This window comes from Cryptomeria japonica, chromosome 10 (assembly GCF_030272615.1).
Source record: "Cryptomeria japonica chromosome 10, Sugi_1.0, whole genome shotgun sequence".
In the NCBI taxonomy this organism is placed as follows: domain Eukaryota; kingdom Viridiplantae; phylum Streptophyta; class Pinopsida; order Cupressales; family Cupressaceae; genus Cryptomeria; species Cryptomeria japonica.
Window position 1 is genome coordinate 579594534 of NC_081414.1, and position 288358 is coordinate 579882891.

Genomic DNA, 288358 nt, shown 5'->3' on the forward strand with positions numbered 1-288358 from the left:
TCTTCTTGTCCAAATATTTGATCTTCTAAATGATTCATCCTTCCATACCTAGAAATATTATGATTCTTTGTTCCTCTTCCCTAATATTCAGTTACTATTGAATTTTCTGATACTGTTGGATTAACTAGTTCAACATTTTGTTCCAGTAAAGGTGTTACCGGTTCAGTTAACACCATTTCCACTGTCGGTTCTTGCTCATGAATTCTGATTTGACCTCTATTCTGCTCATCCACCTTGACATTAGCACTCTCCACAATTCTCTCAATCTCTTGTTATAACATCTATATGCTTTTATTTCATTAGAATAGCCAAGAAATATTCCTCCATCACATTTAGGATCAAAATTTCCAATGAAATCATCTCTCTTGATATAACAATTACTACCAAAGATTCTGAAATAATTAACTCTATATGGATTGCCAAACCATAATTCATAAAGTGACTTACCCGTAAACCAAACTAGATCCAAGATCAAAGATCCAACAAATCTTTTCCAGTTAACCTCCAAATTGACTTCTGAAGATCTGAAATAGGATTTCAGACCACTACCAAGGGCAATGCAAGATTTGCCATCAATTTGCCTCCTCCTAAGGCAAATGCCTTAGTTGCCGGATGAGTTTCTTATCAGTGCAGGAACAATCTTCTCTACCGGTTGAGTAATTGGGTTATATCCTTTAGCCAAATGAACATATGGGGCAATTGATTTTGTCCGTTGAGCCTTAGACTTCATAACCCACTTCTTCTCATGCTCCTTTCGAGTGTCATCAACCTTTTGCTTTCCCTCCTCATTAGGTTTATCACTTCCTACTGGTGGGTCTTTTCTTCTACAAAATTTAGCAATATGTCCTACTTTGTTGCATGCATAACATGTGACATTGTTCTTCTAAATAGCCTTAGTGTAACCTTGACTATTCCTTGACCTGCATTGATTAGCCATATGTCCAAACTTTCCACATGCATGACATTTTATATTCATTCTGCAATCTTCTATCCTATGACCATACTTCTTACAATTTGAACACTGATCGAGAACTACATTATTATTCTAATTTGCTCTATTTCTACAATGCCTACCCATATGACCAAATTTATTACAAACAAAGCATCTACCATTAAATTTATATGCATTGGGTTGCCTTATCGGCGACCTCTGATTCCGATCGACCTTCTGATCTCCATTTGTAGTACCAAAGCTTTCTCCATACTCAAATCCAATACTTCTAGTGTCTCCAGTGTCCCTCTGATCCTTCAATAATTCATCAAGCTTAGCAGAACTAACCTTGAACTTATCTTTGTATTCATTTGCAATAGTCAGATCATCTCTTAGGATTGTTACCATTCTTTCCAATTCTTTCTCATTGTTATGTGATTGCACCAATTCAGTTCTCAACACATCATTCTCATGAACCAACCAGATGCATTCTGTAGACACCTAAAATTAATTAAATCAATATTTAATTAATTTTAGCATATCAACATAATTAATTGACTTAATTGTGTTATCCTTATTCTTCTTAGTGTTAATTAAATTAAATTTAGATAATCTTATCACTATTGTCCAATAATTAATTTATCAAATAAATTAATTATTCCCCTATTCTTCTAAAGTCCCCTCCAATAATTATTTCCTCTAAACCCACTCAGTTAATTAATTCTAATTAATTAACCTAGTCATGTGATTCCTACAAGTCACTTTTCCTAATCCCACTCAACCTAATTAATCCTTCTAGAATCTCTCAAAATCATGCTTATCATTATCCCTCAATTTTTAATTCCTACTCATTTCACATCAAAATCATGCTTATCATTATCACTCAATTTTTAATTCCCACTCAACACTAAAGATGCTATTCTTATGAGATATCATGAAATAATAGCTAAAGAGGAAATCTACTAGAAACAAAGATCGAGAAATGTCTAGTTAAAGGAGGGGGATAGGAACACTAAATACTTCCATATGTCCACCCTAAGACATAAGGCCATAAATAGAATTGTACAGATTAAAGTGAATGGTAGATGTGTTGAAGATGATGATTCCAAGAGTAAGGCTGCTATGGATTTTTTCTCTAATTTACTTGCTAAGGATCAGAATTTGAATATACAGGCCCAAAGGGAACTTCTGGATAGTATACCTACCATTTTGGGGGATGATCAAAATGATCGTTTAACTGCCATTCCTTCTCATGATGAAATTCTGACAGTTGTTAATTCCTTTAAGGGCAACAAGGCCCCAGGTTTGGACAGCTTTCCCATGTTCTTCTTCCAAATGTACTGGCATATTATTGGAGATGACGTTACCAGAGCTGTGAAAGAGTTTTTTGGTGCTAGAAAACTTTTGAAAGAAGTTAATGGTACTTTTATAGCTCTTATACCCAAAAAGATGGGGGCAGATTCAATGGATCTTTTCAAACCTATAAGCTTATGCAACTCTCTCTATAAGATTATCTCTAAGGTCCTTACCTCTAGAATTCTAAAATTGCTTCCTTCCATTATTTTGCCTTAGCAAAGTGGTTTTGTCTTAGGAAGGCAAATTTTGGACTCTCATCTCTATTCATGAAAATATCCATTCTCTAGACTTTTCTAAAAAAGAAGGTTTTTTTTCTAAAGCTTGACCTCTCTAAAGCCTATGATAGAGTGGATTGGGATTTTATGATGGATGTTCTTTCTGCTTTTGGTTTTAATCCTAGGAGTGTTGGCCTTATCAGGCAACTTGTTTCTTCGGCTACTTTCTCTGTGTTAATGAATGGCTCCCCCTCTCCTTTCTTTAAAGCTTCAAGAGGTCTCAGGCAGGGGGACCCTCTATCTCCAGTGATCTTTATCATCATGGCAGAATGTTTGGGGAGATGTATTGGAAAGTTGGTTGAGAAAAGGGAGTTTTGTGGTTTGAATCCTTCTTCGGCAGATCAAATATGCTCTCATCAGCAGTTTGTTGATGATTCTATAATAATGGGAAAAGCCACTATGAAGGATGCTAGAAGACTAAAAAAGGCTTTGGATAACTATGGAGAGGCTACCGGATAGGAAATATTGCTATAAACTGGTCTAAAAGATTAATTTATTTTATCAATACCCCGAAGAGAAGGAGGATTAAAATTAGTAACATTCTGGGTGGCCAAATTGGTAGCTTGCCTGCTTCCTATTTGGGGCTCCCCTTAGGTCAAGATCCTTCGGATACCTTTTGGGGAGTCGTGGTGGATAAATTCCATAAAAAGTTGTCTGGATGGAAAGGAGATCTACTTAGTCAAGTAGGTAAGGTTCAATTGCTAAAAACCACTCTTCAAAGTATCCCTCTCTATGCCATAAGTTTGTTTAGGATTCCTACTAAGTATGTTGAGGCCATTGAAAAAATTCAGAGATCCTTTTTATGGACAGGGGTTGAGGAGAAGAAGAGAATGAACTTAATAGCTTGGGAGAAGGTCTATAAGCCTATGAATAAAGGTGGTCTAGGCCTTAGAAGAATAACAGACATAAATGAATACCTTATGGCCAAGCAGATTTGGAGAGGATATAGAAATCAAGGAGAGTGGAAAAAAATATGGGATAACAAATATAAAAGTTAATGTCCGAATCTTCAAAGTTTCCTCAAAGCGGAGATTATCCCAATTGGATCCAATATTTGGAAAAATGTCTCTAGGACTAGAGACTTAATTATCAAAGGCATAAAATGGAAGTTGGCGAAAGGGAATCTTATTTAGTTCTAGGAGGACCCTTGGCTTTTGGAACTCCCTTTAAATGAAAACCCTGAGTGGAGCAGATATCAAAACCAATGCAAGGAAAGATTTGGAACCAAGGTGGAGGATTATTGGAAAGATGGATAGTGGAAAGACTTATCTCAAGTGGATCAGTCTTTGGGTAGTTTGAACAAAGTCATGAACTCAATGGTGAGGATTGAAGAAGAAGACCAGTTAATTTGGAAACTCACAGCTAGTGGTACTTTTACTGTGGCATCTCTTTATCATCAACAGTATAATAACATGGAAAGTCCTTGCTGGGCTAAAGCTTGGGTGAAAGGTCTTACCCCCAAGATCAACATTTTCTTTTGGATAGCCCTTCAAGACAAAATTCTTACTACAAAGAATATCAGAAAAAGAGGTATCAGCATGCCAAGTTTCTGTACTCTCTATAAGCAGAATGAGGAGACAATAAATCATATGCTCTTTCATTGCCCCTTCTCAGCTGATGTTTGGGGAAGTTGTCTGGATCAATTCAATATCAGTTGGAGCTTCCCAAACTCGATTCAGGAGATTTTCAAGTCACGGCATCATCCTTCAAAAAACAGAACCACTACCTTATTATGGAGAATTGCTTTACCTCACATGTGCTGGGGTATATGGAAAGAGAGAAATGATAGAATTTTTAGAGAAAACAATACTAAGGCTAACATTGTGTTTGAAAAAATAAGAAGTATAGTGGAAAATATGAATATTATAGGTGGTATTGATAATCCTAACACTAAGGAGGATCAATTTGTCTATAAAAAATGGAGATTAAAAGCTCAAGAGAGCATCCAGAGTAATCCTAGAGAGGGAGTGATATGGATCAGCCTACCTAGGGGATTGATGAAAATCAATTTTGATGGGGCCTCTAAGGGAAACCCAAGGGTTGCAGGATGTGGAGTGGTCCTAAGGGATGAATGGGGAATATGTAAAATCATAAAATGTATTCCTATAGGAAATCAGACCAATCATGTTGCTGAAGCCATGTGGCTTATCATGGGATTATCCTTGCCAAAGAAGCCAATTGCACTAAAGTTTGGTGTGAAGGAGACTCCTTAAACATTATCAATTGTTTAAATATGAAATTCCCGTCATCATGGTCGATTAGTAATGCTATTAAAGCTACTAGGAAATTTAGCGAAGAGTTTGAAATGTGTGTTTTTACACATGTTTACAGGGAGGCCAACTCTTGCGCTGATTGGGTAGCCAACCTGGCTTGCCAATCAGGAGACATCATTACCAGTTATGGTGAAATGGAGATTGCAAGTGAAATGAAATCCTTGCTCAATCAGGACCAAAGCTATACAAGGCAACGTGGTACTTTTAATCATTATTTCTAATGACCTTTCTGCCTTTTTCAATGCAGGGTTTGCTTGAAGATAACGAGCTATTAAATAGGTGTCATATCATTATTATTTGGCATGAATTATGGGCACTCTTTCAAAATAACCACAAAAACTAGAGGAAAAGTTATCAAAATGAGAGAAGGCATTGCAAGGAAGGTGCTGGAAAAATGGGAGGTAACAAGAAAAGATTTGAACCTACTTCCTGCTCTGAATGGAGAAAGAACGAAGAAGTCTGGGGTATCCTTCAGCAGGGGGGTCTCAATGTTTTCATGGAATGACTAAATGGGAAGGACCCCACAATCACCATCTATTTCATGAAGAATTGGAAAAATGGAAAAATTATAATTGGATCACATATGATGAATGTAGACAAAGAGGTTATCGCTGAGGCCATGGGGATGACTACCGAGGGTATGAAATTTTATAGGGAGAGAGAGATATCAGATAAAGCAGCAAACAAGTTTCCTATTACGAATGGTGAGAGAAGAAAGATGATCAAAATTGACAACTCCTACCACTCCCCGAAGAGAATTTGCAGGCCATGGAGGTTTGTCTTATTTGCTTCTATTGAATATATTACCTTAGATGGTAGGTTTACTAGGGCATATGGGCATCACTTCGTCCTTCTCAACTATTTCCGTCATGGAGAAAGGGTTAGCCTTCCCTATTACCTTATATGTTCAATAGATCATATTATAAAGGAGATCCAGAAGGACCCTAAAGGTGATCATGCCCTCCACTAGGGGCTTATGGTCTTAGTTTATAAAATGCTAAAGGGGAAGTGCATTGAAAAACCTATTAAAGGCAAAAATGCCAGAGATGAGACTACAGAAAGTAAGGATAGTGGTTTCAACTTTGATTCAGAGACCGAGGGAGAGTTGAAAGAAACTAGAAAAAAAGGGAGGATTAGGGCCAAGAAGAGGAGGCTTATTGTGGAATCTAAAATGTCGGATTCTGAAACTGAATCCCTTGAGGAAAAACCTGTTAAAAAGAGGAAAGGGAAATCCTCTGGAAAGAAGGCTCAAAAAAAGAACACTAAAAAGGGTAGCAATTCTGATTTCAATTATGTTCTAGTTGAATCTGAGGAGGAGGATGAAGAAAATAAGAGGATCGATAGTAAGGACAAAGAAGGGGAGGGTAACCTGGTTAAGGATAATCTGGAGACCGTGAATACCACTAGTCTGCATAACGAGGAAAAAGGGGGTCAAAGTGATAGTGGTGACAAAAATACTATTAAGGCTTTCTGTGAGACCGTTGCTACTATGGTGAAGGATATTAATAGTTTGAAAATTGATACACAGGCCATGGAAAGAATTATAGCTGGTGGCAAGCCCCTGGCGGAGCATGTTAAAGAGTTAGTGGTCATTCTACATAATGCGGAAGCTATTGAATGTATGGTTGGAAAAATCTTAGCAACAAAAAAAAAGGTCAATGAGATGGGAGATAGAAAGGAAATGGAAAACAAACTGAAAGATTTTGGCAGCAGAATTGATAGGCTGGAGCACAACGTCAAGCAGATTGCTGATCAAAATTTCCAAATCCTCAAATCTTCGATGGACAACATGAACATCTTTATCAACAGGTTCAAGAATAATGCAGAGAAGGATGGTGATAAAGAGTAGGTGAACAAGAAGGGTCATGAAAGGAGGACCAGAGCCAATACAAAGAATAAGGTCGACATCGATGGTCATGAGCTGGAGGATATCAAGACCTCAGCAAACAACATGAAACAAATAGTTGTTCACACTAAGGAAATTCTGAATAGTATTTAGTTCTAGTTGTTGTTCTTGGTTTTGTCTCTTTGTTGTCTTTGTGCTTTCCTTTTGCTATCTGTTCTGAGTTTTTAATGTAATGATGTATTAAGTTGTTCCCTTTCGGTGGGTTCATTTTGTCTTTTTGAAGTGATCAGGCACTTTTTTTAGCATTTCTGTTTTCCTAGCTTGTAAAAGGTTCAGGTACCTTTCAAATACCTACTTTTACTTAATCAAAACATTGAGCCTCTCAAAGAAATTCAAATTTCTTTGAATCCCTCAATGCATCCTTATTTTGGAACTTTTAATTCCTCATATTTGAAATTCAAATTTCTCCCCCCTTTTCCCAAGGAATTTTATATTCCTATTTATTTTCCCAAGGCACCCTTGATCCATGCCTTCTATCTAAAATCAATCTCAACCCTTCATGATCAAATCAATCTTGGCCCTCCATTGGCCTTCTCCAATCTATAAATTGGAGCCTACTATCCTCACAAATCATCCACTTCTCATGCATTGTCATGTTGCTCTTTTCTCCTCTCATCCTCTTCGATTTAAAATCCTCATCTATCTATCACAATCCAATCCAAATATTGATCCAACCTATCTTGTTGAGCACAAGGATAGCAATCCACATTCATTCCATCTCTCTCCAACTCTCCATTAGTCAAATTTTGAAGCTAGCAAAGTTCGTGGAGGCGAGGAGGACAAGGAAGAGTTACTCGCAATGGGAGCTTCATGAGTATATTCCATTTATGTTGTCTTGTTCTCATGATGTTCTTGTTTAATCTTTCTTGATATCTCATTTAAACAGTTTTTGGTTTTATTGAATATTAATCATGCATTAACCATTTTATTGTAAGACATTCTGGCCCCAAATTTAACAAAAAAATTGTTTTTTGTGAAGGTTTCTTGCAGGTTCACGCTTCGGCGTGAGCACACACACATTGGCGTGACTGCTTGCTACATCAGCGTGACTGTCGCGGCTTCGGTGCGACCGCGTCAAATTTGAAATTTTTTCTGGTGCCTCACTATGCTTCAGCGCGACCGCCACGCAAATTCATCTATCTCCTCTCTTTCATTCTTCTCACTTCTATCTCTATTTTGTAAAATCTAATTAAAAAAAGTCAAAAAAAATACACTAGATTAGTTGTGTTTTTGTTTTCAGATGTCTCTTCAGCGCGACCGCTCTGCGATTAGCGCGAGAGTTTTGTTAAAATTATGAATTTGAATTTGTTTGCACTAACTCTAGTTGTTTTGACTATTGCGCGGGCGCCTACTAATCAGCACATTTGCATTTTTTTTGCTATTTGTTTTATACTAATATTCTGTCTGTTAGCGCGACCGCTCACGCATTGGCGTGACTGTCTGCTAATCAACGAAGCTGCAAGAATAATCAAAAAAACAAAAAGAACCAAAAAAAAAACAATTTATCCTATTTTTCGCCATATCTTCTTTATCTTCACTATGTTTTCCTGCAAACTTCACTAGATCCCCCACAATTTCATTTTGTACATTTCCCTCCTTGAGGACCTTATCCCAAATTCCACTTTTTGAAGCCTGAAATCTCACATTTCTCTATTTTTAGGGTTTGCCATAACTTCTTCCAGTTTTATCCAATCACCTCCAAATTTTTCCATAGTGTCTATCTCCAATTTTTTCTCCTTTGTCCCTCTTGGACAATTTTTTCCATTCCTTCACCTCACCTCTAAAATCCCCATTTTATGCTTTCCTATCCCTTAGAAAGTATCAAAAACCTAGTCAAACCCCAATTACCCATCAAAGTTTCCTCCAAATCCACATTTGTCTTTAGTAGAAAAGTTTTTATTCTTGTTTTTCTGCTCATTCCCAAAAAATTAATTTTTTTTTTGTCATTCTTTTGTCTTTTGCAGGACGCTTGTCGAATACTTCATTTTCAAACTACTAATCACGTGGTTTTTCAGGTTGCTAGGAGGTTCAAGCAAATATTGTGTTTCTTTTATTAGGCACCTAGATCTAATTAGGGGGTAGAACAATCTTGTGTTTTCTTTGTCTTGAAGAGTCAAAGGGTAGGAGAGTACGCTCTCGCCTATCTAGGCAATCAGAAATCTAGACCCCTTTGGTCTTTTCTAGGAATATTGCTTGTGTTACCCTTAGTAGGCCTGCCCTCCCGAGTTTCTCTTAGAGCCAGTGAGAGGGGAATGACCCAAGTGAGTACACCTGGACCTGGGGTTCCTAACTCACTATAATAAATAGGCCATTAAGATTGAAAGAATTAATGGTTGGGGCTATTTGAGAGTTCACTCTCACATTGGGTGCTTAGTAGGATCCTAGAGATCTCAATCACGCTTGCGTGACTACTAAGTTCTTGGTGCTTTGTTGGGCTATAGGCCTCAATTTTGCTTGTGCAACTATGAAGGATAGCTCCTAACGGGAAGCCATACTAAACACCTTGTGCATAGTGGCCAAAAACCTTCCAGTCATTGGTGCAGGAGGTCAGATCTCTAAAGCCGCCCATATTTCTATGGCCCTTAGTAGAGACACAAAGTTCGCCATGAGGAGTTTCATGGGAATTGATGCTTGGCTACCTTAGAGAAGTGAGTGTCGTTGAGGGGAACCAGTGGGGTCAAGAATCTAAGTGTCTGCTCTGGGTAAGCGTAGCTAGGAAACCAATTGGGATCTATTGACTATTGTCTTTTCTCGCCATAGGATATGTTGTGAAGGAGCATGAGTGTCTTTTGATTCTAACTTATTTTGACCATTGTGCTCTCTTTACTTGACATCTCTTGCCAAGTCCACTCCCCACAACCGATCAATCGTCCCTCTTTTTAAATTCCATCTTGTCATCATCAAAACTTTAATCCATTTCTATCTATCCAAGAAATTCTCCAATCCACAATCCACTTTCATCCATTCAAACAATCATCCTCCCTCAACCAATATTTTTGTCCAAATCATTCATTCGACTTTGGGTAGCCTCCCCCTTTGTTCCTCCGATTATCTATCCGCTCTTCCATAATCATTCTCCCCCTGATCCAATCAAATCTCTGAAATTCCAATCAATCAAATCCATCCATCTTCCTAATCCAGTTATCCAATCCTCTATCAAGCAATCATCCAATCCAAATCCAATCAAACCAAGTCCTAATCCAAGGACCAATACAATCCATTCCAATCAAATCAAATCAAATCCAATCTAATCCAATTCAATCCAATCAAATCAAGTCCTAATCCAAGGACTAATCCAATCAAATCAAATCCAATCAAATCTAATCCATCATCATTCCAAGCCAAGTCCTAATCCTCATATTCATTTAAAATCATCTTCATAATCTTTCCCCTCCAAAACATATTCATCCAATTCCAATCTAATCCTTCACTCTCAACATGACTACCCAGAATTTCAAAGCTTGGTATGAGAAGATGCTCATGGACATTCATGAACCTGCCTACCAAATTAATCCCATAATCTCCCACTCGCCTATCATACCTTCATCCATCTCACCTCAACACATTGCACCTAATCCCAATCTATCCCATATATCCTATCCTTCCTCTACCTTTGACAAGGCAAATCCATCTTATTCCCCATCCGTATCTCCATATTATCCCTCATCTACATATATACCTTCATCTCTCCCCCCATCCATATCTCAATCCCCATCCTTTCACAACAAATTCATCACCTCTACCCCCCATCCAAATCCTTTACTCCATAGTCCTCCAATCATTAATCCTAATTCCCCAATCCATTATCCTAATCCTCCATCCAATCCCAATCCTCCATCTAATCCCAATTCTCCATCTAATCCTAATCCTCCAAAATCCATATTGTCCACATCCTCCAAATCCATCATCCATAATCTTATCCAAGACATGCTAGCCAAGAAGACAAAATACTCACCTCAAAGAAAAGTGGCCAAGTCTCCTCAAGTCCTCCATCCACCCCAATCACCTCCTCCTCAAAACAAATCCCAATCCTCCGCACTTCATGATACCCCCATTTCCCCATCTACTCACATCAAATCTTCCATCTCTTCCTCCATCACACAATCCCCACAACTCCAAACATGCCAAAAGATTGTTCCAAAGCATGCTAGCATAGAATCCTCTCCATCTCATGATGCATCTCCCTCTACTCCATCTTGATGGCATTCCCTCCACTTCCTCTCATGATCATATGATTCCTCTATCCAACCCTCTCCCTCCATCGCATGATCCTCTTCCATCTCATGATCCAATCACCCCTCCCACTCCATCTCATGATACCCTCCTAGTCAAGGTCAAAGTATCCCTTCATATCCATTTCATGTTCCCAATCCATCTAAGGATCCTAATCTTCCTTCCACATCTCATCCCCCTCAAAATGGACTCGCATCTTGTTTCCGAAATAATAAGGGTCCTCAAGCTAATGCTCAAGATGTTGATACATCCTCTATTCCTCTTAAAACTAAATTTCCTTCTTACAAATCAAAATCCCGTTATCCCCCCTCATCCACATCCATTTTGGGACCCTATATTCCAAAGCTAAATCCTCCATTCCTTCCATCCATTTTGGGTCCTTACATCCCTCCATCCATTATCCCTAAGAAAGATCAACAAAGGCACACATCATTGAATTCCTCCCAACACTCTCCTTCCATCATCCCACCATCCATAAAATCCTTAAGTCATTCATCCTCATGTACCCATCCCATTGCTATTGGAATCAATTTGGATGCCCAATCTAAAAAGCATAAAGCTCAAAATCCACAAAAATCAAAGGATCAACATGTCCCCTCAAAATGACATTCTCAAAAGAAAAATGTGATCCGAAAGAAAGAAAAATAAAAAAGGCCACAAAGGCCCCAAAAGAAAAACTCAAAAACCATGTGGATTCCCAAAGAAGCAATGCATCTCAAAGAAAAATCAAAATTGGCATCCAAACTTGCTAATCCAAAAGCTCCATCCATTCATAAGTCCTCCAATCCTCCATCTAACACTCCTCCATCTTCAAAATTCATTTTAGGTCCTTATGTCCCAAAGTCCACCATCCCAACTCCATCATCCCCTTCTTCTATTTCGGGTCCTCATTTCCCAAAATCCACACTTTATCTTCCATCTAATCCAAAATCATCTCCTCCACTACTCTACCACCCTTCAAGGTATGTGCCAAAGTTGATCTTCCACAAATTATTCAAAACCTCATCCATTATCCATCATCAACTTTTCACAATCCCATTCCATTAGTCCAATCCTTTCCAAATCCTTATCTTCCATCTCCTATCCATTTCATCTCCCCAATTATTGTTACCAACATCTATGAGCATACCTCCACTTCAAAGCAATACTAAGGGATACCATCTATGGAACTAGATGCTTGAGTCCTCCCTTCCTCTTTCATACATCCACTATCTTCCACATCTACTCATCCTCATACTTATCCATCCAAACTATTTCAAAAAACCAAAAAAAAAAAAAAATTCAAAAATCAAGAAAAATACAAAAAAAAAAAATCAAGAAAAATACAAAAAAATCAGAAAAAAGCAAAGAAAAATCATTTCATCCAATAGTGAAAGCCGCTTCTTGTGCCGCCTTGGATAAGTACCATGATGAAAAATTGGCAACTAAGCATCATGTGTAATCCCCTCATCCCCTTGCACTCTACACTTGGGGGCAAGATTCATCCACATAATCCTCCCATCCATCTGCATCTTATCTAAGTTCATTCTCCTTTCCTATCTTTGATCTTGACTATCCTATCCATATCCTTCATCTCATATCCCTCATCCTATCAAAATGAATCCTCCATTCATATCTTTCATCTTGATCAGATAAGAGGCAAAACAATGTATATGCATGCATTCTTTGGATCATTCAAGCCTTAATCCTCTACCATCTATATCCATTACTTGTTATCCTTCCACCTCATACATCTTCATCCACCATACTTGCATCCTTAATTACACTACCTCTAGTATGGGGGATTTCACTCCTTTGCAGCATAGTCATTGGGTCTCCATCACCCTACCCTCCAGTCCTCCATATACTATACATATCCATCCACTCCATCCATCTTTCTCCTATCCAAACAATAACTTCATCCTTCCATTCATCCATCCTCTTACCAACCCATTGGTTCTCCCTTGTCATTGGTTCCAGTCAATCAAATCCTATCCACCAATCCACCCCATCCTATCCAATCCTATCTCATCTAATCATATTCTCCATCTCTTCCAATTCAATCAATAATCCCATCCCCAATCCAATCCTATTCAATCATCCATCCCCATTTTTCACCCTATCTAATCAGTTATCCTTCTTCCAATCCATCAAACTAAGCTCACACTAACTTGTGCCTAATCCAAGCACCCATCCATACTTTGCTAATCAAATCCAAGCAACAATCCTCTCATCTGCAGATCTCGCACATCCATATTGTCTTTTGTCATCCATCAATCCATCACTCTGCCCATTAGGATGAATCCTTCCCATGTTTGATAGTTCATCCAAATCCATCACCTGCCTATTGGGATGTCTCCTTCCCTAGTCTGGTAGTTTATCCAAATCCCTATCCTACTCTTGGCAAGAGATGTAAGTTGGTCATGTGCATGTTGTTTGCATGCTTGAGCTTTTCACTTTGTTTTCATTTTGTGTCCCAGGAATATACTTGTTCAGAACTGCCTTGATCATCCTATATCTTGGTATGTCTTGGCTAGTGTATAATGGGGCATACTTTTCATGGCATGGTGTGTTTGAAGGTCTTCCTTGTATAAACTGGCAATCCTGCATTAGTGTTTATCAACACTTGCATGATTGTGCACAAGGCATTCCTATTTGACTGAGCATCAATCCACGCCTCAAATCTTCATATCATCCTGGTTCTTATAATCAGTGGTGTAAACTATCCATGGCAATATCAAATCTAGGTTTTCTCTCTATACTTGCTCAACAAGAAATCCAATTCATTTATCAATTCTTTGTCTCATTTCATTCACAACACTCCAACCCATCCTAGTTCCCTCTTTCATTATCTTCATCATTTCATCACTTATTCTTCTAATTCCTTTCGAGAGCACACCCGTGTTCTTTGAACCCACATGTCCTCTCGAGGGGGCATACCACTGCTTCCTCGTCATCCTTCCTCCTTATCATTCTTCCTCATCTCATGACTAGGGTATCATTCTACTAATCCTTATCCTTTTCTTCCACTATGTTTTATTTTTCTTTGATATAACATCGTTTAACGACGTTGTATCAAAGAGGGGCAAAATGTAGACACCTAAAATTAATTAAATCAATATTTAATTAATTTAAGCCTGTCAACATAATTAATTGACTTAATTGTGTTATCCTTATTCTTCTTAGTGTTAATTAAATTAAATTTAATTAATCCTATCACTATTGTCCAATAATTAATCTATCAAATAAATTAATTATTCCCCTATTCTTCTAAAGTCCCCTTCAATAATTATTTCCTCTAAACCCACTCAGTTAATTAATTCTAATTAATTAACCTAGTCATGTGATTCCTAAAAATCACTTTTCCTAATCCCACTCAACCTAATTAATCCTTCTAGAATCTCTCATAATCATGCTTATCATTATCCCTCAATTTTTAAATCCCACTCATGTCACATCAACATTGAGCCTCTCAAAGAAATTCAAATTTCTTTGAATTCCTCAATGCATCCTTATTTTGGAATTTTTAATTCCTCATATTTGAAATTCAAATTTCTCCTCCCTTTTCCCAAGGAGTTTTATATTCCTGTTTATTTTCCAAAGTTACCCTTGATCCATGCCTTCTATCTAAAATCAATATCGACCCTTCATGATCAAATCAATCTTGGCCCTCCATTGGCCTTCTCCAATCTATAAATTGGAGCCTATTCTCCTCACAAATCATCCACTTCTCATGCATTATCATGTTTCTCTTTTCTCCTCTCATCCTCTTCTAATTCAAATCCTCATCTATCTATCACAATCAAATCCAAATGTTGATCCAACCTATCTTGTTGAGCACAAGGAGAGTAATCCACATTCATTCCATCTCTCTTCAACTCTCCATTTGTCAAACTTTGGAGCTAGCAAAGTTCATGGAGGCGAGGAGGACAAGGAAGAGTTACATGCAATGGGAGCTTCATGAGTATATTCCATTTATGTTGTCTTGTTCTCATGATGTTCTTGTTTAATCTTTCTTGATATCTCATTTAAACAGTTTTTGGTTTTATTGAATATTAATCATGCATTAACCATTTTATTGTGAGACACATTCCATAGATCTGTCTTTTAGAGATATAGCAAGATTTTCTTTCTTCTTCTTCTGGTCTTCAATCTCCTTTGACATCCTCATAGTTAGGGCTTGCATTTCATTCCTCATGACCATATTCTCCTGACTCATCTTCTGACACTGTTCCTTAAGAGCATCCTTCTCTTCAACATCTTGGTTTTGTAAAAGTTCCTTCCTTTTAGCTTAGGTAGTTGACAACCTCTCCTACAGAGTAAAAATGAATTCCTTCATAGATATCAACTCATCTTGCATATTCATGTTCCTCAATCTTTCAGCATCATAGTCTTCAAGAGCTACTTGAAGTTCCTTCCTTAAACTAATATCCATAGATTCTAGAATCAGGATCTTCCTCAATCTGTTAGACTTCCTCCGAGCCACCAGGCTCTGATACCAATTGTTGGAAACCAAGAACACCGAGAGGGTGGGGGGGGTGAATCAGTGTTCTACTGGAACGAAGAAATTTAACCTTATTAATACAACCACTTAGAAACCAGTAAACATAAAAGCATATAACAATAAGCAACAATGTAATCACAAAGATGAACACCATAACACCATAGATTTAAATGTGGAAAACCTCAAAGAGGAAAAATCATGGTGGGATTGGAGACCCACAATATCTATCCACTGATCAGATGAATACATATTAAAATAAGGGGCCTCCACATGCAGGAAGGCCAATAGCCTAGAGCACACTGCTCATCACAAAATGAGTCTCATTGACTACATATAACATCGGACAACAATCCAGAATGAAGATTGAACTGCAATTGTAGCATCTCCCATGCCTGAGTACAATTCTGGTTAAGCTCAATATCGGAGGACTTAATCCTCTTACATAAACCCAACTTGATCACCAATGATCAACCAAATCCTCTACAACATTATTCGCATAATCCCATACCATACATGATCTCCTATTTTCTACCATGATCTACAAAGAGATCTTACATCATATTTATACCAACCTGAGACCTAAACAATTAGGTCAGCCACCTAAAAGATAACACAATAAATTCATAACTTGAACCCATAATCAAATGATCAACCAAGTATTCTTAGGCTGAAAACAATGTAAACCAATCCTTAAATCCCACTGGTAACGCATCAGGAACATCCTCCAACACATTACAGAAACTAGTCCATAAGCTAAATAGCACATGACCCAATTTAAGTCCACACATGCTAAAGCAATGATCCCAATTAGCCAATTCTCAAACACGGTCACCATCAGCATCCTGAATCTCCACTAGAAGCTACACCAACACCACTTATGCATATCATCAAAGAGCTTCATCAAAGCTCTGTCGGCGAAACCCTCACCAAAACAACAAACCAAGCTTGCCAGCATACAGGATAGCATCTGATCACCAGATCAAAACCAACTAACTGAACATGAATCTGAGTAGCATGAATAAGCCAATTCCTTAAGCCAAGACATAACGGAGCATACCGGATCACCATGATCTAATCCAACCCGAAACCAAACAACCTACTGGGGCCAGAACGATACCGGTAAATAGCCAAAGTAGCTAGTATAGCCGGTGTTGCCATCAATGACAAACATCAATGCAACACATAATCAATTCCTCTAAATGGCCAACACATAGGTCATGTGCATATTCATTGGATATAATATTTTAACAAGTGTTGTGTTTGATTGAATGTACATAAATAGTTTGTAAGTGTTGTTTTAGTATCTTTTCTTGACATATAATCACACACTGAGTACTATAATCCTTATTTATTTTTAATCATATATAATACTATTTGGGATTTTCATTTTCTGAATTTAATATGAGTGTGCTTGCATTAGCATATCAAGAATTAATAGTATGATTGACATAATTATTGGCTATATTTAAAAATATAAATATATTTAGCTTTTGATATTAACTCTATTAATCATGATATCAAAGAATTTTATACCTAAATATTTATAATAATATATAATATTTTTTATTCTATCTAAAATTTTCTCTACAAATGTTATATTCTTTATTTTTTTATGATTAAATCTAAAAATACATAAATATAGCAATCATCAACTAATCTATCATATTTATGCCCAAGAGTGCCTACCTTGTATACCTATGCACATGTTTCTTTAAATTGAATAGAAGGAAATAAATGGAAATTAAATAGAGTGCTATTATGATTATATTTCAAATCCATAACAAATAGGGTGCTGGTAGACATGGAGATTGGCTAGAAGGCATTTTTGCCACTATGTTAATGGTGGGCAATATTATTATTGTAATGTTGGTTTATGGTATAAATGGGTTTGATATCCTTTAAGGTCGTCAATTTGGAAGGTATTATTATTTGGGGGTTGGATTTGGTTTTGGCAAAAGGAGGTTGTGGTGAACTTGGGAAAAAATATTGAGTGAGGCATTGGTTTATGATTATATAGTTTATATTCTAGTATTTACTAAGGTGATCTAATACACTTTGTTGATTTGTTGAAAAAACAATTGTATTGGTAATTGCAACTAGAATCTATATATAAAGATCACTATATTATATTTATATCTCATTCCCTATTTTAACCTTTCTATTAGCTAATAGTTAAATGATGATTTATCATGTTTGTCAGTCTTGATAATTCATTTTATGGCAGTACATGGTTGTATGTTTTTTATAAATATATGTAAAGTTTGACTATAACGGTTAGTTGATAGTTATTGAGAGTATTATTTTTTATTAATTGACTATTTATTCTTAGTATTCATAGTTAACTATTTAAGTTTATAACTATTATAAAACAATCGCAATCTAATAGAAAGGTCATTGCAACTAATCTTAACTTGGATTTCAACTCAACAATAACATAATCCTTTCTTGTATTCTATTGAATAACTAGTCAAGAATGGTATCAATTATTTAAATTTCTTTGATGGCCATTCAACCTACATGAGTTTGGTTTCAATAGTTTTTATATTATTCATTTGTATTGACTACATGTAATAGTTACAAATGAGGAATGGTTGTATGAATTGGTCTAAGGTTACCTTGACCTATTTGAGCATTGTAATCATTATTAATAAGAATGATTTGGTTGCATATAACAACCACACTTAAAATGATTGTTTAAATATTTTAAAAGATCATTCAACCTAGTAGGGTATTATATTATCCTATTGATACTTTTTTAAATAGTCAAAAAGTTATCATTGGTCAGCATATGTAGGGTTGAGTGCCCTACCTATATTTAAAAATACTCTCGACACCATAATAAGGACTAGTAGTACTATTATAGTATATATACAACTACTAAACTACTCATGGTTATTGTTTAATTTGTTTGGAAGCTAATATTATTGTGTAAATGTGTTTGTCTATTATTTTAGATATTTGCCTATAATAATTTATACTATCTTGACATTAATTAAAATATCAATTGTAAAATCTTATATTAATTTTACCCTACCTTAGGAGTCATGAGGGGTTTATTTGTAAACCAGTTTGTATGATGTGTATGTGGTTTAATTTTTCTTAAGGGGTTCATTTGTAAACCAGTTTGTATGATGTGTATGTGGTTTAATGTTTACCACTATAATTAAGCATTTCACCTAATAAGGTGTTGAGAAGATGCATTACATCCTATTATTTTGACTCTAGCATTTTGTGTTAAGTGTGAGCATATCTACATGCGAGCATAAAAGAAGATTCGTATGTAATTATTTCTTGTACATTATATAGTGAAAATAATAACCAATACCATTTACTATGATTGTTATAATTTTGTATTAATATTGGCAATAACAATATTAGTTGTGTATACTTTATTTTGTATGTTGGATGATTTTAAGCTATTAAAAGAAATGAGAAATAAATTAATTAATAGATTATTGATAGTTAATTATTATTTTTATTTGAAATAATGATTATTTGATTATAATATGAATTCAATCAAAGAAAATTAAAGTTATAATCTTTAATATAATTTCTTTCTTTTTATTTCAATTATTTATAACTCGACCAAATGATTTATTTCAAGTGAAGATATCTATATCAATTTATTTGAGTAAACAAGTTGATGTAAAGCTATGAACTTAGAATATATTTTCTTTTATGAAATATGAAAAAATAAATAATAATGAAACTGATATATGTTTAGTTGAAATAAATATCAAGGAAAAATATGTGGAGAAATAAGATATATTGTGGCAAGTTTGAACATATTTTTAGTTACATTGCATTCAATAATATTTAATTATTATCATGTTTTTAGTCCAAAACAAATATATAGTAGTGTGTGAACATATGAAAGGCATATTCATGCTTAGGAATTTGATTATATGAAAAACTACCGAAAATGATTCTTGTTGTATGTATTGTTATTCATGAATATCTAATAGTTTGCATAAACAATTAGATTTTATGTAGCGAGAGGGTATATAGTGGATGCATGGTAGACTATGTGTGATAGTATAGTACTCATACACTTGGTTCTCTTAATATCATGATACTATCTAGCTACTACAAAGAACTACCCTCATTGAGTGGTAGGGCTACTTTTATTTGGAAGGTGTGCAAGGGACTACCGATCTATAGTTAGAGATAAACTACTTGGATTATTCTTTCCCTCCATGTATCTTGATAGAGTCGCATTAGTTGTACTTATCCAAAATATGGATTTTATGATATTTATCAAATGTGAATAATTGATTATGTATTGTGTAATTTATCAAAAAATATTGTATTTATGTATGGAATGAAAAATTGTATATAAAGGAAAAACTAACTCGCGATTTTATTATAAATTTGTAAAATATTAATATGTATAATTTTATTTTAGTTGATATTTAAGTTAGTTACATCTTTTTTATATAGAAAAAAATGACAATTTTGATTATGTAATATCATATTTTTTAATGGATTTTATAGTTATATATGATATCAAGATAAAATAATTGAATAATTTGAAAGAATCTTCAATCAAAAATAGATTTTGCTTTTTATTTTCAATATATATTTCCTAAAAAATTACTTGGGATATCTCCTCATATGGAGTTTGAATATTTTATAAATATCATTACAAGATCATAACCTTGATCCAAAGCACCATATATAACAAAAATAATATATTTGGTTGAATTAAAATCTCAACTATAGGAGTTTGTTTCTAAGTGGTTGATCTACCCAAGTATGTTTTCTTGGAGAGAACATGCCATTTTAGTTAAAAAGTGATGGAATAAATTGAGTTTGTCTATTTATTATTATATACACAATAAAACATAAATAAAGAACAAATATGTTTTGATTTTGCATTGATAATTTGTTTGATCTCAAATATCTGACACATTGGTATTCTCAACGATAGATCTAAGATTAGGCTACCATAGGCTAATATTTAAGGATATTCTTTTAAAAAAACTTCTATAACAGGATGTAAGAAATATGAATTTATAGTGCGACCATTTGGGTTAACAAATTTACTTTCTAATTTTATGAATTTAATCAATAGTGTCTTTAGAGATCTCGTAGATAAATTTGTACGTATTTTTTTATATGATATTTTAATATATTGTAGGAATGAAATAGAGAGCTTGCACCACTTAAGATTAGTTTTGTAGTGTTTAATGGAGCATATCATTATGGAAAGTTGTCAAATTGTGCATTCTTTTAGGAAGAAGTACAATACCTAGGTCATATTATTTTTGTACAAGGGATTTTAGAGGACCCGACAATAATTAAGGCTATGATGGAATGGTCAAAACCTAAATATATTAATGAAGTGTGTAGGATTTTGGGGTTAATATGTTACTATAGAAAAAAATATTTTTTAAAAAATAGTAAACCCTATCACTTCTCCCTAAAGGAAAGGTAAATAATTGAAATGGATAGGAAAATATGAAGAGTAATTTCAAATTTTGAATTTTGAACAATAGGTCAAATTTGAAAACTATTCTTAGGATTTCTAATCCTAGTGATTATAAATTAATTATGAAATGTTTTGACATTTGTGCTATAAGATTTGGCTATGGAGATAGCCACCCAAAACTAGAGGCCTAATGTAAAGCACTAGAATTAGAAGATCAATATGAAAATAATAAATTTCTATTCTAATCAATGAATGCAAATATACTATGAGAATAGATATACAATGAATATGAATGGGATTATAAAGTTGATCCCTTGCTTATATAGCACAAGGAAAGATATAGGATGAGATAAAATTTATAACAAGTGTCTTACTCTTGTGATAAAAGACATAAAGTGATAAGTATTACATGTCTACCCTTAGTAAACTTAAATGATAAGGTAAGAAGAGGACCTAATAGTGGCATAGCTATGTAACACCCCCATTTATACTAACACCCCCTTAAGTTTAACTTAGGGGAAACAAAACATGAAAATATGTAAGGATTCAATGATAGGTATTGAATACTATGGAATAATAGGAATCCATGTACAAATGCAATCTTCCATAGCTAGAGAAAAGGAGAAAAACTAGTGAGACAAAAAATTTCCCCGAAAGAGAGAAAATATAAGAAAAAGGCTTCCTAGAAGAATGAGAAGGAAAATCATCATGTGAGGGAAAAGTACCCCATAAGAGAGAAGAAGAGATATTATGTATCCCACCATTAATTTAGAATATATACCAATGGTAGATGATTGAAACTAAATGTAGAAGATGGTCCATGATTTTCGAACAACGTTCCTCCTCTTACAAAGAAACAAAACCAAAGGTGTATGTATGATGTCTTATCAATCTTGCTAGGAATATTAGGGAATAAATATCATGATGTATTAATTCTCTCAAAATTATCAAATTTCCCCATGTTGGTGCTAAAATTTTCCCCTTCCTAATAAAATATTCTAGTTCACACTACTAAAATTGACAACTAGAATCTAATGGAGATGTATATAGAACACTATTAAAAGACTCAAGTATCTTCTCTAAAGGTATATATGCCTGAAACTATTGTTCAAAAGTATACTCACTCATGTCAATTTTTGAGGAAGGACCATGTAGATATTGAAGAAGAGGTTCAAAGTGTTCCCTCACAAAAAATGGAGAAGAATCATCCCTATCAAAGAGAAGATATATGTAATGAATAGTGTCCTCTAAGTTAAAAAGGTAGGACTCATAAAATAAATGTATAATAAGTATCAAGTAGTCATCCCAAGTCACTGTATTTGAGAGATAATTAATATCTTACTATATTGAATCACAAGTAACCATATTTGTAGAAATACAAGAATTGTTAGAAGAAATAGTAGATGTATGAGATAGAATGTGAGGCTCATGAATTGGATCACATGTGAGAATACCCAAGTTTAAGTAACCAAATTTCTCCTTAGATCCATAGTCCACACTAGAAGTGAGATCATCATCCAAAGAACCAAATCCATCATTAAGAACAAAGTCTAAAAAGGTGTATAAATGATATGTATTCAATCCACCCTCCTAGTAGAAATGAACTCTCTTCTCTCTAAGTATTTGATACAAATTCCATAGTTTTCCCTACTCCATGATTGAGTTGATAAATGGAAATGATATTTTTTTTAAAGTGAGGTAAACACAAGATATCATTGAATCTATCATCCATAATATCAATAGATACCCTCCCAATTACATTTATATGGGTATTATTTTGCATCAAAATAGGTGGCATATTACAAGGCTCAAAAGAAGAGAACATAGAATGTGAAAATTCTTGTAAAGGGGAAAATTAGGTGACTTGGCAATTTGCAACACAGAAGGAGAAATCACCAAATCAACTATTTTTGCTTGGATGGGGAGATGCCTTTACATCCAAAAGAGGGGGGAAATCCACTTGACTGAGTCACTAATCACAATAGGACTAAATACTAAGTACATTAACTAAAATGGAATGTGTTTGACCCTCTTTTGTAAGTTGACTAGTTGAATTAAGACTAAGTACAAGAAATGAAGACAAATATGAGAAAATAGTGAGTTGTAAATGCAGGATTGTGTCATGCACCTGGATCTGAGAAGTATGAGATGATTCAGAGCTACTCTATGAAAATTGCCAAAAATAGTAGGGACCATGTGCAAGGACCAGGATGCCCCCTCTTGGTCCTCTGAGATTTCTGATCGCCGAAAAGGGTTTTTCCATCTTTGTGTCTGAAGCTTATCCCAAGAGTTACAACTGCACAACTATTTTTTTGCACACAAAAGGAAAGATAAATGTGTTGGGGATAGGGGATTGCCTTTAGGTCAAACCCTAGTTTTTGAACTAACCAAGTGGTTGAAATAATGTAATTGAAATGACTGAAAGTAGAAATCCTCCTCTTTGAGGGGATGTTGAATTGACTGAAGATGAAATTATTATACCTCCTTGTGAAGTTTTTATTGCCTCCACATGGAATTAAGACTTCATGAATTAGGATTATGATCTCCTCTTCAATGATTTAAACCTTGACTCTATTGTTTCTCCAAAGCTTGAAGGAAGACTAAAAATGATCAATTTTTCTTGATTGCTTGAATGCTTGGTCTCTTGGATGCTCAATTATTGCTCATGGATGTCATCTAATTGATCAAATGAGAGGGGAAATCCTCTTATATACTTGTCTGAAGGGAAAATGAATTAATTTTCTGACAGGAGCTAACATGGAAGGTTTTTTCCCACTCAAATTTGAGATAGGCCAGGGGGTCCAAAATAGGTCCCCATTAGGGAGGACCAGGGTGCCATGCTCTGGTCCTGTCCTATTTTGGGGAAGGATCAAGGTGGCATGTGAAGTGCACTTTGAGTTGGATGATGTTTATGACTTGTATGAGCATAATCAGGTCTCTGAACAGGCCAAGGGGTGCAAACACCAAGGTGAAGACCCAAATGCGATAAAAAATACAAGGGGTGCAATTTTAGGATGCTACAATTCCATATGATGAGAAGCTCCTCATGCTAGAATCCATCTTCGTCATCCATGACCTATAGAAGCATAACTAGCTTCTCCTTTGTTCTCACTTGTCCCAAGGTGTGACTCTTTCCTTACCATTTTTTTGTTTGGAATAAGAAGTTAAAGAATACAACAATGAAGTTAAATTTATTATTTTCTTCTCAAGAAGTGAAGGGCACACAATATACTAAGAGGGGTTTGTAGCATCCTAAATAGTACTTGCCTATAATTTTGACCTCACTTAGCCCTCACTTTGGCATTTTGTCCTCCAAGGCCTAATTGTAGCACTAATTCATCTCACAAAATCCATTCTCACCACATTTATAGCTTGAACCTCTATTTAGAGTCCTAATTTGTAGGATCGGGGTGTGCCATGCCCTGGTCCCAAATCAGGACCAAGGCACATATGCCCTAGACCTCCTAATTAGGCCCAAAATTGGCCCCTCTTAATGTTCACCTTTGATGGGTGGGAAATTAGATCCCGTGTCAACTTAGGTTGAAAATTTTAATTTAATTTTTGACAAGCAAGTATAAAAGGAGGTCTACCCCTCTCGTTTTAAACCTAATCAATCCTAACCTAGAAAATTCAAGATCTCAATTACACTCTAGCAAATTCAAGTGAGCAAGCAATCAGTCTTCTATCAAGCATTGGGGTAGAAGTGAAGTCAAGATTCAAACATTGGAGATGGCATTCATGTTATATGTTTTATGAAGACAATCTACATGAAACCTTAATTCCTTGGTGGAGATAAACAAAACTTTGTTAAAGGTATATCATTAGTGTTTCATTTATTCTCAACCTTTCCCTCAAAAGGAAAGTATCTTAATATAATCTCATGGTTAATTCTAAAACTAGGGTTTGACCTAAGGAAAACCTCTATTCACAAAATATTTTCCCTTTTCACTATGTGAAAGAGCAGGTACAGAGTTGTGTTTAGGAGGATTGATGGGATTCACAAAGATGAGCAAGTTCAACTTTTGACAACAAGAAATTTGGATGACCATGGCGAATTGGTACTACTTGGTCCCAAAAAATCAAGTCAAACTTCTAGGAATATATATGAATTAACTTCTTCTACTTAGATCCAGGTTGGTGGCTCTGTACAACATCTCTACCTCACTATTTCTTTCAGATTTCTTCAATAGTTTACTATCTTGCCCTGATCTTCAACAATTCAATCCAATTCAATTTAAGAAGGATAGAGCCCTATCAAACATGCCTGGAATCTTGGTCCTTCAAGGCTAGATCTATAATATTTCTCTCCTCCTTAAGATGTTAGTTAATTAGGTCATTTAGTGGTTTTATTATTTTAATTTAACCCTAACCCTAATTTTACACCAATACATTTTGGTGAACTCGACTTCTTGCACCTTAATTTCTAATTTGTGATCTCAAATCTGATTGTTTATGCATTTTTAAATTTGCATTCATAAGTTTAATATTCAATTTAATTACATAAATTTATAGGTTAGTTTCACACATTTACCCTAATTTATGATTCTAAAATTAAATTTGTGGATTGCATAATTTTGATTCATAGTCTCAAATCTGATTTTTTATGCATTTTAAAAGTCAAATTTTCACTTTTAGATCTCATTTTCAATTGAATTACATAAATTAAGAGGTTAATTTCGCACAAACCTTAATTTATGATTATAAAATTCACTTGTGAGTTGCATAATTTTTTAACTCTATTTTCAGATCTGATCTTTATGACATGTTTGTAACATTATAAATTGCACCCCATGCAATTTTATGTCACATAGGTGCTTTCACTTTAAGATGATTAGAGACCTTCTTCATCTCTTTGTCCTTTTGTCTACATGGATTGTCTTGTCAACTCAAGGTTTGGCCTTTTCCCGACCACATTGACTATTTGACTCTCAGACACTAGCACACTGTAGAGGCATCTACATGCAACACTAGCATCCCATGAGTATGTTAGTCTGCAAGTGGTCATTTGAGAATTATTCTTGTGCCTAGAAGAGTTCGTAATGCCTCTATCCATGGCCACTGATGTTAGGACTCCTATTTGGGCTCTATATCTTATCCATGCAAGCTTGTTTTGAGGACTTCTTGATCATTTGATAATTGGGGGAGACTACTACATCTTTTTCATAGGTTTTCTACACCTTCATGTTGGATTTATGGTTTGATTTTCATGCTATTATCATTGTCATAGCTTTCTCATCTTCTCTCCAAAAAACTTACACATTGTTGGTGTTTAAGGGGAGTCTCTTTCCCTTTCACTTGTTGCATTTCTTTTTTATTTATCTTCATTATCATATCATTTTCATTATCTTTATCACCATTTCTTTGTTTATCTTTTGTCCAATCCAATATCTTGGTTGTCCATGGAGGTGGAAACATCAAAATGGGGGTCTGACTATAATAGGCCTCTAAACATAGCCACAACATTTTCTTTTTCTAATTTGTGTGCATGTTTTTCATTGAGCAGGGAGAATTATCTTGTTGGAGGCTTCATAGCTGGATCTTGTGTGAGAATATCCTTCCTTTTGTTTTATTCTTTATTGAAACTATTATTTCCATTATAATTGCATTGTTAAGGATATCATTGAAATATATCAAAAAACTTTTCCTTTGTACTCTATGTACGACCCTCTATACTTTGTCCATACAGAATGCCAGCGCATCACATTGTCGTCCCAGCCATGCACGTCCTTGGACAGAGGCTAAGTAAAGGTCGTTAGGGAGTCTCTGTGGCATGTTCTTTCAGGTTTATAGTTAGATAATCTTATTACATCTTTTATCCAAAAATATCCATTCATAGGTTTGGATAGCTAATTGATATCTTCCTGGCTCACCAAAGCACTAGTTTAGTGAGGTAGAGAATGTTGGTTTTCTCCTTGAGGTCTATCACTTCAAGGGTAGAAAATCCACTCCTCTACATTTTGGTGAACCTTACGTGAACTAGTTGCATTTTTATTTCTCATTGTGTGTTTGTGGTTATAAGTTAATAATGATAATAATAATAATAATAATATATAAAAAAAATTCAATAAAATTTTTTTATCAAATGTTGTAAGACTCTTATGTTACCCTCATAGAGTGGTCGAAGTGTTGTAGATCTTGTCTATGATATTTATGACCCATATTACCATAGGGGTTGTAAGTGTTGGCTCGCAAATCAAAAAAATATAAGACCCTAAGAGTGTGCTAGTCTCTATGATCAGGTTTTATAACTGACTTGGCCAATGAACAAGATTCTCTTATAAGGAGATATCTTCTACTCTTCAAGCTCTACAAGACCTTGGTGGGTGTACCTTGAAATTTAACAAATTTATAAATTCTCTTGATTCTTTATTTTAAATTCACTCAGTACATCACAAATACATGAAGTGAATACTTGATATTCTTCTACTCCTACCTCTATCTTACTTCTCCAAAAATAATAAATGAAAACTAAAACTTCAAATAAATTCTATATGTTAATGATTTGTGCTTCATCCAAGGTTACAGACTTACTTAATCCAATTTCTGACTTCATTCAAGTTATTTGGCATTAATAGTGTTTATATCTTGTATAAACATGCAGGAATGCAATATTGTATGACTCTTCTTGTTAATCTAACTACTTTCTTCAAACTATTGTAGTTTAACCAAATGGATTTTTAATTCTGCCTGACATGACCCAATCAACTAAATCACACAAAACAGTAAGAGTTGCTTTGATAAATCAGAATTATCCTTGATAATTAATTTAAACATGTAAGAAGAAAAAGAAATTGGAGATAGCCATGCAATACTTTTTCTTTTCAATTAACAAACAACTAAGCACAGAAACTTTGGATTTTTGTATTATGTTCTACCATTGTAATGATGTACAAAATTATTATAGTATTCTCCTTTTTTTTTGTGTATCTCTTCTGATTCAACCTTGGTTTCTCCCTTATATACAAAATGGCGAGAAGCAACAAGCTTTAGGCCATTACAATGTGCCTTTTCATAACTAACTTGTATATTAAGAAAAAAAATTAATTAAAACATTCAAAACCTTGCCTAAGCAAGTACAACTGTATGAAAGTAATGAAACATCATGTTAACATAGCCAATGAATATAGTAAACCCATTATATTATCCATGTGAGTAACAACCCATGACCAAGGGGTCTGGCAAGATTTTACTTTTAGTTGGGTATTCTTCATATTCACCAGTTGGCCTCGTATGTCCTTAATTATATGGAACCTTTAGATAGGTAGACTCCCATTGGTACACTTTATAGTTGTTGGGCCACTGATAATTCAAAATGAAGGGCATATTTGTTAAGTGGTCCTTCCATTAATTCTTATTTGTCAAAGTTTACACTTTTGCAACAAACCTGGTATAGTTAATGTCTAGAGTAATAATCCTATCTTGGAACACTTAAAGCACTTAAAACTGGTATCTCTTTCCTCCTTCATATGTGCAATGATCCTCTGCACCATCTATCCAAAGTCACTTTTCCAATCATTGAAATCCCTGAGATGCTTATCTTTATATGTGATAGGAGGGATAGTCCAGTGTTGAAATGTGTGGAAAGAATCAATTTTGGTTTTTACATTGCATTCCTCATTTATGACATTCTTGATCTCCTCGATGATTGTATGCACCATTCACTCGGCTGAGGAGAAAAATCAAGATCTCTTTGAGTTACCCTACATATAGTAACCAAAGTAATGTATATTGGCTGCCATCTTTTTGACAAATTCTCCAAGTTGGGCTTATTTTCAGTGAACATCTCCACCATGTTCAACAGAGTCTCGTAGCCTTTGTACACATCCCCTAGTTTATCAATTACAAGCTTGAGCCTGTGTGATAGAATTTGATCAAAATTATGAATTTGTTGTGGCACACTCCACAAGATTTCTTCATTTGTTGCCCTTATATCCTAAATCTCCTTTTCATATATTTTCTTCTCATCTTCTCAATCTCTACTACCCTAGTATTGTCAACTGGCTTAGGGGGTGCATTCTTATATAAGACAATGGCCTTACTCTATTTATTATCCCATTCTTCTGCCTTCTTCCACATAACCTTTTCAACATACAATTTATTTATTTCATCATTCATCTCTATTTGACCCTGTTCAAGCTGAATCAACCATTTTTGCATATGCTTCACAACATCTCTTGTAAACATGGACGAGTGCATGGTCAAGATGACTTCCTCCAATTGATAGGTATCTTTTATAGTTTTTAAAATGGCTTTTAATTTTGCCTCCTACACCAAATTTACAAGCTTTGGCTTATTGGTTTTCTTGGAACATACGCATGTTGCTAACATCTCAATCTTGGGGTTATAGCTTGTTCTACTTAACCCTTCTTCTGATTCAAACTCTACAACTAGCATTGGGTCTTCCTATTGCCTCACTTGGTCTAGCAAGAACATTTGTTTTACAATTAATCCTAGCACAATTAACATATTCCTTTTTAGTACCATCTCTTTGGCTCCATCAGGAGTAACATGCACCTAATCAAACTTCATTTCCTTAAAAGTTTGGGCTATGATCTCCTCATGTTTGGATTCATCCACACTCATGAGGTTCATTTGCTTCTGCTCCTCAAACTCCTTCATTTTTATTTTTAACAAAAAATCTTTAAATTCTGGAGTATCGATGAATTAATCATCATCCAGGAACCTCATGGACATAGCTGCCCTATCATCAACAATATTCATAGCTTCTTCTATCACCCGAGCCTCATACCCATGTGTTTCCTCCCGATATCTAATAAAATCAACTTGTGATTTCTATGTTTCATCTCCTCTTAAGGCCATTAAAGCACTAGAAACTTCATCTATGTCTCCCTCTCCCTCAGATACATCATAAGGTACTAGGGGGTCTGGATCATTCACCTATTGTTCATTGGTAGGAGGGGGAGGAAGGGAATCTTCCTCCATGGATTCATCATCTGACACTTCATTAATTACAACCCCTTGGGGTTTCTTTGGTGGAATAGTGGCCTTTTTTGGTGGAGATCCACCACCTACTAGCTTGCCATATATCTTTTCAAGGTTATTCAATCATAATTCAATTCTTTTCAACTCATCAATCTCTTCATAGTAGAGTCCAGGAATTGGATGCATGTATATTTGGGATGCATTGGAGAAGAGTATTGGAAGATCACTAAGAATTTCTATAATGTCCCTCAGAATGGTCCTTCTACTCTAGATGATTTGAAGGAAGCAGAATACAATATTAGTGCCAAGGAATCATTTTTGAGTGCCTTGTCATATTCTAAATAATTAATGTAATGGATTTTGAAACCGCTCATGAGATCTGGGTAAAGTTGGAGACCTTGCATGAAGGTGACAGTCATGTGAAAGCCACTAAGTTGTATAGTTTGAAAGGAAAGTATGAGAACCTAAAGATGGGTGAAGATGAGAATATTACCTCTTTTATGCATAAAGTGAATGAGCTTCTTTATGGAATTAGATGTGTCGGTGGAGTCCTTGAAGAGTTTGAGATTGTTGCTAAAGTGTTGAGATCCTTGCCTCCTGCTTACAAGCATAAAGTTGTTGCTATTGATGAGATCCAAACTGTGACAAGAGATATGTTGGTTGGCAAGCTTGCTGCTTTTGAGCTGAGTGAGTTTGGAGAACCTCTTCCTAAGACTAAATTTGCATTCAAAGCTACAGTTTCTAGGAAAAAGAGATGTGATCCAGGAGAAAGTTCTACAGGAGTATCTAGATATGAGAAAGAGATGAAAGAGATGTAAGATGAAGAAAAAGAGCTTGAGGAGTTTGAAGCACTTATTGCTAGAAGATTGCCTAAAGGTGTCGATAAGTATGAAGGGAAGTTACCTCTTAAATGTTTTTCATGTAATTAAATAGGATATTTTGCATCAAGGTGTCCGAAAAGAGATAGAAATCCTAAGAAGCCATTTAAGCCATATAAGCCAAAATATCAGAAGAAGTGTTATTATGTTGTTGATGATAGTGTGGTAGATGATGAGTCAGATAAGGGTAATTTAGGAGATGAATTTGTGTTCATTGCTATCAAGGAAGATGATCCTATAACTACGGATTCTACAAGCTACACTAATGAAGACAAAGCTTTAGCTACTAAATTTGAGGAGAAAGATGAATGGATAATTGACAGTGGTTGCTCTCATCATATGACAGGTGATAAGAGAATTTGTGAACTTGGAAAGGTATGATGGTGGTATATTAAAATTTGGAGATAACAAAGCTTGTGTAATATGTCATAGAGGTTCTATTTCTCTTGATGGTAAGCATAATATTGATGAAGTGTTATATGTTGAAGGTTTAAAGAATAATCTTTTGAGTGTTGGTTAAATGGTTGATAAGGGATATAACTTACAACTCGAGAATGGGAAATATAAGATCTTGAGTAACTCTAGAACTGAGATTGCATCAGGTACAAAGACTAAAGGTAATATCTTTCACTTGAATGTTGGTGGTTAAATTTGTTTGATTTCTAAAATTGATGAAAGTTGGTTATGGTATAAAAGGATGTGTCATGTAAATTTTGATTGCATGGTTAAGATAAGTTCTACTCAAGTAGTTAGAGACCTACCAAAGTTAATAAAGCCTTCTAATCTGGTATGTAAGGAATGTCAATTAAGGAAGCAGATAAGAGTTACTTATAATAGAAAACAATATAATTCTAATTGATTATTGGATCTTGTGCATACTGATCTGTGTGGTCCTTCTGGAGTAAGAAGCTTGCAAGGTGATAGGTATTTCATGTTGTTGATTAATGACTATTCAAGAATGGTGTGGGTTACTTTCTTAAGGGAGAAGTCTGAAGCGTTGGAGAAGTTCAAGATTTTCAAGGCTAGAGTTGAAACTAAAACTAGAATAAAGTTGAAGTGTCTGAGATCTGATAGAGGTGGAGAATTCACTTTTGGTGAGTTTAATGCATATTGTGAAGAGCATGGAGCTAAGAGACAGTTATTTTCTCCTAGGACACCGCAACTAAATGGTGTTGTGAAGAGTAAGAATAGAACAGTTCAAGAAGCTACTAGAACCATGATGATTGAAGGAAATGTTCCACATATAATTTGGAGAGAAGCAGTGAGTACTGTTGTATACACTCTTAACCAGATAAATATCAAAGGTGATACTGGTAAGACTCCTTATGAGTTATAGTTTTGTCATGCTCCTACTGTTAGATATTTCAAAAATTTTGGTAGTAAATGCTATATTAAAAGAGATGAAGATCTTGCAAAGTTTGATGCTAGATGTGATGAAGGAATCTTTCTTGGTTATTCTACTAAAAGTAAGGCCTATCAGTGTTAAAATAAAAGATTGAGAAAGATGGTTGAAAGTGCTAATGTGAAGGTTGATGAAGGTAATATAAGATAGATTAGATCTTGTGAATATGATTAGGATGATTAGGATGCTAGTTCAAATAAAGGGAAGCCAGTGCAGAATCAAGTTCAAGTTGATCCAAAGAAGACAAAGAATCAAGGAGAAATTGCAAATGTTAAAGCAGAAGAAAGAGTTCAAGAACCTGAAATTCAAGAAAATCCTAAAACTCCCAAGTATGTAAGGTTGAATAATTTAGAAAATTAGATTATTGGTGATAAGAATAAAGGTGTGATGACTAGAAGAAGACTTGCTGAAGAAATTTGTTTAATTTCTAAGATTGAGCCTAAGAATGTTGATGAAGCTTGCAAATATGAAAATTGGATTAAAGCTATGGAAGAAGAATTGAATCAAATTGAGAAAAATAATACATGGATTCTTGTTCCTAGACCTAAGAATAAAAATGTAATTGGAACTAAATGGGTATTCCAAAATAAGTTGAATGAACAAGGTGAGGTTGCTAGAAATAAAGATAGACTTGTTTGTAAAGGTTATTCACAGGTGGAAGGAATTGACTATGAAGAGACTTTTTCTCTGGTGGCTAGAATTGAAGTTGTTAGATTATTTCTTGCCTATGTTGCTCACAAAGATTTCAAGGTTTATCAGACGGATGTCAAATCAGCCTTTCTTAATGGAGAATTGGAAGAAGAAGTCTACATTGAGCAACCAGATAGATTTCAACTGATAGATGAAAAAGACATGGTTTGCCAATTGAGAAAAGCATTGCATGGATTGAAGAAAGCCCCTAGAGCCTGGTATGCTAGATTGGATAAGTATTTGATGAAGCTTGGATTCAACAAAGGTACTGGTGATAGTAATCTTTATTTCAAGATTGATCGGAATAATATTTTGATTGTTGAAGTTTTTGTTGATGACATTATCTTTGGAGGAAATGATTGTCTATGTAAGAAATTTCTTGAAGAGATGCAAAATGAATTTGAAATGTATATGATTGGTGAGATGAAATTCTTTCTGGTATTGCAAAGTACTTAGTTGGATAAAGGTATTTTCATAGCTCAATCTAAGTATGTGAAGGAATTGTTCAAGAAATTTGGTTTTCAGGATTCTGTAAGCTAACAAAAGATGGTGACTCTCTGAAAGCTAATCAGACCAGATGTAGATCCATGATTGGTGATTTGTTGTATTTGACTCAGACTAGATCTAATATAATGAATGGTGTATGTCATGTTGCTAGATTTCAAGCCGATCCTAAGGAATCTCATGTTACTGCTATAAAAAAGATATTCAGATATTTGAAAGGAACAATTGAATTTGGTTTATGGTATTCTAAAAATGATGACTTTACTTTGAGTGCTTTTACAAATGTTGATTGGGCAGGTGATGTCAATGAGCGGAAGAGCACTACAGGTGGTGCATTATTTTTGGGAAAGAAGTTGGTTTCTTGGGCAAGTAAGAAGCGGAATGCTATTTCTTTACCTATTGCAAAAGCTGAATACATTGTTGTTGCTAACAATTGTACTCAGATAATTTGGATGAAATAGATGTTGAAGGATATAGGAGTTATTTGTGATGGGCCTATTGCTATATATTATGACAATTCAAGTGCTATCAATATTTCAAAGAATTTGGTGTTGTGTTCCAAGACAAAACATATATCAATCAAGTTTCATTTCTTGAGAGAGAAGGTGAATGAGAAGAAGTCAGATTGGAGTATGTATCTACAAAGGAACAGATTGCAAATGTCTTTACGAAGCCTTTGCCTAAAGATACTTTTGAGTATCTCAAAGAAAAGTTAGGGGTAATTGCCCCTCCTAATGAGAACTAAGGTGCATGGATTTCCATCAGTTCGGTGAACTTCACAGAGATATCATTATGCTCCAGATTGATGAGTGTGGCTGCTACTCGGGAGGAGGAGTCAATGTCAATGTTGGTGGTTCAGATGTTCATATTTTTGGGAAGAGAAGCCTGATTCCTGAGCCTTTGTCATTAATGTCAAAGGGGGAGAGAAGCATGTGAAAAAACCTAAAGCATTTTGAGATTTGAGTTGTTTGTCAAAGGGGGAGCTGATCCTTGTGAATTTGAGGGAAATTGCTATGAGTTGATTTCTTTATTTGCATTGATTATTTTTCACATTCATATGTTGTCATCAATGCCAAAGGGGGATATTATTGGATATTGACTGATATGTTGCCATTGATGTGTTGTCATTGATGTCAACATATGTGACATATGTGGAGATTGTTGATGAGGAAATTGTTGGACAATTTTCTGTGTATTCCAGTGTTGTAGTTTGATTGGATGAGTTGGTTTAGCCTGTGTATTGCAGATGAGCTAATGCGGTTTAAAGTGTTTTTGGTATGTTGTCTTTAGATGGTTAATTCCCATTTGCAGAGGTTTGTATGATGATTTGATTGATTTATTAGATTTGGTATTGTGGATTTTATGCAGTTGTTCGTATTATCTGGTACTCTAGTTTGTGCTTTGTATTGATCTGGAATTGCTATATATTTGGTTGCGGATGTGTGGAATGTGTTATGGACATTGATGTGTGTCCTTAGTTAGCTTGGTTCATGATTTGGATATCCACAAATGAATATTTCAGGTTGACAATCAGTTATGTTGATATTCTTGAGCTCCGATAGAGAGATGATGATGATTCGGATGATCCAAGTTGTTGTGGTTGTTGTGATGCAGTTCACATTGCTTGTGAATGTCTTTTGATCATGTTTTATGTGTATTGGTGGTCCGCATTGATTATTGTGCGTGTTATTGAAGATTTTTCTTGTTCAGTGATTTTCTTTGTGTTATGCGATATTTTTGGTGGTTGTAGCGTGTTGTGGATGATCGAGGCATGATTGTTGGAGGTGTTGCGTGTTTGCGGTATTGATTTGGGTTCAGACTATGTCTTAGTCGACATTGTTTTGGTTCGCATGTATTGTTGTAGCATGTGAGGATATTATTTTGTAATTTGTATTAAGGGTTTAGCAGACCTTGAAATATAGGTTGATGACTCTTATAAATATATGTAATAATCATCTAAGATGTATGTCTGTGAGTGTATGTTTTGTATATGTGAGTAAATGATCAATTTGGATGTGTGAACAAGTGATTTGATCTTTTGGAAGTGTGAACAAAAAGAGAAGTGTTGCAGAGCAGACTGTGTGCTTAACTGAAACTATACTCAAGCATATTGGTTGCTATTTTCATAGTTCATATGATCCGGATTGTAGTCTGAATGTTTTTGTAAGTTAGTGAGACTTCCTGTAAGGCAATGAGCCTTCCCTTAAGTTTGTAGCATTTCTGGGTTTCTTATTTTGAGCAGTGAGCTCTAGGTAGTGTGTCTGAATGCATGTGCATTCCCATTGTAATATTCACATTTACTCCTAACAGGGTATTATCTCATTGTGGGTAGGTTCCCACCATGGTTTTCCCCTTAACCGGGTTTTCCATGTCAAAAATCTTGGTGTTATGTGTGTTATTGATGTGGTGTTGTTTCATGCTTTAATTGTTAATCTTCATATTTATTTTGTAGTTTAAGTTGCTAAAGTTTTGGTGCAAATTGATTCACCGCCCCCCCCCCCCCCCCCTCTCAGTTTGTTGCATTGTTGCCAACATAATGATGGTTTACCATTTAGATGCTTTGATTATCATGAGAAACCTTTTATCATTCAAGAGGTCCATGGAGGCATATGTGGATGTCATGTTAGCACTAAGTCATTGATTCAAAAATTCTTACACATGGGTTATTATTGGAGTAAAATAAAGAAGCATTCATATGATTTTATTCAAAAGTGTGTGGAAAACCAACACATAGTAATCCAGAACATAAACCAACTCATGAGATCCATCCTTTAACCTCTGCTTGGCCATTTTTTACATGGGAGTTGCATTTGTTGGTTAATATTGTTTTTGCATCTTCAAAAGACACTTTTAGTATTTGTTGCTATAGAGTATTTCACTAGGTGGGTTGAGACCATTCCCCTTAGATCCATCATGACATCTAATATTTATGATCTTATCATGAATAATACTTGTTCTAGATTTTTTTGTCATCCACTAATCTTAGTTTTAAATTTACTTTATCATATAGTATTATCATCTACTATTTTTCTACTTTTTACTACCCATGTGACTAGTCAAGTAGAAGCTAGTAATAAGACTATGAAGCAAATTTTGAGAAAAATTATTGATAAGCACGGTACTAATTAGTATACATATCTGGTTCCAATATTATGAGCTTATATAATAGTATTCACACTCTTAGTTGATATGCACCTTATCCATTGGTTTTTAACACAAAAGACATTAATGCCCCCTTCAAGGTGTTATTGATGGTGTTGCATATAAAGAACACAAACTACATGATCTTGAGACACATATTTAAATAAGAGCTGACATAATACATTTAATTGTCAAGAATGTCAAAAAAGAAAAAGAAAATTTATAATATGGGCATTATCCTTAGAGAATCTCAATTTTGTGACTTGGTTCTTCATGTTAATTCTAAGAACCCAAATGATATAAAGGAACTCTAAGGTAAATTTAATTGTAATTGGATGGACCCTTTATTATTACTTTCTAGTTTGACACTTGTGATTATAATTTATTTACTCTCGAGGAAGCTAGTGAAAGATTCAGATAATATTGTTCATTTACACCACTATTGTTGTAGATTATAATCTTAGTGTTCTACAAGGAGAAATTATAAAATTGTGACTCTTTTATCCTATCATTCTTATTCCCTTTTTCTACCAATATTTGTTATGCATTGTTCTATCTTCAACTTGTTTGACTTTACTTGACATATTTTTGGTGAATTCAGTATCATACCTTATACAAATATTTACACATGTTAAATTACCAATATTGATATCTTACGTGACTGATTCTTCTATGTTAACACAAATCACATTTATATATTAATATTGATCATATTGCCATACTACTAGAAAAAACCTTAGGGGCATATCATCCCATTGCATTTATGTGCCTACATTCTTATCTCATTCCTAGTGCTTGAAATATTAGTTGTGTTACATGATATTATCTCTTGATATCTATTACATGCTTTATATTGTGCCTTATATGATATCATCTTTGACAATTATTTACATGCTTATGCCTTGTATATGATATCATTTTTCCTTACTATTAAAGGGGAACTAGTTTATTGTAGTGGCAATTTTTCATTATTATGGTTGTAGTGATACATTTGTGATAGTTATGATCATTTCTAGTAAGTTGGACAAAGCTTCATTATGATATCCAAATAGAGTACACTTATGCTTAAGTGAAGCCATTAATCATGTTATCTACAGAGTTAAATCTTGTCATATATCTAGATGGATTACTTGGCACCATATTTGTTTGGTCAAAGTCCCTTACATTTGGCTACTTGATTAGAATCCTTTCCACTTAGTTGGAGGTTTACTACTATTCATGACAGGAAAAATCTCTAATTCTACTCATTTTAATTTTCTATAGATAGTTTTCATAACTTTTGATTATGCTCATTTCAGATGCTTGCCAAATGTTGTTTATTGTGGTTTTTTCCTTTGTGCTTACAAGTTCTCAAGATGGAGAACTTGTGGGGAAGAAAGTACACATGATTGACATCCATGAATTGATACTTTACACAAATTTGTATCATTGGAGTGTTTGAAGAATATTTACTTTCTATTTCGATTGCTTGATTTCATATTGACATGCATTCTCATAGTAACTTGTATGCAAGTCAAAGTGGAGAGAAAATGTAATGATGAAAATTGTATAAACAGATGTTGTTTTCCCTTGTGTTTTAGGCCTGTGATGACTATGCTGTCTTTTATGCATCAATTAGTGTACATTAGTATTTTTTGTGTGGGGGTTGGCAAATAACTTCATCCAAACATATCATCATCATCGCACATCACCAAGATCTAAATCCGATCTAGTTTGGTTGAATTCATCGCACTAGTTCATATCCACATATGCAAAACTGGTCTAAATCATTTTTATGATCACAAATTTGATTCCTCAATATTCAAAACTGAATTTCTTAATTTGGAGTTCTATGTTTCACTCTCTTATTAACCATTACGAACACAACTTATTTTAAATTACTCACTAAGATGATGTATCAAAAGACTAATTCTAATTCAAAAGAATGTATTTAAAGAATTGACTTGCGAAGAGACAAATATTAGCTATTCTGGTTGTTTATATAACCATGTTGTAAGATTGATATAAATTTTTTCTATTTTTAAAATAATATAAAATGCATTTCCTGTTGAAAAACTCATTAAAATTATCTGAAGCTGCAATGAGCAATGTATAGCATGGGAAACTCATGCCTTCCTTTAGTTCTAATTACATCTAGAACTTAAAGGACAAAGACCCACATTCTGAAAGATGTTTTAACATTTCAATGAAAATAAATTACATAAGAAAAAACTCTACCTGCAATTTTTACAACATATTTACAGTGTGCTGAACTGTCAATGATTTGTTGAACAGGTTTGCTTTCGGACTGTTTTGTTATAGGATCAGAACACTTATTATGTTGCCACAAACATATTTATGATATATTGTAAATGTAGACAAGCAAAATGAAAAAAGAGAGAGAAGATTTTAAGCATGAAACAAGGAGATTTAATATAGACAGATTCTACTCTTCTTTTTCAATCTGGAACAGCATCCATCGATGCCCACAAGTGGTTGATGAGCATCCCCTTCTTGTATTTTCTTCAGAATTAAAGTTTCAGACGATCTGAACAAGTTTGTACAGCCTCTGCAACTGTGAGGAAAATCCATTCCTCCCCTAGTTCATCAATGAATTTGGATGCATGAAGCTTGTCAAGTACAATTTTCACTGGATTTGCAAGTGCTAGCTGTCAATAGAGCATCGAAGAATGAGGAAGAGTATATAGATGGCTTTTAGCATTGAAAGAAACAAGCAAAGGTTACGTTTCACTTCAAGCTCGTAATGTTTAATATGATAATCAAGATTTTGAGTGAAGAGTTAAACCTGTATGTTACGTTTTTTTAGGGTTTTATGGAGTTCCTCCAGGGCATGGATTCCACTAGTATCTATATTAATTATAGCTGCAATAAATACAGCAACTGTAAATAGAGAAGCAAGAAACATTTGGATCTTGTAAAAGAGAAGAATGATGTCAGTATTCTTAGTTTTAGTGTTAAGAAGGTAGTCAAAGTAAAGTAATGAAAGTTTCAAGTTTAGAGCTCTATAATGGAACTTACGAGACATTTCAATGACTAGAGATCGTGGTCTCATTTCACCTTTCTCCTGGAATTTCTCTTCTTCATCATCTACCCATCTTAAAATACTGCAAAAATACAATCCAGACATCACAATCATAAATTTTTTTCCTAGTGTCTTGACTGTTAATCAGTTGCTCCAAGACATTTATATACATTATCAAAGTACTAAAATGTTATTGTTTTAAGACTAGTGGTTAGCAATGAAATACAGTATTTTGAGTTTAATTGTAGCAGTGACATGAATGCGTTTGCAAGTTGGCATGGGAAGTAATTGTGAAAGGACCAATCTTGTCTGACAAAATTCGAATGAGGCGTCTATGCAAGTCATATAAATCGTGAGGAATATAAGAATAAAGTAGCGCATCGAAAAATGTGTCCGTTTGGCAATTTATATGACTGCATGGTGCATAGCCAGTTCCGAATTCGAATATTAATAATTAGTCTCTCTTTTTTTCAGAGAACAATGTGCCAGTATGTAAGCAAATTTTGTACAACAAAGCAATAGGAGCCTACAAAAGATAGTATATTTGTAGAATTGATTTACAGTAAAGACTCAGAATAGGAGATTGCTCTATCTTTAGCAGCACAACCAGATACCCTTATTTTATTAAAATGATACCATATAAAAAGTTGCATACGTGGAGTTATGCAAACAACAAAGAACAACAGAATGTTATCTTGGTGACATGCCAGACAAAGCATGAAGTCAATTCATAACATCTTGCCCTTCTATGATTTTTTCTGGAGGTCCAACTATTCTCTATGATAAACGTTCTCTCTCTTTTAGGCTCTTTATTGATGTTAGCAGACAATTCACCTATTGCTAAATTCTGAACATTTTCTCCTTTCACTCTTCTTCACAAACTGATAGTTTCAAGCCTGTGTGCTTTTAGTGATAGCAGTCTTTATGGAGAGCACAACTACTTTTTTTTTCTTTTAAGTCTGTAAGAATCAAGTCACTAGGTGATTGGTGAGTTGATGCGACATGCCTTCTGGTAACACGTGGATTGGGGAGAGACTGGATCTCATGACTTACAAGAAGCTCTCACTAATCGAACTAGACCCCAGCCCAAAGAGCACAGCTACTTTTGTTATCTTGTAAACCATATAAAATTTCTTGAGGCCAATGAAGAACCATCATGCCTGGTTTGGCCCGGTGACTGCAGGATTGATGTGCCATTAAAATTTTAAATAGCTTAAAACATGCTTACCCATTTTTCAGTGTTGTTGGTTTTGATTGGAATTTAATTGATGTTGTGCAAAACATAGCATGCATGAGGCTTCCAATCAAAATTTGTTATAGTTTCAGATTGACCTGTTATGAACCTCCAACTATGATTTCAATTCTGCATTGGCCTCTGTGAGAGTATGGAAAGGTTTACAATTACTCACATCAAATTTCTCTAGAATTTCCTTGGCTCATGCAAATCAACGATCTCTGATCATTTCCAAACTGTTAATTGAGATCCCCATAATCTACCATCTTAAATTATTCAGTAATCTACATCATATATTGATAGCAGAACATCCTCAACAAACAAGGATGCAAGGATGAAAACTTCATCAGCAGATTTGACATAAAATCTTTCACTAAGAAGAATTTTGAAAGAAAACATTTGCCGAAAATCTTGTGGATAACCTGTTTAGAGATTTTAATCCACCATTTAGAGTAAGCTACCTTGGTCATCATCAGAAAACCATGATCATTAGCTCTGTGCTCACTGATGCAAGTTTTCACAAAGAAAAAGTACCATTTTCAGAAACTATGCCCTAGAGGCCTATTTGAAAATTTTAAGCTTGCAAGCTAAACCTACAGAACCAAGTACCTAAAAGATTCAGGCTGTTACATATAAATCTCCATTAAGAAATGTTATTTTACCATCACTCTAGTAAATCTTGAGATCAAAAAATGCTGCAAAAGCAAGCAAAGTTTTCATACATACTATTTTATGCTTCTACCTATTGGTTTACGTTTTATCATTCATCAAACATTAGAATAAAATGTCAAGGACACTCTACCCTCTCTTGAACAAAATCACTACGTGTGTCAAGATTGCAAAGAAAGACCACATGGCAACTCCAAGGTTTATAGTGCGAACGGGCGACTTTATGTTGGATAGTTTCCTTGGTTATGTATCCTGAAATACAAGGGGGAATTACGTTCAACTAATATCATTCACAAGTTAGGACTTAGATGAATTTAACAATAACTGCTCTCTTTTTTTTTTTTTTGATTTTTGATTTTGGATTTCAAAAAAAAAGGATAAAAGGATAAGGGTTTAGAAGTTTTATGCTACTCCTAAGAACTCAAGAGACGGTAGAGATTATGTGAAACCAATAACAATACTCTACTTCGTCACACTAAGGACAACTAAACAAAGTAGGTGCAATCTTCTAAGGTTGTGCTTGAAATTTTTAGACTACGAATGATACCATTCAACAAACAATATTCATCCATAGTAGAAGTTAAGCATCCACGATATAAGCTCAGGCTAACTTTACACATTGAATAAAAATCATCTATTCAAAGAAAGTATGAGCAATTATTTCACAAACCTATACTATCAAATCCTTCATTCATTTAACAACTTTATAAGCAAATCTATTCTATTGTTGAAGAAAATATGCAACCATGTGATAACAATAAGGCTTCAAAGCATACTACAAATGAACTTATATTATCAAAATAGCTCTAAGCAACAATTTCATAAATCTCTCCACACAAAACAAAATGAGAGAATAAGAGTTTATATAGAGAATCTGAAAACAAATGAAAGGCCGAGATCAATCTAAGATCAAGGGCTAGGATCAAGACACAACAACCCTAATTAGGGTTTCCCAAAATAAAATCAAGAACAAGTGCATGAAGAACAGGTGGTGCAAGGAGTAATCTTCTAGGAAGGTGCATCCTTATCCTCCTGAGTGGCAGCATGTTCAATGAACCTGGACACGATCGGCTGACTTCCTCCATCGTGACATGTGGCAACATATTGACCTTGAATTCCAAACCATCCAAGTCATCTGCACATATGGCAAAAGAAATCTCCCATTCCAACTCCTATCTTTGGAAGGCATCCTGGATGGACAAGAAATGTGATGCCTTAGTCAAATTCTGCTTCACGACTGGTCCATTGATGGCGAAGAAAATCTTCTAAGTTTTGAGCTTTAGATTCTCCAACTGCATATCATTTTCTTAGATGATCTCCTTCTCAAGTAGATCAATAGTTACAAGGAAAATCTTGTTTTGAATCTCTTTAATCTACTCCTCAGCCTAAATACTATCAGCCTTCACTTTTTCTTATAGGACCTCACTTCATGCAACCAATGCCCAGTGTCATGTGTTGAAATCATATGCAGCTCCTACTACGATTGCTTTTCCATCAATCAATTCCTACTTTGGAATTCCTTTCAACACCCTAAGGCATGGGATAATTTTGTTCTGGACATCATGAAGGTCATCCCATGCTTCTTCCATGTTCAAAATTCTGAAAAACAAAAAAGGAAGTCTGCCCATATGCTAACATTATTATTTCTACAAATGTGGTTGCTTCTTCACTTTTGCTCACCATCCACTCCTTGGTCTCTCTGGCTGTTATCTTTTCTTCTTCAAAATCTTTGATTATTTCCTACAAAGAATTCAAAAGTGGAGGAGCAACTGTATCGCCCTGATTAAGAGGCTTGGTCAAGTGTTGAATATATTCTTTTAGATGCTCAATTTCTTTCTTGTATCCTCTTTTCTTTCTTATCTCTTTGTCCAGTCTTGCTTTCATGGAAGCAACTGAATTGTCTAAGTCCTCAACCTCTTGACCCTTTGTAGTTGGTCCTAAGTCGATAGTGGTAATTTCATACTCCTGAGGAGTAATATCTTCATTTGACTTGTCCACTTTTGGTACATCAATCTGAACTGTACGACAGCCTTCTTCATCTCTCTGGATTGTGAAAAACTTTTTGGTTGGCTTCTTTGCAGCAACCTTCCCTAATTTGGCCAAGAAATCGGTTGTGTCATCTTCTTCTTTATCTTTCATTAGTGCTTTCATTTTCAACTAATCAGGAATTGTAGGTTGTCCAATGCCTTCCTCTTCCTGATTACTTTCTTCACATGAAATATCCTGACCTCCTCGAAGAGCGAAAATCATTCCCACTTGAAAATTCCTCACCTAGAATATCCATTTCATTTTTTGATTCAAGTATCTGCGTGCCTGTAGGAGATGGGGGTTCTTCATCTTCTTGTTGAATTGACTTCATATTTCCCTCATGGATTGGAGAAGGAATCTTTATTTTAGCCAATGACTCATCCTCAATACTTAATATCTCATTCACATTCCTGGATGTGGCAGAATGGGATGGCTCTGATCTCTTCTTTTTCTAAGCAGGTTCTTCATTCATAATTTTCTTCCCCTTTGACCTTGTAGAATCATCAACTGCTTCTTTTTCCTAGAATTAGTGCTTTTAATCAGCTCAGCACTTTGGGATACTCCTGCATTTGAATAATATGATTCCATTTCGCCCATCAAGTTATAAGTGAGGGTCAAATTTCTTTGCTTTAGCACTTGGACTCGCTGATCAACCCACCATTGTGAATATTTGACAACTGGACGCATCAAAGTGGTTAGATCTGCGAGCTTTTGACCATTTCACTAGAGGGAGAGGTCAATTCTCATCAAAGTGCAGCTAAGTGTATCCTCCATCATCCTCTAACTGATCATGCACACGAAAAAACTTAGTTGTTCTAATCAATCTTACTGGCAATCTAGACCATAGTCTTCTCCTGATATCAAACTTATCTGCAGCATTTGCCCAAAAATCTTCCAGGTCTATCCTATGTCTGTACCTCTCTCCATTCACCATTCCAATATGGTTGTGAGGATCGAAATCAGCCCTAGATCGATAAAATGTGAATGGATACTACTACAATTCCAACCTAGCACTCTTAGCTGCCTATGTCGTCGGGCAAGACTACAACATGTTTCCGATGAAAAACAAAAGGGAAATGGTCATCTTTTGCTTTGTTCGTTGGAAGCCTTGATATGTTTCCAATTGTCTAAGGACTTCGAGAAAGATCATTTTGTTGGTAGGATAAATCAGAAGTCGATAAGGACATCTAGTAAATCCTTGAATTCTTATATGCGTGAATCTTGGATACTGGATAAACCAGGATCCATACTTGCTTATCAATCTCTTGGCCTCCTGTGAGTGAGCCTTTGATGAGTTTCTCCCTGCAATGTCCTGGTGATGTACATCAAAAAGGCATCATTTACCTGTTTGAAGTGGGCCTTTTCGCTAAGTTGCAGCTGCGGATAATAGTCATAGGACTTAAATTCATTCTCACCATCGCCAACTACGCCCTTGTAAATTAGTCTTGTATATCTATAATTTCTTGCCAGTAGGTAGACAATGTAGGAGCTCATGTAAAAGGACTTCATCCTTTCCAAATTTTTCAGGTGTTCATGTAGGTTGTCATTGATTACCCTAGACCAATTGAACATTTTGACTCTAGAGGTGATCTCGTTGATGAAATAATACATCCATGTTTCAAATGGCAAACCCTGAGGGCTACCCATTACTCTATTCAGTAACAAAATAATGTCACCATATTCCTCCTTGAAGTCAATGTGAAGCAATCTTTTTAGCACTCTCTTGAGGGTGGGCCTTGGCTTCTCCAACCACAACTTGTTGACATTTGTTGTGAAAAGCTCAAGCTAGTCTTCATAAAGTTTTTTAGTTTCTTCCTTAGTTTTATAGGAAGTCCTGTTGTAATTTGGTATTCCAAATGCTTCCTAAATGGCTAACTCTCCAAGATGAGCCAATACTCTCCCATCTAGCGCAATGATTACTCTCCCATCTAGCGCAATGATTAGTCTTTCTTGTGCATTATAATGTATGGCATATTCAATCATAAGCTCAGCGCACTCCATAGCTGGTGGAAATCCAGTTGCTTGGACAATGTCATTTCTCAACATCTAATGAGCAATAGGTGTTGGCAATAGTCCATCTTGCCCATACATTCTTCTTTTGAAATCTTTGAAATCCACGTGCTCGAGGTTGGTGTCTGTGATATTTTTCCACTTGGAATTAATCTTTGACTCTGACTGCAATCCTTTATTGGTGAACTTCATCTGAATTTTTCTTGAAGGTCCTCCTTTGGTGGTCATCAACCTACAATAAGCATAAAAATTTAACATTACTTTTGAGAAAATTGAAGATTCTAACTTTTATTTTTGGACCTTTTGCTCAAAAAATTTACTTTCAGCCTGTCAAAAAGCTAACTTTCTATGAAAAATCAGACTAAAAATGGAAGAATTTGGCCAAGCACTTAGTAAATTTTATGAGAATAAGTGATTAAGATAGAAGAAGGATGAAAGAAGTCGGTCAGATTCAAATTTTGAACCTTCGAAATTGCACTTGTGACTGAATTCTTGACAAAAAATGCGCCTTCAATTCTGAAAATTATGTCTTCAACTCAAAAAAAATCACTTTATCTTCTCAAAATTACATCCTTCAACTCAGAAAAATCACTTTTATCTCTTTCCTCCACTTAGAAAATTTACTTTATCTTCAAAATTTCTCCTTCAAAAATCTATCTTTCATAACCTTGAGAAACAAAACCTTTTCACCATTGAACTTTGGAGAGAATTAATTGAAAATGACAAGTTAATCTTGATATAAAGTTGAAGAGTTCGATGATTGTAGCAACTTCATGTTTTTTTCTTAGATTCATCCAACCTAGACTCTTCCAAAATGGAAAGTTAATTTTATCTTTGAGCGAGTTGGCATGGAATCTTCTAGATTCTTCTTGAGTTTGAAATTTTTCTAAGTGTTGGAAAATTGAGTTTTTTTGAAAAAAATTCTAAGTGTTGAACTTATTTTTGAAAATAATCCTAAGTGTTGGATTGATTTTCTTGACCTCAAACTTGGTCAACTTCATTTTATTCATGGCGAACTTGCTCTTTTTCATGTCATTTCTCTCTCCTTAGTGAACTTTGCAATGACATCTTATCAAACTTACCTTATGCTTTGGTGGATTTGGCCATGTTCTCTTTATCTCCCCTTGCATCTTGACATGGCGAACTTCATGTTTGGTATGTCATTCTAGTCAATGGAAAGGCAGAATTTGCACTTCTTAAGCCATGTTTGGGCGGACTTGACACTTGTCTCGCATATTTTTTTTTTTCTTATCTCCTTGGGTGAACTTCAACATTGTCATGCCATTGTGCAAGGCGGACTTCATGACTTGCATGTCGTTTTGCATATGCTAGGGTGGAATTTGAGGTTGTCTTACCATGTGAATGCCAGACTTGACACTTACATTGCAATGTCCCTTGCATCTTGACATGTTAGACCTTGAGGTTATCTTACCATGTGCAAGGCGAACTTCATGACTTGCATGCCATTGTGCATGGCAGACCTTGAGGTTGTCTTGCCATGTGCATGGCGGACCTTGAGGTTGTCTTGCCATGTGCAAGGCGGACTTGAACTTTTGTATACCACTCCATGGCAAAATTTGCACATGATCTACCATCTTCACCTTTGGCATGGCCAACTTCATGTTTGGCCAAACACTTTGAATTTCTTCCATTGCTATCTCCATTTGAACTTGTCCTTGGCAGACTTCATGGTTTGCTTGTCATTATGCATGTTTATCTAGAACATCTGGATGAACATTTTATCTGGAGATTTTACCCTGCTTTTTACACTTGGAGACATAAAAATTTTATTCTGAAGATAGGAATGTTGCCATGACCTGAGGGACCCAATCCTAGGTCAACTTTCAAAAAAGTTGAAAAAAGAAAAAAGCATGCCAAAAAAAGTTGCTTCCCGAATTGGTCCCAAAATGCCAAAAATCAAAAAAGTGAAAAAGCAAAAAAGCAGAATCCCACAAAAATAGGAAGGTGTCAGAATTGACCCTAAGCAATCACATTTTTCATCCTTCAGGCCTTCTAAGCACTTTGACGATGTCCAAACATTGATTTGAGCATGATTTCTTTTTTGACCTAGATGACTTCTCAAAAACTCAAACTCCAAACTCTCAAAGAAATGGACTTATGAAATTGCAATGCCAAGACAAAACCCTAAAACGCAAACAACTGGGGGTCCCCATTTGCAATGGGGTGATGTGTGAAATAGGTCACAACACTACCCAATCAAAATGGGTTGCATGTTTTGAAGAGGAATTTGAGAAAAACCATATTTTGTTTTTAAATGGCTGAACAAAAGAAAAATTGATTTGGAAGGTGAAAAGTTAGAGTTTAATGGTTGGAATCATTTCTTCAATGCTCCATGTGGCATTTATAATCAAGAGAACAAATCTAAAACATTTTCTTGAGTGTGTGGCATGCACAAAAATGTGGGTATGTCATTTTTAGGTGAAAATCATGCTTAGAAATGTGAAAAATCATAAATAAATAATCAAGAAGGAAGATAGATTGTTGGGGTAGGTGTATAGGCAAATGGTATGTGGTTTGGAACTAAGAAAATGTTGGAAAATCATTAGGAAAGAGGAGAAATCAAGGGGAAAAGGAAAAATAAGTTTTCGAATAATTTTTCACAAAGAGGATGATCCGTGCAGGGAAATCGAGTTAATTAGGAATAGAATGACATGAAGCAATGGTAGGGTTTTTTTAAAAGAAATACAAAATTTGTAGAGGTGAGATTGAGGAGCTTAAATCTATTTTAAGCATAGATCAATCCATTACCAATTTTTGTGTATGTTTATTAATTTAGGCTCATTTTCAACCTATTCTAACTCATTAAGGCAAGGTTTCTTTTAACATAATGAAAATAGCATTATTTTTGGCTTTTGCCTAGTGTGTGATGTTTTTGTGAGTGGATGATAGGTAGGATTGTTGTTCATTGGGCCCCCTTGCTTAGACTAGAATAAATAATATCAAAGTAAGTTTTTTTGTTAGGAGGTGTCTTGCAGGCTCTAGAAATTTGTTTCATACAATATGTGAATAATTGATCTAACTACAAAAAAATATGAGAGGAAGACATTATGCAGTATTAAAGAATATTTTTATTGCTAGTGTGTGTCATGAATCTCTAGTAGATTTGTTATGGTCATAAGAAAGATCTACAATTACATAGAGTAATAAGGATAAATGATGTTGAAGAGGGTTTGTCCTAAAAGAGAGTGTTTGAGTGTCCTCCAACAAAAGAGTGTTGGGTAAAAGATGTAGGAACATCATCCATTAAGTAGAGAGAGGTTAGAGAAGGTTTTGAGATCCTATATCTTCTAGTGCCTTTATTGGGTAGAGAGCATGTGTAGACTATTTGAGACAAAAATCTTGATTATACAAGGAAGTGTGTGATAATTTCATTATGATTCAAGGCATAGGTATTTGTGATTTTGGATGTGTGTGTGAAAATATATATTATAAAAGGTATAGAGTGGCACTGGAAACAATTATGAGATTTATATTAATAGAGAGAAGAGAAAGGGGTTTCGAGGAAATATGTTGGTTTAGAGTCAACAATTTGTGTGTATAAACGCTTGATCGATGTTTGATTCTCTTAAGGAACAAAAATCTTGAGTTAGTTTTATAAGAGAAGAAGAAAATATGGTACTTACATCTCATGTTATTTTATTTACAAGTATGGAAGAAGGTAAAGCAGGAGAAAAGGATGTCCTCGTGCAAGAGGACAATGAAGAACAAAAGAGAAATCATCTAGTAGTAGTAATCAAAGAATTTGAGGATGATAGAATTGTTGATAGTAGCATGACGAGAGGAGATTAAGGTGATGGTGCAAGGTTTGGAGATGTGTACTTTTTATCTAACAAAAGAAAGAAGATGAGGTTGAATATTGCACAAATGGCATGGAGAAGAAAGTTAAGTAGTTAAGTGTACAAGATATTGAGGGAGAATTGAAGAATAAATAATTTTTGCAACAACAATAAAAAAATAATATGTGAATATAATGGTGGAGTTAGTATAGATTGATGTTAGTGAAGAGGTAGAAATAGAGCATATGAATGCACATTATGTGGAGTACATTAATGAGGTACCAAATGAAAAAAGAAAGGATAAGGAGGAACTTATAGAAAAATATTTACATAATATTGATCATTCTAGTGTGTGTATAAGTGTAAGAGAAAAGTGGGAAAAGTGTAGCATCGACTTGTCCTTTGGAAGACATTGAGGTGAATGAGAACAAGTACCCTTGAATGGTATGAAGAGTAGAAGTTATGAATATGGAACATGAGGTGTTTGAAGATGTGTTAAGAATGCAATTTTGTATGCAAAAGAATGTAGATGTGGATTTTATTATATGTGAATATAGTAGAATAATTATACAAAAGAGTGATGTACAATAAATACATCATGATGAAACTATTGCCATGCAAGATGTAGAGGAAGAGTGAAGTGTTGGCATTTTGATCATGTATGTACTTAGTTGAGGTGGTTGTTGGCATGTTTAGTTGTGATTGTCATTGATGGACACACACTTATTTTATGTATGAGTTATTCTCCACCGGTAATATGTATTGTATTGTTCACGTCGGTATTATATGTCATTGTATGTATAGTCTTTGTTTATAGAAGACTATCGGTGTTTTGCAAAAGATGCTTACCGGTCAAAGCATGACTGAAGATCTCAAGCGGTATGAAGACCTCAAGCAATATGAAGACCTCAAGCGGTATGAAGACATCAAGTGGTATGAAGACCTCAAGCGGAATGAGGACCCCTAGCAGCAGTTAATCTTTTTTATCGGAACACTATGTTCCAGTTTACCAGTCTTTGTTTCTTAACCAATAATCGATATATTGTGTTGAACCGGTAAAATTGTAAAGTATGATGAGTTATCATCCACCGACACTGATGCAGTGATTCAACCGGTAAACTTGTATAGTGTGATGAGTTATCATCCACCGACACTTTGGCAATGTTTCTGTGTCATGTTACCAAATGTGTCTAGATGCTTTGAACCTAGGAAATTGTAATACAATCTCATTGGACTGACATGAAATCAGCTTCCTATTTAAGGACATCATGTCTAGGGTTTTAATGTGTGTATGTGTGTTGAAGAGTGAAGTTGTTATAGAAGCATCATGCGATAGAGATTGAACATGCAAAGGATAGAAGAGTGAAGTAATGTTGCAATGCATTAACAAGGAGCAGTCAAGGATCTAATCAAGCATTCTGTGCTACTTTCTAGATCATTCACTTGTTGATTACTGATCTCTTCAACAAGTCTGAAACCCTTAACTGGGTAGGCCCAGTCAAGCCTATTGTAAATCCTCTAACAAGGTGGTTCACAGTTGTGGATCTTAAATCCTTTAACAGGGTAGTCTTTCATAGGACTTATCTCCTAACAGAGATCTGGATTCCTAATAGGATATGTTCTGGTGAAGAACATTGTAAGGCCTTAACCGGTCTGGTTACTATTCTACAAATAGTTGACTTGCGAGTTTTACTCATTGTGGTTTTTCCCATTTGGGTTTCCACTTCAAAATATGTTGTGTTATGGTGATTGTGCTTCTATGGGTGAATGTTTTATTTGCTATTTTTTGTATCTATGTTTTAACTGGTTTGTTGTTTAAACTACTATACCAGTCTGCAGTAAAATTGCTTAAGAGTTTGGTTAAGTTTTTGGGCATACTAATTCAACCCCCCCCCCCCCCTCTTAGTATTCATCAGTGAAGAAGTAGTGAGTATAATGGTGGAGATATTTCAGTTGGAGGTGGATATAATATGGTTTTTCAAGTCCCCAAAGAGAAAAGAGAAAGACAATTTTGGTGGATATGGATGGAGAGTGGTAATTAAAACCCATAAAAGGAGGAAGAGAGAAGGATTTGGAAGTGGGATTTAGATTATAGCATATAAATAACTATAGAAGTGGCAACAACAAAAAACCAAATTTGGTAGAGTATTATGGGATTTGTTCTACCTAAATGTTAAAATAGGAATAGAAAGATTATCATTTCAATGTACATCGTATCAATAATGCAGCAAGAAATAATTTGTCTACATTTTGAAAGGGTACTTCTACCACTTAGCTCTACTTTTTAAGGACCATACTTACAAATTTTCTTACTTGATGTGTATGGTGCAATACCATCAAGATATACAAGAAGTAATTTATCAAAAAAATATAATAAATATGGCTATGAGATTTTATCTTTGTGCATGAGTTTTTTGGTTGTTGGTATTAAGGGACAAGTCAAAAAGGGACCTAAGAAAAATTTCACTTGACATTAGTAAAATAAAGAACACTTTAGAATCTTCAATAATAGCTTATTTCAAATTCAATAACTATAGTATCACTTCAATAAGATATGTCCAAAACCATAACTATCTCATATGGACTTAAAAAATGATGCTATTTTTTGAAATTACATAACTTTTTGAGAGGAACATGAATAAGGTGGTACTTAAAAAAAAAGTTTTCAATTTGGAAGAAATTGTAATATCAAAAGAATGGTGATTTCAAAAACATTGGTCCTCAGTTAAATCGAATAATTTTAGGAACTAATGGTTCATATAAATTTAGGACAACATGAAAAGTGAAGCAGGTTGCAATGCGAATCAATAAAGAAGGTGATCCCTACTAAGAAATCTTTAAAATTAGAAGGCTAGTTCTCTTTCTATTAAATGGATGAGCCTAGAGCTACTAATGATGTGGAAAGGAGATGAAAAGGGTTACATACTGGAGAAACAAAATAAACTAAAGTAAAAGGCTCATGCTAGATAGAAATAATTGTCTTTCTAACCAAAGTAGAGATTATCATATTTCACAACATAACAATTGATAAAAACATGCATATGCAATAACATATAGTAAAAAAATGCAAGACATATATACTAATAAGTTATATTTTATTAAGTTCACTACCCATGGAATTATTATAAGATATTGATTGTTTGAAACATATATAAAAGCTCTCCTATTAGTAGTGAAGAGAGACTAGATCCAACTAACAAATCAAGCTCCTTAGCTTGATTCTAGAAAGTATCCTCCTTGGAGAAATAATCAATGCATCAATATTTTTATCTAAGCTACTCAAAAACCTCTCTTAAAAAGGTATGCAAGGGCCAATATTTATAGAATTTCTTTGGCTATCTCATAATATTTTTCCACCAAATTTTATATTTAAAATTTAAATTCATAGAAGGTAGTAGTGTGTACAACATTGATTCTTATATTATTATTTTCATTGATTGAATATATTTGTGCAACCTTTTATACCTAATCTATTAAGTCCTCATATGCCTCTACACTTACTAAACTTCATGTCTTAGCATTGATTAAGCACTAGTCATGAACATCAAACCTTATTACTTTGGTAAAATTGAAAGATATGTGATGGCACTTCGTTATGATATTATAGTGTTATAAACCCCTTTAGGATTATGCAAGTCACTAACATCAATATTGCATAGCTAGGATATAGAGGGAGGTTGTTTTATGTGGGTCACTAGATGAATTCTTTAGTGCAATACTAGATTATTCATTCTACCTTTAGATGAGTTTTCCATTTTCTTTTCTATAAAACCCTTAGAGCATACCACATGTCCCCAATTAAGTTGTAACTTAAATTAAAGACATAATTTAGGGCTAACAATTTCTTATTTTCTTTTTATTATTTTTTAACCTAACCACATGTCATGATATTGAGGATTTTCCCAAAAACCTTTATTTTATTTTTTCAAAAGTATCATGAATTATTGGATCTAAATTAACTAGCTTCATTAGACTATCCAAGTTTGACAAGACTTAACTTCCTTGAAAAACTACACAAATATTAAAATAAAAAAAATTGATCAATGCAAGAAGGCCCATGAATGCTATAAGGAATTCTTATTCATTAAGAACAGAGGTAGAACTATACCCCCACTTGTGGTGAAGAATTCAATTTGTCTATTATTTTAATTATAGATTAATAGGAACCAAAAAGTGTATCCATTTGATGTAAGTCGCCACTCAAAATTTTAAATTTTCTAAAAAATAAAATTTGTAAAGGAGATACTTGTCCCGAAAATCAACTAAGAAAATCTATGAACCTTTCCAAATAGTTATCTGTGGGAATATTTATCCTTTGTATCAACCTATACTTGCACTCCAACTCCAATGTATGCTCATATAATATTTTTTGTAAACTACAAACTATTGATTTGTACCAAGGTCCCCAAGTCAGCAATTGGCTCAATGGCAACCAACGTTTCCCTCATTTTTTATATATAGGGGATAGAGTGTTGAGTTATAAATCATAAATGCTTTTATTTTTTATCATTTCTTAGAATGTTCCTTAATATATTACCTTAAAATTTGATTAAATGAGAGAGGGGATACCATGCTTTATAAGTATCTTCATATAGGCATGCATTTGATTGGTTGAATGCACCAACCTTGCACTCTTGCAATATCCTATCTTTTTTCAATACATCATTAACCCATTGAGCCATGGTGAATCTTCCTAGGGTCCCTACAATAATTATCTTAAGTAGATCAACATTGTATATTTGTGAGATCACAACATAGGCATCGTTAACATTTGGCAAAAAGGTATGTTCCACAACATCGATTTCTTAATGAACCATTAAGTACAAGGTCTAGACATATCAATATAACTAAATGGAAAGATGAAAGCAATTATAGATTACTAAATTTCCTTCCAATAGGCTATGCATAAGATGCAAATAGGCTTAAGTAAGTATACCAATAGCTTGAATAGCTCAATTTAGGCTTGAATCTAGTGGATCTCTTGATTTGTTACATCAATCTTTTCTCTAAGCCTTTTTCGCTCATTTGTGAGGCCTTAAATTTCCTACATTTGGGTTTCTCTTTAAGTAGTTAACATGGAGAGTTGACTAAATTGATGCTTAGCTTTATTCTTGGTTGATTGGTCAAGTTTATTATTATCTTTTATTCCTTGGAAATTTGTGTCTTGAGGTCTTCGACCTGTTTGCTCTTAAAATTAATGACCATAGCTTGGCCATATTTTATTCCTAGGTTGTTGTGAGATCTATCCTAATTTTTTTTATGTCTATTTGGGATTTCACAATTTTTTTTTGTATGTACTCTACTTATGTGAACTTCTTAGAGATAATAGAGATATGACCCTTTAGTTCCTTTATTGTGGTTTTGTGTGCTTCAATAAAGAGATTTTATTCTCCCTGAATTTTCTCTATAGGATATGAGAGAGGAGTACACAACATTCATGCCTTCTTGTAGGAACTTAGTGTGGTTGTGTTCTCTTGCATCCTTAATGCTCACACTTATCACTCATATCTAATATTTAATCAACAATATTTGGCCTTATTTTTCCTACCAAAGTTATGAAATGAGAAAAATGAAATGAATCCTATGTGGGAACATATATGGTCCTCACTCATGTGGTCATAGAAAGCATCTTTTGGGGATTTTTCTTTTGTTACCCTTATATTAAGCAAGAACCTCAGTTTGCACTATTTGTGATACAAACTAAGATCCCACCTCACTGTGATTGCCTAATCCAATTAGGTAGCCTTGATAGAAAGTGAAAGAAAAAAATGAGCTACTAACAATGTAATTGGGGATGGGTGATTGTTTGAAAAGCAATAATCTACATAATATGGGATGAGGATGAGGGTGGTTTCAACGCATTTGTTGCAACTCAAATGTTCTTTATAATGACATGGCATGTAGTTAAAAATTCCAAAGGTGGTATTTGCTAGCAAGTGGTGGAAATAAACAAGCAAGAGAGGGTAATTATGGATAATAATAATAATATGGAGGATAGGAAAAGTATATTGGAAGTTATGGGTATTAATTTTTCATTTGATAAGAAAATGTAGAAAGGATGTGTAGTGGTAAAATTGGATAAGGTGAAGGAAATTGGTTGTATGGTGATGTTGGTGGAAAGGGGAGGGGAAGTGGGGAAGATAGGGTTGCCTTAAAAAGAATTGTTGAAGGATATTGATAAGGGGTAGCATGGGAATATTTTTTAGGAATAATAGGAGTAATGGAGGAAATGTAAATAAAATTAGAGAGGAGGGGAGGGAGAGGAATAATTTCAATGGGTGCCATAGGATCTTATTCTTGGGCCATGCCAGATGTTGATTATTTTTTGACCTCCTTCTTCCTCTTCTCCATACTCCTTGTAAGTGGATTTTCCTTTTTAAAGTTTATTTTTTTAAACCCCTAGGATACCATTTACTCCATGATCTATCTATAATAAAATTTTCTTATTCGGGATAATTTTTCAGATGTGGGGTCTGTAGAATCAACTTGTCCTTGTGTTTTGGATGATCTTCGTTATGAATGGTTAGCTCTACTTAGAAACTAATTAAGCATCATGTATCCTATCTACTTTTCATTATCCACACCCTACAATACATATCCTTTAACTTGTTCATTCCTTCCTTCCATCATCCATTACCACCTTTGATCTTGCTTATCCTAATCACATCCTATTTCCATCCTAACTAAATCTATCCCTTGATCTTGATTAAAATATATGGTCATATATGGTTGAAACATATTATCTCATTGATAGGTAGCCCTTGAAAATCAAATTAGCTATGATTCCATAATAAACCACCTCCATCTTTCACTTTCCATTCCACCAGTTCCTTCAACCATTCATAATGTTACATGCCTTGCTAGACATAAGGGGCAAATAACTACATCTTTCTTTCAAGAATAGATCTTGATATGTCTTAAAAATCTAGAAAAATTATTATAAAAAAAAAATCAATTTTTTTTTTAAAAATTAAAAATTAAAAAATCCAAAAGAAAATTGAAAAATCCAAAAAAATCAGAAACTTCAAATATCCAAAACAATAAAATATCCAAAAACAACTCTCGATTCATATCATCTCACCATGCAACCAAACGTCATCATAATATCTATTTGTCTACCATAATAAATTTACACTTGCACATTCTCATCATCATCCACAATAAATTGCCTCTTAGCTATGATAGTGACTTTTCAAACTAAAGCAAGCATCGCATTACAACATCTTTATCACAGAAAAACTATCAAATTATCTTATAACCTAAACCTAATTGACTTTATCCCAAACCTTGATCACATTGCCGGCCTTTACAGATGCATCGGTCCTAGAACACGCATCCTATCGATCATCATCCTATAAATCAAACAATCGAAGTCCTATCCAAACATCAACATAGTTAAAGAAAATATCTAAGCAATTATCTTGGGAAAGAAGATCTAAATGGTTGTTGATTCGTTTGGTCGGTGATTCTTTTCTTTGTTTTGCTTGTTCTTTTTCATGTCAATTTCCTATGCCACTCGAGGATATCCTTGTGATTAGAGGAGTGAGGATGGGACTTGGCATAGTTTTCATATGATGTGTTTGTGGGATGTTCTCATGAAGTAGTGGAGCAAGTGTTTTTGGTGTTTGTGTTGGCACGTTCATTCAACATTCTCTTATATCCTATGCAGATTAAAGGTCATCTAATGCTGCTTTTTTTTTTTTTTTTTTGCATATGGATCATCATGATTTGTGACTATCACATAAACCTCGACCATAAATACTCAAGTATTAGGATGGATGAAATCATTCCTTGCATGTAATGTGTTTGACTATGCAAAGTGATATACGATTTCCGAGCTTCCTATAAAATTTCTCATATTATTGGAGTGTCATCTTTGTTTGAACCATCAACAAACTTGTCAATATTTTACTCTATACGATTTCTCTCGGATTTAATTTCTATTTGGGCCTCATTAACAAAAGTATTGGTCCCATTAATTATATTTATTAGTCTTGCAAAGATAGTACCAATCATATCAAAATATTAGTGGATGTGGATTTTGTCTAGTTGCATCTATCTCAATTTGACATCAAGATACCTATAGTCCTTCACTTTATGATTTTGTCTAGTTACATATATCTTGATAAGAGTGTGGTTAAAACTAAAATTCAATCTCCTCTATGTATTCATCATGAGGTAATCATGTAAGACTTAATTAGTTGCAAATTCTCTTTATTTAATAGGAGGGAGAAGGCAAAAATTAGAAACTGTTTCACAAATGTATAATAATTTTTTTGTTATGGAGAATGGGGGGCTTAAATAGTTATTCGTTTGTATCCAAGAGTTATATGGGCTATGTTAAGATTTATATCTAGGTATAGATAGTAATATTGATGGAGGAGTATATGGGTGAGAATGGAGGGATAATTTTTTTTATTTAAACAAGGTGGCAAGCCACATATATATTAATATAATAATAGGATAAAATCCGGTTCGACAAGCATACCGGCAGGAAAGAATCAGAACAAAGAAAACCTCTGGTTATAGCTTCAATTACAAACGAAATCTAAATTAGTGAAATGATAGAAATATCATTTTTACAAGACCAAAAATAACAATTTTTCCAATTGGCTACAGGACAACATAACTGACTCGATCTCGTTACATTCCAAAAATATTAACTTGGGATAGTTAATATTGCACATAGGCTTGTAATTTTGCAACCTGGCCATCCTCAGCAATTTTGAAAATGGAGAGCCATCAGATGTCCATAATTATGCCCATCAAAACAGGTAACAGAATTTACCCTTTGCTTTACTCATCCATCGGCTGGACGTTTTCATCTTGTTGTTCTTGCACCATGCCCCTATCAACTGTAGGTGGAATTTGAATTGATCTTGCAACTTCATTGGAGCCCTCCAATAAAACAGGCCCTAAGGAAACATTCAAATCCGACACTACCGATTGCGGGGGTGGATTCACCTCGGGGGGTTCGGCATTCAACAAAATTAACAGGGCATTCGACTTTTTCTTAATCAAAGTAACCAATTCCTGCCCTATTTCCCTACGGTGCCTATCCAAAGCACCCTAGTAACCTCTATATTTCATAGTTGCATGTGGTAATTTGGTCCTTTAGGTTCTAATAGAAATCAAGCCATATAATTTCATTAGCAAGAGTTTTGGTAATGATGTGGACAATAACAAGTTTGCATGGGAATACCATATTAATTCCTTGCATGCCTAGAAAGTATTGACCATGTTTCTTAGGTATCATTTTTTAATTCATTATGTGTGTGTGTGTGTGTGTGTGTGTGTGTGTGTGAGAGAGAGAGAGAGAGAGAGAGAGAGAGAGAGAGAGAGAGAGAAATTAATGGAGTTATTGAAAGGTAAGATGACTCTTAAATAGGTCTTAGGGAACAAGCTCTTAGAAAAAGGTACTTAGTCAAGGATCTTTTTCTAGTCATTAGCTAGAGAATTAGTATTGCACTAAAATGACCCAAGGGGGGTACCTATTAAATTGCAAATGAATCTTGTATAGCATGCATACTTATATCAAGGTTAGATTTACCCTTCCCTTTGAGAGTACCAAAGATAGGAGCAAATAATTTGGAGCAAGTAATTACAATATTTAAGCAAGGGTGTACTATAGGGACCAAAAACTTGGCCAGATGGGAGATTTGTGTTCTATCAACGTAATTATTAAAAGCACTAGAAAGGTATTTCATTAATAAAAGAATGCACTATACCAAAATGGAAGTGGTAATGTGCTATTTGGTCAACTTGATCATTATTTGACTTAGAATTAATTGCATGGTAGTAAGGCACAAAATTACTTGGTTTACTGACCAATTCCTCTGGATACTTGTCGATAAAAGAAATATATGTTAGGATTATCTCTATGATGTATTTCTCTTTCTCCACTAGTGGAACTAGAGCTATAATCTTCACCTCTTTTTTATTTACTCCTATTTTTCCATGGCAATATGAAATTGTTTTAATTAAGGTAAGTGGGGATTTTGAAAGGGACCAAACTCTAGTACAATAAAAAAAGGTTCATGAAGGAATTAAAAAAATAGACAAAAAAAAGTCAAAGATGTGAATATAACATGTCTGACAAGGAGTGAGACAAATACCAACAATCAACAACAAAACCAACAAAATAACATGACTACAAGAAACCATAAATTAGCATACTAGAAGCTAAACAATCAAGTTGGTTTGGAACCAAACTTTAGCAAAGGCCTCATAAGAGAGGTAGAATGGGGATGAACTACCCTTCCAATTTTCAAAGTATAAAATTCAGTTGAAGGACTCACAATCACTGCATCGAGTTCATCAACCTTAGAAAAGTGGTCTTTCCCAATATATTCCAACACCTTCCCATTAAAATGAGGTTGAGGACATTCAAAATTATTATTCTTGAAAGAGGGGATTTTGAACACATATTGTTCCTTGCATAAGAAATTGAAAGCCTTACCCAAGAGGTAGCTCCCAATATAATCCAACACCATCTTAGATTTCATGAAATCATTGGAGACCTTTTCATGAAATCTTTACTTAAGAAGGAGAAATTCCCATATCATTGTGGAAGTGGTTTAGCTAAGAGATCTCATAATGAATTTTTTGAAAGGAGTAAACGTGAGGAAAAGGCTCCCTAAAACTAATCTAGTGGGGGAGATAGTGTAAAAATTCTTACAAATCTTAACTATTATAGAATAAGAAACATATTTAGAAGGAGATAATAAACATGGATAAAAATATTCAACAATGAACACATGATATGCGAGGGTAAAACTCTTTTAGGAGGAAAAAAAACACTCCAAAATAATAGTACTTTATATTTCCAATGAGCTCAACAGTTACAAAACAATATCAACACTTAGTTTCTTTAATATGAGTATGCAATCAACAATGCATAATCTGGATTAATTATAACATAACACTTCACCTAAAAAACATAACATGTATAATTCTCTCCAAGACAACCATATATAGAGAAATACAACAAAGGAGGAAGCTTCTAGATGAAGACAAAAAAGGGGATCATCCAAAACACTTGGCACACTTTTCCAACCAATTGTAAGCATGAAAATGACACATGTATATCATCCTTTGACTCCTCTTTCAAAACTACAAAGTTGGGTGACCAAAATTTGTTATATTTAAGTATGACAAATGATATTACACATCTTATAGCTTTCATAAAAATAATCATGACTAACAACACTTACAGTTGTAAAAGAATCCATCATAACTGACTATCAATAGTTGATTTTGTGATAGCATGTCATTACACAACTTGGGCCCCCAAGTTCTCCATGCAAAGGTGTCTCTTGACACTTTTCCATTTTATCATAGAATATATAATAAAGCTCTCATAAGTTGTCATAGGTAGTTATGTCATAATGGCTATCATATATTCTTTAATAAATTTGTCATTACAGGACACATGGCACCTACTTACAATAAAATCTAAGATCCTCTAAGTGTAATGATTACTTCCTCATGTGAGGACAAAATTCCATTTCACCTTCCCAATAGGATGATAAGTCAACATGGCAACTCCCACAAGATGATGAAATAGCAAGTTTAAACAAAATTGTCTAGTAGGCTCATAAAATTAAATTAAATATTATATAGATAAATCAAATGACCAATGTTAGGACTTGCAAAGGTTGTGACACATCAATCCCAACATTTTTTGCTCCCACCACACAAACATAAAATCTAGCATAAAGTAAACTCGTTCTAGATTTTGTGACATCCTCAATGATAATAAATTGACCAATAACATCATACTTTCATCCCATATATCTAAAGTGAGCTATGGGAGATGAACCTAAATAGGAACCGAGTTAATCTTGGTAGCATTTAAACCAAAATACCATCTTTGTAAATAAATAAATACCTTACCAATAAATAAAAGATCTCTCAAAAGAACTCAACAGTAGTCCTTGAAGGATTTGAAGGAGAATAAAAATAATCTATTCTCAAAATCCTTCACACGCAGTAGACCTAAATCGGGCTAGTAAGCAAACACTCAGGTACAAATAAAATCAATATTTGAACTTTGTGATTAAGGAATACCCCAATAAGAGTAGACTACAATCCTACAAAATTTATAACCACCCACACATTAGTAAGAGAAAGAGTGGAGTTCTAAAATAAGGGTATAAGGATCCTCAAAAGAGAAGTTCTCTACAACACTACACTCCAATATCACTCTAAAAGGAAGAGAAGGCACTCCTTGAATAGTAGAAAGAGAAAAGGGGGCATCCACCTAGGATGGAAATTGCAAACAAAAAAGGGAAGGCACAACATTCACATCATATGTAGTACTACTAATAATGGACAAGTCTAGAATGGGAGACAAGGCATCATAAAAATATTTCAAATCCACCTTGGGTAGAGGAAAAGGATTCTTGCAAGGGGACAACATAAATCCCCTCTTAAGAGAATTACCTAGGTTACACGATCGAGTCCCAACAAGAATAGGCTTAGTAGAAACTTTTCTCACAACATCTTGCAACTCAAAGATTGAATTAATTTGAGCATATCATTGGGCTTCCAACCACATCTTAAGAAGAGAAATATCCTCTTTAGCATCTATCTAAACATGCCATCCTATAGAGGACTTTGACCCCACACACCCTTTTGAGCATTCAACCAAACCTCAAGGGGATTATCAAGGAACATTTCTTCCTCCTTGTTAGGAATGCCATCATCTTCACACGAGCCATCAATGAAACCCATAGTAGAGCCCATTTAATGATTGATATTTTCTTTGGAAGCTTTCCTAATGTAGGAGATGACTAAGATGATTGTTTCTATGTAGAAAGCGTAGACCTCAAATCCTCTAACCACATTTCCCAAAGGGGTTCATTGACTAAGTCTTCATCATCTAAGGATGTGAAAAAATATTCAATAGGCTTAGTTGAATCCTCATCATCATCATCATCTTCTTTTTTTTGAGTTAGCCACACTTCCACCTTAAATCATTTAATTGTCATTCCCCCTTTCACTTCTTCCTTTACCACTACCACTTCTTCTTTTCAGCATAGAAAACCCTAATGGAGTATAGGATGGCTATGTGAAATTATTAGTTGCCTTTCTTTGAAAGTTCATATTGAATGATTTTTCTAGAAACTTATTGGTTCAATTATTATAACTAAATTCATTTGTGGTTATCAACTCATTAGGAGTTCCTTGAATATGATCTTATTGGCTCAATTATTTTAATTAAATGCCTTTGTGATTGTTAGTTCTGATTGAATAAAAAATAGGTTTTAAGGACCCGAAACCATTACAACATAGTTAAAATAAAAAGCTGAGAAAATAGAGTCCTCATACAAAGCGACTGGTCCAAAAAACCAGCGAACAGAAAAAACAGCTAAACAACAAAAAACAGCAAAGAACCCAAGGAGACACTACATAGTAATTTTCTTCAGCAGATCCTCTGCCTTAGTCACCAGCTCGTCATAGGTTGCCCCAACTGCTTTTAGCTCCTCCAGGTCCTTATTCACTTTCTTTTCCTTCCTCTTTCCATGGGTGCGAGTTCTGGGACCTTGGGTTTCCCCAGTTCCTTCTGCATCCAAGTCAATTTCCTGGGTTTCCTTTTCATCATCGAGCTTGCTGATGAGGGTATGGGTGTTGTTGGCTGAGATTTTCAGAATGTTGAGACTCTGCTCCGCAATGTTCTTGAGGCACTCCTCTATCTTGTCCACTTTGGCAACTGTATCCGAGAGCGTTTTTTCGTTAGTTTCCTCCAGGGTTTTTCTATCCTGTATCTCCTTTTCAATTTTCTCAAACCAGGGATTAAAGGCATCTCTGATGTCTTCCGCTTTGGCAATTGTGTTCTTCAAATCTTCAATATAATTGGCCATAGTGTTCCCCTCTCCAATGTTAATGGTCTCCAGGATCATGACTCTGTTGCAGAGTTTTTTGTATTCATCCACAGTATTCTTATTCCCATCAATCAATGGTTTTCATAAAACCCTTCAAGGCCTCGGGGTGAGGACCAGGAGAAGGAGTAACTTTACCAGGGGTTATCTGTTCATCTTTAGCAATATGGAGGGCAGAAATAGTGTCAGCGGCCCTGAGGGTCTCCTCCATAGTCTCCATCTCCAGGCTTTGTTCAGCTTCCAGGGTTCTTGTTTGCTTATCCTCTTCCGGTTCCTTGCCTGTGTCCTCCGGATCTTTACCAGTCTCCTCTGTTTTCTTTTGCTTCTTCCTGGGTTGGGCTTGGATTTTACTTTTTTCCTTCAGCACTCCCTTAGGGTTCTTCTTCTCCTTAGGGAAATCAGAGTCCTCTTCTTCCGAAGAAATACTAATCAAGGGTTTGCTTTGGGGTTTTTTACTCTTAGAAGAAGAGGGTCTTGATTTCCTCTTCTTGCTCCTCTCATACTCTGAGTCGTCAGAGCTTTCCTCATTTTCAATCGAGGAATCATTATCTGAATCCTCCTCCTCCGAGAAATCAGAATCAGACATTTCTTCTTCTGAATCCACAAAGAGCTGCATTCGATTGATTTTATTGGCCTTTAGATGATCATAAATGAGGACCATAAGTCCTTGGTGCATTGCAGTGTCACCCTGAGGATTTTCTTTATATGCTTTTAGGGATGCATTCATAGAACAGAGCAAGAAATAAGGGAAATTCACCTTATTGTTATGCCTAAAATGATTTAAGAGGACAAAGTGATATCCATATACTTTCGTAAACCTGCCATCTAGAGTTATATACCTCATTAAAACAAAGAGAATTTCCCGCCAGGGCTTTGCAAAAGCCCTAGGCGGGTAATAGGTTTTGCTCAACTTTACCAGTCTTTTCTTCTCTTTCTCTATGACTGGGTACCTTTCAATGGCTTCCCTGCTGACCTTCCTATCTCTGTAGAAATTGCAGCCCTCCCTTTTGAGTCTCATAGCTTTAGCTATTAACTCTTCGTCAATTTCCACCAGTTGGTCGCCCATTTTAAGCTTGCCCATTTATAAATATTTAAGGCACTCCTATTTATATATTTTTGAATTTGAATTATATTGTTGTGACAAGACATTATTAATTAAACCATGAGAGAAACTAGACTATGCCAACTTTGGGGTTATATGATCTATTTTTATGATTGGCTAGGGATGATGATGTGGTGAGTAGATATGGCCTATTAGAATAGGTGACATGTTGTCATATGTAGTTTTTTGAGTACCGACATATTCCAAGGTGATGTGATTTTTTATATGGAGGTGGAGTTGGGTTTGTTTAGAATAGATAATCTCAATGTGTGGGGAAGGTTTAATTTGATGGTTTGTGGGCATTTTATCCCCTTTGAGTGGCATTTATTTTTGTAATCACTAGGTGATTTTTTAGTGGGATGACATGGTTAGTTTAATATCTTGTGATGAGTCTTATCATAATACAACTAGAATATAGTTTCTTTCAATGATTAGTTATTATTAAAACATCTCAAGTAATAGATAATTGGCAAGGATTCACTCAAAAACCTAAAATGTCATTCTCTCAAGTTAGCAACAACCATCGGATAAATATTAACATGGAAAGATCAAGGTAATTATGCTTTTTCATTAACAAAAGGCTTAGTATTGCACTTTTTTTTTTTGGAAGGGTGGTCTAGCTTCCTAATTTATATCCAACATGAGGATTCTCAAAAAGGTGATATTATGCAAATATTTTCTTATGAATATCTTAGAATTGGATATCACACATGACAAAAGACATTGGAAATAAAAATAAGGACATTCCAAAGCAATCCAATGGGGATACCTCCATGGCTACCTAAAATGAGTCAACGTTCATGAACTTATTAAGGTATGCTAACTATACAAAGGATTTTGAGATAAAACTCAAGAAATTCTAATTATATTTAAAAAGAAAATAGTCATTCATGACATCAACATGATTAAGTCTACTACCTTGACCAAAGCAATTATGCTAGTCTATAGAGACGAGGAGAACGATAATGCCCATTTACAAGCAAGGTAAGAGTATAAGAATAAAAATAGTCAACAAAATTTGAGTGGTTGTGGGGGAAAATATTTTTTTATCAAATCTAAAAATAGTAGAGAATAGCAAAGGAAAATAAAACTAATAAAAGTATTCCCCATCAAAGGCCTACAACTTTTACAAAAAACATGAACCACTAGGGATAATATTGTTCCTAATCAACAAAGAAAACCTAATGATGGTTACAATTGTAGGAAGAAAAACCACTTATCTTGAGATCATAAAAAACCTTAAAGTCATCAGAGCCCAAATCATCAAATCTATGTGATAGTCAATAACCCACTAAAGGGTGTACAAATGTTACTTCTTGAATTAGTAATTAAGATTAATGATGTTTTGTATTATTGGTAGAGTTGGGAGCTATTGATTACTTTATTTCACCAAAGATAGTTTATATATTGAAGATAAAACTAAAACCTTGTCAATGGGGCTTTGTGTTGAGTTAGGAACAAATCAAAGGAATCTAAACAGGGAAGTTATTCCTAAGCTAGATCTTATTGTAGACTCGATGAAAATAATCACAAATGTGGTAATTTTTACTTTTAGATGTTATGGTTTAATCTTAGGAACAAATTTATTTCCAAGAATGAAACCAAAATAAACTAATAAAAAATTAACTATATTGCTTGGATGAGTCAAGCTATCACATAGTTCTTCAAGGATTACAAGGAAGCTAGAAAGTGAACAACTCTTTCTACTTTACAATTGAAGAGGGTTGCAAGAAAAGGGTGTGTCTTGTATATTGAAAATGGGTATGCAACCAATACACACATGAATGGGACAAGAATCACTAGGATTCGATGTAGGACAACCCAAGAGAAGCCATCCATTGCAAACAAAAAGATTCCAAGAACTAGAATGACCAAGTAATCAACCATAAGGTGAAAAACACAAAAGACTTAATAAAAGTTAGTAGGGAAAAATCTAGAAAATCTAATAGTATATTTGAATAGGTTACTCAGAGATCTTTTCGATGATATGTGGAAGTCGAAAAATGGAGTTTGTTTGCCCAAGTTATGGCCCTAGAAGCACAAAAAAGAAGGTTGTCTTCAATGGCCTATAGAAAACATCAAGAGTAGAATCTAACAAAACCATTTGTAGAATCAAATCGGTGTTGAAATAAGCTTTCTGACAATATCTCGTTTGCCCAATTTTGACTCTATATGATGAAGTTATGGACAAAAAACCAACTGTTACTTTTTATGGTTTGGAAGGCTTGAAGGTTATAAAGGGAAAATAGAAAGTTACAAATATGAATCATCCATTGTTGCAATAATTTGAAGATATTTTTCTTGAGGAACTTCCTAGAATACCTCCTAAAAGGGAGTCTGATTTTTCTGTTGATACCATGTTAGATTTAACACCAGATCCTATAGCTTCTTACCAAATGAACACTTCTAATTTGCATGAATTAAAGGTACAACCTATTGAAATTCTCAAAAATTGATTGATAATGCCTGGAGTCTCATTGTGGGATGCTCCAAATCTCCACATAAAGAATAAATATTCATTGGATGATTTATTTGATTACATGGGAGAAGTGGTCATTTTTCCAAAATTGACTTAAGGTTGGGATATCGCCAATTGAGAATCAAGGAAGAAGGCATTCAAACAACTACATTTAGGACTGGGCATGGGGTAAAAGTACAAATTTGTGTCACACTTTTACAAAGGAAACAAATAACACATATGCAAAGTTTTAACATCAACCATTTAAAAGTAATATTTATGTTTTGAATTTTAAAATAATGTAAACTAATGAAATGTAAAACTCTTAAAGTAGTTTATGCTTATACTTTTTTACTTTATTTTTAAATAGTTAGATATATTTTATCATAAATCTAAGAGCATAATTTGAAGTGCTAAATTTTTTTTTAAAAAAGTGAGGTCAATGGGATGTTGAAAAAGAAAAGGAAAACATTTATGTTCTCTAATTTTTTTTAGATAGATTACATTAAAATTTTGTGTAGGTAAAATATTTATTTTTTAATAATTTTAAAGTCAAACTTACTCCAAACATCATAGCTTTCATGAGATGTCAACTTTTGACTAATTTTCTTATGTTTTTTTTAAATTGCACCCTCTCAGAGAGGATTCTCTTCTCTAGAACGTCATATATTATTTTTTTTAAAATAAATGTTTAAATATTTTATAGATTTTCAATCAACCTTAGGTTTGATTACTAAAACTTACAATAATTTTTTTTAAAATCATAAACAAACTAATTAAAATATCAAAAAAATTGGATTTTAGACTCGAAGCTCTACAAAAGATATTTTTAAATTTTCATGAAAGTACCCTTTTTTTGGAAAAATTTAGAGTTGAAGTTATTTTTTTCTAAATTTGTCCCAAAAGAAGGATTAAGCTATCACATAGACAATCTTGAGAGAAAGGGTTTTGTCAAAAACCTTCTCAACTAAAAGCTTTTTATTTGAAACCTTACATGCAGAGTTAACTGCAATTCAAATTTTCAATAGGAAAAAAATATTTTATAGTTTTGGATGAAAGGGTTACACCTGAAACTATATATGCCACATGGTTGTGGGTGAAATATCTTTGCTCAAAATCAGTTAGGATGAAATTATTTCACCTAAGCCTATTTTGTTGGCAAAAATGTGACAAAACTAAACTTTGTGCTTTTACCCTATGATCAATTGAATTCATTGTGCTTCCTTTTAGACTATCCATTATGTTCAAATATTTATGAATTTTATTAATAAAATATTTTAAAATTATTTTAAAGATCATTCTTCATATTTCTTGATTGCAATCTAATATATTCTAAATACATTTATGAACATGAACAACATCTAAGGATGGTGTTGCAAAGATTGAGAAAGAATAAACTATTTGGGAAAATATTAAAATATGTGTTTCCAAAAAGTGCATTATTTGTGCCATATAATCCCTCAAAATGGATTGTGGTGGATTTAATGAAAGTCAAAGCTCTCATGAATTAGCTAGCACCTCAAAATATAAATATAGGTGAGGAGTTTCATGAGCCTTGTAGGATATTGGGATTGGTTTGTGAATAATTTTGTTAAAATTTCTCTTAAACATCTTCCTTGCAAGGTAGGAAAAAAGCTTTATGGTTAAAGGAGTGTGAATTACTTTTTATTAGCTAAAGAAATTATTCATAGAACTACCCTATCCTCGTAATTCTTGTTTTGAATGGCCAATTCATAGTGTGGATTGATGCCTCTTCCAAAGGATTGTAGGAATTTTGACTCAAGATGGTTGAGTTGTGTCTTATGAGTCATTGAAACTCAAGGACCACGAAAACAATTATGCCTTGTGACTTGAATTTAGTTTCTATCATGCACACTCTAATGTTGTGGGGGCATTACCTCATGGGTAAAGATTTAAATTGAAAATATACCTGTGTATTTTGATCTAAATTTCAATCAAGAAAAATAACTACACATTAGTGAAGATGGCTAATATTTTTTTATGTAATTTTGATCTTGATATTACCTATGTTAAGGGAAAATAAAGCATGTGGTGGATGCTTTGAGAAAATGTAGATACATAGCTATAGTATCTATATTATGGTCTAAATTGAGAAGAAATATCTTGGAACAATATAATAAGATCCTATTTATCCAAAAAAAATTAATTTATCTAAAGAGGGCCTAGAAAAATAAGGTTACTCATTTGATATGGATACACTTTTGAGATTTTAAGAACCTATTTATGTTCTCGATACTAAAAAATATGTGGCAAATAATTATGTTTGAAGTATTTGAAGCATTTGGAGCATCGTATTTTTCTCATCAAGGTGTGGACAGATGCTACACTAATTTAAATTAAACTTTTATTAGCCTAAAATAAGGGAAAATATAACATAAATCATAGCTAAATACTTGGAAAATTAAAAGGTTGAAGTGGAACATGGATGCCTAGTTGGTCTATTTTATCTAAATAACATTTCCAACCATAAATATTTTATGATCAATGTGGATTTTATTTTTTGCTTACCTAGGAATAGGTATACATGACACTGCAATAGTTTTTGTGAATAAGTTAACCAAAGTGCCACATTTTATTTTTGGTAAGTGCATGATGATGCAACAATTTTAGCATCAAAATGTGTAAAAGGAGTGGCAAGGCTACACAAAATTATTAATGTAATAATTCTTATTGAGACAAGTTGTTCACTTCTTGATTCTATACTTCCCTAATGGTATCCTTTGGAAAACAATTGAACCTTAGTTATATGTGTCATCCTAAAATTGATGGTCAAACATAAAAATTTAATTATATTGTCAAAGATATGCTTTGAATGCGTCTAATGGATGAATCTTCTATATGGGAGGACTTTCTTCACTTGTTTGAGTGTGCATAAAATATTTTTTATCATTTATTTATTGAAATAAAATCCTTTAAGGAAATTTATTATAGAATATACTGTTGGCATTTTTTATGCTTATGTTGTGATTGTCATTGATGGACACACACTTGCTATGAGATCACTTTTTGTATGTATGAGTTAAAGCTCAACCAGTATTTGTTCCAACCGGTATGATGTATTATAATCTTATCGGTGTTTTGCAAAAAGTGTTTACCGATCTGAAGCGGTATGAAGACCCCAAGCGGTTCGAGGATCTCAAGCGGTACGAAGGAACGAAGCAACACAACTCATATTTCCCAGTCTTCATTTTGTCAAACCGGCAACTAGTGTTTTGCTTAAACCGGTATTTTGTATGAACCAGTAATACTCTGTGATGAGTTACCAACCGACATTTTGTGATGAGTTACCATCCACCGATTGTTTGGCAGTGCCGACACTCTAGCAGTTCTTTTTGTGTCGTGTTACCAAATATGTCTAGATGCATTGAACCTAGGAAATTGTATTATAATCCTATTAGAACGACATGAAATCAGATTCCTTTATAAGGACATCATGTCTAGGGTTTTAGGTGGTTGCTAGGGTTTAAGGTGGTTGAAGAGTTTTTTGCAAGAGAGATCATAGAAGAGAAGTTGAGGTCTGTGAGAAGAGGCAAAGTGTGAATGTGTTGAAGACTGAAGTAATGCTGGAATGCATTAGGAATGAGCTATCAAGGATCTAACCAAGCAATCTGTGCTATTTGCTAGATCACTCACTTGTCGATTACTCACATCTTTGACAAGTCTGAAGCCCTTAACCGAGTAGGCCCAAAAAGCCTATTGTAAATCCTCTAACAAGGTGGTTCACATCTGTGAATCTAAAATCCTCTAGCAAGGTAGTCTTTAATCAGACTTATCTCCTAACAGAGATTGAGATTCCTAACAGGATCTGTTCTGGTAAAGAACATTGTATGACCTTAACCGGTCTGGTTCCTATTCTGCAGATAGTTACTTGTGAGTTCCATCTCACCATGGTTTTTCCCATTTGGGTTTCCACGTCAAAATCTCTCGTGTTATGGTGTTTGTGCTTCTATGGGTGAATGCATTATTTGCTATTTGGTTTGCATGTGTGCTAACCAGTTTGTCTGCTAAACTGTTTTACCAGTTTACAGGTAGTCTAGTAAAGTGTTTAAATACAGTGATTTTTGGCATACTAATTCACCCCCCCCCCCCTCTTAGTATTCATGAATTGGTATCAGAGCCAACCTTTCTTTAAGTCTAACCACTTGGAAAGAGATGTGGGGGAATACACTATGAGGGAACTTACTCATCGGCTCACTCAGTCTGAGCAAGCCTGTGATGATCTTATGGTCAAATATAAGGCCTCTCAGGCAAAAAGGAGAGAACATGCTGAAATACTGATGGAGCTATCTAAAAATAGTTCTTCTGATGATGCAGACATGGAAGCCCTAATTCAAGAAGTAGAAAAGATGAATGAATCCAATTCCAATTTGAGAAAAGAGTTGGAAGGATTGACTATTCGAATGTGCCAAGAGCTTGAGAACCAGAGGAAAGCTGAAGATTTGGCAAAAGACAAAGATCATGAAATCTCCAAGCTGAAGCAAGAAATCAGTGCCCTAACCGCTCAACTCCATGTGAGAAAAGTGGAAAAGGAAGACATGCAAAGAGAACTGAACATGGCCATCTCTGAGAATGCAAATTTGATGGAAACAAATGCTGCTATTTCCAAAGAACTCTCCGAGTCAAAGGAAATACTTGCTAAGTTCAACAAGAGTATTATTAAGCTAGAGCAAAAGCTTGAATCGGTCAAACCTATCAGGAATACTGATGGACTTGGTTACTCCAGTCATGAGAAAGGTGAGACCTCTGGTGCAAATGCTGAAGCATTGAAGAAGCAACAGGCATTCAAAGGTAAAGGTAAGAAAAAGTTCAAACCTGTTTGCTTTAACTGTCTTAAAGAAGGACATACTGCTAATGTGTGTAGGAGAAAAGCCTACAATAATTTTCCTTACTTTATAAACAATGTACCTAGATCCAATAATTTCAATGGTAACTGTTATGCATGCAACAAGTTTGGGCATAGAGCATCTGAATGCAGGTCTGTTATGAACTACACTTGAAGATATCCTCAAAGGACTCAGGGAGTTGGTCTAGAACCTTTTGTGAACTGGAATCACAACCGGTTTAATGCCTTTAATCATCAATTAGGAAGCGGTGGTTATCAAGCGGCAACCGGATGGAGAGAAAATTGTTTGATCTGTCATTGTCATGGTCACACTGCTACAACATGCAGGAGGAAGAACGGTAACATGAATAATGGACCTTGGAGAGCACTTGGATTGGTCTGCTATCATTGCAACAAACCGGGTCACATTGCCAAATTTTGCAGAACAAGAAAGAACATATCGGATGACATACCGGTCACTCCGGAAGGAAAGATTGATATTGAAATGGTTCAAGCGGATATGAACAAAACCTGGAAAAAGAAACCAGGATTGTTGCAAGAAGAACCGGTTTCTGCACCTAGTGTGGAACCCACGGAACCAGCAAACTAAGCATCAGAAAAGCTTAGGGGAGCAAATGGTGAAATACTTCAAACCCCTGGTTTACACCAGTAAAAGATCTTAACTGGTATCTGATACCTGTCAGTTGACAAGAGACCAAAAATGATAAAAGGCAAATTAGGGTTTACACCCTAATATTGGAGCATTTATTATGGTAGGTGGAGAACCTGTTTAAAAGGAATTTTCAAATCATTTCTCACTTATCATTTTTCAAGCGAAGAATTTTTTCAAGTGCAGAGCAAAGGAAAGCTATTTACACTACGAATCAAAGAATTTATCAGAATCTGAAGCAAACATCTGTTGGAGGAGTGTAGAACGCAAAGCGGTATCTCTGCAATCAAAGGAGTGTCAAGCAAAGTTCAAATTGTAAAGCCCTAAATTTCAATCTGCGAAGGTATTTTTCATAATTTTTCGTTTATCATGGCTTCCACATCTCATTATAGTTCTAGTGCAACTGTTGATTCTATGGACTTCATTAAGCGTAAGTCAAAATATAATGCCCTATCTCAAGTACCAGCTGGTGTTATAGTAGAAGAAGGGATTTCTGATAACATAGACTGCAAAATTGAAGACCTAGGGTCTCTTGTGATCCATTCCCAGCTAAGACTATTCTGTGGAAATGATAAGAAGATTAAACCGGAATTCAGCATTCTCGAAAAGAAGAAACTCCAAAATGCAGTTTACTTTCTTGAAGAATTTTCGGATGATCACATTCGCATTATTCTAAGAAGGGTACACGGTGACAAGATGTACCTAGAGCAGACACATGATATCACACCGGAAGCGATTCATGTCATCACCGATTTCTACAATACAGGGGAAGTGTCAGCCCTAAGGAAGGTCAGCAAGACTGAAATGTCCAAGCTCACCAGTCCAGTGAGCGACTCACGTGGTATGACCGTCAACTCAATCAAGGACGATCTAGTCAAGTATGCCTGTATGGTGATAGGTTATCGGACGTTCTCTGCCAGCAGAATTAATTTTGTCTCTACTGCAGCGGTAAATGTCGCTTACAGGATGATCAAGGACGATGCAATTGTTTGATCTGTGCACCTGTATGCAAAGACAACTTATGTTGAATCTTAAGTCAATCAAATAGGACAATGCAATGAGATTCAAGTTCGGACAACTACTGGTTGGGTTGTTCTTTTACTTTCCAGGAGTAGGTGATATTCAGTGGTTTGCTGACCAACCAGTAACAAAACAAATCAAGGAAAGACTACAAGTGGTTGGAACCGGCTATCCGGAAGTACTGAACAAATACTTTGATGAGTTCAGACGCAAGATGAGCCAAAGGATAAGGATATCCGGTGACATAGTCAAAAAGTATGAGGAAGACATCTGCTTCACCATCAAAGTGGATGAATGCATAATGGAGGTCATTGAGCCTAGGCAGGAAGAAGTGGATCCTATGGGCTATGAGGTAATGTATGATATGTTGGACAGGTATGCTTCTACCCTAATCGCATCACCCCTTGACCCTAAGGCAAAGAGAACCGGCACTTATTTGGAAAGGGTTACACCTGTTGCAGAACCCTTAGTAAAGAAACGAAAGGCAGTGCCTTCAGCATCAGCATCGGTTACTGCAACCAGTCCCAAAGTGACCAAGCGGTCACCAATTAAGAAGAAACCGGAAGCGGCACCTGCAAAAGTCTTTGAGAGGAAGCGAAAGACAAAAAGCAATACACCTGACTCAGAAGAAACTGTGTCAGAAGAACCGCCTAAGAAGAAGACTAGGCAAACAAAGAAAAAGACAAATAATGAACCGACATCATCTGCACCGGTAAATATTGATATTTCTTCTTACAAACCTTTGACACATTGTCAAATAACTATAAAGAATATTAGGAGAAAAGTGTTGAATGATTTAATTGATTGTTTTGATGATTTCAATGATGATGAAAAGGAAGAAGTTCAATAGGAAATCATTAAGTATTTGTGTGTTAATGACCGGTCGCCTTCATAAATTAGATCTGAGACATCAGATTCTTTGTATAATTCTTTAGACAATAAATGGCACATTGCCAGAGAAAAGGAATAGGAAATGAGGGAGAAAATATTTGCTCAACATTTTCCTAATGTATCAAATTCAAAACTTTTCGAAGTTATGACTAAATACAAAGGCATCTTCTTCATGAGAAGAAGAAGAATCCTATTACTGGAAGGAAAGGGTCAAGAAGTGATCAAAGATATACATACTCATGCTCAAGAAGCTCTTAAGATGCATCAAGTGGCTGAAGCCAACAGAAAAGCTGAGTGAGAACCGGAAACTGGCAAACCGGATGAGGTGTATGATAGTGAAGAAGAACCAGTCACAGAACAAATGGACCCCATTGATGTAGACGCCTTAGATGGTGAAAATGTTACTCAGGATGCACCATCAGAAGGAACAGGACAGGAAAAGAAGGCAGAAGAAGAAAAGAAGCAACAGGAAGTTGAAAAGAAGAAATAGACAGATGAAGAAGATAAGAGAAAAGAAGAGGAAAAGCGGAAAGAGGAAGAGAGGAAGAAGAAGGAAGAGGAAAAGAAAGAAGAGGAGAAGCGGAAAGAGGAAGAGAGGAAGAAGAAGGAAGAGGAAAAGAAAGAAGAAGAGAAGAGGAAAGAGGAAGAGAAGAAACAGAAAGAGGAAGAGAAGAAAAAGAAAGAGGAGAAGAAGAAGGATGAAGAAGAGAAGAAGCAAAAAGATGAAGAGAAGAGACAAGAAGAAGAGAAAAGACAGAAAGAAGAAAAGGAGCAAAGGAAGGCTAAAGAGGATAAGCAAAAATCCAAGGACAAGGAAGCAGTGGAAAAGAGCACACAGGTGGAGACTCCAATGGCAACCGGTAGTCAGGCTAAACTGGCTGCAACTACCAGTCCTATTGACCTCCAGTCTGCAAATGAATCGGAGTTATTGCAGAGCATTAAGCTTGCTCAAGAGCGATTGAATGCTCTAAGGAGGAAAAAGGAGGAAGATGTTATCCAAACTGTGGTGGAAACACTTACCAGTTTGATACCTGGTACTAACCTTCCAAGTACCGATTCCTCACTTGCACAATTGAAACTCCCATGCACAGTTGTAGAAGACCAAGTACAAAGCCTGGAAGAGGTCGTAGAAGAAAATGCCAAGAAGGCACATCAAAAGGCTCTAGACACTGCCCTGGTGAAAAAGCTAACAGAGCTCCGGTCTGATTTCCAGAAGGCACAAAAGGCCATTAGAGATGCAATGAATGAGGGCAATCTTCTACTCAGCAAGATTTGCCAACCTCATTTATTCTGTGATGATGTGCTCACTCAGTAGAACAAACTACAATCTGATATGCAGTCATTTATTAGCACCTTCAAGATGCCATATGATTGCTTTTCCACATATGGACAAACTGTTCACCAAGTTCAACTGCAGTCTGCAAGACTAGAGGCAGAGATAAGCAACCGGACACGAAATTTGCAGGAACTTCAACTGGTTCTACTGCCAAGGCTGCAAATTCTCTAGAAATGCTACCTAAATCTTGATGCCCTAACAGTCACTCAAGAGATGAGCACGATAGATGCCATGGAAGAATAGGTCTCCTAGATGTAGACAGAGAAAGAGGTGGCTACCTCCCTACTTGACTCATGGTCCTTATCCATGAAGCAATTTTTGCAGGACTTTAAATCAGTTTTTGACAAGTTTTACTCTTTACTATCATAAACACTTATTATTTTAATACTAATGAAACAGGGGTTAGTCTGCAATACTTTTGTCATTGTTGGCAAAGGGGGAGAAGTATAAATTTTGAATGTTTTGATGTATATTTTCATGTTATTTCTGTTAAGGAGTAGTATACATTGTATTTTCTGCAAAAGGGATAGTGTATATGCTTAGGGGAGTACTTTTTGTATGTATGAGTTAAAGCTCAACCAGTATTTGTTCCAACCGGTATGATGTATTATAGTCTTTAGACTATCGGTGTTTTGCAGAAAGTGTTTACCGATCTGAAGCAGTATGAAGACCCCAAGCGGTTCGAGGATCTCAAGCGGTACGAAGGAATGAAGCGGCACAACTCATATTTCCCAGTCTTCATTTTGTCAAACCGGCAACCGGTATTTTGCTTAAACCAATATTTTGTATGAACCGGTAATACTTTGTGATGAGTTACCAACCGGCATTTTGTGATGAGTTACCATCCACCAATTGTTTGGCGGTACCGACACTCTAGCAGTTCTTTTTGTGTCGTGTTACCAAATATGTCTAGATGCATTGAACCTAGGAAATTGTATTGTAATCCTATTGGACCGACATGAAATCAAATTCCTTTATCAGGACATCATGTCTAGGGTTTTAGGTGGTTGCTAGGGTTTAAGGTGGTTGAAGAGTTTTTTGCAAGAGAGATCATAGAAGAGAAGTTGAGGTCTACGAGAAGAGGTAGAGTGTGAATGTGTTGAAGACTGAAGAAATGTTGGAATGCATTAGGAATGAGCTATCAAGGATCTAACCAAGCAATTTGTGCTATTTGCTAGATCACTCACTTGTCGATTACTCACATCTTCGACAAGTCTGAAGCCCTTAACCGGGTAGGCCCAAAAAGCCTGTTGTAAATCCTCTAACAAGGTGGTTCACATCTGTGAATCTAAAATCCTCTAGCAAGGTAGTCTTTAATCGGACTTATCTCCTAACAGAGATTGAGATTCCTAACAGGATCTATTCTGGTAAAGAACATTGTATGACCTTAACCGGTCCGGTTCCTAATCTGCAGATAGTTACTTGTGAGTTCCATCTCACCATGGTTTTTCCCATTTGGGTTTCCACGTCAAAATCTCTCGTGTTATGGTGTTTGTGCTTCTGTGGGTGAATGCATTATTTTCTATTTGGTTTGCATGTGTGCTAACCGGTTTGTCTGCTAAATTGTTTTACCGGTTTACTGGTAGTCTAGTAAAGTGTTTAAATACAGTGATTTTTGGCATACTAATTTATCCCCCCCTCTTAGTATTCATCATATACAAAATGCATCTTGGATAGGATGGACTTGAGAAAAGGGCAGTTATCAGGCTAGAAATACTTCAAGAATATGATGAGTAGTTTAAAATTATTAAGGAAAGGTTGAAGGAAGCTTCAAAAAAACATAAAAGTTATGTTGATTTGAATATATCATTTCACAATTTTTTTGTGGGTGATAGGGTATTTATAGGCATAATACCATAGAAAAGTTTTATTAAATTTGGTAAATTTGCAAAGTTGGATCCATAGTTTGTTGCTCCATTTGAAATTCTAGAAGTGCTCAACACTATTGCATGATTCTTGGAAGTGTGGCCTTCCTCGGAAATGATTCACTATGTCTTTCATGCTATATTATTATGTAAGTGTTTATAATATTTCTCATGTTTTAAAGTAATATAATCTTCAATTAAACGTCAAGCAAATAACATTCAAGTTGCTCCAAATTTTAAAACAACACAACATTAAATGTATAATTTTAACATTCAACAAGTGTTCATTCAATGTGATCAAATTAATTCCTTAGAGTACGATCAATAAATTATGAAATCAAATTATTTTACTTTATTTAATAGCATTTGATATTGATTTATGATACATTAAACTTATAATTTTATTTTTATCAATAGTTTACTACTTGTCTCGAGGATGATACCATTCTTAAGGAGGGAGGGTGGGATGTCATAGACCTCCCTTGATAGAACTTTGTGGGAGATTAATTGTCTAATATTGCTAATTATATTGCCAATATTATATGTGTGTAGGAACTTATTCTTGGTCTAGGCATAAGTTTTATTATCTCATTTTTATTTTTTACTCCAGTATAATTATAATTAACATTATGAAAGTTCAATAAGTGATCTAATGTTAGCTTGATCCTCATCTCATAGGTGAAATGAGACTTTCTATATAAAACAATATTCATCAAGAATGAGGGTTAGGTGATGTCCAGATGGTTGTTGGCAATTAGTATTGTGTTTGTTCTTGTTTGTCTTTTATGATTATATGTATTTGTTTATTAGTGGAATTATTTTAATGACATTAATCTTAAGCGTGCTTCTTCACCACATATCAATGTGTAATTTTATTTTTTGATGTGAAGGTATATGTATTTAATTGTATATCAATGTGTATGTACTTGATATTGTATTTTTGTGAATATAAATTTATGTGTATGGATATATTTGTTGTTTCAAAATTAGTTCATTGACTTCATTATCTAAAGTATAGTGGATTTCATAAATGTATATATACACACAAAAGATTAAATATCATGAAACATATAGAATAATATTAATTTTAATGTAAAAATATTATATGTAATATTTTAAGTTTTAATCTTTTGGCCTATAGCTATAGACTATGATAAGTTTAAACTCATTAGAACCCACTTATGAGTTGGTAGGATTAGATATTAAGCTAAATCTACAATCTAATGACTACTATTTTGTTTTTGATATTAGTAAGCAACAAAAACAAGAGTGTTGACCCCTACACAAATAGTCCTCAGACAACATTAACAATACAACACATTAACAAAAAACTAACAAAAATAACTACTTTTTTGCTATTACTTATCATATGTTAAATATTTTGACAATAGTTTTGGATTAAGGCAAAAATAGGTTTTGAAGGGGCCCTGAAACCCTTTACAAAATGATTCTAAGAGGTATGGAATCAAAAAGAAACGTCCAAAACAAAATGGGCTGCAAGGATAAGCATAAGAAACAATAGCCAAAGAGACAACAAAAAGACCAAACCCAGACACAAATAGAACCAACAACAAAAAACTACCCAATTACATTAGGCTTTTGAGGGTCTCAACGACCTCAACTTCAAGGGCATTCATGGTATCAGCAACAACCTTCATAGCTTTATGATCTAAATTCTGAAAAGCCACCTTTTTCTTCATGTTCCCTCGGGTCCTTTTGCAGGGTCCTTCACGACCTTGAGCCGCCTTAGCATCATCACCAATAATAACAACAACCTTATACGGTTGTTCCAGACTATTCACCATGGTATTCATAACCATTGCAGACTGTTTGACAATAGTTAATAATATAAGAATTAATTATTCTTTCTTTATCCATTGTTTTGGATATCTTTTTTAGTGGCTTGTAGATTGATCCATTAGTCATTAATACTTTCTATCTTTTCATACAAAGAATTTATTTGGTTGTTAAGATTTGCATATTCATTATCATGTAGTTTATAGTGTTAATGGCAATTAATTTATTTAAAATGTCTTGGTGGAAGCCGTTTGATACATGGATTATTATCTATCTAAGGAGATTTATTTTACATTGTTGTCTTTATTTGATTTTGAATTCTAATGGCATATATTGTTGGTAAAAAAGTTAAGATATTTTAGAAATTTATAACATTATTTGGATGCCATGATGTTAATCACAAGGATTACAATGGTTGAAAGAAACATTAACAAATTCATAGGTCAAGCTTGCTTGGTAACATTTTCTTATTATTTTTTAAATAATTCTAATTGTATTTGTTAATAAGAATCGTGTGTTTAATATTGAATATATACATTTAATTAATAGTAATAGGTATAAATTAAATTAATAATAGAAGAAAATTTTAAGTTATATCAAAGATTACATGATGATTGTGTTATTCATATACTTATCTTAAATTTTTGTTGTTTGTATTATCTTATGGATTTTGATAATAATATCCACACCAAGTCTATTGATTGAGGCATTGGAAGTTAAAGTTTCATGTTTTATATTAATCTATATCATTATTTAATTTATTTTATTATGTGTATATGAATGGCATTCCTCATACCAAGGTCTATTACTTGAAATATGGCACAATTATAGTTCTTTATTCAAATTTTGTTTGCACTGTCATTTATAGTTTGTTTATTGTTTGATATAAGAGTTGTCAATTACAATATATCAAGTTTATACTCATTATGGTTATGACTAGCATTTGGGCCAAGTTATTTGTTAAAACATGTAAAAACCTTCTTGTTTGAAGGGTTTTGGCTTATGTTCTAGCCATTGTTATTTGTTTATTCTAAATAAGTCGAAAGGGTATGTTAGATGGTGTTTGAATTTACTAGCATTTAGACCATAAGGTTCATGGTATTTTCTTTATTCTATAACAAATGTTGAATTCTTAGAAGAGTTTAGCAAAATCTTGACCCATTTTGGACTTTGAAAAGAAAAATATTTTTAATGACTATTGTATTGATCTTAAGGGTTTTTATTTAAGAGATTTCAAGTTGTTTATAATGGATAAAAATTGGTTTTCGAGTTCTAACCCAAGTGTTGAACATAAGTTGTCATTGATGTCAAACTATCAGGCAAAAAATTTCTTTGATGAAGTAGTTCATGTTGATTGTTCCTACTATATCCAAAAGAGTGAATAGTTATGGTGATGACATGTCATTTCAAAGCATTTTGAGTAGTGGTTGAACTTATGCAGTCACATTGATTGATATGACTATGAAATTGGCTTAAAAATAAGTTGATAGGAGTGGTTTGGAAATATTTTCTTGAATATTTTCTATTGTTACCCAAACAATGAGCTTGTTTTGGCAACCTGTAGGAGGTTTGTATTTTCTAATTACTAAGCATAATGACCTACAGTTTGAATGGTGAGAATGCCGAGATAAGTATTTTTAGTATCTAGAATTTTTGAAATTCCATAGTGGCGAAAGGTAGTGTTTGGTTCACTAGTTTGTTACTATGTTGCTAGTAGACCTAGCTTGTGTTATGAAATGTTGTAACAATTTATTTGAGTGTGGGTTGCTAGAAATTAAGGGTGATTATTCTCTATGCTTTGTTTGACTCTCATATCGATCCACATGACAAGTTTCTTTGTGTGCAGTTGTGTGTAAGTTTCTGAGTTAGAAACATTGCACAGTTGGTATGACTAACCTAGAGAAGAATTGAAGCATGCACATCTGTCAGTGATTACATGATGATAATGTTTTGGATCTTCTTAAGATTTCTTGAGAATCATGTGGGGTGTTTTACTGCATTAGGTTGGGTATGGGCTAATTAGGACTTGACCTACTACATGATTGATGAAATAAACCTTATGGCTTACTTGCAAATTATGTAACTATGTATGTGGTCTACTCATAACTATAATCATAAATGAAACTCATATATATGAGTATTCTAGAATAATTTATGGAGTAGGATTTTTTGTGGTATAATGTACTTTCTGAAGATACAAGTTCATATCAAGCGAGTAGGAGAATGAATTAGAGGGGGAGTTCCTAAGTCAAGTGCGCATGTAACATAACATCCTAAGAGGAGAGAGTAAGTGTCAAAAGTTTAAATTAAGGAGTAAGTAGTATCAAAGGTCCTAACCTTATCTTTAATATTGTTGAAATTGAGGTCCTAGCTTTTGAGTTGTTGCTCAAACCTAGGCATTTGAGATTGGTGTCTGTAGTGGGTTGGTGCTCATTGTACTTTAAGGGGATTAGTTGTTGGCATTTTGGCATTAAGTTGTCATTGATGTCAATCGGTTTGGCAAGGTCACCAACAAGAAAGAAGAAGTGACCGATATGATGGTAATACGCATGAGAGTGAGCAGACAGAAGGAAGGCTTACCAGTAAGGCAAAAACCAGGATAGAGGTTGTGTGTGTGCTAGTATGTTGAGTGGCAACCGATAGAGGAATAAACCAATCTGGAGATTGACTACATGTTTATGATGAAGAGGCAGAATGTTAAAGTCATCACAAACCAGTGGAGGTGAAGATGTGTTACCGGTATAGTGTGCATTGTCGGTTAACAGAAAAAGAAGGTATCACCGGTAAAGGCGTATACCGGTATAAGTTTGCTGAATGTTCCAGTATAAACCGACTGTGTGTCAGTGAGCTGAGTGATTGACCATGGTGATGCCATGTGGAGACGAGGTGGCAAATATGCAGAGGTCAGTAAAGCCACCATCGACATAAATGAAACAACCACAAATCATGAGATTGTAACTGACCGATGCGGCTCGAGGAAGAAAGAATGATAGAGGAATATCAGGGAGTAGTTGGTGCCTGGATCAATGCAAAGGAAATCCGATCACAAGAAGACCTCGAAAACGAAATAGCTAAGTGTTCTATGAGTCGATTAGATTTCAAAATAGGAAATCTTGTACGTGATTGCTATCTTTAGCAAGTATGCATTGGGTAATGGGAAACGTGTATAGATGCATCCCTGGAGTACAAGTGATCGACCCATGAAAGACTGGATCACATCTCATGCAGATTGTGTTGAGAAAAGGAAACCCTAACCACTCCAAATTTGAATTTCTTTTTGGTAGGAATCCAGGGGATAAACAGATGATCTCGAGACAGAGCAAGATGATGATGCAGAGAAGAAGAAGAGAAAAGAGAGATTAAGTGAAAGGAATAATTGTTAGCCTTAGAACTTATTATAAGAAAGTTGCAGAGTAAGTGAGCAAGCAAACCGGCAAGAGGGTTTAATTGGCAGTGATTGAGTACCGGTATAACTGCAGTTTCACAGTTAAACAAAACCGGCAAGGTGTGATAGAGAAGACAGCATCCAAGAAGTGTCACAGTGTGTTGTGTGTGTGTGTGTGTGTGTGTGTGTGTGTGTGTGTGTGAGAGAGAGAGAGAGATAACAGAGGCCAAGAATCAGAGAGAGTAATCTCACAACCAGTAGTGTGAGATTCAATGGAGGAGAAAAGACTGTCAACCGGTAGTAGGATATTTAATCAAGAGTTGCAGAATTCATTTGCAACAAGAATCCTTAACTGTATCCAAATTTTATTTCAATATACATCTCCAAGTTAGTGCTTGGTGCAGGGGTTGGCGCCCTAAAACATAAAGGGGTTAGTGCTCCCTAGGTCAGTGCCCTAAATCTTGTAATTCAGTGTTTTACCTGTGAGGCTGGATTGGAGCAATAGTCTCCAGCAACTTTTCTCACCGAGGTTTTTCCCACATTGGGTTTTCCTCGTACATCAGGTGTTGTGAGTTACATTTGTGTGATTGATCTCTTTGGCTTTCCTTCTTGCTTACTGGTTTGATTGTTTAGTGCTTAAGTGGTTAACTAGTATTCTGAAGTTGCTTTGAAAGTCAAAAAGTTTAGGAACCACTGATTCACCCCCTCTCAGTGGTACTCTGTGTTCAACAATTGGTATCAGAGCCTAGGTTCTTGGTTATCATTAAACCTTGGGTAGATTCTGGACTTTGAACACAATGGCAAGAAATGAGTTTGTTTCCTCAAAAGCCCCCATGTTTGATGGTTCTAATTATGCCTTCTAGAGCAAAAGAATGGAGACCTACATTTCCTCTCTAGGTTTTGATGTGTGGATATCCATCAAGAATGGTTATGTTGTTCCTAGTATTCCTCCCACTGATCCAGATGCCAAAAAGGAATATGAGAACAATGCAAAGGCCAAACATGCTATCTTGAGTGGGTTGTTTGATAATGAGTTTGTCAAAGTCATGCACTGTGTTTTAGCAAAGGAGACTTGGGATAAATTGCAGAGGTTTTTGAAGGAGATGCAAAAGTCAAAGAGGCTAAGCTGCAAGCACTAAGGGGCCAACTTGAAAGCATCAAGATGATGCAGACTATCTTCACAAATTTGATGAAATTGTGAACACCATCAGAGGACTTGGTGAAGAGATTGCAGATGAGACTCTAGTCAAGAAGGTACTTAGGTCTCTCACACTCAAGTATGATACGAAGGTGTCTTCCATAGAAGAAGCCAAGGACCTGAAGACCTTTACAATGGATGAGTTATTTGGCTCACTGACAGTCTATGAGATGAGAACAACCGGTGACACTTCCTTAAGGAAAGAAGCAGCATTCAATAGCACCAAAAAGGGGAAAGAAGTAGCTACTTATAAAGAATCCAATGAAGATTCTGATGCAGAAATAGAAAACTTTGTCAGGAAGCTCAAAAGAGGATCCGATCGGTATAAAGGAAAGCTACCACTTAAATGTTTCAACTGTGGGAAGGTCAGAGACTTTGCTGCTAATTGTCCTCACAAAGATACTGGTGGAGATGAGTCAAGAGAGTTCAGAAAATCTGCTAGAAAAGATAGAAAAAGAAACAACTACCGGCAAGGAAGGAGAGGCTACTGGAATCAAAACAGTCTATATACTATTGAGGATGATACAACAGATGAAGAAAATGCATCAGAAGATGATTACCATGAGAATGATAGAAAATTCAATCTCTTCGTGGCACTTGGTGAACCAATTGATGAAGATGAGGAAGAGGAGGACATTGAGGTTGAAGTGGACTTGGAAGGTGAACTTATCAGTGCTCTTGAGGAAATGAGCAAAACAAGAAGAGAACTCAAAAAGGTCAAGCTTGTTGCAGTAGATGAACAAGATCTCTTGAAGCAATCCCTGGATGAGTCCAGTCAAATTATATCTAACTTGAAATTGCAGCTGGAAGAAATTAAGAGGATATGTGAAGCTACATCCTCCGATCTAACAAAGAAGGAAAAGGAGCATCAAGAGTTGGAAGTAGAGATAGTGAAGCTCATAAAGGAGCTTGAAGAAAGTAAGGAAGAAATAAAAATAAGGAGGCAATATGAAGGCAGGACCGAGGCCTTAGACAAGATGTTGAGCAAACAGAAGCAATCCAAAGACACTAGTGGTTTAGGCTTTGAAGTAGGTCAAAGTTCAACCCACAAAGATAAATCTGGCAAAGAAATAAAGTTCACCTCTTCTTTTGAAGGTGAAGAAAAGAAGACATTCACTATATGCGAGGATACTGACAAAAAGACATATGTAGATGCTGATGGAAATCACCACTCAAATCGATATACAGCAATGAACTAGAGGCCACACTTCTTGTATCAACATGCAGATTCAAGGACAAATGCAAGGGTTGACCATGAAGGTTTCACTAGATTCAACAACATGAAGGGAAGACCCTCAATGAGGCAGCCCCATTCAGGACCAAGGCAACCTAACCGGTATGTTTCAAACTTTCATGGTTACTGTTACTGGTGTAACAAATTTGGGCATAAATGGCTGATTGTAGATTAATCAATAAGCCCTGTATGAGTTATGAAAGTAGAAATCCATTTAATGCACTTTGTGATATGAATGTTGTCTGGTATTATTGCAATAGATATGGTCATAAGAGTTTTGAATGTAGGAAGAATAAACCGGTACCCCAAAATAATTTTAAAGATGTTCCCTTATATGGAGATGTAAAATGCTATAACTGTCAAGAGTTTGTACACATAGAAAAGTTGTGTAAAAACCGAAAGATCAAGCAAAAGAAGACAAATCCTAATCAAGAACTAGTAACTGAATTTGAGCACAATATAGCAGCTAACAAGAAGAAGGAAACCAAACTAGTATGGGTTAAGAAAGAAAAGGAAAAGGCAGAATCAAGTCTCATAGTACAGACTGCCTTACATGCTAAAAGGAAAAATCTATGGGTTGTAGATAGTGGTTGCTCAAACCACATGACTGGTGACAAAAGAAAATTCATCAAACTTGAAGACTGGAATGGTGTTAAGTAAGGTTTGGAGACAACTCTTCCATCAAAATAAAGGGAAAGGGCACTCTAAGTATTGATGGAAAATTGAAGGTACGTGATGTATATTATGTGGAAGGCCTCAAGCACAAATTGTTGAGTGTGAGTCAGATGTGTGACAAAGGTTATAAATTCACCTTTAACTCAACCGATTGCCAGATAAAGAAAGACAATATAGGTCAAGTTGTGGCAGAAGGAAAGAGAACAGATGGAAATGTTTACAATCTGAAGGAGTGCTATGAGTACCAATGTATGTTAGGACAAGTAGATGAAAGTTGGATGTGGCACTGAAGATTAGGTAACATAAACTTTGATAACCTAGTTGCAGTAAGAAGAAAGGGGTGTGTGAGGAATATTCCACCCATCATCAAACTGGTAGGCACATTTTGTGATGAATGTGTGAAAGGTAAGCAAACTAAAGTGAGCTTTAGGACAAAAGAGCACAACACCTCAAGACCACTTGAAATTGTGCATACAGATCTGTGTGGTCCAACCAGGACAAGAGCACTTGCAGGTGAAAGATACTTTATGCTCTTCATTGATGATTACTCAAGAATGACATGGGTCACCTTCCTATAAGATAAATCACAAGAATTTGAAAGATTCAAGATATTTAGGAAGATGGAGGAGAAAGAAAGTGGGTGCAGGTTAAAATGCCTAAGATCAGACCAGCGTGGAGAGTTTACTTCAAATGAGTTTGAAGATTATTGTGAAAAGCATGGAATTAGAAGGCAATACTCAACTCCTAGGACACCACAGCAAAATGGTGTGGTAGAAAGGAAGAATAGGATAGTCAAGGAGATGGCCAGAACCATGTTAAATGAGGCCAGATTGCTGAACACATATTGGAAGGAAGTTGTTCATACTGTTGCATATACTTTGAACCGTGTTCAATTAAGAACAAATAGTAGAATGACACCTTATGAGTTGTGGTATGACCGAAAGCCATCAATCAAATACTTCAAAGTATTTGGAAGCAAGTGCTTTATCAAGAAAGATATTGATGGTCTAGGAAGTTTTGACTCCAGGAGTGATGAAGGAATCTTCCTTGGTTACTCATCTAACAACAAGGCCTACAAATGCTACAACAAAAGACTAAGAAGAGTCATTGAGAGTGTGCATGTAAAAGTTGATGAGGATATGCACAAAGGATGTCAACCACAAATCAACCAGTATGATAACTCCGGTGATGAAGATGATGAAGCTTAGTCAGACATTGAACCAGAGGAAGCATCCAAGAAGGCCCCCAACTGGTATGTACAGCTGAATCACTCGAAAGAGAAAATTCTAGGAAATAAGAGTGATGGTGTGCAGACTAGAAGAAGACTTGCCCGGAATGATGAACAAGTCAACCTCTGCCTCATGACTGAAGTTGAACCCAAAACATTCAATGAGGCCAGAAAAAGACAAGAATGGATGGATGCCATGGAAGAAGAACTGCAACAGATTGAGAAGAACAAGACTTGGAAATTAGTCCCTAGACTGGAAGACAAGAACATCATTGGCACAAAATGGGTCTATCAGAATAAGATGAATGAAGAAGGTAAGATTGTTAGGCATAAAGATAGATTAGTGTGCAAAGGATACTCTCAGGTAGAGGGGATTGACTTTGAAGAAACATTTGTACCAGTAGCTAGATTAGAAGCAATTAGAATGTTTCTAGCCTACTCTTCCTACAAGGGTTATAAAGTATACCAAATGGATGTAAAATCTCCCTTCCTAAATGGAAATTTGGAAGAAGAAGTGTACATGGAGCAACTAGAAGGGTTTTTGTTGCATAATGATGAGATATTTGTGTGCCGGTTGAAGAAGGCCCTATATGGTCTAAAGCAAGCTCCTAGAGCATGGTATTCAAGATTAGATCAGTACCTGAAGGAGCAAGGATTCAAAAAGGGAAGTGTTGATAGAAATTTGTACATAAAGAAAGATGGGAGCCACATGATCATTGTGGTTGTGTATGTAGATGACATTGTCTTTGGAGGCAACAAGGACACCCTCTACAAAGAATTTGCTGATCAGATGCAGTCAGAATTTGAGATGTTAATGCTTGGTGAATTGATGTACTTCCTTGGTTTGCAAATATTACAGCAAGATAAAGGAATCTTTATCTCACAAATCAAGTATGCAAAGGAGATGTTGAAGAAATTCCAACTAGAAGATTGCAAGCCGATAAGTACCCCCATGGTTACAAGCAGTAAATTGAGCAAGAATGATGAATCACTGGTGGTGGATCAGACTCTGTACAGATCCATGATAGGCAGTTTATTGTATCTAACTGCTTTAAGACCGGATATAGTTCAGGCAGTATGCATGGTGGCTAGATTCCAAGCTGCACCTAAACAGTCACATATGAATGTTGTAAGCAAAATCTTTAGGTACCTACAAGGGACACTCAGCTATGGATTGTGGTATCCTAAACAAGGAGATTTTATCTTGGAAGCATACAATGATGTTGATTGGGCAGGTTGCATTGATGATAGAAAGAACACAAGTGGTGGTGCATTCTTTCTAAGTGACTAATTGGTCTCATGGCATAGCAAGAAGCGGGACTCGGTCTCTCTATCTACTGTTGAAGCTAAATACATTGTTGTTGTTACATGTTGCTCTCAGATTCTTTGGATGAAGCAGACTCTCAAAGACATACAGATGGACATCATTGATCCTATTCTCATCCAGTGTGACAATTCGAGTGCAATCAACATAGAAAAGAATCCAGTAATGCATTCCAGAACAAAGCACATTGCTATCAAGTATCATTTTCTCAAAGAGAAGGTTGAAGGACAGGAGGTGAGGATGGATTATGTCCCTACTCGAGAAAAAGTAGCAGACATTTTCACCAAACCATTACCAGTAAACACCTTTGAGTACCTCTGACACAAGTTGGGGGTTGTGTCATCTATCTAGGAAGGCTTTATGTGGTTCAGGGGGAGTTGATAGCGGTCAAAGGGGGAGATCGGTATGGATCAAATGGGGAGTGTACAGTAACCTTTGTCATTGTGTCAAAGGGGGAGAAATGTACCGATATGAAGTGTCTTGCGATAAGTTGACATCAATGCCAAAGGGGGAGATTGTTGCATTTTGGCATTAAGTTTTCATTGATGTCAACCGGTTTGGCAAGGTCACCAGCAAGAAAGAAGAAGTGACCAATATGATGGTAATACACATGAGAGTGAGTAGACAGAAGGCTTACCAGTAAGGCAGAAACCGGGATAGAGGCTGTGTGTGTGCTAGTATGTTCTGATTAATTAAAAAAATAGGTTTTCAGGACCCGAAACCTTTACATCATAGAAAGAGAAAAAACATCGAGAAGAATAGTACAATAGAGTCCACAAACAAAAAGACTGGCCAAAAGACTAGCGAACAGAAAGAACAGCTTAACAAAAAAATAGCAAAGAAACAGGGAATGCGCTACACAACGATTTTCTTTAGCAGATCCTCCGCCTTTGTCACCAGCTCATCATAGGTGGCCCCGACAGCTTTCAGGTCTTCCAGATCCTTGTTTGGTTTCTTTTCCTTCCTCTTGCCTCTAGTGCGGGTTCTGGGACCTTGAGCTTCCCCTATTCCTTTAGCTTCTAGTTCTAAGTCCTGGATTTCCTTTTCGCCATCCATCTTGTTGATGAGGGTGTGGGTGTTGTTGGTCGAGATCTTCAAGATACTTAGGCTCTGTTCAACAATGTTCTTCAGGCACTCCTTAATTTTATCAACTTTGGTGACAGTGTCCGAGAAGGTTTTTTCGCTAGTGTCCGCAAGGCTTTTTCTGTCCAGCATCTCCTTTTCAATCTTCTCAAACCTAGGGTTGAAAGCATCTCTGATGTCTTCAGCTTTGGCGATGGTGTTTTTCAAGTCCTCAATATACTCGGCCATTGTGTTTCCCTCCCCAATATTAATGGTTTCTAGAATCAAGACTCTGGTACAGATTTTTTTGTATTCATCCATAGCTTTCTTGTAACCATTAATGAGCCACTCCATTGTTTCCATGAAACCATGCAAACCCTCGGTAGGAGGGCCAGATGAGGGAGCAACTTTTCCAGGGGTAACCTGTTCATCTTTGGGGATGTGGAGGGCGGAAATTGTGTCGGCAGCCCTGAGAGTCTCTTCCATAGTCTCCTTTTCCAAGCTATGCTCAGCTTCCAGGTTCCTTGCTTGCTTGTTAGCTTCTTGTTCCTTGCCAGTCTCTTCTTTTTTCTTGTGCTTTTTCCAGGTCTGGGTATGGATTTTTGTTTTCTTCTTCAACAGTCCTTTAAGGTTCTCCTTCTCAGAATCATTTGAATCCTCCCCTTCCGAAGAGATGCTAATCAAGGGTTTGCTTTGAGGCTTTTTTCCCTTGGATGAATAGGGTCTTGTTTTTCTGTATTTCCTCTTCTTCCCGCTTTCATACTCCGAGTCATCAAAACTATCCTCTGTATCAGATGAAGAGTCACTATCGGATTCCTCCTCCTCAGAAAAGGCAGAATCATACATCTCTTCCTTAGAATCCACAGAGAGCTGCATTCGAGCAATTTGAGTGGCCTTTAAATGGTCATAAATTAGGACCATTAGGCCTTGGTGCATAGCAGTATCACCCTGAGGATTCTCTTTGTAGGCCTTAAGGGATGCATTCATCGAACAAAGCAGGAAATAAGGGAAATTAACCTTATCATTGTGCCTAAAGTGATTTAACAGAACAAAGTGATACCCATAAACTTTCGTAAACCTACCATCTAGAGTGATATATCGCATTAAAACAAAAAGAATCTCCTGCCAGGGTTTGGCAAAAGCCCTAGGCGGGTAGTAGGTTTTGCTCAACTTTACCAGTCATTTTTTCTCTTTCTCAGTTACCGAGTACCTTTCAATAACTTCCCTACTGACCTTCCTATCTCTGTAGAAGTTGCAACCTTCCCTGGTGAGGCCCGTAGCTTGAGCAATTAAATCTTTGTCGATTTCAACCATTTGATCACCCATTTTTAATATGCCCTTCTTCCAATTCTTGTAGAAAAGACTGGTTACCATACCATCTCGGCCGTGGAGTCTCTCCATGAAGTTTGAGAGACCACCTTGCTGCAGAATACCCCAAACTTCTTCCTTCTGTTTCCATTCTTTACAACTACTTGGTTCATATCGCCTCCTATTTCTGCCCATGTTGTCGCTACTCACGGCCAAATTTTGAAACTTACAGAGCTGATTAAACTAAGAGCTTTTCGGAGCTATAACAATTACCCAGAAAGCATGAGAGTTTATGGTATTGATGTTATAATGAGTGACTTTCTCAATATTAAAATAACTTGAAGTTCTCACATCAGTACTTTTCATAATTATCCTGTCCATCAAGAGTCTTTGGATTGCTTCTATATCGCTCATTACTAATGATTTGTCTGACATCTTCGGGGAGTCCGCTTTCACCCGTCCACGTGGTAATTGTCTCACTTTTAACCACCGCATTGGCAGCCCAGTCAGCAAAGTCGTTGGCCTCTCGGTAGATGTGGGAGATATGGCATTTTTAAAGGTGCTAATAATGTCAATAGCAGAGGTGATGATGTTGTGAATCGACCAAGAAGGTTTTGAAGTCCCATTAAGGCACTTTATTATATTATTTGAATCCCCTTCTATCCATAGATAGGGGTATTTCCATTTTTTAGCTAAGATGATGCCTTGAAGAGCTGCCATTACTTTAGCTTTATGGTTTGCTTGGGTTCCAATAGGGACAACAACCATTTCCTTGCAAATTCCTCTATGATCTCTAAGAATAGCTCCACAACCTGAAGGACCTGGGTTACCTTTGGCAGCACCGTCAAAATTAACTTTGAGCCAACCTTGAGGAGGGGTTTGCCATTTAGCTTCAAGCCTATTAGCATGGTTGAGATTAGGACCATCAGTGATCTTCATATTCCTTACCCTTAAGATATTTGAATCCACTGGATTGTTCGAATAATAAGGACCCTCAACTATTCCTATATTTTCTTGAATAGACCATTGAATTTTCTGGAACACAATATCATGATTGAGGGAGACATCCATGAAGATTCAGTTATTTCTTTCTTTCCATAGACCCCACAAGATGTGAGGGAGAGAAAGCTGCCACAAACATCTCAAAAAAGGGTTAGTCCATTGAGTATTCTAGGAGGAGAACATATCTCTAATGTTATTAGGAAACACCCAAGCAATATTGAAGCTCTTGAGGAAGCTTTCCCAAACAGAGGCTGAGAAGGAACAGTGGAGAGCAAGGTGGTCCACAGACTCTTCCTCTTGAAGGCACAACACACATCTATTAGGGAGGGCAAAACCTCTGCCTTTGAGGTTGTCAAGGGTCAAGATCTTATTTTGGAGGATAGTCCAGAAGAAAAAATTGATTTTGGGGGTAAGACCCTTGATCCAGGCTTTAGACCAATAAGGTTTAATAGGAGGGGGGGGGGAAGGACACAATACATAGAAGACACAGATAAAGTTCCTTTGGGATCATGTTTCCAAATAAGGGAGTCCTCTTCATTATTCAGACATACAGCAGACAGGTGGATCTTGAGCTTAGAAAGGCTAGGGTGGATACTTTCAATGTTCTAGCATTCATTACCATCCCAGTACTCAGCAACTAAGGAGCCAAAAGATCTAATACAGGAGGGAGCATGGGGGGCCCATTCATTGAAGTCCATTAAAGGTTTATCAAAAAGCCAGGGATCCTCCCAGAATTTTACTTTCCTACCATTTCCAAGTTTCCATATCACTCCTTTAGCTATACTTTCTTTACATTTAGAGACATGATTCCAAATGTGGGATCCATTAATACTGAGAACCAAATTGATAAAAGAGGAGAGAGAGGAGGACAGAAGAGAGTACTTATTTTGCCAAATTTTGCACCATTCAGAATCGGAATGAAACATTCTCCATACTTGTTTGGATAAGAGAGCTTCATTTAAAGTACGAATCCTCCTGAGGCCCACACCTCCTTTTCTTTTCGGCCTACAGACCTGGTCCCAAGCCACCAAAGACATTCTTTGCTTATCCTCAACCCCAGACCATAGGAATCTTCTTTGAATTTTCTCAATTGCTTCAACATACTTAACTGGAATTCTGAAAAGACTAAGAGCATAAATTGGAATACTTTGAAGAGTAGCCTTAAGGAGTTGGAGCTTGCCAGCTTGACTTAAGAGGGCCCCTTTCCAACTAGCAAGTTTTTTATGAAATTTGTCCACTATAGAACTCCAGAAGGGATCGGGAGGGGCAATTCCCATGGGGAGACCAAGGTAGGTAGCAAGAAGATCAGCAATCCTACACTCCAAGATTCTACTAATCCTCTATTGTCTTCTCTCTGGAGTATTAATGAAAAAGACTTCACTTTTAGCCCAGTTGATAAGGTGACCCGAAGCAGAGGCAAATTTACATAGGGTGCTCTTCAAAACTTTAGCTTCTGAAATACTTGATTCCCCCATAATAATAGTGTCATCAACAAACTGCTGGTGGGAGCAGATAAGGTCAGCAGAGGATGGTTGGAGGCCCTTAAAGGAGCCTTGCAACACCATTTTTTCCATGGTCCTTCCAAAGCATTCGGCCATAATAATGAAGAGGATGGGGGAGATAGGATCTCCTTGCCTAAGACCTCTAGAAGCTTGGAAAAAAGTAGGAGAACCATTGACAAGAACAACAAAAGTAGCAGAGGTGGTAAGTTGGGAGAAAAGGTCGACAACTCTAGAAGAGAACCCAAAAGAAGAGAGGATTTTCTGAAGAAAAGACCAGTCAACCCTATCATAGGCTTTGGAGAGATATAGCTTTAGGATGAGACCCTGCTTCTTTGCTCTAACAAGAGAGTGAATGTTCTCATGGACCGTAATAATGGAGTCAAGAATTTGTCTTCCAGGAACAAACCCATTTTGCTGGTGTTTAATTAAGGTAGGAAGGACAGCCAAAATTCTAGAGGTAAGGACCTTGGAGATAATCTTATAAAATGAATTGTAGAGGCTAATAGGTCTGAATTTGTCCAAAGAATCAGCACCTTGAATCATGGGGATGAGAGCAATAAAAGTTCCATTGATTTCTTTCAAGAGTTTTCTATCCCCAAAAAATTCCTTAACCCCATTGGAAACATCAATTCCAACAATCTCCCAAAAATCTTGAAAAAAGAACATTGGGAAGCCGTTTGGGCCAGGTGCTTTGTTACCATCAAAGGAGAAAATAGCATTTTTAATTTCTAAGTTAGAGGGAATGGAGGAGAGGGAGGCATTCTTTTGAGCATCAATGAGACAAGGAATGTTCTGAAGAAAAGAGGATTGGGCTTCAGCATCCAGACTGTGATCCCTCTTGAGGAGGTCCGAGAAATACCTCTTAGCTTCATTCCTTATTTCATCCTCCTTGACCAGCTCCCCATTCTCCACAACTAGCTTGTTCACCCTATTAACTTCTTTATGCTTGATAGTCAACATATGGAAGAATCTTGTATTCCTATCTCCTTCCTTAAGCCAGATGCATCTCGATCTTTGCTTCCAGAACGTTTCCTCTTTGGCAATAATATCATGATATTTTTTGAGAGTCTCATTTTCATCAGCAATAGACATAGTACTGAAACCATCCTTCTAGATCTGATCTTGTATTTCTTTAAGGTCTTCCTGAATTTTACTCTTAGCCTCAAATATATTTCCAAAACTGGTTTTGTTCTAGGGTCGTATATTGTCCTTCACACTTTTGAGCTTCTTGACAACTTTAAACATAATCGTTCCCTCAACTTGGAAGCTCCACCATTTTTTAATATTTCTTCTAATTTTGGGGGTGGAGGGTCCACATTTTTTCAAATTTGAAGGGAAAGTTTCTCTTTCTATTGATTAAGTCAACAATGAAGGTGATAGGGAAATGATCAGATCCAACTCGAATGTGGGCTAACAAAGAACAGAAATACTGACTATACCAGTCATCAGAGATGAGGGTCCTATCAAGTCGCACTTGGATAAGGTCATTACCAGTTCTTCTATTAGTCCAAGTGTAATTACAACCCTGTATTTCCAAGTCATTGAGAACCTAAGAATTAATAAAATCCATAAGGGCCATCCTGCTTTCCAATTGAGGAGGACTACCTCCAAATTTTTCCTCCTCTCTCAAAGGAGTGTTGAAGTCCCCCATAACCATCCAACTAAGATTTTTGAAGTTGTCCCTAGCCTGAATGATTTTTTTCCAAAAAGAGTTTCTAGCCTTTAGGGTATTAGGAGCATAAATGTTGGTAAGAACCCATGAAGTACCATCTTTTAAATGCTCAAATTTGATACAAGAGAAATTATTGTCCTGAATTATGACCTGACCTTTAATAGTATTAAGGTTCCAGATGGTAGCAATGCCTCCTGAAGCACCTTCAGAACTGCCACCACTAAAATTACCATTTTTGAAGAACTTCAAAGATTCAACTTTCTCTCTACTCATTTTGGTTTCTTGAATTAGAAAAATATCAGGATTACTATCTCTTATCATATTCCTGATAATATCATGTTTATGGGGATTATTGAGTCCCCTAATATTCCAAGAGATTATCTTCATAGCTGCTTACCAATTCCCAGCTCCTTGAGAGTTTTTTGGGTTCCATCTGCAATGTTCTTGCTAGCCTCCTTGTCTCTGACTTTGTGGTTAGAGGGCCATCTTGGGGATGAGGAAATATACCCGACATCAACTTGAGCTATGCTACTGGATTTCCTTAGTAGAGAAGTCGAGGGAGTAGATCCTTTCTTATTCCTGTATTTTGGTTGCTTCCATTCAGTTTCTATCACAGGAGCCACTTCCATGTTGTTGAGGATTTTGGAGATTTCTTCTTCATTTCCCCAGTTAGGAGTTCTAGAATTAGTTGAAACATTGTTCACTGTTTTTGAGCTCTGCTCTAAGTCCGAGAGGTTCATACCCAAAATTGCACATTTTTGGGTGGCAACCGGTAGAGGAATAAATCGATATGGAGATTGGCTGCCTATTTATGATGAAGAGGCAGAATGTTAAATTTATCACAAACCAGTGGAGGTGAAGATGTGTTACTGGTATACTATGCATTGTCAGTTAATAGAAGAAGAAGGTCTCACCGGTAAAGGCGTGTACTGGTATGAGTTTGTTGAATGTTCAAGTATGAACCAACTATGTGTCGGTGAGCTGAGTGATTGACCATGGTGATGCCATGTGGAGCCGAGGTGGCAAATATGCAGAGGTCGGTAAAGCCACCATCGACACGGTTGGTGAAATAGTTAGTCGACATAAATGAAACAGCCACAAATCATGGGATTGTAACTGACCGATGCGGCTCGAGGAAGAAAGAATGATAGAGGAAGATCAGGGAGTAATGGGCGCCTAGATCAATGCAAAGGAAATCCAATCACAAGAAGACCTCGAAAAGGAAATAGCTAAGTGTTCTATGAGTCGATAGATTTCAAAGTAGGAAATCTTGTACGTGATTGCTATCTTTAGCAAGTATGGATTGGGTAATGAGAAACGTGTATAGATGCATCCCTAGAGTACAGGTGATCGACCCATGACAGACTGGATCGGATCTCATGCAGATTGTGTTGGGAAAAGGAAACCCTAACTGCTCCGAATTTGAATTGCTTTTTGGCGGGAAACCAGAGGATAAAGAGATGAGCTTGAGATAGACCAAGATGATGTTGTAGAGAAGAAGAAGAGAAAAGAGAGATTAAGTGAAAGGAAGAATTGTTAGCCTTAGAACTTATTCTAAGAAAGTTGTAGAGTAAGTGAGAAAGCAAGAGGGTTTAACCGGCAGTGATTGAGTACCGGTATAACTGCAGTTTCACAGTTAAGCAAAACTGACAAGGTGTGATAGAGCAGACAACATCCAATAAGTGTCAAAGTGTGTTGTGAGAGAGAGAGAGAGAGAGAGAGAGAGAGAGAGAGAGAGAGAGAGAGAGAGAGAGAGAGAGAGAGAGAGAGAGAGATAATAGAGAGAGAGAGAGAGATAATAGAGGCCAAGAATCAAAGAGAGTAATCTCACAACCGGTAGTGTGATATTCAGTGGAGGAGAAAAGACTGTCAACTAGCAGTAAGATATTTAATCAAGAGTTGCAGAATTCATTTGCAACAAGAAGCCTTAACTGTATCCAAATTGTATTTCAATATACATCTCCAAGTTAGTGCTTGGTGTAGGGGTTGGTACTCCTTGGGTTGGTGCTCCTTAGGTCGGTGCCCTAAATCTTGTAATTCAGTGTTTTACCTGTGAGGCTGGATTGGAGCAGTAGTCTCCAGCAGCTTTTCTCACCGAGGTTTTTCCCACATTGGGATTTCCTCGTACATCTGGTGTTGTGAGTTTCATTTGTGTGATTGATCTCTTTGGCTTTCCTTCTTGCTTTACCGGTTTGATTTTTCAGTGCTTAAGTGGTTAACTGGTATTCTGAAGTTGCTTGGAAAGTCCAAAAGTTTAGGAACCACTGATTCACCCCCCTCTCAGTGGTACTCTGTGTTCAACATTGGTGTCTCTGGTAGGTTGGTTCCTACAAAATTATGTAAATGATCTTTTATTTGTGAGGTTGGATTTGGGTCATAGATCTAAGAAACTATTCTCGTTGTGGTTTTTCCCATCTTGGGACTTCCATGTAAATCCGATTTTTCTTGTGTATATGTACTTGTTTACTTAGTGCTTCATTGAGTTACATAAGATAATAGATATGATATTTGCATGAAGAAGTTATTTATGGTAATCAATGTTGAAGAATAAGTAAAATTGTATATATTGATTCACCTTTCTCCCAATATATTGTGTGCCCTTCAATTGGTATTAGGGTAAGGTTCCTTCGATAAAGATTAGAAACTTGAGGTAGATCTGAGATTGCACACTTAGTTATTGTAGAATGTTCTTTTGCAATTTATGCTCCTTTGTTTGATGATTCAATTTATGTTTATTAAAGTGGAAGAATGGAGTCCTATTTGATGATTCTAGGTTTTGATGTTTGGTAGTCTGTGATAGACAAATATGTGTTTTGAGACAATCCCCTAATGGATGTGGTTGGTAAGAAAGCCTATGAAAATAATGCTAAGGATAGAAATGTGGTCATTTGTGGTTTGAATAACTCTGAGTATATAAAGGTGATGCAATGTAAGACAACTAAGAAAATGTGGACTAAACTGCATACAATCTATGAAGGGGATGAGAAGGTTAAGGAAGCAAAGCTTCAAACTTGCAGAATTCTATTTGAAGGATTGAGGATGAAGGAGGATGAAAACATTGTTGGTTTCATGCTTTGGGTTGATGAGATAGTTTTCTCAATAAGAGGATTGGGTGAAGAACTAAGAGAACCATGCATTGTGAAAAGAGTTCTTCGATCTCTACCATCAAGATTATTTCCAAAAGTGGTTGTAATAGAAGAAGTGAAGAATTTGAACAAGCTTACAATGGATGAGTTGCATGGGTCTCTAAATGATTTTGAGATGAGCTTGTAAAATGAAAAATTTGTTGCAAAAGAGATAGCTTTTTTGGCATCTACAAAGGAAGATGTGTCAAATGTTGATGATGAATAAAATTTGAAAGTTGTGAATTTTGTCAAGAGACTACAAAGAGGTTTTGACAAGTACAAAGGTAAGTTACCTTTAAAATGTTTTAATTGTGAAAAAGTAGGATATTTATGGCTAAGTGTCCTTACAAGGAGTCCAATAGTAAAAGTCAAAAGAATGGGTTTAACAAGAATAAAAAAAGTTTCTTTGTGATTGAAGATATTAAATCATCTAATGAAGAAGAAAAGAAAAGAAAGACTAGAGGTAAGAGAGCCCTATTCATGCATTAGAGACACCAAATGATAACATGAGAATGAGAACCACTGATGAAAATGATGATGGTTATGTAATAAAATAACTACTTTTCTTTGATTTAAAGGAATTGAAAAGGAGTTTGCTTGAGGAAGAGAAAAAAATTGAGAGGTTATTTTAGAAGTTGGGAAAAGCAGAGAAAACAATCATTGAGTTGAAAATTGAAATATAAGAAGCAAAACAAATTGAAGAAGTATTGACCAAAAAGCTGCAAAATAGAGTGAAGGACAGTGAGAAGCTAGAGGCAAAAATTGTTGCATTGAGAAAAGATCTTGACAAAGAAAATAATCAACTGAAGATGAAGTTTGGGAAGAGCACATAGATGCTAGATCAAATTATTGGAAGTCGGAGATCATCTCACAACAAAATTGGTTTAGTTTTCACAAAAGAACAACAATATAAAGACAAGGAGCAATCAAAAGACTAGAAATAGTAAACAAAGAAGGGAAAGGATCCAGAAGTATGAAAACAAAGTAAGTTGTGACAACTTAAGAAATAAAGAAGATAGAGAATAGCTTCATTCAAGTTTAGAGGTAGAATAGAAGATCTAAAAGGCAAGAACCTAGAGGACAAGGATTCAATACCAGGTTCAATCATTTTTTTTGTTGGCTATTGTATTAATTATAATAGTTTTGGTCATAAGGTAATGGACTGTAGAAGAGGTCTAGTTAGAAGAAATAATTTTGTCAACAAAAATATGTTTGCTCCATTGGTTGATTTCAATGTCATTTTTATAAGTGCAACAACTTTGGTCACATTGCACGAAATTGTAGAAGTCAATTTGTGAGTAGTCTCATACTAAAAAACAAAGGGAACGATTCTATAAGACAAAAGGATAATTCTAGGAATATTTGGAAAAAGAAACCAGAAGAGAAAGAGAATGAAACATCTTTTGTATCCCAAACAACACTTCATGCTCAAAATGAGAAGAATTTATGGATAATTAATAGTAGTTTTTCAAGTCACATGATTAGAGACAAAATAAAGTTCATGGACCTCAATGTTGGATATTGTTCAAGAGTTTGTTGGAATGATGTGTTGTCATTGATGTCAACATATTCTTCTGTGTACTACAGTGTTGTAGTCAGATTAAATGAGTTGGTTTGGTCAGTGTGTTGTAGTTGAGTTGTTGTAGTTGAGTTGTTGCAGTTTAACGGGTCTAGAGATATTTATCTCTAGTTGGTTCAACAAAAGTTTTAGTGGTTTGCATGATGATTTGATCGAGTTCTGTGTTCTGGTATTAAGGATGTTATTCAGTGGTTCTTGTTATTTGGTATTTTGGTTTGTGCTCCACATTGCTCCGGAATTACAATATCTTGTTGTGCAAATTTTGTAGAGTGTTTGAGACATTCATATGTGTCCTCAATTCTGATGGTTCGTGATTTGGAAGTTTGGAAGTGAATCTTTCAGTTTGATAGCTAGTTGAGTTGATGTTCTTGAGGTTTGGTATAATAATGATGAAGATTCTAGTAAGATGTTATGTTGCGGTTGTTTCTGGTGTGATTCACGTTGCTTGTGGATGTTTCTAGATCGGGTTTTATCAGTGTTGATGGTCCACATTGATTGTTGTGCGTGATATTAATCATTTTCCTGATCCGGTGGTGTTCTTCGCATTATGCGACATTCTTGGTGATTGTAGCATGTTGTGGATGATCGAGGCATAATTATTGGAGGTGTTGTGTGTTTGCGATGTTGGTTTAAGTGTAGACTATGTCTTAGCCAATTTTGTTTTGGTCTGCATGAATTGTTGTAGTGTGTGAGGTTAATATTTTGTAATTTGCATTGAGGGTTTAGCCGACCTTGAAATATAGGTTGATGATTTGTATAAATATATGTAATATTCATTTGTGAGAGTATCTGCTCAGTATTTGTGTTGTATCTATGAATGTGTGATCGCGTAAGTGTGCGAACAAGTGTTATGATCCTTTGGAAGTGTAAAGAGAAGTGTGTGGCAAAGCAGATTAGACTGTGCTTTGTTGGCAAGAGACATTGTTCCAGTGAAGATCGATGCAAGAGAGTTGTCATCATGGAAACCCAATTCATAAATCACATCTGGTGTATATAGATTTGATTTATAGAAGTCATATTGTTCATAAGGCGTAAGTCTGGAAGGTGGAACACATTAACCGGTAGAGCATGTGTACAATGTGCACATCTTGATTTTGGTTGTATAATTTTGGTTGCATTGATAAAGGTAGCTGATTCGAGGTTCAAGGCAACATATCTTGTGATCTTGATATCCGGTGTTGATTCATAAGTGAGTTTGAAGGTCCGATATCTGGTAATTCAGTTAGAACATAGCTATTTTGGTGAAACGTGTGATGTGGAATTGTTGGGTTGATTTCGGTGATTGGGCCAACTTGCGTAAAGCTTGTTATCATTTTTTTTGGGTCCACATATGGATTTGTGGATGGATTGAGCTGACTTAAGGTTACATGTTTCATGTTGCGTGTTATGCAGTTTTTGGAAGCCGACATGGTAAATGATTCATTTTGTTGATGCGGATATATAAGACTGATTCATTTGGGCATTTTGATGTATGAGATGAGTGTAAGAAGTCTTTATGATCGAATATGAGAAGGTTGGTGAATGTGATTGAAGATTTTGGAGCTCTGATGTATGACAATGTAGAAAAATAAAGCAGAGAGATAGAACAGTTGCAGAAGTTAATATGAGCCTAACCGGAACTGCTTTTTAGCATATGTAGATGCTTTACTTTAGTTCATTCATTATTGTAATCATTTGTAATCGCCTGTAAGGTAGTGAGCCTTCCTCCGAGTTGTAGGCCTTTTGTATTTGAGTAGTGAGCTTTAGGCAGTGTCCTTGAATGCAAGTACATTCCCCTTATGTAATATTATCATGCTTTTGGCCATAGTATAATAATATTGTGGGCTCAAATCCCATTGGTTTTTCTCCTTTCGGGTTTTCACATAAAAATCTTGGTGTTATGGTTGTGTGGTTGTTTGCTTTATGTTTCTGCACTTTACTTTCATCTTATGCATCTTGTGATTTAAGAATCAACTTAATAAGTTTGTTAATTGCAAAACATTGATTCACCCCCCCCCCCTCTCAGTGTTCATTGATTCCAACAATTGGTATCAGAGCCTAGTTCCTCGGAAGAAGCCTAACAGATTGAGGAAGATCTAGAAGATTGAATCAATGGACTCTGGTTTGCAGAAGCAACTTATTGTGGCACTTGAAGATCTTGATATAGCTATGAAAGAGAAGCGTAGCCCAAGGAGAAGTCTAGAAGCAGCTAAAAATTTCATTGAATCTCTGAAGGAACAAGTCAACACATCAAGAGAGAAGAGAAAGGAACTGATGGATAAACTTAAGGAGAAAGAAGAATAAAGCATTGACAATCAAGTCCTATAAGACAAAATAGATGAATGTGAGAAGCTTGCTAGAGAGAATGCAGTCTTGAAGAATGAGATGCAATCCATTGTGATGAAGCTGACAAAGGAGATTGAAGACAAGAAAAAGAATGAGTAAAATCTGACTCAGTCATTGAAGGATAGATGTGATGAATTTTGTACATTGAACTACGAGAATGATCCGTTGAAACTTGAATTGGTGCAATGCAAGAATGATGGACAAGAACTTGAAAGGTAGATCATCATTCTGAGAGATGAACTTTCTACTGCTAATGAGTACAAAGAAAAATTCAAAGCTAGTTGAGCCTGGTTAGATGAGATGTTGGAAAGTCAAATACATGGGAGAGACATGCGTGGACTTAGATATGAGATAGGAGAATCCTCCGGTTCTAGACAAAGTAATCATCAGAAGGACAAGAAACCTCTGCTAAGATAGCCTAATGCCTATAAATTCAATGGTAAATATTTTGTTTGTGGAAAATTCGGTCATATGGCAAGTCAATGCATAAATAAGATGAATAATGGGATGATCAATAATGTGATGAATAATGGTCTTACCTTTACTGGTCAATGTTTCATATGCAACAACTTTGGTCATAAGTCAAACATGTGCATAACAGTGATGAATAATTTCCAAAATAAGAGATGTTATGCTTGTGGAATGTTTCGACACATTTCTAATCAATGCAGGATGAGACCAAAATAGATGAACTTTAGGCCCATGCAAGGAAATGTTGTTTGCTATACATGCAACAAATTAGGTCACATTGCAAAATATTACAGAAACAAGAATGTAAGCAAGAATGCTCTAGTAGACAAGAACAGATCAGATGAAAAGGGAAAAGCAAAGGTTAAAGAAGTTAGAGAGCAACATAAGAAGATGTGGGTTAAGAAAGAAGATCCAAATGTTTAGAATGGCTCCACACCTAATTCCGATGTTGGAACCTCATCTAGTAACTAAGGCCAAATGCCTTAGGGGGAAGTTTTTCATGCAGATCTTTAAAACCCCCTTTTGGAGATTTGTAACTGGCCGAGGATGGTTGCAGAAGATGGAGATTAGCTAGGCAATTGATATTCGAAAGAGTTCATGCCTATCAGAGTATTCAGTGATAAATTCTTGAAGATGCGAAGTATTTGGAAAGCCTTTAGGGTTGTGCATTTATTACAACTTAAAATTTAGCTTTTCGGTGGATAAAAAAGCATTTATATCATTCATTATTCACATTGTGAATGAAGAGAAAGAGAAGAAGAGTATGGCGAGCGAGATTGAGCAATAATAACAGACCTTGAAGCAATTAGATAGCAATTTCTAGCATCTGGTTGAATCTAAAGAGGTATTTATTCATGCTCGAATTGTTTTTATACCCTAATTTTGAAATGACATCTACATTTGGGGTTGCAACTCCGTTGGTAGTTGAGATTACAGAGAGAGAAAGTCCAGTGTTTAAGAGACATCCATTCAAATTTGTTGAAGATGATCTGGAAGGTGCATTTTCCTCTGTCCCATATGGCATGCTACATAATGAAGATATTAGGGCATATATCCACTATAACATCGAAGAGCTTGGGAATGCGGACATGCTATCACTTTACACCAAGCATATGATGGATAGAATGGGAAATATGAAGCCCGAATTCAAATCATTGCAAGACAAGGGTTTTATCCAGTTTGTTCATTTTTCAGTGTTCAATGAACCTGAATGGGTCAGATACATCTTGAGTCGAATCCACGATGAGTTTATATGGCTGGACAAACCTCTCAAGATCATGAAGCAATACATTCAAGTGGTAACCTGTTTGAATGCAACCGATGAGATCCCCGATCTGAGGAAAGTTCAAAACACAACAGTGACAGCTGTTACTAGATCCCAATATGACAATCAGTCGATGACAATTAGTGATATAATTGAACATGATGTAAGATTTGCCTCAATGGTAACTGGATATAAGGTGTACCAATCTAGCAGACAAAAGTCGGTATCCGGTACTGCTATATTTGCAACTTATCAAATGCTTAAGGAAGACAAAAGGTATGATCTTTGTGGAGTACTTCTTAGTGAGCTAATGAGCAACTTGAAGAAGATAAAGCAAGATAAGAAACATGTTTTCAAATTTGGTTCTTTGATTGTTTGCTTAGCACTTTACCTTCTAAATGAAATCCCTAGAATAGGAAAGGTTCAGTGGGCTTATGATAAACTTGTGGCAGTCCAAATCAAAGAAGGTTTGCAAGGTTTGGGTGATATTGTAGCTCAAAAATCTATTGTATGGGGTTACTTCAAACCATTCCAGGCAATGATGCAAAGAAGAGAGAGGATTCCAAAAGATATTGTTGAAAAATATGAGAAAACAATTTGCTTCATGGTAGACAAGGATCAATGTCACATGGAGGCAGTTGAACCTAGAACCATTTGGATCATGCCCATGGGTATGAGGTGGATGCAAATACACTTGATGCATATGCTCAACACCTGTTGAGTCAACTGGTGGATGAGAAAGAAGAGAGGTTCGGTATATATAAAGAGAAGGATCTTGACTTGCATAATAGATTTATTGAACCAACAACGAAGAGGAAAGTCAGAAAGGAAGTTGAGGAGCTTGCTGAACAAATGGGTATATCAAAAGAAGTTGTGCAAAGGGCAAGAGAGAAAAATATAATAGAGGAAGATATGGTAAAGCCTAAGAAGTCAAAACTGGTCTCCACTCCTCCCAAGGAATCAAATCCAAGGCAATCCCAGTGTGTACCTACCTCCGCTATTCAAAAGACTATCCCTCCACCCAAACTACAAGCCAAGTCATCCGGTGGAGCAGAGAAAAGGAAGAAGGAGAAGCCTCAAAGAGAATATGTTGCAGTCACTGCTAAGGATATTAAGACTGGATCTGATGAAGCAGTGAAAGAGGTAAAGAAGACAACTACTTATGCCAGAGTAGTGAAGAAGCCTCAATCTGGTGGAGCCCAACTAACAAAGAAGCCAAGAGATGAAGCTGAGCCATCCAGTAGAGCTAGAGTGGGTAAGAAGAAGAATTCAAAATTAGGTGAAGCTCTGAAATCTGACAAAATTGAAGGTAATATGAAGTTGTGCCCCCAATAACTTTGAAAGAAATAATTAATGAAGTGCTTAAGGATGGTAATTTGAAGAATGTGCCAATATACTATGAATTTTTTTATGATAAAAATCAAAGAGGTATAGAGGAAGCAGTTGTTTATTACAAGGAAATTTATAGTAAGTGATGCAGGAGCATCCCCGGTTCACAGCAATCTTGCATCAACAAAAAAAACATTTTCTTTTATGTTTTGTTTTATGTTTGCAGTTTCAGTGTTCCTTTTTGTGTGTCCCGGTTTTGGCTCACTGGATCCTGTGGAGTTGGATTCTACTTGAAGACTTGATCATCTTTCTTGCTTCCAAACCACATCTCATTTGGATCACTTTTCGACAAGATATCGCTACCGGTTTCCATGACAGTTTCTTGTTACCAGTTGTTCCTTTGTTACCGATTGCCTGAGACCTATTTTGGTTATCTATCAGAACCCATTCTAAAGCTTGCAGAGTCTTGGGCATTGATCTCGATGTTTCTTGGCATGTGGCTGACCTTCTATGTTTTATCCTTTGGATTTTTTGAAGGAATCTCTTGGCGGAGGCCGACCTTGTTCATTTTGCATGTTAGGTCTTGTTCTTTGGGTTTTGATCCTTTTGAGTCAACTGGATCCTTTGGATCGATATATATATATATATATATATATATATATATATATATATATATTTGTAATCATGCTTTAGAATGCAATCAAGGGAAGATCAATTAGAATCAATCAAAGACAGATTGTGCCTAGAAGATAGATCTTTCGATTCAAGGTCCCGATGTGACCTATTCTAACTAGCCCGTGTGTCGGTATGTTGTAACCCGGTTGTTACCGGTTGGATGTAATCAAATTTCATGCAATAAAACTATCTGTTCTACATTGCCTTCATCATATATGTATGTTTCTATTGTATTTACTCTTGCTGACCAATTTGGACCGATCTTCTTGAGGTCCCTCCTCACCGGTGACTACTTCAAGTGGTATCAAAGTGAAGTTTCGTTCCGAAGGTTGCATGTCCTGAATTTTGTTGTAGGGTGGCAGATTGCGGATTCGACTTGCAATTGCAGAGGACTAGCATGAATCAATGGCGCGAAGAGGAACTAGGAATGGTGGAGCGTGTGGGAATGCATACCCTGCTATGATGGAGATGTTGTGAGGAATAGCAACCCGGTTAGAAGCCATGGAGACATCCCAGAGAAGAGGCTGACATATTGAGGATGTGAGCAAAGATGAAGAAGAAGAAGCTCTGACAGAACAAGTGAACCTACCGGTAGTTGATCCAGATGAAGAAAGGTTTTTAAAGGTTTTGAGTAGAGTGAACACTAAACCTCATTTTACCCCACCGGAATATGATGGGAAGTTAGATTCAGATAAATTGATGGATTGGATCTCGGAGATGGAGAAGTATTTTGATTTTGAAAACACTGCAGAAGAGAGGAAGGTGAAATATGCATGTACCCGGTTGAAAGGTCATGCATCTCTTTGGTGGGAGCACTTGCAAGTTGATAGGCAAAGAAGAGGTAAAGAAAAGATTAAGACATGGGATAGGATGATTGTTAAGTTAAAATCAAAGTTTGTCCCGATGAATTATTAAGTGGATTTGTTCCGAAAATTGTAGAATCTGAGATAAAAGGAATCCAGTGTGAACGAGTACACTGAAGCATTTTACAAGTTGAACATCAGATCCAGACATGTTGATGATGAAGTTGAAAAAATTGAAAGATATCTGAATAGATTGCGGATGTCTATACAAGATGAACTCAGTATGATCAAAAAGGGGAGTGTTGAAGAGGCTTACTAGTATGCAATAAACGCTGAAGAAAAATTGAACAAAAGATATGAGCAGAGATAGACAGGTAGAGGAGGAAGAGGAACCAGTATAGATTAGAACAAGGACAAGGAAGTGAGCAAAGAAGGTAATTCATACCGAAAGGATGATAGAGGTTTTACCAGAGGAGAGAACCAGATGGTTACCGGAATGAGAACTTCGAAAGACAAGACAAGAGGACATTTAGAGGAACCTGCTTTAAATATGGAGGAGAAGGAAATCGTGCATTTGAATGTAAGAAGATAGAGGCTATCGAAAGAGTAGTAGTGGTGGAAGAAAACCCCACTGGATTAGACAATAAATGGAAAGATGGAGAACTGTTGATGATGAGGAGAGCTTTGTGTCATACCAGAGGAGATGAAGAACCCTTGCAAAGGAAGAACTTGTTCAAGACTTATTCGGTAAGTATTGTAAAGTTGTTATTGATAGTGGTAGTTCAAATAATCTTGTTTCAGAAGAGATGGTGAATAAGTTGAAATTGGAGAGATTGAAACACCCTAAGCATAATCAGATAGCATGGATTTAGGATGAACATAAGTTGTTAGTAAGTGAACAGTGTTTAGTAAAATTGAAAATTGGGAATTATCATGATGAAGTTTTGTGTGATATTATGCCTATGGATATTTGTCATCTTTTGTTGGGAAGACCTTGGCAGTTTGATAGACAGACAATACATGATGGGAGAAAGAATACATACACTATTGTGGCCAATGGGATGAAGCAAACCTTGTTACCTTTGGAGGAACCTTTGAAGAGTGAAGTCTGTACAAATGCCAAAATCTGTGTAGTAGATGGAAGGAAATTCATGGATGGAATGAAACATGAGAATGTGTGTTTTGCCTTAATTCCTAAGAAGACTGAGAGACAGGAACCAGAAGGAGAACACCCAATAGAGATAAGATATTTGTTGATATAATATGAGGACATCATTTCAAATAATGTACCTGATGGATTGCCACCTGTTAGAAGTATTAGTCATTGCATGGACTTGGTTCCTAGAGCTAGTTTGCCTAACAAAGCTGCACATCGATTGACACCGACAGAAAATGAAGAACTGAATAGACAAGTGCAGGAGTTGTTGAAGAAAGGTATTAAAGAAATTCTTGGGTAAGTTTGTTATTGTGTATTTGGATGACATTCTGATTTTCAGTAGAACAAAAGAGGAGCATTTGTTGCAGTTAAGACAAGTTTTACAGAGGTTGAGAGAAGAAAATTTGTTGATCAATATCAAGAAGTGCACTTTCATGAAGGATGAGTTAGTGTATTTGGGCTTTGTGATATCTTAGGATGGTTTGAGGATGGAACCTAAGAAAGTGAAAGCCATTGTTGAGTGGCCTACACCAGAAAGCATTAGAGAGGTAAGATCATTTCATGGATTGGCTATGTTTTACCAGAAGTTTATAAGAAATTTTAGTTTAGTTTGTAACCCTATGACTGAGACCATGAGGGGAGATCGGAAGGAATTCAAGTGGACCACCGAAGCAAACAAAAGTTTTGAATTATTGAAGCGGAAAGTGACTGAGCAGCCTATATTGGCTTTACCGGATTTCAATAAGGCTTTTCAAGTGGATTGTGATGCAAGTGGAACAACAATAGGAGTAGTTTTGAGTCAAGAAGGGAGAGTAGTAGCATATTTCAGTGAGAAATTGAATGATGCCCAGAACAGATATTCAATGTATGATTAGGAATTTTATGCCATAGTTCAAGCCTTGAAGAAAAGGAGACACTACTTGTTGCCTAAGGAGTTTGTGTTGTATATAGATCATCAAGCTTTGCAGTATTTGAATAGTCAAAGTAAGTTGAATCAGAGACATATGAGATGGGTAGAATTCTTGCAGAGTTACACCTTTGTGTTGAAGCATAGAAGTGGGAAATTTAACAAAGATGTTGATGCATTGAGTAGGAGAAGGAATTTGTTGACAGAGATTAGAGTGATAGTATTATCTTTTGAATATTTGAAGACCTTGTATGATGAAGACCCAAATTTAACATAACCTTGGAAAGCATTTAGAGAACTAGTTATGGTTGATAGAAGAAAATGGTTGGATTATTTCATACATAATGGGATGTTATTAAAGGGAGTTCAGTTATGCATACCTAAGAGTTCTATGAGAGAGAACATGATAAAAGAGAAGCATAATGGAGGTTTAGCTAGAAGTTTTGGCATTGATAAAACAGTTGCACTAGTGAGTGAGCAGTACTTTTGGCCCCAGATTCATAAGGATGTTAAGAGATATGTGCAGAGTTGTAGAGTTTGTCAAGTTGCAAAAGGTAGTAGTCAAAATGTGGGATTGTATAAACCTTTGACAATACCGATAAGACCTTGGGAGGATATAAGCATGGATTTTGTACTTGGATTGCCTAAGACACCGAGAGAGAATGATTCTATATTTGTGGTAGTGGATAGATTTTCAAAGATGGTTCATTTCATACCTTGTAAGAAGACATCAAATGCATTGCATGTAGCAGACCTATTTTTCAAGGAAGTGGTGAGATTGCATGGATTACCTAAGAGCGTAGTTTCTGACAGAGATACTAAGTTTGTTGGCTATTTTTGGAGAACACTTTGGAAGAAGATGAAGATAGATTTGAAGTTCAGTTCTACTTTTCATCCACAGACTGATGGACAAACATAAGTAGTTAATCAGAGTTTGGGAAACTTATTGAGATGTTGAGTGGGAGACAAAACTGAAAGTTGGGATTTGATCCTTGCACAAGCAGAGTTTGCCTATAACAACTCAGTGAATAGAAGAACCGGAAAAACACCTTTTGAGATTTTTACCGGAGTACATCCTAAAGGAATAACAGAATTGAGAGACATTAGCAGTGAAGACCGGAAGAGTTCGGAAGCAGAAGAATTTGTAGATCACATGGCAACATTGCATATTCAGGTTAAACAACATTTGGAAGACATGAACAAAAAATACAAGGAGAAGGCAGATGAGAAGAGGAGACATACGAAATTTGAAGTTGGCGATGAAGTGATGATATATTTGAGAAAAGAAAGATTCCCGGTTGGAACTTATAATAAGTTGTAGATGAAGAAGTTTGGACCCTATAAGATTTTGAGGAAGTTCAGTTTTGGAAATGCATATGAAGTAGGGCTACCAAATAGTCTAAGTATTTTACCTATATTCAACATTACAGATCTTCATGAGTACCATGAACCAAAATTCAGTGAGGACAATGTTGCAGACCTTGAGAAACAGTTTCCCTAGAAGGAACCAGATCAGATTGAAGAAATTTTGGACAGTAGGATTGAGAGTAGTACCTAGAACAATCAATATAAAGAATATCTTGTGAAGTGGAAGAGCAGACTAGTCGAAGATTCATCTTGGATTTCTCAGGCAGAGGTAGACCGCCTTGGTTTCCCTATGACCCCAACAAAGTGAGAGGCTCACTTTTTCATTAACCCCAGATGTCTGATGCAGGAGCATCCCCAGTTCATAGGAACCTTGCATCAACAGAAAAAAAAAACATTTTCTTTTATGTTTTGTTTTTTGTTTGCAGTTTCAATGTTCCTTTCTGTGTGTCCCTGTTTTGGCTCACCGGATCCTATGGAGTTGGATTCTACTTGAAGACTTGAACAACTTTCTTTCTTCCAAACTGCATCTCATTTGGATCACTTTCCGACAAGATATCACTACTGATTTCCATGACAGTTTCTTATTACCGGTTGCCTAAGACCTATTTTGGTGATCTATCGGAACCCATTCCAAAGCTTGTGAAGCCTTGGACGTTGATCTTGATGTTTCTTGGCGTGTGTTCGACCTTCTATGTTTTATCCTTTGTATTTTTTGGAGGAATCTCTTGGCGGAGGCCGACCTTGTTCATTTTTCACGTTAGGTCTTGTTCTTCATGTTTTGATCCTTTTGGGCCGACTGGATCCTTTGGATATATATATATATATATATATATATATATATATATATATATATATATATATATATAATCATGCTTTAGAATGCAATCGAGGGAAGATCAATTAGAATCAATCAGAGATAGACTGTGCCTAGAAGATAGATCTTTCAATTCAAGGTCCCGGTGTGACCTATTCTACCTGGCTTGTGTGCCGATATGTTGTAACCCGGTTGTTATCGGTTGGATGTAATCAAATTTCATGCAATAAATATATGTTATGCATTGCCTTCATCATATATGTGTGTTTCCGTTATGTTTACTCTTGCTGACTGGTTTGGACTGATCTCCTTGAGGTCCCTCCTCATCGGTGACTACTTTAGTAAGGCATTAATAGAATTGTCATCCATGATACCCAAAAGCCTGTATGACATTTTGGATGCAAGGAGGCATACAACAAGTTTAGAGGATGAAAGAATAAAAGGTGTGTATTAACTTTAACTTATCCTCTGTCATTTCTAAAGATGAAGTTGTTAGATTGTTAAAGCTTGCAAAGGAGAGATTCAGAAGCAAGAAGAGGGTTAATAAACTTATGCTCGACAAAATAGATGAAGTGACTAAAGAGACCAAAATAATTCTAAGATAATTTTTGATAGATCACAAAATTGATGTGAATCTGGCACATGATGACACTCAATCGAAAGAGAAATCACAAGATATATCTGTTCTAGAAGTGCATGCAATTGTTCCTAATAAGCAAAAATATCAAACATCTGAGAAGGTCGTTCCAAAAAGCAAATCAAATGAACAAACCATAGTAGCAGATGATCCTAATAATGCTAAAGATGATAACTTTGATGAAGTTGTACAGGATCCTCTAGTGATAGAAGTTGTTTCAAAGAAGGCAATTGAGGAGACAGATGATGGTGAGAAGGGTGAAAAGGATGTGAGTGCAGAGGTAGTAGGGAAGGAGAAAGGAGAGGAGAAGGATGATCAGGCTCTAATGACAGTGGCAAGAGACACTATTACTGACAAAGGAAAACAAGTTGCTATTGATTCAGATGATTTTGGTCAAGGGCCTATTGACTTGAGTTCCTTATCTCTGACTCAAGCATTAAAGTTAGCAACTCTCACACAAGCTAAAGCTAATGAGGACTTACTGAAGTCCCATACCGTAGATAAAGAGTTAATATCATTGGCAACAGAGGTATTTGAGAAAATTTTGCCATCATTTAAACCGAACACATATGATAACCTCTCCAGTAAGCTTCAAAGTATGTTGAATGTTGTGGATTCTCATTTTGAGTCGTTGGAGAAGGAAACAAATGTTAGAGTTTTGAATCAATTTAATGCTATGAGATTGAAAACATTTTTGAATATGATTGAGAACGATAGGGTCAATTTGATAATCGTTATGAAGGGTATACAAGATGCATTAGATGAAGGTGGTCATATATACAACTCATGTCTAATTTTGCCGAAGTTTACTATAGACATTGACAAGAAAATGAAAGAATATGAAAGCCATCTTGCTAGCATATCTCAGTCATATAGCAACTCAATTAGTCCCGGCTAGCAGTTTTGAACCACAAGTTTTAAGCATATTGGATAAGATTAAGATTCTAAACTAAGAAAAGGACATAATTTTGGGTAGAGTAGGAGAAGTAAGGAGTCTTATCACTCCTCGGATAGATTCTCTGATGAGTAGCATGCAAGATGTTAAGGATGCTCTAAATAAGAGTCTTCTGACATACAAAAGAGGAGTAGAGACGCATGCTTATCTATTCAGTGGGATGATCAACATTTTGGAAAGTTTGAAGAAGGCATGGGATAACCACTTGCTATCTCTAAGGACAATTTTTGTAGATATTTTCAAATTTTTGTGAGCAATTGTACATATCCTTGTATATAAGTTTTGGCGGATTCCTATCTTTGGCATTGTTGTCAAAGAGAGAGAGAGTAGAGTGAAAAATGATGCAAATCTTTAGGGGGAGCTTGCAGAGTCTTGGAGAATTTTGGGAGAGTTTGGAATTTTGAAGTTTTACAGTCTTGAGTGTACAGCTCATTTTTCACAGTGTTGTCATCAAAGCCAAAGGGGGAGATTGTTGGCAAGAGACACTATTCTGGTGAAGATCGATGCATGAGAGATGCTTAGGAGTTGTCATTGATGGAAACCCAATTCAGAAATCACATCCAATGCATATAGATTTGATTTACCAAAAGTCATATTGTTCACAAGGCATACGTCTGGAAGGTGGAACACAGTAACCAATAGAGCATGTGTACAATGTGCACATCTTGATTTTGGTGGTGTAATTTTGGTTGCGGTGATAAAGGTAGATGATTCGAGGTTTGAGGCAACTTATCTTGTGATCTTGATATCTGGTGTTGATTCATAAGCGAGATTGAAGGTCCAGTATCCGGTAATTCAGTTAGAACATAGCTATTTTGGTGAAACGTGTGATGTGGAATTGTTGGGTTGATTTCGGTGATTGGGCCAACTTGCGTAAAGCTTGTTATCATTTTTTGGGGGTCCACATATGGATTTGTGGATGGATTGAGCCAACTTAAGGTTACACGTTTCATGTTGCATGTTATGCGATTTTTGGAAGCCGACATGGTAAATGATTCATTTTGTTGATGCAGATATATAAAACTGATTCATTTGGGCATTTTGATGTATGAGATGAGTGTAAGAAGTCTTTATGAGCAAATATGTGAAGGTTGGTGAATGTGATTGAAGATTTTGGAGCTCCAATGTATGACAATGCAGGAAAATAGAGCAGAGAGACAAAACAGTTGCAGAAGTTAATCTGAGCCTAACCAGAACTATTTTTTGGCATATGTAGATGCTTTACTTTAGTTCATTCATTATTGTAATTATTTGTAATTCTCTATAAGGCATTGGGCCTTCCTCTAGGTTGTAGCCCTTTTGTATTTGAGCAGTGAGCTCTAGGCAGTGTGCCTGAATGCAAGTGCATTCCCCTTATGTAATATTTTCATACTTTTGGCCATAGTATAATAATATGGTGGGCTCAAATCCCATCATGGTTTTTCCCTTTCTGGGTTTCTACATAAAAATATTGGTGTTATGGTTATGTGGTTGTTTGCTTTATGTTTTTGCACTTTACTTTCATTCTTATGCATCTGGTGGTTTAAGAATTCGCTTAATAAGTTTGTTAATTGCAAAACACTGATTCACCACCCCCCCCCCCCCTCTCAGTGTTCATTGATTCCAACATGCTTAACCAAAACTGTAACCAGGCATGTGGAGATGCTATTTTCATAGTTCATGTAATCTGGATTGTTGTTCGAACCTTGTAAGGCAATGAGCCTTCCTCAGGGTTGTAGCCCTTCTTGTTTTGTAATTTGAGCAGTGGGCTCTAGGCAGTGTGCCTGAATGCAAGTGCATTCCCCTTATGTAATATTTTCATACTTTTGGCCATAGTATAATAATATGGTGGGCTCAAATCCCATCACGGTTTTTCCCTTTTCGGGTTTCTACATAAAAATCTTGGTGTTATGGTTGTGTGGTTGTTTGCTTTATGTTTTTGCACTTTACTTTCATTCTTATGCATCTGGTGGTTTAAGAGTTAGATTAATAAGTTTGTTGATTGCAAAACACTGATTCACCCCTCCCCCCCCCTCTCAGTGTTCATTGATTCCAACATGCTTAACCATAAATTTAACTAGGCATGTGGAGATGCTATTTTCATAGTTCATGTAATCTGGATTGTTGTCTGAATCTTGTAAGGCAATGAGCCTTCCTCAGGGTTGTAGCCCTTCTTGTTTTGTAATTTGAGTAGTGAGCTCTAGGCAGTGTGCCTGAATGCATGTGCATTCCCCATTGTAATATTTACACTTACTCCTAAAAGGGTATTATCTCATTGTGGGTAGGTTCCCACCGTGGTTTTTCCCTTAATCGGGTTTTACATGTCAAAAATCTTGGTGTTATGTGTGTTATTGATGTGGTGATGGTTTATGCTTTCATTGTTAATAATCAGATCTGAATTTAAGTTTGAGTTGTGTAGAGTTTGTGAGCAAACTGATTCACCCCCCGCCCCCTCTCTCAGTTTGTTGCATTGTTGCCAACAATTGGAATTAGAGATAGATCCTCTAGAAGAAGCCTGGTCACTTGAGGAGATCTGGGATGGCAACCTTTGCTTTCAAGAAAGATAGTCCAAGGTTTGATGGAACAAATTACACTCTCTGGAAGAACCGGATGGAATGCTATTTGAGATGCATCAATGAAGACTATTGGAAGATTACTAAGAATGTGTATAATGCTCCTCAGAATGGTCCTACCACTCTGGATGAGATAAAGGAAGTTGAATTCAATATTAGAGCTAAGGAAGCATTGTTGAGTGCCTTGTCTAATTCTGAGATGACTAATGTGATGGATTTGTAGATTTCTCATGAGATATGGAAGAAGTTAGAGACTTTGTATGAAGGTGATAGTCATGTGAAAGTTGCTAAGTTGCAGAGCTTGAAGGGAAAGTATGGAAAGTATGAGATGCTAAAGATGTGAAGATGATAACATTACCTCCTTTATGCAAAAAGTGAATGAGCTTGTGTTGAACATCAAATGTGCCGGTGGAGTGCTGGAAGAATTTGAGATTCTTGCTAAGGTGCCGAGATCCTTGCCTCCTTCTTACAAGCATAAGGCTACTGCTATTGAAGAGATCTGGACTATGATAGATTTGACTAGAGACATGTTGATTGGTAAGCTTGTTGCTTTTTAGTTGAGTGAATTTGGTGGAGCCCCTCCTAAATTTGAATATGCATTCAAAGCTACTATATTCAGGAAGCATAATTATGATCTAGGAGAAAGTTCAACAAGAGTATCTAGATATGAGAAGGAGATGAGAGAGCTTGAAGAAGATGAAAGAGAGCTTGAAGATCTTGAAGCCCCGATTGCCAAAAGATTGCCTAAAGGTGTTGGTAAGTATGAGGGTAAGTTGCCTCTTAAATATTTTTCAAGCAAAACGATAGGGCATTTTTCCTTAAGGTGTCTGGAAAGAGAGAAATCCTAAGAAGACATTTAATCCATATAAGCCTAAATATCAAAAGAAGTGTTACTTTGTTGCTGATGAAGGTGTGATAGGTGATGAATTTGAGAAAGGAAATTTAGGAGATGAATGGGTGTTCATTGCTATCAAGGAAGAAGATTCGGTTACTACTAATTCTACTAGCTGCATTGTTGAAGAGAAAGCTTTGGCTTCTAAAGTTGAAAGGAAGGATGAATGGTTTATTAACAGTATTTGCTCTCATCATATGACAGGTGATAAGAGTAAGTTTGTGAGTATGGAAAAGTATGATGATGGTGTAGTAAAATTTGGAGATGACAAAGATGGTATAATCTATGGTAGAGGTTCTATTTCTCTTGATGGTAAGCATAACACTGATGATGTCTTATATGTTGAAGGTCTAAAGCATAATCTTTTGAGTGTTGGACAAATGGTTGATAAGGGATATGACTTGCAATTCAAGAATGGCAAATACAAGATCTTGAGTAGCTCTAGAACTGTGATTGCATCAAGTACAAAAACTAAAGGTAATATCTTTCACTTGAATGTTGGTGGTAAAAGTTGTTTAATTTCTCAAGTTGATGAAAGTTGCTTATGGCATAGAAGGATATGTCATGTAAATTTTGGCTACATGGTTAAGATAAGTTCCACTCAAGCTGTAAGAGATCCACCTAAGATCATAAAGCCTACTAATCCGGTATGTAAGGAATGTTAGTTAGGGAAGCAGACAAGAGGTTGTTTCAAAAGCAAACAAATACTTCTAATGGGTTATTAGATCTTTTGCATACTGATTTGTGTGGTCCCTCTAGAGTGAGAAGCTTGCAGGGTGACAGGTATTTCATGTTGCTAATTGATGACTATTCAAGGATGATATGGGTTACTTTCTTGAAGGAGAAGTCTGAAGCATTAGAGAAGTTCAATATTTTCAAGGCTAAGGTTGAGACAAAGACTGGTATGAAGCTAAAGTGTCTGAGATCTGACAGAAGTGGAGAATTTACTTTCGGTGAGTTCAATTCCTTTTGCGAAGAGCATGGAGTGAAGAGACAGTTGTCTGCTCCGTGGACCCCTCAATAGAATGAGATTGTGGAGAGGAAGAACAAGACAATTTAGGAAGCTACTAGAACCATGATGATCGAAGAAAATGTTCAACATATCTATTGGAGAGAAGTTGTGAGTATTGTAGTATACACTTTGAACCGAGTGCATATTAAAGGTGATATTGGTAAGACTCCTTATGAGTTATGGTTTGGTCATGATCCTACCGTTAGATATTTCAAACATTTTGGTAGTAAATGCTATATCAAAAGAGATGAAGATCTTGGGAATTTTGATGCTACAAGTGATGAAGGAATATTTCTTGGTTATTCTACTAAAAGTAAGGCCTACCGGTGTTACAATAAGAGATTGCGGATGATTGTTGAAAGTGCTAATGTGAAGGTTGATGAAGGAAATGAGTATCAGATCAGATACTCTGGATATGATTCAGATGATTAGATTGTCAATGCAGATAAAGGAAAACAAGTGTAGACCTGAAATCAAGTTCAGATTGCTTTGGAAAACCCTGAGAATGAAGGAGATGCTAGTGCAGAAGAAAGAATTCAAGAGTCTGAAAAATCATGAAAATCCTAAGACTCCCTGGTATGTAAGGTTAAATCATTTAGAGAATCAGATTATAGGTGATAATAATAGAGGTGTGATGACTAGAAGAAGAATTGTTGAATAGTATTTCTTGATTTCTAAGATTGAACCTAAGGATGTTGATGAAGCTTGTAAAGATGAAAGTTGGGTTAAAGCTATGGAAGAAGAATTGAATCAGAGTGAAAAGAATAATGCATGGACTTTAGTTCTTAGACCTAAGGATAAGAATGTAATTGGAACTAAGTGGGTGTTTCAGAATATGCTGAATGAGCAAGGTAAAGTTGTTAGGAATAAAGCAAGACTTGTTTGTAAAGGTTATTCTCAGATTGAAGGTATTGATTTTGAGGAGACTTTTTCTCTAATAGCTAGAATTGAAGTTATTAGATTATTTCTTTCTTATGTTGCTTACAAAGATTTCAAGGTGTATTAGATGGATGTCAAGTCAACCTTTCTTAATGGTGAGCTGGAAGAAGAAGTCTACATTGAGAAACTGGATTATTTTCAGTTACAGATCAGAAAGATATGGTTTGCAGGTTGAAAAAAATAGTATATGGATTGAAGCAAGCTCCAAGAGTCTAGTATGCTAGATCGGATAAGTATTTCATGAAGCTTGAATTCAATAAAGGTACTGCTGATAGCAATCTATACTTCAAGATTGATAATGATAACATTTTGATTGTTGAAGTTTTTGTTGATGACATTATTTTTGGTGGAAATGATGGTTTGTGCAAGAAGTTTGTTGATGATATGCAGAATGAGTTTGAGATATCTATGATTGGTGAGATGAAATTCTTTTTGGGATTGCAAAATAATTAATAGGATAAAGGTATATTTATATCTCACTCTAAGTATGTGAAGGAATTGTTAAAGATGTTTGGTTTGGATGATGCAAAGCCTGTTGGTACATCTATGGTAACCGGATGTAAGTTGACAAAAGATGATGATTCTCTGAAAGCAAATCAGACTAGATACATATCTATGATTAGTAGTTTGTTGTGTTTGACACAAACTAGACCAGATATTATGAATGTTGTATGTCTTATCGCTATATTTCAAGGCGATCCTAAGGAATGTCATGTTGTTGCTATGAAAAGAATCTTTAGATATTTGAAAGGGATAGTTGATTTTGGTTTGTGGTATCCTAGAGATGATGATTTCACTTTGAGTGCTTTTACAGATGCTGATTGGGCAAGTGATGTTGATGATAGGAAGAGTACAAGTGGTGGTACATTTTTCTTGGGTAAGAGATTGGTTTCATGGATGAGTAAGAAGCAAAATGCTATATCTTTGTCTACTGCAGAAGCTGAATACATTGTTGTTGCTAGCAACTATACTTAGGTGATTTGGATGAAGCAGATGTTGAAGGATATCAGAGTTATTTTTGATGAGACTACTGCTATATACTGTGACAATTCAAGTGCTATTAATATTTCTAAGAATCCGGTGTTGCATTCTAAGACTAAGCATATATCAATCAAGTTTCATTTCTTGAGAGAGAAGGTGAATGAGAAGGAAGTAAGATTGGAGTATGTATCTACAAAGGAACAGATTGCAGATATCTTTACGAAGCCTTTGCCTAAAGATACATTTGAGTATCTCAAAGAGAAACTAGGGGTGATTGCCCCTCTTGATGAGAACTAAGATGCATGGAGTTGCATTAGTCCAGTGGACTTCACAGAGATATTGGGATCCGGATTGATGAGTGAGGCTGCTACTCAGGGGGAGTAGTTAGTGTATGGTTCAGTTGTTTAGAATTGTCAGTGTGTGTGTCAAAGGTGGATAGATTATCTGGTAAGAGTGACAACAATGGTTTTGTGTTGTATGTTCCTTTTGCATTGATGTCAAAGGGGGAGAGAAGCATGTGAAAAATCCTATGGGAGAGAGAGCTATGTTGAGATGTGTGCATAATCTCAGGGGGAGATTGTTGATTATTGATTTCTTTCTTTGCATTGATTGTTTTTCACATTCATATGTTGCCATCAATGCCAAAGCGGGATATTGTTGGATATTGTTGAAGAGTTTACTGGAATTATGTGTTGTCATTGATGTCAACATATTCTTCTGTGTATTCCAGTGTTGCAGTAAGATTAAATGAGTTGGTTTGGCCAGTGTGTTACAGTTGAGTTGTTGCGGTTTAATGGGTTTAAAGATATTTATCTCTAGTTGGTTCAACATAATTTTTAGTGTTCCGCATGATGATTTGATTGAGTTGTGTGGTTTGGTATTAAGGATGTTATTCAGTGGTTTGTGTTATTCAACATTCTTGTTTGTGCTCCGCATTGCTCCGGAATTGCAATATCTTGTTGTACAGATTTGGCAAAGTGTTTGAGACGTTCATATGTGTCCTCAATTCTAATGGTTCGTGATTTGGAAGTCTGCAAGTGAATCTTTCAATTTGACAGTTAGTTGAGTTGATGTTCTTGAGGTTTGGTATAATGATGATGAAGATTCTGGTAAGATGTTATGTTGTGGTTGTTTCTGGTGTGATTCACATTGCTTGTGGATGTTTCTAGATTGGGGTCTATCCATGTTGATGGTCCGCATTGATTGTTGTGCGCAATATTGACCATATTCCTGATCTGATGGGGTTCTTCGTGTTATACGACATTCTTGGTGATTGTAGCGTGTTGTGGATGATCGAGGCGTAATTGTTGGAGGTGTTGCGTGTTTGCAGTGTTGGTTTAGGTCTAGACTATGTCTTAGCTGACATTGTTTTGGTCCGCATGAATTGTTGTAGCGTGTGAGGTTAGTATTTTGTAATTTGCATTAAGGGTTTAGTCGACCTTGAAATATAGGTTGATTATTTGTATAAATATATGTAATATTCATTTGTGAGATGTATCTACTTGGTATGCGTTGTATTTACGAGTTTGTGATCGAATAAGTGTGCGAACAAGTGTTATGATCCTTCGGGAAGTGTAACCGGAACTGTAACCATGGTATGTGGAGATGTTATTTTTGAAGTTCATGTAATCTAGATTGTTGTTCGAATCTTGTAAGGTAGTGAGCCTTCCTTAGGGTTGTAGCCCTTCTTGTTTTGTAATTTGAGTAGTGAGCTTTAGACAGTGTGCCTAAATGCATGTGCATTCGCCATTGTAATATTTACACTTACTCCTAACAAGGTATCATCTCATTGAGGGTAGGTTCCCATTGTGGTTTTTCCCTTAACTAGGTGTTATGTGTGTTATTGATGTGGTGATGGTTTATGCTTTCATTGTTAATAATTAGATCTGAATTCAAGTTTGAGTTATGTAGAGTTTGTAAATAAATTGATTCAGCCCCCCCTCTCAGTTTGTTGCATTGTTGCCAACACTCAAAAGGTATGAAGAAGGAGATGTTACACTTGGCATTGCTCAAATTGTCAAAAAGGGTACATTAAGTTTTAACGATGGAAATACAAAGACCGACAATGTCTTATATTTTGAAGGCCTAAAACATAATCTCCAAAGTGTTAGTCAGATGTGTGACAATGGATGCAATCTATGTTTTAATGAGAAAGGATGTGAAATGAGAAAGGATACCAGAGAATTGATTGCAGGAGGAAGCAAAACTAGCAATGATGTGTATCATTTGAGTGAAGTAAATGGACAAAATTATTTTGTCATTCAAAGAGAAGAAATTTGGTTGTGGCATAAAAGAATGAGACATATTAATTTTGATGATCTGGTGAGGATTAGTTCAAAAGGAATGGTACGAGACATTCCTAAAATAAAATAAAATCTCCATCTACAAGTTGAAAACCATGTCATGAAGAAAAACAAACAAAGACCAGGTTCCCTACTAAGGAACACTCTACTGCAAATCCATTGGATTTAGTTCATGTCGATCTATGTGGTTCTATGAGAACAAAAAATCTTTCTTTAATGCGACAAGTACTTCATTATGTTTACTAATGATTAGGATGTCTTGGATTGATTTTCTAAAAGAAAAAAAATATGCATTTGTTGAATTCAAGGCTTTTAAGGCTTTAGTTTAAAAAGAGATTGGTAGAGCAATCAAGTGTCTCAGGTTAGAAAAGAGGCAAAGAATTCACTTTTGAGATATATGAGGAGTATTGTGTGAAGCATGGAATCTTGAGACAATATTCTATACCTAGAACTCCACAAAAAAATGGAGTAGTAGAAAGGAAGAACTAGACAGTTCAAGAGATGGCAAGAACTATGTTGAAATAGGCACAATTAACGAATGTGTATTGGAGATAAGCATGTCAAATTGGTGTATACATCTTTAATATGGCATAGTTACCAAATGGGTATTGGAGATTTATTTTTTTGTACATGAGTACCTCATCAGGTCTTGTAGTTGAAACCTAACCATGCATTTACCATTCGATTTTTAGCTTCTCCCCAAATTGTACTTAAATGAGGGTGTTAGAGTAAAATAAGAAAATTTATTAATCAATTATCAATTAATCAATTCAGTCCATTTTTTTTATTAGTAAATGTTTTATTTGTATTAATATCGAAAAGCAATACAACAAATATGACGTATTAACAGAGTTTGATCATCTCCCTTCGAGTTCAACAAAATTCAAAAAACTACATCCAATCCCTTTCCCCTGGTAATCTATCTATAACCACCCCAAAAATTTACATTTGAACGTATACATAAATATATATCATGTATATACAACCATCTTACCAAAAAATGATATAAAAAAGCCACCTGCATGTTATCAACTATTAGTCTACTAGCACAATCGTCTTGCCTTTCCCACAAGACGACTCCCCTTGTTTGTTCACTATTCTAGGTAGCTCATCTTCCACACACGACTCTGGAGGAAAGCCGATCCAAAGGGACCGACCTGTCTTCTTTTTCACACCCTTTGGTTTGCCTCGTTTTCATCATGAGGAGGAGGCACTATATGCAAAAGGAGACCGTTGATCATAAGGGTCCCATTTCTCTATCTCCCACCTGAGTCTCCTAGCTTCCATTGCCTTTAGATAGTCCTTCATCCCCATCATGCCAACCTGGGACGAAGCCCATCATACTCACATGAAGCCACACACCACCTGGGCAAATGAAACCTTTCCCATCTCACACCATTTCCATTAAACTTTCAAAACCTCCCTGCCATTCTTCTCGGACACAATTCTCCACCAGCCACTGAACTATTTCCTTCGACTTCAAGTACTCCTCACCAAGAATGATCTTGACCCACATTAAGAAATCTCTATCATCAAACCTATAGATGTTTGAGAGCCTCTCATACGCTATCGACCCCCATAATGCCACCATTAGCTTCGAAGTCATTAATGAGAAGTTTGCCTCCATCATTTTAGTAGAGAATGAAATCCTTTTCTTCTGAGTCTCATAGATTTTCAGAGAGGACAATCTGAAATGGCTTCTACCATCTTCTTAACGAAGACTCAAGATCCAAAGTATTGTCCGCCACCCAAGATCAATAAATGGCAAGTGCTTTGCAATTAAGATCCCACTCATCCATAGCCATAATATCCAGATCAACAAGATCCTTAAATGGACATAATATTTTGTGCTAAGCCAACCTAAGCACCAACCAACCATAAACCTCCATCACCTGCCAAACTTGTAAACCCACTAGGGATATCACCGCCTAAATGTCATGTGTGACGAAGCCAACAATGTTGCACGGATCACCATAGATCACATAAGGATTTTGATTAAATCCCCACAGGTCGAACACCTTAGAACATTATATCTATCGTCCCTTCTCAATGACCATGAGCCTAGGCAAGAGGCAAGGGGAATATTCCAACCTCGTATTCAAATTCGAACCCAACCTTGCCAAAACTGAAATCATTTGAAATCAAAATTTTTCAACCACTTGGCTACTAGGGCCACATTAATAATTTATGTCATACCTTTTGGGATTTCAAAAGCTTGATTAGCACAAGCATCCACCTCTTGATTTCCATCCCACCTTATATGGGACACCCGAAACTTTTGAAAGGTGGCAAGTAGATGTCTAATAGATTGGATATCTCTGTCAATTTTCCAATGTTCAACTATGCCCTTAAGAATAACACGGATAATAATCTGTGAATCACCTTCTAAATGGATATTGGCAATTCCCAATATTCCTACCAATTGAATAGCAAGGAGAACAACTTTAGGCTCCACAACATTGTTTGTACCCCTTCCTAGATTTTGGAAACGTTTGGCAATCAATTTTCCTTTGTCGTCTCTTGCAATACATCCTGCACTCGAAGGACTTGGGTTACCCCTAGCTGCACCATCAAAATTAATCTTTACCCATCCTAGATCTAGAGGTTTCCACAAAGTCTTGCTATTTGAATTTGTGAGAAGGATTAACCCTTGAAAGCCCATTAAGGACAATTAAGTCCATTTTTTATTTTATTACATTTCAGCTAAATTTATAAAGTTCTTTTCTAATATTAGCTCATGCATTTTTTTGTCTCGTGACATAAGATGAGGACACATGTCCTGATCTAATTGAATACTCACATAGGGTTTTATCTAGGGTTTCTTTTTGCCTTTTCCTTTTATAAGGATTTATTATTGTACATTGTAATCATCCAATTTAATTTATTCAATACATAAAGGTCAATCATGATGCTTTCTTGGATCAATTCAATTCTTAAGGTTGCATAATACAATCAATGATTTTTATCTCTTCATGTGATAAGTGTTTTGGTTGTAGGTGATTTTTGAGAGTTGTGAGATTCAACAATTAACTCCAACAATCATCACATGCAATTCTCAAGTTTGTCTTATATGTTGAGCTTGGAGGGAAAAAGTTTTAGATTCCCTATTCGAGAAAACTATATATATGTACATCACGACCTTCTAAATGATTAGAAATCTTTGGAAACCAAACAATTACTTTTAATACAACTTTATTTCTCTTTTTTAATTACTTGTTTATTTTTTCATCTATTGGCGTCAATGTCACTTTCCCATTATTTAGATACCTGACTTTTAGTTTTAGCTAAAGATATATTTTTGGCCTCAATTCATCATGTTGGTAAGATTCACCATTTACAAATAACTCGCAAAATAGTTTAAATTCAAAATTATAACAATTAAGTAACTTTTGACCATTCTCTATTTCCCTTCGATTCAATTTTCAAGTGAAAATTAAATCCACGATGAACTTTCTAATAAATGCCAAAATCAATATTTGCATGTCAATACTATTCTAAACAAAGAAAATTATAAAATGTTATTTCTTGACCATATGCAAGATCTAATAATTAAATGAGGAACCATAATATATTACTCTTGAAATTAAAAAAAAGATCGTAGCTATGAGTGTTGTCGATTATTTTAAAGCTATTACTACATCCACCATTTGCCAAAATTAAGATAATTCAAATGGCATGCTTGAAGCAGATTTAGTTTATAATACATCATTGACCTCTAAGTTATGGGTTCTTTTTCAGCAGTTCTGGCATTTTTCAAAAGGCAAAAGATCCCTGCCAAATATATTGAGCTATTGTAAGCTATTTTGTAAGCTTTCGTCTTGTCTTCTTTAAATCCACATTCAAACAGTAACATCATGTTCCCATGTCGCTGCTTAACTCTATTTTTTGCTTAAATTTAAGCAATTAAGTGTTCCCATGCAACTTAAAAATTGTCAAAAAAGGGATAATTGAGAATCTTTCCCTATTTTGGTGGAGCAGCTATTGTTTAGGAATTAGAAATAAGCTATGGAACAAAAGGGGGAGCTGGAAATAAGCAGTGGCTGCTTATTAACAAAAATGCCACATGGCTCCACAATTTTCTTTCCCTCTTTTTTTTAAGATTTGATTTCTTTTTTTTTTCCAGATTTTAAATGCACAAATTAGTATTAATTCTATTAATACAAATTTAAGATGTTTTGCTTAAAAATAAACAGCAAAGATAAATATTCATGGGTCAGCGGTTTCACAAATAATCCCTAAAAATATCAAGCAGCCGCTGCTAGCCAAAATAAGCTAAGCAGCCCCATGGGAACATGCCCTAAGATATTCATTTTTTAAGCTCCTAAATTAAGGCAATATTCAGTTTTGAAATCATTAAAAAACTTCAGTGTGGCATAAACATGTTTTCTTTACTTCATAACCTTGAGATGCATTATTCATTCCTGGAAGGTTTGAGAAAGATAGAGGCAAGAATATGTGAGTAGAGCATTTGATTTTTGGTTTTGAGGCTCACGGTTCAGATGTTTGCAGTGCACAGTGAAAGAACATGATTGTGGGTTATGGAGGTTGGAAATACTTTTAAGTTTTCATTCAAAGAACATTAACATTAAATGTTACATGGATTAAGGGTTTTTTTTGGTTACAGTGCAGATCTCGTTTATTTTTGGTTTGTTTTTGTGAAGCGAATGAATGAGGGATTCTAGGTTGTCTTGGAAGGTTTTCCTAACGTTTTGAAGGAGCTCAAGCACTTTAGAAGTTTAGAGTTTTATCTGCAAATGATTCTTTCATGTTGGGATAGGTTTTTCGATTCTAAATCTACAAAAAACAGTCATTGAAGTTATTTAGAAATCAATGTTGTTTTCTCAGCCAAGTTTAAATGCCTTGGTTGATAACGTCTCTTAAGATTTTGCCACGTTTGCAGCAATTGCTCAAAACTTTGATTTTGTTTGTATGAGTGATTTTGGCCCTATTTTAATCTATGAGACAGTCTAAACTCCCAGTACTAAATCTTCACTCGTCATGTGTGACAAAAGCCATTCGCCTAGTTGGCAGCTATCGGGAGACTTTTAAAAAAAAAATATTCACAGCATTTTGTCTTATCAATGAATTCAAGCATCCAACGTATAAGGTATGGGTTCATTCTAACAAGCTGGAAAAGTATCTAAACCGTCCAATTTATTTGCTGAAGTTTTAAACATGAGTTACCCCAATAAAAGATGCCTTGTATACGCCTAGCTACGATGCAGCCTTTGAATGCTTAAAAACGTTCGCCGAGCTCTAGGAAAATAATATCGTGGCATGCTAATAGACAGATCTGGGTGGCAAAGTTGAGGCAAGCTTTTCAATATTTGGCAATTTTTTTCCCATCCAGATGGAAGAATTTGATATGGCGTGGTTTTCTATGGATGAGCTTGGGTATGAAGGAAACGAGCAGCAATTAACAATAAGAATGAACAATATGATCTGCAGATCATCGATACAATGCAAAAAATGTGCAAGGCCTAAATTTTTTCTATATACTATTTTATAAAGGAAATTTACATTTATAAAGAGGAAATGCAAACCGAATGAGATACTAATTTCTAACTGCCAACCAACTCCCTATTAACTATAACTAAACTAAACATAAAAAAACTGTTTATTAATGTTTCATTTTTTCCAATAATGAATATTGGGAAGAACTTGAAGAAAATTTTGAAGTTTTTCTGAAACTGGTCAGAGCAAGGGGCTTCATGAATATACCAACCTATTGGATCCTCTATAGGGCAGTATACAAGCTCAAGCAGCCCTTGTTGAATCAACTCTCTCAAATAGTGGTGCTGAATATCTATGTGCTTAGTCCTATTGTGAAACACTTGATTTTATTCATTTGTATAGTACTCTGGTTTTAACAAAACAACACTGTATTCTAATCATTTGATGTAGTTACCACTCTATTTTTCAACCAGTCTCTTAAATTCAAGAGATTTATTAATAATTTTTTTTGGCAGCCAAGCAATATACCCAAGTTTTTGTGTGAGAAATCATCAATGAAAGCCAGAAAGTACTTTGAGTCGATGGTGTTTCCAGTGGACCAGGAAAATTGGTATGCAATATTTCAAGAGTTCGTTTAAGTCTTCCAAATATACCAATTGTGTTGGTGTTGGAAATAAGCCACACCCGGACCGACGATGGACTGGTCTAAGAGGGGCCAGTAGCTCAGTGGTAGAGCACTCCAGCAGCGTATGGAAGGTCCTAGGTTCGAGTCCTAGCTGGTCCATGTCTCAACATGGTATCAGAGCCCAGTCCAGGCTAGGAGCCCCAAGCACACGAGAGGTGTGGCTTAACGGGGGGTGGGGTGTTGGTGTGGGAAATAAGCCACACGGGGACCGATGCTGGACTGGTTCAAGAGGGGCCAGTAGCTCAGTGGTAGAGCAGTTCAGCAGCTTATGGAAGGTCCTAGGTTCGAGTCCTAGCTGATCCATGTCTCAACAAATTGAAAAGTAGCTCTATGTTGTTTGTCAACAATAAATTCTTTATGCTCTTTTTTTTCTAATTTTCAATAAAGGGCAATTTTGCAACCTGTTTCATTTTGTTAAGTAAAACCAAACCACTAATTCTAGATGTTCACACCTTTGGTTTTATATTCAACTTTCATTCATTTAGTAGTTCTTAAGGCATAGTTTGTTTGAGGGAAACATGGAGGAAACATTTATCTTTTGTCATGCTTGCTTTTGCAACAACTACATTTCTATTGGATTTTTCTCTAATTATGCACTCAGCTATATCAAAAATCACTTGATAACTTTGTTCTGGCATTTGTCCAATAGAAAACAATCTTTTTTCAATTGCACGAACCAATAGAATTTTAGAAATGGATTTTACCTCACCAAGTTCAATTGAGACTGCACTAGTACCTTTTCTTTTGGTACCATTTTAATTAGATGTCATTTGAGATCACCCATAATCAATGTATGTCATGTCCCCACCAAAGTTGGAGATTGCAGCCTTATTGAAAAATCAGATCACAGTATTTAACCTTGTAATCTACGCGGAGGTAATGAGAATGACAGTACTTCTAATAAGGGAGCCGATTAAGTTTAAAATGAAGAACATCATGGGCAGCGATTACCAAAAGCATACAATTAGGATTAATCTAGAGTTCAAGGCAGTGATTAATTATGAAAAGGTGTAATTCTTGCAAAGGACAGAAATGATGAAGAGGTGTGATTCCTTCAAACTTGAAGATATAAAAGGGAGAACCTTTCATTTGAAAAAGACATCCAAGAAAATTAATTCAAGCATCAATCATCCATAAAATCATTCAAGCATCATTCAAATATTGATTGTCAATCCATCAAGAAATATCAGTCAGCAAAAGCAATCAGCAATAACCTAGCAAATTTATCAAGCAATCATTTTTGAATTTGAGGAAGTGTCTTGCAAATAGGAAGGACGAAATTTCCTTCCAAGTTCATGAAAGGATAAGGACGAAAACCCTTGATATTGCCACTGTCGGGTTAGGGACAAAAACCTCCAATCCAGCAGATTTGTAAGTATTTCGAAAGAATTCACAATATGATTGATTTTGAGAATTGTGCTATGATATATTGATCTAAATATTATCTTAAATTCTTAACCTTTTGATAAAAGCTATTATCTTTTTGAGTAAATATTATTGTTTCAAGGCAAAATTCAGGAATATCTAAAAAGGGACGTTACAATTGGTATCATAGCATTGATCCTGCCAGCCCGATGATCTAAAAAGTACTATATGCAATTGAACCAAAGAGCTCAACAAGCCTTGGAAAGAGAGGATAAAACTAGAGGCAAGTAACAACCCAAATAAATGTAATGAAATGGATGAGTGTGAGGTAAATCAAAAAAATGAATTGAAGGCTTATATGGAGTGACAAAAGAAAACAACATAATTGCTTCTCCAAACACTTCAAAATATGAATAATATAATCAATGCTCTTAGGCCTACCCAAACTAATGGAATAGATGTTAATTCAAACTATTCTGAGAATAAAAATAGGACTCCATTGAGATCATCACCTAGAGTAACATGACCTACATTCTTACCTAGAGAGTAGTCACGAGAAGAAGAAGAGGCCAACATGGCAGCAGATGATCTTGAGGAATGCGTAGAGGCATATTAAAGAATTGATCTTGACCTAGAAGACAAATTCCATATAGAGAATATTCTAATGCAAGATCAAGAAATACCTCAGGAGGAGAAAGAAGGGAGCCCAACAAAGATTTGCAGGAAAGATTAAGTAAGATGACTATAACAACTTTTGATGGTTTGGGGAAGGTCACTGCACAAGCATGGATCCAAAAATCAGATACCTATCTTTCTCTTAGCCCCATGATGGAAGATATTTGCCATTCTACATTGAGAGGGACTAGCACATGGATGGTGGCATCTTAGGTTAATCACATAGGGGCATCGTCTAATTGTAACATATGTTGACTTCACGCAAAGACTCATAGAAAAAGTTTGATAGAAAGAACCTGGAGATGCAGTTTACGGAGTTAACATAATTAAGGCACTTTCAGATTAATCTAAACTCAGAAAATCAGAATTTAATTACTTTAATTGATTAGATGAAGGGTTTGTTATTTTCCAGATTTAAGCATAACAAAGAAAGGAACAAATAAACACAAGACAAGGTTACCCTGGGAAAACCTCCTAGGAGGAAAAACCCAGCCAAAAGATCCTCAGATCTGATTATGAATTATGTTCATATGAGGGTTACAACACTTATCTCAAGTACTTGAAGGTGTTTGATAATGTCTTCCACAAGACTGCACTTTCACAAGCATCAAGGAGTCGCATCTGCACCTTTAACCCTTCAAACAGCAATCAGGTCCAAACCCTAGGTTGGTAATGTATGAAGTATGTTCTTTGATTGACTGCAACTTCAGTTTGCCCTCCTTCACACCAGTTCGCTCTTCACATGAATGAATTTCACACTTTAATTGGCAGAAGTAGTTCGCTGATGTAACTGAGGTATTTCGCTGTGATGGCAGATCTAATATACTTCCTTTAGCTTGCAATGGCAGACATATGATTATTCCTCCTTAACTCGCAATGGCAGACATATATTTCTTCCTCCTTAACTCGCAACTGGCAGACATATATTTCGCATAGGATCAAATGAATAATGAATGTGTAATTTGTGTTTTGCAATTGATCTTTATTTATATGAGCATTTAACCCATATAACCCCAAGTCAGCCTTGATAGAATATATGCATTTTGGCGCCAAGTTAATTTAGTATGGCGTGGTACATATGTGGTGTGGAGTTATGGGGCTGGTCCTATCTTGGGGGCACGTCACCCTTTTAGGATAGGACCCAGTCCTATATGGGTTCGGATGTTGCCTTGGGGCAATCCGAACCCTCTTGCCTAGTTATAAACAACAGAATGGTGGCATCTTAGGTTAATAACATAGGGGCATCGTCTAATTGTAACATACGTTGACTTCACACAAAGACTCATAGAAAAAGTTTGATAGAAAGAACCTGGAGATGCAGTTTACGGAGTTAACATAATTAAGGCAACGGGGTACCGTGAAAAAATATGTAACAGAATTCCAAACAATCCTAGTCATGGTGCTAATATTATTGAAAATAGACAAGTTTTTATTTATTGAAGGATTCTTTGAATCAATGAGGGGATTGATCTGAATTTTTTAATGTTCATCTCTAAAAGATGCTATTCAAAGGGCTTTAAATTTGGAAGACTCCGCACCAAAAAACACGACCTATCCCAATAATATACCAGCGGAGTCACATAAGCAACCCTTTGGCAAGGATAATTTGCAACCAAAAGCATTACCTCCTCAATCCAACAAGGTGAAAGAATCCAAGAGCAAGCTTTGAAAAAAGAATTATTGTTTTAATTGTAGAGAACCATGGAAGCTGTGTCATCCATGTTCCAAGAAGGGACAAGTTGCCACATAGAAGCAATGATGGGTGAAAAAGAGTTTGCAAGTGGCACATTGGCCACACTTTTAGGGGTACCTGTTGTGACCATTTCACACATCGCCCCATTAGAATGGGGACCCCCTCTGTTTCGCTTTTGTTTTGCTTGTTCTTCTCTCTGTTTTTAGGGTTTTGAGTGAGTGAGTTGTCTATCTGGGCTAGGGCTAAACCTTAGGGGTTTCTTTTGGATGTTATGCAAGCTGAGTCCAGTCAAATTTTGAAAGTTGTTAAGCGTTCTCCCGAAGAATCGAGATGATTGAAATAGGGTGAGCCTTTCAGGAAAGTCAAATGGGTCTTAGGTTAGGGTTTTTAGGGTAAAATCCAATTTTGACTAAGTGTTAGCATTTTGAAGGTGAAACTGCGTGTTCTTGCCTAGGTAAGTTTTGATTAAATTTTGGAAGTAAGATGATGCCTTAAACGGAGAAATCGCTCCTGACCCTTGCTCAGGGCCTAGGGCGAAATTTATCCTGAGTGCAATTTCTTGTTTTTGATGGGCTTGCTAACTGGTTCCTGACCTCGAAAATGGCCTGACTCTGCCTTGTGAAGTGATTGGAGACTTAAATTTTATATAGTTTAGCTAGAAAGGGTAAAATCGCTCCTGACCCTTGCTGAGGGTCCAGGGCGAAAATGTTATTTAAGGCATATTTGTCACTGACTTTTCTAATTTGTTTTGTGCAGGGTCTCTAGGAGGGATGATTGAACGTGGTTTGATGCTTTTAAAGATTTGAAGGCATGAAAATGATGAATTTTGAAGGCTAAGAGAAAAATCGGTCCTGACCCTCAGAGAGGGCCTTGAGCAAAAAATCTTATGGAGGTCATTTCTAGCCTTATTTGGTCGATTTGAGATGTCAAAGGCATGGTGGAGGATGAAGTGAACATGATAAAGTATCCAGACTCGATTAGAGATGATGAGATGAAGGAGTTTTGCCCAGGAAAGGTAAAATCGCTCCTGACCCTCAGAGAGGGTCCAGAGCAATTTTCTTTGTGTGCACATTTTTTGACCTTTCTTGGACATGAATTTTTATTCATAGCATGAAACAAGATGACATCTTCCTTAGCAAAGAAATTTTGAGATGAAAAGTGAAGTATTTTGGTCCAGATAGCAAAAATCGCTCCTGACCCTCAGAGAGGGTCCAGAGCGAAATTTTCAAATGTGTAATTTTCTTGCAAGGACAAAGCGATTTTATGATTGAAATGAATGAGGAAGGGTGTGTTTTGCCTGTTGAAGATAATTTGGAGGGCTAACAAAAGATGGATAAGCTTGAATTTGCAAAATCGCTCCTGACCCACAGTAAGGGCCAAGGGCGAAAAATCTAATATTGAGCCTTTCTCTCCAAGTTTGGACAAATCTAAGCCAAGGCACGAGTTTGGAATAATGCTTAATTTGCCTTGAAGTGAAAAGGGATCGTTAAGAGTAAGGATTTTGAAGGCAATTGCAAAAATCGCTCCTGACCCTCAGAGAGGGCCCAGAGCGATTTTTCATGATTCTCTCCTTTGTTTGTGGAATTAAGACAAAATCTTGCTTGGACAGGAGGAGAATGTAATATTCTATGCCTTGAAGGTAATTTGAAGTTGAAGTTGTGCAAAAAGACTCAAAGTCGCTCCTGACCCTCAGTGAAGGCCCAGGGCGAAATTTACAAAACCAACAACTTCCCTTCAAGATTGCGCTAAGGCAAGGTTGTGCTAAGGTGGAAGGGTCCTCCAAAACGTGATGAACAAGGATTTACCTCCAAAACTTGACGATCCTAGCCTAAATTGCAAAGGTCGCTCCTGACCCTCATTGGAGGCCCAAAGCGAAAATCTTTGGAGCACCTATTTTGCCTTACAAAAACAAATCAAACATGTATGGAATGGATGAAGGAGATCATTGCTTACCCCACAAGGAGAATTGACAATTAAAAGATGAAGGATTAAGAGCAAAATTGGAAAATCGCTCCTAACCCTCTCTAAGGGTCTAGGGCGAAAAGGTCCTAATACACTTTCCTCCTAAAGATCAAATGAAATCAAATTCAAAACTCCAATAAGAAATGCCATTTAAATGCCTAGATGAAGTTTTGGACAAGAAAAATGAGGAATGCAAGGCCTAAATTGAAAGTTCGCTCCTGACCCTTGCCAAGGGTCCAGGGCGAAGTTAGTAGCATTCTTTATTTTTACCATATTTGAGCATTGATATTCCTCAAATTCCTCAAAATTACTCACTTCGAAGCCTTTAAAAAAAAAATTGAAATTAAATTGGCATTAAATAAAGACATTTTGGCATTTAATAAATTAATTTTAAGCCTTAAAAATCGAACTGAGGCATTTAAAATTAATTTTTTATTAAATCAAAATTAAATATGGAGCGCTTAAGGTCTTATTTTTATTTATTTTGCCAAGTCGGCCCCTCCTTTTTGGAATTTTTTTTATTTTTTAACCTCTTTTTGCCAAGTCGGCTTAGAGGGAGCAAAGGGGTGAGCGCTCTATATATTGGAGGTGTTTGTTCACAATTCAAATCATTCAATCATTGCTTCAAGTGCGAATTTGGAAGGCTGATTAAAGGTGCGAAATCTGGTTTGCTTGGAGCGATTTTCTTTCAAGTGTTGGAGGCTAGAAGGAGGTGGAGTTGATTCTTGTGAAGGCTAAAGGAGGCGCATTTTATTAAAGGGAGAGCTTTGATCTACATTTTGCCTAGCGAAATTCACCTATTTTTGCATCATTTCTTAGAGTTAGTACTCAAGAGGAGGTATGGCGAAATCATCTTGACACCATTGTTGAAGATTTGAATTTTGAACTTTTGTTTTGAGAAGTCTAGGTGTTGATTGGTTAATTAGGAAATGATAACTCTAGACTTATCATGAGGTTTCCTAATTGATATCTTTAATCTTCCTTTTGAGTCTTGATTTCTACACTTCAAGATATAATGCTTAAGAACTAATTTTGAAATATTGTGTAGGTGTCAAGATGGCGACTCCAAAGGCAGGAGCATCTACTAGTCGTCCAACTCTCATGAAGGAAGATCAGAGGAACGAAGAATTAGAGACCAGGATCGTGTCCAAATGGAGCAATATCGGAGATACCAACTTGGGAAACTTCAGTGTGAAGAAGTTTCGAGAGGTCCCCTACATTGGCAAGCCATCACCTGTCGCAAAGAAGATAATTGAAAGTGGCATCATCAAGGCGGTCGGTTTCCCTCCAGCAGTCCAGTGTCATGAGCTGATGATCGAGTGTGCCCGCCATTATGACTCACAATCAAGATCGATCGTATCCAAGGAAGGAAACACTTTGGCTTACCTTTCAGACGAGGCTATAAGTGAGGCTCTCCATCTTCCAGAGCATAAAGATATGATTTACAAAAGTTTAGAAGGAGCCAAGTCAATGTATGAGGATGATCCCGACACTTGCCTGAATCTCATCAATAAGAATTGGTTGCTCAAAAGTCGTCCTCGCCTGAGCAAGATTCCCAACACATCACATAGGATCGACTTCCAGGAGGAGTACAGAGATTTGATAACTTTTCTCAATCGAGTTATAGGGGCTCCTCAGGCCTTCTACTTCGAAAAGTGGATGTTCTACTTCATTCAAGTGATTGTCCAAGGGAAAGGAACGATTCATTGGGCTAGAATTATTAGCCATTGTCTAGATGTGCAGTTGAGAAGGCTAAGACCTACTAAATCATTCCACATGAGCTCATATGTCATATATGCCCTGATCCGGAGTTTCGAATATGCTGGGCTACCTCACAGAGGAGTGATCGGAAGAGGACCCGGAGAGGTGAGAGTTTGTGACTCTTACGTTCATTTGCATCATCCTCCTAGAGGTGACTACAAGTTAGTCAATGACACCTTCACGATGAACATCACTAGGATATTGCAAGGTGGGATTCATAAATTGACTATCTCTGGATGCACAAGAACTTGTGAAGAAGTATGGTGCATGGTTCATCCAGTTTCAAAAGTTTACATATATCAGAATTCATGGGTGTCTTTCACCTCCCTACATGTTGCCGAGTTTCCGACAGACAGGATAGTGCTACTTGAGGTGACTAGACAATTGCAAGCTTATGCAAAGGCATCTAGACACAAGCATGGACATGGAGTTCCCGTGCCCATCATATTGGGGAATTCAGTTGAGGTATTGTTGACGTGTATTTTGTACACAATCATACACAGAATAAAATACCCAAAGGCATCTTATCCTCTCTTGAATAAAGTCGCTAACTGCTGAAGATTTTGCAAGAAGGATCAGTTAGGATGACTCCAATGTTCTTTTTAGTAGGGTCTCTACGTGTGGATAAGCACCAGTGGTCGTTGTGATTGCTGTGTCATCAAGGGGCCTTACGTTGCCGAAGATTTTGCTAAACTAAACAAGCTTTTCAAAAAAATATCAAAAGGATGGGGTTTGCAAGAGATCTAATCTAGTCTAACCCTAAGAATGACTTGATGTGGACAAGACTTGGTGAGATTCTACCAACTTCAATTTTGCCATAAATTAACAACTCAATTGAAATTGATGCGATCTTCTAAGGTAACAAATGATTTTCAATACATCATAGATCAAAGACACTACCACGAAGGTACATATCTAAGATACAACAATGATTGAAGGTTTGAGTGATTCCAATATCTCCAGTCGACCATGCAAGGCGTTCCTACAATCAGCAAGAAGCTAGTGGTTTGGAAAACGAATCCTACCAAAGATCAAGTCCAACACTTTGTCCTTTGAATTAACACACTACTTTGATTGAGCATGGTTCAAGAAAAATGAACAACCATGAAGATAGCCAAGAGAATTGCAACAAAACACCATAACTTCAATATTTTATTGATCTCAAAGCCATCATGTACAACAATTGTTTGAATTCCTTTCTCAAAACTCAATCTTGCTACAAAAGTAAATTGCTTCTAAACTCTAATCTCTAATGCATCAATAATTTCTAACTCTCTCTAATTTCTGATTTCAAAATGAAATGAAATGAGGGTATAAATAGCATCCTCAATTACAATGAACGGTCCAGATCGAAAAGCAGATCAACGGTCAAGATCATGACACCTAAACCCTAATTAGGGTTTGTTACAACCATTACATAACATTTAATGCTTGACCAATGATAAAATTGTATCGCTTGGACACATGTTCTCTCTAGAAATTTCCACCAATGGATAGCTAGGGTAGGTACATCGGAGTTTGTGCCACCTTCCATGAATTGGGTACATTGAACCTGGACATTGTTGAGGTGGACCAATCCGACTGGAGGAGTGATGACTAGGATGCCACCTCGTCTGACACTTGTAGCTTGGTAGATATTCGATTTGATGTCGTTGAGAAGCTATCTTTAATTAGCTCTTGTTCTAACTCCTTCGGTCCTTGATTCGCAGGATGATTGATGTACCTCGCCTTGGAAGGCTGGATTGGAAGAGGTTGCCTTGTCAACGCTAGACTGGAGGAGGTTGCCCTTATCTTTGCTTGATCGTCCTTGATGAGACCGTCCTTGATCTGGCTTGATTTTCCTTGAGAAGAGTCTTTCGACTTGTAGATCTTTCGAGCCTGGGAGTCGCCATCTTGATACCTACACAACATTTCAAAATTAGAACTAGATTTTGCCATGTATAACATAGATTAGATTAATTTTAGGAAACTTCATGATAAGTCCTTGAGTTATCATTTCCTAAATGACGATTGAGCTACTGAGATTCAAAATTTCAAAATTCAAAATTTTAAGGTTATGACGATCAAAAATTCAAAACAAGAGAAGACCTCGCCATACCTCACTTGAGAGCTAACTCTAAAATGCAAAACAAAGAAATTCGCCTAGGCAAAATCAAAATTGGAAGCTTTCCCACGTGATCTTCCTCAAGCGAATGTTCTCCTTAGCACTTCGCCACCTTTGGGGGGGGGTCTTTGACGTGATGATAGCAAGTTCGCCTTACTCCTAACCAAGGTTCGCACTCCCCTTTTGATGATGCTCGCACCACTTCCCTTGCTAAATTCGCACTTCTCCTTTATGAAATTCGCTCCAAAATCGCATATGAATGAAGGTTCAAATGATGATAAAAAAAAAATGAAGTTTTCACCCTTCCTTTATAGGCGCTCACCTCTCATTTACCTCTAGGCCGACTTGGTAATTAAAAGCAAATTAAAAGCAATTTTAATAAAAAAACCAATGGCCGACTTTGTAAGAATTTAAATCCAAGTGCTCAAATTCGATTTTTAATTAAATTAATAATTAATTCATTTAATGCCTTTGCAATTAATTAATTCGATTTTTAAAATAGGCAAAATTAATTAATTAAATATCCAAGCGCAATTTTTTAAATGCTATTAATTGATTTATCGATTTTTCTAGCATTTAATAAAATTTAAAAATTGTTTTAGCGCCAAAATTTGGAGGAGGGAAAGATACAAACCCCATCGCTTTGGTCCCTGGGAGAGGGACAGGAACGAATTGTCATTTTAGCCTGGATTCTTTTGCTTTTTACGTTCAAAATCTCCATCCTCACGTTGAAACTGGCATATTTGCTAAGAACCTCGAGCTTGATCGTCTTGATTGTGTGAATGAGTGCCCTCTAAGGTGGATATCGCCCTTGTCCCTGACTGAGGGACAGGAGCGAACTTTATGTTTTCTCCTTGACCTTTGCATCTTCGATCCTCAATCTTCATCATGAGGGAGAAACAACGTTAGTCTTTCGTTCCATGCTTGTTTCACTTGTCTTTAACAAGACATTTTGATGCTTAAATGGATTATCGCCCTGGTCCCTTGGTGAGGGACAGGAGCGATCCCTATGTTCTAGCCAAAATTCTTCGTTCTTAACCTTAACTTCTCGTTTGTCACCTTCAAAATGATATCTTTGATCTTGTGTAGCTTGGCTTTGACGTGATCTTGAAGGATAATGAGTGATTATGTGAAAATCGCCCTGGTCCTTGCCTGAAGGACAGGAGCGATTTAGCTTCTTGGCTCAATTTGATCACCCTTTAACGTTTGGTTTCTTTTCATATCATCTTCTTAAGATCACTTTGACACTTGTGTAACCTTGTACGTCCATGACTTGGCATGATTTTTGAAGGAATTGGCTAGTGAAATGAATATCGCCCTGGTCCCTGGCTGAAGGACAGGAGCGATTCTTGGTATCCTGGGCTCATCTTTGTTCTCATCACTTTGCAATCGCCTTCACAATGTAGAATGAGGTCCCTTGATCCCTCTCGAACGTATGAAATGTGATTATCATTTAAAACTTAAGCCTCCATGAAGATTTCGCTCTGGTCCTTGACTGAGGGACAGGAGCAAATTTGGCCATTTGGTGCAAATCGTTCATCATATTAACTTGTAATTGTCTTCAAAGTGCAAAACGATGTTCTTTACTCCCTTTCAAACATTTAAAATGTGAATGGCAACTTAAATTTGGCCTCATTTAAATATTTCGCTCTGGTCCTTGCCTGAAGGACAGGAGCGAACTTGGGCATTTCAGTGCAAATCTTTCATCTTTGGCGGTCTTTGATACTTCGTTCTTCGTCGAGACACCTCAAAATGTCCTTGCCAGCTTTTATCCTGACTTAGAGTGGCTTGAATTTGGGTGGAAGGCATGATAATTAACATTTCGCCCTGGTCCCTGGCTGAGGGACAGGAGCGAATTTGATGCTCTAGGCTCCATCACACTTTGCTAATTTCCAAAATTGTCTTCAATGGACCCGATGTGGACCCTTTCACCTATTCTTGGCATGAAATTCGTTCTAACTTGGTGAAAAATTGACCTAAGGCAAAAATCGCTCTGGTCCCTGACTGAGGGACAGGAGCGCCTAGGCCAATTTGAGTCTCCTATTGATGTCTTGTAATCTTCAATTTGTCTTCAACGGGTTCATTTCATCCTCCTTTCTTGCTTCAAACTCAAAACTTGCTTGATCTTTGCCCAAAACATGCCTCATGAGGAAATTCGCTCTGGTCCCTGGGAGAGGGACAGGAGCTATCCCTGAATTTCGCCCTGGTCCCTGGCTGAGGGACAGGAGCGATTTAGCTTCAAAGTCATGTTTTCCTCATGTTTGCGCTTCCAAATTATATTCAACTGATGAAACATATCTCTTTTGATCCCCTCAACTCGTCAAATTGTTCAAATCCTGCAAGGACAAGGCAATGTTTGATTTTGAGCTCCGGTCCTCCACTGAGGGACAGGAGTGATTTTTACTCCTGGCACATTTCCGTGTTTGTAAAATTCTTCAAATTATATTCAACGGAAAGAACATGCCTCCCTTTATCACTTCCAATTCGAAATTCGTCTTGATCCTGCAGAGACAGTAAGATTTTGAAAAACAAGCTCCGGTCCTTCACTGAGGGACAGGAGTGATTTTGCTCCTACAGGCCAAAATATCAAGATTTTGGGAGTTTAATCACTTTACAAGGCAAAAACAAGTCATTTCCAATGCCCGGGATCAGTTATCAAAATTTTCAAAATTTGGTCAAAATTACTCAATCGGACAAAAAATCAAAATCTCATCATTCACACTTAGACAAATGTGGACTCTGCATCCAATTGAAACTAGACCAACTTACTCAGCCTCTGGCGAATTTACTTTATTCAGAATTGCATCCTACGAGAGGAAGCTCAAAAAGCTCTCAAGAGTGACTGGACTCTGGCCTGAAAACAACAAAACGGGAACCCTAAGGCTTGACCCTAATCCAGACAACTGACACACTAAACCAAAAACCTAAAAAAAACAGAGAAAAAGGACAGGCAAAACGAGCAAAAAGAGGGGGTCCCCATTTTAATGGGGCGATGTGTGAAATGGTCACAACATCTGGCGACACCACTGAGAAATGTTGAAAAACATTTGGGAATCAATCTTTCTAGAAGAAAACTCAGAAAACCTCCCTCAACAAAACCAGGAGTTAAGAAACACTTACAAGAAGAGACCATCATATTGAGACAAAGTATCATGTCCGCAGTTATCCATGTGTGTGCAAATGCGTTAATTCCCCTCAACAAGACAATCATGATCTCCAGGTTCCCCTGTGATAAGCTACGTAGTTTGTCTAGACTCCAAAAGCATCCTGGATAGAGCCTCGTTGCCAGTCAGACGTCCATAGTCCCGACGAGGTTATCGCCGCAAGCTCACGAACATTGCTCCATTGCCGGCCAGGCGTCTATAGCCCCGATGGAGTTATTCGTAGATTCCCTTTAGCCAATTTGGTTTTTCTTTTCAGCTCATCATTTTCTTTTGATTTTTTCTCTTTTCTCATTTTCTCATCTTTTCTTTTGATACTGCTTTTAGTCCCGTCAATTCTTTGGCTTGTGAGCAGTGAAGCTCACTAGGGTTTGAGGATTGCGGTGGCGCTGAAGTCAGACTTTAGATTTTTCACGGATCACAGCTTCGCCTGGAAACCATAACAACTCGGAGATTATAAGTGTGAAAAGATATAATAACTGGAAGACAAAATACGTGAGTTCAATAAGCTAATCTTGCTTCAATGCAAATATGTCCTGACTCAAAGCTTTATTAAAAGAAACTCCCTTTGTAATTCCAAAAGACCTCATGATCGTCCAAGTGCAACCAACAACCTAGCAGGAAGTCAGAGCGTTACATAACAAAATCACCCAATTTCAAATGGATACCCCTTAGGACAAAACAACTAACCTAAGACAAAAACACCTAAACTAAGAACGAAAACAAAGCAAAAGGCAAACCAAAGCGAGAAGAAAAGCAAACAAACGAAAAACAACGAAAGCAAACTAAACTAACTATGTACAAGGGAAGGCCTTGGGCATCTCAGGATTGGAAATAATGTTTGAGATACCTCCCATTGACAGGCAATGGGATGTCTTCTCCAGTTAAAGTCTTCAACCTAAATGCATTTTCTCCCAAAATCTCTGAAATTTGATAAGGGCCTTTCCAAAGCTTATCAAACTTGTCATGTTCTCCCCTTTTCTCATGTGCTTTATCCCAGTATAAGACAAGATCTGAGATCCGGAATGCTTTGACTCTAGCTTGTCGATCGAACCATCTTTTCACCACTCCTTTGTGTTTCGCAAAAGTTTCTAACGCTTGATCTCTCTTTTCTTCCAGATTCACTAACTGCATCAATCGGGCTTGAATAGCATCGAAAGCAAACTAAACTAACTATGTACAAGGGAAGGCCTTGGGCATCTCAGGATTGGAAATAATGTTTGAGATACCTCCCATTGACAGGCAATGGGATGTCTTCTCCAGTTAAAGTCTTCAACCTAAATGCATTTTCTCCCAAAATCTCTGAAATTTGATAAGGGCCTTTCCAAAGCTTATCAAACTTGTCATGTTCTCCCCTTTTCTCATGTGCTTTATCCCAGTATAAGACAAGATCTGAGATCCGGAATGCTTTGACTCTAGCTTGTCGATCGAACCATCTTTTCACCACTCCTTTGTGTTTCGCAAAAGTTTCTAACGCTTGATCTCTCTTTTCTTCCAGATTCACTAACTGCATCAATCGGGCTTGAATAGCATCAGTGTCTTCCATGTACTCCTGAATAAATCTCAAAGTTGGGATCCTGAGTTGCATGGGGAAGACTGGATCTTGGCCATAAACCAGAAAATAAGGTGAAATGCCTAATGCGTTCTTGGTCCTGATTCTGTCTACCCATAAGGCGAATCTCAATTGGGTATGCCATTCTCTCGGGCTTCTTTCTAGCAATTTCTTGATAACGCTGAGCAGGTTCTTGTTGGTTGACTCAGTTAACCCATTACCCTGAGGATAATAATTTGATGAAAACTTGAGGGTTATTCCATATTCAAAAGCCCAATTCGAGAATCTCAATGATGTGAATGCCGAACCATTGTCGCAAACCAACGCATAAGGACATCCAAACCTTGTGATTATGTTTTCCTCCAGGAATTTGATTACAACTTCAGTAGTGCAAACTTTGAGCGCCTGTGCCTCTGACCATCTGGTACAATAATCTGTAGCTGTGATGATATACTTATGTTGTGCCGAGGATGAGGGGTTGATGACACCAATAAAATCCATTCCCCATTTAGCAAATGGTCTGGCTTCAATCACTGGATTCAGTGGCATGGCAGGATTCTTTTCTCTAAAAGCTGCGACTTGGCATGTGTGGCAAGTCCTGATATGATTGAATGTATCTTTGAAAAGTGTAGGCCAGTAATATCCTGCCCTTAGGATCTAGTGTGCTGTTGCGAGGTTGGCTCCATGTCCGGTCCCAAACTTGGAATGGAAATGATCGATTATCTGTTTAGCCTCATCTTTGCCAACACACCTCAAATATACTCCTTCATGATTTCTGCGATATAAAACAGATCCTTGAAGCATGTAATGTTGACATTTCATTCTTAATGCTCTTTTCTGTGTAGGTGTCATGCGAGCAGGGCATGTGTGATTAAGTAAGTATGTCACAATATCTTTGTACCATTCATCAGGTGTGACATCCTCTAATTCATAGATTTGCTGGACTAAACCTGGTCCATCAATCGCCAATGTCTATGCCAGAGCTTGTCCTCGCACAAGTTTCATGGGCTGGATTTCAATATCAAATTCTTGAATAATGGCGACCCACTTGCCTCTTCTTTCTCCTAATTCGTTTTGCATGAGAAGAGTCTTGACTGCTGCATCAGGCACTATTGCATAAATTTTGGCCCTCAGGAGGTAATGTCTAAATTTCTTAACGGCCTTTACCAGTGCGTATGCTTGTTTTTCGATGTTGGGATATTGGAGTTCTGCATCTTTCAGTGGGGTGCTCATGAATGCAATTGGATTCTCATCCCTTTCTTCACTTCTCTGGGTGAGAATGGCGGCGCAAGTATAGTCAGAAGCGAAGGAATATAAATAGAAGGGCTTGAGATAATCTGGACTGATCAATACTGGTGCTTCTGTAATTGCCGTTTTTATCTCCTCGAATGCCCTTTTGGCTTGTGGGGACCATTCAATCTTTGCGTCCTTCTTCAACATCTTATTCAAAGGTCGGACAATCTCGGCAAATCCGGTAATGAATTTTCTGACAAAGTTGATCTTGCCGAAAAATGATTTGAGTTCCTTCTTGCTAGCCGGCAAATTAATAGTGGATATAGCTTTTACCCTTTCAGGGTCGATAGAGATTCCTCTTTCTGAAATAACATGTCCTAAAAGTTTTCCTTCTGTTACTCCAAATATGCATTTCTTCGGGTTGAGAGATACACCATATCTCCTGCACCTTTGGAAGACCCTTCTTAAATCATCTACATGGTCTTCTCTTTGCCTGGAGAAAACGGTGATATCATCCATATATATAATAATGCATTTTCCTATTAAGTCCCTGAAAGCGATATCCATAGCTCTCTGGAATGTGGCCCCGACATTTATAAGTCCAAAAGGCATTCTCTTGTATGCAAATGTTCCCCACTTGGTGGTAAACGCGGTCTTTAGTCGATCTTCAGGCTCGACTAGAACTTGGTTGTAACCTGAGTATCCATCTAGAAAAGACATCATCTGTGACCCATTGACAATCTGCAACACCTCATCTAGTGATGGTAGAGGATAATTATCCTTTTCTGATGCTCGGTTGAGATTTCTGAAATCAACACACAATCTAATCTCTCCACTTTTCTTTCTGACAGGAACCAGGTTGGCGACCCACGTCGAATGTCTTACTGGGAAGATGATCTTGGCTGAGAGCAGCTTCTTCACTTCTTGGTATATCAAGGGTTCCAATAAAGGATTAACCGGTCTTTGTCTCTGCCTAAATGGCTTGCTTCCTGGCTTCAAAGGGATTGTGTGAGTAATAATTGCAGTGTCGTAGGTTTTGAGATCTTCATAACTCCATGCAATGACATCTGGGAAATCCCTCATGTTTTTTAGGATTCCATTTCTTTCAGTTGCTGTGCAAGACTTACCAATAAACACATTCTTAGTTTGCATATCATCACCTAAATTAATTGTGTCCCACATGTTTCCTTCCATGTTATGGTTCTTCTTCTCTTTCAATTTGTCAGGATCAAAAATTCTTTCTAATTCTACCATTCCTCTTGGAATAGTGTTTGTCTTTAAATTCAAAACTCCTTCGGCATCAAATTCTGCTTCTCCCACCTCTTCTTCGTCAATGATCTGGGCTAGGAAGACATCTGTGTTGGTTAAGAAATCCAATATGTGCTTGTCGTCTTCGAAAACTTGAAAATTTGTGATGTTATCCGGGACCGAAGGGACTGATGTTAACTCAACTGTGAACTTCTTCAATCCTTCCATCGCTAATGGTATCAATGAACTGGCGGCTTGTGCAAGGGAATTAGCCACTTGATTCTGATGCCTGTATATAGATTTGATGTTGAAGGCCTCAAAACTTTCAATGAGGTCCCAGACTCGGTTTCTGTATCTGGTCAATCTTTTGTCATGGCAAACATATTGCTTCCTGATTTGCCTTATAGCTATTTCTGAATCTCCATACACTTGTAGTATTTTTGCCTTCTTTTTGATAGCTAACAATAACCCATGAATCAAAGATTCATATTCGGCTACATTGTTGGTGCAAGGAAATTGTAATCTGTGAGCGGCAAGGTAGGTTTCTCCTGTTGGGCTAATTAATTCGAAACCAGCTCCGGATCCTTGTTTGGACTTAGATCCGTCGAACCTTAATGTCCATATTGTATTTTCTTGATTTTCTGCCTCTGGGCCTTCCTGACTTTCAGTTGATGTATCGGATAAGGTTTCATCTTCCACAAAACTCTCGGTCTTTGAATCTTGAATTTCTTCTAAGATCAATGTCTGTGGGACCCTTTTGTATACTTGTTTTAATGCAGTCTGGCATAAAGCACAAGATAGTTCTGAATGGACGTCATTGTGAATTCTACACCAATTTGGAAGAAGCAAATCTCGGATGGACGCTAAATTACCCAGTTGCACACTTTGCTGGATGTTTCTATGTACGAACCTCCTGAAATTTTCAAACATACCATCATCTTCTTGGTCGGATCCTTGATCACTTTCAACGACAATTTTTGTAGATTCCATTACTTCTTGTTGGGCATCTTTATCTTGTATGTTTTGTATCATCAAGATTTCTTCTACTTTAGGCTTGTATGTCCCTAGATCAGATTCTAAGAACAGGACCTCATTATCTTCCCCGTATTCGGTTATCATGAGTCTCAATCTTGGAGTGCTATCGATCTTGATTTGATTCGGGACTCCTCTCCATGGTAGCCACATGTGTGCGAAATCAGTCGACACATATCCATTCAATTTTCGTGACCAATCCCTACTCAGGAGCATCCCATATGAATCAGGAATATCAACCACCGATATGTCTATAAAATTTTGAACTCTCGGGTCTGCGGCCAATTGCATGTGAATATTGTTCAACTCGCCCATGACTGGAACTTCTGTCTTGTCTAGCTGGGTGACCTTTCTTTTGGTAGGAGCGGGAGTTATTCCTAGTCTTTGACAGACAGCCAGGGGCATCACATTACTGGAAGCTCCTGAATCATAAAGGCAATTGTGTAATAATTTTCCAAAAATTCTAATTGATAATAGGAACGGGGCCGGTTCGTCTTTTCCTTGAGAAGGGCCTGAAGAATCTCCACTGGGTTCTTGATGTTTCACTTCATTGATCTTTGAATGATCGTCCTTTACCAGATTTTCCTCTTTTGAGTGATCTGTTTCGTTTGTGGATTTCCCTTTCTTGACCACATCTCTCTTAATTGGAACTTCCTTTTCTGGAAGAACCTGGCTAGTGGCGAGGCCTTCTTTGATGGTAGGCTGAGTTTTCTTAGTTTCGCCCCTTTTGAGTAATACCTTTCCTTCCAACATATCTTCCTTTTTAGCTGGGAAGGTTATGGTCTGGACCATACATTCATTTTGTTCGGATTGTCCCCGGTCAGCGGCTTCCCCTTGAGTCACATTGATGGTGGCTTGAGCTCTGTTGGTCGAGTCCTGAACATTTGACCTTACGGTACTAGACTCACTCAAACTATTGATAACTGCATCTTTGATTTCTGACACTTTGAGTAATTCGTAGAGTGGTAGACTAACTTTAACTTTCTTGAGTTCATCTAACACCAATGCGGCCAATCTTTTCATTTCATTGCCCATAGGGGATGCAAAATTTCTCTGTCTGTATTCCTGCGTGTTCTGGGGATACTTCGGATTGTTACTGGCTTGGGGATCGGGAGGAGTAGAGAAATTGTTCGGAGGAATTGATGTAGTTAGAGGTTCTTGATTCCTTTGATTTCTATGATAAACCCTTTGGTTTACACCTCCCGAAGATTGGTGAAATACCTCCTTTATCCCTTCTACCAAGACACTGTTGTTCAATGGTGGAAAATAATACTCTGAATCTTCTATAGGTCCATTTGCAGATGCCGGTGGGAATCTCCCATTTCGTGCTTGACTAACCTCCTCTTGGGAATACTTGCAGCTTTCAACAATCATGGCTTGACCGTACTGCGTGGTTGGGACCATCTCGTATCCTGTCGTGGGCGGATTTTCAGGTGGATCAGTGCTACGCATCTCTTGTTGGAAAATGTCGGCCGCGATCTTGAACTCAGGACACTGCAGCTCAGAGTGTTGGTTCGTATTGTGGAGTCTACACCAACTGGACAAGGCCGCCTCTGCTAGAAACACTTTGCTGGTAGAAGGATTTTCTTGATTCTGAGAATTTGGTGGGTTATCTAATGGCGTCACCACATTTCCATTATTGGGAGCCGTATTCCATGGTCTCCTCTGGAAACCTTGGTTATTATTTCCTTGATAATTATTCCTGAAACCTTGGTTGTTATTCCCTTGGAAATTTTGATTGTTTGTATATTGGCCATGGTTGGCCCTCTGCATACTTTGGAGTTGATTATTCTGGTTCCTCAGATGAGTTACTTCGGTTGATAGTTTCTTGACTTGTTCAATCAACTCTTTCATTTCATCCTTCTCTTCTTGTGTCCTTGACGAACTTGTGGCATTTTGCAGGTACACAGGTTGTGCGGGTGGAGCTTGTGAAATTGGAACTCCGGGGTGAAGGACCAACTGATTTGCGGGCTGTACGCTCGGATATGTTGCTTGTGGAATCGGATTCATGACTGGAGTCTGGTTAGTTAATGCCATTCCAACTGATTGCATTTGATTTGGTGCTGCGGCCGGTCCCATGTGTAATAGTGGTCCAGTGATATTCTGTCCCATGTGCTTACTTACTTTGATAGCTTTTGCATATGCTGCGTTTAGATCATTCGGGGTCGGATGCGTCCTTACAAACATAGCAGTGAGATGATCTAAAGCTCCATAGTAGATTTCCCTTGGATCTGCAATGAGATAAGGATGCCGTAGCATCGTATATGCGCGGTGAAACCTGTTGTTGAAAGAAGTGATGGGTTCATGTTCTCTCCTTCGAACTTCAACAAATTGTCTATACAACTCCGCTGGTGTGGTTGGTATACCAAACTTTGCAATAAATGCATCTTTCATCGCGTCCCAAGTCCTAATTGACCCTGTAGGCAAGTGAACGAACCAAAAATATGCCTCTTCTCCCAATGAATAGGGAAAAAGCCTACATGCTACATCTCCATATTCGATTTGTCTGTTACGAAGATGATCTTCGAACATCTTGATATGATCCTCTGCTGTGCGATGGAAATCATTGACATTGAACTTGGAACAAAAATGCTCTGGATTCTTTGGCATATCATGATAGACTGCAAATTCCAATGGTGACGGGTTGTTGATTAGCCAAGTCGCTCCATTAAGTACATGAGGAGGAGGAGGAGGAGGCGGAGGCTGGTGAGCCATCGTACTCTTCGAGGCTTGAGAATTTGAAACGGGACTTGATGAACTAACTTGGCCTTTTGTTTGAGAAATTGCCTGGATACTTGATTGGATTGCCGCTTGTACTTGTTCTTGAAGAACTTGTGATGACTCAGGAGATTCTTCCAATCTTAGTTCAAATTCCTTAGGAGTGTCCTCTCTTTTGACTCGCTTCGCCTTCGAAGTAAACTGAAGTTCACTTAGATTCTTGATGCCTGGTGTTGATCTCAATAATCTTTGATGTTTCTCTGGCGAGAAAGAACCAATGTGATCCAGCGTGAAGTCTTGCAAAGATTATTGTGGGTTCCTTTGATTACGAAGCTCTCTAGCTGCGACCCTTCGGTGTTCTTCTGCTCTGTCTTCTTCTTGTTCCAAGATGATTCTAACTCTGTTATACTCAACTTCACTTCTTCTTACGTTCCACGCTAGATGATTCAATCCTGAAACGATATCTTCTTGAGTGTTGCCTATCTGCAAATTTGGTTGCACTATTTGATTCAATCCCTCATGTGGCAACACCATCGTAATTCATGATCATGTTCATAATGTATTCTTCTTCAAAACCTTTGGACTTCGGATATTCAGGCCCTCCTTCTAGCGCCAATTCTGTTGACGTGTATTTTGTACACAATCATACACAAAATAAAATACCCAAAGGCATCTTATCCTCTCTTGAATAAAGTCGCTAACTGCTGAAGATTTCGCAAGAAGGATCAGTTAGGATGACTCCAATGTTCTTTTTAGTAGGGTCTCTACGTGTGGATAAGCACCAGTGGTTGTTGTGATTGCTGTGTCATCAAGGGGCCTTACGTTGCCGAAGATTTTGCTAAACTAAACAAGCTTTTCAAAAAAATATCAAAAGGATGGGGTTTGCAAGAGATCTAATCTAGTCTAACCCTAAGAATGACTTGATGTGGACAAGACTTGGTGAGATTCTACCAACTTCAATTTTGCCATAAATTAACAACTCAATTGAAATTGATGCGATCTTCTAAGGTAACAAATGATTTTCAATACATCATAGATCAAAGACACTACCACGAAGGTACATATCTAAGATACAACAATGATTGAAGGTTTGAGTGATTCCAATATCTCCAGTCGACCATGCAAGGCGTTCCTACAATCAGCAAGAAGCTAGTGGTTTGGAAAACGAATCCTACCAAAGATCAAGTCCAACACTTTGTCCTTTGAATTAACACACTACTTTGATTGAGCATGGTTCAAGAAAAATGAACAACCATGAAGATAGCCAAGAGAATTGCAACAAAACACCATAACTTCAATATTTTATTGATCTCAAAGCCATCATGTACAACAATTGTTTGAATTCCTTTCTCAAAACTCAATCTTGCTACAAAAGTAAATTGCTTCTAAACTCTAATCTCTAATGCATCAATAATTTCTAACTCTCTCTAATTTCTGATTTCAAAATGAAATGAAATGAGGGTATAAATAGCATCCTCAATTACAATGAACGGTCCAGATCGAAAAGCAGATCAACGGTCAAGATCATGACACCTAAACCCTAATTAGGGTTTGTTACAACCATTACATAACATTTAATGCTTGACCAATGATAAAATTGTATCGCTTGGACACATGTTCTCTCTAGAAATTTCCACCAATGGATAGCTAGGGTAGGTACATCGGAGTTTGTGCCACCTTCCATGAATTGGGTACATTGAACCTGGACATTGTTGAGGTGGACCAATCCGACTGGAGGAGTGATGACTAGGATGCCACCTCGTCTGACACTTGTAGCTTGGTAGATATTCGATTTGATGTCGTTGAGAAGCTATCTTTAATTAGCTCTTGTTCTAACTCCTTCGGTCCTTGATTCGCAGGATGATTGATGTACCTCGCCTTGGAAGGCTGGATTGGAAGAGGTTGCCTTGTCAACGCTAGACTGGAGGAGGTTGCCCTTATCTTTGCTTGATCGTCCTTGATGAGACCGTCCTTGATCTGGCTTGATTTTCCTTGAGAAGAGTCTTTCGACTTGTAGATCTTTCGAGCCTGGGAGTCGCCATCTTGATACCTACACAACATTTCAAAATTAGAACTAGATTTTGCCATGTATAACATAGATTAGATTAATTTTAGGAAACTTCATGATAAGTCCTTGAGTTATCATTTCCTAAATGACGATTGAGCTACTGAGATTCAAAATTTCAAAATTCAAAATTTTAAGGTTATGACGATCAAAAATTCAAAACAAGAGAAGACCTCGCCATACCTCACTTGAGAGCTAACTCTAAAATGCAAAACAAAGAAATTCGCCTAGGCAAAATCAAAATTGGAAGCTTTCCCACGTGATCTTCCTCAAGCGAATGTTCTCCTTAGCACTTCGCCACCTTTGGGGGGGGGTCTTTGACGTGATGATAGCAAGTTCGCCTTACTCCTAACCAAGGTTCGCACTCCCCTTTTGATGATGCTCGCACCACTTCCCTTGCTAAATTCGCACTTCTCCTTTATGAAATTCGCTCCAAAATCGCATATGAATGAAGGTTCAAATGATGATAAAAAAAAAATGAAGTTTTCACCCTTCCTTTATAGGCGCTCACCTCTCATTTACCTCTAGGCCGACTTGGTAATTAAAAGCAAATTAAAAGCAATTTTAATAAAAAAACCAATGGCCGACTTTGTAAGAATTTAAATCCAAGTGCTCAAATTCGATTTTTAATTAAATTAATAATTAATTCATTTAATGCCTTTGCAATTAATTAATTCGATTTTTAAAATAGGCAAAATTAATTAATTAAATATCCAAGCGCAATTTTTTAAATGCTATTAATTGATTTATCGATTTTTCTAGCATTTAATAAAATTTAAAAATTGTTTTAGCGCCAAAATTTGGAGGAGGGAAAGATACAAACCCCATCGCTCTGGTCCCTGGGAGAGGGACAGGAACGAATTGTCATTTTAGCCTGGATTCTTTTGCTTTTTACGTTCAAAATCTCCATCCTCACGTTGAAACTGGCATATTTGCTAAGAACCTCGAGCTTGATCGTCTTGATTGTGTGAATGAGTGCCCTCTAAGGTGGATATCGCCCTTGTCCCTGACTGAGGGACAGGAGCGAACTTTATGTTTTCTCCTTGACCTTTGCATCTTCGATCCTCAATCTTCATCATGAGGGAGAAACAACGTTAGTCTTTCGTTCCATGCTTGTTTCACTTGTCTTTAACAAGACATTTTGATGCTTAAATGGATTATCGCCTTGGTCCCTTGGTGAGGGACAGGAGCGATCCCTATGTTCTAGCCAAAATTCTTCGTTCTTAACCGTAACTTCTCGTTTGTCACCTTCAAAATGATATCTTTGATCTTGTGTAGCTTGGCTTTGACGTGATCTTGAAGGATAATGAGTGATTATGTGAAAATCGCCCTGGTCCTTGCCTGAAGGACAGGAGCGATTTAGCTTCTTGGCTCAATTTGATCACCCTTTAACGTTTGGTTTCTTTTCATATCATCTTCTTAAGATCACTTTGACACTTGTGTAACCTTGTACGTCCATGACTTGGCATGATTTTTGAAGGAATTGGCTAGTGAAATGAATATCGCCCTGGTCCCTGGCTGAAGGACAGGAGCGATTCTTGGTATCCTGGGCTCATCTTTGTTCTCATCACTTTGCAATCGCCTTCACAATGTAGAATGAGGTCCCTTGATCCCTCTCGAACGTATGAAATGTGATTATCATTTAAAACTTAAGCCTCCATGAAGATTTCGCTCTGGTCCTTGACTGAGGGACAGGAGCGAATTTGGCCATTTGGTGCAAATCGTTCATCATATTAACTTGTAATTGTCTTCAAAGTGCAAAAGGATGTTCTTTACTCCCTTTCAAACATTTAAAATGTGAATGGCAACTTAAATTTGGCCTCATTTAAATATTTCGCTCTGGTCCTTGCCTGAAGGACAGGAGCGAACTTGGGCATTTCAGTGCAAATCTTTCATCTTTGGCGGTCTTTGATACTTCGTTCTTCGTCGAGACACCTCAAAATGTCCTTGCCAGCTTGTATCCTGACTTAGAGTGGCTTGAATTTGGGTGGAAGGCATGATAATTAACATTTCGCCCTGGTCCCTGGCTGAGGGACAGGAGCGAATTTGATGCTCTAGGCTCCATCACACTTTGCTAATTTCCAAAATTGTCTTCAATGGACCCGATGTGGACCCTTTCACCTATTCTTGGCATGAAATTCGTTCTAACTTGGTGAAAAATTGACCTAAGGCAAAAATCGCTCTGGTCCCTGACTGAGGGACAGGAGCGCCTAGGCCAATTTGAGTCTCCTATTGATGTCTTGTAATCTTCAATTTGTCTTCAACGGGTTCATTTCATCCTCCTTTCTTGCTTCAAACTCAAAACTTGCTTGATCTTTGCCCAAAACATGCCTCATGAGGAAATTCGCTCTGGTCCCTGGGAGAGGGACAGGAGCTATCCCTGAATTTCGCCCTGGTCCCTGGCTGAGGGACAGGAGCGATTTAGCTTCAAAGTCATGTTTTCCTCATGTTTGCGCTTCCAAATTATATTCAACTGATGAAACATATCTCTTTTGATCCCCTCAACTCGTCAAATTGTTCAAATCCTGCAAGGACAAGGCAATGTTTGATTTTGAGCTTCGGTCCTCCACTGAGGGACAGGAGCGATTTTTACTCCTGGCACATTTCCGTGTTTGTAAAATTCTTCAAATTATATTCAACGGAAAGAACATGCCTCCCTTTATCACTTCCAATTCGAAATTCGTCTTGATCCTGCAGAGACAGTAAGATTTTGAAAAACAAGCTCCGGTCCTTCACTGAGGGACAGGAGCGATTTTGCTCCTACAGGCCAAAATATCAAGATTTTGGGAGTTTAATCACTTCACAAGGCAAAAACAAGTCATTTCCAATGCCCGGGATCAATTATCAAAATTTTCAAAATTTGGTCAAAATTACTCAATCGGACAAAAAATCAAAATCTCATCATTCACACTTAGACAAATGTGGACTCTGCATCCAATTGAAACTAGACCAACTTACTCAGCCTCTGGCGAATTTACTTTATTCAGAATTGCATCCTGCGAGAGGAAGCTCAAAAAGCTCTCAAGAGTGACTGGACTCTGGCCTGAAAACGACAAAACGGGAACCCTAAGGCTTGACCCTAATCCAGACAACTGACACACTAAACCAAAAACCTAAAAAAAACAGAGAAAAAGGACAGGCAAAACGAGCAAAAAGAGGGGGTCCCCATTTTAATGGGGCGATGTGTGAAATGGTCACAACAGGTATGTCCTAATACTCAAGCCTTGGAGGATGCAGAGAAGGAATTGGCTTTATATTCATTCACATTCTTTGCCTCGAGGGAGAATTTTGATCCTCATGGTTATATGGAGGAGACAGTTGGTAAGAGGTACAAACACGAATTTCAGGTAGAGGACTTTTGGATGAATCTCTCAAGTGATTTAGAGGTTAAAAGAAAGATGCATTCCAGGCTACCCTTAGATCTTATCAGGAAATGTAAAGTTTATAGGGTAGCTGATCAAGCATAGGATAGCGGTAGACATCTCCAGTCATCTTATGACAGAGAAGACAAAGCAGTGAAGATAGATTGGAATGAACCTGAGGTTTTGGACTTGAGGGCTTTGATGACTCCAGTTTTGTCATGTACTCGCAGATGGGTGGATGTACAACATCAGAAGTTAAGAGAGCAGAACATACCAATGACTTTTACTTTGGAGGAAAGACCAGAAGAAGGAGGAGCGAGCGTAAGTGAAGACAATTCTCATCCTAGAGGTGCAAAGAGGAAAGAAAGACCTGAGAAAAGAGAACCCTCCAAGAGGAAGCAAGAGGCCAATCAAGATCGCCCATCAGGCTCATCTTCTCGACATGGAAAGAAGGCAAGTCAAGCTGAAGGTCAAGAGAAGATGGTACCTGAGATTGATGAATCTATGGAGTCCATGATACAAGAATGATAAGCCAGAGAGGGGACAAACACCTCAACATTCATCAAGTCAATCTCCCCAAGTTGATGAGCTACATGAAGAGAAGAATGATGATGAAGCGACATCTCCTCTCCGAGAAGATGAACCATTGCCTAAAGAAATACAAGTTAGAGAGACGAGATCCGCCATTCCAGATTGGTTGAAAGAGAGACTGACAAGGGTGATTGTGATTGAAGATGAAGAAGATGTAATTGACTTAGAGAGCCTTATAGGAAATTCTCAAGAGGTAACAGAAAAGAGGAAGGCCACCAAGATGTCCAAGGTGATCAGAGATGAGACAGGATCCAGGAAATTGCAGATAGCTACACCAGTAGTGGACAAGTATGAAGGTGAAATTCTTGCAAAAGAGTATGATGTAGAAACATTTGAGCTTGGTCCGCTCACTACTGAACAGGCAATGGATGAGGCAACTGATTCATTTGAAGCACTTAAGGGCAAACTTAAAGAAGAAATGGAAAAGAATAGGAAGCTTGAGAGAGAGGTTGGTGCTTGGAGAGGTTACTTTAGCCATCTCAATCAGCCCTTGGGACGTCAGGATCCAGCAGTATCTCCTATGCAAGCACTTCCCCTTGAATCAATTGGCGAGGCAGAAAGAGTCGAGCTTGGTTCAGCTTATGAGCTCTTGGATTGACAAATCTCACATGGTAGCTGTTGAATTTACAACAAGAATGATTAAAACAATCCACCGAGCTATCCAGGTCCTTGAGATCGTCCACAACCTAATGATAACTGTAGTCGCTTTCGCTCACACTAGAGATGTTATCATTCCTGTTTTGCAAGTAATCAGGCAAACACCAAGGAAGATCCTAGCACAAGAAAAGATAATGGATGGAGGAGCTCATAACCTACTTCAGTGGTCAACCCTACTCCAGATGAAAGAAGTTCTTTTCGAAGACATCAGCACCAAATGCAATCAAGTTGAAGGTGTCATCCATCCAATTCAGGATAAGGTGTTTGAAGTGTTGTGTACCATTCTTGGTAGACGGATCGAGGTTGAGACGGATGTGGACCTCCAAGAGTTGGAAGAGAGAGTCAAGGTCATCTTTTACAAAGATAACAATGTCATCACAGATGAGCAACGGGATCTAATGTTCACTACTATGCTCCTAATTGAGAAGATCAAAGAACTCGAACCTGGATGGGAAGCTGCTCTTCTCACTGCCTTTGATCAGGTTATTCACTTGCAGGAATGAATGAAGAATCTTCCTGAGAGTCCCATTGCTGAGGTTTTGAAGGAATTGTGTCCAGATTCGTTGCATATGCTAAGAAAGAGCATTGGAAAGGGAACAAGGTTCTAGAAGAAAGGTTGTTATAGGATGATGTGGCATCTTAATTTTCATTGGTCTATGTTTCTTCGATTTTTGTGCCAATTAAATATTTGGCTATGCATTTAATAATGTTCATCTAAAAGGGGAACTTTTTGTAACAAACCCTAATTAGGGTTTAGGTGTCAGAATCTCAGCCGTTGATCTTCTTTTGATCTGGGCCGTTCATTGTAATTGAGGATGCTATATATACCCTCACTCATTTTCATTTTGTCATTAGAAATTAGATATGAAGGAGATAGATAATAGTTAGAGCTTTGGAGAGAAGAAAGTTATTTTGTAGCAAGGTTGAGTAGTGAAGAAAGAATTTCGAACAATTGTTGTCTATTTTGGCTTTGAGATCAATAAAATATTGAAGTTATGGTGTTTTATTGCAATTCTTGTGGCTATCTTCATGGTTGTTTACTTTCTTGAATCATTCTCAGTCGAAGTAGTATTTAAGTTTGAAGGACTAAGTGTTGTGCTTGATCTTTGGTGAGATTCACGTTCCAAACCACTAGCCTCTTACTGATTGTAAGGACGCCTTGTGTGGTCAACTGGAGACATTGAGATTGCTTGAACCTTCAATCATTATTGAACTATTGATATGTATCTTTATGGTAGTATCTATAATTCTTGATGATTTGAAAATCACTAATCACCTTAGAAGATCGCATCAATTTCAGTGGAGTTGTAAATCCTTGGCAATATTGAAATTGGTAGAATCTTACCAAGCCTAGCCTACATTGAGTCATTCTTAGGATTAGATTAGTATCCATCTTTTGAAACCCTATCTTTTGCTATTTTTTTGAGAACCTGTTAGCTTTAGGAAAATCCTGTTCCTGCATATCAAAAACATAAGGCCCCTTGAAGAAACAACATTCACAACGACCACTGGTGCTTATCCACACGTAGAGATCCTACAGCGAAGAACCTTGAAGTCACCCTGATTGATCCTTTTCGCGATATCTTCAGCATTCAGAGGCTTTACTCAAGAGAGGATAAGGTACCCTTGGGTATTTTATTCTGTGTTGGGTCGTGTACAAAATACACGTCAACAGTACCCAAGTACCATCCTTTTAGAATTCATAGTGTTTTACAAGGTTGAAAAGGTGATTGTCTTAGTTGATAGTGGTGCTACACATAACTTCATTGATGAAGGTCTAGTGATGAGGATGAAATTAATGGCTGAAAACTTTGAAGGTTTCAAGGTAATCATGGTTGATGGATTCACTACCCCTTGCACAAAGAATTCAACAACTAAGTATACCTTGGGGAACCACCAAATAGGTGAAGATTTCTATGTGGTGAACATGGGTGATATGAATGTGGTTAAGGGCATTCAATAGTTACATTCTTTAGGTAGATATTATCAAGATTTTCAAAATATGGAACTATGTTTCCAACACAATTGCAAGGAAGTAATTCTACAAGGTCTATTGGATGGATCTCCAAAGGTTGTGCCATCCAAATGGATGGAGAGAGCATTTAGACATGGGCAAATAGAATGGGTCACACAATGTCATGTCACCGCTATGACATCAGACCCAACAATGAATAAGTCTAAACCCTAGGCAAGAAATTGTTTTAGATAAGACTTGACAATTTCTCCAAACGATACAGTTATCTGTCAACCGCAAGACAAAGATATTAAATATGCCACATTGACTCTCTTAAGACATTCAGTTAAGAAGAGAAATAAGTAAGATAGCAGTAAAGGTTGTCATTGTATGCAGTGATTTACAAAGGAAATGTTTGGATAGTGATTACAACTTGCAGCAATCACATAAACAACAGATGCAACTTGTATCAAGGAAAAGACAAAGTGCAAAGACAAAGCAGCGATTTATAGAGAAAAGAATCATGGTTAATATGATTGCATTAATAAACATTGAAGTGGCAAGAATGCTGGCCGATTTGATAAGGCACAAACATAACTCATGAAAAGCAGCGATTAATATTAGTTAGGTTGAAAGGACATCTGCAAGAGACATGTAGGAAAGAGTCACCAATTCTAGGAAGGATATGACCACTGGGAGAGACATAACCTCCCATTCATATTGATGGGATATATATGCAGCATATCGGTCATTGAGAGATCATCGAAGGAGAAAAAGAATAAAAGACATGGAGTCTGTATAAAGAGGAAATCAAGATTAAAATATTATCAACAGCAGAGCTGCATACTGGTATGTTGCATCGTGCTTATTATCATATACTTGTTCCTTTATGTTGTGTTATGTCTGCATTTCTATATATAAATGTAGTACAAGTTATTGTATATTCTGTTATAAATACATACAAAGAAGCTTTGTCAACAAGATTGCATTTGATCATAATATAGATCAAATTTATACTTTATTTCTTATACATTCATAATGCATGAAAGACTATTATATCAATGGCCTAGTCTTTAATTATTTTCTATTACCTGCGAGAGGATAGGTTGGTGTGTGTAGGGAGAGGTGGAGTAAATCCTCATAAGACAGGTAAGCCCAAGATGGGGTATGGACGGAGACCTGAAACCTTGAGGGAGTCTACTTGTAGACTGGTTTCCAAGCACCCTATGACAATAAATCCCTGTCCTCCATTAGGGTTAGGAAGAAGTAAGGATGGGGCCTAAATATAATAATTATTGATTGTATTGTGAATAATTAATTGTTCTCTAGTTTTAATAATCTGATTTGAAGGCATGATAAGTGTGGTGATATACGGTTTAATTATGGGAAACACGCTTACTCCTAGTAGGGGACATTACAATTGGTATCAAAGCCTTGATCCTGCCAGCCTATAGGGTAAGGCTAAAACAATGAATGCATCCTAGTCAATAAGGACCTAACAATATGTGTATTGGCTTGTATGCTCCGTGTTTGCATATATCCATGTGTATACTTCATGTTTTTATGTGTATGCTCCGTGTTTGGTTCATACCTGATGTGTCTGTCTACCCCATGAGTGTCTATGATTAATATAGACATATTCCGATCATCATAAGATTTCTATTTTTGGTTGATCTAGAATATGAGAATAACTAGAGTGAACCAAAATGAGATATCAATTTATTCAGGAAAGAATAGTGCATTTGAGGTCATAGATGTGTGTCATCCTCATCCTAATATATAAGTTCTTGCCTTACGATTAAGAGATAACTACGACTTAATGCAAATGAAGGATCTAAGGATTACAAATCTTCAAGGGTTAGTTTAGGGATCCTCACACTGAAAGAATTCTCATTGCTTGAGGACAAGCAATTTCGGGAAGGGCAGATTGTCATGTCCCCGCTATGACATGAGACCCAACATCGAATAATTCTAAACCCTAGGCGAGAAATTGTTTTAGATAAGACTTCACAATTTCTCCAAACGCTACAGCTGTCTGTCAACAGCAAGACAAAGATATGAAATGTGCCACATTGATTCTCTTAAGGCATTCGGTTAAGAAGAGAAATAAGAAATAAGTAAGATAGCAGTAAAGGTTGTCATTGTATGCAGCAATTTACAAAGGAAATGATTGGACAGTGATTACAACTTGCAGCAATCACATAAACAACAGATGCGACTTGTATCAAGGAAAAGACAAAGTGCAAATAGACAAAGCAACGATTCATAGAGAAACGAATCATGGTTAATATGATTACATTAATAAACATTGAAGTGGCAAGAATGCTGGCCGATTTGATAAGGCACAAACGTAACTCATGAAAAGCAGTGACTAAGATTAGTTAAGGTTGAAAGGACATTTGCAAGAGACACGTAGGAAAGAGTCATCACTTCTAGGAAGGATATGACCGCTGGGAGAGACATAACCTCCCGTTCATATTGAAGGGATATATATGCAGCATTTCGGTTATTGAGAGATAATCGAAGGAGAAAAAGAATAAAAGACGTGGAGTCCGTATAAAGAGGAAATCAGGATTAAAATATTATCAACAGCAGAGCTGCAGACTGGTATTGTTGCATCGCGCTTATGATCATATACTTGTTCATTTATGTTGGGTTATGTCTGCATTTCTATATATAAGACAAGTTATTGTATATTCTGTTATAAATACATACAAAGAAGCATTGTCAATAAGATTGCATTTGATCATAATAATAGATCAGATTTATGCTTAATTTCTTATACATTCATAATGCATGAAAGACTATCATATCAATGGCCTAGTCTTTAATCATTCGCTATTGCTTGTGAGAGGATAGGTTGGTGTGTGTAGGGAGAGGCAGAGAAAATCCTCACAAGATAGGTAAGCCCAAGATGGGGTATGGATGGAGTCCTGAAACCTTGAGGGAGCCTACTTATAGACTGGTTTCCAAGTGCCCTATGATAGTAAATCCCCGTACTCCAGTAGGGTAGGAAAGAAGTAAGGATGGGGCCTAAGTATAATAATTATTGATTGTATTACGAATAATTAATTGTTCTCTAGTTTCAATAATCTGATTGAAGGCATGATAAGTGTGGTATATATACGCTTTAATTATGGGAAGCATGCTTACTTCCAGGAGGGGACATTACATACAATGTAAAATCCTTGATAAATCTTCACACAAAGGAGGAAATACTACTCATATTGATATCCAATCTATCTTAGATAAGCATAGGGAAATTTTTAGCAACATTCCACCTGGATTACCTCCTAAGAGGGGTTTTGAGCATACCATCGAACTAGAGGAGGGAGCACAGCCCACCATTACTGCACCATATTGCCACCCAAAGAGATATAAAGAAGAAATTGAGAGAACAATTGAGGAGTTACTTGAGATGGAGCATAGATCACTTAGCTCTAACCCTTTCACTTTGTCCATAGTATTGGTAGAAAAGAAAGATGGCACTATGAGGATGTGTGCATTATAGGGAACTTAATAAAAAAAACTATCAAGAACCGATGCTCGATCCCTAGGGTTGATGAACCTATAGATGAACTTCATGATGCAACATACTTCTCTGAGACCGGTTTGAACCGATACTTCTTCCCTAGGGTTGATGAACTAATAGATGAACTTCATGGCACAATATGCTTTTCCAAGATCAATTTACATTTTGGATATAATCGATAAAGAATGAGAAGTGCTTATAGGTGTCATTTTGGACATTTTGAATTTCTAGATTTACCATTTCGACTAACTAATGCTTCAGCCATATTCCAATCTTGCATGAACCACATATTTAGTAAACAGTTAAGGAAATTTCTTTTGGTGTTCTTTGATGATATGTTGATTTATAGTAAAACTTGGGAAGATCACTTAAAGGCATATTGATGAAGTTTTGGGGATACTTGAGCAATATAGTCACTATTTGCTAAAGCATCTAAATATGAATTTGGAATGACCTAAATTTTGTATTTGGGGGCATAAGATCAATGCCCAAGGAGTTAGTGTGGACGAAGAGAAAATTAAGGCAATAGTAGATTGGCCTTGACCTAAGATTTTAAAACATGTAAGGGGATTTTTAGGACATTATAGAAGGCTTGTCAAAAGATTTTCAAAGCTAACTGCCCCATTAACAGCCCCTCTCTTCTTTCTCTACCATGTGGTCTCTACGCTCTTATACACAACTTGGTATTCTTTGTCACGTACCCTCCTTGATCATTATATATGTCCTAAATGAAACAATTATTATTATTAATATAATAATTACCAACAAATGATTATTTGAAATTTATTTATTTATTAAATAGTATTATTTAATTAATATTTATTAGTATTTATTACTAATAATATTCTTGAAATATTCAAATAAAAATAAATTAATATTATATTATAAAACTTAATTTAAACACAATTTATATATTTAAAATAATAAATATATAATTTATATATTTAAAATAATAAATATATAATTTATATATATATGTATAAATATATAGTATTGAAAAAGCTAGCGAACAAGGATTAGCAATTAAAGAGATACCAACTGAGACTATCGATGAGTCATGAGATAGTGATTGTAATGGTAAATGCCTTGACTACTACCGCTCAGCAAGAGTAACATTAACGGTCAAAAGAATTATGTTAAAAAGGGCGCGATTACTATAATGCCTTATTATCTATTTTAAAGGGTTGCGGGTTGTTATGATTAAGCGAGTCTCTCACTTCTTCCCAAAAGCCACGATTACGATGAAGACGCACTCTTAATTGACTGAAGAGTCACAACTCTTGATCTGAATTATTTCTGTCAATTCAGAGGACAATACCCAAAGCAGAATTGTTGGTATTGTAAACACATAATAAATCATATAAAAATTTCATTTCATTGAAAATATGTAAGAACCATACAATTTTTGGCAAACTCTGTGAAAGAGAGTTGTATACCCTTGAATCTATCCAATTTGGGCAAACTCTGTGAAAGAGAGTTGTATGCCCAAAATCCATCCAATTTGGGCAAACTCTGTGAAAAAGAGTTGTATGCCCAAGCCCGTACAAGTTAGGCAATCTTGTGAAGGAGCGTATGCCTGTGGACTTCATGAGAGCTGATATAAATTGGCTAACTCGAATAGACGAGATGCATGTCATAGCTTTGCAAAATCGTCCTAAGAGTTGTATGCCTGTAACTCTGTAACTCTAGAACTCTCTAGCTCCCTGCAATTGGATTCGAATTGAGCTTATTCATAAGCTTTCAAAGAAGCTGAACAGCCACTACATTTATGTCCTCATAGGAAGTCGAAAAGACAATCCAGTATTGAAAGGTTATTACATTTATATGAGAACAAAAATTAATTAAAGATTAAAATATTTAATACTCTGACTTATTTCTGATCAACTCTTAACAGAAGGTATATGAAAGTTATATATGGGGACTCATATAGGAAGGTACGTGAGGGATAACTGGACAATATACTTGGTATATATTTCAAGAAGTCGTCAAAGATAGCAATTGATCCATATATCGATATTGAAATAAACTATTAATCTGCATAATATAAGCTTCATATGAGAAAGACAAGTCATATCTTATACATCAGATTATATTACATTCAAAACATATCAGCATATTCAAATCTATTATATATATCAGTAATTCATTGCAATTACATTCCATATGCATAACAGTTCCACAAGTAAGACATATACAGGTTGTTGAGTATAGGAATCAACATCCTTATACAAGTTGGGTCAGCAATTAAGTGTTTCAATAGAAAGAAGCCCTTTGAAATGGTAGTTCTAAGTAATTAGTTCTAAAACTATAAGGTTTTAATTAAGGGGAAATCTCAGAGGATTTCCAATCGCATGTTCATAGAGAAGTTGATTAGAGACAGCGATCTAGTATCGCATAAGCATCAAGACATACATCTGAAAAAACGATTGCCTAAAACAAAATCATCACCATTACAAATACTACATTAGTCAAGCACTCAGGCTGGGTTGATCAGCAGTAGTGTAATTCGCATGTATTATGCAGAAGATATTAGGAACAGCTTATACTCTCTATTCTGTAACAAGTACCATCGCATATACACCAAGTAATCTCAGGAACTGCAGTAGGTATAAATAGATATTTTAATATATGTTCTTTCAACCAAATAGATGCAATTACATTCGTAATAAGAGGATATCAGAAAGAGCAATGCTGTACTCTTGACCAACATATCATATCAATAATCTTCATTGTCATTCAACTCTTAGTTAAAAGAGAACATTAGATACTTCAAAATCTCATATACATTTTTTTAATCAATATACTTATAATACAATCCCTTATTCTTGCATATCAAAACAGATATACATCGATATAATCCTTACAACTAGATCGATCCCTTGTTTAAGGCAAATTGGATGTAAGAGTGATCATTGCAAATCTGGTTAAAACTTCAAACCAATCAATTGTTACCCTTAACCAAGCTTATAAGTTTAATAGAAGGAGCCTATTGCAATTGAAAATTTAGGAAATTAGTCCCAAATCTTAAAGGATCTTATATGGGGACATTACATTCTTGTTCATTGCAAATATTGTCTGTCATAGACCTCCTTCAAATGTTCTTGTTGTCTTTTTCTTCTCATGCTCATGGTCGAAGACAACAACCTCATCAACTTGCTGTTGATTTTGTGATCAGACTGAGGAATATAGTTTTCTTTAATTTTATCAGTAGAGTATACAGTTTATGCTGTATTACTATTCCAACTTTCCCACGAAAGTGACTAGACAGCAAGCAGATAATAGTCAATGTTAATGTTTGTAGCTTCAGTCGAATGATCATTTAGAATACATATAATATATGTTGATTAATAATAATATATTATTATGTTATATTATTATATTATTATTAATCATATAAAATTTAATATTCAATATTAATCTATTATATTATTCTAAATTAATAATTGATTGATGAAACATTATAATATTGATTAAATTATTATAGTTAAAGGAGAGACATGTCCATTCAAGGACATGCCTCTCCAAAGGAATATATATAGTATAATGTTATTCAATTTGAGAAAACATAGAATTCCAAGAATGCAAGTATTAGATTGAATCAGATATATACATTAAAATACATCCAATAAAACCTGGGAAAATCAACATGGTATCAGAGCTCAGGCCTGTGAAGTTTAATTTGGAGGTTGGAGAGGGTTGGAGAATTCAGTTTTTTCTAGAATTTTCAGCCTGAAATATGCCATTGTACGGCCCTTGGTTGGCCTCAAAATGAGGACTATAATATATGGATGGAAAGATCTGTGTTTCTAGTTTTCAAATATGTTTATCTCATCAAATTTGATTCAGTTTTGTGCAAGATATGACAACTTTGGTGCAAGTCACTTGAAACTCTACCTAGGGTTAGCAGCTTTGGGAAAAATGTCATAACTTTTGTTTTAACCGTTGGATTTGGCTATAACTTGGAGGAAATGTTTGTAATTAGATTTTATAACATCTCACTGAAGAGATTGGATAAATTTGGTAAATTGCAAAAGTTATTAACGACTGTGTGTTGCAAATCATAATGAAAGTGTTGATCAAAATTATGAAAATGTTCTACATCATTCAAAGGGAATTATGATGAGAGATGATTCATGCGTGATATTTCTTATATGGGCTCACCTTATGAAAGGAAATGTTTTAAACTTAAGATAAGTATTCCATGTTTTATTAAGGCACATGAATTATTGAGTTTGTAATTTATGCTATAATATTGGCTAGTAAAATCTTGTATGCTTCTATCATTGGTATTTTTGTTCGAGATAATTTAGTTTATGAGCTATTTGTAATCTCTCTTTGACATACCTTCAGGACAAAAGCCCAATAAAATTGAATTAAAGGGAGAAATAAATTGATGCTTATAAACGAATTGATGATTGAGACCAGATGCAAAGGGAGTCTGACATTTCAAAAGAGGACAAGAGGTTGATACAAGAACTTGAGCTTCAGAGGGAGCAGATGGTTCAGTCAACTTGTGACAATTTCGATCATAATGATTGAGAGGGATTTTCACTATTGAAGGTGAAACACTTATGAGGTAAAACTTGATTCAATTGATTATTATACTAATGAAATCATTTAATGCCTTATGGGCGCTGTGTAAATCATAAGGAAGTGACGACTTCCAAATGATTTCCACTTGTATTTTTGAGGTTATTGGAAGGTGACGATCTTACAATAACTTGAGCTTGTGGATAGAATCGCTGACAGAGGCAATCCACATGAGAGCTCGTGGATAGAATCGCCGATAGAGGCAATCCACGTAAGAGCTTGTGGATAGAATCGCCGACTGAGGCAATCCACGTGAGAGCTCATGGATAGAATCGCCGACTGAGGCAATCCACTTAAGAGCTTGTGGATAGAATCGCCGACTGAGGCAATCCACGTGAGAGCTCATGGATAGAATCGCCGACTGAGGCAATCCACATAAGAGCTTGTGGATATAATCGTCGACTGAGGCAATCCACGTGAGAGCTCATGGATAGAATCGCCGACTGAGGCAATCCACACAAGAGCTTCTGGATAGAATCGCCGACAGAGGCAATCCATGCAAGAGCTTGTGAATAGAATCGCTTATGGAGGCAAATTCACACCTTGAGACTATGGTTGATGCAAATACTCCCCTGTGATGAGCATCATATTGTTGGCATATGTGAACCGGTATGAAGACATGATGACATTGTATGTTGTCATTGATGTCAATATGCTGAAAAGTGAACCGGTATATGGAAGTAAGCAACTGGCAAGAGAATCGGTATAACATTGTGAACTGGTATATGTGAAAAGGTGAACCGGCATGTTGGTATGAGAATCGGTATATGGAAGTTTTGCATGACTACCGGTTGGTATTCTCAATCTCAGGGTTTCCGGTTGAAGTGTTCCAAGCTTGTGTGACTCAACTGATGACATTGTGTGATGAGTTAGCATTGTAATAAAGATCAGATCGTGTTGCCACGTCAGCTTGAGCGCGTGAAGGATCTTGCATGAAGGAGATCGATCCTATCTACCTCGGGAATGTGCGAAGTCTCTGTTAACGGTGGAAAACGTGTGATGGGTTACAAGCCGCTATGAAAGCGGTGAAGAATGAACGATGGAGAATGTCTTGAGATATGTTCAAGGCTTTTGTATTCAAATGCAAAGTGTTCAATGGCCAGGATTGAACCACCTGAATTGCTTAACCTAAATGTTTAGGGTTTAGGGTTTATGCTACCGACCTACTTGTTTCCTATAAGGTCGATGTTGTGTCTCATGCTGAGGTTGTTGGCAAATGGTGTGTGTGTATCCAAGTGAAGAGATACGTGATTCTTGCCAGACCAGATGAGATAAGAGGATTGATTCCTGCATTGTGTGTGTGCAGAAGGAAGGAACTTAAGCGGATCTGCATTAGGCATTGAGTGCTATTATCAGATCATTGTAATACCTGTTGATCTTTAACCACTTCAATAGTTGGAAAATCCCTTAACCGGGTAGCTTTAATCAACTTGCTGTAAATCCTTTAACAGGGTGACTCAAACTAATTGAGTTCTTGAAATCCTCTAACAAGGTAACCTCTAACAGGGTTTAATTCTTAACCAGGTATTTAGCCATCCCTTAACCAGGTGATCCCTAATAGGATCGTTTCCTAGCAGAACCTGTTGTAATAGTCTCTAATCGGACTAGGCTCCTAACAGAGTAGACTTCTAAAGAGTTCAAAAGCAGCTTGTGGGTATTCATCCCCACTGTGGTTTTTCCCAGTTGGGTTTCCATGTGAAAAATCTGTGTGTCATGTGTAGTATTTTTCATGTGATGATTTAAGTGATTTGTGTCTGAAGGTAAATCATGCTGAGCTAGCCGCTATTATATTTCTGATGATAGATTACCTATTCATGCATAGGGTGAAATGGAAGTGTAGTATTAAGTTGAGTGGAAAGCTAAGTGATCAACCGGTTAATGCTTGACACAGTTATTCTTAGCTTTACCGGTTGCACTTTGTTTCAGACCGGTGTTACTGTCTGTCAGACATTTGCAATGTTTGCAGTCAAATTGGTTAGAATGAAGATATTGTGACTGTACTGATTCACCCCCCCCTCTCATTACCGGTTTGGTACTTATTGTTCATCATTGAGTTATCACATATGGTTGATGCAAATACTCCCAATATCATGAGATGATATTTTTGAGTTATGGTGAATATCATGTGCCTTGATATTCTTGTTTATACCATAGTTCCTGATATCATAGTGAGATAATATTTTCTCTATTCCATAATTAATCTAGACTTAATGCATTTGCATTGATTTTATCTTCCCTAGCTAAGAGGGAGTGTTAAATATGTTTTGTGTAGCTATGGTGAGGGCCACAGGTGTTGACATGGAAGATCACTACACATTCTGTCTGATCATCCTCCCTAGCTAAGAGAGAGTGTTAATGTTTGTAGCTTCAGTCGAATGATCATTTAGAATACATATAATAAATGTTGATTAATAATAATATATTATTATGTTATATTATTATATTATTATTAATCATATAAAATTTAATATTCAATATTAATCTATTATATTATTCTAAATTAATAATCGATTGATGAAACATTATAATATTGATTAAATTATTATAGTTAAAGGAGAGACATGTCCATTCAAGGACATGCCTCTCCAAAGGAATATATATAGTATAATGTTATTCAATTTGAGAAAACATAGAATTCCAAGAATGCAAGTATCAGATTGAATCAGATATATACATTAAAATACATCCAATAAAACCTGGGAAAATCAACAGTCAATGTTCACTTTCCCTTGAATGTATACCACCGATGATGAATGTGGTTCAATCTATCATGGATGTATGCATAGATAATTATTTGATTTATTTATCCTTTCGTGTATTACAGACTGTCTCTAATCCTAGATGTATTCTGATTGAACTGCAGATTTGATTAATGTATGGTTGATCCACATCTCTATCTTTATTGCTGTAGGAACTTGATTGAACTCATGTTACATTCGCTGCATCTATTAATTAATGATCGATCTTTGTTCTAATGACATCGTATCATATTGATATATGATACTAAACGACTTCCTGAGAAGTCGTGACTCTTTACTCTCAAGAGTCTTGATGGTTTCTAATAAACCGATTCACTTATAATTGGTTTATGACTTAAGTAATAAACAATCAATTCGATTAAGTACATGATCAGATATATGCGTCTACAATAAACTGTTTGTTGATCTTTGAATTAAATAAACATGTAAGGCCAATAGGCCATTTACATATTTGTTTCAGTTGATTAGAAGGATTGCTACTAACGCTATATCATTAACACTTGCTTGCTCAAGTTGCCTCAAAACTACTCTTGCTTGTTTTTTCCTATGATCTAATTGAATCTCGCCAAAAGTTGGCGCTTGATATAGTGTGCACAAATTAAGTGTTAGTGCACTTGCAGTCATTCTGAAAACTCCTAAAATCTAGCTCAAATCCATTTGACATTGCTAGGCATTTTAATGGGAGAGTTAGGGTGGGTAAATAGTTAATCATCTAAGCTTCAGGGGCCAACATGAGATTTACATCACTGGGCAAGGCAATGAATGCAAAGTTTTGAAAATATTGGCTAATTCCTTGATTACATTGATCAAATCATTAAATGTTGACTAGACATGTATGCAAGATGAACTAACACCAAAATTAAACTCCTTGAACACTTCCATAGCCATTTAGGTTCCTTTTCAGCTTCTAACAATGCTTCATCAATGAACTTCCTACAATTCTTCATCAACCAACACTCACTCTTGCAACCTAGCACCTACTTTGTTAGCCAAAAGATCATCTTTAGCAGTGACTCGCTTATTCTGCCACAAACTCCTCAATTTCAGCAGCCACATGAACTTCTTCAATGAAAAATATACTTCAGCCTCTTGGCACTTCTGCAGCCAAATGTTGTCTTCGCCAACAACCACTTGCTACAACAACTGGGAACTTTGTGAGCATCTCCACACTTCCACAACCATGCAAGCATCTTCATCAGCAACTGCCATCTTTTGCAACCAACTACTGACTTCTGCAGCCATATTATCATCTTTGTCAACCAAATGGTCCATATCATCACTTGGAACCAACAAAATAACTTCACACATACCCCTGGTCAATGCAAACCTACAAAATCCTAGGGTGCCCCTGCATCACAAAGTGATAGAACTACTAGAACATTGAAAGATTAAATCCCATTAAGAGTTGAGAGAATTACTAGTGAATGGAAGGCCCTTAAATATACTTTACAAAGAGTTTGAGTTGAAGGAAATTAGTTAATACTCAGGTTGTTTTTCCCAATGAAGATATGAAGAAGGGTAGATCTGCGTTACCCAAAAGTAAAACTTGAAGAAGATGAAGATGGAGAAGATTAATGGGATGAAGATGTTAAGCATTATTACCCTGAAGAAGGGGAAAGTATTGATGAGTACCATGGAAGAGGAAAAGATTTAGAAGATAGTAATAAAGAAGAATGCAGCCTATCACTAGAGGTGCCCAAGATATTGTACTTGTGGAAGCGATCCATATTAGAGATGAGGTAGTAGTAAGGAAGGAAAATTAAAAGACTTCCCTGATATGTAGAGTGTGAATGAAAAAGGCCTTGAGCAGCACAAACAGGGAAATCAAGCTAGTAATTGTGATAAAGAAGAAGTCCTTCTGAGAGAGGATGGCGTTGTAAAAAAAGAAGTGAAGGGCATGATATTGTGAACATGCCAGAATCTGATATGTCAACAATAATAGATGAAGATGAAAAGGGACTCTTGATAGTGTATTAAGTGGTATAATGAAAGAAGGAAGAAGCACCTATGAGAATTTATGATTCCCTTTAATCAGTTTCTGTTTTTGATTGTTTGTGTATAGGTGTAATAGAGCTCAAGAAAGCACAAGAGGGATCTCTCCAAGGTGAAGCAAATGAACTATTTAAAGAGCTCATGATGGCTGGAGATGAAGATTTGAAAGAACTTTGTAAAGCCCTTATAAATGGTGAAGCTACAATGAAGCTTGATGCTGCAATAAAGACGAGAGGAGAGGAAGTAGTGAATGCTAGCTTAGAGTTAGCCATGAAAAGAATGGCTAATAAAGCTCTTATAAATGGTGAAGCTACAATGAAGCTTGATGCTGCAATAAAGACAAGAGAAGAGGAAGTAATAATGCTAGCTTAGAATTAGCCATGAAAAGAATGGTTAATCAACTTGATACCCAAAATGTAGAGGGAAGATGAAAACTGAAAAGAGAGAAAAGATGATGCATTTAGGCTTAGATGGTTGGTTTAGAAGTCCAATAATAGGTTGGACAAGCAATGAGAAAATCTAGAATGACTTATAGTGGAGGTGGGTCTAAGCCTGTAAGCTAGAAAAATAGAAGAGAGCAATTTGTAGGAGGTGGACAAACTATGTCCAAGCAAGGGGAAAGAGAAAATGAAAGATTATAAGAGCTAGGCAGAGGACAGCTTATGGCCCAACAAGTTTTTTGAAACAGATGAAGAAACTGTTTGAAAAACTATGGTAGTACCTTAACATGGATGAAGGGAATGCCATGGCCTGATTTTTTGGATAAATTTGTGAGCACTGTGCTCACAAACTCTTATTTTAGGAATTTGATTCAGGAGCATCTTGAAGTAAAGGAAATCTTGAATCACCCAAAACTATTAGCAGTGAGCTCTGGGTCATCTTAGTGTTTTGGCTTCCACGGAGTCAGATTTTAGATAAAATCAGCTTTGAACAAGGTATTCAGAAGGGGAGGATGCTATACACCAGTCGGCCAAATGGTTGAGAGGTTCTAGGAGTTTGTTGATTGTTCTCCTTAAGAGAGAAACTATTGTAATAGCCCTGTTTTGGTGAGCTACATCGACATAGTTGAGTAGAAGTTGCCTTTGTTTAATACAGGGAATGCTGAGTCTTTAGGGAAGTTGATTACAGTGTGTGTGCTGAATTAGTGGTCAGTTTGTTTTTTGCACACATATATTTAGATAGATGGGTGAATGAAAGAGAGTCATTGATCGTGTATTCTACAAACTCCTAACCTTTATCATTAAGTTGCTGCTCTTGGCGGATTTCTGTTGGCTGTAATTTGTCTTTTGTGCTAACAACTGTTAGTTCTTTTATGTGCCTGTTTTAAATTGGGTTAATAGTGTTGTGGTTGACATTACATATGATTAAGTTGCAGGATTTGGGCTGCATCATCTAATTCCTTGCATCCATTGAATGCAACCAATTGATGCAGAGCATATATTTTCACTAGCACCCTTCATGACCTATGGTGTCTTACACTATATTATTTTACAGTTTATATTAGGCTTTCATTGCATTTTTAAGCGTCACATGGATTTTTAATACCACTTTTTGAGTAGACAGAATCATCCTTTTTCTTCTCTTTTTATTTTTGTAGGCAAATAAAAAGCAAATTTATAGTTTGTGCTTACTTTGATCATGTGACAGTGCCATGGAGGCAGGTACATTCACTTTCACAATATAACTAACAAACAGAAATACGTGTAATCAGACATACAAAGGCACCAAATGTACGAGTCTAAGGTGAACTGTTTAAAATAAATTGTACAAACAATTTTGATACACAGTGAGTCCATATCATTTACAAGTGCGTAGAGCTCATATTTATATATAATGACAGTCCATCAGATGGTGCGACTTGCCATCAATCTGGGCTAACAAGCCCAGATTGATGGCAAGTCGCACCAAGGATATCAAGCCCTTGTCTTTCTCTACAACCCACTGGTGAGTAACCCCCTTGAGGGACCAATGTTTTCAGAGTCCAACTCCAAATCTTTTCTGCAAGTACATTCCCTCTCTAATTTATTCCAACTTATATAGTCACAAACACGTGATCTTTGAAATCTTTCATGTATAAAGAATCAACATGTCATAAAAATAATGTTACTAATTCATACGAAAGAGTTATTAATAGATGAACATAACCATGTTAAAAGAACAAGAAGAACCACTGCATGTATCAGCTTCAAAATAGAGCCTGATATTTATTAAGAAAACCTTATCTATATAGAAAAATAAAAAATGTATATTCAATGTAAGTGGAAAAATTGAAACAGATCTTACCGCTCTCGGATGTAATTTGCATTTGTAAAGTAAATTGAAGCATCAATGCGCACAACAAGAATCCCAGGGATAGTAGCAGCTGATGGATATTGTTCAGTGTTCCTGAATATATTTGTTCCTGGAATTTTCCCAAGTAAAGCTGTATGGGGCCTTGTCACATGTACAAGAATTTTTGCAAAGGAAAGAGCAACCTGTTTCATAGCCAGTGCAATGAAAATTAAAGGAGCCTTCCTACTTCAATAATAAATAACAGTAGAATAGAGTAAATAAAAACAACTAACACATTGCTAAGTTATATGAATGTAAGCAGAAGGTAAGGCCTATGAAAATGCCTTTCCTCCCTGCTTTTCCAATCCCTTATTTGAGTTATTATTATGCTTAACACCCACTATACATAATCATTCCTTTTATTTCCTCCAGTTAATAATGCTGTGAGAAATAAAGTATTACTTAACTGCAATCAAGAGACCAATTTCAACGGAGACAAATACTACACCCAGAAAGGCTCCCATACAGGCAATAAAATCAAGTTTATCAATTTTCCAGATGAGATATGCTGCCTTGATGTCAATCAAACTCATGACTGCAGAGATGATAATGGAAGCTAAGATTGCATTTGGAGTATAGTGGAAAAGTGGTGTAAGCACTAAAAGTGTAAGTAGAACTATGATTGACATAACAACATTAGAAACTGCTGTGTGGCAGCCTGCATTATAGTTTACTGCTGAGCGTGAGAAGGAGCCTGCAAAGAAAACATGACAACATTCAATATCGAAATGGATTCTAGAAGTCGTTTTCAGGTTACAAAATGTAAATAACCTATCACGAAAAATAATTTAGAAATACCTGTTGCAACATAGCACGAAGTCAATGAACCAGCCATATTCATAATCCCCATCGCTATCATTTCTTTGTTTCCATCCAAATGATAATCCTTTAAAGCAGCAAATGTTCTTCCTATTGCAATAGCTTCCTATAATGGTCCTTACATGTTAACAAATAATGTCAGTCCAGTTTAATCACAAGGTATAAGTTGACCCTACAACCTACTATTTAATGATCTTGTAATAAATTTTATTTATTGAGGTTCAGAATCAGATGACTTCAGTCCAGTTTGATCAACATCAACATGACAAGGTATACCCCAGTATCACGCTTAATCGTCTATTACTAATTAATCCTGTCATTAAGACGGAAAGAAAAAAGAAACTTGAAGGCTTGAAATCCATCTTTCATACGAAAATAGAGTGTTTATCATACCGTCAGAGCAATCAAAGCTGCCACGAAACCAATCTTAGCACCTTTTGGAAGAAGGGCACTCTTTAAAGCAATTTTATTTGCTGAACTTGGGTTTATTCCTCTTTTAACATGTCCTACCTGATAAATATCAGAAGTTTCAGTGTGAGAATCTAGATATTGAGAGCAACCTACATTACCTGAAAACAAGCACTATAAATTGATCCTCTCTTCTACTTACCACCTCCTCAATTTTTAGGAAAACCAATAACCACCATAACTAGATGAATATGTACTTACAATTTTCACACCATGTTTGTCTGCGCGCGTAAGAAAAACAATGAGAGTAGACAAAATGACTGAGATCAGTGGAGCCACAGCAGGAACCCAGAAAAGTTGCTTGCTTTTCTTACCCTGTTGGAGTTGGTTATAGTAGGAAAGTGTCTTAGTTGAAATTGTATGTGCTTTTCGTTAAATTAACAAATGCTACATGCAGAACCAAATTTTTGCCTTTTCACATAAATGGGAAGGCCTGGCCAGATTTCTTAGATGTATGTAAACTACCTAAAACAGGATATTTTTTCCTTGTGTTGGATATGCGGGTCTACAATAAATTTGATTGCCATAAGAAACTTCAGGAGGAGGTCGGAGACTTACAATAAATTTTGCAGTCATTAGAAACATCAGGAAAAATGCTCCAATCAAAATAGTCTGCCAGTTCCACTGCAAGACAATACAATGTTGCAAACTATAACAGCTTAATGAACTAGAAATTAGTTTTTTAGAACACCTTTGAAATCTCAGCTGTACCATATCACCTCAATTCTCCTGGGTAGAACTTATACAAAGGAATCATAAAATGAATTTTAAGAAATTGCAGACATTTACAAATTTCAAAGCAGAAAGCATTAATGAACTAGAAATTGGTTTTCTAGAATATTTTTGAAATCTTGGCTGTACTATATCACCTCAGTTCTCCTGGGTAAAACTTAATACAAAGGAATTATGAAATGAATTTTAAGAAATTGCAGATATTTACAAATTTCAAAGCAGAAAGCATAAGAAAACGAGAACTAGTGAAGTTACATACTCCATGATGAACAGAACCCCATACAGACTTCATTACAGAGATCATATCCGCATTCTTGGTGAAATTATTTATGCCAAGAAATCCTTTCAGCTGTTGTAGTGAAATTGTAATGGCAGCACCTCCCATGAAGCCAACAATAGATGCATGGGATAGAAAGTCAACCAGGAAACCAAGCCTGACCAACCGAAGTATCATTAGATGATAATGGTAGTACATAAACAATCGTAGATTGGATTTACTAATATATGTATGCATTTGCAAACCTGCAGATTCCAAGTATTGCCTGGAAAATGCCAGCGAAAAATGTTGATGTGAATAGAAGTTGGTAGTAATTAGCTGAATTAATATCATCTATTTCCTTCCTGATCAATGTGCCCAACAAGAGAGAAACAACAGCTACTGGCCCAATTGCAATATCTCTGGAGCTCCCCATAGCAGCATATATCAAGGGGGTTACAAAGCTGGTGTCTTTCAACATTACAAAGCAAAAGTTGAAACCAATTAAAATCCTATTTATTTGAGATATAGTCCGTTTCGCTGTTTATTAAATCAGCTGCTGAAAGCTTACAAATCATCAACATTTTGTTATCCTGTATAATGGGCAAGTTTAGATTTAAGAGAGCTTGTAAAGCAATTCAATTTTTTTATTGAACTGTTCTATTTCTGAAGTCCTAAACTATTCCACAATTTTTCTCTTTCACAAAATTTTCAGAACTAAATTCTCAACAATGGATGTGTCACTGTATATTTATCGATTTTTTACAAAACATTTACATTAGGAAGAGTCAAAGCAAGGGAAGTCAAAGATCAAACAAGACCTCCTATGTTATCAGAGAACACAAATGCTCAATCATCAGGGACTTGCACTACAAATCCTACTTAGAGATTGCAATTATAACTACTCCCTTACAAATTATTATCTGAAGTCAAAACCAATCTCAGGTTATAAGCACTTTATTTAAAGGCAAGTGGAAAGAGAAACTTACAAAGAGCATATTGAGGCTCCACGTGAGCCAATTTGGCATATCCAATATCCTGTAGGTTAGCAGAAATCAGTCATCTCAATTAAATATTAATGCTAGAAATGCACCCGAAATATTCTAGAGCAGATTTAGATGTTGATGGCAGAAGCTCCTGAATAAATGCATTTCAAGGATAAAATGGAACCAAGGACCAAGCTTATCCTGATCTCATGTATTTGCAAGGAAATTTTTGGGTATAACTTAAAACTAAAGCACAGGTGAATCTTCAGAAATAAAAATAACAGGAAAATAGCTACCTGAGGAATGCAGAGGCTTGCAATTGTTAAACCTGCCAACAGGTCTCCCTTGAACTTATACCACGTGTAATGTCTTCCCCATTCAAGCACAGGAAAGACTGCCTGTAAACCTAGTATGAATTTCTGGGATTTAGGCTTGCGCTTGAAATGGCGCAAGGGGTCATCAGGGAATAAGGCCTCTACGATTGTAATCCTCAAGTCTGTGAGCAGCTTCAGAGCAGGCTGAGAACCACCTGGCTTATACACCGCCGGCAGGTCATTCTCCACATATTTAAGCGAGGAGGGATGGAGTTTAGCATCATCACCTTCGGGATAGTCTCCATTGTTGGGTCGTGTGAGTTTGAGCTCAGGGTCAGGTTTTGAGCTCTCGAACGGTTTCATTGTTGCTCACGGTTAATTTAAATTTAAATTTCCTTAGAGAAAATAAATGGTGGTCAGGTAAGCATTTCTCAATCATACCCAATATCGTGAACCCCATTTATATATAATATTCATTGACAGAAATGAATGAATTAAAGAGAAAATAACTTATTAAGAAAACATCGGAGACTAAGACTGCATGACATCCTAAAGCCAAAATAAGCTGAAAAACGAACCAAACTGTTCTTGACGTTGTGATCAAGAGATACAAAAGGTGTCAACAAGGCAAAGTTTTGGTAAGATACAATTCAAAATTTTACAGGATAACTGTTATAGTTGACCTTGAGATCAAGAGATACAAACGGGTGTTAACAAGGCAAAGACTCGATAACATATAAATATTTTAACAGGTAATCCATCCTATCTTCGACAGAGACAACTTTGAAAAATAAATAGCAGGATTCCTTTCTTCTTCGATCAAAACGACCATGCAATATCACGCCAAACATGATGACTAAGGTGGTGGTGCCCAAGTATGGTTAAAAATGAATTCAATTAATTAAAGTATGCACAATGCATGTGTAATATTATGAATTCAAGCTATATGAATTCAAGCTAAGTTAAATCTTGGTCGAGAGATCCATTTTGTTTTTTTATTACCGTTAGAAAGGCTTGTTTGTGGACAAACTCAGTTACAGGCAATCACTTTCATCTTCTGTGGCTCGCACCAAGAATGGAACTGCGATGGCCAAGAATTGAGCATTTTCATTGGAGTTTTGTGCTGGGTTTTTTCAAAGGGTCATGCATCTTCACTATTCTCAATGTATGTTTTACAGTTGAATAATAAACAAATTCAATTTTCTGTATCTTTTCTTTTGTTTTTTCTTAATAATATTCATTTAAAAAAAAAGCTTTTCTGTTGTTTTTCTAATAGCATTATAAATTGTGCTTTGTTCAATTATTAGAGCAAGTTTTATATGGCTGTTTAGATATTTTTTTCAGTAGGGACTGTTCAACTATTTAAGGGATTTTTTAGTAAATGATTTTATGGGCTTTGACCTATCTTTCTAAACAATTATTAAATTATAATCTTTTTATATTATTAAATTTTAATGGCTGTATAATTTCAATCCTCCTCCCCACCAATTTAATAAAAATTGAATGGGTCTATTACTGAACTTTCATATTTTATATTATAATTGTTTCATTATTTTACAATAATGTTTTGAATTATATATTATATCAATTAAAAAATTATATTAAACTAGGTTTATTTAAACAATTAAATTATTAACAAATGCATAAAAGTATGCTGTCATTGTAAGTGAACTCTTAAATTATGAGAAAAAAATCTGTTTAATTTCAAAAGTGGAAAGAGCTTGCCATAAACAATGATGAGAAATCATGTATCATATATGTTGTGTAGCTTTCATAAGCTTGTAGTCATTCTTTGATCAATGGCATTAAGCCTTATCCCAAATCATCAATATGCACATTTACAATCATACCTAAAGAAAGTAATACATGCAATCAATATGCATTGCCTATAATGACTAAAGTGTAGTAACATGTATAAGAAGAGATTTCATGGTGAGGCTAAAGATTAACGATTAATGTTGGTAGCTTTCGGGTGAATTGATGAAGCATGCAACAACGTCATTTAAAATCCTTTTTGTTCAATTACTTAAAAAAATCATTTTGTGATCATTCAATGGAAAATCATATTGTCTATCCAACATTAAGGTTTCATATTTGAGTATATTCATTATTTAATTAAAATTAAGAACATAACATGATTTAGGATTTTAATTAGTTAATAAATATAGTCAAATATGCATCTTGAGTGTTGGATATATATTGTTGTTGTAAATACAAGAGTGATTAATAACTAAATAATCACTAACATCTATGTGCAACTATTAGGAAACATAAGAACTTATGTAGACAACATTATAAAAGAACATGGAAGCTAGAATAAATTGAGGACGTGTAAGATAGCAAAATCTATGTATTTTTGGATACAAAACCTAAGAGGAGCTTACCACAAGTTTGGATTGCTTTAGGTGTCGACTCTTTGATTTACTTTGCACATGTAATGAAATTTAAGATGACTTGCTTTAAGAAAAACACTTACATTTATAAGTAGACATGCTAAGGTAGCAATTGCTAAATAAATTTCTAGATGTATGACTGTGTAGTTGTATTACCACTTGTGCTCGGTTGAGTTGTAGCTTTTTTTTTTTTTTTGGCAAAAGGTTGAAGCCTAAAATATATTAGATATAGTAAAGTAAGAAATTACAATAACATGAATATAAGAGTAATCCAAGGAGGAGGAAAATCACCCTCAACTGAATGCAAGATCTACCCATTTTTAGATTAAATAGTATACTAAGGCTAAATATTCAAAACCCTCCTACCATGAGCTAATAAAGAAACCAAAATCAACCCAAGAAGATTATAACTACTAGTAAAAGTAAGACTTATCTGGATATCCCCAATTGGAGCAACTATCATCAAAATCTTGTCCAAGAACAAGCAATTTGCAAAAAACATATATGTGACAACTTCGTTCACAAAATGTCCCAATCTCTGATGAAGGGACATGAATCTTTTTATGCTTTGTTGGAAATGACCTTGTTCCCAATAGAACGAGACAGGGGCAAATGCTGGGAAATAGACTATCTCTGTTTGCAACTTAATGATGAAATCAGTAACAAAATCTCCATTCAAAACTGAATTTAACTTGGTTTTCCACTTTAATCACTGTCCAAAACTTATGTTAAAATATGTTACCATTCATTGTGAGATCAAACAGGAAGTATTCTAAACACCTTAAGTGATGCACAATTTACCCTACTTCTCATTCAACTCATTCTTCTGCCATGTTAGTTAAGGGTAATCATGAGGGTTTGTTTGAGCATGAATAAGCAACTCCCACAAGCCATGAAGCAAATCATAGTAGATGACCAACTGGGTTCCATTCTATGATCTGAATTTGCATTGAACCAATTGATAAAAGAAGGTGGAGATGTGAATCTCATACCATAAACCAAGGAAGAATGCAATGACCTCTCAATTGAGTCTTGAAGAATGTCAAAGTCTGGCGAAAATGTCCCCAATCCATCCATCACCCTCAAAGAAGTTGTACTTCTGAAGCTGCTCATTCAATTTGTCCCAAGAGAACAAAGATGCATGCACAGAGGAGCCCATAATGAAAAACATACCACATTACGTGCGAACACAGTATGTGCTGAGAGTTGTGTATCACATGAATTTTCCAATTTTGTGTGGAGAGATACGACAAAACAAATATTAATTCCTTCATTAATCCACACATGTGATAAAAATCATCATCATATTTTTAGCATAGGTTAATACATTGCAGTTTCAGTGCCTTATTTAAATACAAGAACAAGTGTACTCAATGTATTACCCTCTATTTTTTAACAAATCCCAAAGACATCCTCTAAGGCTTGAGCATATAGTTGGGGGTCTTCTTTTAACCGAGCAACTGACAACCTTTTCTTTCTCCTTCTAGTAGATTTCAACCTCTGTTTGCTAGCAGGTTTTGCTAATTTATTGGCTCCTCTGAAGCAATGCTGAATACTATATTCAAAGAGTTGATTGAGCAGAACCCTGACCTCTTGAATAATGTAGTCAATACTCAAGGACCCCACTTGAAGCTTTTTAGTAGCTGAGATAATATTCATTGAATCACCCCTCAATTATCAGTTTATCAGCCTTCAATGAGGTGGCTAGTTTGAGACCAAAATGCAATGCTTTAGCTGCTGCCAGATTATTAGTACCATATGTTATTCTTGCATAACTTGCAATGAGAACTTTACCTTCATGATCTCTAATGACACACCCAATGCCTGATACACTTGGATTGCCTCCTATAGCTCCATCAAAATTCATTTTAAGGAACTATAATTGGGGGTTGCTCCACCTAATATGTTTCTTGAGTTTTTTAGATTAAACGTAAATTAGCTTTTGAAGGGACCTTGGAACCTTTGACAAAATTGTCATCTAACAGGATATGTATAGCCAATCAACAACATATCATTTGCCTACATTGAAATAGTTGTGTGTGTTTTCAATGGATTTTGAAATCCATTACAACACAAGACATCTAGGCAAAAGATGAAAATAACAAGAACGTAAACAAACACTAGTTACAACAAAACAATAACAGAGCTAACACAAAATTGAGCAACCACCACAACAATCATGGATGGCCAACTAGACTACCTTTGGTTTCTTTCTATTGCTTTGAACATCCAAGACTTGGGTGTATGAAGCACAAGTATGTTTTGGAAGACCATTATTCCTTTTTTGAAACAAAATCCACAAAAATTAATCCTCCAAAGGCTCATAACAAGGGGAGGGAGGAGGGCTAGCATCCACTTTCCCTAAAGGAAAAGGAGGATCCACAAGTTTAATTGATCCATCCACTAGCACGAGCTTTTAAGAAACCACTCTAGGTACTAATAGACCCATCAATTGGTCAATCGAACCTAGAGAGGACAATCCATGTGGAAATATTGAAGTAGTAGCCTTTGGGGTCAAGTCCACATCCTCCAAATTATCCTCAAAAATAGAAATATCACCCATAGTAAGACTCTCATGATGGACATTTTTCCACCTAGTCACCACACCTTTCTTACAATGAGAGCTAGGGCAGTTTGCAACTAGGTGTCTATAGCAAAGCATCTCCTACAATGAAAGGGGAGACCCTCATAGTCGAGTATTTGAGTCCATGGTCCATCCCTAACAAGCAAGACAATGTCCCTAGACAAATCCTTAGAGGTGTCAACGTCCACAAGAATGTGGGAAAATTAATATGGATGTAGTTTACCATTGTAGGATCTTCATGTAAGAAATGACCAAAATTATTGCTAATAGATTCAAAACAAGACATTTCCCAAAATTGGAGAGGTAGATTGGAAAGTTTGACTTGGATAGGCAAAATAATTATGGATTCAATACTGGGGTTGAAGGATGGAAACCAAGGCATGTGAGAGCGAGTGTTTGCCCCACAACCAAACCCCACCCTTCAACACTTGTGTCTTGACATCCTTTGATTGGAAGGATGCTATTACAAACCCTAGCACAAGGATAAAGTTGAATCGTATCAATGGTTAGGGGCCTATAAGAATTCAAAAGCCATATGTTTAGTTTTAGAAGAGAAGGCCAAAAATTATTGAATCTATATACGAGAGCATATCGAATGAAGTGGGCTTCATTATCTAACACCTCCAATTTGTAGACAACAATAGGGGAGGATGAAGACCGAGGCAAGATTTACCTCTTAGAGAAGAGAGAGCATGAATATATGAATGGTAGCCACTTAGAGATCGAATGACATTCACAAAAGTTGTCATCATAGAGGAGGAGGTGTGGGTAGGGACATCAAGAGACTACACATGTTGAGAAACCTCACCATAATAGAGTGGCAAAAACACCACCACCTCAAGGGCACCAATAGAGGAAAGCAAATGGTTAGCTCCAAGCTTGGAACCAATAGTAGATGTGGCATTGCTTGAAGATGGAGTAGAGCACGACCCAAGATCAAGAATATTCATTTCATTTTTTCATATATACGTAAATGATCTTTTACAATTAAATATATAGACCATTTCTTTCTTTAAGTCATTTCTTTTCTTTGTGTTTACCTTCTTAGTTAAGGAAACAAAGAAAAATTGAGGATCCAAGTCTAAGAGATAAATTTGGAATGAGGTTCTTAAGTATCTCTATGAAGTTTTTTGATTGAGGTTGATATTTACAAAAGGTAGAATGATCAAGAAGGAAGTATGCTTTAGCATTTCAGTGGGAAGCATTGTTGTACTAGCGTTTAGGGCTCTCTAGATACATATGGTATTAGGTTGCTTAACTAGTCTTTTTAGTGAAGTTAGCCCTTTGCTATATGTTTTTACCCCTTTTAGTGGGTTGTCTCTATGTTGTTAGTGTTGTGGTAACTATTAATTTTTAGCCTTGGTGCTATTGGTCTATTTAGTTGTTGCATTGTTGTTTGTTGGGTTGTAATGCCATATTTGACCGTCTTTATAAAGGCTTTGGGCCTTTTCAAAAACCCAACATTACCCTTAAGTGATTTATGTAACTTAAAATTGTCCTCTTTTAATTGAGGTCTTATAATGAATAAATTTCTAGTTGTTTGATTAGTCATGAAAATGTTTTGATTAATTTAAAATTATTAAAATAGTTGCATTTTTAGATTTGGACGAAGTTTTAGTTCCTACTTATGTTGATTATCACCACGATCCCCTAATATTGGAATGGTGAGATGCTTCCAATTTGTATGTATTAGGTGAATTATCCCTTTTCAGGGGTAAGTTGTTGATGAGCAAGACAATTTCCCTACCATCTAAACTCTATGTTTATTTCCATTAAAATTTTTGTAATTTTGCCAACAATCAAGTTTCCCAAAGTAGGTAAATATACATGTTCATTAGAAGGAAAACTACATGAACAATGTTGATGAACTCAAATATAGTTGGGACACCTTTATATATGTGGTAAGAATATTCACTCGGTGATACTTATCCTAATTTGAAATTGATAAAATTACTTATTAGGTCACTATGAAAGAAACAATTGCACCTAATGAACATTCACTCTACGGAATCACGAAGACCAATTTATAGTTCTACATATGATTTAGATAAAACTATTACACCAAGGATAGAGGAATAATTGTGTTTCTTGGAACACATTAGTAGTTGCATTAATATTGTTGGTGCTTGATAATATTTGATAATTTGATCAATATTACCTCAAATTTTTATAGAGACATTTAAAAAATTGTTTATACTATGTAGGAGGTTCTTCCCTTTTGGGTTAGCAAGTTTTCATAACAACTTGATGTTATCCAATGCTCCATTTTCTTTGTCTTGCACCCTTTTCGAAGAATTTAGAGGCAAAACCCCTTTTTAAGGACTTAAGTAATATTTATGGTGTAGGTAAAACTTGAAATGAACTTAACATTTATAAGGGATGTTGATCGATGTCAGTGATTAGAAGAACAAATGAAAAATTGGCTAACTATTGCTCAAATTTTCACAATAGATAAATGAGGCACAAGAACAAGGAATAAATATGAAGAATAAGGGAAAACACATATTTAATAGTATTTACCAAAGATTTGTACATTCTATGGGCCATTCCAAAATAATTTGTAACCCAAACAACCTATACTACCCAACCTAAAAGCATTTCATTTTAATGCAAAGACTCTTAAAATTATAGCCTAATCCTTGTACAAGCTCAATAAGAGCAAATCACCACTTTGTTTTAGTCTTGATTTCTTTCTAGTTCTCACGCATGTAGTCCTTTAGCTCAAATTTTGTATAGAATATTGTTCTACATTACCTTGTAACTTAAATTAAATTCTAGTATATTCTATAAAATAAATATCTCACTTTCATGCTAATGTAGTAATTGTTGACAATCCCCATGGGTATGAGAATCATAACGTCCTTTTTGAATGACATGTTTGTAATTGAAGCTTCAAGAAGATGAACCAAAATTTTGTAGATTCTATGTAGTGTCTATATTCCTCTAACTACCACTTAAATAATTTTGACCACATACCTTAGTTAAATATCATTGACAAAAATAATAGTGCTAGTTTATACCCATCAATTGAAGAATGTATCTTTAACATATGGAGCCCTTTGATGTGTGATTGGATCAAACATGGCATCAATAAGGTAATGTTATGGCACATGATGCTTTCATAACTCTTTTAATGTGTTTCCTTAAGAATTTACTCTCAACAAAGGATGGAGTTTGTTCTGTTGGACATTGCTGCTGCTAGGATATGTTGTTGTCATTGATGTCAACATATTTCTGCTCTGGTGATTGCAAATTGGTTTATTGAGATTTTGGTTTGGTGTATGGAGTACTTATAGTATCATTATATCCTTCTGTATTGGTTTTGGTGATTCGGGAAGCTTAATTGATCACATCATATGATCCGGTTTTGCAGTTTGTTTTTTTGATAAGTGTTTTGTAGAGTTCAGTATTTCCTCTGGTATATTCTGGTGTGATTAGATCTTGAGTTGAGCTTTTGAGATATTTTTTGGGATGGTCTTGTGTATCTTCGTTGCAGATGGTTCATGATTTGGTGCCCCACAAGCTATCTTTCTTCGTGACAGTTGCTACTGTTTGAGTATTCTTGAGGTTCAGATGTTGATTGATGAAGATTTGATAAGTGGTGTTGATGTAGCTATTACTATTGATTCTAATGTGCTTGCTAGTGTTTCCTAATTGTGTCCTATTTGTTTTGACGATATGCATTGATCCTTGTGCGAGTTTTTGGTGATTTTACTGATCCAGTGATGTTCTTCGTGTTATGTGGTTTTCTTGGTGGTGTAGCATGTTGCGGTTGATCTTGGCGAGATTTTCGATGGTGTTGCATGTTTGGAAATTTGATTTAGGTCCATGTTATGTCATGTATATCATTATATTGGTTCGATGGTTGATCTTTGTATTGTGTGATGTAACTTTGTAATTGTGAGTTGAGGGTTTAGCCGACCTTGTTGTTAAGGTTGATGAATTGTATAAATAGGTAATATTGTCATGTAATTTAGGTATCGAGGTTGTGTTTGCATTATCAGAGAGTGGTGTATGTGTGAACAAGTGATTCATCTTTCAACATTGTGATTGAGCAAAGATTGGTGTTGCAGAGGAGACAATTGTGCTTAACTGAAACCGTCATCAAGCATTTGGAGATGCTATTATTGTAGTTCATTCTTTCCGGATTGTAGTTCAATTTTTTTTGTAAGTCAGTGAGACTTCCCTGAGGGTTGTAGCTTTCTGGGTTATCATATTTGAACAGTGAGCTCTAGGCAGTGTGCCTGAATGCTGGTGCATTCCCCATTGTAATATTTTCATATACTCCTGTAGAGTATCATCTTATTGTGGGTAGGTTCCCACCGTGGTTTTTCCCTTAACCGAGTTTTCCACATCAAAATCTTGGTGTTGTGTGTTGTGCTTTCAATTTTCGTATCTTTGTTATTGTTGCAGTTTATCAAATCTGTATTTGTGGTTAAGATTGTAGATCCGGTGAAAATTGATTCAACCCCCCCTCTCAGTTTTTCTTCATTGTTGTTGCCAACAATTGTTATTAGAGATAGATCCTTTGGAAGAAGCTTAATTGTTTGAGGAGATCCCAGATGGCAACTGGAGGTGTTATCTTTAAGGAGAGTTCGAGATTTGATGGAAGTAACTATGCTATATGGAAGAATCAGATGGAAGTGCACTTGAGATGTCTTGGAGAAGATTACTGGAAGATTACAAAGAATGTCTATTTTGTTCCTCAGATTGGACTTACTACTAATGAGATTAAGGAAGACAGAAATAACATTAGAGAAAAGGAAGCATTGTTGAGCACCCTGACTGCTTTAGAGATGATTGATGTAATGGGACTTCAGATCACACATGAGATTTGGGAGAATTTTGAAACCCTGTATGAAGGAGATAAACAAGTTAAAGTTGCTAAGTTGTAGATTTTGAAAGGGAAGTATGAGATGCTGAAGATGAGAGATGATGAGAACATACACACTTTCATGGCTAAAGTAAATGACCTTGTCCTAAGTATCAGATGTGCTGGTGGAACCCTTGAAGAAGACGAAATTGTTGCTAAGGTGTTGAGATCTTTGCTTCCTACCTACAAGCATAAGGTAGCTGCTATTGATGAGATCCAGAGTGTGACTACAGTAACTAGAGATATGCTGGTTGGAAAGATTACTGCATTTGAACTGAGCAAATTTGGTGAATCACATGGAAAGTCTGAGACAACATTTAGAGCATCTGTATTCAGAAAGAAGTAGTATGATCTCGATGAATGCAGAATATCCAGATATGAATGAGAGAGAAGAGAAATGGAAGAGCAAGAAAGCGAATTGGATGAGCTTGAAGCATTGATTGCCCAGAGATTGCCTAAGGGAGCTGGTAAGTATGATGGAAAATTGCCCTTGAAATGTTTCTCTTGCAATAAGGTAGGACATTTTACTTCTAGATGCCTGGAGAGAATGGCTAAATATGATAGACATGATAAATTTGATCAGCATGATATAAATGATAGATATGAGAAGCATGAGAAGTATGATAAGCCTTAAAAACATAACCAAATGTATAAGCATCAGAAGAACTATTATTATGTTGCTGATGAAGGTGTTACAGATGAAGAATCAAAAGGAGATGAAGTTGTGTTTATTGCTATCAAAGAAGATGGACCGATACCTGTTGATTCCACAAGTTGCACTATTGAGGAGAAAGCTTTAACTGCTAAAGTAGAAGAAAAAGATGAATGGCTGATTGACAATGGTTGTTCACATAATATGAGTGGTGATAAAAGCATATTTGTGAGTATCGAAAGGTATGATTGTGGAATAGTAAGATTTGGAGATGACAAAGCCTGTGTGATCTATGGTAGAGGTTCTATTTCTTTTGATGGTAAGCATAATACTGATGATGTCTTGTATGTTGAAGATTTGAAGCATAATCTTTTGAGTGTTGGATAGATGGTTGACAAAGGTTATGATTTACAATTCAAGAATGGTAAATGCAAAATCTTAAATGCCTCTGGTATAGAGATTGCATTTGGAACTAAGACTAAAGGTAATATATTTCATTTGAAAGCTGGTGAGAAAAAATGTTTGATTGCCCAGTTGATGAAAGTTGGCTGTGGTATAGGAGAATGTGTCATGTTAACTTTGATTCAATGATTAAGATCAGTTCTATGCAAGTTGTTAGAGCTTTGCCCAAAATTGTTAAGCCTACTAATCCAGTATGTAAAGAATGTCAAATGGGTAAGCAAACAAGAACTTTCAAAAGAAAACTGTATACATCTGATGGATTGCTCGATCTTTGCGGACCTACAAATGTTAGAAGTGTGTAGGGTGATAGATATTTTATGTTGCTAATTAAAGATTATTCCAGGATGATGTGGGTTATCTTTTTGAAGGAGAAATCAGAAGCATTAGATAAATTTAAGATATTCAAAGCAAAGGTTGAGAGTGATACAGGACTGAAGGTGAAATGTCTAAGGTCTGACAGAGGAGGAGAATTTTGTTTCAGTGAGTTTGATTCATTTTGTGAGAAGCATGTGATTAGAAGACAATTATATGCTCCTAGAACCCCTCAGTAGAATGGAGTTGTTGAAAGGAAGATCAAAACACTTTTGGATGCTACAAGGACTATGCTGATTGAAGGGAATGTTCCGAAGATCTATTGGAGAGAAGCTGTTAGCACTTCTGTTTACACATTCAGTTGAGTTTATATAAAAGGTGATACCGGTAAGACTCCTTATGAGCTATGGTTTGGTCATGTTCCTATTGTGAGATATTTCAGAATTTCCGGTAGCAAATGTTATATCAAGAGAGATGAAGATATAAGAAAGTTTGATGCTAGAAGTGATGAAGGAATTTTCTTGGGATACTCAACAAAGACCAAAGCCTACTGGTGCTACAATAAGAGACTAAGAAAGATAGTGGAAAGTGCAAATGTGAAGGTTGATAAAATCTATGGAAAATTTATCAGAGCTTGTAGATATGATGATGGTCAACACACTGTTCTAAATCCTATTCACACTGAAGAATTGAAGCAGATTGATCTGGTAGAGTCTGTTAATCCAGATGTTGCTGCTGCCAATGGAGAGGTGCAGGAACTTGAAAAATCAAGATAATCAGAAGACTCTGATGTATGTAAGATTAAATCATTCTGAAAATCAGATTATTGGTGATAAAAATAAAGGTGTGATGACTAGAAGAAGGTTAGCTGCTGAAGAAGTATGTTTGATTTCTAAAATTGAACCTAAAGATGTTGTTGAAGCTTACAAAGATGAAAATTGGATGAGGGCTATGGAAGAAGAGTTAAATCAGATTGAAAAGAATAACACATGGGAGCTTGTGCCTAGACCTAAAGATAAGAATGTGATTGGTACTAAATGGGTATTCATGAGCAAATTGAATGAAGCTGGTGAAGTTGTCAGAAATAAAGCAAGACCAGTATGCAAAGGATATTCATAGAAAGAAGGAATTGATTATGAGGAGACTTTTGCTCCGGTAGCTAGACTTGAAGCTATTATACTATTGCTTGCATATGCTGCCTATAAAGATTTCAAGGTATATTAGATGGATGTCAAGTCTGCCTTTTTGAATGGTGATCTTGAGGAAGAAGTCTACATTGAGCAACCTGATGGATTTTCATTATAAGATGATGGGGACATGGTATGTAAATTAAAGAAATCTCTTTATGGATTGAAACAATCCCCTAGATCCTGGTATGCTAGATTGGATAAGTATTTGCTAAAATTAGGATTTAATAAAGGTACCGTTGACACTAATCTGTATTTTAAGATTGAGAATGATAACATCTTGATTGTTGAAGTCTTTGTTGATGATATTATCTTTGGAGGAGATGATGAATTGAGTATGAAGTTTGCCAGTCATATGCATAAATAATTTGAGATGTCTATGATAGGAGAGATGAAGTTTATCTTAGGTTTGTAGATTTCACAAACTAGAAAATGTATGTTTATATCTCAAACTAAATATGTGAAGGAATTGTTGAAGAAGTTTGGGTTAGATGATTCAAAACTGGGTGGAATTCCTATGGTGTCTGGTTACAAATTATCTAAAAATGATGAATCTCCAAAAGCTAATCAGTCTTTGTACAAATCTATGGTTGATGCTGTTATATCTTTCTCAGACTAGACTAAACATTATGCATGTTGTGTGCATGGCTGCTAGATATCAAGCTGATCCGAAAGAGAGTCATGTCACTGCTGTAAAGAGGATATTCAGATACTTGAAGGGGACTGTGGATTATGGTTTGTGGTACTTGAGGAATGATAATTTCATGTTATGTGCTTACACTGATGCTGGTTGGGCTGGTGATGGCAATGAACGAAAGAGTACCTAGGGTGGTGCTTTCTTTTTGGGTAAGAAATTGGTTTCTTGGGCTAGTAAGAGATAGGATTCAGTGTCCTTATCTACTGTTGAAGCTGAGTACATTGCTGCTGCTGGTAGCTGCACTCAGGTAGTTTGGATGGAGCAAATGTTGAAGGATATCAGATTTATATATGATGAGCCTACTATCATATATTGCGATAATTCCAGTGCTATTAATATGTTGAAGAACTCGGTGCAACATTCAAAGACTAAACATGTATTAATCGAGTATCATTTCTTGAGAGAAAAGGTCAGTGAAGAGGAAGTGAAGGTGGAGTATGTATCTAAAAAAGAACAGATTGCTGATATTTTCACTTAGCCTTTGCCTACAGATACATTTGTCTATTTGAGAGACAAGTTAGGGGTATCTACCCCTCCTGATGAGAATGTAGATGCATTGATTTGCATCAATCTGGTGGACTTCACAGTCTTATTTCTTTATCCAGATTGATGAGTTGGTGCTGCTCCTCTGGTGGAGTAGTCTGTTGGATTGGTTATCTGTTTATGATGGAGAGAATCATGATTTATTCATCTATGGGGGAGAGTAAGTTTGGTTTTATGTTCTTTGGCATTGCTGTCAAAGGGGGAGGAAAAGCATGTGAAAAACTGTTTTATCTGCTTTATCTCAGGGGGATTCTGTTGGAGATGTTTTCTTTCTTTGCATTGATTATTTTTCACATTCATATGTTGCCATCAATGCCAAAGGGGGAGATTGTTGGACATTGCTACTGCTAGGATATGTTGTTGTCATTGATGTCAACATATTCCTGTTCTGGTAATTCCAGATTGGTTTATTGGGATTTTGGTTTGGTGTATGGAGTATTTATAGTATAATATCATATGATTTGGTTTTGCAGTTTGTTTTTCTGATCAGTGTTTTGCAAAGTTCAGTATTTCCTCTGGTATATTTTAGTGTGATCACATCTTGAGATGATCTTTCGAGATATTGTTTGGGATGGTCTTGTGTATCTTCATTGCATATGGTTCATGATTTGGTTCGCTGCAAGTTATCTTTCTTCGTGACAGTTGTTGTTGTTTGAGTATTCTTGAGGTTCAGATGTTGATCGATGAAGATTTGATAAGTGGTGCTGATGCAACTGTTACTATTGATCCTAATGTGCTTGCTGGTTTTTCCTAACTGTGTCCTATTTGTTTTGACAATCCACATTGATCGTTGTGCGATTTCTTGGTGATTTTGCTAATCCGGTGATGTTCTTTGTGTTATGCAGTTTCTTGGTGGTGTAGTGTGTTGAAGTTGATCTTGGTGAGATTTCTGGTGGTGGTGCGTGTTTGGAATTTTTTTTTAGGTCCATGTTATGTCATGCATATCATTATAGTGGTTCGGTGGTTGATATTTGTATCGTGTGATGTAATTTAATAATTGTGAGTTGAGGGTTTAGCCGACCTTGTTGTCAAGGTTGATATATTGTATAAATAGGTGATATTGTCATGTAATTTAGGTATTGAGGTTCTGTCTGCATTATCAGAGAGTGGTGTATGTGGGAACAAGTGATTCATCTTTCAACATTGTGATTGAGTAGAGATTGGTATTGCAGAGCAGATAATTGTGCTTAACCAAAATTGTCATCAGACATTTGAAGATGCTATTATTGTAGTTCATTCTTTCCGGATTGTAGTCTGAATCTTGTTGTAAGTCAGTGAGACTTCCCTAAGGGTTGTAGCCTTTTAGGTTATCATATTTGAGTAGTGAGACCTAGGCAGTGTGCCCGAATGCTAGTGCATTCCTCATTGTAATATTTTCACATACTACTGCAGAGTATAATCTTATTGTGGGTAGGTTTCCACTGTGGTTTTTCCCTTAACCGAGTTTTCCATGTCAAAATCATGGTGTTGTGTGTTGTGCTTTCAATTTTCTTATCTTTGTTATTGCTGCAGTTTATTAGATTTGTATTTGTGGTTAAGATTGTAGATTTGGTGAAAACTGACTCACCCCCCCTCTTAGTTTTCCTTCATTGTTGTTGCCAACATGTTCATGCATGAGTGCCCTATGTGACACCAATGTCATGCTTGGTGGCTTTAACATGCGAACATAGACACAAATCTACAAATTTTTCTCAAAAAATTGAACTTATTGTTAGCCTAAAATTTTGGGTATTAAAAATAGAAGCTCATTTTTAAGTTTTTTGGCAACTAGCTACCCTGAAAATTTGGGCATTAAAAATTTCCAATCCAAATTTTGTCATGAAAATTTGGTTAGTAGAAATTTTTTATAATTTTTCATGAGCGTGCATGTCAGATTTCATGGTTCTCAAGCAAGTCTTGATCACAATTTTAATCTGTCTCATTTTTTAGTAGGTTTATAAGGTCTTGTAAAAAAGTTTGTTTTTTCTATTTTAAGTACCGAAAATGAGATTGCTATACAAAATATGTGACACGGCTGTAATGTCCCGCTAAGAAACCCTAAAGGAAACAACTACAGACACTCGAAAAAGGGAACATATATATGTTTTTAAATTAATTAGAACACACTAATGTACAAGATAAACATTGCAATAGAAGTCGCACAAGCGGAAGACTTAACACAAACTCTTAAAGGGTTTCCAACGAAGATTACTCGATTAATCCAATGATTCATTAAGGTGTATTAATCCAATCAACAATGAGATTGATTAAACCTACTCATGATAGAGTGATTACCACATGAACATAGTAATTAAATTCCATAAGAGATTAAATTAAGCATGGTTGAATATATACAACTGCCATTAGTTACATTACGCCACTAAAGCTACATTCATCATAATCCATACTACTGCATTAAATTAATAACTTCATACATACAATTAAGATTAATATCACCTAAATTACATTATACATTTTAACCATAATACCATTCATACATCCAAAATTAAATGGAACCAGATGAACACATACACCATACAACACAAATTGATAACGAAATTCACCCCTAATGGGCTACGTCTCCAGGTCTGCTTCAAGTGCAAGACCATTCTAATAAATAAAAGATGAAAAATACATAAAATTTACATCAGTTACATCCTGCCATCAAGGCATACATAAACAAATGATACAACCGACCACATAAGGGTCCAAGATATACAAATATTATCCAAGGACACAAAGAGGATCCAACTGGTACAACGAAATGAAATGAATCCAAGAGAAACATCTCGAGCACTTGCGAAGCTAATCCTTCACAAGAAGGCATGAACAAAATACCCAATGGAAAGTGGCACTACCACCCGACCATGTGGCCCAAAAAGGAACCACTCCTCTGTGCTAGGAGATAGTACTAAGGCCCTCAAGCAAGCCACAACAAAACATCACATGGTCTCACTTGTACATAAGGTACTCACACACGACATAAGAATACATATATGACTCTCACAAGAGTGGTCCAAGAAAAGTCAACACATGACTACACACTAGTGAACATAAGGGAAGAGTGTCATCATATAGATGGTATGGGTTACCTTGGCAGGCCTCCATAGGCCTCAACCCCCATCCTGGGTTACCTTGGTAGCCTCTCCTGAACCTTCGACCCCCCATCCATGTCTCATGCGGACCCAACAAACCTTTCGTGAGTACAAGGTAGTTGGTTTGCCATTCCAGGCCTTCCCATTGCATCCCGAGTCTGAACTAGCACTCAACCATGAGCGGAACACAATTATTCTTGATTAATGTTTGAAAACCAAACCCAGTTAATTAATTTAGTTATCACTTAAAACAAATTTCGATGGGCTACCTTGCTAACCTCTTTGAGTGTGGCCCCCACTTGAAAGCCACTCTTCCTTATGACACTGCACAACCTCCAAAGAACCCCAAGGCAAAACACAAAAGCCAACTAACATAAGGAGTTCAAAAAGAAAAACTAAAGAACAACTTGATTAAACAAACCTTCTACCAAGGTTAAACCAAATGGATGTGTGAAACGAACAACTGGTCTATCCACAAGACAAGACCAAAACCCAAAATCAAGCAATTACAACCACAACCAAAACTTTACCAAATCCACTTGCATGAAAACTTAAATTCAACAACATGCCATCATGACACGAAAATGACTCTTACGAATCAGCACCGAAAATCTACCAAGCAGAGTAAAACTCAAACGAATACACTTGCATTGTAAATTCATCCCTGTTAAGGAATCATAACAATCACTCAAGATATACTTAAAAGCCAATGTCCAGTAATTGCATCTATTTCAATAATTGACTCTTTCATGATAATAAAATCCACATTAGGGAATAACGCATCAAAAGGATCCAAGTAAACATACACCCCAAATATCTTTGCTTAATACTTCATTTTAAACCACACACCTTAAAAAGAGTAACAACAACTCGTAGCCTAACTAAATTATCATTTAAAAACAAATATATAATCATTTCAATTTAAGCCAATTTGGCTATAACAAATACCATTTGAATTTCGAATTTCAAGATAATAAAATAAACATTAAAAATACTTTTGAAAACTAAATTCGATATGTAAATCAAAATAATCTTTCCAATTCAAAGTCATATCGACTAAACGTAATTGATGGCTAACAATATAAATTTCATTTGTAGAACTAATTTGCGTTTACATCAAACCAATATTTAACATTTTCTTCATATAGTAAATTCAAAATACATATTATAAATAGACACACACACACACACAAATATATATATATATATATATATATATATATATATATATTACTAAATTGATATTTCTTTTTAAAAACCAAATTTCCTCTAACACCATATTCCAAATAAAAATTACAAATTGAAAATTACCACTAACAAATTAATAATTACAAATTACACACACACACACACACACATATATATAAATCAAATTTAAAAAATATATAATACTATGCATTGCACAAGAGACAAACATTGTCTGCGCTTTATTTATTTTTTATTGCCTGCTTGTTTCATTGTTTTCATTGCATGATCCATGGTTTGGGGAGGAGTTTACCCCCCCATCGGCTATGTGGTGGAAGGGGTTTCTCCCCCCAACACCATGACTGTGGTGAGGGAGCACCACTATGTGGTGTCTCTCCCCACCATGGTGGGTTGAGAGGCACCGCGTTGTGGTGCCCTCTCCCCACAACCGCGGGGTTTGGGGATGCACAACGCCTCCCCTCCCCACGTATGTATATATATATATATATATATTATAATCTCTGTTCACAAAGATATATATGCACATACACAACATGTTATTTAAAAAAAAAAGTCATTCTCTTTAAATTTCTCCTCTGAGAAATACAGGGGTATTATTGTTTTTTGGTAAAATACAGAGAAGCAAACAAGAGTTGTATTAAAACAACAAATTCATCAAAGAGAAATATCTTCGTGGAGTTCCATACCAATTTTTTTTAAAACAAACTCACTACCAAGCTAAATAAAACAACAAACCCTCATTTTTGCTCCCAAAATTGGGCAAATTAACAAAACCCCTTTTACCAATATTTACATAAAACAATACAAACATACATGAAAGAATAGCAATCAAAATTAGATTCCCCATCTCTATTTTCTTCCCAAATAGAGAGAGAAAACCATAAACAAACCACATAATTTTGAGAAGAGCTCCAGATACCGGAGCTTCCACCAAACCCCCATATCCAGCTCTCCAGGATGAGAAGAATAATCCCCCTCTTTTCCAAAAAAATTATAATATAAAGCAATTTCCCCAAAAAATCTCATTTAGGGCAAAATTCATTTCTTTTTAATAAAACAATCGAAACTTATTTAATAAAAAATTAAAATATCCCTTAAATCAAAACATTAACATGATATAAATAAACAAATTCCTCCATTAACATGATATAAATAAACAAATTCCTCTTATTCTTTTATTTTATTTTCAACACAAAAGTCAATGAAAGAAAATATTTATTTTCAAAAAGTTTATTTTTCTTTTCTTAAATGCATAACACATATTTAATTCCACCATATGGTATTAAAAAAATACTCTAATTTGCTAGCTTGATAGAATTTTGATTTATCAATTTATAATAAAAACAATGGTCTTATTTTTTTCTTCTCTCCCTTAGTTAAATATGCAAAATAATACACATTAACTATTAATTCACTTAAGGTATAATAATTAATTTCACATAAAATACACTAAAGGATAATATAACAATCACAGAATGCATATCATGCAACACTCAACTAAAACCAAAATAGAACATGACCCACATACCAACGTCGAAAAAGTGGCCTACTTGGCGAATGACAGGGTAGACAGAAGACCGACGACACTCACAATGAGCAAGGCTAGGGATGACATTAAGGTCTTAGAACTACCTCCTCCACTTTCATTAGTTTAATTAGGTACGCTTAGACCTGTGGAGCCAGGTGGAGTTGATACCTTGTACCTGCAAATTCCCGCATCACGGAACCACACAAACATATATATACATAAACATGGTAAACATACAAGTGAAGGAGAATCGTGATGTTCCGTGTCTTACCGAAATGAGTGACATAAAATAATCTCCTCGCACCCCATACACTTCCACACAACATGACAACATATACATAAAGCAACTCACATGTAAAGTAAATGTGTTAGTCCATCATTAGTAATGCATAAATAAACTTAACATTTCATTATTTATAAAGTATAGTGCAAAAGTAGAGTTTACAACTACTCATCAATAAGCAATAACGCCTAATCAATACCTATTCCTTAATGAGCAGTAATGCATAATCAAATTCACTAATCACACTCCAAAGCATAATACAAGAATAAAGCATCACAATCACAATAAATCAACCACCCACATAAGCCACTGATAAGTTAACCTTGATCAACGAGGTAAAAAAGGGTCTGAACAGGGTAGGGGTACTACATTCTCCCCCCAGGGTCTGACTTACTCCTAGAAGTCGTAAGGCTAGGATGGAACCACAAGGACACCAAGTCATCACACTCACATATCATAACCCAAAATCATAACTCAACTTAAGGAGAATTGCAATCCACAAGATCAATATACTAATGTATAGAAATCAAAATCCAAGTCATCTAACTTAACATAAACATTCCCTACCTTTTCTAAATCAAATAGTTATCATTGAAAAAACTTCCTTTTATGTTTCTCAATTACGAAAATCAATACATTAAAATAGTTACAACAAGATGCATCATCTTTAGTTACCTAGATTAAACATACTAACATCTTATTCAGCTTCTAGGAACTACTATCCCAACATATATTTATACAAGAAAAGATATTCTACAGAAATCCTTATCCAAAAATATACATTTTATACTGTTTAAAGTATCATCACTTAGTCCATCCAAACATGAAAATATTTATTTTACATTAATAAGCATCATAAAGGTGGTATTTACGTGTCTACCTAATTATACACACTTCCCTGCATTACTAGGTTCATCACAACATACTTCCAAATTAAACTCTAAAATTCAGTCGTAACTAATATTTCATACTACCTCTAAGGTACATAATGCATACACATTAAACGAATAAAGGTTCATGGTGCAGAATCATGTCAATAACAACACCATAACATCACTCCTAACACAAGATACAACCTCATACAAAAGAAGAAACAAATATGATTACCTACATTCAACCATCTAAGGTCTACTTAATTCAATTAGAACTCATGTAGGCTTTTCAAACACTCGACAAAATAATAAGTTTACAGATCAAAAATATTTATCTAACATTTATCACCCAATCTATTAAATCTAGTTCACAATTCTTCCTACTACATCTTAAAATTCAGATGATTACAAACCAATTTCATCAAAGAAGATACACTTCTTTTCTTAACTAATCTCATTACTTATTTAGTTACCTCATTAAGCCTAGAATCACTCTCTGCAGTGTTCTCCCTTAACACACTATCAGAGGTTCAAGTGAACATGATAGATATAACACTTAACACATAGCTAGGGCCAGCTATTACAAACATTCAAAATGACCACCAGAGATCTCAAAAGAACATCATCCAAATGATGATGATCTCCAAACATGATGATAAATAAGAAAAATGCTGACAATTTTGAAAATCAACAAAATCGAAAACATGACAAGTGTCAAATTAAAATAAAAAGGAACAAGAGTTTAGTGGCCATTTCGTCATAAGAAATTTCAAAATAAAATGCTATCCCTTTAGCCACAAAACACAAGTCAAAAGACAGTAAAAACACTGTCGCAATAAAAACACAAAACAAAGTGACCATTTTCAGCCATATCATAGGGAGTAACCGCTACACTACATCCAAGATCACACATCCTGAGTGCATTAGAGAATGAACCATAGACACTAAGGCTATTAGACTATCTACTTTACTTTAATACCACACAATCTTAATTCACAAGTGTCACCTTCCCAACATTATCATTTATTCATAATACTAAAATTCCCAAATCTAATAAGGTAAGGAAGCAATATCATTGCTATATTTTCACTGACCAAACACTATATTCTTATAGTTCTTAACAATTACACAAAAGCTTTACGAAGCTAAGAATTCTATTTCTTAAAAAAAAAAAAAACAGAATCTCAAAAGATTATCTTAATCAATACTTTTTTTCTTTTTCCCTTCATGATCTATCAATCATATAAATTACATGGACTACCTAGAGAGTATATGCGAAAAGTATTCCATTTACTTACTCACACTACATGATACACTCATAGGAAAAACAACACATTTTGGTTTTCAATGCATAATGAAACAAATATTTCTTAGTACTTGCCTCAAAACTATACGTCGCAATCAATCAATTATTTCTATTTAATTTTTTTTTAATTACATCATTTAATAGCATTTCTTTAAATCTTCATAACTAGATAGAGAGAGAAGGGAGATAATTTTCAATAGTCAATTACTTCACACATATGCACGTAAAGTAACAAGTTCACACAAGTAAGACTAAATTTCTCCCTATATGCCTATCATCCTTATTGTACTATTTAAAAAAAAATTTCACTATCGATATAAAAGAATACAATTTGGCTTATCATGATATTTCCTTACATTAAAAATGCCACTAATGTCTTAATTTCCAGATGAGAATGATAAAATTTCATTCTTTCCTTACATGCTAACTTCAAGCAAAACACTCATTACTCTTAATTGATATAAACACATCATTAACTATGACCATTCATCGAATGTCAAAACACGAGGAGAAGAAGGAAAATGAAACTATCAATATCTAATATATGGTTATGTAGGCACATCTAACACGTTCTACATTTACACATTCTATTTATACAAAGGATTTAATATGCCCACTGCAATTGCATTATTGTACTATTCTTACAGGTCATTACTCAAGTTGATCATGTAAAACACACACTGAATTTTTTAACGAAAACACATCCAATTCCCTCCTATACCACTATAACATAATCCTTTTACCCATCCAAGATATCTTCTAACATTCAAGTATACACCAATCTCTCCAAGATTTACATAAGGGTTTTAGGATATCACAACATACATATATTTTATTTTCTAGAAAGGAGGATGGAAGAAATACATCTAATTCACAATGAATACACACTCAACATTTTCTCTACAAGCTCTCATAATTACGACACTAAGTTTAATTACCAGTATATCACAAGTGCACAATCATTCTTTCAGACTTAAGACAATACATTATTCAACCTATTAAGCTAATCTAAATAATATAATATTACTTAAGAAGGTACATCCAATTAACTCTGAAAATAAGAGTAATTGTGGACCAATACATCTTACAAGAAAACACCGTACACATAAACACATAACAACCACTAATCCTCAATCAAGAAGAGAAAAAACTGAATACATATGTTACATTCGTTTAGAGTTTTCAGGAAGAGTGAGAGAAGAAACAAAGCACGAAAATCTAAGATCTTCAAGATCCCAAGCGTCAATCAGAGACATACATCATAGAGACAAGCATCTAATGAAAGGACTATATACTGCACACCACACTAAGGGCACAAGTTACACCAGAGATCCTAGTGTTTGAAAAACCTAGATTTGATACAAAGTGTAATGCCCCACCAAGAAACCCTAAAGGAAACAACTACAAACACTCGAAAAGGGCAATTTTTTTATAAAATTAATTAGAACACACTAATGTACAAGATAAACATTGCAATAAAATTTGCACAAACGGAAGACTTAACACAAACTCCTAAAGGGTTTCCAATGAAGATTACTCGATTAATCCAATGATTCATTAAGGTGCATTAATCCAATTAACAATGAGATTGATTAAACCTACTCATGATAGAATGATTAACACATGAACATATCAATTAAATTCCATAAGAGATTAAATTAAGCATGATTGAATATATACAACTGCCATTAGTTACATTACGTCACTAAAGCTACATTCATCATAATCCATACTACTGCATTAAATTAATAACTTCATACATACAATTAAGATTAATATCACCTAAATTACATTATACATTTTAACCATAATACCATTCATACATCCAAAATTAAATGGAACCAGATGTACACATACACCATACACCACAAATTGATAATGGAGTTCACCCCTAATGGGCTACATCTCCGCGTCTGCTTCAAGTGCAAGACCATTCTAATAAATAAAAGATGAAAAATACATTAAGTTTACATCAGTTACATCCTGCCATCAAGGCGTACATAAACAAATGATACAACCGACCACATAAGGTTCCAAGATATACAAATATGATCTAAGGACACAAACATGATCCAACTGGTACAATGAAATGAAATGAATCCAAGAGAAACATCTGGAGCACCTGCAAAGCTAATTCATCGCAAGAAGGCATGAACAAAATACCCAATGGAAAGTGGCATTACCATCCAACCATGTGGCCCAAAAAGGAACCACCCCTCTGTGCTAGGAGATAGTACTAAGGTCCTCAATCAAGCCACAACAAAACATCACATGGTCTCACATGTACATTATCTACTCACACACAACATAAGAATACATATATGAATCTCACAAGAGTGGTCCAAGAAAAGTCAACACATGACTACACACTAGTGAACATAAGGGAAGTGTCATCGCATAGTTGGTATGGGTTACCTTGGCAAGCCTCCATAGGCCTGGAACCCCATGCTGGGTTACCCTAGTAGCCTCTCTCAAACCTCTGACCCCCCATCCATGTGTCATGTGGATGCAACAAACCTTTTGTGAGGACAAGGTAGTTGGTTTGCCATTCCAGGCCTTCCCACTGCATCCTGCGTCTGTACTAGCACTCAACGACGAGTGGAGAAAAATTAATCTTGATTAATGTTTGAAACCCAAACCTAATTAAAAGACCAAAAATCAAAATCAAACAATTACAACCACAACCAAAAATTTACCAAATTCACTTGCACGAAAAACTTACATTCAACAACATGCCATCATGACACAAAAATGACTCTTACGAATCAACATTGAAAATCTACCAAGCAGAGTAAAACTCAAACGAATACACTTGCACTCTAAATTCATCCATGTTAAGGAATCATAACAATCACTCAAGATATACTTTTAAAGACAATGTCCACTAATTGTAGCTATTTCAATAACTGACTCTTTCGTGATAATAAAATCTACATTAGGGAATAACACATCAAAAGGATCCAAGTAAACATACACCCCAAATATCTTTGCTCAATACTTGATTTTAAACCACACACCTTAAAAAGAGTAACAACAACTTGTAGCCTAATTAAACCATCATTTAAAAACAAATATATAATCATTTCAATTTAAGCCAATTTGGCTATAACAAATACCATTTGAATTTCGAATTTCAAGATAATGAAATAAACATTTAAAATATTTTTGAAAACTAAATTCGATATATAAATCAAAATAATCTTTCCAATTCAAAGTCATATCGACTAAACGTAATTGATGGCTAACAATATAAATTTCATTTGCACAACTAATTTGCGTTTACTTCAAATCAATATTTAACATTTTCTTCATATAGTAAATTCAAAATACATAGTATAAATATATACACATATATGAATCTATATATAGTGAAATATATATTCACACACACACACACACACACACACACACACACACACACACACACACACACACACACACACACACACACACACACACATTAATTAATAAACTGTTATTTCTTTTTAAAAACCAAATTTCCTCTAACATCATATTCCAAATAAAAATTACAAATTAAAAATTACCATTAACAAATCAATAATTACAAATCACACACACACACACACACACACATCGAATTTTTAAAAAATATAATATTATGCATTGCATAGGAGACAAACATTGTCTACCCTTTATTTATTTTTTATTGCCTGCGTGTTTAATTGTTTTCATTTCATGATTTGGGGATGCACAATGCCTCCCCTCCCCAAATCATGAAGATAATCAAATAAACATTTAAAATACTTTTGAAAACTGAATTCAATATATAAATCAAAATAATCTTTCCAATTCAAAGTCATATCGACTAAACGTAATTGATGGCTAACAATATAAATTTCATTTGCACAACTAATTTGCGTTTACTTCAAACCAATATTTAACATTTTCATGGTTTGGGGAGGAGATTAATTTTTTTATAATCTCTGTTCACAGAGATATATATGCACATACACAACATATTGTTTAAAAAAAAATAAAAATTCATTCTCTTTAAATTTCTACTCTCAGAAATACAGGGGTATTATTGTTTTTTGGTAAAATACAGAGAAGCAAACAAGAGCTGTATTAAAACAACAAATTCATCAAAGAGAAATATCTTCCCGAGGTTCCATACCAATTTGTTTTAAAACAAACTCACTACCAAGCTAAATAAAACAACAAACCCCCATTTTTGCTCCCAAAATTTGGCAAATTAACAAAACCCCTCTTACCAAATTCACATAAAACAATACAAACATACATGAAAGAATAGCAAGCAAAATCAGATTCTCCATCTCTACTTTCTTCCCAAATAGAGAGAGAAAGCCAGAAACAAACCACAGATACAACAAACAAACAAGGGTTTTCAAAAATCCAACCTTCCATAGCTTTCCTGGAAAGAAATTTTAGAAGAGCTCCAGATACTGGAGCTTCCACCAAACCCCCATATCCAGCTCTCCAGGATGAGAAGAATAATCCCCGTCTTTTCAAATTTTTTTTCAATATAAAGCAATTTCCACAAAAAATCTCATTTACGGCAAAATTCATTTTTTTTAATAAAATAATTGAAAATATTATTTAATAAAATTTAAAATCTCCCTTAAATCAAAACATTAACATGATAACAAAAAAAAACAAAAAAAACATTAACATGATATAAATAAACAAATTCCTCTTATTCTTTTATTTTATTTTCAACACAAAAGTCAATGAAAGAAGATATTTATTTTCAAAAAGTTTATTTTTCTGTTCTAAAATGCATAACACTTATTTAATTCCACCATATGGTATTAAACAAATACTCTAATGTTCTAGCTTGATAGAATTTTGATTTATCAATTTATAATAAAAACAATGGTCTTATTTTTTTTTCTATCCCTTATTTAAATATGTAAAATAATACATGTTAACTATTAATTCACTTAAGGTATAATAATTAATTTCACATAAAATACACTAAAGGATAATATAACAATAACAAAAGGCATATCATGTAACACTCAACTGAAACCAAAATAGAACATGACCCACATACCAACGTCGGAAAAGTGGCCTACTTGGCGAACCGATAGGGTAGACAAAAGACTGACGCCACTCACAATGAGCAAGGCTAGGGATGACATTAGGGCCTTAGAACTACCTTCTCTAGTTCCATTAGGTTAATGAGGTACGCTCAGACCTGTGGAGCCAGATGGAGTTGGTACCTTGTACCTGCAAATTCCTGCATCACCGAATCATGCATACATATATATACATAAACATGGTAAACACACCAGTGAAGGAGAATCGTGATGTTCCGTGTCTCACCGAAATGAGTGATTGAAAATCATCTCATCGTACCCCATAAACTTCCACACAACACGACAACATATATACAAAATAACTCGCACATAAAGTAAATGTGTTAGTCCATCATTAGTAACACATAAATAAACTTAACATTTATCATTTATAAAGTACAATGCAGAAGTAGAGTTTATAACTAGTCATCAATAAGCAATAACACCTAATCAATATCTATCCCTCAATGAGAAATAATGCATAATCAAATTCACCAATCACACTCCAAAGCATAATACAAGAATAAAGCTTCACAATCACAATAAATCAACCACCCACACAAGCCACTAAAAAGTCAACCTTGGTCAACGAGGTCAAAAAGGGTTTGAACAGGGTAGGGGTACTACAATGGAGAAGATCAAAATTAAGTAAGAGGCCTCTACAAAATTTTGCAGTTTTTCGATGTTGTTTGCACTTGTGATGATTCCATTGTTTTACTTTTGGAGAAATTCAATTGGTAGTTTCACTATATTGTTAAATTTGAAAAATGTTTTGAACCTTTTGTAAATGTTGTTATTGTTTGCCATGGGGGGGGAGGGGAATTAATGGTTTTAAAGCATTAAATAAATATTTCCCTTTGAATACATACCCATGAAATGTTTTTTCTAACAAACCTAATAAAGTTTGTTTTAATATTCAAAATTCAAGATTAAATTGACTTAAATAGCAACACATACATCAGCCTAGATTTATTTTCCACCAAATTTACATGCATGTAATTATATGAACCCTAGCTATATTTAGTACTTATCCTAGTCATTGGTGAGATGGGCAAAATGAAGAGTGAAGCTCAAAACATGCAAAATGAAGGTTTTCAATGATGCTTAGTATCTGCTACATGAAAAGGCGTTAGGAGGGATTTTCCAATATGCAAAGATAGAAAATGCCCAGTCATGGCATATGTAGGACATTGCATTTGATTGATAATGAGAATGATGAATTTTAATTAGAGAAATTCATAGAAGCCACGAGAAATAGAAATATGAATGAAATGTGAAAAAATGATTTGCTAACATTGTGAAATGAGCAAGTAAAATAAAATAAATGCAAATGGGTTACAAGCCAATTGTTTAACTGAATGTCAAATTGATCACAGAGAGGCTTTGAGGGTTAACATGTCTAAATTAAATTAAGAAGAAATTTAAATTTTGGAGGTTGAAATGTCAAGTAAATGTATTATTTTACTTGCAAACAAGATGAGTTAGTGCTCAAAGATGAAATTCTTACTTTCAAGTGAAAAAGAGAATAAATGTGTTTTTACACAAAGGTAAATGATTTACACAAAATTGAAAGTAGAGGGACAAAACAAACTTTAGTAGATAAGCATGAAGAGGCATATTCTAGATTGTAGTTTGTTGTTAATCAAAGGACAAATATGCTGTCATGTTCATGGGCAATTTGAATTTGCTCCTCTTCTTAAAAATGCGATTGATGTTTCATTCGTAAGGGTTCGAGTCTTTTAAAAAGCGTTGTCTCTCTCTCTCTATATAGAGACACACACACATATATATATGTATATGTATATGTATATGTATGTATATGTATGTATATATATGTATATATGTATGTATATATATGTATATGTATGTATATATATGTATATATATGCATGCATATATGTATATACATATACATATACATATACATATACATATACATATACATATACATATATGTATATGTATATGTATATGTATATGTACACACACACACACATAGTCCTCTTTGTATTTAGTTTTTATTGTTTCTTTTATGAGCTCTTATAATGAGTAATTTTATGGTTGTTTGACTAGTCATGAAGATGTTGCACTGGGTTCTTTGACATATTAATAGCACTAGAATTATCACAATATATGACAGTAGGATCATCATATATAACTCTGATATCCTTGAACATTTTCTTCATCCAAACTACCTAAGTGCAACTACCAACAACAACAATGTACTCAACTTCAACAATAGATAAGGACACTTAATCCTATTTCTTACTAGCCCATGAAACCAATTTCTTACCCAAAAAGAAAGCACCACTGGAGGTACTCTTTTGGTCATCAACATCAGCAACCCAATCACGTCAATGTAAGAACATAAAATGAAATCCTCATTCCTCAAATACCATAAACCATAAACCATAATCCACAGTCCCCTTCAAGTATCTAAATATCCTCTTTACAATAGTGACATGATTCTCTTTCGGATCAACTCGATATCTAGTAGCCATTCACACAACATGCATAATGTTCGGTCTAGTTTGAGTTAGATATAGTAGTCCACCAACCACAAATCTATACAAATACTGATTAGCTTTCAGAGATTTATTATTTTTAGATAATTTGCAACCAGTCACCATAGGAGTTCCAATCAGTTTTGAGTCATCTAACCCAAACATCTTTAGCAATTCCTTCACATATTTAGTTTGAGATATAAAAATACCTTTTCTAGTCTATGAAATCTACAAACCTAAGAAAAAATTCATCTCTCCTATCATAGACATCTCAAATTATTTGTTCATATCACCGACAAAATTCATACCCAATTCATCATCTCCTCCAAAGATAATATCATCAACAAAGACTTCAACAATCATGATGTTATCATTCTCAATCTTAAAATACAGATTACTGTTAGCAGTACCTTTATTAAATCCCAATTTCAGCAAATACTTATCCAATCTAGCATACTAGGCTCTAGGGGCTTGTTTCAATCCATAAAGAGCTTTCTTCCATTTACATACCATGTCCCCATCATCTTATAATGAAAATCCATCAGGTTTCTCAATGTAGACTTCTTCCTCAAGATCACCATTTAAAAAAGAAAACTTGACATCCATCTGATATACCTTTAAATCTTTATAAGAAGCACATGCAAGAAACAATCTAACAACTTCAACTCTAGCTACTAGAGAAAAAGTCTCCTCATAACCAATTCCTTCTTTCTATGAATATCCTTTGCATACCCGTCTTGCTTTATTTCTGACAACTTCATCGACTTCATTCAATTTGATCCTGAATACCCATTTAGTACCAATAACATTCTTATCTTTAGGTCTAGGCACAAGCTCCCATGTGTTATTCTTTTCAATCTGATTTAACTCTTCTTCCATAGCCCTCATCCAATCTTCATCTTTGCAAGCTTCAACAACATCTTTAGGTTCAATTTTAGAAATCAAACATACCTCTTCAACAACTAGCCTTCTTCTAGTCATCACACCTATATTTTTATCACCAATAATTTGAGTTTCAGAATGATTCAATCTTACATACCTCAGGGTCTTCTGATTATTATGATTTTCAGGTTCTTGCACCTCTCCACTGACAACAACAACATATGGATTAACAGTCTCTACCAGATCAGCCTGCTTTAATTCTTTACTCTGAATAGGATTTAGAACAATGTGCTAACCATCATCATATCTGCAAGCTCTGATATCTTTTCCATAGATCTCATCAACCTTCACATTTGCACTTTCCACTATCTTTCTCAATCTCTTATTGTAGCATCGGTAGACTTTTCTCTTTGTTGAGCATCCCAAGAAAATTCCTTCATCACTTCTAGCATCAAACTTTCCTATATCCTCATCTCTCTTGATATAACACTTGCTACCAAAAATTATGAAATATCTGATAGTAGGAACATGACTAAACCATAGCTCATAAGGAGTCTTACCAGTATCACCTTTAATATGTACTCGATTGAATGTGTAAACAACAATGCTAACAAATTCTTTGGAATAGATCTTCAGAACATTCCCTTCAATCAAAATAGTCCTTATAGCATCCAAAACTATCTCGTTCTTCCTTTCAAGGGGGCTACTGAGTGCACTTTTCTTGCTGGCACTATGGAGAATCTCTAGGCATCTTTGTTTAGAGTCAAACCCACTGGGAAGTCTTCCTTGCCCCCTATTTCTGTCATCTGTGATAAGGATAGTGGTAAAGTGACTCTTTTGATTCCGGATCAAGTGATAGACCATAATATTGCTATTATGGGGCTTACCCTTGTTGGGAAATTTTTTGGGCCCAGACCCAACATTGACATGGTAAGGGTATTTGCGAATCATAGATAGAATCTCAAAGGACAGGGTGATATCTCTTCTCTTTCGCAAGGTTTTTTCTCCTTTGTGTTCTCTTGTGATGAAGATATCCCAACGATCCTTTGTGGAGGACCATGGGCTATGGGAAGATCTTCCCTAACCCTAAAGAAATGGGCTCCTAATTTGGATATGTCAGATGCCTTTTTTGAAACAGTTCTTGTATGGGTGAAACTCCCGAGGCTCCCTTTAGAATATTGGCATGAAGATATCTTTAAGGGTATTGTTGGAGTGTTTGGGGAGCTGCTTTCGATTGATCCCATGACAATTGCTCAGAAAAGAATGGTTTATGCTAGGATTTGCGTGGGGGTTAGCAGATCCAAGGATCTTCCTTCTTCAGTTGATCTTGTTTCGAAGCTGGGATCGTTGTGCTAGGTCATTGAATATGAACTGCTACCTTTTGTCTGCTTCTTATGCAAGAAGGCTAGACATTGGGCAAAGAGATGCCCTCAGAACAATAAGAAAGAGGAAAATGGTAATAAAGGCCCTAGGGTTTAGAAGCCTAAGAAAATGTTGAATGGGGATCAGGGTAGTAAGGACAATAACAAGCCTGAAAGGCCTAATGAGGTCCATGTGGATATTAATGCTAGAGAAGATAACAAGTTGTCTAACAATCCTAATGAGGTCCAACAAGATAGCAATGTTAGAGGGGATGCTCATCACTTTGAGCATATTAAGGGCACTAAGGAGAAAGGTCAGGAGGAAAATGGTACTAAAAATATACAGAAAGTGTAGAATAGTGACACAAAGGAGAAGGACCAGGAAGATGATCGATGTATTTCCATGATATAGGGGGAAGAAGAAAATATTGTCAGAGTTGTTGAGATGGATGATACTGAGGAGGAATATATGGAAGATGATCTAGAGGAGGGAGAAATGAACCTAAACGATGTTGGTTCCAGGTGCATTTCTCCTAGTATCAGGAGAAGTGAGATTGAAGGGGAAGGGGTGAACCTTACCTTTACTTTTAAGGACCATCAATCTTCACCGGTTTTGGGTTCTTCTTTTGGAAATATTCTTTCAGGATTTATTAAGACCACCATTCTAGGTGATTCTTCATCTCAAAATTCTAATGGAGGTCATTCTGACTTGGACAAGAATATGGTCATTTCGGATTCGATGCAATTCCCTAAGGAAAAAGAGAATAGAAGTCTAGAGCAGATTGAGTTTGATGATGAGATGAACTACACTAAAGTTGAAAAGAAGAAGAAGAAAATACAACAGATACCTCGTGCTGGTGTCACTACTCGAAATAGAGTTAGAGTGGATTGTGGGCCTTCTTGGAGTGCGGGTAGGAAATCTAATAGGTTGCAAAGAGAGTAGGAGTGCATACAAAACATTGCGAATGAATCACAAAAGACTATCCACAAAAGTCTTTTTAACTCTCTCGGTAAGAAATGAAGATTTTATCCTAGAATATTAGAGGTATGAATAGTTGTCATAAACATGACATAGTTCATAATTTGGCTAGGGATCATAAAACAAAATTTTTTCTTATTCAAGAGACTAAAATATCTAAAGAAAGGGTGGAGAAAATTAAGTTTTTCAAATTTTGTGAGTCTCAAGGGAGTATCTCTGATGGGGCTTTTGGAGGAGCTATCACTTTGTGGAATTTTCATTTTATTCAAGGTGTTCCTCTTTGTCATGATGACAACCATGTGGCTACATTGTTTAAACACACTAGGGATGGTTTTTCTTGGATTTTATCTAATATTTATGTGCCTAACAAAGTCTCTAGAAGAAAATTTTGGGCCAGACTTTCTTCTCTTCACTATAACCATCCTAACACCCCTTGGCTGGTTACAGGAGATTTCAATACTCCTCTCCAAGAGACTAAGAAATTTGGTGGTTCTCAAATACAACTTGATAGCAAAAAGGATTTGGCTGATTTTATCAATGATCAGTGCCTTATTGATCTTGACTTGATTGAGGCTTCTTTCACTTGGTCAAATCGCAAAGTTGGGGCTGAGTTGATTCAAGTTATATTGGACCGGGCATTAATTTCTATTGATTGGCTTCAACATTACTCTTGTTCTTTGAATTGTATGATTAGAGTTGGCTCGAATCATTACCCTATCAGCCTTATGGCTGAACCCAAAGGGGGGCAACGTAGAAAGTTTCCTTTTAGATTTGAGAAGATGTGGTTATCCCATCCTATCTTGTATAATAGTGTGAAGGAGTGGTGGAGTGTTCAAATTGATGGTATAACTATGTTTCGTATAGCTAAAAAGCTGAGGTTTGTTAAGGAAATGGTTAAAAAATGGAATAAGGAGATCTTTGAGGATATTTTCTTGCAGAAATCAGCTCTTCAGGTGGAGTTGAACCTCATTCGGGATAATATACAAAAATAAGGATATGTGGGTGATAATTTTATGAAGAAAAGTGATGTCTTGACTAAATACCATAGTATCATTGCCTGTGAAGAGATCTTTTGGAGATAGAGGTCAAGGTATTTATGGCTTAATGATCACGATAGAAACACAATATTTTTTCATGTTACTACTCTTAAACATAGAGCAACCAATAAAATTGATCACCTTGTCAGAAATGGTAGAAGGATAGAGAAGGAAGAGGAAATTAGTGAAGCTGCGATTGAGTTTTTTAGGGAGTTGTTAAAGGCAGATCCTTTGTTGGATTTGGATGCCCAAGGTATTCTAGCAGATGTTATTCCTAAGGTGCTTTCCGAAGATCAGAATCACAACTTGGCTACTATTCCCTCAAATGAGGAAATCAAAGCTGATGTCTTCTTCTTTAATGGAAATAAGGCCCTTGGCCCCGACGGTTTTCCTATGTTCTTCTTTCAGCACTTTTGGGATATTATGGATATTGATGTCTCTAATGCTATTAAAGAGTTTTTTGGAGCCAGGTCTTTGCTTAAGGAATTGAATGCAACCTTCATTGTTCTCATTTCTAAAATGCATGGAGCTAACTCTTTGGAGGCTTTCAGACCGAAATTCATTTTACAAAATCATTTCCAAAGTTCTCACATTGCGACTATTGCAGATTTTGCCGTTTCTGATCTCTCTTCAATAGAATGGCTTTGTCCTAGGGAGACAAATCCTTGATTCCATCATCGTTGTTCATGAGAATGCTCATTTGTTGATAGGGGCTAAATCTCTAGGTTTCTTGATAAAGTTGGACATTGCTAAGGCTTATGATAGGGTGGATTGGTGCTTTCTGAAGAAATTTCTTCATGCCTTCAAATTTTTGGGTTAAGTCATAAGTCTAATTTGGCAGCTTATCTCTACTGCTTCACCTGCTGTTATTGTTAATGGGTCTCCTTCTCATTTTTTAGAAAATTTATGCCCTGCATATCTAGCCCCATCATTTTCATTTCACAAAAATACGGGTCCCCTCTTCTCTTTTTTCTGTTAGTTTTTCCCCTTTGGCTTTTTGGCTATTGTTTTCCTCACTTCAGAAACCCGGGTTCCCAAGGTGGGTCTTTGCTTGTTCCATTTTTTGCTTCAGAAACCCGGGTTCCCGAGTTCGTTTTTGTCTTTTGTTTGTGTATACGCCTAAAAATGGTCTAAAGATAATTAATTAAATAAGAAATTATATAATTAATCCCCCTTCCTAATTTAATTGAATTCATTAGGCAATTTGATTAAATTATCCCTTTCATCTACTTATTAATAAATCTAAGGATTTATTTAATAGGTTCATTTCAATAGTCCCCTTTGATTAATTAATTCAAATTAATTAATCTTCTCCCCCATTAAAATCAATTCTTCTAATCCCCTAATTAATTAAAACAAATCAATTTATGAGTTGTTGAGAATTAATTAGTCTTTTCCTATTATTTGAATTTTAAAATTCAAATTACCCACATACCTCCTAACTTCTAACCACCTAACCTAACCATCCCTCTAACCTAACCCATTCCACCTAACCTTGGGTTTAACCAAGTTACCAACTCCTATCTTTCACATTCTAACCTCCTTATCCTAACCTCCTACGGTGTGGATATTTTCTTCTTGAGACACATGGTACTTTGGCCACATGTCTCCTCTCTTGGACACTTGCCCTTTTATGAGCAAAGCTCCTTGACACTTGTCACCACAGAGACGACAAGTGTCTCTTCCTCCAACCTCTTCTCCAACCTCCTCCAATTTCACCCTTGATATCTGGGTAAGTGCACAAAGATGGTGGTCAAAAAAGTGGACACACCCCCCAAAAAACATGAAAAACAACAAAACGTGCATGGGGTATTTCAAATTTAAAGAACCCTTTATGCATTTAGGCTCATTTTGCCAAGCCTAACCAAAGCTAAATCATGTATGGGGTTTAAAGTATACTAACCACGTACATGGTTTAAAAACTAAAACTGCGTACGCAGTTTAGAAACTAAGAACCCTGTACGCAGTATAAAAACTAAAACCGCGTACGTGGTTTAGAAACTAAAAACCCCGTACGTGGTTTTAGTTTTTAAACCGCATACGAGTTTGTCTGTCAATAAAATGGAATTCATTTAGCATTCCCTTAGGTTTTTCGGTAGGATATATACATAAAATATAACATTTCTCTTTTTCTTTTATCTTTCTTATAAGTGACATTTCTCTTTGTCTTTTATCTTTCTTATACTTTAAGTTATATTTTATGTATATATTTTCAGGATGTTTGAGAGTGGTTCCAGATCTCTAAGAGTTATAATGCAGATTCTAGTTTTTTAATTATTCTTATAAATTTCAGTAATCAACATGCTTATATCAGCATTATCTCTCTCGTCTCTTCCCTACATTCCCCCTCTCTCTTCCTTAACCCCTACCTTTTTGTCTCTTACACATCTCCCTCTCTACTTTCTTCCCTCTCTTGGGTATCTCTCCCTCTCTTTCTCATCTCCCTAACCCTTTTTCTCTATTTCATCTATCCCTCTCTTTCTCTCCCTCTCTCAAATATCTCTCTCTCACTCTCTCCCCCTCTCTTTAGTGTCTCTCTCTCTCATTCTATCCCTCTCCCTCCCCCTCCCTTTCTCTTACTTTTTCAAGTATTTCTTTCCCTCTAACTCTCCCCCTCTTGCTCCATCTCTCTCTCTCTCCATCTCTCTCTCTCTCTCTCTCTCTCTCTCTCTCTCTCTCTCTCTCTCTCTCTCTCTAGTCTCTCTCCCTCTCTGCCTCTATCTCTCTATCTCACTCTCCTCCTTTGTCAAGTGTATCTCTTTCCCACTCTCTCCCTACCTCCCCCCCTCCATTTCTATTTTTCACTTAAGTCTCTCTCTCTCTCTCTCTCTGAAGTCTCTCCATCTCATCCTCTTTCTCTGTATCTCACTCTCTCCTCTTAGGTGTATCTCTCTCTCATTATCTCCCTCTCTCCTCCCCCTCCCTCTCTCCCTCTCTCATTACCTCTCTTTCTCACTCTCTCTCTCTCTTCACACCTCTCTCTCTCTAGTCTCTTGTACTCTCCTTCCATCCCTTCCTCCCTCTCACTTAGAGTCCCTCTATCTCTCACCCTCTCTTTCTCTCTCTCTCACCTTCCCTCCCTCCACCTCTTAGGTCTCTCTTTCTCTCCCAATCCCTCTCTCTCTCTCTCTCTCTCTCTCTCTCTCTCTCTCTCTCTCTGAGTCCCCTTCTCTATGTCGCTCTCTATCTCCATCTCTCCCTCTATTTCCCTCTCTCTCTCTCTCTCCATCTGTCTCTCCCCCTCCCTTTCCCTTTCTCCATCTCTATCTCCCCCCCTCTCTCTCTCTCATTTATCTCTTGTCTCCCCCTCTCAGTCTTTATCTCACTCTCCTCCTCTCTTAGGTGTATCTCTTGATGAATAATGATGAACAATAAGTACTTAACAAATACTGAGAGGGGGGGGGGGTGAATCAGTATAGACAAAAAATTCCTTAAACCACTTTGACTGCAAAGACTACACTAACTGGTAAACAACATCATTGATCTAAAATAGGGCACTACCAGTAAAACACAGTGAGACTGTGAAACACATAAACCGGTAACACTTAGATCTTCACAAAACCTAATCTCTCCTTTCCACTTCACCCATATGCATAAACAAGTAATACATCAAAAATATAAAGACCACTGGATCAACATGCATTACCACTTAACAGAAAACACTAATCATCACATGAAAAAGTATCACACATGACACACTGATTTTTCACGTGGAAACCCAACTGGGAAAAACCACGGTGGGGATGAATACCCACAAGTTGTTCTTTGAAATCTTCTAAACTCCGCTTTGTTAGGAGCCTAGTCCGGTTAAGGACTTTACAATTGTTTCTACTAGGAACTGATCCTGCTAGGGATCACCCGGTTAAGGGATGGCTAAATACCCGGCTAAAGGTTAGAACCTCGCTAAAGGTTACCTCGCAAGAGGATTTGAAGAACTCAATGAATTTGAGTCACCCTGTTAAAGGATTTATAGAAATCCCGTTAAAGCTACCCGATTATGGGAATTTCCAACTGCTGAAATGGTTAGAAGTCAACAGGTAATACACTGATCTGATAACATCACTCAATGCCAAGACATATCCATTTTAGTTCCTTTGCTTCTGCAATCACACTCTGCAGGTATCAACACACTTCTCTAGTCTGGCAAGAATCAAGTATCCCTTCACTTGGATACACACATAACATTTGCCAACAACTTGACAATGCAAATCATCATCGACCTTATAGGAAACAGATAGGTCGGTGGCATAAACCCTAAACCCTGAACATTTAGGTTATCAATACAATTGGTCCAATCCTGACCATTCAATCACATTGCATAGTGTAAAATAATCTTGAACAAATCTCAATACATTCTCCATCGTTCGTTCTTTGCCGCTTCTGGAAGCTGATAACCTATCACGCGCTCTCCACCATTTACTAAGACTTTGCACATTCCCGAGGTAGACAGGATCAATCTTCTTCATGTAAGATCCTCAAGAAAATCCTTCACATGCATAAGGATGACGTGGCAACATGATTTGATCTTCATTTCAATGCTAACCCACCACAGGATGTTGTCGGTCAAATCACACAGACTTGGAATGCATCAACCAGAAACCCTGATACAAACTTTCCATATACCGGTTCATTCCATCATACTGGTTCACACTTCATCATACCGCTTCACTTGTACCATCATACCAGTTTACTTGTATCATCATATTGATTCACTTTCCAGGTTGCTTACTTCAATATACCGGTTCATACTTCAACATATTGACATCAATGACAACATACAATATCATCATGTCATCACACTTCTGCACATATGCCAACAATCTCCCCCTTTGGCATTGGTGGCAATATACAAAGATATCTCTCCGCTTCACATCTTCTCCCCAATACTACAGATATCTTCTCCGCTTCACATCTTCTCCCTCTTTGACAATAATGCCAAAGTGGAGGCACAAACATACATGTTCCACTATGCTGCTCCCCCTGGGGAGTAGCACCCTTCAACACATTAATCCTGAAAATATTTGACAATGCTATACCTGACTCATGTGGAGCACATACCTTTAGTTCACCTCTTGAAGGGGCAACACCCCTAATTCACCTCTTAAATAGGTAAATGTAGCCTTCGGTAGAGGTTTGGTGAATATGTCTGCTAACTGCTCCTTACTGGAAACATGTTCCAATACCGCCTCTTTGTTCTGAACTTTCTCCCTCAAGAAATGATACTTGAGCTCAAAGTGCTTGGTTCTAGCATGCAATACTTGATTCTTGGAAATATTAATTGCACTTGTGTTATCACAAAATATGCTCACTGGTTCAGATACAGGAACTTTGAAACCACTTAGTATATGCTTCATCCAAATTGTCTGAGTACAGTTCATAAATGCTGCTACATACTTTGCTTCTGCTATAGATGGAGAGATACAACTCTGCTTCTTACTCATCCATGAAACTAGTCTACCACCAAGAAAGAACGCACCACCGGTGGTGCTCTTTCGGTCGTCCACATTACCAGCCCAATCGACATCTGTAAACACTTTGAGGTTGAAATCATTACTGTATGGATACCACAATCCATAGTCTACAGTTCCCTTTAGATATCTAAGAATCCACTTGACTGCTACCAAGTGGGATTCTCTTGGACTTTTCTGAAAACATACAACAATGCCCACTGCATGTGCTATGTCTGACCTGCTATGTACTACATAGTGCAACTTACCAATCATTGATCAGTATTCCTTGTCATTCACCAATGCTGAGTCATCTTCTTTTGATAATTTACAACCGGTCACCATTAGTGTACCAACCGGTTTGATGTCTTCCATGCCAAAGGTCTTCAACACCTCTTTGACATACTTGGATTGAACTTGATAAAGATACCATCTTTCATTTGTTGTATCTGTAGTCCAATGAAGAACTTGATCTCTCCGATTAGTGACATCTCAAATTCCTTCTTCATTTCATCTACAAATGCATGGCTCATCTTGTCATCTCCACCAAAAATTATGTCATCAACAAATACTTCATAGATCAGAATCTGATCTCCTTCTGACTTCAGATAGATATTTCTATCTTCACTTGTTCTTTCAAATCCAATCTTCACAAGATGGGACTGTAAACGTTCATACCATGCTCTAGGTGCCTGCTTCAATCCATATAAGGCTTTATGTAGCCTACACACCATATCACTGTCTTCTGATAGGAAAAACCCATTTGGTTGCTCTATATACACTTCCTCTTCACGTATTCCATTCAGGAATGCATATTTCAAATACATCTGATACACTTTGAATCCCTTGAAGGCTGCATATGCAAGAAGCATTCAAACTCCTTCCAATCTAGCTACTGGAGTAAAAGTTTCTCCATAGTCTTCTCCTTCTTCTTGAGCATATCCCTTACATACCAGTCTAGCTTTGTTCTTACCACTATGCCATCTTCATTCAACTTGTTTCTAAAAACCCATTTGGTGCCAATAACATTTTTGTGCTCAGGTCTAGGTACCAAAGACCATATACCATTCTTTTCTATCTGGTCAAGTTCCTCTTCCATAGCCTTGATCTAGTCTTCATCTTTATGTGCCTCTTTAAATTTTTTAGGCTCAAATTCAGAGATCATGCAAGAGCTTTCTCTGACCTTTCTTCTTGTAAGAATTCCTGCATCCTTATCTCCTATGATCTGCTTTGGACCATGATTCAACTTTACATACCTAGGAATGATCTTAACTATTTCCTCTTGCTTTTCCTCTTCATCCTCATCTTCATCAGCATCAACATCTACCAATGTAGGAGCACTGTTACTGGTACTTGGTTGTTTTGCAACTGGTTCCCATAAGGTTACAACCGGTTCATCTACCACTTGCTCATTGTTGGTTTCCTCAGGTTTCTTAGAGGTTTCATCAACTCTAACATTGATACTTTCGATAATTCTCTGAGTCCTATTGGTAAAACACTTGAGAAATTTTCTCTTGGTGGAATATCCTAGGAATATTCCCTCAACACATTTTGCATCAAACTTGCTCTGGTGTTCACTCCTCTTGATATAACACTTGCTACCAACCACTCTAAAGTAGCTTACTACAGGATTCTTACCGGTCCAATACTCATAAGGTGTTTTATCCTTACCTTTCTTGATGAGTACCCGGTTCATAGTGTAGATTGCAGTGCTCACCGATTCTCTCCAAAAAGTGTGAGCAACCTTCCCTTGAATCAACATGATTCTGGCTGCTTCAACTACAGTCTGGTTTTTCCTTTCTGCTAGGCCATTCTGCTGTGGAGTTCGGGGGGCAGACAGTTGCCTCTTGATGCCATTCTCTTCATAGTACTTAACTCACCTCCTTGATCGGTTCTAAGACATTTGATCCTCTTACCACTTTCCTTTTCAACTAGTGCTTTGAAGGCTTTGAACTTTCCAATAGCTTCAGACTTGTCTTTCAAGAATGTGACCCACATCATTCTTGAGCAATCATCAGTAAGAATCATAAAGTACCTATCTCCTTGAACACTCCTAGTTTTCATAGGACCACACAAATCAGTATGCACAAGATCAAGTAAATTATCTGTTGTGAAAGATTTACCTTTGAAGGTTGAGGAAGACATTTTCCCTAGTTGACATTCTCTGCACAAAGGATTCTCTGGTTTGTTCAGCACAGGCAGTCCTCTAACTGCCTTGATCTTACTGGCCCTCACAATATTATCAAAATTTACATGGAAGAGTCTCCTATGCCATATCCAATTATCATCAAACTTAGCCATTAGACATTGACTGATTTTTGCATTTAACTGAAATAAGTTGCCTTTGGTCTGCATACTAGTGGCCATCAGCTCACCACTCTTTCCTTTTATTTTGCACATTCCATCTTTGAATTTCAGAGTGAGTCCATTATCATTCAACTGAGCAACACTCAAAAGGTTATGCTTGAGACCTTCTACCCAATACACATTATCAACACTGCTTTTTCCATTTAGGGAAATAGACCCTTTTCCTTTTACCATACAAGGTGCATCATTACCAAATCAGACTACACATCCATCATACTCTTCCAGAGACAGAAACTTTCTCTAGTCACCAGTCATGTGGTGAGAGAAACCACTATCAATAATCCACTCATTGGAATTATCAAAGCGGGAGACAAGAGCCTTCTTGTCTGACACATCTTCCTTAACAACTATAAATACTATGTCTTCACTTTCTTCATCTTCTGATTCATCATCAGTGACACCTTCATCAACTGCAACAAGACTGTTTCTCCTATTTCCTCCTTTGAACTTTTTGAACCTCTCTGGTTTGTCCTTATTATCACCATTAGGATTTTTTACAACAATGTGTCCAATCTTATTGCAAGAAAAGAATTTTAAAGGGATCTTACCTCTGTATTTTCTAGTTCCCTTAGGAAGTCTCTTGGCCAAAAGAGCTTCAAATTCCATCAGGATCTCCTCATCATCCATATCTCTAATTTGTCTAGGTTCATAGCTGGTACTAGCTTCTTTACGCTTTCTAGATAGTGCAACAAATGCTTTAAAAGCTGAATCAACCTTTTGAACACTGCCATCATAACTGTTTAGCTCATAAGCGGTCAACTTAGCAATGATAGAATCAAGGGACACCTTTGTCTTGTCAATAGATCTCAACTTCTAAATAGCAGCAACCCTTATTGCATAGAATGGTAATAAGGTTCTCAAAAATTTTCTAATAATGGTGGAATCATCCATTGTACCTCCCGCACTCTTGATGTCTCCAACAACAATTTTAATCCTTATCCCATATTGTTGAATGGTGTCTCCTTCAACCATCCGCATGCCTTCAAACTTTCCTCTAAGGCTTTCTTCCTTACCTTGTTTCACATGCTCATCATTGCCATAGATAGACTCTAGAGTATCCCATACATCTTTGGGATTGTCTTTTTCCTGAACATCTATAAACTCAACATCAGATAGGCTGTTGATAAGAGCTTCCATTACTTGCCCATTCTCCTGAATTTCTCTTCTTTGATCATTGGTGAGAGTACCGGTAGGGACAACATAAGTATTCTCAACATAGCTTTAGTGTTGAGCACCTATGCTTTTTATGTATATCTTCATTCTGTCCTTCCTTATCTTAAAGTTATCTCTGTTAAACTTAGGACCTTCCCTCTTCATCATTAGAATAGGATCTTTTCCTCAAGTGGTTAAGCTTACAACACAGAGGACCTGGAGGACACTCTGATACCAATTGATGAATAATGATGAACAGTAAGTACTCAATAGATACTGAGAGGGGGGGTGAATCAGTATAGACAAAAACTTCCTTAAACCACTTTGACTGCAAAGACTGCACTAACTGGTAAACAGTATCATCGATCTAAAATAGGGCACTACCGGTAAAACATAGTGAGACTGTGAAACACATAAACAGGTAACACTTAGATCTTCACAAAACCTAATATCTCCTTTCCACTTCACCCATATGCATAAACAAGTAATACATCAGAAATATAAAGACCACTGGATCAACATGCATTACCACTTAACAAAAAACATTAATCATAACATGAAAAAGCATCACACATGACACACTGATTTTTCACATGGAAAACCAATTGGGAAAAATCATGGTGGGGATGAATACCCATAAGTTGTTCTTTGAACTCTTCTGAAGTCTATTAGGAGCCTAGTCCGGTTAATGACTTTACAATAGGTTCTGCTAGGAACCGATCTTGCTAGGGATCACCTGGTTAAGGCATGGCTAAATACCCAGCTAAAAGTTAGAACCTCGCTAAAGGTTACCTCGCAAGAGGATTTGAAGAACTTAATGAGTTTGAGTCACCCTGTTAAAGGATTTACAGAAAGCCTGTTAAAGCTAACCAGTTTAAGGGATTTTCCAATTGTTGAAATGGTTAGAAGTCAACAGGTAATACACTGATCTGATAACAAGACTCAATGCCAAGACAGATCCATTTTAGTTCCTTTGCTTCTGCAATCACACTCTGTAGGTATCAACACACTTCTCCGGTCTGGCAAGAATCAAGTATCTCTTCACTTGGATACACACATAACATTTGCCAACAACTTCACAATGTAAATCATCATCGACCTTATAGGAAATAGATAGGTTGGTGGCATAATTCCTAAACCCTAAACATTTAGGTTAAAAATATAGTCGGTCCAATCCTCACTGTTCAATCACATTGCATAGTGTAAAATGATCTTGAACAAATCTCAAGACATTCTCCATCGTTTGTTCTTTTCTGCTTCTGGAAGTTGATAACCCATCAGGTGCTCTCCACTGTTTACTAAGACTTCACACATTCTCGAGGTAGATAGGATCAATCTTCTTCATGCAAGATCCTCAAGAAAATCCTTCACATGAACAATACTGATGTGGCAACATGATTTGATCTTCATTTCAATGCTAATCCATCATAGGATGTCGTCGGTTGAATCACACAGACTTGGAATGAATCAACCAAAGACCCCAATACAAGCTTTCCATATACCGGTTCACTTTTTGCATATACCGGTTCACTCCATCATACGGGTTCACACTTCATCATACCGCTTCTCTTGTACCATCATACCAGTTTACTTGTATCATCATACCGGTTCACTTGCCAGGTTGCTTACTTCAATATACTGGTTCATACTTTAGCATATTGACATCAATGACAACATACAATATCATCATGTCATCACACTTCTGCACATATGCCAACATCTCTCTCCCATTCCCTCCCTCTCCTCCCCCTCTCTCCCTCTCTAGGGTCATATGGTATTCCTAGGGGTCATATGTTATCCTAGGGATCCATGTATGTGTCCTAAGGGGTCATAGGACACCATATGACTCCTTAGGACACCATATGACCCATAACAACACCATATGGTGTCCTAAGGGGTCATAAGGTATCCTAGGGGTCATAAGACACCATAAGACACATAACGAAACCATATGGTGTCCTAAGGGGTCATAGGACACCATATGACCCTTAGATCATAGTATAACCCCTAACAACATCTAAGGGGTCATAGGACACTATATGATCCCTTAGCACACCATAGGACCTATAATGACACCAAATAGTGTCCTAAGGGGTCATAGAACACCATATGACCCTTTAGGACATCATATGGTGTTGTTATGGGTCGTATGGTGTCCTGAGGGGTCATATGGCATCCTATGACCCCTTAAGACACCATATGATGTCGTTATGGGTCGTATAGTGTCTTAAGGGGTCATATGGTGTCCTAAGGGGTCATAGGACACCATATGACCTCTTAGGAAACAATATGACCTCTAATAACACCTAAGGGATCATATGGTGTCCTAAGGGGTCATAGAACACCATACGACCCATAATGACACCATATGGAGTCCTAAGGGGTCATATGGTGTCCTAAGGGATCATAGAACACCATATGACCCATAACAACACCTAAGGGGTCATAAGACACCATATGACCCCTTAGTACACAATACAACCCATAAAGATTATCCAACCAATACATCCACATGATCCAAAGAAACCAATACATTCATCTTCTTCAAACCTTCTACTTTATATCCTATCTTCTTTAAAAAAAAAAATGACCACCTTGTCAATCTTCTTATCACCTCATCTATATGAGAGGGAGTGAGAGAGAGAGGGGGAGTGAGAGAGAGAGGGGGGGAGGGATGGAGAGAGAGAGAAAGAGAGAGAGGGAGAGGGAGAGAAAGAGAGGCAAATTGTACGCGCTTGAGAGGGGGAGAGAGGGAGATAATACACATACATACACACATATGTGTGTATATATATACTTAATATATTATATATATATATACATATATATATAAATACTATATATTATTATATATTATATATTTTTATATTATATATAAATTATATATTATATGTATATACACATATTATATATACAATATCATACTATACACACTCCCAAAATTTAAATATAAAAAGCGTGTACGTGCTATTTATAGTAAAAATAGCGCATATGCATTTTTTATAGTAAAAATAGCGTGTACGCGCTTTTTATAGTTAAGATAGAGCGTACGCGCTTCTTACACCATAAGTACCCTGTACGTGCTTTTTATACCATAGGTACCCCGTACGCGCTTTTGACTGTTTAGGCCTGGAAATAGGCCTGGATGACAAAGCTACAGTTTGGAAGTTTGATTTCCCTCTATTTCCCTCCTTTTTGACGTGTTTTATTTTATCAACTTGGTTTCTCAACTTTGTCATCATCAGGTTTACACTTCATCAAGTGGGTATTTCTAAAATTGCCACCATATTTTCACCCATCTTCTAAGCTTTCTAACCATATAATTGTTTTTAAATTTGAACAACAATAACATATTATTATTAAATTTCTTTTACTAGTGTCTCCATAGTTCTCACAGACATACATGCACCTTTTTTTTAATAACTTTTGATATACCTATCCAAATTTAACAAACTTTATATATTATTGTGCACATGAACATGTACCTAATTTTTAGGATGTGCTTGATTGGAAAAATAAAATAAAAAATTACTCCACAAAAAATTAAAAAAAAATACACATCTTCTAGTGCTCACTCTTAACTATCTTTTTGTTGGTATTTTGGTATGGTTTTGTCATTGATGTCAACACCTGCTAAATACACCTACTTTGGAGATCCAGCAACATTCACCGACAATCAGTAAACTGTTCAAACAATCACCGGTATATGGTTAACCGGCAGGATATAATGTTCACTGGTACCTACAATGACATGGAAGACACTTGGTAATGTCGAAGACATCATGTGGACACTTTTCCTTGAAGTAATATCATTGGTATATTCTTTTTTGCTTTTACCGGCAAATAGGTCCAGGTTATCTAGGGTTACACCGGTAGGTTTATCTTTTCCAGATCATCATGGCACACTATGGAGATGATTTATTATTGTTATAAAAGCATTAAGCCAACATGTTCAATCGGTTATTGCATCGGATATTGTATTATTTGTAAAATGTTTTATTGTAATATCTTGTAGAGCTGACCTACTAAAATTGGTCTTAGGGTATGGTATAAATGTAAGATCTTATTTGTAAGATCAAATGTGGAATGTGAAAAAGATTTAAGGAAGGATATATGTGAGATCAAGCAGAGATATACACAAAGACATCATTTGAAGGTGAAGTTAGGTTTTTGTAGAAGCATATCAGCATTACACCGGTACTGAATCCAGCATATGAAGATGCTATTTTGTGCAGTACATTCTCATTGGATTTAACCATCCAACTATAGTCAGTGTGACTCCCATTTGTGTTTGAGCAATGAGCTCTAGGCTGTTGGCCTTTTTGCATGTGCAGACCCCTCTTTGTACACTTACTATCTGCAGTAGTATCATCTGATTGTGGGTAAGGTCTAAGAATCCAGTATTACATTCTAAAACAAAACATGTTTCTATCAAACTGAATTTTCTAAGGGAAAAAGTTGAAGAAAAGGAAATAAATCTAGTTTATGTGAATACTAAAGAACAACTTGCAGATATTTTTACAAAACCTTTGCCTAAGGAAACTTTTGAGTATCTTAGAGATCAACTCGGAGTCTTACCTCCACCGGTAGAGACTTAGACAGTTGATGATTGTCATCAACCGACATAATTAAATGGACAAATCTTTTATTCTGGTATTTGATGAGGAAGCTACTTCTCAAGGGGAGTAGTTGGTATATTGAATTGGTTGGTATTTTGTATGAACTTGACCTTTTGTGACTTTGGCATTTGATGTCAAAGGGGGAGAGATATATGGAAAAACATTAAGGAAAAATATATGGAAAAATGCATTATCTTTTTGAGGAGAGATTGGTATTGTAAATAAATCTTTGTATAAACACATATTACTCCCAGGGGGAGAATTGGTTTTTGTACTTGGCATTTCTATTTTGGCACTTTGATGGTTTTTCCGTCTTGTGTTGCCATCAATGCCAAAGGGGGAGATTGTTGGTATTTTGGTATGATTTTGTCATTGATGTCAACACTTGCTAAATACACCTACTTTGGAGATCCAACAACATTCATCGGCAATCAGTAAACTGTTCAAACAATCACCGGTATATGGTTAACCGACAGGATATAATGTTCACTAGTACCTGCAATGACATGGAAGACACTTGGTAATGTCGAAGACATCATGTGGACACTTTTCCTTGAAGTAATATCATTGGTATATTCTTATTTTCTTTTACTGGCAAATAGGTCCAGGTTATCTAGGGTTACACCGACAGGTTTATCTTTTCCAGATCAGCATGGCACGCTATGGAGATGATTTATTATTGTTATAAAAGCATTAAGCCGACATGTTCAATCGGTTATTGCATCGGATATTGTATTATTTGTAAAATGTTTTATTGTAATATCTTGTAGAGCCGACCTACTAAAATTGGTCTTAGGGTATGGTATAAATGTAAGATCTTATTTGTAAGATCAAATGTGGAATGTGAAAAAGATTTAAGGAAGGATATATGTGAGATCAAGTAGAGATATACATGAAGACATCATTTGAAGGTGAAGTTAGGTTTTTGTAGAAGCATATCAACATTACACCGGTACTGAATCCAACATATGAAGATGCTATTTTGTGTAGTACATTCTCATTGGATTTAACCATCCAACTGTAGTCAGTGTGACTCCCATTTGTGTTTGAGCAGTGAGCTCTAGGCTGTTGGCCTTTCTGCATGTGCAGACCCCTCTTTGTACACTTACTATCTGTAGTAGTATCATATGATTGTGGGTAAGGTCTAAGAATCCATTATTACATTCTAAAACAAAACATGTTTCTATGAAACTGAATTTTCTAAGGGAAAAAGTTGAAGAAAAGGAAATAAAATTGGTTTATGTGAATACTAAAGAACAGCTTACAGATATTTTTACAAAACCTTTGCCTAAGGAAACTTTTGAGTATCTCAGAGATCAGCTCAGAGTCTTACCTCCACCGGTAGAGAATTAGACAATTGATGATTGTCATCAACTGGTATAATTAAATGGACAAATATTTTATTCCGGTATTTGATGAGGAAGCTACTTCTCAGGGGGAGTAGTTGGTATATTGAATCGGTTGGTATTTTGTATGAAATTGACCTTTTGTGACTTTGGCATTTGATGTCAAAGGGGGAGAGATATATGGAAAAACATTAAGGAAAAATATATGGAAAAATGCATTATCTTTTTGAGGAGAGATTGGTATTGTAAATAAATCTTTGTATAAACACATATTACTCCCAGGGGGAGAATTTGTTTTTGTACTTGGCATTTCTATTTTGGCACTTTGATGGTTTTTCCATCTTGTGTTGCCATCAATGCCAAAGGGGGAGATTGTTGGTATTTTGGTATGGTTTTGTCATTGATGTCAACACCTGCTAAATACACCTACTTTGGAGATCCAGCAACATTCACTGGCAATCAGTAAACTGTTCAAACAATCACCGGTATATGGTTAACTGACAAGATATAATGTTCACCAGTACCTGCAATGACATGGAAGACACTTGGTAATGTCGAAGACATCACGTGGACACTTTTCCTTGAAGTAATATCATTGGTATATTCTTATTTGCTTTTACCGGCAAATAGGTCCAGGTTATCTAGGGTTACACCGATAGGTTTATCTTTTCCAGATCAGCATGGCACGCTATGGAGATGATTTATTATTGTTATAAAAGCGTTAAGCCGACATGTTCAATTGGTTATTGCATCGGATATTGTATTATTTGTAAAATGTTTTATTGTAATATCTTGTAGAGCTGACCGACTAAAATTGGTCTTAGGGTATGGTATAAATGTAAGATCTTATTTGTAAGATCAAATGTGGAATGCAAAAAAGATTTAAGGAAGGATATATGTGAGATCAAGCAGAGATAGACATGAAGACATCATTTGAAGGTGAAGTTAGGTTTTTGTAGAAGCATATCAGCATTACACTGGTACTGAATCCACCATATGAAGATGCTATTTTGTGCAGTACATTCTCATTGGATTTAACCATCCAACTGTAGTCAGTGTGACTCCCATTTGTGTTTGAGCAGTGAGCTCTAGGCTGTTGGCCTTTCTGCATGTGCAGACCCCTCTTTGTACACTTACTATCTGCAATAGTATCATCTGATTGTGGGTAAGGTCTAAGAATCCAGTATTACATTCTAAAACAAAACATGTTTCTATGAAACTGAATTTTCTAAGGGAAAAAGTTGAAGAAAAGGAAATAAAATTGGTTTATGTGAATACTAAAGAATAGCTTGCAGATATTTTTACAAAACCTTTGCCTAAGGAAACTTTTGAGTATCTCAGAGATCAGCTCGGAGTCTTACCTCCATCGGTAGAGACTTAGACAATTGATGATTGTCATCAACCGATAGAATTAAATGGACAAATCTTTTATTTCGGTATTTGATGAGGAAGCTACTTCTCAGGGGGAGTAGTTGGTATATTGGATCGGTTGGTATTTTGTCTGAAATTGACCTTTTGTGACTTTGGCATTTGATGTCAAAGGGGGAGAGATATATGGAAAAACATTAAGGAAAAATATATGGAAAAATGCATTATCTTTTTGAGGAGAGATTGGTATTGTAAATAAATCTTTGTATAAACACTTATTACTCCCAGGGGGAGAATTGGTTTTTGTACTTGGCATTTCTATTTTGGCACTTTGATGGTTTTTCCATCTTGTGTTGCCATCAATGCCAAAGGGGGAGATTGTTGGTATTTTGGTATGATTTTGTCATTGATGTCAACACCTGCTAAATACACCTACTTTGGAGATCCAGCAACATTCACCAACAATCAGTAAACTGTTCAAACAATTACCAGTATATGGTTAACTAACAGGATATAATGCTCACCGGTACCTACAATGACATGGAAGACACTTGGTAATGTCGAAGACATCATGTGGACACTTTTCCTTGAAGTAATATCATTGGTATATTCTTATTTGCTTTTACCGGCAAATAGGTCCAGGTTATCTAGGGTTACATCAGCAGGTTTATCTTTTCTAGATCAGCATGGCATGCTATGGAGATGATTTATTATTGTTATAAAAGCATTAAGCTGACATGTTCAATTGGTTATTGCATCGGATATTGTATTATTTGTAAAATGTTTTATTGTAATATCTTGTAGAGCCGACCTACTAAAATTGGTCTTAGGGTATGGTATAAATGTAAGATCTTATTTGTAAGATCAAATGTGGAATGCGAAAAAGATTTAAGGAAGGATATATGTGAGATCAAGCAGAGATATACACGAAGACATCATTTGAAGGTGAAGTTAGGTTTTTGTAGAAGCATATCAGCATTACACCAGTACTGAATCCAGCATATGAAGATGCTATTTTGTGCAGTACATTGTCATTGGATTTAACCATCCAACTGTAGTCAGTGTGACTCCCATTTGTGTTTGAGCAGTGAGCTCTAGGCTGTTGGCCTTTCTGCATGTGCAGACCCCTCTTTGTACACTTACTATTTGCAGTAGTATCATTTGATTGTGGGTAAGGTTTCCCACCATGGTTTTTCCCCTTATAGGGTTTCCACGTACAAATATTTGTGTCATGTGTTGTGGTTGAGTTTGTGCTTATGTTTCATGCATTAATTCTTACCAGTACAACATTTCCTGTTAACATTGTTTACCGGCACATTTAACTATCTTATCGGTATTAAGCATTGAGTTGGTTAATAAGATTTTGGTTTGAATTTATTAGACAACTGATTCACCCCCCCCTCTCAGTTGTCCCTGGGACCTACACTTTTCACCAAAAGATTTGTCAAAATACTAAATCTAACTATGAATTTTTTGATGCACACGTCAGACACTATGTTATGTATCTCTGAAAAAATTAGGGTCTATTTTTTGTGCGGGAAGGATTTGACCCCCTTAATCTTATCCAATTTTGAAAAAGTTTAGTATTTTGGAAACTAGATTCAGAGTAATACAATATTTGTTGTTTGATTATCTCCATATCTTGACTGGATGACTTTCAAATTTTGCCTCCAATTTCAGGTTCACCTGATTTCAGAAAAAAAGTGTCCACTTATAACCCCTGTTTTCGACCACCATCTTTGTGCACTTACCCATCTTCAGACTCAATCTTAACCATTAATTCCTACCACCTCACCCCTGCCCTTGGAAATCCTATGAATATCCCCCATTTTGGAGCAAAAAGGATCCCATCTCATTACCACTTTAGGCATATCATTTGTGCATCATTGTTATAGGCAATTGCATTAGCTTAATTTGATCATTTTCTAGCATAATTATTGAATCATGTAGCTTAATCAATATCTTTTCTAGCTTAATTGCATCATCATCATCATAGCTTAATCATGCATATCATTAGCTTAATTAGTCTCTTGGATCAATTTAGCATAATCAATCTCATCTTTACATATCATTATCATTTCAAATCCTCCGTCTAGGTGTAGTCAAGTCACTGGGATTGCTTATCCAGACCTGAGAGCAAATCCATACTCACATCTATTGGAGGTGATAGGTCACTTTGTCATGGTTCACCCTTATTTGCTTATTATCTACTAACCATGATTGTAATGATCTATTGAGTGTTTGTGTTGCAGTTGCAGGTATCACACTTCACAGGCACGACATTTTGGCACCCACCGTGGGCCGAAAAGCTCATTTTTGGCCTCTTAACATCATCAAAATTATAATTTAGTAGATTTATTGCTGAGTCTGATTCAAAATTTCGTACGATTTCCCTTTTTTCCTCGTACGAGTTCCTTTGTGTCCTCATACGAGCAGAGAGAATTGTCGTACGATTAGGTGAGAATTGTCATTTGAAATTCTGTTTCTGTGTTTTCAAAACAGATTGCATTTTAGGGTTTTCATGCTTCAATTTGATTATTACTAATTCTAACCATGATCTGTTTGTGAGTTTTTGGCCATCCTAACTGGTTTTTGTGGGATGATTGTCGAAGATTACACTTGTCAAAGCTTCATTTCATCCAAACATCATGACTACTAATGTATCTATTTTGCAAGTTGCCTGGGAGGACTCAATCAAACTTTATGCCTTCTTTAAATTTTCTAGGCACACTTGTTTTTGCTAATGGAAATGAACAAACATGTATTATGTGTTTTGATGATAGGCAAGTATTCTCTCACCTTTCTTAGGTGATCATAAATCCAGACTCATCCTTTGCTTTCATTAGTGCATATCTTTAGCGGGCATGCCCTCCCAAGGAGCCTATAAGGCCAAAGCCATTAAGGCCTGTGAGAGGGGAACAACCCAAGTGGGAACAACTAATGCCAAGTACTCCAACCCATTATAAAATAAACATGATTTGATGAAAATCAAGTCAATGACAGTGCTCAGGAATAGCTCTCCTTGGTACCTTTGGGTATATCAAACATTGGTTTTCAAGGCTTGGAGACCTCTTAATTGAGTTTATATCCCGACGCACTGAGCTGATCCCTTACTAGTTCCAATTAAATTAGAAGCTACCTGATTCACCTCCGAAAGGGGGATAATCTTTGTGCAAGAGAGATAGTAACTCTCCCAAGACACTTGCCATATCGTGCCCCCATTAGCATTTGGAGTCGAATAATACAACGTTGAGAATCCATCGCGTGAGACTCAATGACCGTATTTTGATTAGCTATTGGGTGTGTACCTAAATTTGCAAGCAAAGGTTTTCTCTCTTAGCCAACTTCCTTAGGTAGCATATTGTGCTTGAGGTCACTTAACATATCACGTGTTTGCTGTGTCTTCATCCCTAAAATAGAAAATTAGATATCTAAAAACTGGAAAACAAAAGAAAAGCATCAAACTTCATTGATCAAAAATCTTTCCAAACAAAGTTTTGTCTCTGTTCTGTCCTCTATCGTACAAGGCATCTAGTTTATCATCTGGTTCAATGAGGATTGTCATACGAACCAGTTTAACAGAAAAAATTATGTCATCTTTTATCGTCCGATCCAGTGAGAATTGTCGTACGAGCTAGTTTAGTAGAAAATTTTATGTCATCTTTTATCGTCCGGTCCAGTGAGAATTGTCATACGAACCATTTTAGTAGGGAGTTTTGTATCATCATTTGTCATCAAGTTATATGAGAAAGCTCGTATGAGTTTATGTCTTCTCTTGTGTGAGATTTCTGGTTTGTCGTATGAGCCTGTCTCAATTGTTGTTCAAGGCTATGTAATCTGTCATACTAATTTATGTCTCTATCTGTCCAAAACTGTCTTCTTGCATATATTTTTTCAGATCTATCATACTTGCTTGGTTAGTTTACAGTGAGCATAAACACCTGTTATCTGTCATGTTGTGCTTAGATTGTCTTCTTGGTTCTCTTGGTCAAGTTATCATCTGTCAAATCAAACTCTAGAAATAGACACCTCAAAATTTTCAAGTATTCACCTTCAACAAGTTCAAGATCTAAACATCTCAAAGTGCATCATCAACCTCTTTGATAAAATGATCACTCAAAACATAGTTTCTCATCAGGATCTATCATCCTCTATCATGAAACTGCAACGTTTGGTTAGGATAACCTTGTCCCACATCATAGGATATATCGTTCCTATTGGACTTGGTTTTTATCAAAATCATCATCATTGCACTCCAAAACCGAAGATCGAAAAACTTGCAAACTTTTAAACACTTGAATCATCTTTTCGTGTCATATCACTCTATCACATTGATAGTTGATCACTTATCAAAATTTTTTTTGGACAATTGAATCCTAGTGCAATATCTAACACATGTGTATGCCCGTTTTAACTAGGGCTCAGAGACGAAAGACCGCAGAGACAAAAATCGAGACATTGGAAATAACTGAAGATCATAGAACCATGGAACATGAAAATGAAATATAAGTTGAAGAGAAAATAACAGAACAACATGTCAGAGACATAAAAAAAGATCCTCAATTCGATAAATTTATGGAGAAAATATTGGAGGGAGACAAAGAAAAATACTTTCTAATGTTAGCAAGAATTGGTGCTACACTCCCCCAATATTTTGATGTGAACAAATTGACACAAAAGAAAAGTGACCATCCCCTAATATCAAACAATATGAGGATATTTTTGGTCTCAAAATGAATGACACGTCAATTCCTAGTAAGACCAAAACTAATGAGGAAACTTACATTCCCAAAAGAGATGACGTAGAAATTCTGAATAATGGTCAATCCAATGAAGATACAAGAAGGGGTAGAGATGATACAAGAAGAGACCAAGATCCCCCTAGAATGCAAAATCATGGTTATGCAAGAACAAATCATGTTGATAATCCTATCATAAAACTCACACAACAAATACAAACACTGCAAACACAAATTCAAGATATGTAGAGAGGAAATGTTAGAAGATACTCACTTCAAGAAATCTGTCCTTATCCATTCAACATAAATCTAAACATGATACCATTTACTATAGGTTTTGAAACTCCTAGATACAAAAAATATGATGGAAGCACTGACCCTCAAGATCATATACGAGAATTTTGCACATTGAGTATGAAGTTTGCACATGAGGATACCTACTTGATGAGATTATTTCCAAAAAGATTAACTGGACTAGCTATGGAATGGTTCTCCAAACTTCCACCTGGAGTCAGATCATTCTCAGAATTGGTGGATAAGTTTGTTTCACAATACTCTTTACAACATACAACATGAAGTAACAATGCTAGACCTATGTAATGCCAAACAAAAGAGTGGAGAACCTTGCATGACATTTTTACAAAGATGGAGATGGTTAGCTTCATGATATCCTCGTACAGTGCCAGAGTATGCAAAAATAGACATATTCATTGACAACCTAAATGACCAAATGAGTTATCATCTAAAAATGCAAGGAAATCAAAGTTTCAGAAATATGATTGATAATGGAATCAGAATGGAGGAAGCCATGATAAAGAAGGGTGATTTGAAAATATACAAAGAAGGAGTTCATCCTCCTAACAACACTAACAACAACCACAATGATAAGCCAAAATTTTGGAATAGAAATCGTAATGTTGTCAATGATGGAATAGTGGATAACAACAATGTGAAACTAAAGCAACCGGTTTTTAATTTATCCAATCACTCAACAACAGCTCAACAAAACAACAATCACCAAGAAGCAACTATCAAAATTTTCTTTCGAATTTTTTTTACAAACATTGGCGAACCCCTTGATTCAGCACTAAAGACACTTCTTGCAAACAAATTGATCACTTTACTAGAAGAAAGGAACTACGAACCTCAAGTAAAACAACCTTGGTGGAATGATAACCATTATTACGATTTCCATCGAAACAAGGGATATCACACAGATAATTGTCAGTGGTTGAAACATGTCACCCAAGATTTGATTGATATTGGAGTAATAACTATGGATGGACATATGACAAATGAATCTCATACATCTTTTAAAACTCCACTTCCAAACTATGAGAAGGGTGAATCATCAACAACAAATAATGGTAAGGGTAAATCGAAGGTAAACTACACTCATACATATAATAATGTGGTAAATGTGATTGTAGTTAAAGAAAAATAAAATTAAGAACCTACTCATGCTATCACAAGAAGCAAAGATAAAGCTGTTTTGTTGGGTCCTACAACAAACATGCCATCCACTATCAAACAATACAATCTAGTGGATCAATTACAGAAAACACCCGCACAAATATCCATCTTAGAACTTTTAAAGCTTTCAACTGCACACAAAGAAATTCTTGAACGAGCATTAGTAGGTACAACAATGTTTACAGATCTGGATATAGATCAATTCCAAACCATGGTGGGACACCTCACAACCCCTCACTTCTTATCATTCACTGAAGAAGATGACATGTCCTTGCAACATCCCCATAATGATCCCTTACATATCGAAGTCATCATTCATAAGACACAAGTTAAATGTGTCCTAATAGATGGAGGAGCTGGCTTAAACATTTGCTCTTTGAGTCTAGTCCGTGCTCTAGGTTATTTAGAAGATGCAGTTGATCCCCAGAAAAAGATCACCATTAAAGCCTATGATGAAGAAGAACGTTCCTCTAAAGGAATTGTGATATTACCCATAAGAGCGGGACCTTTGCAGAAAGGCACAACATGCCAAGTTCTAGACTTGGACTTATCATACAACATACTCTTGGGAAGACCCTAGATCCATGACATACAAGCTGTTCCATCCACATATCATCAGTGCTTAAAGTTTCCCTACAATGGGCAGGAAATCACGATCAAAACAGATTCAAATCCATTTCAATATTGTAGTAATCTCAAACCAGCTCAAGAAGTCATTGTTCCTCATAACAGGGAGGCATCATCTTCAAACACACAATCTAAAGAAAAATCATTTGCCTCAATTTTGTCAAGTATGGAAAAAAAATGCAGCTAAGAGATCAAGGGAACATGGAGAATATTCAATATCACAATTACCACTTTCTCCTAAATCCTTTGGAAAACCATCAAACTCTAAACAACCAATTGTAAAACATCTTCTGATATTTGATGGAGAATTTGTTAGTGCTGGGACCTTATCAGAGGAAACAAAAGAGAAAGATGTGCTATAATGGCTATACAAAGATGAAGAAGTTCAACAAAAGATCAACAATGTCCGCACACCTATAGAAAAGTATGGGAAAGGATTCAACATTCTCAGAAAGATGGGATACATTGGAACATGTCCTATGGGGAAAAGAAAAGAAGGTATATCAGAACCTATCCAACCTTACACTCAATAGGCTACAGACAAAACAGGCTTAGGATATGGACAAGTTATTTTACCAGAAAACACATGTTTTAGCCAACAACAAGAGGAATACAAAAATAGATAAGAACAACTGGTAATTGAAAGAGAAGAAACATCAACTAAGCAACAACCACAAGCAAACATGAAATGGGAAAAGAAGCAAGCTTCAAATCAACAAGAAAAACAAACTAAAAGCACTTCCCAAGTAGCCTTAAATCTCAATCAAAACAAAGATGAACCCAGTACTAATCAAGGAGAGCTCATAGAAAGGTTGACAAAACTCAATCTCAGTCCCGAAGAGGTGGAATATGAAAGAAGAAAAGATATAACAAGAAAAGATGAAGAAACAAATCAAATACTATATGAACAAATCTGTAGATTGCAGGCTGCAAGTGAGACCGATTCTAATGAATGGGAATGGGATTCTTATCACTCTAAAGAATTAGCTAAAGAAAATTGCTTTGAAGAATATGTAGGAGTCAATGTAGTTCACACGTATGCAGGGAAAATGTTAGGAACTAGTTTACTTGAATTAGAATCGCATTCAGCTGACTTGGACTTAATCGAGGATGATCAGGAGCTTCTTGTGTGAGGTCATTCTGATGAGAGTACCGTTCTAGACATCAACATACATATCAAAAACTTTGACACATCCATCATGACCCTTGATACTCTCGGAACATCTCAACCTAATGACCCCTACCTCTAATCCACCCTGAACTTATTGATTGGGAAAATGAAGGACATACTGCCATTGATACCTTTCCGAATGACCATGCCATATATGTATATCTTAATGCAATTGAACCTGCAACAACTCTCACTAGGAATTTAAGCAACACATCTTCCACTCAAGTGGATGCCAAATATCCCAGTCACAAAAAGGAAAATGAAGAAAACAATATCAGGTCTAATGCTGAAAACCATTTCTTGGCAACATTAGATTAGGAAAAAGTAAAAATAAAGGATGCATTTAACGGTGAAAACCTCCTCGAGGTACCAGAAGATGGGAGATTTGACACTTTACCTGTACATTATCAAGAAAGGTCATCCATTTTGATCAAATCAATAGAGGCAGTTAACATTGGGACAATAGAGCAACCAAAGATGCTACATCCAACAACTTCTCTGTCAAAAGAAGAAATGCAACAATATATAGAATTCTTCAAATGATGGCAAATCAATTTTTGCCTGGTCATATGCAGACATGCCGGGGTTAGATCCAGAGCTTATTATACATCACTTAAATGTCCATCCAAGAGCCAAACCAGTTAAACAAAAATTAAGGAAAATGCATCCACATATTGCTCTTCTGGTCAAAGAAGAATTAAAGAAATTACTGGATGTAGGATTCATCAGACCTGTAGCTTATCCTCAATGGGTATCCAACATCTTTCCTATTTTAAAACCAAATAAAAGTATTAGAATATGTACAGACTTCAGAGATCTTAATAATGCATGTCCAAAAGATGACTTTCCTTTGCCTAACATTGACATCATTGTAGATTTAACTGTTGGACACTCCATGTTCTCTCTAATGGATGGTTTCTCCGGATACAATCAGATTAAATATCACCTTAAGATCAAGAAAAGATAACTCTCACATGCCCGTGGGGTACTTTCTACTAGAACATCATGCCTTTTGGACTAAAGAACGTAGGTGCTACATATCAGAGAGCTATGACAATGATATTCCATGACATGATGCATACATTCATAGAAGATTATGTGGATGACATCTTGGCAAAATCATACAACAAAGAAGACCATATAGGAATACTAGAAAAGATCTTTGATAGCTTAGAACAGTATAAGCTATAACTCAATCCTAAGAAATGTGCCTTTGGTGTCACTTTAGGAAAGCTATTGGGATAGATTGTTTTAGCTAGAGGTATCTAAGTAGATCCAGCTAAGGTCAAAGCAATCATGGAAATGGCATCTCCCAAGAATATAAGTCAACTTAGATCACTCCATGGAAGACTCCAGTCAATCAGAAGATTTGTTGCTCAACTGGTAGATAAATTTCAACCATTTACTCATCTATTGAACAAAAATGTTCATTTCAAGTGGGACCATCAATGTGAATAGGCATTCAACAAGATCAAGGCATATCTCATGCAACCACCCATCCTAATGTTGCCAATTCCGGGAAAGCTGTTATTACTCTATGTATCGACCACTGAAGTATCGTTAGGAGTTCTACTTGCACAATAGGATAATGAAGAAAAAGAACGAGCCATCTACTACATCAACAGAACATTAGTGGGATACAAGATCCACTATTCACCAATAGAAAAAGCATGCTTGGCGGTAGTTTTTGCTTCTCAAAAATTAAGACACTATCTACTATCTCACTCCATCAAGTTGATAGCTAAAATTGATCCATTAAAGTATTTACTTAGCAAGGCAACATTAACAGGACGACTAGCAAAATGGATCACGATCCTGAGTGAGTTTGATATTGAGTATGTTGACAAAAAATCTATCAAGGGGCAAGTCATTGCAGACCAACTAGCTGAGGCACCGCTTCAGGATATTTGTCCTTTGCAGATTGAATTTCCTGACGCTGATATCCTAATAGTCACAATAAAAACATGGCAATTATACTTTGATGGTTCATATACACAACATGGATTAGGAGAAGGTATTCTATTGATCACACCACAAGGTCATACAAATCCAAAAGCATACAAATTAAGCTTTCCACGCACCAACAATACAAGAGAATATGAAGCTTTGGTTACAAGCATCAAAATGGCTATAAAATATAACATTACACAACTTCAAGTCTTTGGAGACTCCCAAATCGTCATCAATCAAATCAATGACGATTATCAAACAAAGGACAAAAAGTTAATGCCTTATAAAAAGATGGTTGCTGATATCAAGAAATACTTTGTAGAAATAACTTTTCAGCAGATTCCAAGGAATGACAACAAAACAACAGACACCATGGCTACACTTGCTTCTCTCCTTTAGACATAGGAAAATCAACAACATTACAAATTCCTGGTAGAAGAGTTGTTTTACCCTGCTCATAATTGTCCTAATTCCCAAACTATCTGTCACCTGATTGGGCATGATTCCTCCCATTATGGTCAAACTTACACATACCTAAAAGATAATATCCTCCCTCTTGACTTATTGAAAAATCAAAAGAGAAACTTTATTCGCCAATCCTCCCATTATACTCTTGTCGCGGATACTCTATTTAAATGAGGTCTAGATGGAACTCTCTTGAGATGTCTTGAAGAAGAAGAATCTGAGAAGGCCTTATATGAAGTCCATAATGACATTTGTGGCACTCATTCAAGTGGTCTTACCCTTTCAAAAAACTCATACTCATGGGCTATTATTGGCCAACTATGGAACAATTTTCTTTTCAGATAGCTAGAACATGCAAACAATGTCAGATTCATGGAAATTTTATTCATGCACCATCACAAGAACTTCATGCTTTGGCAACATCTTGGCCTTTTTGTCAATGGGGTCTTGATTTAGTAGGAAAGATAAATCCTTCTTCATCTAATGGTCACAAATTCATCCTTGTAGCTACAAAATATTTCACAAAATGGATTGAGGCAATACCTCTCACAAATATCACAGGAAAACAAATTGCTGCATTTATTTTGAACTACATCATCTATCGCTATGGAATACCCATGACCATTATCAGTGATAATGGGCGACTGTTCAAGAATCGGGATGTACAAGAACTATGTGAGAAATTCAAGATCCAACACAAATTTTCCACACCCTACTATCCACAAGGGATTGGGCAAGAAGAAGCATCAAACAAAACTATTATGAAAATCCTCAAAAAGATAGTGAATGATGCTGGAAGAGATTGGCATATTCAATTGAACCCTGCTCTATGGGTCTACCATACCAGTATCCACACACCAACAGGTGCCACACCTTTCTCTCTTGTTTATGGATCAGAAGCAATACTACCAATAGAAGTAGAGATACCTTCTCTACGAGTATCATTAAAAGGTCTTATCCTAGATGAAGAACAATGAGTCTCTAGATTGCAGGAGTTAGAATTGATCCATGAATGAAGACAAAATGCCTTTGATCATTTAAAGGTATATCAACAAATAATGTGCCGAAGTTATAATCATAGGCTCAAACCACGAGTCTTTCAAGTTGGATAACTAGTACTAAAGGAAAATCCATGCAACCAGGCAGATCAAGAAAAGAAAGGAAAGTTTGAACCAACTGGTTAGGTCCGTTTGTGGTCACAATAGTATTTGGCTTAGGAGCATATCAACTATCAACATAGGATGGGGATCAACTCGAAGAGCCCATTAATAGCATGCATCTGAAGAAGTTTTATGTCTGAAAAAGCATAAAAATCCCCCCAAAAGTGAAAAAGCAGAAAAATCCCCCAAAAGTGAAAAAACCGAAAATCAAAGAAAAAAGTGAAAAAGCAGAAAATCCAAAAAAAATCAAATATAAGAAAAAGTGCAATAAAAACAAATGGTGAAAACTTGGCAAATAGGTGCTATCTGTCAACTAGCTCTTTCATCTATTAGTTCATGCATCCTTCCGCTTGCATTCTTTTCCATCAGCGCTATTCATATCCATAATAAAGCCTTTGTACATACACATGCATCCTGGGTGGCTTCTCACCATGGTTTGTATCATTGGGTGTATCGTAATGAATTTGTTTCTAGGCTTGGGGCAAAATCCTGCACCTAGCAGAGGGCAAATTTTTTGATCATTTTGAGCTTAATCAAGCATGAAGAACAACAATTAGGCAACTCTTATCCAACGAAAACTTAGACACATCCAATGTTGAACACAAGATCAAAGTATCAACCATCAAACTATCACAAAGTCAGTCTAAGCACATCACACACTTTTCAATGGATGATATCTTTTGGATAATGATTTTAGCATGATTGTTCAACTTTTCTATCTTGATTTTTCGCTATCATGATTTTTGAGTGACTCCAGGATGTCTTTGACTAGAGGAACAAGGAAGGAACATGATATTTTTCTTGTCTGCTATCTGTAAATTAATCATTAATATGTGCAAATTTGTCTCGGGACATGATCATCCGAGTATCATCAAAGACATTTCCGATTTGCGTATAGAAATGATTAATACTGTTTGTTTTACGCAAGCAACACTCAGGTCATCTCGGTTCAATTATACCTCAATGTTTGTGCTAACTTGCAATATCAAAATCCAAGAAAGTTGTGCTTAGGTCATCATGGTTTAATTATACCATCAATGTTTGCACTTACTTCCCACATTTTAAAAAGCTCAATGATGACAAAATGCAATAACCCAGTGACTGGTTCAGTCATAGCTTTGCATTTTAGTTTGCATTTCTTTCTTGCATGGGATCCCACATGCTCATTTTATCCAAGGTCAAATCTATCGCAGGAATTATCAAAGTATCTTCATAGGTGTATATGCAATTAAACTGATGACTCATCTCTATCCAATTATTATCAACCCAACAAAAAACTTATACTCCCCCCTCAATAGAACCAACATCAGCATATCTGAATCTTCTTGCAACTTAATATCAACAAATTGTTAGTTCTTTATCCAATCAACCTTATCAATTATATCAATCGATCTAATCTATTATATCATGTCTTATACAAGATGTATCTTTCTTGGAACCAGACGTTCTGATCTTTGTCTTATACAGAATATATTGTTCCTGAAACCAGATGCTTTGATCATCTTTGTCTTATACAAGAGGTGTCATTCTTGAAACCAAACTACCTCTTGATCTTATCAATCTAATCAATCAAGCTTTATCAATAATAAAAAACTACATCACCGTGATCATAGAACTCGCGCTTTCATCAACCACAGTTGCATACATCGAATCACTTCTAATCGGGATATCAATTTTGCAAAGATCCAAAAACTCCAAAGGTCAATTATCTCAATTGATCTCCCGAGGGGCATCAATGTATCACAATTTATCAATAAATAGTTGGGGGATCCTATCGCACCAACATCATCATCAAAATGAGATTATTCTTTGAATCAACGTGTCATCACACCTCGATTCAAACAGGGGCAAAATGTATACACCTAAAAATGGTCTGAAGATAATTAATTAAATAAGCAATTATTTAATTAATCCCCCTTCCTAATTTAATTAAATTCATTAGGCAATTTGATTAAATTCTCCCTTTCATCTACTTATTAATAAATCTAAGGATTTATTTAATAGGTTCATTTCAATAGTCCCCTAATTCAAATTAATTAATCTTCCCCCCATTTAAATCAATTCTTCTAATCCTCTAATTAATTAAAACAAATCAATTTATGAGTTGTTGAGAATTAATTAGTCTTTTCCTATTATTTGAATTTTTAAATTTCAATTACCCACATACCTCCTAACTTCTAACCACCTAGCCTAACCATCCCTCTAGCCTAACCCATTCCACCTAACCTTGGGTTTAACCAAGTTACCAACTCCTATCTTGCACATTCTAATCTCCTTATCCTAACCTCCTATGGTGTGGATATTTTCTTCTTGAGACACATGGCACTTTGGCCACATGTCTTCTCTCTTCGACACTTGCCCTTTTATGAGAAAAGCTCCTTGACACTTGTCCAACCTCCTCCAATTTCACCCTTGATATCTTCAGACTCAATCTTGACCATTAATTCCTGCCACCTCACCCCTGGCCTTGGAAATCGTATAAATATCTCCCATTTTGGAGCAAAAAGGATCCCATCTCATTATCAATTTAGGCATTGTTACTATAGGCATATCATTTGAGCATCATTGTTATAGGCAATTGCATTAGCTTCATTTAATCATTTTCTAGCATAATTGTTGAATCATGTAGCTTAATCAATCTCTTTTCTAGCTTAATTACATCATTTAGTCTCTTGGATCAATTTAGCATAATCAATCTCATCTTTGCATATCATTATCATTTCAAATCCTCCATCTAGGTGTAGTCAAGTCATTGAGATTGCTTAAATCCAGATCTGAGAGCAAATCCATACTCGCATCTCTTAGGGGGCGATAGGTCGCTTTGTCATGGTTCACCTTTATTTTCTTATTATTTTCTAACCATGCTTGTAATGATCTATTTAGTGTTTGTGTTGCAGCGGCAAGTATTAGACTTGATAAGCACAACAGTTTGTTTGTTTGGCCTTGGAGGTTCAAGTTTATGAAATTCCAAGTCATTTTTCTATTTTCCTATTCGGAAGTTCAGGTTCCCAAACTCTCGAGTTTGTTTTTGTCTCTGTTCGACGTATCACTTCGGAAGTTTGGGTTCCCGAGTTCCCGAAGTGTTTTTTTTTCCTTTTGGTTTTCACCTTGGAAGTTTGGGTTCCTGAACTCCCGAGTTATTCTTCTGGTCTATTCTTTGGAAACTCGGGTTCCTGAGTTTCCGAGCTCGTTGTCTGTGATGCCACTTTGGAAACCCGGATTCCCAAGTTCTCGAAGTGCATTTATTGCAGTGTTGAATTAGGGTATAAATAGGATATGAGGTCATTTTGAATCTCATTTGTGTATTCACTCTTGCGAATCTAGATCTCTAACCTCGCTATCTCGAACTCCCACATGCTCGATTCAGCACTGTCTCCATTTTTCGTGCTAGGTAGGTGGATTTCTCACCTCCTTTGTACAGATTTTTGTGTCTTAGGTAGATTTTTGTTTGGTTTAGTTTAGGTTCCATAGATTTTGATTGTTTTTGCATGTTGTTCTTGTTTTTTTAAGTTTTTCCCTAACCTCGGAAACTCGGGTTCCCGAAATTCTAAGTTAGGGTTTTTTTTCATCGTCTTATCATTTCGAAAACTTAGGTCCCTGAGTTCCTGAAATGATAAGTCATTTCCTTGGTTGTTTTCTTTTGCCCACTTTGGAAACTTGGGTTCTCAAGTTATCGAAATGGGGGTCATTTGTTCGTTTGCACTACTTTGAAAACCTGGGTTGTCGAGGTCCCGAAGTGGTGGTTTTGGATTTTTTGGATCTTTGTTTGAACCAATTCAGAACCTTGGATTCTTGAGTTCCCAGATTTCTTTTTCTTTTTCCTGTCTATTTGGTTCGGAACCCCACAGTCCTGGGATCCTGAACCTTCCTTTTGGCTTCATCTTTGTAGTTTTCTGGGACTTTGGGTTTCTGAAGTTCCACGTTTCCTGTTGAGTCCTTCCCTAGAACTTCAGAATCCCAAAGTCCCGGGTTTGTTTCTTCTCCGTTGTTGGAACACTTTGGAAACCCAGGTTCCCAAGTTCCTGAAGTGGTTCTTTTTGTGTGGTTGGTGAGCCCGGGACCTTGGGTTACTGAACTCCCGGCTATTTTTTGTAGTTTTCTTTGTTTTCTCACCTTGGGACCCCGAGATTCCGAAGTCCTGAAGTGAGCTATTTTTGTAATGTTGTTTCTTTGAGTTGTTTTTGATGCTTGTTTGGTTGGTTTCATAGGTTTAGCTGTGTTTCATGGAATCTTCCCAAAATACAAAGGATCTTGAAAAGTTTTCGATCATGATGAAGTGCTAATATCAAGGCCGAACATATGTCTCAAAGCTATAAGATGCAAGCCAATGGGTTATAGACACAGAGATCGGGAATATTGACGTCAAAGACATCGAAAAACAATCGGAGAAGCTTGGGCTCAGTGCAAAATATAGGTGGATTAAAAGATCCGGCCTGGTAGAGGCAACCGTGTTCCCACAATCAGTACAAACCCCTGAGTTTGTAATGCAGATTGCACAATTCTACAACCCTAACACTAGGCAGTGTGTTGATTCAGAAAGTGGTGATTGACTTGTCTCCAAATATGTTAGCCCTAATCTTCTAGATTCCCACTAGGAAGGAAGTATTAGTAGAGGGAGAGGAAGATGGAGAAAGGGAATGGAACCAAAATGTGAACCAGTGTAAAAAAAGGATGAATGAAGAATGGCTTGAAGAAGAAAGGAAAACTGGCTTAAAGGCAAAGGATATTTTGAGGTAGGATTTTAAAGAACCACAAAGATGTTTAATCATAATACTCAGCAAGGCCTTCAGCAAACCTACCTGTCGACACTTTCAGCCATGGATGTTCTCATTCATGTTAACAATTTTGGATGGGTGGCAATACTACGACTAGGCCCAAATTTTGTCAGATAACATAAGGGACCAGTTGAAGGAGGTACGCAATGCAAGGGACTTTTTCTTCACGTCCTATGTTGTTTGGGTGGCAGCAAGTTCATGCCAATTTCCAAGGCTGCAGTCTAAGGGCACATTAGGAGAAGAAGGACATAATGTAGTATGGGAGTACTATACCTAGTTACCACTAAAAGAGGCCTGATTTCATTATAAGAGAATAAATGATGTATTTTTGTTTCCCATTATTATAAGATTATTAGGGGATACTGGATTCAGACTAAGCAAAGAGGCTATGGAGTTAGTAAAGAAATGGGGGTGCAAGTTCATACAGAAATCCCAATCTACCTATCTGAGGGTGAGTGGGTTCATTGGAGAACCATTTTTGTTGCCTAGATAGGATAATTTTATTGAAATATGCAAGACAAATGGTGCATTTGCAGAATTTGTTGTCCGCAAGGCATAAGACGGGGGTCACAGGTGAAGGTTTCCCTTTGAATTTATCATTTTTTTCATGTCCTAAGATTCATATGGCAAAAACTACTGAACAAGAATTGCAAGAGTTACAGTTGAAACCTTTTAATTATGCTTGCCAATTTTATGATCCATACAATAAATTAAAAGGATAGATGCCTAAAGTATATGACGAACATCAACCTACCCTGAAGGATTTTTGGGCTAATCTCTAGGATAGATTTGAGGGAAGGGAGAAATTTTATCATCACCTCATTGTTCCTCAAATAAGAGATTTTAGGATTGAGACCAACTTACCCAAGCAGCTACATGATGATAGCATTTTGCTGGATCCCATGTACAAAGAAACAAGAGTAGATAAGAGAGTGCTTCTCCAAATCAGGTGGTCGCAACAAGAAGTTGTAGATATTGATACCATCTCTTGACCAGTAATAGATAGAATGAAGAAGTGGTTGGGTCTCAGAATTAAACCAGCTACTTCCAAAGGGAAAAGAAATAATATCTCAACTGGAAATCCTCAATCCAAGGTACACAAAGAATATACAAGGAGGATATGGTCAGATTCAAGGAGTAACACATCCACATAACCAGAGGAAGAAGATGAAGCCCCTTTAACCACATAAGAACTGTAAAGCGGAAAATCGCGATCGAACCCTAGTTGCTTTCCCCTCTTCCAACTCCGAGGAGAGAGAAGGGAGAGTCACTCTAGGGTTGATGGTTTTCACTTAGGAGGGACTTTACATTCAAAAGAGGGGTTGAAACCCACAAGATCCAATCCCATGCAATGCAAGATTGGATGCTAAATGAGTTTCAAGGGTTATGACAGCAAGGCTACCCTCTTTTGTAAAGAATGTGCATAGGAGAATTAAGCTAGGAATGCATAGAAATTGACAAAGATTCGCTTATAAACTAAGATAGGGATATAGGATGAAGCTGCGGACCTGGAATTAGCAGTAAAATGTCGATACGGTGCTGTCCTGCAAATTTGAGTGAAAGTTGTCGGGACGATGGCACCCGGCGCCACGGTCCTTCAAAAAATCTGCGAAACGAAGGTGGATCTGTTCGTCTCTGCACAAGGATTCCAGATCTTCAATTTCAGCCGCGTACCTGCAACCTACACACAGAAAAGCAAAGACGATTGGTGGGTTAGGGATTAGGGGTTTGCCTTTAGGTCAAACCCTGGTTTTGGAATTAACCAAGAAATGAGCAATGTTGTAAATGTAAATGTCTATAATGTAAAACAAGTACTAATACCTTGTTGTAAGGATGTTTGTATCCTTATATGTGAAGGTATAGATGTTGTTGTTTGTTGTATTGTTGTATGTTGTATGTAGCATGTAGTATGTGATCTCCTCTTCAATGGTTGAATCCTTGTCTTGAATGCAACACTTAGCCTTGAATGGAGACTTGGAATGAATGCTTGAATGCTTGAATGCTTGAGTATAGTTTCCACACTTTTTTCCATCATATCGAATGAAAGAGGAAAATGCCATTTATATACTTGCCAATTAGGGTTGATAGACTGATTTTCCCGACCTTAGGCCAACCAGGAAAGTTAATTTCCAATTTGCAAACAAAAAGACCTGAAGTCCCATAGGAGATCGGGCCCAAAATAGGGCTAGGGACCAGGGCGCTGGGCGCCCTGGTCCCGAAGGACCAGGGCGCTGGGTGCTCTGGTCCCACCTCCCGGGACAGCAGGGTGCAAAGGAGGTTCAGGCCAGGGTGCTTGAAAATGCAGTTTTTGGTGTCGTGGACAAGTTTCGGGGTCTCCATTCAGGTTCCGTGTTGCGTCACCATCATGAAGACCGAAATGCAGTCGAAATTGCAAGTGTCACAATTTTAGGACGCTACAAGAACTAAAGAAAAGGTTGGATGAAAGAATGAAAGAAGCTAAGTACTTGACAAAATAGGTGAGTTTGGGGATTACTGCCAGCCTAGGGGCCACACCACAAGAAAAAATTCATCCTGTCAGGCCCGCTATTGAAGGTGTTTTAGCAATAGCAGAGCACCCTACTCCAGAGGCTCAACCCTCTAGTGCTACTACCACCACGACCACCACTACTCCCACTACCACAACCACTACTTCTGTAATAATGATTCCCACCACCACATCAACTACATCAGTTGCAGTAGCTGTGACAACAACACCTCCACCTGTGGTTACAAAAATGATCACCCCACCTTCTATTGTTTCACAAGTTCCCACACCTATAATGACTCCCATAAAGGAGATGATGATTATTCATATTATGGAATCAGATTTAGATCAAGAGGAGGTTGAGCCAACACCAAAGAAGGAAAAGCCCCAAAAGAGGAAAATAATGACTCCTTCAAGTGAAGAGAAATGAAGGGGGCCCATCATACAAAAAGTTTTAGAACTTACGCAGGTAACCCCCATGGACACCGATGATCAGGCTCTGTAGCAACAACAACAAGGTGAAGGGGGGGAAGTGGGACATGCACAAGATGAAGAGAACAATGAAAGACTTGTTCTCACTCCACAAGATGTGGAAAACTTGTTAAAAGACATTGCAGGTGGAGAAACAGAGCAATAAGGACAGGAGCCGACCAAAGACTTGAACGAGCAAGTGAGCGGAGATTGGAAGAATATCGATAATAACTTGATGTTAATAATGCTCTACATGTAAAGCTCATCCAACACATGCCTTCACAATAGCAACTCACCACACCAGTGCCTCCTACCCAAGAAAAAGCCCAAGCTCCTTTTGATACACAAAATGTAGAACGAGAACAACAACAGGAGGAGGAATCATCACAAGAAGTAGGAATAATGATGACACAAATAACCACCGAAGGAGGAGATACAAATGAAGGGACACCACAATTGTTAAACTTCACTTTTAATAAGAAGAAAAAGGTGGTGCTGCCTAAAATTTCATTGCAACAAGCTATTATGGAGGAGCCAAGGAAAGAAAAGAACGCCAAAATAATTCATCATTTGTCTAGAACTGGATCTAGTGAAGTAATCACCGATATTGCATCCCCTATGCAGGCAGAAGGAGAAGAGCCTTCAGAATATCAAGTATCATAGGTTAGGATAGGGAAGTAGATCAAGTGGGGAGAGCTTGAAATTAGGGGAAAGATTTGCAGAGATATACGAAAGATTTAAAAAGATTTAAAAAAATTAATACGATTAAAGAAGGAATTATTACAATCAAGAGATTCAACTATTTATAGACGATCTCTTCTTCTTTCATTTTCAATTAGCCTTTGGTAGATAAATCGTCAGAGCTCACAGTAGTTAAATTATGCCTCTGGTTTAGGTCTATAGGCTCAGGCTATATAATTTGGTATTATGATTTCTCAAGATGGACACTCCTATCCACTTGAGAAGCATTTCTGTGGAGGACCAGAGGGCCTTTTTGGGCTCCGTTAGAGACCCAACCCTCTAATCAATCTGTAAGGAGGTTGGGACATTCACTAATGAGGTTGTGAGGATGGTTCTAGGCAGAGAGTTTCTGCATAATGAAAATAGATACCGTGTTAACATGGATGTTACATCCTGGTTCTTGGCATCTATTTTGGACCTCAGAGGAGATAAGGTGGATATGTTGTTGCTATTAAGGAAGGTGTTTAAAGAAGACTTCCTTGGAGACAATGTTACTATTGTCATCTTTGCAGAAGTAGGGGTGGGGATCCCTTGGGCGAATGAATTGACCAAGCTTCTCCTCCCTGACCAAACAATGACTAGGCAATTATTTCTTTTGAACTTGAATGCAGAGCAGTTGATGCATCATAGGAAATGGGAATGGATTGGTAGGGACATTCTCTGAAAATGGTTTCTCCTGGATGACTTTCCAGACTACAGTTGGCTTGAAGAATTTTCACAACTTATAATGTCTGAATAATTCTACATAGAGGGAGGGCAAGATTCTTAGGGTAAACCATGAATGTGTCCACTGCCTGTGCCCTAGCCTTGACCCCCTAGTACTTTTGCTTTTTTGGCTATTTTCTCGTAACCTCACTCATTTTGGCTTTAAATTTTTTGGGGGACTCCGACATGTAAAAATTATAAATTTGTGAAACATATATATTAATGATAACTTTGTAGATTCTAGTTCGTTTCAGTTTGCCTCTTATGGATATAAAAATGGTTTCTATTTCATTTTATTATTTGTTGCTGCCATCATGACATGGCAGATACTTAGCATAATCATTATGTTTTGAAATAGCTTAAATAGTTATTAATTTGTGTGGATATAAGATTTAATTTTCACCATAAAAAATAGTAGATCTATTCTAATTTATTCTCTAAAGTTAAAGATCAAACTCAATGTCACTTCTGAGATGACCTTTTCTAAAAGATATTTGAAGTGCTTGACAAAGAAGTATTTGAAAAAACATAATGCCAGGGATTGGCTGCAAGTGATAGCATCCGATAAGAATTGCAATATCTTAGCTCATACGTTTTTTTGTCTATAAGCTACGTTATTTCAATATTTTGTTAAACAATGGAAATAAATATAATACTGTGATCTTTTTTATGTAATGTTTCTTCCTCTATATTTAATATATATAGAAAAAATCAAGTTCATTTCATTAATTATTTGTACATTGATTATCATTGATTATAAACGTAAAAACAAAGATGTTTATCTCGCGAAAAACAAGTGAATTAAAAGTCCAACTTACTTGTAATTTTTTTTGCATAATTTCAATATAAAAATAAAATCCAACTAACTAGGTACATGTACATTGAACACCGAAAATATGTGTCATTGAACACCAACACAAAATAAAGGCTATGGCCCATGGGATGATGAAGTGTCAGGTGACGTGGTGTTTGGGTGGCATAAATCCTATGTATAATGGGACCCACAGGAACTATCAACAAATATGCAGTGATATTGCCTTATGGTATGCATATCATTGAAAGTGAATGGTTAATATTTAGCCTTTAGGCGGCTTTAATGCTAGCCTGTGTGAACGAATTATGCGGTTGAACTAGTACATGCAGAGGAATGATGACACAGTTTGTGATTAATGCCGACTACCGCCGTCGTTGGATGTCAAAAATTATAATTGAATGAGAGGTGTTTGAATCTTGGGTGGGTTGAAAGTCTTGGTATCATATTGTCTGCACTTGCAGCATTGCCTTGGGTTTCTTAAGCAGCATGCAAGACAATTTCTCCTTCCACACTAATAAGAAATTAGTCCCATTTCTTAGACAATTTACGAACATGAGGCTGAAAGGTTTGTTCTTGTTTAAGGATGAGCGGTTGTACGAGAGTGTGAAAATGTTGTTGGGAGAGGAAATTGTCCATGTAGGTCATTGCTACAGGACAAACATGGAGGCATATTCATTGATTGCCGCTTGGGGTTTCTAATTTGAGGACGAGGTGGACAAGGTAAAAAATGCCCTGAGAGTTGTAATTGATTCAAACTACCTGTTAAATCTAGATAGTGTGTGTGCTTGTGTGGTCCCAAAGGTGGGCATTGTTCCTAAGGTAGGGGTGGTTGGTTCGGTGGCACTGCTACCACTCATTCGATGGGCTGATGATGATTTGAAGGCACGATGCAGAGCTCTTGCTTGGCATGGGTGGAAGGCCTTCAAAATGTTCACAAGGTTGATGTGGTGTGATGAGATTTTAACGTTCCTTCATGAAAAGGCATGTGCAGAGGTGGGTCGAGAGTTGTGGTCGAGATCCAAGACTACCCAAGCAATGAAGTAGCTCTCAAATTTCTATGATGACTTGGAGTACATGCCATTTCTGGGTTAATCTTGTTATGGCCAGTGGTGTTTGGTATTGTCTATTTGTATCTTTTTGTTTCATTTCCATTTTCTCCCCAACTTTGTATGTATGAGGGGATGTCTGCTAAAAATTTTGGTATGCCGAATTGGAATTCTGGGGTTTTTGCATGTAGTAGGGTTTTATTTTTTGTTGGGAATGGTGGTTTTGGCCCCTGGGGGTGTTTTTTGCGGTGGTAGAACTCTGGTGGTTTTACTATACCACATATATTTGCATTTTTATAATATTTTATTTTCAAGTAATACAATACAAAAATTATCGATAAAAAAAAAGAATATCATGCAAGTTTTGAAATTACATATTTAAATTATATATTTAATTCATATTCAAATGCTATTGATAATGGGATGGACAAAAACTGACAACAAACACTGTCGTCCATTGGATGAGCATGGATCAACGACTTAAGGTGTATTTTGGGCCGAATGTGGGATCTCTAAATTTTTTTGAAACTTTCACCGAAAACACGTGTCATTGAACACCGACAGGAAAGAAAGGTTATGACCCATGGGACGATGAAGTGTTAGGTGATGTGGCATTTGGGTGACAGAAATCCTATGTATAATGGGACCCACAACAACTGACAAAGGATACTGTCACCCATTTGATGAGAACAGATCAATGACGTGAGGTGTATTTCGGGCCAAATGTGGGAACGATAAACATTTTTTGTAAAATTCTAACGGAAGACTTCCATAAACGATAGACATTTAATTAAGTATAGTTAAATTCTAAATTTGTAATTGTATACTTAATTAACTGTAATAAGCTCTATTTCGAGCAGAAGTTGAAAAGGATTAAAAAGTCTTCAAAACCATTCCTGAAAAGTGACTCGTGTCTATTGACATGGCCAAAAAATGGCATAAGTCCTAGGACCCACAGCAACTGACAACAGATACCATCGTCCGTTGGATGAGCACAAATCAATGACTTAATGTGGATTTCGACTCAATTGTGGGAAGTAAACACATTTGTGAGAATTTCGCTCAGAATTGAATGTTTTACATTTAATTAACTATAATTAAGTCTAAAAATCTCTATTTCGGGCGGAAGTTGAAAAGGATTAAAAAGACTTCAAAAATAGTTTGGAAAAGTGACTTGAGTCTAGTGACATGGCCGAAAAATGACAAAAGTCTTGGGACCCATGACAACTGACAACAAATACCATCATCTATTGGATGAGTATAGATCAACGACTTAGGGTGGATTTCGGCCCAAATGTGGGAAGTAAACACAATTTTGAGAACTTGACCCGGAATTGAACGTTTTACATTTAATTAACTATAATTAATCTCTATCTTGGGCGAAAGTTGAAAAGGATTAAGAAGACTTAAAAAAAAGTTCAAAAAAGTGACTCGAGTTTGGTTATGTGTCCACTGTCTTTGGAATTTAGATTGAAGCAATGAATGTTTTGTCCTTCGGTGACGAAAAGATATTAATAATAATTTATAAAATTACAACAGGATTCTAGAAATTTTGCCCTTTAGGTATTACTTTTGAACTTTTCAGTGTTTTCAAAATAAGTGTCTCATAATCGTATTTCATTTCATGGACAAACTAGTAAATTGAGAGAGATTCAGAAATGACTACTAGATTGAGGAATGCAAAAAAGTTTGTTTGTGCCAATCTAGTGAAATAAAAATTTCGAGTAAAATCTAGAACACCTACATCCCGCGTTTTTAATTTTTTTGAATCTCGTGGTTCAATTTGAGGGTTAGCATTTTCAGGCTTGTATCTAGCATTATTTTGAATTATTAACAGTAACAACGATGGGGAAACTGGAAAGCAGTAGTTCAACCAAAAGCCAAGTGAATAAAAAAAATACCTAACTGAACTGGTTAAAACACTAGGTTTCACTGATGAATACCATGAAATTTATGACCTTGCTATCCATACTAAAAAGCGTATCATAGAAATTAGATATGCATTGTCTAATAAGGCGGTAGATCCAAATAGGGCAAAATTTACTGTTTTCAACACAATGTTAAAAGAAAGAATAAATAAATATTGCATCGTGGGATGTTGGATTGGGAAGCATGGTGTTACCTGAAGTATTCCCTTGCCCTAAATTTTTCATGGTTTGCGCCGAAAATTATGATGAAGAGAAAAAAGAAATTGTCAATAAAAATAAAAAAGAGGAAATTCTATCCATAACCAAGGGAGAATTTGCTCATTTGTTGAACCTAGGGTTTGAAGCACAAAACTAAAACGTCCACATTGACCTAGGAAAGCTGATAGAGAATTATGAGAGTCTCGATCCAAGTCATAGAGATTCATTTATCAGAGCTCTAATAATGCGTGGTACTTTGTTGGATTGGAATCATAAGCCTCCTTATGATTATAACATTTTTGTTCCATGGGTTTAGGATACTATTTCGTTGCTGACATTTTGCGTGGGATTGGAAAATGATAGGGAAGTGGGTGCTAGCCTTCTTGAAATTATTTTTGATATCCATTGTGTAAGTCATCTAGTAAGATATAATTTTATTGAGCACATTGTTCAATCCATGCAAAAACAATTACTAATGATCAAAAAAGGTTCCTGTAAGACATTTAGGTTCTCATCCTACTTGTGTTATCTTCTTCTATCCAAGTATCGTGCAATATTCGAGATGAACAATCTTCACATTGTGAACTATAAGATTGATGAGAAGACTCAAAATAGGAAAAAAGTGTCCAATATATGAATGGACACCTAAGATAAGAATGCATGATAACAGAAAGAACTACAACCATTTTGTAGACTTCTTTTTGGCACCAATGTATAATGAAATTACAAGCACTCCAATGCCTAGATTGCCCGTGTCTTGTAGAGATTGCATTCAACTTGGAATCCAAATACAATTGGTTGATTGGTTCTTCATGGAAGAATACACTGTGTAAAGGTTTTACGGATCAACAGTAAAACCCTACACACTTCCAATACATATGACAGAGAGGGTATTTACATTGGAATATGTACGATAGTTGGAGAGCACAGATAGGCACTTTCATGGTCAGCAAAAGAAGAGCATATTTCCTTCCTTTCCTTTCTCATGTGGAGGGTTCTTATTTAAGAGAAAAGAATTCAATGTGACACATGATTTTTTGACAATTTTTAGCTTTGGTGATGAGGGTCTCTGGCAGTATGATCCAATCGGTGTAGTTCAAGCAAGGCTTAAGAAAAATGGGAACTCTTCAGCGTTATGTCAACATGAAAGTAAACCATTTCTAGATAAGCTTACAAACATGGACTCCTAGAATGAGGTAAAAAAAGAGATGGAGAAAATTGCCACTGACAATAACATTTCAACAGAAGAATTGTCAACACAAATTATGACATTGCACACACAGAGGACAATAGAGTAGGGCATCCAGAAAAGGAGGTCCTACAATTCCTACCAAAAATATGCTAATCCATCTAACAAATCTATTCCCAAAATAATTCTGCAACAATGTAAAGACAGATTTTGGACTCAAACCAAAATAAATGATTTTTGGACTATGAGGAAGAATCTCGGTGAACAAAAGACCAGTGCAAAATTTGAGTCCATCAACAAGGATGTAGAGTTTAGCAGATTGTGGAATATGAAGCATCCCACAACAACATATGACAAGAGTGATGATGAAAATGAGCATGAGGTTGAGGCCACTCCAACAACTACTACAGTCCCTACAATATTTGGTAGAGTCAATGAGTCCATGAAAAATAAATATAGCAAAGGGGTAAACATTGTGGAAAAATGGGTTTTGAAGGTGGTGGTCTAGGTCCCAGAGGAAAAGGCATTTGGTTTCCACTTGAGGTACAACTTCCATCAGATTCAAAATCAAAAGCTCATGTTAAACCAGTCATTGGACTTGATTTGTTCGATTCATCACGAAAAGGTACTACTCATTACCCTCCTGCTCCACCTGCATTTGTTAGAGGTTCAAATCTACAACCACCACCACATCATGGTATTCCCATTGGTGGTGAATCAAGTGCCACTGCCACTGGTGGGGAATCTAGGGATAGTATTCCTATTAATGTGCAGTCAAGTGCCACTACAATTGGTGGGGTTCGCATGGGTACTACTACTAATACTAGTTGTCTTGGTGTTTAACAAGTGCAAAAACAAAATATCTCTCGGAAGAGGCCACTAGTGGTAGATACTCATACTATTCAGAATCTTATATCAAGTGTCACTGCCACTACAAAACTATCATTTCTACTTTAGAACAGACCCCTCAAAAGACCATAGAAACTACACATGCAAGTGACAGCGGGATAGAATCAAGAATGGTTGTTGGTACTCCTCATAATGAATTAGTTAAAACCATAGGCATAGGTGGAACTAGAGCCTTTTCTATTTCACCTTTCAAACATTCATTTGCTTTAGCAAGCCCATATTTTCAATTTCATGATTACTATGAAAAATTTGAACACACAACGAATGCAAATAAAGAAAAAAAGAGAGTATTGCAGAGGGTTACCCTGACAAAAGCTTTAAAGGAACAACCTGCAAGGAACATGGTATTTCCAACATATGACCCACACAAAGATATGATGGAGTTCATGGTTGTTATGCCCCCAAATAAAGATAAAAATCCACCACACAATCAGATAGATCCCTCCGAATTTCAAGTTAGCACCCTCCAAATGGATTTTTCCAAAGTACAAAATGTGGACAAAATTAGTGTGTCAAAAAGGACTAATGAACTGGTCTACACTTCACAACTAAAGGTGGAGAGAGAAAAAAATAAGCTGGAGAAACAAATAGAAAAGTTACAGGTAGACCTGGCAAACAAAAAATCAAAGAGGAAAGCAATAGATAACAAGTGTAATAATTTATAGAAAAGGATAAAAAATTCAGGCTCTGCAATAGAAATTGCAAAGCAGGAAAAGATGGAGGCAAAATTGAAGGAACTAAGGGAAAAACTGGTTAGAAGTAGTAAAAAATTTGATGATGAAAGAGCCAGTTTACACAAATTATACAAAAGTTATGAGTTTTTTGCTGCCGAAATAAAAAAATACAGGACCAATTGGATCATGAGAAGGAAAAAGAAAAACATTTGGAAGAGGAAGTAGAGGAAGAAGATAAAAAATTGCACAAATGAAAGAAGACTTGCATAATACAAATGGTAAAATTAAAACTTCGGAGGATAAATTGAAAGATAATATGAAAAATACAATGAAGTATAGATAAGAAAACATTTATGGGCAAATAATGCAGAGGAGTGACAAGTTGTGTGAATGGTTTGAATTGAATGAAAGTCTGAGATTAATTTATTGCAAAATCAAAGGGCACATTGAGAAGAGCATAAATGTTTATTCAAAAGAGGATATGGCAAAACGGATTTTGCAAGTAGTCTATAGTACTAGTGACAACTATTTGGCATCCAAGGGAATTAACAACCACATTGATGCCACAGTTAAGACATCATCTATCCTTCAAAAATGCCAAAAACTAAGAGAAACATTAGAAGTTATGGATAAAGGTGGCAAAAAGATATTGAAGCTACAAGAAAAGATGACTACTTTGATTAAACTTGGTTTGCCAAAGTCCATTGACCCATCAAATAAATTCATTGGAAAAGAAGCTTAGAAAAAAAACATGGAGGAAAAAATGAAGTTTGATTTAGACTTGTTTCCTAAGAACACAACTCCCCAAAGCTTTCTGGAATTCATCAAACCATTTACAACTTTGAATGCGGTATTGGGTGAAACAGTGATGTCAAGTCACTCTTCTAAATATGGATCATTGACGAAGTTGTAGTTGGATTTCCATAGTTTAAAGAATATTGACCTTCCATTAGACGAAGAGTGGAGCACCCTACAAAAACTAGCACAAAAATCTCAATAATCATAGTATGTATTGCATAGTTTTATGCTTTTACTCTTAATTTCAAGGTTTTATGTTTTTTCTGTTTGGAATTTGGCATCACTTGAAATAACTCTATTTTATGAACAAGAAAAAACCAACACTCTCTATTGCTAATCCAACCTATGAATCTATGATGCACAGTGCAAACCTTCAGCCTGTAAATTTGTATTCTCAAATTCTCCCAAGTTTTAACATTTCTGCATTTCTCTATTTCTAATTTCTAGGTTTTGTGCACTACTATTATCTATATTAAATTTGTCATGGCTTGAATTAATATTTCATTTTGAACTCTATTTTTTGAACAGGAGACATGGAGGAGTTGTTAAATTGCTAAATTGCTAATTTGACCTGTGATGGCCATGTAAATTTGTGATGAGTTTGTAATACTAATGGCAATCGGGATGATATATTCAATGTTTAGTTCCTTAGTAATTGATTTTGATGTTGAGTCTTCACATGTTGCAAATCGACCTAAAGTTGTTGTTTCTCCCTTGTTTCTATAAAATGGAATTCAGGGTCATTTGCAAAGGGTTCTGAAACTTTGTATTGACTTTTGTATGGAGAATCAAACAGAGTGGTGTATTGAATGAATTGTATCATATGACTATATTTTGAAAGAATTAATGAAAATGTAAGTTGTCCACATGTCTAAATAAACATCTCTGTATCAATAAACACACTATGGTCTTTTATTATGCTATTTTAAATATGGAAATAGAAAGTTGAAAAATACAATTACAAATCAATATTAAATTCTAATTGCAAAAAGTTGATAGACTCATAAAATATCATCAAGTTATCAACCATAATATTATTCTTTTGTAGTATGAATGATGAGAAACATAATAAGATTAATAAATACCAATCTCTTACAATTGCCATTCCTCCTCATCAAATTCAGAGCTTTCTTGATTCTTGTATGTTTTTTCTTCACTTTGATTTTGAATACCTTCACCGAACTGCATCTCAATGCTACCAGTAGGTCCAGTACATGAGTCAATAGTCCCACTGGCACTTTGGTTTGAAGTGTTTCCCAAACCTCTTTTTTCAAATTTGGACCTCCATATTTTCAGTGCCCTATCGTAAGGAAAAGTGTGGACATCATACCTAGATGTATAGAGCGTCAAGCAATTTTCTAAATTTTTGTCTAGTTTGTTTCTTAGCTTTGATTTTAGGAAACCCAAAGCACTGAAAAATCTCTCATCTTCCACCAAACCCAATAACATGGTAAGACATAAATCAAAAAGCTTGAAATATTCTGGTATTGAATCACACAACACTAAGTTCTCACCTAGATTTTTCCAAAGCCTTGTTACTGATCCCTCTTTGTGGGGGTTCTCCATTCTGCCATATTGTTCCCTCATAGTGTATGCAAAACAAGATGATTTCTCTCTAAGATGAGTTTCATCTAATATTCCATTATAGTTACTCCATTCAATTCTCTGGATATGCAAAATTATTTTATCAAAGTTAGTCGCTTACTTTGAAAATCAGCTGCACTATTGAGGCTCCAATATTGAGGAAACACAATAGACATGACTTCAAGTAGGTTGCCAGGAGGGAATCTACTTCTAATATGTGAGGAAAGATCATAGGCAATTTTCTTCACAAAAGTAGTTACAGACTCAACAATCTTGTCGAAATCTTCCCTTGTAACTCTTGCTAGTTGCTTCCTGGTTCCTCGGGGTCGACCATGGCATAGAAGTGCATTGGTATCTCAACTTCCCATACATTGGCACATACCTCCCCATTTGCACTGATTTGTAAAAAGTTATCAGGATTGTTCAAATCTGTGAGTGTCCGTCACTTAACAATTTTTTCATTAGATTGTGTTGGTTGATTTCGATAGAGATTGTCGAGGGCCATGCATGTCAACTTACGTAGTGTAGCATAATCTACAATAGACATAGCTCTTTTTTGGGTAACCTTCATAATATTCCTCATTTCCTCTAGCATGGGCAAAAGAGATTCTAAAGTTAAGAGTATCTCTAGATTACTTAACCTCTGAAGAAGGTTGGGAAATTTTGGTTGTTGTGATTCATCATGAGTTGTGTCAAATAGCTCAATCAAGGATGGATATTCTGAAAAAACTCGATGCGCTGGACCATCCAAAGAGATCCATTTAGTATCATTATCCTTGAGTGTTGGCATATGCACACTCCAATGAGACATTGTAGGTGATTGAAGGTTTTGTCATTGATGGCAACCTTACATTCCTATGGCACCAGCAAGGCATTACACTGGCACTAGCAAGATCAGACTCTACACTGACACTCAGACCACCGACACCAGTAGAGAAAGGAAGCATACCGACACAGAGGCCAACAGGATTTTTGTTATATTATATTTTCTTTATTATTGTAAAATCTTTGTAAAGCCAACTTGGCATCATTGTAAAATGACTCTTATATAAGAGAGATCATTGTAGAACTTTTAAAGTAAGTAAGAAGATTGTATTTAGGTGAAATAAGGCATATATATTATGCGAATTATAGGTTAATGGTTTATGTAAGAAGCAGAGCGGAAATTGGTATTGAATCTGGCATTATAGATGCTATTCTGAAGCAGTACAAGATACTAGATTTATATAATCCATCATTGTAAGTCAGTGAGACTTCCCATTGAGCAGTGAGCTCTAGGCAGTTGGCCTTCTTGCATGTGCAGGCCCCTTTCATAGCAGTAATATTCTCTTATTGGCTAGTAAGTGAATATTGTGGGTCACAAATCCCACTGAGGTTTTTTCCACACTGAGTTTCCTTGTTAAATTATTGTGTTATGGTGTGTTTTTCATGTGGTTGCTTTTAATTCTGTTTATTGCATTATTTCTTGCATATCGATACACTATTATAATATGTTCTACATGTTTTAAGTTAAGAAATTTTATTCACCAGTTAGATACTGATTCACTCCCCCCTCTCAGTATCTGTGGGAATCCTAACAATTGGTATCAGAGCTTGGTCCTCTATTTTCAGAAGCCTAATAGCTTGAGGAAGATCTTGACACTGGTAGATATGGAAAATTTGATGAAGCAACTAGAAGCAGCTCTTTCAGACTATGATGTAGAGAAACTGAAAAATATCAAACTAGAAGATGATCTAAAGGCAGCCCAGGATATCATTTAGGCACTTCAAGAAAATATTACCATTTCAAGAAACAAGAGAAGAGAACTTTGTGAAAAGATGAAAATGAGAATGATGAAAAAGAAACTCTTAATAATATGATAAACAAGCTGAAACAAGAGAACATGACAACAAAGAATGAGATGCAGGATATGACTATGAGATTTTGTAAAGAAATTGAAGATAGAAAGAAGAATGAAGAAGATTTGACTAGAAGACTAAGTGATGCTACAAATGAAAACACAAGACTTAGTTATGAAAATGATTTGTTGAAGACAGATTTGATGCACACTCAGAATGACTCCAATGAACTGATGAGGCAGAAAGAAGTCTTAGAAAGAGAACTAGATACTACAAATCAACATAAAGAGAAATTCAAGAAAAGATCAGAGGAACTTGGTAACTTGTTGAAGAATAAAAAACCTAAAGGTGACACTTCTGGAATTGGCTTTGAAGTTGGTGAAAGCTCCGGTACTGCAAATACACAGTATCATAGCAAACCGGTAAGGCAACCTAATGCTTATTAATTCAATGGAAAATTCTTTAACTGTAACAAGTATGGTCATAGAGAAAATGAATGTAGATCTAGAAATTATCAGAATATCAACACACCCACCGGTCAATGTTCAAAATGCAACAAAGTTGGTCACAACTCTGAAAATTGTAGAATGAATGTGAGATGTTATGTTTGTGGAAGATCTGGACACCTATCTAATCAATGCAGAACACAAACCGACATAGGTTATGGGAAAGCTATTCAGAAGAATAGTGTGACTTGTTATGCATGTAACAAGATTGGGCATATTGCAAAATTCTATAGAAGTAAAGGATCACCGACAGACAACAAAAGTTCTAGCTTGAAAGGTAAAGAAAAAGTTCAAGAAGTTAAACAAGAATTCTCAAAACAATGGATTAGAAAGTCAGACCTAAATATTGTTGGGAATACTTCTCCACCGGTAGAACCAATCAACACTTCATCGGCAGGACAGAGTGATGCTTCACCGGCAGGACCAAGTAATACTCCACCGGTAGGAAGCTCTTCATCAAATTGAAGAAAATTTTCTTGAGGGTTTGGAAATCAATGAGACATATGCTATAATTCCCTCGGTTAATGGTGAGAAGTTGGAAATTACTTCTATACCGGCAGACAATGTTAAGTGACTACTTAACTGACACACATTAAATGTAGTAGATCACAAATAAACATTATAAATTTGTGGTTTTGGCTCCATTTCACTTCATCAAGATTTCAAACATTTGAAGAGTGCGAAAATTGTAGAGCTAAGGGATTTCGAGCAAAGAGGCAAAGCACTTCGGCAATCAATCCGTCCAAAGGTAGAAAAAGGTATTTATCATCATGGCATCCTCCTCTGCACTTGAATTCATAGTAAACCCTATAGTAGTTGAGGTTATAAAATGCCCTAGGCCAGTATTTCAGCTAGTTCCTGAGGTAGCTAAGAAAGATGACAATGTAGGTGCTTTTTCCCAAATTCCAAAGGGAGTTGTTTTCGCAGAAGATCCCCGAATATATATTCATTGCAACATAGAGGAATTAGAAGATGAAGAAATTAAAAGAATGTATAAGACTATTATATGTGACAATTCCGGTAATGTAAAAGCAGAACATAAAATAGTTGAAACCCTAGGATTCACTGAAATCCTCTGCATTCCTGAATTTCCCAAGGAGGTGATTAGGATAGTTTTAAGCAGGGTACATGGTTCATTCTTTTGGCTTGATTCAATACACAAAATAACAAAGGAAGCTGTGAAAGAAGTAATAGGGTTACCTTCCACCGGTAATAGACCAGACAAGACTAAGAAGGTCTCCAATGACCTAGTAATGAACTTAACTGGTGCAACATCAGGCAGAAGGTCTCTGAGGGTTAATGATGTGACTGATATAAATGTGAGATTTGCTAGCATGATTTTAGGGTACAAAGAAACTCATGCAAACAGACTTAACTCAGTTTCCAGTTTATGCATTAAAAGTGCTTATGACATGGTTAAAGACAATGTGAAAATTGATGTATGTGAATGGTTAAAAGATGAGTTAATTGATAACTTAGGAAAAATCAAGAAGGATAAGAAAGGAAAATTTAGATTTAGAAATCTACTTGTATGCTTGATGCTACACATAACTAAACAGATTCCCAGTATTGGCCATAAGAACCTTGGATTTGATATACCAGTAGGAAAACAATTAACAGACCTATTCAACAACATGGGTGAGAACAAAGAAAAGAACATTCATGACTATTTTCAAGCACTAAAGGTTAGGATGAACAAAAGAATCAGACTATCACAGAAAATTGTCAACAAATACAAAGATGATATATGTTTTGTAATAAAAAAGGATGAGATTTGGATGGAAGCAGTCATCCCAAGAACAATTTGGGTAATAGAGATGGGTTATGAGACTGATGATCATATAATTGAAACTTATACTAAAGCACTTCTGGAAGCACCAAATGAACCAAATGAAGAAGTATTTGGTAGTGCTGAGACCATAGAAAAACAAATTCAATCTAAGAAGAGAGTGAAAAAGGTTGAAGCAGTTGTGAGAAGAGGTTCTAGATAGGCTAAGGCTATTAAAGAAGATGTATTAAAATAAACCAGTATCACTAAGGATGAGTTAGGAACTCTACAGCCTGAGACTCACCTATCACCGGTAGCTACTTCTTCAGAGAGTGACATGGCTGCAACTTTCAAAAGGGTTGTAAGGAAACGAGATCCTTCACTGACATCCACACCTTCTCCTAGAAGGACTAGACAAAAACAATAGGCAGTGAGGTCTCCGGTTAGAAAGACAACACCAAAGAAAAAGTTGACACAAAAGAGGAAGAAGACTAAACAAAACATGGCCCATCTTGACAAATTGCTATATGAAATCACAGAGGAAGGGAAACTCAAAAACATAGGAAAGGTCTATGATACACTGTCAGCAGATGACAAAGAACAAGTTGAAAATAGTGTTATTTTACACATGGATTCTATAAGAAGTTCTTAATGGAAGTAATAGATGATCTACCAGATGAACTGTTCAAAAGACTGGAAGCAAGAAGACAAGCTGTTGTAGAGCTTGATAAGAAAATCAAAATTGAAAAGTTACTTGCTGTTTATCCAGTAAACTCACCTAAGGAGATAGATAACTTAATTGCAGAAGCCAACCGGTCAGTATTCTCTATTGCACACCGACATATTGCATTAATGGTTGGAAGAGTGAATGAAGTAATAGAGGAAACAAAAAATGCATGGGACATATTTCTTGTTGAAAAAGAAAAACAAGAAGAGTATAAGAACCCCAAACCAATAAAGGTATACCAGAAGGAGAGAGACAAAGGAAAAGGAAAGGTTGGTGGACCTCTGAGTATCAAAGTAAAAGATAACTTATCCCCACCACCTCAAATTACATCACCAGTAACAACTACTGAAGATCAACTAGCAGATGAGAGTATGGACACAGAGGATACAAATCCTAATCCTGAGGTACTATACACAGTTGATGTTGATACACAAAAGTTCAACATTGTGATAGACAAAGAATCAATTGGCAAGATAGATATGGCTAGTGAGCCACTGACAACTGACATCATTGACAATACTGAAAGGAAAGTTGAAGTTGATAACACAGAGCAACAGGCTTCGGAACAGGAACAGGTTCACATGGAAACAGTGCCATCGGCAATAGGAGAAGATCAAAAACCATTTCTTAAAGAAATGGAAACACAGAACAACCTACCAGAGGTCATTGCAAGCTTGGTTACTTCCTCCACTGACAGAATTCAGAATGTTGGTTCCTCCTCAATAGGTTACAAATCAACAAATGTAACTGAAGTACTTTTGGACTCCATCAAAAAGATAACAAATTGTAGTTCATAGGCTTACAAAGCTATAGATGACACAATCCCAATTTTGAAGGTAATAGCTCCTAACTGTAACATAGACAATAAGGATTCTTTAAGACAACTTGATACTTTGTGTAAATACATCATTGAGAACATAGTGACTATTGAGAAAATAAAGGAAGAGACATTGAAGGGTAAGGTAGAAATTGAAAAGCAAAAATTCTTTGAAGATCAGATAAAGAAGTGTACTAGGGAATTTGACACACTTCTACCGGAACTATGTAACTTATTAAAGGAATTTAAAACTCTGTACAAAGATACTTGCAAGACAAACTTTTTGACAGTAGACATAGATAAGAAAATGAGCAAGGTACAGGATTAAATCAATAAACTTGCAAACAATTTTGTTAACTCACCTGATACATTATCAATTTTTGAGCAAAGGATAACAAGTTTTGAGGATGAATTACTTAAGTTAGAAAGAGAAAAGGAGAGAATAGTAAATAAGGCAAAGTATTTGAGACTAAGACTAAATCCAAGATTGGACTATCTAGCATCATTACGGAAGGAAATATCTGAGGCACTAGTACAAGGATAGAGAACACCGGCAGAGCATATGCAACACCTCACCTGTACAGTTAAAAGAACATAGATGACAATAAAGGACAACAAGAAGTTTATGGAAAGTATAAACTTGATTTTGGCAGATCTTTTTCAAATTGTAACCACCCAGTTACAAGGTTGAGTGAGACTACAACTCTGCTAACATCTTGGCAACCTGTCATTTATGCCAAAGGGGGAGTAGTAGTATGAGAAAATAATCAGCAGAAGACTTATCTGCTTAGGGGGAGCTCTTATATTTTTGGTAACATATTTTTGGAAACATTTTTGGATTACAGTTTTGGATTCACTTTTGAATTTTCTCATGAGTGTTGCCATCAATGCCAAAGGGGGAGATTGTTGGCATATGCACACTCCAATGAGATATTGTAGGTGATTGAAGGTTTTGTCATTGATGGCAACCTTACAATCCTATGGCACCGACAAGGCATTACATCAGCACTAGCAAGATCAGACTCTACACCGACACTTAGACCACTGACACCGATAGAGAAAGGAAGCATATCGGCATAGAGGTCGACAAGATTTTTGTTATATTATATTTTGTTTATTATTGTAAAATCTTTGTAAAGCCAACATGGAATCATTGTAAAATGACTCTTATATAAGAGAGATCATTGTAGAACTTTTAAAGTAAGTAAGAAGATTGTATTTAGGCAAAATAAGGCAGACCTATTATGCGAATTATAGGTTAAGGGTTTATGTAAGAAGCAGAGTAGAAACTAGTACTGGATCTGGCATTATAGATGCTATTCTGAAGTAGTACAAGATACTGGATTTATTTAATCCATTATTGTAAGTCATTGAGACTTCCCATTGAGCAGTGAGCTCTAGGCAGTTGGCCTTCCTTCATGTGCAGGCCCCTTTTGTAGCAGTAATATTCTCTTATTGGCCAGTAAGTGAATATTGTGGGTCACAAATCCCACTGAGGTTTTTCCCACACCAGGTTTCCTCATTAAATCATTGTGTTATGGTGTGTTTTTCATGTGGTTGCTTTTAGTTCTGTTTATTGCATTATTTCTTGCATACCGGTACACTATTATAATATGTTCTACATGTTTTAAGTTAAGAAATTCTATTCACCGGTTAGATACTGATTCACCCCCCCCTCTCAGTATCTATGGGAATCCTAACATTGAGAAGCTTTTTCCCATCAGTTATTCCATCAGCAAAGTGTTGAAATTCCATAAATCGCTTGGGACTTCGAAAAAAGTGTGAGTAGAGTTCTCTGACTAAAATTTTAATTTTTTTACTAGAGCATACTTGCTCACAATTCCAAAAGCTAGATTCATTTTGTGAGCCATACAACGAATTGTAGTAATGTAGGGTGCAAAAGAAATTTCAATCTTTTTACAAAGACCATTCCTATGACCTTGCATTACTGAAGCTCCATCTGCTCCAGCACACACCATTTTTTTGGCAATCCTCATGTCATCCATACCTCCATATTCAATTAAACATCTCTTTACTAGTTGAAATAAATTATCCATTGTTGCACTTTCCTTCATTTTAGCAACAAATAGTAGATGAGGTTGGCGGGCATGATTCTGTACAGTATAAACATGCATGCATACCCACAAGGTATTATCTACTGTTGTAAATTCGTCTAAAGAAAATGCAATAAAGTTTGACTCTCTTATTTTTTCCTTTACATCTTCTTTTTCAACCTCAACAAGACAATTTGCTCATTCCCATCCACTATTTACTGACCAGTGACTATTAGGATAGTTAGGAACTTTCAAAAAGTGTAATAAAGCACTAATTGATGGGAAATCTGTCATAGCATGTCCTCTGCTCAAAATATTGAAAATACCACTTAACTTAACATCTTTTCCTAGTTGTTCTATTTGCATTGCTTTTCCAAAACTAGCTTCAATAGAACCTTTAACTTCAACAGGATTTGTTTGTATTTTCTCATGAAAATAATACTCTTCCACATTCCTCACATGCTTACATTCCTCCTTTTTTTTCCATGTTATCACTGATTTTTCAAGTCTGTCTATCATTTATTTTTTATAAACTTTACCCATATGCTTTTCTATGGTGTCAAATTCTAGTTGCAACCTTATTTCCTTGTTTTGTTTCCAAGTGCAAATCTTACACCTGCATTCTATTGGAGGCTCGCCTTCAATTAGATTCTCCATTGGTTTAATGAATGGATACTTTGATGCCCAATTAATTTGAAAATTCCTCACTAATATATCCCACTCCCGATCCTTTTTTGATGTTAGTTGATCCATTTTTTATTTGGATTTTCTTTTCCCCTTTCATGCATTATCATCTATGGCATTATCACCCAAGTCAATTATATCATTCCGTCTAACTTGGGTATTGATGGGATGGGGTTAGGGATAAACTAGCCTAGTCTATGCTCTTGGATCCTTTCCTTGGATCACCTGGTGTTCTCTAAACACCCTAGGGTCTCTAGGACTTCCTTTTCTTGAGGAATCCCCTAACCTTGCCCAATCCACCCACCAATGAGTTGCAATTCTGCTCCTAAGGTCTCACCTACTCATGAGACTCAAAACCCCTTACTATGGCTAATAAGGGCTAAGCTTGTTCCACACCTTCCAAGGTCTTAGCAAGGTTGTATCAGGTTTATTTCATGGTCTTTCCACCTATTCATATGCCCCCAAGAGGTTTCAAGATTCTAACCCCTTACCAATTTCGCTAATTTGGGTTTTTGCCTTCAAATAGGGCTACAAGGATTAGGACCAATTAGGCCTCCTACCCGGTCCTTTAGGGATTCCTCTCACAAATGATGCACAAAATACCCAAACTCCCAAAATGGAATACCATTCATTTGGCAAGGGCTCAAGGATTTTTTGGGTTTTGGGCCTCCAAGTGGCCGTACAGTGCCTAGGGCAAATTTTGGGTTTTTTTTAAGGGTTTTGTGAGGGTTTCTAGGGTTTGTCTGGGTCACAGTGAGTGTTTTGGGTTTTAGCCACCTTGTTAGGATTGGTGGAGGCTCCTCCTTCACACCAATGATGCTTCACTCACCCCTCTGCACTTCCTCCAAAGGATGCACTCTCCACTAACCAACCTTGCTCTCCAAGACCTCTGCACCAACAACCATTCCTAACTGGGCATTGTCTAGTCTCGCCTAGGAATGGGTCTTCAAATGGCTTCCTTGCATTTTCAAGGGCTATTCTTGCTTGGGACTATAGTAAAGGGTCTTCACATCCATTCCTCATGGTTTCATGGTGATTCCACAATGGGGAATGGAGTTAAGACTTCATTTGCACAAACCAGTCCAAAACTGGACAGTGAGACTGCAATTTACAAACTATTTACAAACACACTCAATCGGTAAATAAAAAGCTAATATAATCATTCAAAATGGAAGTATTTAAACCATAGAAGACATTTCACATAGTTTTTCATGCAAATCAATCCATTAACTTGCTCGGTAGCTTCATTCAAACTGACTGGTAGCCAACAAAAGAGTCACAGTCAATTCAGTTTGCTTGAGCCATACAATCTCTGACATCCAACCCATCCAATTAGGGTTTGAAAATACTTATACCACCTTTTCCTTGGTCTATGTGCCCATATTAGGGTTTTCCATGCCAAACTAAGGATTTAGACCTCCTGGCGGAAAAGTTGCTTGACAACTTTTAAAAGTTGTCATGCAACTTTTGAGCAACTTTCTCAATGTTGCTTTTCATGACTCCTAAACCCACATTGGGCCAACCTAAGGAAACCACCATGTTATGAAGGACCCCTAAACACTAGAAAGACACACAAACCCTCCATTTTCAAGAAAATATCAATCTTGACTTATGACCCCTAAGATCTCCTCTAGGCCCCTAACTAGGACCTATGAGCAGATGGCTCATTATTTTATATACAATGGCTTCATAAGAAGCATAGTAACAACAAAAAAAAAAGGAGGGAGAGCTTGGAAGGGTGCTCTTGCACCAAGTATGTACTAGATAATCTTCTTCAAGATCATCTTGATCTGAGATATCAGGTTCGTTGTTGTCTTCAACATGCAGTGTAAGTTGTGAATTTTGTACTTGTACTTGTGATGATGTACCTTCCCGATTTTCACCACAATCTTTTCCAAAGCCAAAGTAGGAAGACAAAGTTCTACATTTTGTTGGCCTCTCATGGCCTTCCCCACATTCAGATTTCCTACCCTTCTTCCTGTTCGATATCTACAACAAAATAAAGGCTGCAAAAAAAATATCAATTTGTCGAAGAAGTAATAATAGACAATAAAGTATAATATGTGTTTCATTGGCCCTACGACCTACAATCTAGATGTCTGAGGTCCGAATCTCCCGGCTGACCACTTGGCATTGATGGGTCCCCACTGAATAAGAATGAAATCAACACTGCAAATAGATATATATATAAATTCAGAATAATATTATAACACTATCAAAATATGATCACTCACCTTTAGGTCACTAGCAGTCGCCAATGCAGTCAATAATAATGATTTTCCTTGGTCTAAAACTTTTCTATTGATCCGAATTAAGAGCCTAGAATCCACCAGATTGTGTAGAGATAGATCTGATCTTTGAATGTATTTGTACCAATCCTTATATGGTGAATTCCACAGGAATTTTATATGGTATACAAATATTTGAGGAATCCCGCTTAACTATAACACGACTTATGTAATTTTCGAGGTGATTATGGGTCATCCAAATTATTGGAAAATACAATATAGTTGGCGAAAATTGGGGTGAATGGAGACATGCGTCAGCAAAATGCTAGGCAAATTGGGTCCTCTTGGCCAACAAATCTTCATATGCCTATAGGTGAATTATGGTCGTCTATTAAGGCAACCTCAAAGAGTGTAGGCGAAAAAATTAAATTTACCGTGCGCCCATTGTATATTGTATTGGCGAAATCCACACATAAAAATATTTAATTACATAAAACATATTGCGATCGGGCTGTGAATTTGATAATATTCTGGCGACATGACCACCCCTAGTCGGTAAAAAATATTCGCCATTTCCTAGGTCGCCGATGTGAAAAATTTAACATTGGCGAATATTCGCCACTAAAGTAATCTCTGATTTAGTCACTTAAATCATAGGTTATTATGATTGTCCCATGTTTGTTATGTGTTTTATAGTAAAAGTACAAAGCAATGTGACACTTTTATAAAGGAAATGACCAATGTTGATTCAGCTTTTTGAATGAAACAAAAGTAAGTGACATATATATTTTGAATTTTGAAATTATGTAAACTAGTAAAATGTATATATTTTAGTGTATTTGATGTTTGTAATTTAAAAATAAAAATAGAAATTATCAGAATATATTTTTTAATAAAACAAACACTAAAATTTAGTTGTTGATAAAATGCTGAAAAACACGAGGCGTCACACTTTATATAGTAAGTGTTATCTTTTTTCCTTCAATTTTTTGTGCATATTGATACCTTAAAACTTAAGTGCATGGATATATTTTTTCACTATTTTTATAAATATACATTTTGAAATAAATCAAAAAATATATGTATACAAAAAATTAACTCTTTCCTTTTGGCATCACCTTTTGTATTAATTATTTGTCCAACATAGGAAATAATTATATCTTGTTGACATAGATTCTTTTCTCTATTGCAGTATTTTTTCTTAAATTTTAGTATTTTTCTTTGAAAAGACAATCAACCTTATATGTTAGTGTTGATGACTTGCTTTCAATAAAAACAAAATATAAAATATAAAATATAAAATATTAAATATAAATATAAAATATAAAATATAAAATATAAAAGACTAATTTAAATATTAAAAGATATATATTTTGGAAAGTTTTCTTAAAGATCTACAAAAGGGTATATTCATATATTTTTAAAAGTATTATTTATAAGAGTAGAAGTCGTTGGAACATCAAGTTTTCTAGAAACAATTTAGTTTTTTTGGTAATTGGAGCCAAAGTGGTATAGAATATGCATTTAGCAGACATTTACAATTGGAAAAGTTGTGGCATGTATTTAACTTAGCTAGAATGAATCTAGATAGACCATATGCTTGATCAAAATTAATTTTTAATTAGAAATACTGAAATTCACTTGTGTTGATAATTTGGCCTAAAGTGTGACACCATTTTGTACTTTTACCCTTTAGCATTTGATATTTTGAGTATAAATGATTTCAATTATTTTCAAAAGGTGTTTGAAGTGGTTTTGAAGGCTATAATGGTAGTTTTAGAATTAGTTTGAGATTTGTGTATGAGATTTCTTTTCTCAATTGTACCATGATAGAACTAAACTCTATGTATTATTCATGATACATATAGAATTCATCATCATGCCAAGGAAATGACCAAAAAATCTAACATTGGATGAACATGAAGCTAAGAATGTGGAAAAAAGCGAAGGAATGAGGTAAATTCATGAAAGTAGAAAATTGAAAAACTATAGAAGAAGACATATCATTATTTTCTATTTAAGACAAAATTGAAACATCCTCTCATGATAAGAGAGAAGGATTTGGTAGTACAAAGAAAATGAATGCAAAACCTTCATGAAATGAGAAAATTGAATCTTGAATTTGGAGGCATTCCATCTTTTGAATCTCAAATTGAAGGTATGTCAACTTTCACATACCAAAATGGAGGCATTCCATCTTTTGAATCTCAAATTGAAGGTATGTCAACTTTCACATAACAAGTTAGAGGCACACCATCTTTCTAATCTCAAGTTGAAGGTACATCATCTTTCACATCTCAAGTTGGAGACACACCATCTTTCATATCTCAAGTTGAAGGTACCATCTTTTCCATATAAAGTTGAAGGTACAACATCTTTTCCATCTTGAGTTGAAGTACATCATCTATCCAATCTTATTTCAATATCAAATAAACTCTTCATATTGAGGTAACTTTACTATTGAGAACACCTAGAATTTTTCATACAAAATCCTAAGTTTTAAATTAATATTGATGAGAATGTTTTGAAATTAATGGTTGATAAGATCCCAAAGCGTACTTATCGAATATATACTGATATGAAGAATCTTTTTTGAGAAGTTAAATAAAATTGGAAGATGTCAACTATTTGCTAAAATGATGAGAAACCTAAAATTTAGGCCCATTATGAAGATTCTTGGCCTAAGAATATTGGATGTTTTAGCGTCCTAAATTGTACTCACCTACAATTTTGTCCTCATCTAGGCTTCACTTTGGCATTTCAGTTTCCAAGGCCTAATTGCAATGCTGATTTTTATCACACCACCCATCTACCCTACATTTTCATTGTCTTCCCAATTCTCTCCCCATTTTCATAACGGTAATCACAAATGAGTGGGAATTTGGATCTTGTGTCGGCCTACTCCAAAAATTGAATTGAATTTTTGAGTAGACACGTATAAAAGGAGGTCTACTCCTCTCATTTGAATTCCTAAGCTAATGAACCAAAATCAAGATCTCAATCACACTCTAGCAAATCCAAGTGAGCAAGCCATCAGTTATTCACCAAGTATTGAAGCAAAAGTGAAGTCAAGACCAAGCATTAAAGATGGATTCATGATCAATGTTTTATGAAGACATCCTACATGAAACCCTAAAAGCTTTGTGTGAAGAAAAACAAAACTTCATCAAGGTAAACATTGTGGTTTCAAGCATTACATTTCATATTTAGTCTTTCCCTCAAAAGGAAAGTACTTTATTGCAATCTTTCATTACATTTGTCAATTCAATTTCATGGTTAATTTCAAAATTGGAGTTTGACCCAAGGAAAACCCATATTCCCAACGTATTTCTCCTTCTTTCTGTGTGCTGAAAATAGGTGTGGAGTTGTACTTGGTAATTTTGGTAGAGTCGACAGTGACAAATAGGTTCAACTTTTGATGGTGGAAAATTCAGAGGACTAGTGTGGACCTGTGCTACCTCATCTTGAAAAATCAGGCTGAACTTCTAAGAACAGATTCTAGACATCTCCTTTTGCCTAGATCCAAGTTTGTGGCTCAATGGGATATCTATAGCTTATTGGTTATGTCAGTTTACTTCAATAATTCATGTTTTTGCCCTAATTTCACAATTATATTACAAATTCAATTAAGAAAGAGGATAATTAACCCTAAGTAGTTGAATCCAATCAAAATCACATTCTCTTTTCCTTTAGGATCGGACCTAGATCTATTGGGTTCAACCCTCTTTCAATGTAATTTGGTTAATTGGGCTATTTAGTGGATTTACTAAGTAAAACCCTAACTCCCAATTTTCCATATATTACAAATGATTCAAGTGAAAATTACATTGTAAATAATCTAATGAGTGCATATAAGAGTGTAGGTTTCACCTTATGCACCAAAGATAGTGATGTCACACGACATGTCATTACATCAACAATAGTAAGCGATCAAACAAAGAAATCTTGCCTCATCAGAAAGACAAGTCAAGCATTAGAAATAAATAGAAAAACTCTAGTCAGAGTCATTGGAAGGTTTGAAAGAGTGGAGGACCCAAATATAATGAATTGTGGGCATTCTCTAATAGAGCTCAATGGTTAGACTTGCAAATCAAGTTACACAAGGACATATTTATTCTTGGTATAATTGTTTCATTTGTAGACTTTGAATAAAACTATACACTACAACCAAAAAATGAGGTAAAATTAGAATGTCATAACTCCACTTGGGTTGCTATATTTTTTCATATAACATTCATTCTTTTTGCACGTGATAATATAGAGGAAGAAAGGAAGAGCTTGAGGGAGTATTCCTTTTATATCAATGATGATCACACATATTCTATAGAGTTTGTGCAAGGTTGCTTTCAATTGTTCTACCATGATTTGGCTAGAAAGAGCATATCATTTACTCATCATATTCTTCCTCAAGAGTAGATCTCATTACAAGGAGAATCAAGCTACAAAAAGCTATCTTCAAGCATGTTTTCATGGTGGATTATTTTATGATTTATCACATCGTTGGATCAATACTTGGAGGACCTATCTAAAGAGAATCACATCATCAATAAAAGGTATAATCATTCAATGTTAGCTTTAGCCTCTTCCCTATGAGGGTAAGATCTCTTTCTAATCATCATTTCTATAGTGGAGGTTAATACCTACCCTGGGTTTTACTTAAGTAGGCCCCTATACAGCCCAACACCACCATCTCCCCCTTATTCAACTTCAAAAACAAGTCTTAGTCAAAGTTTGAAGAAATAAAATTTTGTAGGAAATTTTATTAGAAAAACATTGGATAGTGACAAAAAGTGCCAATGTCCTTAGTACTAGGGCACTTAATGCCATTGTTCACCTAGACTAGGGCACTTAGCGATATTATCCACCTAGACTAGGGCACCTAGTGCCATTGTCCACCTGGAATAGGACACTTGGTGCCATATTCTAGTTGGTTTGTCCTAAAGCTTGACCAAAAGTCAGTTTGGAGTCTCCTAAGACCAGTTTGACCCTTGTTTTGGACTTGGATACCTATCAAGACTAGGGAACCTAGCTACAATGACCAACCATTTTGAGCCGTGATTTTAGACACAAGTTCATCTCTGTATCTAATTTTTACTTTTGTACGTCTTAGTTGATTGCGATTTCTTTACTTGTCTATTCATGTTGAATATTGCCAAATTTGCATCGTTTATTGTAGTTCTTGCATTTTTTTATTTCTAATCACATCCTATCAACCAATTCAAAAAGAGAATAGTCCAAAGCACAAATTCTCATCTCTCCCAAGGGTTTGAATTAGGCCTAATTTTTTTTCTCTAATGTATGTGTTTGGAAATGGTTTCTAGTTTACATGCTTAGGCTAGACTCCATTTTCCTACATTGCATACTTCATTTCCTCACATTTTATGATCTCATTCTTGATTACTTCTACATACCTTGTACATACGTTATAGTTATTTTCATTTATATTATTTCATGTGTTTATCCTTCCCTTAGGGTTTGAAACTCATCTTGAGACTTACGAGAAGGGTATCACCTTAGTTTTAAACTCAAATTTTCCCTAGGTCATACTATCATTCATTATGCTTACTTCTTTTGTCCCTCATTCATGAATATTTATGCTTATCTTACACATTGAACACAAAAAATTTCTCATTTATGTGGGACTTTATAATTTCTTTAATGTTATTTGATAGGATAACTAAAGATAATGAAGTATTGCACTTCAAACCCTTAATCAACATACCCAAAGGATAATAAATCCCTAAAACTTATCAGTAAGATTATTAAATTTTACCTAATCTAACTAGACCTATGTGACCTCCAATTAAGAAAATAAATACAAGTATGCACATTTAATAAAATATGAAAACCGATTTATACAACTACTCATGAATTCTTTTAATCATTTATACACATCTACATATAGACACACCTAGAAAGCACTCTACCATGACTCTCTAAAAGTGTAATTAGTTCTATAATTACACAAAAATGTTACAGGTAGAACCACTAAGTCTTGGAAGAGGGCATGACATAAAATCACAAACAAATGGTAAGTGCACAAAGATGGGAGATTAAAAGGGGCTCTTAAGTGGCCATTTTTTATGAAATCAAGAAAGTCTAATCTTGGATTAGAAACTAAAGATAGTTATGCTCAAAATTTGAATATGCAACAAGAGCAAGAATTGTATTGATCTAAATCTATTTTTGAAAATAAGTACTTTTTTGAAAATGGTGGAAATCAAGGGGTTTAAAAATGTGGGCCACACAAATTGGTCCTATTTATACAAAAAAATATAATATAATATCTGTATACACCTAAAAATGGTCTGAAGATAATTAATTAAATAAGCAATTATTTAATTAATCCCCCTTCCCAATTTAATTGAATTCATTATCAACTTGATTAAATTCCCAAGTAAGTACAACTAGACCTAAGCTTTTCGACTCACTCTAAAAAATAGGCCTCTCGGGATTAAAGTCTCGGAAGATGGGATTATTTGAGTTTTCTCTTTTGAGATCTCTCATATCGTACATTTAGTAGGGCCTCATGGTCTCAATCATGCTTGCGTGACTACTTCTTTTTTAGGTACCTTGTTGGGCTATAGGCCTCAATTGTGCTTGCATGACTGCAAGGGGTAATTTCAAACGAAAACCCTTACTACGAACCCTAAGATAGAAGCTACCTGATTCACCTCTGAAAGGGGGATAATCTTTGTGCAAGAGAGATAGTAACTCTCCCAAGACACTTGCCATATCGTGCCTCCATTAGCATTTGGATTCGGATAATATGGCATTGAGAATCCATTGCGTGAGACTCATCAGCCGTATTCTAGTTAGCTATTGGGTGTGTACCTAAGTTTGCAAGAAATGTTTTCTCTCTCAGCGAACTTCCTTAGGATTTAGCGTGTTGTTCTTGAGGTCATTTATCATATCATGTGTTTGTTGTGTCTTCATCCCTGAAATAGAAAATCAGACATCTAAAAATTGGAAAACAGAAGGAAAACATTAAACTTCATTCATAAAAAATTTGTCCAAACAAATTTTTTGTCTCTGTTCTGTCCTCAGTCGTACGAGCTTTCTAGTTTGTCATACGGGAAATCTAGTTTATCATCTGATTCAGTAAGAATTGTTATATGAGTCAATTTAGCAGAAGCTTTTTTGATATCTTTTGTCATTTGGTTCTGTGGTAAGTGTCGTACAAGTTTATGCCTTTGTTGTGCGATATTTCTAGTTTATCGTATGGGTCTATCTAAATTGTCGTCTGGGGTTACCTAAATTGTCATACAAATTTCTATCTCTATCAGTCCAGAGTTGTCTTCTTGCATGTCTTTTTCAGATCTGTCATGTTTGCTTGGTCAATTTACAGTGAGAATAAACACCTGATATCTATCATTTTGTGCTTAGATTGTCTTCTTGGTTCGCTTGGTCAAGTTATCTTTTTTCAAATCGGATTCTAGAGGTAGACACCCCCAAGATTTTCAAGTATTCACCTTCAACAAGTTCAAGATCTAAACATCTCAAAGTGCATTATCACCCTCTTTGATAAACTGATCACACAAAACATAGTTTCTCATCAGGATCTATCGTCCTCTATCATGAAACTACAATGTTTGGTCAGGATAACCTTGTCCCACATTGTAGGATATATCATTCCTATTGGACTTGGTTTTATCAAAATCATCATCATTGCACTCCAAAACCGAAGATCAAAAAAACTTGCAAACTTTTAAACACTTGAATTATCTTTTCGTGTCATATCAATCTATCATATCTACATTGATAGTTGGTCACTTATTGAAACAACTTTTAGACAATCGAATACTGGCACAATATTCAACACATGTATATGCCCATTTTAACTAGAATGCAAAGACATAAGATCGCTGAAACAAAAATTGAAATATTTGAAATAACTGAAGATCATAGAAACATGGCATACCAAAGCAAAATACAAGCAAAAGACATAAGAAGTCAACATATCAGAGAAATCAAACAGGTCCAAAATCAAAAGACAACTATGTCAAAACCTCACAAGGATTCAAATACATCTGCAAAGAAAGGTGGCTCTTTTATGCAACTCTTAAAGAGATCCCTAAGGGATTTTGCTGAGAAAGATCAAGATCACGCACCTATGTCTAGCAATGGCTCATCCCCCCATAAGCAAATTGACTCTCCAAAGGCATCTATACCTACACCTCTTGAAAGCTTGTGAGAATCTTCCATAGAATCCTCACCAAACAATACACCCAAACATGAAGTTCCCCAAGGGATATCCATAATGGTTATCAAACCTATTTTAGAGGATCCTATTCAAAGCCCATCTCTTCCATATCCAAGCATTGGTTCCTTGCAACATCCCCATAATGATCCCTTGCAAATTGAAGTCCTCATTCATAGAATGCTTGTTAAATGTGTCCTAATAGATGGGGGAGCTAACTTAAACATTTTCTCATTGAGTCTTGTCCATGCTCTAGGTTATTCTGAAGATGCAGTTGATCCCCGAAAAAAGATCACCATCAAAGCATATGATGAAGAAGAGAATTCCTCTAAAGGGATTGTGATACTACCCATCAGAGTGTGACCTTTGCAGAAAGACACAACATGCCAAGTTATAGACTTGGACTTACCATACAACATTCTCTTTGGAAGACCATGGATACATGACATACAGGCTATTCCATCAACATATCATCAGTGCCTAAAATTTCCCTACAATGGGCAGGAAATCACAATCTCAGCAGACTCAAATCCATTGCAGTGTTGTAGTAATCTAAAACCAGCTCAAGAGGTCATTATTCCACATAACAAAGAGACAACATCTTCAAGCACACAATCCAAGGAACAATCATTTGCATCAATTTTGTCAAGAATGGAAAAAAATGTAGCTAAGAGATCAAGGGAACGAAGAATATTTGCTATCATAGAAAAAAAAACAAGAGCAACTTGAAATTGAAAGGGATGAAGATTGTAGCATCCTAAAATTGTGACACTTGCAATTTCGACCGCATTTGGGTCTTCACGATGGCGACGCAACATTGAACCTGAATGGAGACCCCGAAACTTGTTCACGACACCAAAAACTGCATTTTTTCAGCACCCTGCTTGATCCCTCCTTGCACCCTGCTGTCCCGGGAGGTGGGACCAGAGTGCCCAGTGCCCTGGTCCTTCGGGACTAGGGCGCCCAGCGCCCTGGTCCCTGGCCCTATTTTGGGCCCGGTCTCCTATGGGACTTCGGGCCTTTTTTGTTTGCAAATTGGAAAATAACATTTCCTGGTCAGCCTAAGGTCGGGAAAATCAGTCTATCAACCCTAATTGGCAAGTATATAAACTACATTTCCTCTCCCATTTGAGGAGGAAGGAGATATGTGTACAAGACGTGGAAACGATATTCAAACATTCAAGCATTCAAGCATTCCTTCAAGCAATTGATCATTCTAAGTCTCCATTCAAGGCTAGGTGTTGCATTCAAGACAAGGATTCAACCATTGAAGAGGAGATCACATACTACAACATACAACATACAACAACATCTATACCTTCGCATATAAGGATACAAACATCCTTACAACAAGGTACTAGTACTTGTTTTACATTACAGTCATTTACATTTACAGCATTTCTCATTTCTTGGTTAATTCCAAAATCGGGGTTTGACCTAAGGGCAAACCCCTAATCCCTAACCCCCCAATTGTCTTCGCTTTTTTGTGTGTAGGTTGCAAATACGCGGCTGAAATTGAAGATCTGGAATCCTTGTGTAGAGACGAACAGATCCCCCTTCGTTTCGCAGATTTTTCGGAGGACCGTGTGCATGCCGGGCGCCATCATCCTGTCAAATTTTGCTCAAATTTGTAGGACAGCGCCGTCTTGACATTTTATTGCTAATTCCAGGTCCGCAACTTCATATCATATCCCTATCTCTATTTATAAGTAAATCTTTCTTGCTTCTACATGCATTCCTAGTTCAATCTTTCTATCTACATTCTTTACAAAAGAGGGTATCCTTGCTATCACAACCCTTGAAACTCATATAGAATCCAATCTTGCATTGCGTGGGATTGGATCTTGTGGGTTTCAACCCCTCTTTTGAATGTAAAGTCCCTCCTAAGTGAAAACCATCAACCCTAGTGACTCTCCCTTCTCTCTCCTTGGAGTTGGGGAGGGGAGAACGACTAGGGTTTGATTTTTCCGCTTTACATTTTGGTGAACCCGACGTGAACATCCTTTCTAATTATTCATAGTTAGATCTGAAAATTGGATTCCTTGATTACATTTCCATGTTTGGTCTTTTGCAAAATTTTAGAGGTTAATTGCATAAAAACCCTAAATTTTCTTTTTAAGTAATTAAACTTGTGAAATGTTTAATTGTTAATGCTTGTTTCAGATCTACCCTTCTATTACAAATTATCAATTCATATTTGTGTGTTAATTTTGAAAATTAAGTGGTTAAGTGTCAAAACCCTAATTTTTGAAACCCTCTTGATTCAACCTTTGTCCGACAATTTCACTGATCAAAACATCTCCAAATCGGCTGTAACTTTGGATTCCGCAATAAAATCACAATATCTTTCATCCCTAAAAATTTGGAAAAAAGTTGCGAGGACCGTGTGCACCTCGAGCGCCATCGTCCCCGACATTTTTTCTGAAATTTCGGGAGCTAGATCTTACTGTATTTTTCTGCTAAAATCCAGAATTTTGGCTGATTTTATCAATTTTAACACCTTCAAAGTTATAGTCAAAGTTGGTCTAGCGATTGCTTGGATTGAGGCTTCTAATCATTCAAAAATTGTTGAAATTGAAATTTGTGTCAAAATTGTGTTTCTTACAGTCCTAAATCTGAAAAGTGTGTTATCATTCATTCGAAATTTCAGTGATTTATCCAAATTTTTGCAATTTGTGACTTTTGAAATTAAGTGCTTAATTACAACAACTTTGATTTCCACTTTCAAATTCGAATTTTGTATGAAATCGAGTCAACTTTTAAATTTCAAAACTTGCATTGCTTTTGGTATTCCCTCTAAAATCATAAAATTCAAAATTTCAGGTTCCCTCTCTTTTTCAAAATTCAAATTTTGCATTTTTCGACAATCTTGGTAGGGTTCAATTTTGAGATTGCAACTTTAATTTGGCCTATCTACAGATCGTAAAATCACTCAATTTTTTCAGGTTAGCTGTAAAATCATCATAACTTTCATCCCTGCAAATTTTGAAAAAAGTTGCGAGGACAGTGTGCACCCCGAGCGCCACGGTCCCGGACATTTTTTCCGAAATTTCGGGAGATTGTCCTGATTGTATTTAACAGCTTAAATCTAGAAGATTGGCTGGTTTTACTAAAATTTGCTACCTCTAAAAATCTTCTCTCTCTTTAGTGCATGAGTTTTACAACAATAAGCCCTACTTACACTATTCCCGTTAGACGAAGCCTTAGAATTAAGTCTTTCCAAGGTTTAATTACTGAGGAGATGGAACCTAATTTGAATGACCTTTTTAACAAGGACATGGGTAATTCCTCTAATCCTCCTAATGATGAAGAAGCTCTCCATGAGGTTTTTGTAGAACAACTTTCAAAATTGGATAACCAATTTGACGATTTTCGACAGTGGATGTCTCAAGAATACCCTGATAGTCAAGCTCTTCCTTTAATTGAGGGTCTAAAATGTATGCTTCAAAGTGATAAGAATGGAATTGATATTTTGTGTGGTATTGCACACATTGTGGATTCAAATGTGATGCCTATGAAAAGTTGTGCCGAAACCTTAGGTTATACACAACCTCCTACTCAAGACAATCATTCTATTCCTTTGACGACTCCTATTGCTAGTATACCTACTTTTACATCAAACATAATGACTACTTCAACACAAGACATTCCTCCTATGATCACTAGTCATGGGGGCAATCCCTCTTCTTCAATCAACCCTCTTCCTTCATTCAATCCAACTCCTTCATTCATTCCTTCAATAAGTGTTCCTATTATATCTCCACAAATGAACATGACACAAGGGGGCAATTCATTTAACCATTCCATTCCTCCTTGTAGTGTTCCTCCTATCCAATCATCTCCTATGACTAACTATCATAGTGTCCCACCACCTTACTCTCTACCTTCTTTCAATAACATAACACCTCCATCACAATCTAACACGTCTAATATGAACTCTTCGACTGAAGCGACCATTAACAATCTTGCACAAACTATCTCTTCTTTACAGCAACAAATTGCCTCTATGAATCAATCTAAGTTTAGTGTGCCCACATTTGATGTTGCGAGCCCACTCTCTTTTGACATTGTTCGAGCTATTCCCCCTAAACATGTTGAAATTCCACATTTGGAGCTTTATAATTGTAAGGGTGATCCTCTAACACATGTTAAGACCTTTCAAACAATATGTATTGATTTTGCTTATGACCAAAGGTTGCTTGCAAAACTGTTTACTAGAATATTAAAAGACAAAGCCCTACAATGGTATTGCTCGTTGCCTTCCTATTCTTTTACTTCTTTCAAACAACTTGCAAATGCTTTCATTCAACAATTTCAAAACAATATAAGTCCTAAAGTTTCTTTGATTGATTTAATGCATTGTAAACAAGGTGTTAAAGAAAAAGTGACTGATTTCATTGGTAGATATAAGAATTTGTATGCTCAAATTTCCTTTCCAGTGCCTGACAATGATATTCAAAGAATTTTTATTTCTAATTTACAAAAAGAAATTAGAGAAAAACTCCTGTTTTCTGAGTTTACTTCTTTCCAACAGTTGTGCGCAACTCTTCACAATTATCAACTGACTGTGAGTCAAATGGAACAATCACATCCTATGGCTCCGAGTGATAAGGGTGATAGTAGTCAACAACCATTTGGGAAGTTTAAACCGAACATAGAGTCCATTAAATTCAATGAAAACATCATCAACAACAATGTGAATGCAGCATCAGGTGCGCCTCCTATTTCTAAGTTTTTCAAGAAAGAAAGAAAGTTTACTCCTTTGAATGAATCATTGCATAGTATTATGAATAAGTTATTGGAACAAAATGTGCTTACTCTTCCTCCTATAAGGCAAATTGATCCTGCAAAGATTAATTCACCTTATTTTGATAACAAATCTTTTTGTCAATTTCATCGTCAACCTGGGCATGATACTGAAAAATGTTTTGCTTTAAAGGGTAAAATTCAAGATTTGATTGATAATAATACTATCTCTGTTTCTGGAGTGAATGATAAAGGCAATACATCTGTAGCTCCTCCTAATCAAAATCTTCAGATTTTTACTGATCCATTGCCTTCTCATACCTCTAATGCGATTGATACTATTGATTCCTCTGTCTCACCTGATGATCTTGTGTCTATGACTCCGAATGTGATTAACTTTGTGGAGCAGCAGAAAATCCCTAAAGAACATTCCATCACCTTTGATTCTAGTGAAACTATCAGGGCACCTGATGGTCCTTTATATATAGTTGCAAAAGTCAAGAACACACCTTGCCGTGGAGTGCTTATTGATCCTTCGTGCATGGTTAATGTTATTACTGAAGAATTTCTTTTTACTTTGCAATTGAATCAAGTGATCTATGACAAAACAAATGTGGTTGTGAAACTATTTGATGCATTTTCTTCTCCTGCAATTGGTTCTATTACATTACCTATTGAGGTCCATAACAAATCCCTTGAGGTGGACTTTGCTATTATTCCATCTTTCGAACAATTTCGTGTGAAGCTAGGCTATCCTTGGCTATCTTCCATGAAAGCTATTGCTTCTCCTATTCACAAGTGTTTTAAATTTCCCCATAATGGTGAAGTTGTTACTATCAATCATAGTCTCTTTAAACCAGCTGAAAGAACTTCTAGTGTTCCTATTGATTATTTTTGGCCTAAACAATTCCAATCTCTTCCTCCGCGAAGTGATCATCTTTTCAAATCTTATCAAAAGTGGAATAAAGATATGATCCTATCTCTAAGTGAACCTAGAACACCCAAACTTGACATTCCTATCATTCTTGAGAAGGAAGTTCTTCCTTTGAAAGATAAAACTAATGTCTTTCCTCAAGAAGATTCCCAACCTATTCCTATGGATGTGACTATGCCTATATCTAATAAACCTTCTAAAGGTAGACCTATACCTCCTCGTCATGATGGACTTGGTCTCCTTCCTAAACTGAATATTCCTCCCTTATATGGAGCAGTTCCTCCTCCTTCCTCTTATGGAGAGAAGAGACCTTCCTCTTCTCCTATTATTCAACCTAAGAGACCACAACCTAAACACCCAAGTGATAAGGATGAGAACATTCCTCCTCCTCAATCTTCTCAACTTCCTACTAAGACTAGATGAAATCATTCTGCACATGAACGCTGACGAAAGCGTCGTCTTAGAGCTCAGGCAGTTGCCTCTCAAACTTTGCAATCCCCAAAAACACCTTCAACAAGCATTATTCCATTTTCTCCTTAGCCGACGATTGAGCCGAAATCTCCTAAACATAAGATGTATGATGGTCTTGATCCTGTGCGAGTTAAAGATCCTATTTTTATAAATCTTGATGATGATATAGATGAAAATGTTATTCATGATGAAAATGTTACTCCTGTTCATTCTGATAGTGAATATGAATATGTTGATGTTGATAACCATTTATCTAACGAATTTTCTAAAGCACTTATCCTAGCTCCTAGACAAGAACAACGTGGCTTGGAACATGAACATAGCCCTTGTTTGGATCTCGTGATAGCTCCATCTGCTGTGTTGAATGTTCCTCCTCTAGCGTGTTCCCTGCCTTCCTGAAATGTTGATCAGCAAGATCGGGGGGTAGATGACGTGCTAGACTAGTTCATTAGCATAGCAGACTCTCTCCTCCTCTCTTTTGTTACTTCTTCTATGTGTTATTCTCATTCTTCTATTTGTTGTCCTTAGTGTTGTCTACTTGAGGACGATGCAAAGCATTGAGATCTCTCGATCTCTCTCATGTTGACTCAAAAGACACATGTGTTCCCTTCTTCTAGGTGACCTTCCTTGATTGGGGAATGAAGAAAAATTATGCATACATACATATGATATACATGAATTATCATACAGCATACTGACCCCAAGGAAAGCAAAGTCACCTTGTGCTTTGTGTTTTGTGTCTATTATCCTTGGGTTTATCTCACACTTGGGGGCTAAATCGTTGTGATAACGTGCTCCTTTCTCATTTGTATCACTACCTTAAAGAAATCACCCCCGGTGAGGCATGTGCGATCGCTTTAACGTAGGGGGGCATACATCCCGTCCATATCTTTTCAAGATACTTGAAAATTTCTTGACAAATTTAGCTTTGCCTTGAAAATTTTTGATATCTTTCTTGCATGACTCATAGTGAGGGAACCTTACTACTGACAGTCATGGTTCTCCCTCATGATCTTCCCTTTTACTTTGTCAATCAAAGTCATAAGATCCTTAGTCCACTGGGGGCTTGGTGTATCTTGCCTCCTTGACGTGGTGAAAGTTTTTTCAATGTTGTTTCCTTGTACTTTACCAGAAGTATGAGCGTACGCTTATACTCCCGCTAAAGTGGGGGCTAAATGTAGCGTCCTAAAATTGTAACACTTGCAATTTTGACCGCATTTGGGTCTTCACGATGGCGACGCAACACTGAACCTGAATGGAGACCCCGAAACTTGTTCACGACACCAAAAACTGCATTTTTCCAGCACCCTGCTTGATCCCTCCTTGCACCCTGCTGTCCCGGGAGGTGGGACTAGAGCATCCAGCGCCCTGGTCCTTCAGGACTAGGGCGCCCAGTGCCCTGGTCCCTGGCCCTATTTTGGGCCCGGTCTCCTATGGGACTTTGGGCCTTTTTTGTTTGCAAATTGGAAAATAACATTTCCTGGTCGGCCTAAGGTCGGGAAAATCAGTCTATCAACCCTAATTGGCAAGTATATAAACTACATTTCCTCTCCCATTTGAGGAGGAAGGAGATATGTGTACAAGACATGGAAATGATATTCAAACATTCAAGCATTCCTTCAAGCAATTGATCATTCTAAGTCTCCATTCAAGGCTAGGTGTTGCATTCAAGACAAGGATTCAACCATTGAAGAGGAGATCACATGCTAAAACATACAACATACAACATACAACAACATCTATACCTTCGCATATAAGGATACAAACATCCTTACAACAAGGTACTAGTACTTGTTTTACATTACAGTCATTTACATTTACAACATTTCTCATTTCTTGGTTAATTCCAAAACTGGGGTTTGACCTAAGGGCAAACCCCTCATCCCTAACCCCCCAATCGTCTTCACTTTTCTATGTGTAGGTTGTAGGTACGCAGCTGAAATTGAAGATCTGGAATCCTTGTGCAGAGACGAACAGATCCCCCTTCATTTCGCGGATTTTTCGGAGGACCGTGTGCACACCGTGCGCCATCGTCCCGTCAACTTTTGCTCAAATTTGCAGGACAGCGCCATCTCGACATTTTATTGCTAATTCCAGGTCCGCAGCTTCATATCATATCCCTATCTCTATTTATAAGTAAATCTTTCTTGCTTCTACATGCATTCCTAGTTCAATCTTTCTATCTACATTCTTTACAAAAGAGGGTATCCTTGCTATCACAACCCTTGAAACTCATATAGAATCCAATCTTGCATTGTGTGGGATTGGATCTTGTGGGTTTCAACCCCTCTTTTGAATGTAAAGTCCCTCCTAAGTGAAAACCATCAACCCTAGTGACTCTCCCTTCTCTCTCCTTGGAGTTGGGGAGGGGAGAACGACTAGGGTTTGATTTTTCCGCTTTACAAAGATATAGGAGTCGATGTAGTTCATGTGTCTGCAGAGAAAATGTTAGGAACTAGCCCATTTGAATCAAAATCACATTCAATTGACTTGGACTTAATCAAGGATGATCAGGAGCTACTTGTAAGAGGTCATTCTGATGAGAGTATCATTCTAGACATTAAAATGCATATTGAAAGCTCTGACATATCTATCATGACCCCTAACATTTTTGAAACAATTCAACCTGAAGATCCTTTACCTCTAATCCATCCTGAACCTATGGATTGGGAAAATGAAAGACATATTGCCATTGATACCTTTCCTAATGACCATGCCATATCCTTATATCTTAATACAATCGAACCCACAAAAATTTCACTAGGGATTTCACTAACATATTTTCAAGTCAAGTGGGCGCCAAATCTCCTAGTCGCAAAAGTGAAAATCAAGAAAACAATATCAGGTCTATTGCTGAAAACCATTTATTGGCGACACTAGACCATGAAAAAGTAAAAAGAAAGGACACATCTAATGGTGAAAACCTCCTCGAGGCACCGAAAGATGGGAGATTTGACACTTTACCTAAATTCTATTCAAAGAGGTCATCTATCCTGATGGAACCGACAGAGGCAGTTAACATTGGCACAATTGATCTATATCCAACAACTTCTCTATTAGAACTAGGAAGGCAAACATATTTGGAACTCTTCGAAAGGAGGAAAATCAAAAGATGGTCATATGCAGACATTCTAGGGTTAGATCTATATCTTATAATACATCACCTGAATATTAGTCCAAGAGAAGGCATCAATAATGGAACGCATCATGAATTACGAGCGCACATTCTATTCATCATGCCACAAGGTCATACAATTCCAAAAGTGTACAAACAAAATTTTCCATGCACCAACAACACAATAGAATATGAAGCTTTGGTTACAGGTATCAAAATGGCTATAGAATGGAACATTATAGAACTACAGGTCTTTGGAGACTCTCAGCTTGTCATCAATCAAATCAATAACGATTATCAAACAAAGGATGAAAACTAATGCCTTATAAGAAGATGGTTGATGATGTCAAGAAATACTTTGTTGAAATAACTTTTCAGCAGATTTTGAGGAATGATAAAAAGTAGCAAACGCCATGGCAACACTTTCTTCTCTACTTTAGACACAAGAAAATCAAGAGCGTTACGAATTCCTGGTGGAAGAGTTATTTTACCCTGCACATAATTGTCCTGATTCCCAAACTATCTGTCACCTTGTTGGGCATGATTCCTCTCGTTATGGCCAAACCTACACATACCTGAAAGATAATATCCTCCCTCCTGACTTATCAAAGAACCAAAAGAGAAACTTTATTCACCAATCCTCCCATTATACTCTTGTCGTGGATATCCTTTTTAAATGAGGTCTGGACTGTACTCTTTTACGATGTCTCGAGAAAGAAGAATCTGTGAAGGCCTTAAATGAAGTCCATAATGACATTTGTGGCACTCATTCTAGTGGTCTTACCTTTTCGAAAAAACTCATACGCTTGGGCTATTATTGGCCAACTATAGAATGAGATTCTTTTTAGATAGCTAAAACATGTAAACAATGTCAGATCCATGGGAATTTGATTCATGCACCAACACAAGAACTTTATGCTTTGGCAACATCTTGGACTTTTTGCCAATGGTGTCTTGATCTAGTAGGAAAGATAAATATTTCTTCATCTAATGGTCACAAATTCATCCTTGTAGCTACAGAATATTTCACAAAATGGATTGAGGCAGTACCTCTCATCAATATCACAGGAAAACACATTGTTGGATTTATCTTGAACTACATCATCTGTCGCCATGGAATACCCATGACCATTATCACTAATAATGGGTGACCATTCAAGAATCAGGATGTACAAGAGCTATGTGAGAAATTCAAGATCCAACACAGATTTTTCACACCCTACTATCCACAAGGGAATCGGCAAGCAGAAGCATCAAACAAAACTATTTTGAAAATCCTCAAAAAGATAGTGAATGATGCTGACAGAGATTGGAATATTCATTTGAACCCTACTTTATGGGCCTACCGTACCAGTATCCACACACCAAAAGGTGCCACACCTTTCTCTCTTGTCTATGGATCAAAAGAAATACTGCCAATAGAAGTAGAGATACCTTCTCTATGAGTATCATTAAAAGGTCTTATCCCCGATGAAGAACAAAGAGTATCAAGACTACAAAGTTGGAATTGATTTCATGAACGAAGAAAAAATGAATTTGATCATTTAAAGGTATATCAGCAAAGAAAGTTCTGAAGTTATCACAAGGTCAAACCACGAGTCTTTCAAGTTGGGGAGCTTGTACTAAAGGAAAATCCACAAAACCAGCTAGATCAAGAAAAGAAAGGGAAGTTTGAACCAAACTGGTTAGGACTGTTTGTGGTCACAACAGTATTTGGGTCAGGAGCATATCAACTATCAACACAGGATGGGGATCAGCTCGAGGAACCCATCAATAGCATGCATGTGAAGAAGTCTTATGTCTGAAAAAGCAAAAAAATTCAAAAAAAAGTGAAAAAGCAGAAAACTCCAAAAACAATGAAAAAGCAGAAAAATAAAAAATAATGGAAAAGAAGAAAATACAAAAACAACAAAAATAGTGAAAAACAAACAAAAAAAATCAAATATGAGAAAAAGTGCAATAAAAACAGATGGTGAAAACCTGGCAAATAGGCGCTATCTGTTAGCTAGCTCTTCCATCTATTGGTTCATGCATAATTCTGCTTGCATTCATTTTCCATCAGCTTTGTTCATATCCATAATAAAGCCTTTGTGCATATGCAGGCATCATAGCTGATTTCTCACCATGGTTTGGATCATTGGGTATATCACAATGATTTTGTTTCTAGGCTTGGGGAAAAATCCCGCATCTTGTTGGGGGCAAAAATTTTCATCCTTTTGAGCTTAATCAAACATGTAGAACAACAATTAGGCAACACTTGTCAAGAGAAAACTGAGACACATCAAACGTTGAACACGAGATCAAACTGTCCACCATCAAACTATCTCATGCCAGTCTAAGAACATCACACACTTTTCAATGGATGATATCTTTTGGATAATGCTTTTAACACTTTGGTTCAACTTTCCTATCTTGATTTTCGCTATCATGATTTATGAGTGACTTCATGATATCTCTGACTAGAGGAACAAGGAAGGAACATTATATTTTTCTTGTCTGCTGTCTGTAAATTAATCATTAATATGTGCAAAATTGTCTTAGGATATGATCATCAGAGTATCATCGAAGACATTTCTGATTTGCATATAAAAATGGTTAATGCTGCCTGTTTTACACAAACAACACTCAGGTCATCCTGGTTCAATTATACCTCGATGTTTGTGCTAACTTGCAATATCAAAATCCAAGAAATTTGTGCTCAAGTCATCACGGTTTAATTATACCATCGATGTTTGCACTCACTTCCCACATTTTAAAAATCTCAATGATGGAAAAATGCAATAACCCAGTGACTGGTTTGACCGTAGCTTTGCATTTCATTTGCATTTGCATTTAGGTTGCATTTCATTCTTGCATGGGATCACACAATTTCATCTTATCCAAGGCCAAATCTATCACAGAAATTGTAAATATATCATCATAAGTGTATACGCAATTAGACCGATGACTCATCTCTCTCCCGATATTGTCGACCCAACGCGAATCTTATGCTACTCCCTCAAATGAACCCACATTAGCATATTTGAATCTTCCTGCAACCTACTATGTGTGTGTGTGTGTGTTATTTTAAATATAATTTTCCTTTATGATTCTTGTTGGTAATTTTAGCTTTATCTGTTAATTAAGTTATTTTTAGATATGATATATACATGATACAAAATATCAGTTCTTTATCTAATCAACCTTATCAATTCTATCAATCGATCACATCTAATCAATTCTATCATGTCTTATATAGGATGTATCTTTCTTGGAACCAGATGTTCATATCAAGTCTTATATAGGATATATCATTCCTGAAACCAAACACTTTGATCATCTTGGTCTTATATAGGAGGTGTCATTCCTGAAACTAGACTAAATCTCAATCTTATCAATCAAGCTCTATCAATCATCACATCAAGAATCACATCATTGTGATCAAAGAACTTGTTATCACTGTTTTAAATGTGTTGGAACTCTTGCCTTGTATTTTGAAAATCTATCAAAATTCAGAAATTTGACCTTTGTCTGCGAGTTTGTGGTTTTGAGGGTTTAGGGTTTTTACTTTTTCAAAGAACCTTTTTAAAAAATATGCCTTTGAGTCGTAGTGTCTCCAGGTCTTTTATTTGCTCGTTACCTTTTTCCACTCAATTGGAAGGGTCTATGCATCGTCAAGAGGGGTCCCCTTTTTAAGTCTAGGCCTGGGCGGGTTTTGATAAATTTTAATTTTTCCTAAGTTCTATGTCTTTGCCTATGTATCTGTTAGGTTTCCTAAAGATCGAGTAGGTTCTTGTTGATCTCGCGGCTATCGATATATAGCAATACAAAGGTGCACGATGGTTATTCCTTGCAACAAACTGCTAGTGGTGGACTATGGCTGATGGGTTAAAGCAGGCATTTAAGGCAGACAGTGCAGAGATGGTAGTTAAGTGATAATGAATCATAAAGGACAAGCACGTTTCTTCAGATCTGATGATTGTCGCTATATTGTAATGTAGAGTTGCACGGTGTTTATTCATCGTGACTTGGCGACTAGGTGGTGGGACCTATTGGGAGGAAGCAACTCAGGCAAATCAATAGGCATGTAGGTCCGAGGCAAATCAATGACTAATGAGGTGGCAGTGAGGTATCATCCCAGTGGATTTGCAAGCAAATCAGGATGTACCACATAGCAGAGCGTGGAAGAAGAACCAAGGTGAGCTCAGGTCGAGTGGTAGGTCCAAGTGGCAAGTTGGTGGCATGTCATCAAACTCATGAAGTGACTTATCGAACATACCTTGGCTGTGATGGATCTCTACAAGGATTCACCGAAAGCATAAGTTCCATCGACATAAAGTACATCAAAGAAATCAGAACTGGTCCTACCAATAAAATAAAAAGTATCAATGAAACTATAGAATTGATGAGACTTGTGAACAGCTCGCCGAGGGAGGAAGTTTGGCTGAAAGAATAATATCGAACAAACCAACAAAACCAAAGGTGACATGGCGGTCCAGGTGGATCCATGAGCGAGTTGTAAGCTGACATATGACACAAGATGGATGGAGGATAAAGAGCATGCAAGTTTGATGAAGATCAATGACCGTCACTATACCATAAGATGAAGATACTCACTAGTTATCCCCATGACATAGCGACTGGCAAGCTGGCAGTTGAGGTGGCCATCCAGGTAGGCTCAAAATGAATTAGGATGTGCCATGTGGCAGAGCATAGAAGAATAACCAAGGTGGTACCAAGTCTAGTGGCAAGCCCAAGTGGCGGTTAGCCAGATATGTGGAAAAATGAGGAAGTGACACGTGGTGGGCCCACTAGAAGAGAGAGTATCCCAGGTGAGTTAATGGGTGGGAAAATCGAGACAATCCAATAGTAGATCCGAGGAAGATCAACGGTGGAGTAAAATTCTGGGACAATCAGTAGCTCTCGCTATACCGAGGTTGTGAGGTGCCCGAAATGAATACCCTCATGACTTGGCGACCAAGTGGTGGGACCCAATAGGAGACCAATTCAGAGGAGAAATAAAGAATGAGCATGTTCGATGCAGATTGACAATTGTCGCTATACCGCAACATAAAGGTGCATGATGGTTATTCCTTACGACATGGAGACAAACCACTAGCGGTGGGCCCAAACAATGGTTAAAGCCAATAGTTAATGTGAGTGGTTACGGTAGACAACTAGTGGTAGCGGTTAAGTTTTCAAAGGTTTTGATGATCGAGCGATTGATAGGTGATCCGACAATTGTCGCTGTGCTGATATGCGAAGTTGCTTGACCTTTAGTCTTCGCGGATCATCGATCAAGTGGTGGGGCCTGTTTTGAGTGAGTTGCTGAGGAAAGTTAAAAGGCATGCTACTTTTCCATGATCGGATGGGTGTCGCTATACCACAATGGAAATATGTCTAAACTTTAAATGCCACAACATAGAGACTAAAGGAAAGGTGCTCAGAAAGATGGCCTTCCTGGTCCGTTGGTGCCAAAATTTAAATATTCAAAA

The 288358-nt window shown here is 36.2% G+C and overlaps 1 protein-coding gene across 1 annotated transcript; it reads right to left on the reverse strand.

The window, feature by feature from the left end:
* Positions 1 to 38668: 38668 nt before the first annotated feature.
* Positions 38669 to 175537, reverse strand: LOC131071882 (sulfate transporter 1.2). Its single transcript, XM_059213514.1, has 13 exons — positions 174782 to 175537; positions 174489 to 174537; positions 173766 to 173970; positions 173503 to 173677; positions 173070 to 173135; positions 172713 to 172826; positions 172437 to 172553; positions 172023 to 172149; positions 171632 to 171918; positions 171177 to 171367; positions 39465 to 39550; positions 39232 to 39308; positions 38669 to 39094 (listed from the first exon to the last, which is right to left on the reverse strand). The coding sequence occupies exons 1-13, from the start codon at positions 175160 to 175162 to the stop codon at positions 38957 to 38959; spliced, it is 2013 nt and encodes a 670-aa protein (XP_059069497.1). The 5' UTR covers positions 175163 to 175537; the 3' UTR covers positions 38669 to 38956.
* Positions 175538 to 288358: the final 112821 nt, after the last annotated feature.

Coding starts and splice junctions, on each gene's coding strand:
- LOC131071882 (XM_059213514.1), bottom strand. CDS start 175,162: ATGAAACCGTTCGAGAGCTCAAAACCTGACCCTGAGCTCAAACTCACA. Junction 171,919..172,022: donor TTCGTGCTATGTTGCAACAG/GTATTTCTAAAT, acceptor TTTTCTTTGCAG/GCTCCTTCTCACGCTCAGCA. Junction 39,095..39,231: donor TAAAAAAACGTAACATACAG/GTTTAACTCTTC, acceptor CTCTATTGACAG/CTAGCACTTGCAAATCCAGT.